Source organism: Chaetodon auriga, chromosome 13 (assembly GCF_051107435.1).
Source record: "Chaetodon auriga isolate fChaAug3 chromosome 13, fChaAug3.hap1, whole genome shotgun sequence".
Taxonomy (NCBI): Eukaryota; Metazoa; Chordata; class Actinopteri; order Chaetodontiformes; family Chaetodontidae; genus Chaetodon; species Chaetodon auriga.
Window position 1 is genome coordinate 13,166,118 of NC_135086.1, and position 233,593 is coordinate 13,399,710.

Below are 233,593 nucleotides of genomic sequence, written 5' to 3' on the forward strand. Positions count from 1 at the left end.
TCATTTGCAGCTGAACGTGCCGCAGAAAATCAGCTTCATGAGAAAAACTCAACGAACTAACGAATAAAAATGCGCACATGTGAGCTCTGTTGGTCCACTAGCCTTTTTCAGAGTACCAGAGAGAAACTTCACCGCCATGTGACTGAGCATTTTGAGGATAATTGGGTTGAACTTTCAGAAACGAGAGAGGCCCTCTGGTTAATGACCAACGGCCGCACAAAGCCTCTCTTTTTCCGCCAATTAGTCAGAGACAACACAGTCCAGTATGGACCAGCGGAGGAATTTCATCCGGGTTAAACCAGCGAGGTCGTGCGACAGCTTTGATGCTGGGAGATGTTGGTGCTGCACGCGCTGCTGCCGCGAGCATCACTGGACGTTTCCTCGTTTCCTTCCTGTTCAGGTAGGTACACCGCTGTCACACACAGATGAATAGGCCCATTGAACGCAGCATGAGGTGATACTGGTCCAGTCGGAGCTTGTGGTCTGCAGGACAGCATGCTCAGGTGTCTGTGCTGTTAATAATTAAAACCCCTCACTGAGTAAACAGGGAAATCAGGTCGGATATGTCGCTATGGACGGTAAGCTGCACGTCAAGAATTGCTAGTTGAAGCCAGGTTTATGAGGTTTATGTGAAAAGTTTGAAGAAACTAGTGACCGTGTGGATGGATACAAGGCCGAGCAGTGATCAGCTGATGACTGACAAAGTTTCTCCTGTTTTGCAGATTTTAAAAATGGAAATGCGGAGGCAGCAAAGTCAAGGTAGGACTCCAGTTTGCTCATCAGAAGGCCTGCAGAGAGTGTGGCGTTCACTGACAGCAGAATTTAAAAACATGGCATGAAATGGATGACCATACAGAAGTACAGGCAGCAAAGAGGGTCAAAATTGTAAGACGGTATTTTACAGTTGATTTGGCCCAGATATCAATTTGCTCAATTCTTCAAAATCTCAGGCTCAGCTCACAAAATGAACCCATTAGTGTATTTCTGTAAACTTTCTGTGTTTGAGTGAATTTTAGTAATTGTTGCATTTCAGAATAAAATGGTAAATGTCAAGAAATGCTGTCAACACAGCTAATTCCCATTAAAACACTTTGCAATGGTCATTTGATCAGGACCACCAGACATGAGGAAAAAGGTGCAATTTGTGCAGAAGGGAGTGTTAAAATGATGGGTACAAATGACTTTTTAGGACACTCTTTCTATTTATTGAGTATGCATACATATAATGTTAAAGCACTATAACAGGTGCTCAGTATATTGCAAAATTTTGACAGTAATCAAAAACTCCTTACATTTTTAATATATTGCAGTAGAACTGAAGTAACAAAATTAAATAAAAAAACTAGAAATAAATACATTTTATTGCATTGTATACTGAGGACTGAACATTTAGTGTTTTGAACTTACTCTTACAGCACTGAAATGTAAATCCTCACTTTTGGCAGAATGATGCAACAGTTTTGTGATTTAAAAAATACGCATCATCCTTGGAATATGAATCAGATTGTGCAGCCTTAATCAGCTTTAATTCATAATTCACGTAGTGTTGTCATATTCACACTTTGCATTGCGCTGCACAGTATCGCACTGCATCGTATCCCAGTGGCTGCAGAAACAGCTGCGGTACAGTTGTGATGGCAGAGAATCATTCCTGACCGTGGTTCAGGTTTTGATGACGATGCTGGCTTCTTGTTAATTAGGTTGATGTTTTATGTATCCAGCGTTGGCACTGCTAATCTTAGGGGGGCTAAAATAAAACAAAGTGTTTGTTTCTGGTCGCGTGAGCCTTTGGTTGTCCAGGGTGAGAGAAAGGGCACAGTGCTTTGAGCCTGGCTCGTGGCGAGTGGAGGTTTACTGCAAAGCCTCTTCATATCCCCTTAAAAGGGATTATAGTGCAGAGTTTTTTTTTCTCTCCACAGACTTACCGAAGGGTTTACTAAATGGAGTTCCCGTAAGGCTTTACCAGAGAGGGTGGGATTGTGTGAGTTTGATGGAAGCAGAAAATTAGATTACTCACTTTTACTTTGCACTGTTTCTGGTGACAAAGACGAAGTCTGTGCTGCAGCTGTTCACATCATCTAAAGCTGTTACCACCTCCAACCATCGCTGAAACTGGGAATTATGTAGATGCACTGCAAATGCAAAGGTTTGAGGGGCGTATTACTTAGCTCAAGAAGCATCTGCATTTACTATTACCATAAAGCAACAAGTAACCATACACATATCCCAGTTTATACGTGGAGTTTGAAGATTTTGCAGATGCTATGTCACAGTGTCACAGAGAGCCACTGCCAGCGTTTTGAACGACAGATACGAGGTCCCTTTTTCAGGTGTACCGACACAGAATGGTAAACAAAGGGTAACCTGAGCATAGCCATCCGGGACCAGTGGTGTCTTGTTCTAAAGCAGCAGTGACGAATCTCCTGCTCAGTTAAAAGAACCGGATTTGGGTTTTATCTTTGCTTTGTGACAATAAGACAAAAAATATCTTGAAACATCACAGTTGTTTAACACTCTGCATAACTTCTGCTCAGTAATAGGTTACATTAGCAGTTCCCAAACTGGGGGGCCACAGAGGCCATGAGAAAAATGTGGGGGACAGCTTAACAACTGGAGATGTTTTTTTTTGTGTGTGTTTAAAAAAAAATCATTTTGTCACTAGTTCACGCATCATTGAAGCAACTTATTAATTATTATTGATGTACCAAGGAGGGTGCTGAGGGGGGGGTTGTTTAGCCTCCAAAGGGGGGGCATGAAGAAAAAGTTTAGGGACCACAGCTTTAAAAGATGCATGAAAATTTGAGCTTTTCTTGAAGCACATTCTGCTGATATTAAAGCTCTCTCCAGCTGGTGTGACCATCTTTCTCCTCATGAGATCCCCGGGGCTTTAAACTCATGGCAACAGCAGCATCCTGTGTTGTGGTTTTTCAGGTGGAATAACGTCTTGTTTTTAGTCAGCACGAGGACTCTGCTTTGTAGATATAGGTACTGTATATTGTTAAGGAAGCTGGACCCAGGTTTCATTATTGACTCCTATGGTGAATACTGGAATTCCCTTCACAGCGCTGGACTTAAATTTGACTTCATAGACGGATTGTCGTCAGCTCAGTGGGATCATTTTGTGTTGTCACTGCTGTATAAGAAGCTAAGACAAAGCAGTCAGATGAAGCACAAACAGCTGGATGTGAAACGAACATTATGTTCAGAGGGGAGACAGACAGAAAACCATGTGACCTAGCAACTACCATGAACTTCCTGGTAACCTGTGTGCAACCTGAGATGCTTCATATCAGCCACCATTATGAGTGGATACATCTGCCGCTTGAATATTTAACACTGCCGCAGATCAGCTTGCAGATTACCTGTGAATTATTAATCCCTATAGAGAGCATGAATTAGTCTGGAGCGTTTTGGTGTGCGGCAGAGACAAACACTTTCACAGGAACGGGTATGTGTCACTTTTGGCTTTGTGATCTTTGAAAACTATTTTGAATCATGAACAGATGCAAATGATTATGTGTTGTGTGTGTGATGGATGTAGACTCTATCTATGAAGTTTTTTAGGATTGTAGATGAGATTAATTACGCTGTGTAACTTAAAATCATCCTTGACTGATGCACAGCGTGACGAAATTGCTCGTTTTAGTTGTGCTTTGTTTTGCTTTAACAGCTCAAACTTTTTGCTTTTTACAAAGCTCTTCCAGAGCAAGACACCTGTTGTACACTTAACTGTAATCCACCAAATAATAAGCAGTGTCACATGATCAGAAGCTGCACGTCTGAGGCGTAAACTTCAGTTGATAAGTCGCAGTGAAGCGTTGATATTTTCAAGCAGGTTTCTGCTGCGGCTCATCATCAGTGAGCCGTCTGTTACAAAAGTTGGTGAAGGTGTCTTGGCGACAGGTGACCAGCGATGTGTTCAAAGCACGGTGTAGAAGCAGAGCAGGTGAGGCACATGTTACAAAACGGAGCGACAGTTATAAATGACAAGTAAACAGGTTTGAATCTTGTTGATTAATAGGGAAGGGGTGGCGCATTATTCACAGAGAGTTTAAGATGGACGATTAACTTCAGAACAATTGATGATGGATTATTAGACTGAAGATGAAACGGTGCTTATGGGTAAGTCATCCAGCTCTCACCTTGTGTAATTCTTAGTTAATGTATGTTAGAAAAATGCTCAATTGTAAAAGGTACTTCGGTGGGTGCTGCTGTCACACGCTGCCTCCTGAAGGACACAGTGAAGGATATCTGTTGCATCTCAGTGCTGCATGTTTGGACATCTCCACAGAACAGCGGTATATCCGTCTAGTATCTACCTCGATGCTCATTGCTCAGCCTGCATGCACAACAATTCATAAATCTGTCCTCACGTCTTGAGTTGCCACAGCTCCTGAGGGTTAAACATCATTCACATTTTTTTTTTTTTTGCCTCAATCTGCTGATCTCGACTTCGCTCCCTCAGGGTCACACACCCTCTGTGATGCGCGACACGTTCATGACAAGTGGAGCAGTCCTACACCAACATTCCTCTCCATCATCTTTGTATCAGGAATTTGTGTCATTTTGCAAAAATCCGATGCACGTCTCACAACATGGCAACATCACTTCCTAATCCATCACGTTGTTCTGTCTCAGCTGTTTTGACACTTAATGCTTTGCATGGTTGGCCTTACATGTTGCGTTTGGTGCCGGAAACATCACTCGTAGGTTTAAAGGGTGATTTATATCAGGATTTTCACTGTTGATCATTAGCCCTTATAGCCGTCTTATAGGTTGAAGGCATGCAAATCTCTTTATGAAACACTTTACATAATAATCATTTCACAGAGCACACCGTGTGGAGGTGCGGTGCCAGTTCACTGCTCATTCAGGACGCCACTTGTCAAGTTAATCTCTGTCCAATCCAATTGATCTTGAGGAGATTGCACTTCTTAGTGGGCAGTGACAAGGTCCCCGTGGAGAGAGCTAATTCAGTGTCTCCGTGAAGTACCACTCGTTGCCCGTCCTCTTCAGGAAGCAATTGCTGTTGCTATTGGTGTTGTTATATTATGATCACCAGAGACTCTTTAGTTGTAATTTTTCCTAGCCCCGATGAGTCAGAAGAAAATAACACTTGCCATGTAAGTAGAGTACTTTTGTCTCCACCTACAGCTGTCTGCTTTGTTTTTGCTTTGATTTCTGGAGCTTTAAACCTCTTAAGTGGCTCCCTAGGCGGATATAGTCATTTCACCGCGCTGAATGAGAAGGCCTTTGGGAATAAATGCACCGCTCTGTGCTGTGCATGCACAGCTCTACACAGTTCACACTTTCCCCTTTTAATTACTTGCGTCTCTGTGATGTTAACAGGTAGACTGTGTTTGTCTGTCTTGCTGCGGCAGTGGAAAAGTCTGTCTATTAAGTTTAATTTTTAAATTTTGGCTTTGACTTTGATATGAAAACATGTTGCTCCTGATGTTTATCACTAGGAGGTCACTGTATGGACTCTATCCTTACAAATCCAGCATGATTGGCATGGAGAACCTTGGAGACCCATCAGGTAACTGGGATATAGTGGAGACCATTGGTAAAGGAACGTATGGCAAAGTCTACAGAGTGACCAACAAGAAGGATGGGAGTGAGGCAGCAGTGAAAGTGCTGGACCCGATCAATGTAAGTCAGATGGCTGCTGCATGTCGTCTGTTTTCGGTTGCCTGCCTGTTATATAAACCATCAGGGTCTAGATGCAGTATCTGTTAAGGCTGGCTGATTCACGTGCAGAAATATACTGTCGCTGTCTTAGTATTGATAGCCAATGTGCAAAAAAAAGCTGCACCTTAGCTTGACAGCAGCATAACCATGACCTTGTAGACCTCAGAATGAGCCAGGGCTTCATTATATGGTGTATTCATCTAATGTTGTACTCTGTAGTTTATATAATCCATCAGAGCATCCAGAAACTAATGTAGCCCAGTGGCTTCTAACCTTTTTGGCCTGGAATGGACTGTGACTGCTAGCGTTCAAGGGCTGCATTTGTTAAGACCAAAACAACTAAAAAATATTTTTCCCTGTGTTATTTGAGTAATGTTCAGAGGCTACAATCTGAAAAACGTGTCTGAAAAGAATTAACGTCATTTTGTGTTGCAGTATTTTTTTTATCCAAGCTAGCAGCATGGCTCTATGGGCGGAAACGTCGGTCCAACATTTTGGTCGAAACCAAAATATATCAACTGTTGATAACACACCAATATGTGTTGATTACTTTCCAATAACATTATTAACTCTGCTTTATGTTCAGTGGTTATTAGTTAATGTTAGCATGCTAACATGCTAACTGAGGTGGTGAATATTAAACCTGCTAACCATTAGCATGTTGGCATTGTTGTAGCAATGACTTTACTGCAACTGAGCTAGGTCTAAATGCTAATCTCAATTAGTGTCCTTTACTTACCTGTAACTGCCTTAATTAAGCCTGTCCCTTATTTTTTTGAGTCTCTTTGTGACTCATCACGTATGTTTAGCCAGCCTACGCTATATAAATATACATGTTATATTAAAGTGAATTAACAAAACTGCTTAAAATGTAGTTAATTTAATAAAATAACTTGATGGAAAGTGTTATACTGTTCGACTGGCTAAATTATATCATTCCAACGCTGATCTGACATCAGTGTGCGTGCCTCCCTGCTGTAAGTTTTTATTGTTCGTGTTTGTGAGGGAGTACCTCACAACCATTTTGACAGTTTTTTCATGACTGCAAGAACTCATAATATTGTGACAGAAGAGGAAAGCAAAGACTAAAACCATTGTGTTTTTCTTTATAACTGTGTGACTTGTCTCAGCATGTGAGCCATTCAAACAGAGTAAGTTGCCTCTACTTTTTCCTCCTCAGTTGTACTTGTACGTGCTCCAGTGATGTATATCAATGTCTCCCTTTTCATTTACTTCCTGTCATGTTAAGTCTAACACACCCTCACCAGAAAGTGTAGCTCCTGCATTGGCTGTGTCCTCTCTGTGTATCCGTTCGTATGTCTGTGTGATAAGCTCACTGTGAACTCCGCATTGGCACGGCTTTGTGCTGGCGAGCCTCGGTCTGAGGCATTCCTGTGATTGTGTCAATGGAACAATCCCCATCCTGACAGTGCTATCCACCATGATGCTCCCCTGATGGCCATGAAGATGAAGCTGCCCGCTCTCTCATCCCTCTCCCTGATTAGACTGCTGACACTATCACTCAGACATTCAGGAAGAGAAATTCTTCCTCTGTGACTGTTGCTCTTCCCTTCCTCTGAGATTTACTTTGATAGAAAAGCACTTCGAGAAATAGTTGAGCACCCGGTCCCGTCCCTTCCTTTGTTACTGAGTTACAACCCTATCTGTAGGAGTCTAATTATAGTCAACCTCAGAATGACACACACCCTGAAATTTAGGTGTAAATGTTATTTTTATTGCTTTTCACTGTATTATTTGCTTCTCCTTTGCGTTGCCACATCTCTGGCAGTTCCAGCTTTGCCTGTTTTCTGTTGTTTAAAGGATGTGGATGAGGAGATCGAGGCAGAATACAACATCTTGAGGTCCCTGTCCAACCACCCTAATGTGGTGAAGTTTTACGGCATGTTCTACAAGTCAGACAACTTATCAGGCGGACAGCTGTGGTTGGTGCTTGAGGTGAGCTCTTTATAATGTCTGCCAGTCTCTGCGTCAGTGCTGGGCCGCAGTTCACTGGTTTTCCTACGTGCATCTTTGCCTTGCATCCGTATGAACTACAGTATAGCACTTTAATGCTAACAGTCTGCTGATGCGAGAATAGTTTGACATTTTAGGAAATGCACTTATTTGGTTTCCTGCTGAGAGTTTGATGAGAAGATCAATACCTCTCTCACATAGCCTGCATTAAATATGAAGGTACGCCAGCAGCCAGTTAGCTTAGCATGAAGATTGTAAATTGGGGAAAATAGCTAGCCTGTAACAGTTATTATACATTTGGACAGAGCCATGCTAGCTGCTAGCTGTCCCCCTATTTTCTCAGTCTTTGTGCTAAGCTAACTGTCGAGCTGTTGTCTGTAAACTGACAGATATGAGAGTGGTATCGATCTCAACCTCTTCCTTTAAAGGAGCCCTGTGGAGTTTTTGGCCACAGGTGGTGCTGTGGTAGCCTGGCTCCAGACCTCTGAACACAGGCCACATCTCTGATGGTTCAGCTCATCGAACCGATCTGGTGTTGTGCCCACTGGTGACATCCAGCATGAATATGGCAAGAAAAGTAGTGATGTGGCAGCAAATGGTTGGACAAAAGAAGACTGCTAGCTGATGAATGTGGACGTGAAAGATTCAAGTTTCAAAACAAAAAAAAAATTGTCTGTGCAAATTCCTTATGAGGAAAAAGCATTAAGTTATTAGGCCTGAAGGATCCGCACTATGTGTTTTGGTGAGTAACACTGATTGTAAACTGTTTGTTTACAAGACAAATCCACAGGGTACCTTTAATTCTTGCTTGTCATCCCCATTCAAATACTGCGTCTTTGTGTCTATGAGCTCAATTTAAAACTTGTTTTTTAAATGAAACCCTTTGATATGAATGTAGCATAAAATGGGCCTCAGTTTGTCACAGCGACCCACCTCCATGAATGTTGATGGTATCATGCTGCCATGTGATGCTGCATTGCTTTTCCTCTGACTGGTGTGTGGGGGCTCGCTCTCCCCATGAATCATAATCTGGAGTGGTGAGTGATGGACGAGTCACCAGAGTTTCTCTGTCTCCCTCCCAGCTGTGCAACGGCGGCTCTGTCACAGAACTCATCAAAGGCCTGCTCATCCGAGGCCAGCGTCTGCAGGAGCCCGTTATCTCATACATCTTATACAGTGCCCTGTTGGTAAGATGGCCTGCTGCAAAGCTGCTAATGTTCGGGAGGAGGTGGGATGCAAACACACAGAGAGCTTGCTGGGGATTTATTTTCAGCAGTGTGGTGGACGGTAATGAATGTCTTTCCATCTGAACAGCTGTGGGAGTTCTTCTGTATAGTTTGTACTCCTCAAGCTTTGATGCATCACACTCTAATTTATACTAATGACAAATGACTAATAATGCGTGATTCATGCTGAGCACCTTGTGTTTCCTGTCCTCTATCTTAAAAGGGTCTCCAGCATTTGCACAACAACCGGATCATCCATCGTGACGTCAAAGGCAACAACATCCTCCTGACAACCGAGGGAGGAGTCAAACTGGTCGACTTTGGTAATGATCTTTGAAAGAGGCAATTTAACCAATTCGTGGATTGCTAGAAAGAGACAAACCCCCCAAGTTCTGAGAACTGCCTCAGTTTTATCTTCTTTTTGAGGTGAATATTGGATAAATGAGTCATTTTTGGTATTTGACTGATATATGGGAAGTGTCAGCAGCACATTGTTTGTGAAGGGGAACGCGAGCATGGGATAAACCGCTTTACGTGTTCCACACTTTAGTCCCTTGCTCACCATAACATCTTTTTATTTCATGGACCGTAGCCTTAACCCAAGGCTATTATTGCTCATTTAAATTGCATTATTTGATCCTTTGCATATTAAAAGAAAGCTGTTATGGCAAATGGCTTTGAGTCACCCCTAGGCATGTTTATGTCCTCTGTGTCACGGAGATGAAGTGGACTCATGCTGATAAAAATCTGTCCTACATAATTTGAAATGATTATAGTCCCTTATTATTACTGCTTGGCATGTTGCCACACTAAATTATATGCCAGGATTTATTAATTAATTCATACATTTTAGTCTCTACCATAAATTCTATTTTCATCCTTAGAAAATTCACACTGATAAATATACTAATATGTAATTATCAATTACTGGAAGAAGAGATTCATTTCTTTTTCTTTTTCTAGGTGTTTCAGCTCAACTGACCAGTGCACGATTGCGGAGGAACACATCAGTCGGTACTCCGTTTTGGATGGCTCCTGAGGTCAGAGTCTACGCTTCAGTTCACACACACACACACGCAGCAGTGAATAGCACACATGTTTTGGTGCCTAATGGAACATTTTAAACGAACAAAGTCTGTTATATGTGCCACAAAGAGAGAGGGAGAGGGGCTCAGTTATTTCTGTGAGACTCTCCCTGGTGTCATTGTGTATTCCCCTCCACGGGTGCAGCTCCTGAGGTCGCCTCAAGGTTAATAGCTGGGAGCCTGGGGCCCCTCGGCTTACTCCTTGGCAGAAATGAGGTGCGGTGATTGGGCTGGTAGGGAGGGACCTCGGAGGCAATTAGAATAAACTCAGCAGTAAAATGTAGTGTCAGTTATAATTATTGACTGTGGAAAAGAGAGGCTCATACCACCGGCAACTGAACTGACCTACCTTTCAGTGTTTTAATAGACCATAAATATAGATGTTTGTAACTCTGCCAGATTTTGGGCACTAAGAGCTGTAACATGGACGTAAAATTCAGCTGTATGATCCCTTTGTACATGATTCCCTTTAAATCATAACTCAGTGCCTGTAAGTTGATATTAATAAAGTGCTTTATTTCAAGAGCTGGACACACTGTCCAAGTGAAATGTGAATTAATCTTGACTCACTGGCCGATTTCCTCATGCGTATTGAGAAAAAACAGATTTTAGGACTCAATAAGTTGCTTAGATGGTTGTTGTTGTGTCACTTTGCCAGGTCATAGCCTGTGAACAGCAGTATGACTACTCGTACGACGCCCGCTGTGATGTGTGGTCGCTTGGCATCACAGCCATCGAGCTGGCAGACGGCGATCCCCCGCTGGCTGAGATGCATCCAGTTAAAGCCCTCTTCAAGATCCCACGGTGAGTCCACTAGAGGGCGCTCCTACCACACAGCTGGAGGCTGCCCACACAAGGACACTCAAATACTGCTTTCCATTATGTCAGGAGGACAATGGCAAACTGAATTTGACAGTAGAGGTGATGGGAAGAGGAAAAATAACAGCGGCTTTCTCCACAAATTGATTTATTTTTATTATGACTTGAAATTCGGAGCGGAGTTAAACTGGATGTTTGTGGTTTGATCCATGCTGCCGTTGCATTTTCATCTTTCCAATCTGAAAGGCAGCATCTGCTGAATAATCAGTGTTTAAAATCTTCATCATCAGAAAATGTAGCAGTGTTTGGCCTTAAAATTAATGCAGTGATTCAAAATATTCACTGCTGGAGACAGTGTGTGTCTGATGATCATTTGAGAGCGTGGTGGCTACACGCGGTTGACCTTTTGTTATCAGCACAATCGTGCAATTATCTCTCAGTTAGGTAGAGATATGCCCTTCTGATTGCAATTTGCATTGGTGATTAGCTCCATTCACATTGAGATGAGGCTGTCACCTCCTCCCCGTCACAATGTTATCTCCTCCCTGCCAAGCCAGAGGAGGAATATGGATGGCTTGTGTGGCAGGAATTACGGAGCTAACGCAGCATTTCATCAGCACCAAATTCAACCAGAATTTACAGTAATTACAAAAGCAAGGACAGCTCAGAGCAGGATGCCTCGCTAAAATGAATGCTTCTAATTCAGATTTAGCTTTTCTTTTTTTTTTTTTTACTCAAACGAGCACCTCAACACGTCACTATTTCGGTGAAGCAGATGTAACTTGTGTTTGGGCAAATTTAAAAAGAGCAACCTGGAACAGGATGAGTGGTGTCTGTCAAGCTCCAAGCATGTTTCCTTATCAAACAGCAGCCATAATAAGAGGGGGCATATGCATGTCCCATGTCAGTGTCCAATCCTATTTCATTGCTGCAGATTTCTGACACTCTTTGACTTTGGGGATAACTGGGATGTTGATAGAATTGGACACATATCTTTAACTGACATTCCTCCATCTCTGTTTCAATCAAAATAGATATTTTGCCCTTTTGGGATGAATTGGGACCGTAAAGGCTCGGCGGCTGTGGTATAAATCAAAGCAAATGTGTTGAACCATGAAATCATTCTGTTAACATGTCATTTATCTCGAATATATTTTCTCCGTCGCTGCAGCGCGGCGACAAAATCAGGAGGAAACGTGGCGTAAATTATGACTCCTGTATGAATTGCTTTATAAATAGGGAAATGTGCTTCACCTTTGGGTCTTTAGTGGCGGTGGGAGTGATTCATGATGAAATCAGAGAGATTTATCTTCGCCGGTTTTGATGATTGCAAAGTTCTGGATTTTCTCTGTTTAATACGTCACAAACCATTACCAGAGCAGCCCTTCCTGAAGTATTGTCCTTGGGTAGCACATGTTTTATTAAACCATACAAGCACTAAAATATGCAACAAGCATTTTCATCATTCTGATCTTTTACAATTGCGCACAGTAATGGGTTTCCAGGCTAAAGGGTTCACTGTCATGTAGTTAATCTTATGTGTATCATCCACTTTATCATAACTCCTCTCTGAAACACATCTGGATAGTAAACAAGAAATATACAGTAGATCATATTCAATATATAATAAAAATACCCCCCAGTTGTGGTTCGTGTTATACATTTTCGTCTCTGTTCAAGCAGCATGCAGTCAGCTCCCTGACATGGTGCTGTTTCACCTGCCTGTGATGCCGTTTGTTGTTCTTCTTTCTTTTTCTGAGAACGCAGTAAGCTTTCACCGGACAGTCTCTCTCGTCAGGATTTAATGGTTCCTGTTGAGGACCAAATAAACACTCTGTGCTATCACCACTTTGACTGCAGGGGCTAGGAGCAGATCGCCATTATGTCACAGTTTTGGTTGTGCAACGGGAAACCTGCACAGGTGGAAATGATTCTGGTCCCAGCAGGCAGCTATAAACGATAACAGGAGCTCTGATGTCTGTCAGAGGGGACGCTGATGAGCTCCATGAATTAGGGTCACCTTGGTGTGTGGTCTGTTTGTGCTTCAGAAATATCTGATGCTTGATGAGTTGTGACATACCGTCGAGCCACGCGCGTGCACAAACCTCAGGTTGATCACTCTGCTGCTTTTCTTGTACCTTCAGTCATTTTAATTTTAGGTTGAATCAAAGGCTTTTGTGGATTCGCTCTTTGTTACAATTGAGAGTAATTGAGTGCGTTACAGGGCGAATGACAGATATGTGATGTCCGTGGTGACCGTGGATGAAGGTAATGGAGCATGTCAGAGGGTGAAGTTGTAAAATCATCAAGTGCAAAATTAATTATAGATACTCAAGACAAAGATAGTCTGTGATATTTAATATGCAGGAAGGTTAATTGCTTGCGCCAGCGCTCTCTACGCTGTACAGGCTGTGAGTAGAAATGTAAAGTCAATCCAAAGTGTGTGTAAAATGTGTTGTTAAGGTTAGCGGCAATTGGAAAAGAAGTCCAAGGTTGTGTTTATCCGGGTAGATCCCTGTTGATATTAAGCACATATTTAACAGTATGTGTATCTGTCTGTGCGGAGAGCAGAGCGAGCGAGATGGAAGACAGAAGTAAACGATGGCTTGTCAGAGGCAAGAAAGGCTAATCAAACCATGAGGCTCGGGGAGAGAAATCCAGACCAGAGAGAGCTCTTCATGGAAAAAGCTCCAGTTAAAGTCTGTGGAGCAGAACATCCGAGGCTGAGACACAAAATGAAATCTTTCAAAAGGTGAAAAATCAAGTTTGGAGTGAACCGAAGTTATACCCCGAATAGTGTGCTAAATCCATGCATTACTGAACTAATGTTAAGAATTATTGCAGTTTTGATTGCATTTGCCAGACATCTATTTTTTAAGGCCGTCCTGGCAAAAACTCTTTTATTCATCCAGAAGAGCAGGAGTCCACAGCCATGCTGGCAGCTCTTAGGCTTAGAGGCAAACACTACCATCAGCACACCAAAATGCTCACAATGCTAAGGTTTAGTATGTTCTCCATGTTAGCTTAATGAGTTAGCATGCTAGCCTTTGCTAATCAGCACAAAACAGTAGCACAGTTGAGGCTGACGAATGTCATTAGCAGATATTTGGTCATAAAACAAAGTATTGAACAGTATTAGAAGTTTGACCTGATGAGGGCGCTGCGTGGAATATGAAACCCCCAATTCATGAACGTCTGATCCAGATTTCATGGTAATCCATCTGATGTCAAGCCATTTTACTAAGAACTACAAATGTCAACCTCCTGGTGGCGCTGGAGGAAAAGTCAGGGCACCACCAAACTCAATAGGCTTTATCATCTGGGGAACATGAATTTTGATGGAAAATTTCATCTCAGTCCATCAGGTATATTTGAGATCTCACATGACTTTGTACATTTCCACCTCTTGACTGATGTAACTGTACCTCCTAATGTCACAGATTTCCCACCATCAGACACTGATGCAGTCTTGACCCCTGACAGCAGATCACTGGCTCGGTTGGATGATTTTTCAATCACGAGTAAAGGCTTTAACGTCTCCATCTTTGATGCTGTTATTTTGTCGTGCTCTGTGTGGTGTCCAGGACTGCAGCATTTGGCGACATGGCCGCCAAAGACATGATGAATGTAGTAGTAGTTCACCGTGTTCATGCATGTATGCGCAAAGAAGTGCTGCTGCTGTGGCTGCGGTGATGGATGAGCTGAAATTTTAAGTGTGTGGTCCCATCGCTGAATAAGTCTTCACTTTGGACCCTTGTGCTCATTCTCTGTTCAGCTGGTATAAAGGCCACGGTCTTTACTGTAGTTCTGAGTACATCACTGCTCACCTCTTATTCTTGATGTTATCAGCAGAACTTTTTAATTACACCAAGAAGATTATGCAGCGACTCTTTAAGATAGATTTACAGTACACCTTCAGAGACTTCATGTTGTCTGATATGGTGCTTATGAATTGTTGAAATTTGGCAAAGAAACAGATTTTTATGTCTTGATAATGATACTAATGATGGTTCAAACCCTTTAGAGCGTTTGTTTCATGTGGAAAAATAGAGAGCTGTATGGGAAGATTTTAAGTCTAAGTGACAATACATTGTGCAGCGACAGTGTGTTGCCTTCAGTGTCGCGCTGAAGAATTTCTTGAATGAAAAATAACAGTGCTTTACATCATATGGGAAATGGAGGAATTAGGAATTCTGCATATGAAGTATCTTATTCAAATATTGCATTGGCCTGATTTTTGTCTTCCTTCGTGGCTTAGTTACAGCCGTCAAGCGCTGTTGACACCTCTGTGATTTTGCCTCAATCCACTCTGAGGAGCGTCTGACAGTACAAGCTCTGCCTGGACCTAGATTTGAATAAGCCATTTGTGTTTACAATATGAGCCAGCACTCTCACAAATACTGAAAGAAAAAACTGCCTGAATTTGCTAAGCACAATGAGCGCACTTGACAGTGTTACCAGCAGTGTGCTGCTATATTGACTTTGTAATGTATAAGCAATATGGTACAACATCAAGGCGAGAACGTGTCTTCAGGCTCACATTAGAGGTTGCATTGAAGCAGTCAGTTACTGGCTTTGATCTGCACTTTGGAAAGGATTGCCTGTCGGAATCCTTATCAAAGACTCGACTAACTTCGTGCTGCAGAAACTGACAGATTTTGTACCCGAACATCCTCCCCTCCCTGCCAAAAAAAGAGAAAAATATGTTAAAAATATGTCAAATATGTTGTCGTTTAATGTGTAGCTACCTCTGGTTTGTTTGTGATAAACAAAACGGAACAGTTTTCATTTTTTAAATCCCAAATTCATGCAGTTTTTTTTTTTTCCTTTTCCTCTTGAGATTTGGTTTTCTGCTTGTCTGACAGCATTGTGAAACAGCACATGTGAGCTAATTAACACAGTTAATAGATGTCTCGACCAGGTCTGTCACTGTTTGCCTGACAGTGACAAAAAGCTCAGCCTCCAGCTGTCAGACTGGCAGCTCCGTGTGAAGATGACTGTACTCAGGCCCATCCAGCCTTGGCTCCTCATACAGACCTGCCTCCTGTCATCATGCGCACTTGAAAAGTATTAGCCTCATTATAGATGGCCTCCGTAAATGCTGCTGACAGAGGTATAACTAGCTCCCATAACTTTTGGCTCCCAATGGCAGATGCTTGCTACCAGACAGTGGAAGAGCTCTTGTCATTTGTCACTTTTTCTGTGGCTGCCACAGACCTGGACCCCGACCAGCTCGTCCTCGGACCGAAAACTCTCACAGGAGTCTGACGGTTACACTCTGCCTGCCAGCGATCATTTGTCAGCTAGCTCAGGAGACGAGCTGAAAGGCTTTCATTTCCACCGTGATGTCATTTGAACGCATTTCATAAAGTCACCGTACCTCAAATATTATGCTGATTTTTATATGTGTCGTTTTGTTTCAGAAATCCCTCCCCGACATTACGAAACCCAGAGCAATGGTGCAGAAGTTTTAGCCACTTCATCGGCCAGTAAGTGATCTAACTTCAGCCTGTCAGCCTTTGTCCTCTTTGTGTTGTAATGCTTTTCGGAACAGCTGTTATTTTCCAAAAAGGGTGTGAAAGCACTCAGTAGACAGCAACAATTAATGTTCTACAAAGACCCTGTTCTGAAGGACTGAGGCTAATTCAGTTTTTTCTATACATTGGCCAATATTTATGTATGGTAACATTTGGCATTAAGGTTCACATATTCACCATTAACTAGTTGCTTATTAGCTTGTACATCAGTGACACATTTGCTCTTTATTAGTCATTACAAAGCACTTATTAATGCCTTATTCTGCACGACCATATTCTACTACTGCACCATTAACATTAGAAGTTTTCCCCCAATAACCTCCTAATTACTGCTTACTGATAGCGAGTAAGGAGGCTGTTGTACTTGAATTATCTAACCATAACTCTCTATAACCCTAACCCCCAGAATAAGGTATTAATAAGTGCTTTATGATGACTAATGAAGAGCCAATATGCTGCTAATATGCTAATAAGTGGCTAGTCATGGTGAAAATGTGTATTTTCTTATAAAGTGTGACCTTATTTATTTATATCTATGGATGTAGCATAAATAGACTGTTTTGGTAAGAATCACTTAAATTTAGTCAATGAAATCTTGGTTTGGTTCATGAATGACATGGTGACATATGTATGAGTGTTTACATCATAATGTAAATATGGTCTTTCAAAATATTAACTGTTAACTGTTGTACATCTTTATACAAAAAAAACAACAAAAAACTTACATTCGGGTGAAGATATTTCTCCTTAAACAACCTTTACTGCTGTAATTTGCTCCATTGGAATGTGTCATGGTATGTCTGCCCACATAACAGCCTGCCAGTATCACCACATGATAATAGAAACTGTGTTAAATGACAATATGTTTGATGCAATATTATAATAATAATGTAATCAGATATCGATGACCTCGTTTCTTGACCTGTAACAGTGTTTATACCATTTTAAAAGAGCTTCATGTGTTAAGTCTGTTGGCAAGACATCTGAGTCTCGTAGTAGAAGTTAAATACCATCAGTTAATATACAGAACATAAGAACATAAACACTCATATTACTTTCTTGGCATCATTTGTTTGAGCAGCTTCTCATAAAAATGTTAGCCAGTTAAATCTTCATGCAGCATTTGTCCAGTATGAAATGACACAACATACATGGAGATAAGGCTTCTAGCTGAGGAACAGCTCAACATTAGTACGACATGCAGCAGGCGGGCATGTGCATGTAAACATGGAGGGAATTGAAATTGATATTTTATAGCCAGATTCTATCAACCCTCTTGTCTTTCTGTTCATTGGCTTTCATTTGTGTAAATCTGCCACAGAGGAACAAACTAATTCACCTGAGTTATCAGGTCTATCTGAGGCCCAGATAACTTATCATTTGCTCCGCTGTGCAAAGCTAATAATGTCAGGGGTGTGCTTGTAATGGTTGCTCAGAATATACAACCTTAATATCTACCACGCAGAGGTGTGTGAGTCCGAACCGTAATGAGAAAATAAAATTCAATTTGCTTGGAGAATTATTTGTGCAGGCTTGGTTTCTCCCTAACATTTATGTTTGAGGTTTACGCTGAAATGCAGTAACTGAGAAGGAGTGAGTGAAAAACAAACAGACCGTCTGCTGTGAAGGTCTTTTTTTTGTGTCACTTAAGTTATTGATTGGTGAGGACAGAGTCAAGGCATATTACCCCTTAAACCAGCCAACACACATAGCAGTGATGTTGGTTTTTACGCTTTTTACAAGTGTAGCTGCAATGGTTTTCACTGGATACATTTTGGATTGCAGCTCTGTAATCTGGGCTAATGGATTGTGTGATATCATATCAAAGATAATCTCCCCAAACAAAGCCCAGCTGAGTTCAATGTGGGGAGGCTGGACAATGTTATCAAGCTTTGCAGGCTGTTTGTGAAGCCCTTTCAGGCCTCTGTGTGTGTGTGTGTGTGTGTGTGTGTGTGTGTGTGTGTGTGTGTGTGTGTGTGAGAGAGTGTGTGTGTGAGAAACTGAGGTAGGGGGGTGTTTTTCAGGATAATGAATCCATCACCAGTGTCTGCACTTGTGCAGCCAAAGAGCTGACTTCTGTGACAAAGTGGCCTGCCGTTCAGCATCCCGGCAGCACAGCCCTGCTAATAGCAGCAACCTCTGCTTAATGTCCTGACGCTAATGAATTCATGGAATTAACTTTCAGAGCCGAACAAACTGATAAAAGAAACAGAATTTCAGTGTAGATTAGGCGGCGGGAATTAGATTGGTGTTTTTCTACTATCTTGCCTCTACCTGCAATTGTTGGAGTTGTACTGCTCACGCACACACACGCACAGAGCCAGACGTTGAACATCTTAAGCTGATAAAGTAATTGAACAGCACACATGTGGATTCTCGCTGTATGCGCTGTTAAGCTCAGGTGTCTTATAATTTCATCATTTTGCCTCACAATATATCAAAAGTGTCAGAAATGAAAGCCACATTTGTTTTTCTGGATGTGTGCTGCTTGACAGTCAATATTTTGGAAACCTTTGTATCAGCAGCTAACTGATGCTGAATTGTAGCCACAGGCCGGTATCACAGAGTCACATCGCCTACTGGCAAACACTGCACATCACAGATAGGACCTGCTGCTGCGCCATAGCGGGGCTTGTTTGGACTCGGGGCCATGGTGATAGTGACCATGTGGTGGTCAGATTAGTGACCCAGACTTTAAAACACTTGCAAGGAGTTCCCTGCTGGTGTCAGAACTGATCCAGACAAATCAGCTTCCCACAATGCTCAGGTGCATGAGTTTCTCCTCAGCTGTTTAATTCGCTCTGATTTGAAGAGGCTTTGTCTGTCTGACGTGTTCAAAGTTCTCTCTCTGTTGTTGTGATTTTAAGGTGTCTGATAAAGGATTTTGAGGCACGTCCGTCTGTGACCCACCTCCTGGAGCATCCCTTTATCAAACAGGCCAACGGCAAAGACGTGGCGCTCCGGCAGCAGTTAGCTGCTCTCATCCAGGAGCAGCAAGAAGTGGGATGCAAAACCAAAACCAAGTAAGTCCGTTGATGTTTTCATCCTAAAACTGCAGAATAAATTATATGCTGCAATGACACTTGTGTGCTGTCATAGGAGATCTCCGTTGCAGCAGAGGGGCACTGACCGGGTGGTGATATTTTTTCTGTCCAGTAGGGGGCAGGGTCTCATCTTCTTATGCTCCGAACTGGTGATGAGCCCCAGTAATGGACAATACCGTTTGTGATTAAAGAGAAGTTAGGGGAGTGTGACTAATTCAGAAGGAGTGATTGTGCTGACTAACCTTAGATTAATAAATGCCATTTAGGCCAGCGGATGTGGCAGCCATTCTCATCGGGAGTCCTTAGTATAAAGCACTTCCCCGCCTGTGTGATTAAACTAATGATGGAGTAAATATTCTGCTCAAGATTGATTTACTTTTGAAAATAGGTGACATTTCAACTGTACTGCCTTCTTTTTGCTTGGATTTGAAGGAACTAAGTAGAGTTTTTCTTTACAGATAGCAGCTACTGCACTGTATAAACCGTTTAATATAGATAAATATGTATGGATAGATAGATATGTATAGACAGAGAGGGTGACTCGATGCGTCTATGATGTGTCATGATGAGTTGTTTAATCTCAGATACTCTCATGGCAGCAAATGACGGAGCAGAAAGTCTCCTGTTATTTACCGGAGAAATACTGACTTTGGCAATGCTTAATCTTCATTATAAAGGAGTTCGCTGAACCTGCCCTTGACTGAGAGTCTTGATGTCGTGCCAGCTCTGTTTACTCCCGAGAGTGTGCAGAGTCGCTGCCTGAGCCTGATCCCAAATTCCTGTCCACAGTGAAAGTGGATAATGGGATTAGGAGCTTGTAGGGCGAGAACTGGGCTCGCCCGGTTTAGTCTCTCATGCCACAGATCAGCGCACAATGACTCCAGATAAGAATAAAGACATAGAGAACTTAAAAGTAGCTTCCATAGGTGGAATAGTGTGATTTACTTCAAAGCAAGAGAGAGGGAGAAGCTAGAGCTCTCAAGTCCTCCTCTCAGGGGACATGATGACAAGTATTCACTTTAGAGGGACCACATATTGAGCATGTGACTTTATTTCTGCGCTGTTGCATTTACATTATATTCAGAATACAAAATGAATGCGAAGGCAGAGGAGGAAGCAGTTCCTCTAACCTGAAGCTTGAATATTTTTAGTCATGATGGCATTGATTATTTATTATAATACAATATAGATACATCTTGTGAGTGAAATATTTTATTGTTTTAGCAGTTTTTTGCATTGAAATGTAACCAGGTGTGTTTGGATGCTTTTATCAACGGTGTTCGTTTGAAAGGCGCAGTTGTTTTTTTTTTTTTTCTAAATGGTCAACAAATCCCAGGAAAAGATCAAAATCAGCAATTCATTAGTCAGTCTTTCACTACTTTCTGAGGAACAAAACAGCTAGCCATTGTAATATTGACCAAACATCACTGAAAAAGGAGCAAATGGTCCGTTTGTTGTGGACTGTTTTCGGCTGAGGACTAATACTCAGTTGGCGCTTGCTCCACCTTTTCTTAAGTTTAAACTTAGCCTGTAATTTAGGTGCTATGAGTGGAGGTTTACACATCATTAAATTGAACCACACAAACTAGTTTTTATGTACAGTAAAGATTAGTTGTCACTAAATATTTAGATCCCACTGCCTGTCAGGTAACTGTTGCATAGCCATCAGAGCTAACTGTCAAAAGAAACGTTAGCTTGCTAATATACGTCTGTCCTGTTCAAACTGAGTAAAAGAAATAATATAAAATATGGTCGGCACATCTGACCACTTAATTAAAAGGCTTAATTAAAGCACAAAACACAAATTAATGTAGTATACCTCAAGCTACAAATGCTAATACTCATGATCTTGTGTTGGCTAGGTTAGCGTGATTGGATTTTCCATTCATTTCAATCTGCATAAATACCAGTAACTCTGAAACATAACTCTCCATCTCTGCATGTTTAAACAAAACAAAGTCAGATCAACATTTAATTAGCATGTTAATTGTATCACTTCCTTATTATTTCTGGCAGTTATGCTACAGTGGCTTTTTGTTTGCATAAGCTAATTGTTAGCTTTTCCCTCGCTGGTGCTGCAAATGTTTCTTAGCAACAAATTAACATATTACTAAAGCCTTTGTTGGTGCAGCCCGATTCAGCAAGTCACTAGTTTGAAACTAGCTAATCGTTGATAACTATTTATGTAAATCTAAGCAAACTGCAGAGCCCAGAGCTATAACCCTATAACTACATATGATAAGCAATAAGGTATGAGATATATATATGTCTCAGTAATGCATTGTTTAATTGGTTATTCTAGTCATGACCATGGAAAGAAGTAATCGTTTAGATGGTGCACGAGTGAGCGACCCTCTCCTCTTTATACACGGTCATAGATATTTAGGATAATTCACCAGCTGGTCAGAGCTCAGTGGCAGCCTTAGGAATAGAGTAAGCTATTATAGGAGTACGCTAGGTAAGCTCAGTGTTAGCCTTGGACTTTTCATAGGATTTGAAGACCATTATACAAGTACAAATTATATCCAATCCTATTCTTTAAATTTCATAGACATGGCGGATGCATTGGAGTCTACTGTGCATTTCCACACACATGTATGTAGACACATAGAGCCGTAGACGCTGCCTCTTTTGCCCTCATTCACACACTCTCTGGTGTCCCCTGAGGTTTTCCACAGTCCCGTGGAGCCAGCTGGCTCGGTGTTGACCTCTGCCCACAGGGGCTCATTGGAGAGTGATAGGTCAAAACACAGATGAAGTGCAATCACAGCTTGTGATAATGGGAGATGTGTCCCCTGGGAGAGCTTTAAGGGCTTCACACAAACCTTGGAAGTGACTGGGTCTTACATCCGGCCAGTCAAACTACTGTTTCTCATTCGGGGATCACTTTACAGCTTTCTGAGGCATTATCATGTCCTTGCCTTCATGCAGGCACGAGCGGATCAATACTCGTAAAACCCTCATAATAGAGAGCTGTCCCGATGATGATCTGGTAAACCTGGAGTTCTTAGATGAGGTAAGATTTAATGTGTTTATCTCATCATGCATTGATCGGTCCACGGTACAATCTTGTTGATGCTATGTGTGTATGTGTGTGTGTTTTTTTTTTTTCTCATCTGCAGGAGACGATAATCAGCCATCTCCAGAAGAGGTATGATGAGCTGCAGGTATACACTTATGTTGGTGACATCCTCATCGCTCTCAATCCTTTCCAGAATCTCAGCATCTACTCTCCACAGGTTGGTTATGGACCAATCACAGTGTTTTCCCCGTCACAGTGGAAATGATGAATGATCGCTCATCACATTTCCACTCGTCTGGCCTTCGTGAACACTGGATGTCCAAGGTTCTTATTTTTTCGACACCAGACAGAAGTGTCAACTCTTGGTCTTCACTCTAACGTCCATTCTAACTGATTTTCATATCTCACCAACTGTTGAATGGATTTTCATGAAATTTTGTACAGACGTTTATGATCCCCAGAGGCTGAATTCTACTGACTTTGGTGACTTGGTGACTTTTCCTCTAGCACTGCCATTTTCCTGAAATTTGGTCGAGACATTCACCCCTCAGGATCTGTAATAACACGGTGATCTCTCATCAGTTCACACTTTCAGTTTGTCCAATACTTTATGACCGAAAGCCTCCCAGCTAATGACGGTTGCTCAACTAAAATGGTGGAAAAATCCGATTTGGAACATTACAGCCAAACAAAAAATTGGAGAAAGGTGGAGTTTTTTGCAGTTGAAATTGAAAATAATGTGCCTCGTGTTTGCATGTGCTCTCTCTTAGTTCTCTAAGCTGTACCACGGTGTGAAGCGGGCTGACAACCCTCCACACATCTTTGCTACTGCAGATGCTGCCTACAGAGGCATGGTGACGTTCTGCAAAGACCAGGTATCCTACAGAAAAATGATTTGATGAGTAGAAACATCCAACACTGTGTCTGCCAGGTGGCCAAGTCTGTCTTTAAAGTTAAAAAGATTTAACTTTCTTTGTTTCCCTTAATTTTAGTGTATCATCATTAGTGGGGAGAGCGGCGCGGGGAAAACAGAGAGCGCTCATTTGATTGTTCAACATCTTACCTTCTTGGGAAAGGTATAGTAGCAGTGCAGTCATTGTTAAATCTGTTAATACTGGTGCTGAATACTGCATAAACTTTAAACTACCTTGAAAAGAAACCACGGTTTATTAAAAGAAACATCTTGTTGCTCCAAGGCAAACAACCGGACGCTGCGTGAGAAGATCTTGCAGGTGAACCCCCTTGTAGAGGCCTTCGGAAACGCCTGCACAGCTATCAATGACAACTCCAGCCGCTTCGGCAAATACCTGGAGATGAAGTTCACGCCCACTGGAGCCGTCATCGGGGCCAAGATATCCGAGTACCTGCTGGAGAAGTCGAGGGTCATCAAACAGGCTACGTATGTGCTGCTCAGGCTTGGTCTTATTGGAGTTTCCTCTGTCATATTTCTGATTACTGGGTTTGTTTACTTTCAGGGGGGAGAAAAACTTCCACATATTTTATTACATCTATGCTGGGCTTTACCACCAAGACAAGCTGAAGACCTACAGGCTGCCAGACAGGACGCCTCCCAGGTTGGCAGAGCAGTCTAACATGTTTTCTAGTGCTCCTGCCATCTTTCCCTTCCTATCATGGTGATTAACATTGATCGTCGTCATGTGCATCTGCAGGTATATTGACAGTCAGCACCGCAAAGTGATGCAGGACATTGTCTCCAGCAAACTGTACAAAGCGCAGTTTGATGCAATCCAGGAGTGCTTCCGAAATATCGGCTTTACAGAAGAGGTACATTAGTGCTTGATCAAATGAGTATTTGGTTGCAGATCATTTAAGTGCTTTGATATTTGTATTCTTTTTTCTCCTTTTAGGAGGTCAACTCTGTTTACAGGATTCTCTCAGCCATTTTAAACACCGGCAATATTGAATTTGCTGCCATCACATCGCAGCACCAGACTGATAAGAGTGAAGTGCCTAACGCGGAGGCCTTAGAGAATGGTGAGATCCGATACATCAGCCGATGTGTGTTCTTGTTTTAGCCGGAGAAAGCAGAGGAGGAGTGAGTTCGTGTCGTGATTTAGATTGTATTAAAAAGAGGAGGCTGTTTTATGTTTTATTCCTCCTTGTGTGATGATTTAAGGAGTGCACTCTGTAGTAAAATGCCCTCCTTCTCTGCAGATTTTTCTCTGGATGGATGATTTTTAAAGGACTTGAGTTGTGTTTTAGGAGGGAGCCTCTTAGGGAAATGTGTTCATGGGTCTCTGTGTTGTGTTTTTTATGTTGTGTAATAATCTGTTTTGTACAGTAGTTTGTTATTTTGTGCAGCGGTATGTTGATTGTCATATAAGCCTTTGTGGTCACTGTTATTGTGCATAATACAAAAGCAATAATGAATCAATCTTACTTGTTACACAGAAAATAGAGGGAAAAAACACATTTTTGATTAGCCGATGAAAGCGTAATATAAACCGAAGCACAGAACCGCTTTCCACTTACATATTAATGTAAAGAAGCTAACAGTAAAAGATGTTATGCTAATGATAAAGGCAGATGAGCTCTTGATTATCAAAATGATTAACCCTCTCCTCTTTTCCCGTCAGCTGCGTCTCTCCTCAGCATCGGCCCTGAGGAGCTCCAGGAGGCGCTGACCTCCCAGTGTGTGGTCACCAGGGGCGAGACCATCATCCGCACCAACACCGTGGACAAAGCTGCCGACGTCCGAGACGCCATGTCCAAGGCCTTGTACGGACGCCTCTTCAGCTGGATAGTCAACCGCATCAACTCCCTGCTGCAGCCTGACACGAATGTCTGGTGAGTGTGCGCTGGTGATGAACATCTGTGCGGACGTTCGCTCTTCTTCGATTACCTCGAGCGATCGCGCAGAGTTTCTGCAAGGCTGTGATGACCTTTATGGAAGTCTGCAGAGGTAGATGCAAACATGCAGAGGAGAATATCAATGGGCAAGCGCAAGACAAGTAAAAGGAGAGCAAAAAAAAAAAAAGTTTTAATAAATTTTTGATACAGAGTTGCGTGCAGAGAAAATAATGTTCAGATGATTAAAAAGACTTCAGAGAGACTGCAAAGAGGCTGTTCATTGATCCAAAAGAATTCCTTCATAAATATGAGCGTCGACTGTCAAGGAGTCGTCTCTCAGAAATGTACAAAAGCCAGAGTTCCTGTCTGCATTCCAGTCATCTCTGCTGTTTCCTTATTGCCATTAATAACCTGGTAGCACAGGCTAAAGGTGACCTCTACGTACAGTGGGTAATGACTGATCATGAGAAGTAGGAGCTCCAAGCACTGAATATGAAATGCAGAGCGTTAAGTCTTCATGCTGTGTTGTAGAAAGGAGCACTGTTTGTTCAGATATTGAAAACGACTCGAGGTTAAATCAATAGAGACTGAAATCAAACCATTTAAGAAGCTCTTTCTTTTTGACAGCTAATGTTTGTGATTTCTCGTCAGGCTATGAGGCCGTCCAGACCAGCACTCCGTATTTGGGTTGAACTTGGATTATCATGAAAATTTTATCAATTAATATGGCTGCTGGGGATTTGCTTGTTCCATTACATAGAAGAATAAGTTTGTTTGTCCCCTTTTCCTCCTTTGAAGTGCCGCAGAGAGCGGCATGAATGTGGGAATCCTGGACATCTTTGGATTTGAAAACTTCAAGAAGAACTCGTTTGAACAATTGTGCATCAACATTGCCAACGAGCAGATCCAGTTTTACTTCAACCAGCACATATTCGCCCTGGAACAGGTGAGTCTGACACACAGACAGAGGCTACGGACGGTATGTATGTGTGAATGCATCATGCTTAAGATCCACAAAACGACACCCGACAGTAAAACATATCGAGCAAAACAAATTCCCTTTAACGCGCTGTTATGGAAATCAGTCATTTTGGTTTTATTTGTGTGTTTTCACATCCACCAGGGCAGAGATGCTCTCAACATGAGCATTTTGCTTTTAGCCGGGCTGTGATGTACAAAGGATTGTTTGTACTGTTGTGCACCACCAAATGACTCTCTTAATTGATTTAATGAAGTTGTTTTCCCTGAAGTGCGAGAAGTCTTTATTTTCCTTGATGGAACTGAAGAGACATTAATCAAGAAGCATTTTGCCATAATGCCTTTTAGTCGGCTTTAACTTTGCAGCAGTCCTTTTAAAAGAAAAAAAACAAGGTAAAACAGGGTAATTTTATTTATATAGCACCTTTTATCACAAGAAAACTCAACCTGCCTTGCATTTAAATGCATACAGCAACACACGTACAGAAGAATACACTTAACAAAATGCAAACAAAGTGATTTACAGAGGCAGGATCTCACACATGAAAAGTGATAATGGTCCTTGCTAAGCCTAACCCTTTACACATTAATTGCAGCAGTGATCATTGGAAATAAGGCCTGTGGAAAAGTTTCTCTTCCACAAACAAGTGCGAGCTGCCCCCGATGAAGAGCTTGTGCTCGATGGAGAAGGGATTTTTATTTGGTGTAGATGTCTTCAGTCTTGCAGTACACAGAAGCTGATTATTCTGAATTAATGACTTAAACATGAGGACGGTTTAGATCCATTGGTTCCACTTTATTAGGAAAATATATATTTAAAACAAGTTTTTGATCTGAAATTAAATAGATGCAATAATATGATATGACTCTGGGTTATTTGCAAAGTGAAATAAATTATGAATAAGTAAGTGGCTCTATTTGTTAGTTCAGAGCTGCTCTGTGTTATGCATTCAGTAAAAGACTCTATTATGCTGTAAACTTCAGCCATAGACACACACAGCCGGCTGCAGCTGTTTGGTTTTGTTGATTAGAAACTCTTTTCCCCCCACATATTCACAAATTATATTTAGCCCAGATTGTTTAATGGGGTCATTTAGAGAAATCATTAACTAGATTATTCTACATCCACTGGTTCTAATTAGATGGAATACCAGAGCGAGGGGGTGGATGCCAGCCTGGTGGAGTACGAGGACAACAGGCCCATCCTGGACATGTTCCTGCAGAAGCCCATGGGCCTGCTGTCCTTGATGGACGAGGAGAGCCGCTTCCCTCAGGCCACTGACCAGACCTTAGTGGGTAAGACTGCAGCTCCTCCTGCAACATGCTCACACAAAGAAAAATTCACGCAGGGTCAGAGGTCACGGCTTCTGTGAATGTGGCTGCAGTTCTTGCCGCACAGTTGATAAGTTTTAAAATGTTCCTACCTGCGCTGATGATTTTGTGTCTTAAGCTTTTTTCTTCATTTCTCGCCTGCAGATAAATTTGAGGACAATTTGCGCTGCAAGTACTTCTGGATACCAAAACGTGTGGAGCTTTGTTTTGGGATTCAGCATTATGCAGGGAAGGTATGAAATGAGTCTTTGGATGTGTTTCACTGGTGTAATAAGAGTCCAGATTTCGCCGTGTGTTAACAATAATTCAAGTTTTTAAAGCGTCTGTCACAAACGGCACTTGGCGACTGGCGAGATGAGGCAAAGTAATATTCTACTTACTGTCTGTCTGCCTATAAAGTTTAATGCTTTGCACAGTGTTGAGATAAAAATCAAGCTGCAGCATGAGATCTATGTAGACCACAGCTATCAGACCAATTAGAAGTTATTTCAATTGAGAATTTAATATGCGAGATTAGGCTGTGCTATAATTAATTCATCATGTTTATTGACTTTCAGCGATGATACGATCATACTGCCTTTCACAAAATTTGGTTGTTTAAATGAATGATTCAAACTATAATTAAAAATATAACAAAATTAGTCTTTGAATTTTTTATTTTTTTTGCATAAGATGTGTGAATGTGTTCTTCTGATGTAGTGCAGAGCAGCTGAACACAGCTCACAGGTCTTTTTCCACAGCCGACGTTTTGACTTGTCATGGTAAGAAAATCACACGTGTTATTAACAACATGGCTCTGCTGTGTTCAAGTGTCCCCGTCAGCCATGACAGTGTGAAGGTGAGCCAGCCTGAACACGACCAGGACCCTGAAACTGAAGCAGCTAAATGGAATTCAGCCATCATCAGTTTGTGTTTTACCTGCTGTGACATGTCAAAATGTCTTCTCGTGTTCACACATGATCTCATTTTCCATTTGCCTGTTATGTATTGATCTCATTAAATTTACATTCATAACCAATTTCAGCCCAATAGAAGAGGTCATGACAAATCAGATTGTCTCTTTAAAATGTGAAAAAAAAAAAAAAAAAACAGAAAGATTCAGACTGTTTATTTTGACAGGTGATGTACAACGTGAATGGGTTTTTGGAGAAGAACAGAGACACCCTTCCTGCAGACATCGTTGTGGTTCTGAGGACGTCGGAGAACAAACTTTTGCAGCAGCTTTTTTCCAGCCCCTTAACCAAAACAGGTATGCTATGGTACAGGCCTCGGTAAGAAATACAGCAATGTAGAAGATCTCAGTCACTAACAGGAGCATTATTCCACCACTAACCACAATGGAAATGGAAATGGAAACTTTTCTTTGAGACAAACTATTGTTAACAATGCCAGGTTCTGACTGTATTACTCTGTGAATTGTGCTGCTGTCTACTGCTTCCATAAATGTTCAGGTAAGTGGGTTTCTTAAAGACGCGGCTCCCAGGCATCTCCTGGTCCCCCTTCATTTCAAGCCTCTGTGTGCCATGCTCGGATAAATCTGCAGCCTCCATTATCTCTTGAGAGGCTCAGCTCTCTGCACGGCGCTCTGTTTTTATTTTCACTAAGCTGTCCCTCTTGGTTTCCCACTGCTGAATGCTATCTACAGATTGTGGGTGCAGTGGGATATTTTTATGATAAGGTTTCTAAATACCCAGGGGATGAAGAAATAGTATTTAGAGAACACAAAAGCAACTCTTCCCACCTCTTTTCTGTTGGTTAAATGAAGGTAGAGTAATGTGCTCGTCATTAGCCGTGGCTGCGGCCTCCTGGTCACTTGACTTAGCAGAAATGCTAATAGATGTTTTAAATTATCAGATTCCCACTTCCTACTTTATTTCTGCTAAGCCACATTATGTGATTCACTTCTTTTTAGGGACCTGTAAATGCCTGCTTTCAGTCCCTGTGGCATTAAAAGGAGCTTCAATTCACAAAAGGCACCTTAGCCGAGACTCCAGTAGAAATCTGTGTGATGTGTCTGTAAACTTCAATTGCAGGTTGTGCACAAGGGAGCCTTCAGCCACTTCCTTTCTGCAATTAACGGCTTCAGAGGAGCACTCTAAAAACAAATTCAGAGAACACTTCATTTCAGTGCACAATGGCGCTGAAGGGATAGTGAGATGTGCTGTAATGTTTACTGCTGCCACCTCTGAGTCGGTTAGGTCTGAAAACGTCTTTATTTCCTTTTTGTTCCACTGCACTTCTGTCCATCCTGCCGTTTAGACTAGTGGATCGAGCGGATGTGATGATTTGTCGCAGAAACAAACTCTGTGTTGTGCAGTTTGATCCTTTTTATCCTGAAAAGCTCCAGCAGAGCTCACACTTACAGATTCCTTTGCATGTTCATTTAAAGGCACTATGACTGTGATGTGCTCGCAGTCAACTTTCTGTTATTTCTTTGGAGTTGGAGGTCCAATGTTCTTATTGCAGTTGGAGAAAGTGCAGATCATCTCATTAGATAAATGCTATGAAATGCTCTGCTCTGGCTTATCATTCTGGAAAAGATGGAGCACCGTTTAAAGTGAGATACAGTATGGCAGAAGAAAATTATAAATCTATTCTTCAGGGTAAAATTTGTGGGGGGATTTAATTTGCATTTTACTTCGCATTATAGATTCACTGTTATCTGTGAAATTACCATTATCTGGGGGGATCTGATGGAAATCTGCTTTACACCAGGGTGGTTTCACACTCTGGGTCGTCTCCTCGCCGTGTCACCACTAGGGGACACCCTCGTAGACCTGCAGCCCGACACTGTGGTGGAAGTAAAAGAATGGATCTGGGATGTCAAACTACAAACAAAGATGCAGCCAATGTTAATATATCTGCCAGGACACAAATCAAACTATGCTGGTACAGGAACAAGAAACCAGATCATTTTCCTCTATGGTAATGTTTGTTTAAAGTTAAAAACGGACACACAGTCCATGTTTATGTCAGCAGACCAGCCTTTTATCTCACACGGCAGATTGAGAACGCGACGGTCTGAGTATCGATGTGGTTCATGTTTGGAGAACAGTAGGAAACTAGGAGGGCCCCAGAAAGTAAAAAGCTCCCAGGCGGTGAATAGTGAGGCCACTTGAGCCCTGCAGAATGTGGGTCCTTGAGGCTTGGACATGTGGTGGTGTTTTGTCAGAGGAAATGGGATGTATTTGCATGGACAAATTCATCAGAGCCAGGGCCTTTCCCAGATCAGGGGGATCACAGTGTTTGAATTGGCTGGGCTCAGCAGGGCCTGCCAGGCCCTGGGCAGCCTGCGGTCAACAGTATGGGTCTCTGTGGGTGGGTGTGTGTGTGTGTAGCTGCAGGGCTGCCTGGCCTCGCTACTTGCAGCACAGCACATCTGCACACACAGCACCTAAAGACTGCCAGTCCTTTGTCAGAGCAGAATAAAAAATGGAGGATGTGCAGAGTGATGTGTGGCTTCTGAAAAGTTCAGACGGCGGAGTGTAAAGATTTATTTCCTGCATTTTTCCTCCTTATTGATACACACGAGAAGAAAGAACAACGGTATGAGAAAGACCTGAAGTACACCGGTGCAGAATTATTGGTACCCACACCAGCTGAGCATCTGAAATATTCATGTGATTAAACTTAAGCAGAGGCTAAATGTATGTCGAGCTGTACCTGCAAATATATTTTACTTAAAAGTCTGATTTAGTGGTGCATGTATGCAGGAGCAGCAAAGATTTTGGTTTTGTGTTTGAACTGTGGCCATTTACTCAGCTACTGTGCTTTAACTTGAGCATTTCCATTTTATGCTACTTCACACTTTGACTTCACTACTTTTCAGATTTGTCCGATGTGTACTCATGCTACAAGTTACTTCGCAGATTCAGATTCTACATAAAAGGCATGTGATTAGCTTTTATGATGATGCACCACCCAACAGTATTATCAGCTTCGCCATGACCTGCTACACCATTAATTAATAATTGACATGATATATAATAATATAAGATAATGCTTCTGTACTTTTGTACACATTTCAGATGCAGAAGTTGTACTTTCAACAGAGTAACACTTTATATTAAGGCACAGATATTCACCATTAGTTTCTTATTAGCATGCATATTAGTAGCATGTTGGCTCTTTATTAGTCTTTATAAAGCTCTTATTAATGCCTTATTCTGCACAACTATATTCTACAAGTACTGGATCTTTAACTGGAGAGTTTAACCTCCTTATTATTGCTTATTGATTTAAGTATTGAAGCTGTTCTACATTAATTACAATCTTAATAACTAAACCTTAGACTAAGACATTAATAAATGATTTATAAAGACTAATTAAGAGTTAATATGCTGCTAATAAGCAGCTAGTTAATGGTAAATAAATGGACCTTCATATAAAGCATTGCTGAGTATTTTAATGTTGAGGTATTGCTACTTTTACTTGACTAAACCATCTGAGTACACAGCAAGCAAAATTTGCTTCAGTGCTTATATTAGATACAGTACGGTGCCCCGAATGTCAACAATCTCAGAGCTCAAATTTCTTGTGAGTGAATTTCTGTCTTGTAAATTTTACCGTTGTAATACTGGATAAGTTAATGAAACAAGCTCAATACTCTCCGGTGAGATATCAAAGGTTATAAGTTCAAGTCCGTCATGTACGTCGAACAATTTACATTGGTTTTCCCGTCTTCACGTGAAGCCACAGCTGCAGATCCCTCGTCCCCTGCATCCCCCTCCGTCTGCCTTCATGTTAGGAGATCCTCCTGTGTAGAAATGACAGGCTTCTCCCAGCGATATGACACATTTGGCTCTTTGTTCTCTCCCAGTTGAAGCCTTTTTCATCCCAGTGGGCAGACACCACAGTCTCTCACTAGACTTCCACACACTCTCGCTACCAAGAGAGACACTCACTAAGTATTACTTTTGTTCAGTTTCTCCCCTAATCGTGGTATTGGAGAATGTTTTGAGTCAGCAGTGGGATTTTTGACGGCCCAGCACATCAATAGCGAGGAGCCAGCTCTCCTAAGTCACATGGTACAACATCCTTTGATAAATGCAACACTGTGTTGTGTCACTAAAAGCCAATTACACCATGCTTTTTATGATTGATCTGCTCTGACAGTAGTGGATGGCATTTAAATCAACAGCCCCCGGAGCCATCTCTAGGCATAAACGGTGGTGGTTATGGAGGGTGGGGAGGGTGGCGGGGGGTTATGGGTGCTTTAATCTCATTTGCTTGGTTGCTGAGTTGAGTTTCTAGATCACATGTTTTCAAAAAGAGAGCGGGAGAGCGGCGGAGATATCCAGCAAGCCTCTGCTCACTCAGCTCGGGAAGGCTGCTCTCTCTTACAACTTTGATTGTCCCCCGTGTCGACAGCTCGATCCACAGCTTCTGAAGTACAAGGCGCACACTGGCACTCATAAAAGCGTGTAGGGAGGTGTCATATTGAACGCAGGATTGCTTTTTAATCCCGAGCACATTGACTATTCTTGTCAATAGAACCCCAATACAACTGCCAGCTTGAGCTTTTTTTTTTCCTACAGGATTCTTGCTGGGCTTAATTTTCAAAGTGAACGCACAGATGCCAAGGAAGGCTTTTTCTCTTTCTGCCCCCCCCCCCCCCCTTCCTCCCCTTCCCCACACATTGCACTGCCTCACTGCGTGTTTGTCCTGGAAGTCCATGCCAAGAGCAACATGCGTGAAGCAGAAACGATCAGTGGGACGCTCCTCCACCGCCTGTTTCTCGAGACTGAATGACCTGATGGGAAATATTCTCCTTACCTGCTTTCCTCTTTTAATTATTAAGCTTTTAAAATCAACCTCTATCTTACTTTATTTTCATCATGCGTCTATGTGAGAGCACTGACACCAGTGAGAAGCGCCTCCAGCTGTAACTGGAAACACATGTGGCCTTTTTCTTTCACTGGGTCCACTGTCATAAGAACAAATCTTCCCTTTTCTTGCTCGTCTCTTATATGAATAATTATAATCCACATCATTAGACCAGTCCCCCACTGTATCTAAATTAGAAGGTCTTCTTTCGGGCCGGACATCACAGGTGTTCCCTTGGTTTCATGTCTCAGGAGACAGAAATCTTTGAGGATACTGTCTATTAACCCGTGCTCTAATCATCTAGTCAGAAGGGGATATGAAACCCGCCAGAAGAATGAATTAATACGACTCGCCAAGGAATACAAGAAGAAAGCAGCGAGTGTCCATTTGCGAGGCTTAGGTACAACTGTCATAGTTTCTCTCTTCGCAGCGCAGCCCCTTCATCTCCCCTTGATGGTGTCATGGAAGTGAGAGGCGTGAAAGCACAGTGACACTCCACGAGCCCGTTCCACTCGCAGCCGCTAATTCATCATGACAAATGTGCTCAGATGATCTGGCCCAGCAGCACTAATGGGGAGAGGAGAGAGCGCACTTCATTTGCACAAGACCCACTCCAATTAATCCATCCAGCTTTACTCTGGGCTAATTGGAGCGGGGCCCTCCCTGCCTGTGTGCTGGTAATATACCCGACACAGTTTAACGGCTCCTGTTCTCAAAGATCATACTTTTTTTGTGCGTGTGCGTGTGTATTTTTTTTTGTGTAGATTGTGCCGAAGGGGCATTTGAGTTTGTGAAATCTGTCCCCCTGATCCTAAACACAAGGCCCTCTCACAAACATGTGTTCATTATGAGCAATTAACTGCTCACATTTCCATGTTATCATATTTTACACTTCCCTTTCTTCTATTTTTGGGTTCAGATTCACATATTTTTTCCAAGCACATTATTAGCAAAAATAAAAGTGAATATTTAAATGTGACAGAATATCTCGAATTTTGTTTATTTACCGAATGCAAAATGTATTAATAGCGTAATAAACGAGCGGATAAATAAATAAAAATTAGCAGATAGCTGTCAAATACTAAAAGCAGTCCCATCACTAGCTTAAAAGACTGCTTGAGTCCTTTTGAAGTGCTCTCACATCATATGTTTTGGCTTGTTTTGACTACAGAAGAGAGAGCGAGTGTGTGTGCGTGTGCATGTGTGTTCGTCTGTCCCATGAGACGCCACATTGCTTTGGCTCACTGTAAAACCTTTGGCACAAATAGCGTGTTCTTTGTCTAAAGTTAGAAGTGGTCTGGCTGTTAATTAATCCATCATAAATTGATTTTGATCTCTCCAGTGTTTGATTGATGCTTCTAATACACACTTGATAGTGCAGAGTCCTCTGAGGAAGGCAGGCGCTGATCCAGTCTTTAAGTTTCTGGCTCGCTGTCAGGCCACGTCCTTAACAACTGACGCAAGTCTTGAAATTATATATCAGAAGCCGACTGCATATTTGCATTTTAGAAGTTCGCCTGTGCACGGTAGAAAATCTAGAACAATTGTTGGCCTGTCACTTCAGCTTTATCTTAAAAAACTTACAAAGGTTTTCCTCCTTGCCATACACGGCTGCTTGGGTAATGCTGCCTCCTGTGTCTGCAGACGTATTTTTCTAAAGGTGTGTGTGGCACATCTGTGCAGCTATTGTTTATTCATGGAGTAAACCCTTTGAAATGTGTTAAGATACTTCCCACTCATTATAAAAATCCTGCCACCCATGGATTAGGACTTTGATGTCACCAATCCTGCTTCAAAGGCTTCTTTCACTGCTATTAATCACAGTTTAGCCTCTGAAGATATAGCCAGAGAAAACATTTGGACATCTTGTGCAGAAACTTTGAAATGTTCAGACTGTCTTGCATATGCTATGTTCATATCCTTTCCGCTGTGTGTGGGGTTGTTGGACTGCTGTGCACGCAGCTGCACTCCTGAGTCCACGGGATTCAGCTCAGATTTAGGCTCCTTCTGAGCTGTCTTTTATGCTGTGCTGCAGTATTAACACTACTGTTAACCTAGTCGTGTAGCTCTTCACTTTGGTTTGTCGTGTTTTGAAAAAGAATATCACCTTAAAGTTTTTACGGTGTCTCCATGTGTGACAGTTCACTCTCAACAATCATTTCTTCCCTTTATTCACTCAGCTGTTGCAGCTCTAAGCTCTGAATAAACCCTGACATGAGTACTTATGACTGGATTTGAACAGGAAATCTGGCGACGTCCAGAGCCCGGGTCACCGCTGCCTCCAGATCTCTGCCGCCACAGCTCGGTTCAGGACGCACCAAGGTGAGGCTTGCGCTCCTGTGGCACAAATCATCACATCTGAGAACATACTGTTTTTTTATTTGTTGCTCACAGGCATTGCGCCATAAGAAACCCAGTAAAAAGTTGTGCTCTGAAGCATAGCCACATTAATTGACTACCCTGTTATGTTTGCTGTCTTGCTTGTGGTGATGCAGCATCGCCATCTGGCATTCGGTGTCTGCGACATAAAAGTAGTTTTTCAGACTTACTAACTATTGTTGTTTTGTTGTTAATGGGCACTTAAGTATTGTAAAAATGTTTGTGGGTCCTCACAAAAGCAGCTCAAATGGCTGCATCGACGTACTTCAATAAGAGGATAGTTTCATGAGTATATTCCACAATAACTCTTCACGTAGAAACACTGAAGGACTCACAAAGAAGTGTTTGCTTCCAGTCTCTTCTCTTGATTATGTTCATACTGAGTTTCTTCATGCGGTGTCTTTTTGTAGTGTTGCACACATTAGCTGTAAAGTTTCTTAATAGCTTTCCAACTTCTTCACCTCTTGACTGTTTTACTCATTTTAAGGGGAAACATTTTGTCAAATCATAATGTCTGAGATACGAAAGAGAAAATATCCTTGTGTGATTATTTTTACATGGTCTTCACATTATGATTTATAGCAGGAAACCCCTTAAATGTGAATTTCAGCCTCTTTGCTTCTTGTCTATCCAATTCTCTCTTCCTTTATTTCCATGTCACTCGCCCACATGTGCCGCACTCAAAGTCCCCCAAATACCTATTGAAGGTAAGGTTTCTGTTGAAAGTAGTGCAAGTTTCTAAATCAAAATCTATTTCTAAATCACCGATAAATGAATAAAACCATTCAGTGAAATCAGCTGATCAAATTATTAGTAAATCAAATTGAAACTGTAATTATGTTTCACTAACTTGGAGCTGCGTGCAGCTTCGCTCGTCTGACATCAATCACGGTCTGGCTCTGGAAAATGTAAATCCTTTCTTTTGAGCCACAATTCTATGTCTTTAATGTAAACAAATGCTCTGCAATGCATCTTTTTAGATTATAGAAATACTTAAGGTGGCACACAAACAGGTCAGAACAACTGTGGGAAAAACAGTTTTACTTTGTTGAACTTCCTCTAAGCACCTACTCAGTGATTCCTCAACAAGAAAGGCCTTCTTAGAAGCAACTCAGTGTGATTGATGTAATATGTATGCCGTCATGTTCTCAATCAGAGCTGGGGAAAAGTTGACAGACACTGACACTTACAAAAAGTTACCAGTACAAGCAGATTAAAGTAGTGTGACGGTTGTTAGAAAAAGTGGAAGCAAGTCCGAGATAACCGTTTGTACCAAAGTGTCAAAGCATCCGAGTCCTCCCTTCATGGAACTCAGAGACTGTTTGACGTACCTTTCTTTCTCTGTACTGGGATGAAATAAAATGTTAAGATATGCACTTTGCTACGTAGACTTACCATAAAATATCTATTGCATCATTAATTTTGATGAAGCCATGAACTGCGAAGGCCATTAGAAAGCTTATATTGTGTCCTCGTTAATCCGTCGTCGGCGAGATGACTGTCTGCTCGGTGACGGCTCGTCTCATTACTCAGAATGCTGTGCAATTTTCCCATGCCCCACAGCAGTGCAGAATTATTCTCTAGATTGTTAGCTTTAAGTGTTTATGGGGCTATGTTACACAGACGGCACAGTTAGTACAGCTGTGTATCCCCAACTGGCCCATTTAGAGGAAGGAGACCTGCTGTAATAACACCTTTATCTCTACAGAGCCCGCCGACGACGTCAGGTTGCAAATAAACTGCATCTCATTTGAATCTGCTGCATTTGCGGCGATGCTCCTGGCCTGAGTTCGTCAATGCAGCGTGTTCACTGTGAATGTTTGTGTTCAGGTGGACACCATGGAGATGATGCGTCACCCAGAAGAGACCACCAACATGAGGAGACAGACTGTAGCCTCCTATTTCCGTGTAGGTTTTTTTTTTTTTTTTTTTTTTTTCTCAATGCTGCTTACTGACAAGCAAAAGTTAAAGCTTCAGTAACTGCTGAACTAATAAAGCAGAAACGGCTCAGAACTCTGCTAATGTCAACAAAATGTGAAGTTTTTTTGAAAATAACATTATTAGACCAAACTAGCCTTAAAGTGTTGATGGCCTTAGGTCAGCTCATATGTTTTTATTTAATGTGGGTTTCAGTTTGATGAATTTTGAATTAGAGTTTTTAAAATCTGCTCATATATTTGAATGCGTGTACCGCTCTGGGTGATGTATGAACTTAAGTCTTCACACAGTCTCACTTGCATCTGAAAGGCTTCAGACTCAACCTTAATGTAAGAAAACAGGTTATGGCTTTAAAGTTTCTCAGAGCATGTAATAATCCTCAGAAATTATGTTCAAGTGTTGTTAGTAGATCATACAAATTTGGTTTACGTTGACCTACTGTATTAACTGAAGCTACTGTAACACCTGATAACAAAACAGAACCATAAAAACGGCTACAATCCACAGTGACGCACAACAGAAGTCATTTTTACCACATTAATCGCTTCCCTCCAGAAGTTTAAGATATCCTCATTGAAAGGTTTTACTTTGATAACTCACGTAGAAAATTCAGTGAAACAGCAGTGAAACTACTCGCCAGGTTGTTTTGAGTTTCTCCTGTTAACGGAAATTCTGTTCCCTCTCCCCGCTAATTTAATTTTGATAAATTTTTCTTTGCTGTCTCAATGTTAATTTGCCTTTTGCGACACTTTCCCTGTAGAAAAACATTCCAGGGAACAGTAGTGATTATAACTTCTGAGCCTCTGCAGGGCTTTTAATGTGAAACACACTGAAGATATGATGCGTTTGAATTCACAGCAAATAGCAGTAACAACATAACAAAACAAAGCCACCAGGAGCTCAGGGTGAGAACAGAAAACAGGGAGATGATAATATGATCAAATATACCTTCAGAAATAAAGGCCTGTCTCAGTTAATGTGACTGTCTAAAGGGAAAGCTTAATATAGTAAAACAGTGTCTTTCATCATTATCAGTAAGTTATTTAAAGGTGGACCGGTCAATGATTTTATTTTAACAATAGATCAAATGACTACATGTACGCGAGCCGACAGAGAGTTAGCCTCCTCAGCTCCGTGGAGTGTTTTAGCGTCCTTCAACTCATTGTTTTTGCTATCCAGTCAGAAAACTTGTCATTTCCAGGCAGCTTTTTATAGAGAAAAACCCCTGATGAACCCACCGGGTGGTGCCTGCTGAGCACCAAATCACAGACAGCAAAGCTGGCAACTAACTGTAGTTTGCACGTTTGCCATAAGAACTTCATATGATGTTAATATGTTGATATGATAATATAGATATTTTTTAAGGCAAAAGTAATAAAAAAAAAATCAATCAATGCAGCTTTGAACAATCACATTTGTTTCCTGCCTCGCGATTTTTAAAGATTACCACGATCTGTAATCCAAAATAAGACAAACTTCCGTCTGCTGATTTCGTTATTTATGTCTCTTATATGAGAATGGAAAAAGTCTGTCAGGTCCTGTTGGGACTGATTAACACTGTCAATTACTATTCAGCTTGTACTCAGTTATCAAAAACATCTATATGTGGAAAAAGTTTGTGTTTGAAGTTCAGATCATTATAATGGACTTTGATAATGTGAGTTCATACGATAACCGCTCTCTGCTCTTCTTGCCTCTGCCCACCGGTGTCTCATTGTGTGTCTGCAGTACTCCCTGATGGACTTGCTGTCTAAGATGGTGGTGGGTCAGCCGCACTTCGTGCGCTGCATCAAACCCAATGATGACAGGCAGGCGCTGTGCTTCTGCAAGGAGAGGGTGATGGTGCAGCTGCGCTACACAGGGATCCTGGAGACGGTGAACATCCGCCGGCAGGGCTACTCCCACCGCATCCTGTTTGAAGAGTTTGTCAACAGGTAAGAGCCGTATCAAGTCGGGCAGCACCTAGACTCTGCGGCGCGCGCACATGCCGAGCGTCGACACAACCCCAGAGATAGTGTAGAACAAGTGAGCCATGCTCTGCATCACACAAAAACACGGGCTCTTTAATTAGATAGGGGTACAAGTTGAGCTGAGCAAGAGGCTGACTAATTGGCAGTCATTAGTGATAGTGCAAGACTAAATCCTACAGCTCTTTTAACTGGCTAGAAACTCCAGTCTGGAAAATATGGATACAATTCAAACAGGGAGGAACTGTGATTATAAGGGGTGATGCATTTTAATGGATTTCCTTTTACTATTCATAAAGAGTTTGTTCTTAAATCCAGTGACCTGGAAAAGCTCAAATGTAGTCTCCACGTCCCGCTGGTGTCGGATTAGAACACAATTAAAACAAGACTTCATCATTAGGGGGACTTTACATAAGGGTGTTGTTTTTGTTTTTGAAAATGTGGGACAGGATATGATAAGTGTTAATAAGTGCTACACACTCCTGTTTCAATGTCCAACCCCGTATTTAAAAAGCCTATACCCACACATCCGCCCCAGTCAGGGAAAAATACACATGCTTAGACGAGTGTGGGAAAATGCAAGGAAGCTCATGTTTGATGAATTTTCCTTTGAAAATATTCCGGCCACCTCTAATGTGGAGACTTTAAGATGATATAAAATTTAATTAACTTGGGCTTGTGGCCTGTAGGAAGGAAAAAAAAAAGCTTTCAGATGGTTGGTTAGTCTCACTGCTTTAGGGAAACTTCAGAAATTTTGCTTAATTTTGGTGATCCAAAACTTTGAATGACCACATGTGTCTGTTCTGTGTCCTAGTTTTGGTCCCGATGTTAAAGCATTTGATTAATGGACGACCTTACGGATGATTTTACCGTTTTCTCCACAACACCTGTGCATGAAGTGTACGCGTGTGTGTGTGTGTGAATGAGAGAGTGTATTACCACTCCAGACTATTTTAACCTAGCTGTTGAATCCATATCATCCTACCTGAGCCAGGCAGAAGTCATACAGACAGACCCGACTGGCTAAACTGCACCTTTAGTGAAAACCGATTTAAATTTGTGCTCTCATATCAAAGGCTCGTCTGATGTTGCCAAGCAGTGCTTTGTATTTACCATCAAAGAAATAACAGGTATCAACAGGAATTAGAATGAAAGGCTGTAGACTGAGGCGGGGAGGGGAGTTCAAAGAAGTTTTTCTTCTTGTTGTTGTTCTTCTTTTTGACCAACGCCAGAACACAAGGGATGAACCAGTCCTATTGGAGCCTTGATGTCCCTGAGCAAACAGTTAGAGCCACTTTGTCCTATGCTGGTATTTTGTAAACTACAACAAGAGGATCAGTGGACGGATCCAGACAATGTGAGCGATAAACATGCAGTGAAGAGAGCTGATGAACACCGATAGGCCCGGGCTGATGGGCATTTTCTGTGGCCGCTGAAATAAGAGACGACGGTCCATTCAAAAGAGCTCCAACAAAGGGCCTCTGTTGAGGACTCATGTCTCAGTTTGGCTCTTTTTTTTTTTTTTTGCCTGAGCGGCCGATTTTCCAGCTGTGGTGCTTCCAGTGGTTGTGTGGAAAAAAGTGCTAAGATTTCTTGTCTCTCCTCTTGATCAGTGTTGGATTAAATTACTGAAGGGGAGCTCCATGTTTGTGATCGCTTATCTGCGCTACCAAAGCTGAGGAATCCAGAAGGAGTGCTTGCACAGATTACCTTTGGATGTTTCACTTGTAATCCTACATTTGCGATTTATACTCAATGAGCACAAAAGTAGACAGAAATAGTAGCACAGTGCAATTGAACGGACATGTTTTTCCCAAAATGTCAAATTATTCCTTTAAAGGATCAGTTGACCTGAATCAAATAGTTTTGGTTTTCATTCTTGAGGTTGTCTGCTGCCAAACACTGATCCATTATTAACACCGATGTCTGGCTCTTCCTTTTCACGGTGTGCTGCTTTTTTCTCAACTCTGTCTGTTTCACAAATCAGCTTCCTGTGCCAGAAAGATTGAAAATGACAAAAACAACAAACACTCAAAGTCTTCATTTAACGTTGATCAGATAACTTTTCTTTTTGAAATATAATCTTTGATGATTACAGTTTTTTTTTAAGCTTTCGTCTGACTCCTTGGTTACACCATCAGCTCCAACTGGACTCTGCTATAACTACCTCACATCTCACTTTTCACTGTTTCCCCCTTTGCCCCCTCTCGTAGATATTACTACCTTGCATTTCGGGCTCACCAGATGCCCGAGACCAGCAAAGAGAACGCTGTTGCCATTCTGGAGCGGGCCAAACTGGAAGACTGGGTACTGGGTACAACAAAGGTAGTGTGATTATTGCACTAAAACAAAAAGAAGCAATAAAGAAACATGTGTTTGTATCACACAGTTAACCTAATATATAATTGTATAATATAAGAAGTGTAACATGTATGAAAACATGTATAAGACACTGGGGTCTTCTGACCTGGGCTAAACGTGCTGTCAGGTTTTTCTGAAGTACTACCATGTGGAGCAGCTGAACCTGCTATTGCGAGAGGTGATAGCTCGGGTGGTAGTGATGCAAGCGTACACTAAAGGCTGGCTGGGCGCCCGACGTTACCGAAAAGAGAAGGAGAAGAGAAGCCGCGGGGCCATCATCATCCAGTCAGGTACGCTGGTGTCAATTAGACAGTAAACAGGAGGAATTATTCAAACTTAAGTCAAAAACATGCAAATGAACGGCAAAATCCTGATGTATTCTTTTATCAGGTAATGATGAAACGGGTGTAAATTTGAGGCGAATGTGAGCGTCGGTTTCTTGATGACCTCCAGTGTATTATGTGCCGCGAGTCTTCATGAAAGAGATGAGTTTGATAACCACAGCTTGACCTACGAGGGTTAAGAGCAATGCTTCAGAGCAGACAATAAGACCTCAGAGAGTTCAAAGGGATCCATCCCTCTGCCACCTGGTTTAGCAGTGTTTTGAAGTGGGATCTTGTGTAGTATGTGCAGTCTATTTTGTTTCACAGAGGCAGGTCAGCAATGTCTTCCACACACACATACACACACACACACACACACACACACCCCGTCTCTTTCTCTGTCTCTAGCCTGGAGGGGCTATGTTGCTCGGCAGAACCTCAAGCAAGTAAAAAAGGAGCGGGAAGAGGCCGCTGTCCGCATTCAGTCAGGTAAAGAAATGTTTACATTTTCCTTCTCCGTCCATTCAAGTGCAGACCTCTGGAATTTCTCCTGTCGTCCGTGTCCTGTAGAACTGCGCACCACTTTTTCATACACTTTCAAAAGGACTGAGGATAAAGGCCTGAAAACCTTACATCTTTGTCAAACACCTTTTTGATCTCAATGAGTGGCCTACGAAACATAAATAATTAATTAATAATGCATAAAGAAAAGCTTTTGAAAGTTTGGGCAGCATTTGGTCCCCATGTTTCAGAAGAACAGTGCATACTGAGATCCTTTTTTTCCTTTCATCTCTTTCCCAGTAAAGGCAAGAGAGGGGCTTATCCCTTCTGTTTCCTCACGACTTCCTCTCTCAAATTCCTGGCCTATTACACAGCTCTCACATACCAGAAACAAGATGCCTTTTTATACTGTCAACCTTTTCATCTGAAATGTAAATTAATTCTTACTCAGTGTGCCTTGACGAAGATCAAAGTGGGCACATTAACCTTCCCGGGTGCCCCCCCCCCCCCTCTCCTTGGAGCCTCTCACTGGAGGACAAGGGAGGGTGCCAAAAGGGGCAGGAGAGAGGAGGGCAGGGGGAGGAGATTTGGCATTGTTTCCCCCAGCTCTCCTAAGGGCTGCCCTCATCTGGCACATGGAGCATCTCAGTCGCCTGCACACCTTGTGTAAATGTCCTCCATTAAAACTCTTGTAAATAACGCTGCAGAATGGGTAAACATGGTTTTGGTGTGAGGAGAGCTTCTCTGTCGCCGCCGTCTTTCTCTTTTGAGAGATGTGTTTGTGTGTGGCCGCTGGGGTTCGGGGCGGGTGGGGGGGGGGAGAGAGAACCTGAACCTGACATAAGTGGGGCCTCAGCCCCCCGGCGGAGCACTCCAGCACATTCACATTGTGTGTTCTCTGCAGCTTATAGCCTTTGAGGTGGGCTGCATTTGCATTCTGAAAATAAACAGATGCCTTTCAAATGTATGAGCCTGGTGGCTTCTCAGATCTCAGCGGGGCCTGGGGGACATGCTCACCATCGATCAGATTAGACCATGCAAAATAGAACCGTGGCTCAACAATGTACTTGAGCTTTCTTTTCCTGCGCATATAATTTTACAAGAAAAACACAAAGCCCGTTGATGGAGTAAGTCAGCAGGCTCCGTTTACCATCCATCTGAGCGCAGTATGTCTCAATAATCACATGATGTTTTCCCTCTGCTGCACTCTGCTCCTTATATAGATGCTGCACTCATTTCACCTCCTCCAAGCAAATGCAGTGCTTTTAATACAAAGCTGTTGGGGTGCTTCAATGAATCGTTGTAAACTGTGTTAATTGCAACAGTTACGTTCAATAGCAGCCTCGGTGGACTGTGTGTATGTTGTTTAAATGATAACAGAGGGAGGGAAATGGTTTTCTGACCACGTGAGAGCAAGTCTGACATTCATATCCTGTGCAGCCTACAGGGGCCATCGGGTGCGCCGGGACCGGGGACCCCAGAGGCACAGATGTCACCCTGAGGCTGCAGGAAAGACCACCAAGGAGGAGCATACGGGGTGAGCTTTGACACCTCTTGTCCTTCAGCGTCTGTCCTCACTGAAAGGGTATTTTCCTGCCGTTTGCTTTTGGTGATTTCTCGATCGTTTCTTCTTGCAGACAATAGGCTTCAAATATGACCTAATATGCCACCATTAGAGATGGCGTGTTGAGCAAGAGGTCTCACATACCTGTCACATATTAAGCCCTGCTGGACGGGCTCCTCTTGCCCTGTAATGTACTGAAGTGTTTCAAGCAGAAGAGAAAGCTCCTCCCTAAGCACCACCTCTTTCAGTTTTATAAACGTAATAAATATCTTTCCACCAAGATAGCACACTTGTCTGACCACAAATGGGGTTGGGCGCTGCACTGGTCTCCAGATGTACAAGCTGAAGACTGTGTTTATTCAGCATATGGGCAGGCCAGTCATTAAGAAAGTATGTGCTAAGCAGGAGAGCAGCCACCGACTGAACAGCAGCACACATGGTGTCGATGGCGGCTTTTAGCTCCGTGTTTAGCTTCTCTCTGGACCACAACTCACACAAATCAGTTATTACAAATTCCCTAATGGTAGCTTTGAGATTACATACTAAAAATGTGCCCAAAGGGAAAAGTATTCCAGAATGATTTTGGGTGTTATGAGATTTTTTCATGTACAGTAGCTCCAAAAGAGAGCGCAAGGAAATTAGGATAATGGCAAATACGTGTGCTTTGCCTGTCAGCGCACATCTTAAACCAATTCACATGGAAATCTCAAATCATGGGTGACTTTTGGTCAACGCTGTGCTTCTCTCTCCAGACTCAAACTCCAAAATACTAGATTTACACATCTGAAAATGTTATGCTTGTTGTATACTCGAACCGAGCGGAGCCTCATCTGGGATTTTTCTCTCCGTGTTTACAATCATATTCCTTGGTGAGAAAAACTTCAAACCTCCACTTAACAATTCTGTTTAATCAGTGTTGGAATCTCTCCATATAGATTTATTTTGACATGATTTGGCCCATTTTCCTCCTGTAAGATCTATGTTCTCACCTACATGCTGTTCTTTTCCCTTTTGATATCCCTCCTCTCTGCCACGCATGAATTCTGTGTTTGCATCCAAACAGCAGAGCCTCCAGTTGCATCACTAAGTCCAAACTGGATGAGATTTTGTTTTTCTAGACTCAAAGCATGACTGCGACTGGCGTGCAGCATCGCGTTTGCAGATGTTGTGTCTTTCGGTGTTTTTTTTTTTTTTTTTTTAAATAATGCAGCAGAACACAGAGACGTATCTCTGTCTTACTCTCTGCAAATTGCATAATCACAAACCAAAGCTGATTTTTCCCATTAAAAGAGGAGACAAATACAAATCATCCTCAGCTCTGCATTACTATCTAGTAACCGGGCTGTCATTGCAAGTAAGAAACTGTTCTTTGTGTCTTGCAGGGTAAAATAAAGGTTGAATGAAAAAAGAAATGCATGCAAATGTGTTGTTCTGTGACAGCTTCTGTTCATTTCAGTTAAAAAAATGCTTCTTACTTTCACAGGTCGAACAGCCCAAAGAGCAGAGAGGCACATACAGACCACATACGTAGAGGAAATGTAAGTAACAGAATATCAATGAGCATTTTCTTACGCCTGACTTTAGCCGTGTATGTAAAAATGCTGCTCCTCTACAAAGCAGCTTTAACCCAGATTATTCTTTGGGAATTTTTTGAGTCCTTGAGACAAAAGAGTTCTCTTGCTCCAACCTCCATCTCAGCGGAGAAGACAGGGTGGTACGGGAACGAGAGAATCAAAAGGCTGGAAATTCACGGCTGAGAATAAATGCTCGCTCTTCCCTGAGGTGATTTGTCTTTGCGCTCCTCTTTCTACAGATGTTAGACCCCTTTTTTAGTAAAGACCTGAGGTTCTTTGGTAGCACTTTGATATCCTGCTCGGATTCAATATGTGAAATAGAAGAGCCACTCCGTGACTTGGAGCACATCACAGTCTTTGAAGTCTGATCCAATTTTTGCTGCTCACCATTTGATGTTGAAAGGATGAAATGAGGAAAATGTACAGTTTTTGCCAGTAACTCTGCTGAGCATATGTAAGATTAAAAAAGCAAAATCCTTTGGAGGATGTACTTAGAAATGTTAAGCAGATTAATACTTTCCTATAGCTCTTTTATTCAGAGATAAAATTAAATATGAGAGGAAGTCTGTATGAGATGTTTTTTACCCTCACAATTAAGTCAGTGTGGTGCTGTTTGCTAGGAGGTAGGGCTAGTAAAGGGGGATATGCAATTGCATTAGCATTTGATTAACATTGCAAAGCACATTAATGGGTTTGAGTTATATGAGTGCCAAATTGTAAATTGTAAATAAATGAATACAGCATCTACATGACTAAATTAAAAAAACAAGAAAAAAACAAAACAAAACACCACATTGCATGGCTTGCTTTAACTTGTGTCTATTTATCCGGTACTTTCATTGACATTGCTCTTCTGGGTGTGTTTTTTTTTATGCCTCCTCTTTCAAGGTTGGCCTCGACAGCCGAGACAGACAAGTGAAAGACATCAAGAGAGACAAAGGCAGAGCAGAAGACAGTGTAACGAAGCCTTGCAGGGAGACAGCTAGGCTGCGAGACATGCAGTGTAAACAAGGTAAGCCCGAGCACCGAGCTGGCGGGTGCAGGTAATTACACAAAGAGACAGCAGAAATCCCGCTTTAATGGATAAAGTGCCATTTTTAATACGGGGCCCCTTTCAACCTTTCATCCCAGCCAATCCTCTGCTGCCATTCTTTGTTGACAGCAGAAAGGGAGAAGCATTATGGGTGATCATTTCTGTGGTATTTTAATAACCCAGGTCAGCTCATCATAAACGTCTCATGGCAAGTGGGGGGGCTTTGCAAGTGGCACGAGCACTTCAAAGCTTTCATTCTCCCGCACGGCGAGCCCTTCACTAAGGATCTCATCAATGACTCTAATAGACCTGCACAGTAACGGTGACAAGAAAATACACAAACCCTGATTTGTTGAACATATGTTTGGTTTGCTTTTTGCCCCAGGCAATGAATTACATTAATTCCTGCTGCCTGGAAGGCTGAGTGGGTGGCTGCGCAGGGGGCCTCCGATTACGGCCGTCACCACTGGGGTAGCTTCGGTAATGGGTGCCTGGCCCTTCATTAATGTTATTAGAGGGGTATGAGGTAAGAGACGGAGGTGAACTAGCATTTAGCAGCGCGTCTGAGAGATTACGGGGATTAGACATGATAATGTAACACAGACAGGGCTCTCTAGCGGGCCCGGGATTAGTGTCAGCATGCCACAGCAGGTCTGGGTTAGATAGCGGCTAATTCGGTAATGCTGCATACAGGTGACCCCCGCTCCCAGGCATCACTGCTGCTGAAGGGAGGCAGTATTTGATGAATTTATAATGTCAGAGTGATTATGGAGGGAAACGCTGCAGTTAATGCCAGCATGGGGGCATTTTTCTCAAATGTACGTTTTGTCCCGTGTCACCGGAGCTTCCAGTCATTCTCGAACACAGAGAGTTTTGGAGTAACAGCTCAATTATTCTCTTGTTTTTGTTGTTTCTTTGAAGTCTGAGATGAGGAAGTAGAATGGCTCATTTGATGTGTAAAAGTCATTCCTCCCCTCCAGCTTAAAATTTGTTTAAATATACACCATTTAAATGTTTTCATTGCTGGGAAACCTTAAAAGTAGAGCTTTTGAACCATGAGATGTAGCACTACTGCTGCTACTATTACTACTTTGTACTGTATCACATATTGTCACCAAGCTTTTTAGCTTACAACCCCCCGTATTCAGTCTGTGGCCTCAGTGTAGAACTGAGTTATGAGCTGCTTAGGTTGTTTAATTTGAAGGATTTCTAGAGGCATGGAGGTCTGAAAGTGTCCATTTTTCACAAGAAAAAAGCAAAACTATGAAAAAAAGTCAGAAGAGTGAACCTGACTTTGCGCTTTTCTTTCATATCCCTTTGATCATTGTGATTTCAGCTGATAGTTAAAGAGAATTTCAACATGTTTCCAACAGAAGTCAACTTGTTTTGCAAGAATTTTCTAGAATTTAGTACCAACAAAGAAGAAAGCAGGTTGCTGCTCAGGAATTAAGAAAAATTAAACTTGATTTACAAAAAAGTGGAAAATTTTCTCGATGCACTGGCATATGTTTCCCGTGTTTTAAGAGCATAAGACTTCACGGACTCACATTACAAGCAGAAAGTACTTGATAAGAAGAAGATTTTTCAAGTGATCTGTTATCTTGGGGGACAGTTTGGAGGGTCCTGACCCTTAAACTGGGAACCACTAACTCCTAAAATAATCTCATCGGCATCATTTATTGCAGTGAGTCAAACACTCTCTTTCACTTCTTTTTGTTGTTAGTTAAATTAAAGGGTCTCTGCACTGACTGAATTAGCCTCGGGCACATGAATAATAATGTCTCATATCTGACGGTTCAGTTATATTCTATTTAAATGTCCTCTTCCTCTTCCGCCATGGGCTTTACTAACGCTTTACTTATTTTGTGTGGCGAGCACACAGATTTCAGGTATTCATAGCCGCCCCTTTTCCTGCCTCGTTTGTGTTCCAAGGTCTGCTTGTGGCTCCAACTTCTTTCAGGAAACCCCATTTGAATATGTTGAGGGAGGCCACGGTGGCTCAGGCACCCAGGGCACACTTTGATCCCCGCAGATCTGAGGGCCTTTTTTTTTTTCATCCCGAGGTTGAGCGAGTCATGGAAGCCTTGCCCTGCCAGATGTTTGGAGACCAGGCTCCTTCCTGTGTCTCATCCTGCTGTCGCCTCTGGTGATCGCGTCGGTTCTCTTGGGCTAGAGCTCGACCTGGAGTGTTTCAGGACACCAGCGTAGAAAAACAGAAAATTAGCCATGGAAATCGAATTACCCCACCCCTCCAGACACTCGCACACACTCTACACCCTGCTCCCATTAATGCCAAAACACCGGGGCATGACCTGGAACCTCTCAATGTGTTTGACGGACGTTGGGTCTTTTCTACGTGATTTAACAAAGCCTAGTGCTGCAAGTGACGTGCTCAGCACAGTTTTTTCTTTCATGTGTGAAACAAAGCAGACCATGGGGTGAGAAGATTTGGGTAGATGTCTGCTTCGCTGTATATCTGACACCAGGCGAGGCAACTATTCTCACTCTTTAGCAAAATACCCGCAGTGTTGCATTTTATGGTGGGAAGAGAGCATTAAAGCACTTTGTACTCGGGGCGCTCTCAGATGTCTGCAGCACAAACCTTTGATTTCCCATGTTTTGTCAGTGAAAAAGTTCCACATGCACGGTGCAGTCGTGTAAGCTGCACACTCAAGGCGATGTCACCTCTCGTCACCTGTCTGCCGAGTTTGAATATTAATACAACATGTTTGGAAATGAGTCACAGAGGCGTGTGCAGAAAGAAAGCCTTTGCTAGCAAGCAGCAGATACGATCAGAGTGCTGCTTATGCTCCTCAGCGTGGTAAACAGGATGGTGCTGAGGATCAGTCAGAGCTGACTTTATGGTTTATGAAAGCTGAGCTACTTATGTTAACAGGCTTTTTGAAGATTATAGTTGTGGTAAACATACATGTCAAGAGAGAGACAGTGATAAAGTGGAGCCACAACACAGAGACCAATTACCTCTGCGCCTTGGAAGAGAGTTAACCTGGTCGTTTGAAGCGATGAGAAAAGAGAAAAATGAAGGGAGTAGTTGAAGTTCATGTTGATTTATTGGTAATAGTTACGTCCCCTCGGTGCATAACATGGTACAGTCAATAAGAATTGATTTTGTTTGTCGCCCCGAGCTGTCTCTGCGCTTTATAGCTGCAGCCGAGAGAGCTCGTTGGAAATGTGGACGCTGTTTTACCCACACTGAGGTCAAACCCACACTCACCAGTACATCTCACTTTCCTCTCTTCTCACTCCCTCCCTCAGCTCTTAAACATCTTCCCACATGTCCTCCCACAAGGTTTGCAGCCACCAGGTGCTGCTCCACAACCCACCACCACCACCACCACCACCACCACCGCCGCCGCCGCCGCCACCACCGCCAAAGCAGCAGCATCACCATCTCAACATGCATCTGCCAGACAAATGGTCCACCCTCTCCGTGTTCTCTAGACAAATACGCTCCCACCCTCTCGCTGTCTCTCAGCCTTTTGATTGATCTGTCTGTCTCCACATATCGCAGCGTCTCAACCGGATGCCTTCAGTTTTAGGCAAATTACAGGCTCGACGTAGCGGCAGCAGAGATTTGGAAGGGATAGGAAAGACTCAACTTAACGGAAGGAGTTGCCTCTGTCTGACGCTACCTACGTAATCCTCTTAATGTCAGTGGGAGTAGTTAACAGGATGTACTTCCAAACTACTCATCATCACAATTCCAACAGAATAATCTCCTCAGATGTAAAATCAAGGTGGAAAATGATGCTCCAAGTTCTCTGTAATTTCGCATTTGGATTGACTCATTTGATGTAGTTTAACAAAGTTTTTTTTCTCACTAGTTTGTCACTGTTGTTGACAAAATACAGTTTTAAATCATTAAATAAACCATATTTTATCTAATAAAATTACGAGGGATCCCACCGATCAGCAGAGAAAAAGCTTAATGCCTTTCATTTGCATATTTAATCTATTTTTGGCTTGGCTTCCTTGTCATTCATGTCTCCCTCCTCACTACTTACTTTTTACTCATCCTGCCAGGTCACAGTTATAAATTACTTATATTATGTGTCTGACAAATGATTGACTTCCACAAAGTATAGAGATTTTTTCCTCCACACAAACATTTCTTTTGGAGTCAAAGTTCCAAATCTGCTGTCAGGGGAAATGATTGATTTCAGTGTGAAAAATTGGTTGTAAGTAACAACATCCTCTGCTTGCATTAGTGAAAACAGATGCAGGAACTTGCTCTTTTTTTCGGCCTTATCTGCAGGACTTGACCAGTTTGTCTTATAATTTAAAGCATATGAGTTGCTATTTAAGAATGATGTCCAAACTGATGAGAGCGGTAATAAATCTCAGAAGCTCTGAGAAGTTCTGGAAATCCTCTTTAACTTCAGATATCTGTGTGGAGTCTTTGTTTGCAACCCAGGAATATTGTCTGTGTTCCTGTGCACACATGCATGTGAAGGTATGTGTGCACAAGTTTGAATGCGTGTGGGTTTATGTACCCACGTGTGTCTGTGCGTGCGTGTGTGTGTGTGTGAGAAGAGGCAGTTGTGAGGTAAAGAGAGGGGTCTGGGTTGCACATGCCTCATTTAGACATCAAAGGCCCCTGCTGATGATTTTTCCTTATAATCCATGCCTTTTGGTGCCTCTGCTCCCTCCATCTGAATAAACAAAGCCCAAGTGGTTCTCTGTGGTCTGGGAGAAGTCAGGTGATAGCAGCACATGATTTGGGAAGTAAATCGATACATCTCTAATTTATTCCACTAAAAATCCCTTTTAGCAGCCCTTTTATGTTGTTTCTGAGAAGCATTCTGATTTTCAAGGGATTTCAAAGTGGTATTTAGAGATGTAATACGAGTCATCTGCTGCTCTTTGAAAATGAAAGAAACACCTATCTCAAAAAGAATTCCAGCCCTTTTTATCTCAAGAAGCAAACATGTACAATATGTACATCTCTCACCGAGAGGAGCAAACTCTGCTTGGCTTTCTTTTGATACGGAGAAATCAATATTGTATGAACCGTGCTGCCTCTGTATTCCCAGTCGACCATTATTCCTCCCCACCCCAAACAGCAGACATTACCCATGATCATTTAGCAAACCCCCGGTGTGAGCCACTGTCTGACCCCTTCCCAGCCCATGTCCAAGCCGTGCGCTCGCATGCCAGAAGCCAGTTTGGCAGTCTCCTCGCCTGTAATATCTGCAGGAGCAGCATTCCTCTGGGGCTGGCCTGGATCAAATGGCAGTGATTTCCCAAACAGAGAGATGGGCGGCCTGACCCATCCTCTGATCTGCTGCATGCTCTGATCGCTGCAGGTCAGAATGGATAGATGGTGATGTGTCGTATTTTGGGCTCCAGATCTGTAGCGGGTCGATCCAGCGGCTGAGCAATTTTAGGAAAACATCTAATTGAGATCTCAACCAAATTTGGCACTTGTGATTTAAAATGCAGTTATTTTCTGTAAACTCAACCACAGCTTTGTATTATGTGGTCTACATAGTTTTAAACAAAATATGATCACACCAACCACAACCACAAATGTATGTTGCGCATACAATAATAGAAACAGATAAAATAATTGTTTGTGATTGTTCTTTCTTTTTTGTTTTTAGCACAAGACAGTCAAAAGACAAGGTCGGTTCAAGTAAACTTTTCCGTAAAAACAAGAATAAAGGTCTACAGTCACTCTAGCGGTTCTTGTCATGCTGTACTTAGGCATATTTTTCTTTGAGCTATATGCTAACATTCCCGTGTTTAGCGGGTATTTAGTGTGTTCACATGCTAATATTTGCTAATTAGTGCTTAACACAGAGCGCAACTGATGATAATGTCACTAGTTTTGCAAGTATTTTGTCATAAATCAAAATATTGAACCAATTAAATGTTGACCTGATGATGGCGTTAGATGAAAAGAGGATCAACAAAGTAACTGTAATTCATCCTCCAGGGATCATGAATGTCTGCGTAAACATTTAATAACCATCCATCCAATGGTTGTGGATGGATTTCAGCCTGTACCAAACTGCTTTAATGACTTTCAGCCCGACAGCAGATCTCATCTTTTGGCTCCAGTGAACGCATTTAAGAGTCAGTGCATCACTGTCTTTAAGATAAACAACACATAAACAGACAGTGCAGCCTGTTTTACAATATGATTCCGTTCGTTCAAGGACGTAAGGATTTGTTTTTCGTGATTGAGTGCTTTGATGCAATTTCAGGGGAATAAAACATTTGCTTATCAAATCCATTTCTGCATCATTAGCAGAACAATGTCCTACATACAGACATTGTTTAACTAAAGGTGCTGCTTTGTTTTCCTTTCACCACAACATGTCATAAAGATGCAGTAGCTTTAAGCAGCAATGCTGTACGATTTATCACAATGTAATATTTAAACCTAAGTGCTTTTGATGCAGCCAAACCAAGCTCTGTCCAAATATCCTCAAATATTCAGGGGTGACAAGGATTCACACAGTGGACTGTTAACACCTCTGAGGCTGGAGGAGATAAGATTCACGGTAAAAGTTAGCTAATATCTCAGAACTGACAGGAACTTTCTGGGCATTTACAAAGTGTGACTTTAGTAAACCTGTGCTGGTTTGAATAACATCAAGAAAGCCGAGGAAAGATGGGGGGTGGGGGTGTGTGTGGGGAGCTTGCTCTTTGATGTATAGGATTGAGATGTGATGAGGTCTGTTCAAAGTGAGTACAAAGTAGTGTTAAGATGGAAAAAGCAAATGCAGCTTTAGTCAAGGTAGAGAAGCCGAGGTAGCAAGAGATGATGAAGAAATGTCCTGTCTCACCCAAAAACGTAGGCAAAGAAGATGAAACGTTATCTGACATTAAATATAGATGCTCCCTTGTAAAGGTGTCTTGGCTTTAAAACACACTTTTGTAACCTAGAAATTTTGAAGCCCAGGGTGTACGGCAGCAGAAGACTGCAATAAGCCTCCGTAATTGTCTTATGTTTGAATAATAAGTCATTATCTTTAGTAAGTCGTCAATAACATTTCACTTTCCGTGGCGCGATGAATAATTCATTCTTCAGTACGCTGTTTTGAACAATCAGGGGAAACAACTTTACGCTGCCAAAGATTCAGTTCATCTGCTGGAAGAGAGGCAGCAGAGAACAGAGAAGAAGTCCTTCAATGGGCGGGAATGTGAAAGTGTAAATTACTTCTTACTCTGTTTAACAGATTAGCCACAGCTCACATTTGTGGCACTGGTTTCAGGAGGAAGTAGGAGGGTGAAAATCTACATCTAGAGTCCTGAGGATCTGCTGAGTCAGTGTAGGATTTTCATTCATCGGTGTGCAAATGTTCATTTCATAGGCCAGCGAATGGCTGTCAGTTCACTTTAAAGGGTCAGTTCATCCAAATCGGCACAAATCAAATTCTGTAGTCCTCCATTGTGCGGGGCTGCCACTCACATCTTATAGCTTCAACGGTTAAAAACAATCAAACAAACTGATACTTCTCATGTCTGCACATTGGATTGGTTAGCTTAGCTTAGCTTAGCACAAAGACTGAAAACAAAGGGAAAGAGCTAGCCTGGTTCTGTCCAAACCCAACACAGTCCACATCGCAGCGCCCCTAAAGCTCACCAGTTAACCCAACTGTGAAAACATCAAGTTGTGGTTTTACTGGGGTCCAAAAACCAAGATATAACATGTTAATATGTGAGTTTTATGGCTGATGGTGGGCTGATTTATTTAGTTCAGGCAGAGCCAGGCTAGCTGTTAATCCCTGTTTCCAGTCTCTATGCTAAGATAAGATAATTGGCTGCTGGCTGTGGGTTCGTATTTAAATCACAGATATTAAAGTGGCATCGATCTTCTCATCTAACTCTAACACCAGTCCCAAAATGGTAATTTTTTTTTTATTAGCACACTTTAACATCATATCTGTGTTTGACCAGCACCTGACTGTGTTTTGCTGCTGTGCAGTGTTTCCACCTCTCTCATTACTTACTTTGACATCACAGTTAGTTTCAGTTGCAGTACATTAAGAAGCAGCTCTTGACCCTGATCTTGTTTATTGGCAAATAATTAGTTCCAAACCAACAATATTCAATCTGGCTAATTGCAGACTCTACGTTTGCTCGTGTACTCCAGGAAACTGTCTTCAGCACAAAAACAGCACCTTGTAAAAGACTGAAAAAGCTGAAACAACCACTCTGAACAACTTCCTCATTAAACTCCTTGTGAGGAGACAAGCCTCCAACCACAGCACGACCGACTACTTCTTCAATTACGAGATACATCGGTGTAACTCCTCCCTGAGACAAAGTCTGATGCATTAAAAATAAGTACCTTTCCTCTACTTGGACTAAAGGTATTAAATTGTCTCACCTGTTTTCAAGCGTTGTTAAAATCATTTATGTCTTCTCAGGCTCTGACAAACGTACTCCACACATCATATGATCACACATTGATCCAGTGTTATTGTAACATAATGCAAAGTTTGAGCATGTATTATAACTGGAACTATGTTAGTTTTCACTCATTTCTAGTATGAAGGAATGTCAAGATCTGATCTGAGCCTCAGTGTAAACGCATTCAAGGATCACTTTTCGCTCTCTTTGTAGGTTTTGGTCACAGAACAGTGAAAGTGTTTCCAACACCACACACCGCAGTCTCACCTCTACCTCTTCTATTGCAGCTATTGAGCAAATTGAACCGTCGTCTGCTGTGCACCTGTCAGGGCAGATATAATTAGATGTAGTGCATGTGTGTGGATTTGTGTAACGTTAAGCTGTTATTGAGTCAGCTCATCGATGAAATTACATAATCTCAAACCCAAACCGAAGTAGATTTAAGAGGTTTCTGCCACTTTGTCACACGAGGATGCAGATCCACAAAGTGGAGGGCAGAATGTGTTTGCGGCTGCTGTCATCACCATCGGTATCATGTTGGTGCTTGTTGTTTTGCTTGGTTGGATCACTGCCCTAATTTTTCCTCTGTTGCAGGTCCAGTGATGAAGCTGCAGCAGAGAACTCCTCGCCGGCGGGGCCAGCAGCCCAAGCTGCTCAACAGCCCCGAAGACAGCCTCTACTACAACCAGCTAAATGTGAGTTCAAAGTGCCGATAAAGGCCTTTGTCTGACTTTGGTTCCACATGATAATACAATTAAACCTACCTGTGCCAGACCCTGGAGCCCCACCCCCACGCTTCTCTGCCTCTTGTCTTGAACATGTGCTTATGCTCTTTATCTGTTGCTTTCATGTCAGGATGTCTGCCTTCACGGTGAATAATTGATGTGGTTTATCAAAGCTGAGCAAGATGCATGCTTCATCAGACTCACTTGAGCCCTTTGATCAGAAAAAATTATGCTGTGACTTCTGATATTATCAGCATCTGCTCGCATTCAACACAAAATCACTTTGAATTAAAAATTAATGACTCTCTGCTCATCTTTTGACTGTGTGCTCTTGGCCCTTTCCTCAGAGAACTCTGGATTACCAGGGGAGCAAGAGGAAGCCGAGAAAACTTGGGTAAATAACTGCTTTCCTACTTACAGCAACTCTAAACAGAGCAGGCCCTTTGTGGAATAGGAGAATCCAGAAATGGAGTTGTTTTCTTATAATGTAAATGGAGAGCTGAAAATAACAGGCTTTTTATGAGCAGTTGCTCTGCGTCATTAGAGAGGAGGCTACATATTACGGCTTTGTCAGCATGCTAATTTTAATTGTTGAAGGTCTGACTTGTATTTGTACATTAAACGATGTCCTGCTTGGGATCGGTGTGCTTAAGAAAACGCCTCATCTGAAAGTATTGTTTTATTCGGAATATGTTGTTTTTACACACCCACACCGCTCTGCATCCCAGTTACTCCTCACCACTTTCTCGTCTTCTTTCCCAACACAGTCAAATCAAAGTGCTGGATGGAGAAGATGAGTACTACAAATTACTGTCAACTGTGGAGTCAATCCCCGAGGAAGAGTACGCGACCGCCCCCCCCTCCCACCCTTTCTAGTGGGCCTCTCGTCAGTCAGAGCTGAGCCTTACAACCATGTCAACCGGTAAGACAGACACGGCAGACATGTAGACAGACACTCCAAAGAGCCTCCTCAGTGTTGGATGTGCTGCGGTATGTGAAGCAGGGCGCAGCAGTGCAGAATAAGCGTCCTGTGTATGCGATGCCCTCAGCTGTTAATCCAAAGTGGATGGAAAGGAACAACTTACTCATCAGTGATATTATTACAACAGTTTTCAATAAGCGCTGTGATGTTTTCTGTGTAGCCGCCACAGTTCTTCCATTTCAGCCGAGGTTTTATCGCCAGAATGCTCGATTATACAGATGTTACATTTAGCAACCAGAGGGGCTCCAGACGTCTTCCTCTTGTATGTACTGACCTCTACTCTGCTGCTCAATGTGGCAATTTCATCATCATTCTGGTGTTTGTCAGTGATCAGGAGGCTTTTTCAGGGTCTTAAATCCACTGATTAAGAAATTATTATTCGGCTTAGAAACTGCTGTGAAAGAATCCAGATGTTGCATCAAACAATAAATTAATGACATTGCACATTGCACAAAGAATACCTCATGTGATGCACTGAGAGGGCAGCTTTCATCAATACAGAACAAACACTTCGATGCTGAGCATTCATTCGTAGCTTTAATGTCGTTATGTCAGATGTTTAAGCTCCATGTTTGTTCTTATTATCTACCGAATGTTTGATTAATTGATTCTTCAGTCTATGAAATGTTGAAAATGATGACAAAAGAAATGTCTTTAATATCATTTCTGTCACCATTTGTTTGACCATCTGTTAAAAATATCTAATATTCAGTTTCTCATGACACAAACTGAAGTACAGCCATCAAATCCTTGCATTTTTAAAGCTTTAACCAGCAGATGTTTGGTGTGTTATCTCAATAAGGACAGCAATAACAGTTAGTTTCTTAAAATTAAAATAAACATTGATATTTTTTTTTTTTTTGTCAGTCGACTAATCTGTTATCTTTTCAGCGTTGCTCCATATTTGCTCTTAGAGGCCCTTCGTCTTGCAGGCAGCGTGTTTCTGAACTTGGTGCTGTTAACCTGACTGGGAAACATCTACCTATTTTTGAGCATTATGTCTATTGTCTACGATGGATCCAGAGACAAATCCCTCTGAAAGCCCAAACTCTCCCTTCGAGTTCTCCCACAGCGAGCTGCCTGCAGTTAGAGGGGCTTTGTGCTGTCTGAGTGCTGGAATCACCACACATAGCCCCACAGAGGCAGAGCTAGACCTCACTTTGAATTTCATCCTAAATACAGGAATTTTCTTTTAAGATGTGAAGTGTCGGAAATGCAGGGCTGGCGAGTTGATTTGTGGAGCTTTTTTTTTTTTCTTTTCAATTTGCATATCATTTACTGCATCTCCCTTTGTTGACACCCGAGGGCCTGAGAGGAGATTTTGATCTTAATAGGAAGAGTAGGGTGGTATGACTGAGGATCTCATCCTCCTTATACTCAGCGGGGAAAACATTAGAGCTCTGCCTAGATAGCGAGACCGGCTTCACTTTGGTTCAGGTTCACATGAGTCCTGGTGGGTTTAAAGAGGCCCAAAGTGCTCATCAAATCCCACCACTCAGTACTGTGAGGGTCAGACTCAGGTTGAGACACCGAGGACTGACTCATGATCTAAACATCACTAGTTATATGTCTTATTTCTGCTTCTTTCCACATGTGGAGTACAAGGCATTCCTTTAATGCCTCCTCCTGAAATGTAATTAAAACAAGGTGCATGTGAAATTTAAGATGGTACATGGACTCAAGTCCACTTGACATCACTGTGGTTTTCAGCCTGTCATCTTCCAACCATAACTATGCTGTGTTGAGCAGCCGCAATGTTTGTCGTGGTGAAGTTAGTGCAAAATGTTTCACAACCTCTACACAGTGCTGGAAGAAGTATTTAGATTTACTTTACTTTAAAAGTATGCTGCATTCAAGAGTACTAGCACAGCTGTTATATAGATGTAGCTGAATAAAAACCACAGTATTTCTCTTTGAATTGTAGTGTCATCTAAATAAGACGATGACAAAATGTAACGCACAAAAGCAAAAGCAGCCCTTATTTAATGAAAAATTTCAGACAATATTTATCTAAAAATAGTGTTTTTCACATGGATAAATCCTGTGGGTTTTTTTCTTAGATTTGGTTCCAATTATTTGGGGGACAGCTATTGCTGGAATAAAAAGTAGAAATCAGCTGTTTCCATGATCAAATTAGCTCACATAATTAAGCTACATCAATAATAAAGTCCTGGTCTTTTCAATTTATTGTCACATTTAATTCTGGAAAAAAAAAAAAAAAAAAAAATTAAATAAATAATTCAAAGAGTAATACCCCAGACCACTGGCAGTGTTATAATGTGGTGTCACAGTTAGTTCAGAAGCATTTCACCTCCGGTCTTAGCCACAGATCCTGCAATAATTAAAATCCTCGTTGTGCATTACTCCCTTGCTGGGATAGTTGGCTCCTCTGAAGAGCAGTCTGAAATAGGTCACCCCAGCACCCTGTAGTGCATCTTAAAAGTACACTGAATCAATTAAGTGTGATCATGCTCCCTTGATTATTTTGGCCCTGTTTTTACCACGGAGAGGAATTTCAAATAGGCTCTCTACTTTGAATAACAAGGTTGGACTGTGGTGACAAATGGTTCCAGAGTGGGTGTTTCTTCCCCTGTTTTTCTCTGCCAAATTAACTCCCTGGCTGATTGCCTGCTTTAGCATATGAGAGGAGGTGAGCGGAGGTGTGTAGGTAATTGCCTTGGTTAGCTGATTATGTGTTGCAAAAGGAAAATGTTATGAAATACTGTCGTCACTCTGGTGAAGGATGTTCTGACCTAATGAACTGAAGCTCCCGCGTTTGCTCGGACTTCCTGGTCGTCTTTAGGGGTCCGCGGGCAGGTCGCTGAGGGTCAGACGCAGCGTCGACTCAGCGTTCGGGGTCTGACACCTCTGTTCTCTTTAATACGTCTTCATAAATCCAGCTCCCTCTTGTTTTTCCTCATTAAATCTGACAACATCTGGTGCACGAAAGACGGCCGCTTTAATGTGGCCAGCGTTACTGCTGGTGTTATTCTTGCCATTTTAGCTATTTGCTTCACGTGCAGCACTTTCATTCGAGCTACATCCAAGGCAGCCTCGAAGAGCGTTATCCAAAGTTTTAAACCACCTTTATGAAAATCACTCGAGCTGCAGCCTTAACAAATGATGAAAAGCTTTTATTTTCTAAAGAAGCATACTTACCTTTTCACCTAATAGTGATGTCTCACTTCAAAGAGAGAACACGATTAGGCCAACATTGTCCTGTTTCTATATCCTTTGAGTTCAAAGGGAGAGTTTGAATACCTGTATTTCATGTGCAGCCTTTTCAAATACTGTTTTAATGCAGTTTACGTGCTTGTCAGTTTTCAACCACAGTAGAATATATCGTGCTGTTTTATGATTGCGTACCTCAGTTTTATGAGTAAAGAATTAATGCCGAGCCTTGTTTTGCAATAGTTTTTATTCCCACCAACTTCAAGGACAGAGGATGAGCAAGGCGTCCAGAATAGCTACGAACTTAGCATTGTGATGCACTTTGCTGGCTAATGATTGGTGCCAAAGAAAGCAGCATAACGCGAGCGTCACCCAGATGTCAGATGTGTGTTGAGGGCTCTGAGCAAGAGAACATTCCCTAAAGACGGCATTAATAAAGAAACTGGTTGAGCCGGGTAGAGACAGAGAGTGAGAGGCAAAGAGGAAGAAGGAGATAAAAGAGTCTGTTGAGTACATACATCAAAGGTCTCTTAATGACAAGGGATGCCATTAGGGTTACAGTGGCTTTTGTTTCAGCTTCCTCACACCTGCAGTTTGTTGAGGGTGCTCTGTGCACTGTTTTGTTGTTAACATTTGCATGAATATAAGATACATGCATGAGGAGATAAGAGTTTGTTGCCGGCTGCTAATCTTGGTGGTGACCAAATGTTTTGGTCAAAATTACGGCTTCCTTTTCATTTGCATAAGAGAGATGTAACCATTCATTTGCTTCCTTGTGTAAAGAGGGCTTAAGCCAGAAAAGGCTTACATAGAACAATAGAAACAGTATAGAAAAGCTGTTATCCTGTACACCATGAAATTTATTGACTTAAAAGTTTTCTTGGTGCCTCCGGTGCTGGAATGGGATTTGACAAATCAGAGCGTGAAATTGTGATTAGCCTCTCTCAGTTTGTAGACGGAGCGGGGCACTAGCAGACTTGGCATGGCCAAAGGTGTAACCTGTTTTGTTTTGCCCCGGTGCTGCTTTCCCAGATGGTGGGACCAGCTGCCGTTGAATAAACGCTGGACGGGTAACAGTGTGAGAATTACCACGGCCTTGTTTCAGTTTGGGATGCATAACAGAAAGCTTGTTTTTTTGCCACTGCCAGGAGGAGCAGGGACGAATCACCTGGTGCTCAAGCAAACAACCTTTTAATTGAGGTCAGAAGAAAGTAGAGTCCGGTATAAATGCTCCCAGAAATTTGCGTGGTTTGTCCATGGAGACCCCTCACTATTTTATTTAAGATCACTTGCTCACATACTTTCTGCGGGCATCTATGTTTCGCATTTTTTTTATTTTATAGCAAATGGTTAGTTTGACCTGGGCAACACGATACTCTCTTATGTTTTCATTGCTTCTCCAAAAGCAACTTTCCTCTTTTGAACATGTTTTATTTTCAATAGTTGCTCAAATTAACTCATTGACATACGTTATTTAGCCCAATGCAACATGCAGTGTTACTGTAATGCTGAAGGAAAGTTACAAACCTGAACAAATTGATGATAACAGTATCAAAAATAGCATTTTCCAAGTATTTGCAGTCCTACCTCGTGTTTTGAAGGAGCTAACTTGTTGTGTACGGTTGAAGTGTTCGTAGACTACAATATTTCAAATTTCCTACAATTACATCATTGCGTACCTAAAGTTGCAAGAAGCATGTAGCAGCTCTTATTGCCTTGTCTAAGTGCTCTGGTGCAATAACACCTCAAAAGTAGCCTCCAAAGCAAAAGAATATTTAAGAATTTAAGTGTGATTAAAACATAAATCAGTATAAATGATGACTGGAGATCTTTCTATTGTAATTTTTCCTGCGAGGGCACTGCAGACTGTAACCTTGTATATCATCACAGAGAGGGGGAGAGTTTCCCTCTTCAGGGCTGGATTAGCGCATCCAGGGTGGGCTGAGAGAAGGTAAAATGACCTGTCCCGCCCTACGTGACCCCAGGCCAACCCTGCACATTGCCAAGGCTTTGCTCTTTGCCCTTGAATATGCAGAGATCCCCAGCTTCATAGACTCGGAAGAGAGAGGGAGGAAAAAAAGAGTTGTATCGCATTGCAGGGAAAATTAGTGAGACCAAAGTTGGAGTTTCTGTGTGTTGGGGGCTGCGAACAATGGCAGCATTCTGTCAGACAGCAACTTCAAAGGTCGGCTGAGTGACTGCTCTGAGTTATACTTTGTTGTAGATCACTGAGGAAATTCACAGATGTTTTCTCATACGAGACACCATTATAGCGGCTCAAGTACCCAGTAGCCTGGAGCGTCTCTCCCTCCCCCCATCCCTCCCTCTCTCTCTCTCTCTCACTCTCTCTCTCCCACACACACTCAAACTCACTCTCACTCTCACACTCTCCCCACCCCCCCGCTCACTCCCCCACCCCACCCTCTTTCCCATCTCTGATATCTCTTGCATGAGACAGATGTGGAACCTGTTTTCTCTCCAACTGTCCAGAGAATCTGGAAAGTTAAAAAAGGGTTGGCGTTGTGGCATTGCCCCAAACTCTGTCGAATCCACTGTCCTCTACGTCAGTTCGCTCAAAATGTCAAGATCACATGCAGCCCTGCTTTCACACATCCATTTGGGGTCAGTGCAATACGTAGAAAATCGCTGGAATAAAGCTGAACTGAAAGCTGAACCGTGATGGTGATTAGTATTTCGAATGTGCTGCATGAGGGTGGTTGTCAGCGTGGTTCTTCTCTCTCTCCTGCAGATTGCCTTCTTCACCTCTGAACTGGACCTGAACCAAAACAAACACAGCAACACACTTCATCTATTGTATATTTTTATTTATTTATAGTAAAGTGCTGTTTTATATGAGTCAAATAAATATGTTTCAACTGCTGACCTTTGACGATTGTTTCTTGTGTTCTTTGGTAATCAATGGTCCTTTTCACATCTTATGCAAAACTATGAAAATTATATAGAGAAATAGAATTTATCAGTGGGATCGATCCCTCTTTGGGTCTGTGTAACATCACTTGTTTTAATTGCAATAATCAAAACACTTTCTTTTTTGGGACATATTGCACAGAAATTCAAATCTTGGATCAAAATAGAAATTTGAGCCAACTTCTGCACATGTAGAAAAACACCTGCTTCAGTTTTTAGATCCAACTGTGTGAGTTCTGCTTCCTGTAGCTCCAAGACTTCTCAGACATTCTGCAGATGCTTAAATGCGGCTTCATACGTGTCTCCAGCTCTTAGGAGTATTTCTGTTGATCGACTGTCTTGCTGTATGCTTTAAAGTACTCCATGAAATACACAGACGGTGCAGACTGCTTCCATGTTCAAACCTGAGTGTATAGGCAGAAAAACTACTGCAGTGGGGGTTCCTCCAAGTTAATTTTCCCATCAAATGCCGCAGGAAAAATTTCTTTTAGCCAAACTACTGCTGAGGTGACCCTGTAAAACTTGAGGCATGGCCATAAGACGGTAAAGGTTTGGAGCAAGTAAATTACCTCAGGGACTGGACATTGTGTCAAGCACACAGTCATGAATTTCTTACAAACTATATCAAAGTCCTGCTCAGCCACATCCATCCTTCAGCTGGAGTCCCATTGAGATGCATTAAAATGTAAGAACTTGCATTTAAGGCTGAACCGAGTATCTCAAAGGAAGGTATCGATAATTTGGTAATGCTGATGGTTCACAAAATTCATGCAGTTGTCATATATGGCTGGAATTTGCCTTTACGTGGCATGACGGCTCACATGTAGAGCAGACTTATGTGAAAATCCACCTTAAAGCAGAATTAAAGTCTACTATTTTAAGGTCTGCAGATCACTGCAGCCGCTCAGGATCGTAGAAAAACCTTAATTCTGTTTTAAGGTGGATCTTCCCGTTACTTTAACAGTTGTCTGGTTTGACATAAGAGAGCAGATTACAACATTTGACATTTATCTGACATTTAAACCTGACAGCAAAAACTAAGTGACAGCACTTTTCTGCACAAAATACAAACTCTCAGAGGAAATGTAAAAAAGTTTACAACACTGATGTCTGAGCTGGTCAGTAGATTAGCTGCTAACCGCTGGCTACCTGAGTTTAGAGCTGGTGGTCATTTTGTAATTGTCTTTCCACCTGTTTTGAGCCCCGCTGTGTCAAAATCATTTCAAATTGCATAAAAGAATACATGGACACCAATAAAGTAGATTTTGCAGTAAAAATATTGTAATACATGTTCTAATTAGGCATCCTTTATAAATTGTTGAGTAGCTTTATAAATCAGCTATAATCCATCAGTACAAACATCTTTTGGGTTGCCAAGTCATGAAAATCCCTTATGCTGTTGTTTATCGTCTTTCCAGACAGATTTGTGTAAAAACACTTTACGAATGGCGTATTCACATTCTACACACCTGAATGCTTAGCAGAAGGTCAGAAACCTGAGATTATTTACGAAAATTTTCACCAACATTTACAACTAAATTATTACTCAAATAGAAAAGATAAGCACCAGTCAGAAGAATTTTTCACAACCTGGCAACCCAAAACTTGTTCTTACTGATCTATAAACCATTCGGTCACTTTATTATTCTCTTTTCACCTGTTTTGAGCTCCTTTGTCTCAAAATCCTTTAATGTCAAAATGCAGAAAGTGAATACATGTGCACTAATAAAGTACATTTCACATGTAGTGACTAATGGCTTTCTAAATGCTTAATAAATAATTTACAGATGCACTACAGATCATTTGGGATCCACTAACAAGAACTTAATAATGTTGACAGGAAGTTTTGGGTTGCCAGATTGTGGTGAAAAACCCCTTGGTGTTTACCTGTCTCTGGTAATGATTTAGTTATAAATGTTGGTACAACATTAATAAATGCTCATATTCACTGGTTTCACACTTTCCAATCAGACATCAAGTCTGCAGTCTGTCAGTAAGTCATTAATTGTGTTTTTACACAAATCCATCTTACTGAATACTTAAAAACATCAAAACACAAAGCATATTGTTGTTAACCTGGAGGAGGATTTAAAAAAAAAATCAGCAAAAGGGATTTTTCACAACTTGGCAACCCATAAGTTGTAGTTGCTCATAAAGCATTAATATTTGATTTATTGACCAGTAGTTAAGTAATTAGTTATAACTTCAGGTAGCTTATAAAGGCGCTGTGTTAACAAGTGGTACAAATATTTCTTGATCCTGAAAAATTGCAAGCATTAACACCTCAGCAAGATGGTCCTCCAACAGGCACGTCTAAGTGTAACTCATCAAAGAGTCACTACAGAGTACACACACTCATGTCTCTTAAGTAAATGTCAAATTTAACACGACGTGGCTCAGGATTCAAAGCAGTGACCTTCCCTGATTTCTGCATCTTTTTTCCAAGCTCTATAAATAAACCTGCTGCTGCCATAACTTGATGTAAACAAGGTTAATCTCCACTAGTTTTTTGTATCAGTCAACAGTGTGACTACACCGCTCCTGTAGCCAGTTTTGTAGTTTAACATGGCTCCAGTGCAGCCCAGCAGGACTCCCCCTTCCCCTCATGACTGTGTGTAAAGCCGTGGGAGAGGACTGGGAACATTAATCCCTTCAAAGGAACAGATCTAATTCAAAATCTGCCGCTCCAAACTAGTTGAGAGGACAGTGATTGTTTCTGCAGGGAAGCCAGATAAAGATCAGAGAGTTGATATAGAAAACTACAACTTCCATTTCGACTGCTCTGCCACAAAAGTTTGGATATTATCTCATGAAAACTGCATACTTTTGCCTTCATTAAAATGTTCTGAAACAAAAAAAGGGACAAAATATGACGCTGTAGCCCACTTTGTGTTGAAGTTTCCTGACATTACAAACACCTCTGTTTAGTTTGGCTGCTTATGTGCATGAGATCCTGCCTTTTCCTCCCCGGACACACTGACAGGACAAGTTTATAAGAAACATAATTGAGACATCAGCATTTCAAGCGCTGCCTTTGTCACCTGATTTAAAACAGAGGTCTCCCTTTTGTGCCATGTTAAGTAACACGTTATAATTTGAATTAGCTGCTGGGAATTTACCCTGCGGCTGTAAGCTTACGTTTTGATGCTCAACAAAGAGAGGGGGGCAAAAAAAAAAAAAAAAAAATCAGAATTAGGAGTCAGGTTCTGATAAAACAAATGAAATGAGCGAAGGAGAAATAAGTATTTAAATAATTCAGAGAGGGCATAATTAAGTGTTTAATGCTGGGTTGTAGTTCAAAGGAACAACAAAGAAATTTTAATTCAAATTAGAAATGTAAAAGAGACGCAGATTGTTCAGAGATGAGAACTTTGTGTTGAGTCACTTGATTTGGTCTCTCTCCTCCATCAAACAGTCGGGCAGCGCTCTTGGAGATCTCCAGAGATAACAATGTCACATTGTCACATAGGGTTCTGCTACAAATCCTTAATTACAAAAAGAGGATCAGATGACTACAGCATCCAATACCGGGGTCTCCAGGCGGCATGGGGGTCTTTGATCAAGAAAATCCAATTATTTGTGTATATACATTTCCCACATAGTGATTACTTCATTAATTGTCCCGCCTTTATCTCCTCCCTTCCCATCCCCCCTAATAATCAGCTCCTTTATCCAGACCAACAAACACACCATAGGAGCTTTGTGGATTCAAAGGATTTGCTTTCCCCTCTCAAAGAGCCGCTATTCTTTGATGATTGGGCAGCGGCAAACTTCAAAGTAATAAATCTTATTTCTGACTGGCTGGCGGCCCACCAAAGTCCTTATCAAATTCTAAGAAGTGATCCCTCACTCTCCAGATAGACCAAGGATATCTCGCAGAGAGGAAGCACTGAGGAGTGGAGACCTGCTCGACGCGATATTTTCCCGCGAATGCACATATTTATCTAAATTAGTGCTTTTATTTTTATTTGTTTTCGCCGAGAGGGAGGAGGACGTTTACCATGGCAGCAGTGGCTGTACTGCGGAATGAAACACTCCAGGCTTTTCTTCAGGTTTGTGCGCAAGTTTCTGTTTACTTTGACGACTTGAGCAACTTGTAAACTTCCTCATCCGAGCCGATGTGCGTTTGCCTTACGACTCTTTTATATGTAACAAAGGTAAAAGCGGTGCTGCCTTGATAATCCAGTGCCAATATAATTTAATGACTGTCGCTAATTAATGACTCCTGCTGCAACATAACGCAACTTTTATGTCACATCATCGCGGTTCAGGCAACAGGATCGATTGAGAGCAGATGACATTCGAGCTGTTTAGACAAACCTTTTTCAGCCTTTTGTTGCATATTCAAACGTGGCACGTTATTTGTGTTTTTAACCTCATCAAGTGTGCTAGATACTGATTGTAATACAGACGATGTGTGTCTCGGTTATCCAGGATCGCACTCCAAACTCTTCTCCAGAGAACTGTAAGCACTCTCCGCTGGCTCTCCTGGCTGCCACTTGTAACCGGATCGGCCATCACCACGGATCAAACCCCTCAGATTTCCTCCAGGTCCCCTACGACCCCACTCTGGGCTCCCCTTCGCGTTTATTTCACCCGTGGACTAACGAGGGATCCCCTCAGAGCAGCCTGGCGAGCAACTCTACTTTCGGACTATCCTCCAAGCCCCAGCTGTCTGCGCACATCCAGAGCTCCTTCAGCTCGCACCACGAACTGCCCCTCACCCCTCCGGCGGACCCCTCGTACCCCTATGACTTCTCCCCTGTGAAGATGTTACCTTGCTCCATGCAGTCTCTGCAGTCCACCTGCCCTCCCACCTACGTCCCCGCTGTCAGTTACGCAGCTCCAACTCCCATTCCGCCCGCAATGCCAAGTTTTGTCACGGGACCCTCCGGCCTTGTGCACCAGCAGCAGAGACAGTTGTCCCCAAACCCTGGAGAGGATATTCCTTGGTGGAGCCTCCAGCAGGGGAACCACGTAAGCCACTCTTCCTCCCTCGGTCCCCATCGCTTCCAGCTGCAGAGGGGCTTGGTTCTGGGACATACGGACTTTGCGCAATATCAGACGCAAATCGCGGCTCTGCTGCACACCAAGTCCCCTCTCGCAACTGCGCGGCGGTGCAGGAGGTGCAGGTGTCCGAACTGCCAGTCCTCCACGTCCAGCGACGAGCCGGGGAAGAAGAAACAGCACATTTGTCACATACCCGGTTGCGGGAAAGTTTACGGGAAAACTTCTCACCTCAAAGCGCACCTGAGGTGGCACTCTGGAGAGCGGCCGTTTGTGTGCAACTGGCTGTTCTGTGGCAAGAGTTTCACCAGGTCGGACGAGCTGCAGAGACACCTGAGGACTCACACGGGGGAGAAGCGCTTTGTTTGCCCGGACTGCTGCAAGAGGTTCATGAGGAGTGACCACTTGGCAAAACATGTCAAAACTCACCAGAACAAAAAAAGCAAGTGCCACGACAAGACACTTGACCACGTCAAAAGGGAGGACACGAGGAGTATGTTGTAACACACCTTGTAGTCGTTTGAAACAGTAGAAATCACTAGTGCAATACAGTCAGTCCTACATTAGTTAAAGTACACGGTGAGCTGCGTTTTTCTAGGCTATTTGTTTGATTTTGTTGGTTGATTTCTTACATCCTGACAATAGTTTCTAACATTGCTGGTCTGTGTAGCACATTTTTTTTGTATATAGGCTATATAAAGTTTCATAAGTTAATTTGGGACCATGGAGAAGTTCTGGCTCATGAGTTTGAATTCACTGTCTATATCATATCAAGAAGACAAGTTTTCAACTTGTGTTTTGATCATTGTCTTCGGTGGAAGATTTCCCTCCCCTGTAAATTCTATTTAATAGCTTTTGTTGAATGAAAGTGTCCGTTTTTTGCTCCTTATGGGGTGTTTTTAAGCATGCTCTTGAAAAGATCTGCTATTGTTGATATGACCCAAATACTGTGTGAGAATAAAGATTATAACATTTTCCTCAACTCAGATTAATTCATTTAATATCTCTCAGTTATATGGGCGATGAGACGGTCAGGTTTTAGGTGGAAAGGATTCTTCTCTGGGTTAATGTGCCTTGTGAATTGTCAAAGTTTTGCAGTATAACAGTAAAACCCAGATCTTAATTTTCAGCTGTTTTGTTTAGTAAAATCAAAAAATTAAGTGATTTGAGGACTTGCAGGAAAAGGTTTGCTCATACTTACTGAGCAGCTGATGGTGATGGTCAGAAAAGCGCAATCCACCCAAAATAGAAGGATGTCTAATATGATTTTGGGGATCCTGAAGATAAAAAAGATGCTTGCATTTTTAAAAAATCAAATTTCTTGCCCTGCTCGTCTGCTGCTGCTGTTTCTGTTTAACCCCTAACACGAGCAAAGCGATATTTAAGTAACGTGGAGGGGACAGAAGTTCACTCGGTCTGGATTGTATTTGAAAATCTTCACAGAAATATTTGAGCATACTGTGTAAACATTTACAATACAGTGTCAAACAGGGAAATATAGCTGTGTGAGCCCTGAAAATTGGCTGCCAGCTGAGGAAAAACTGACACATAAAGCATCTAAAAGATTCCTCTCTCTCATACTTAGACCTGAGCGCTTCAAAGGTGCATACAGGTGCTTCTATCCGCAACAATTTAATTAAACTCCAAGCTCTCCCTCTAAAAAAATGCTCCTTTTCATGGATAAAAATGCAAACACCCTTAAAAATAAATAAAAGAATTTCACTTAAAGTTGTGTAGAGAACGTCACACATTTTCTCCACAGTTGATGCTAATTTTTCTGCCATTAAAGCCAACTGTTCGAATGCACTAATTTGTTAATGCACTCTAATAGATGTGCTCTGTTTGTTTTGTGCCACAGTTTTTTGCATTTTACATTTACCTCTGAGGACTTTGCAGTGACACCGCAGGCTGAGACGAGACCCATTAACAGAGGACCGCTTTGCCTTTTAGCTGCAGTATCTCTGGATTCCTGTTACTCTCAGGATGGGCAGCAGGTTTCATGGCTTACCTGTCTGAGTTTCTCAGCGGATGATTGATGGCAGTTCCTGACCAAACTAACTGGCTAGTCTTTTTTTGCCCAGCAGAGAGGGGAAATAACAATAATTGTAGCGCAGTTTGCACACTTATGACATAGTAACACCTACATTAAGTGTCATGTAATATTGATCAGTGCTGCAGCACAGCAGTGCCTCACACAAAGTGCAGTAAACTAACTCAGTATTTCATGTTGACTTCCTCCACCCAGATTGCCACCTCCTGACTGGGGATTTAAAGTGAAAATACCTTGATTTTCTAACCTTTAGCACAGCTGCCAGTGTTGGAAGAAGTACTCTGTTCCTTCACTTAAGCAAAAGGACATTACATTACAACTAAGTCTTGCTTGAAAAATCCTACTTCAGTAAAATTGCAGAAGTATCTGAAGCAAAATGTAGTTAGAGTATGGAGGTAAAAGTACTGGTTTGGTCCCTTTGACTGTTATATTATCATATGTGAGATCATTACATTGTTCATACTGAAGCATCAGTATGTAAGCAGCATGTTACTGTTGTAGCTGCTGGAGGTGAAGCCAGTTTGAGTGACTTTATATGCAGTTTTATACACAGGGGCACCAGATATATGACTAATGGAAGAGGAGAGAAGAGAAAACATTTAGGTTTTTGGTGAAATGATGGATCATTTCAACATTTATTGAAATGAAACCATGTGAGACGTTTAGAGGGAAAAGTCACTGTTTGGTGGAGCTGTTAAAAGCTTATAGACATCTGACATGTGACCCCGACTATACACTGCTTTTATGAGACGTCACAAGCCAAAAAGGCTGGAACCCAATGGTTTACTCTTTAACAGTGCCTTGTATTTGAAAAGCTTGGTATTTTTTAAAATTGTAAAATCTTCATTTTAAAAGTAACTAAAGCTGTCAAATAAACGTAGTGGAGTAGAAAAGTACGACGTTTCCCTCTGAAGTGTAGCAGAGTGGAAGTACAAAGTAGCATAAAATGGAATTACTCAAGTACCTCAACATTGTACTTCCATACAGTACTTGAGTAAATGTACTTAGTTACTTTCTACTCAGGCAGCTACTTCCAAGTAACTCACAAACAGAGAAGTGATGAGCCCTTAACAGATCTGAACGATGACACAATGATCCAAACATCCAGTTCAGCGCCTCAGCCGTGCAGAGCGGAGCTGCTGCTGGCCTGCAGTGACACTGCTCCCCTGTCAGTCTCACTGGGGATCACTGAAAATGTCAGCATGAGGAGAGCAGCTGCTGCCATTCTTTGGCATTTTGAACTGTCAGTTTTCTGCCTCAACAGCGCCCCCTTTTGTAAGCCGCCTCAGTGGTTCATCAGAGCAGATGAATACTATCCTGACAAATGTAACTGATTACTGCAGAGGTCAATGTTTAGAAGACAGTTACCTTTGAAATCCATCCTTTTACAGCATGTTTGAATCCATTTTTATTACTCAGTTTTATTATTACTTCACCGCAACAACAGCAAGAAGGTTTTACCTGTTTGAAATGTAGTTTAGTTTACGTAATTATCCTGGTACAACTCATTTCTTCTGGGGACTAAAAGCTGCAATTTAAAACTCAAATGCCCCACATACCTGATATTTGTTATATTTCTCCTTACAATATGCAACAATGTACAGGCAGTAGCACTAGGCAACGTTTATATGCAGCTTATGTTTGCTCGTGTTGTCAAAGGTTTGTTTATATCAGTCATTTTCATCTAAAACTCAAACACTTCATTTACATACAGTTTATGATGAATGTAATTTTTATACATATAAAAATGCTAAATGCAGCTTTAAAACAGCAAAATGTTAAAATTGTCTGCCGTAGTTTTCAGTTACATTTATCAGCTGCAGTATTTAGACCAGATTGGACATAAAATACTGCACTGTACTGTACTATTTTGTATATATGGCCTTGTTGTGCACATGCTGCTATATTCACTTGACAGTAGCTGTGCAAGTGGGACTTAGAGAGCTGTATCCAGTTCTGCTAAAAGCAAAGATTGAACTGCATTAATATTACCGTACATTCATCAGAAAACGAGGAAAAACCTACAGTAATATGATGAGATGTGACCATTTGAACTATAAAGTCTTTATCCACATTTTATGATCCTATTATAAATTGATGCCTATGGATGGATAGGTTGAATGCACCAGGCTGGCTCTGCACAAAGGCATTGTTCAGCTCTGATTTGGCTTCATTGTCCAACCTACAGTCTCTATTCTCTAATACTGCAGGAGGCCATAATGCTTAATTGTTCAGAGAAAGGATATCGTATGTTGTGGCTTAAGTTCAGTTTCTGAAAATGAATGAAAGATTTAAGAACTTCAGATATCCATATGACAAATGCCTGCCCATTTAATCTCAACAGTCTGATAGAAAGAAAAGCCTCATTAATATTATTCGCATAAGCATTATTGTGGATCAAAAATGCTCATTTTGTATGTCATTCTCTTCAGGGTTACACTTATATAGTAATATATAAACAGCTAATAAATGAAGAACTAGACTTGTTGTAAGTAAATTTACTTTCTAAGTCTTTATTAATGTTTAATAATGCCAACTATAACTCATGTGAAGCATCTATAACTGGTGTAAACACACTAACTGGGTCAAAATTGACCATTTTGGGTCAAAATAGGGCCACTGTACTAACTTCACAGTTCTCTTTCCTGTCCTGCAGCACTGTGAGGACACCGACTTTTCGGTGCCAAAACTATTTGAAATGTAAATAACACATTTGATGTCTGAATATTGTTTTTATCTATGTTAAATTTGCCATTATTGGGACAGAAGACAAACATCAATATAACAGGTAATTAAAACATTTGAATTATAATGAATGTATTTGTTATTTGATATTTATTGATGATATGTATCATTTAAATTCTGTTTATTTATCATATTAACTAATTAATTATATGTTTCTTTTTTAAAATACTTACAGCTTTGCAAACACCATCCACTGATGAAGCCCACAGGATGCCGCTGAAAGCTCTGTCAGTAATCTAATAAGGTGACCTTGACTTCTTTATTTATTTATTTTGTCAAACTACTATTTCCAAAAACATGAATGAGGCTCAATATGTTTAAAATCTGCCTGTGAATGATTTTAAAGTGTCTAAATGCTCTACACACCGAGGTTTGTTTATACGTAATCATGTATCATTAAATATAATTGCAGCTGTGTTATTCTGTCTTATCCATCACTCATTAACTTAGCAGATGGTGAAACAATTGACAAATACAGTAATAAAACATTAAAATATCCTTATATCTGTTTAAGACTACATTATACTATACATTATACTATACTTTTTAACAATTTAAGCATTCATGCGATGGTTATACATATAGAACAGAAATGATGATGAGTACTGAAAAAAGTCATTTATTATCAGGCTTCCAGTTTAGAAAAGTAATTATGTTCACATGTTAACGGCCACATTTGGGAATCACAATGATGATCAAAGTTTAGGCCCTCAGATGAAAAACTGAAATGATTCACTGCAGTCACATGTGATTTGGGGATCAGTCCAGTCAGGATGGGACACACTGTCTTCAGACACAAAACTGCTTCACTGTGGCTTTGGCTCTGCAGAGGATGTTCAAAATGAAATGACTGACAAGCAGTGGCATGAATTAAAATCCCTGATGTAAACAGCTCTGCTGCACTCTATGGAGGATAGATATGTACTGCCTGGAAATGTGGAGCTGGTGTTACGTTTAGTGTGGGAAGTGTGTCTGGACATTCAGATGAATGATAATTAAATCTGTGAGCTGAAGTTGGATGAGCTGAGGAGCATCTGTGCTCAAAGCTTTTGTGCCTTTAAAGCTTTCAAAGGTTTCAAATCTGAAGTTTTCTTAAGTTCATCTTAAGTCGTTGAATATTTATCACAAAATGTGTCTGTTCAAAGTTCAATGTGTTTATTAAGAGGTTAAAATAAATAAAACTCAGGTCATCTGCTTCGTACTGATTTGTATAAACAGAAATCTACATATGCATCAAGAATCTGTGGGCAGGGGGCAAGATTTTGGTTTCAGAGGCGTTCTGGTTTCCATTTGGAGTCCGTTTGTAGTCCGACTGGTATTGATCAGTCACGTTTATGTGGCTTTGGTTGCATGTAGGCAAACAGTCTGTGTGGAGAGCAGAAGAGGAGGAACACTTTGGCTGAGCTGCAGTCTAAGAACACTATTGTCTGACAGCAATTTAGTTTTTTATTAGCTTTTTTTTTTTTTTTTTTTTTAAATCTATCATCATTTTTATGCAAATATCTGTTTATAGAGATCAGCCAAAATGTCCTCAGACCATTTTTCATGTTTGAAGTTGCTAATCAGACTATAAACAATGACCCGCACACAGAAGAGGAAGTCTTGGCCTGGATATCTGTTATCAGTTATCAGGATGTCCGCTGGCTGCACCGGAAGCCCTGAAACACTGGCCATAGCTCCCAGAGGCTAAACAGTAGTCAGACGATAGCTGATTGCTCCAAAGATTGACTTTAATCGACTGTGTAGGTGTGGTATGATCAGATTTAACTGACAGAGCTGCCGACAAAAGCAAACTGCCTCCCAGCCGTCATCAGGTTTTTAATCAAATGTTGCTCAGCTTAGATTGGTGCACGGAAATGACGTCACCTTTTTCCAAACTGAGTCCCGCCCACTTCAAAATAGTGAGACAAACAAAAATACAGAAAATCTTTGAGGCCTTCATGTAGAAATTAAGACCAGAAAATCACCAGATGGTGACCAGAGAGAGCTTGTTAAGCCCCCCTACTTGGTAGAAATATTTTGTCTTGAAGACCTAAAAGGGAACATTTTAATGGGGAAACTGGCTCTCTACCAGGCACTGGACAAGAGAAGTGTTGTTATCATCGCCCCCTGCCCTCTGTGTGGTCATCATTTTAACCAAACCACATTGTTTCCCGAACCTTTAACAAAATACTTATTTTAACAGAAGATCTTTCCCAAAACCTTTCTCCAGCTAATGTGTGTCTACAGTAATGTAAGTCTGCATATCGTAGAAGAGACCGTTGGCCTTGCAGAGGTCTGCGCTGTCCAAGTTCCCATCTAGTTTTACAGGTGTTTTTTAAAGGTTTGTGAAGCAACAAACGACAGATTTTGTGGTTTAATTTGCAGGACTTGTTGCAACTGAACTAAAGACACTGAATGCATCATTGCTGTGGACAAAGAGTGAACAGTTCATTACACATATTTGAACAACGACAAATCTTTGAACTGAATTCTTTGAATCAGCAAAGTAATTCATAGTTTCCGCCCTGGACTCACCGGCATAGGAATATCTGCTTTCTGGCACCTGTAACTGCTGTACAAACACTCTTTAAAGGGAACTAATCTGGAGAGATTCAAGCTCAGCGCCGTTGTGTGTTCACACAGGACCTTTAAGTGCCTCTAGCTGTGAAAAGGTGATAGAGATTTTCATGTCTCACAGGAGACCCATTTAAACTACACCCAGTGGTTAGGACAACACAACAGGCTCATTCAAAGACAATAAACCTTGTTTCGTAGCGTAACCAAGATAACCTCTTATTGCATCTCTTCCCGTCTGCAAAGCACAACAGCTGATGAGTGCGGGAGAATGAAAACGTAAAAATGCCCGTTGTTCTTCAGTTTATTTAATGTACATGTGTTACCTTAGACAGAGATGTCATTGCTTTATAGTACCATGAAGACATTTAGAGATTTATTTTCCATTGTTAAATAATTCCTCTGATTGTAACGAGCCATTTGAGTCATTTACATTTTTATGAGAAAATTAAAGGATTGTACTTTTCCACATTTTAATTGGCTTTTGAGGAAAAATGGGGTATTGGGTATTTAAACCATGAAAAATTGTTAAATTAGATTCTAACTTTGACTTGTTAAAACTAGACATATAAAAGTGTTGTGATAAAGAGCAAATTTCATGCCAGTTCTGATTAAAATGATGACTCTTAAATGGAGATTTATGTGTAGGAGGTCAGCAGTCAGTCTCACGCTGGGCTCCATGTTTTATACATCACTGCACAGTGATTAAAATGTAATTAAAACATGTTATTTTTCTTCATAACTGATTTCCGTCTCTTTATTGAATGCATAAGTATGTTTAGATGCAGAGAAGCATTAACATATCTTTTCAGTGTACGCACAATGATACTAGTACTTGAACCAGCTGCCCCCCTGTGGATGTGTTTTTTCCTCTGAGCGTTCATGCAACTTCTGTCCTTGACCCTCTTTGAGCTCAAACCTTATTCAAGAGGTTGGTGATTTTAGCAACCTGGGGGAGTTTATGTCTCACAATTAAAGGAGGTGGGCTGGCTGTAGCTAACTCACTCCACCAAACTCCCAGTTAATTGAAAAATGGGCAAAAAGGTGGAGCTTGGGTGGAGCTGAGGCGAGCCGAATGAAGTCTAGTTGCTGAAACCTAGCTGTCACTCAAAGCATCCACGCCCATAATTATGTATAACTTGGAGTCTTCATGTGATTCAAATTAAGTTACATAAAAATTCACCCCCATACAATTGTCATGAATTGGGAAACAGATATGTGCTAAGTTAGCATGCTAACCAGCTAGCCCTGATCCTTCCTGTATTGCAGTACCACTTAGGACTGGACTTTCTTTCTCTTTATACTCTGTCACTTGACTCCCTGCTTCACTTCCATAATAATTACTACAACCACGACAGGTCGACAAATAACAATAAATGTAAATAAAGTTCTTAATAACCTGCTCGCAAAATTGACCTATACAGTCATTTTTCTGATGAGGAGGTGTGTAAGCAGCATTTTATTTCTGTAGCTGCTCAAGGTGGAGGTAGTTTTAATTATTTTATATACAGTTAGGTAGTTTAGTCCATTGATTCCATGTCTAGAGGTCGGACCCTCTCTAAAAATAAATAAATAAAATAAATCTTTGGGGCTGTGAGATGATAAATGAGGTCAAAACAAAGAAACAACAAAGGTATGATACATAAATTCAGATCAATTTCTCAGATTTGTCTGTTAAATAAAGGAGAAACTCATCTCTCTCCTTTTCATGAATAGTAGCAGTTGCAGTGGATGTCAGGCAGGGGCCATGGCAGGAGACACAGCCATAATCCACAACCCAGGTTCAACCACTGGCCATGGGGACCTGTGAGACGAGAAAGCATAAAGAGTCCAGAGAAGACGCTGTTAGTCACATGGCTTGGTAGGACATGAAAACATAGAGGTGCAGAGGGAGAGAAGAACAGAAGAGCTCATTGTCTCTTTGGAAGCCCCCCGACAGTCTAAACCTATACCAGCATAACTAGGGCCTGGTCCAAGGCAAGCCTGAGCCAGCCCTAACTATAAGCTTTAAAAAAAAGGAAAGTTTTACACAGACTCTTAGGTAGATGATGTCTGCCTCCCAGACAAAGACTGGAAGATGGTTCCACAGGAGAGCAGCTTGAAAGCTAAAGGTTCTGGCTCCCATTCTGCTTTTGGAGACTTTAGGAACCATATCTCAAAACCACATCTCAATGAAGTCATCATTATCAATTCTATCATCCTCTGAGTTATTCAGGAACAAATGAATGTATCAATCATTAGGTTGTTCCTGGTTTGTTCCTCACTCCTTCTTTGGTAGCTACTTGGTATTTGTTCTCTTTTAATTTTGTAAATTGTTACCAACATTTAATTGATTAATATATTTATAGAGAAATATGACATTTTAAAGACTTTTTTTTTTCCCCTTTTTTTGGGGGGCTATGGCCCTGAAACGGTTCCAGATCTTGGCTACTGATGTTATCATTGCTTCTTCTGCTTTAACAAGATCAAACAGGGCTTTTCACACATGCAGCATTAGCCCATTTTATCTTAAATCCTCAGCTAAGAGTCGAACATCACCAGCATGAGTCTTCTCTCAGCAGGTGTCTGTCTGCTGGAGGCTGAGTTTTAGAGTAGCTGTCTGCAGACGGATTCTTGGAAAATAACTTTCAGCGAACTCGTAATTAATCTGTGCCATCTGAATTTTATTTGTTTTCTTAAACTGCAACATGAAGTGCTTTGCATTGTTATCAGACTATTCATTCAAGGCGCTCCCATGAAGCCAGATTTGTGCATGGGTGCTTCTCGAGCTGAGAGGGTGAAGATGAAAAGTTTCTACGATGAGGGAGACACCAGTGAGACACCGTGTGACGGTTGAGGGGAATTCACTGAGGGCTGCGGCATCGGAGAGAGACAGGAGCAGGACCAGACGCCGTTCGCTCTCTCTCCAGGTGATGTCTTATTTCCCTCACAGTCACTGGAAATTCAGACCAGTAGATGTGTTTAAGTCAGATTTTGCACACAGATCGAAAATAATCTGTCACAAACACACATAGAGGAATAGTCTGTCCCCCTGACACCCCCTCCCCTCTCTCTCTGTCTCATTCTCTGCATTTGGATTATGCCCCATCTCGTGGACAGTTTCATACAGCCTCTGATGGAAAAACAACCCCACCCCATTTTCCCTTCGGTTTTTGCATCTTTTGTTGTATTTTTTACGCCACACCTTTGCAGCAGATAAACAAAAAACAGAAAAACCTTCTTTCTTTTTTTTTTTTCTTTTCTGTTTTTACAAAGACCACATGACAGGCCTTGGCAGAGAACAGGTAAACAATAGATGTGAAATGCATTTGTTTAGAAGAATATTGGTTGTACACAAAACTAGATTATCAAACAGACAAGGTGGACAGTGACCTCCAAGGACTCTCAGAGGCCCCAAAACTCCAGGATCACTGGGTGACAATGAATTTGTGGTGAATTGATTAATTGGAAATTTGATGAACACAATATAAACTGAAATGATGAGGACATTAAAGGAGGTTCCAAGTCTATTCTGTTGCAAAACTCACATGACCGTATGTTTGTTGAGTCATTGGTCACTGTGATGGTTCCTCATGTCCATACTGCCTGTGATAGTATCCAAGATCCAGATCCAAATCCAGACTCCTCATTTGTCTGTGCAAAGATTCATTTTTGAATTCAGCTGAGGCTTCAGTATCTTTCAAATTTACATATTTTTAGTACAAAATTGTCTCTTCCCATGTCCACAGGAAGTGTTTCTGTGCTAAGCTGTGGTGTAGGCATAGTAACAAAAAAGGGATTTTCATACAGAAAAGAAAGGATTTCTTCAAGCCCAGTATGGACAGCAGCTGGTAACTCTGTCAAAGTACATGTGAGTATTGTTTTGAGATGGGGCCCTGCGCAAAACCTAGTCTTTATTACTTATCTTAACATTCAATATTGTGCTTATATGGTGCATATAAGTACCTAAATCAGTATGTTTAGTAAAATAGCAAAAATCTTAACAGCAGATCTGGATGCCCCGAAAGGGAGGAACCAGGAAGTCAAGGGGAGCCTGAAGCCCAGTTTTGTCCCTGATCCAGCCCTGTGAGGCAGGACGCTGTGGAGCTGTCCGGTGCTGAAAACACTGATGGTGTGCTGTATGTAAAGTCCAGATTAGAGCAACAGTGTCACAATATGACAAAATAACCTTTCATCAGATTCATGATATAAGAAATAACAAATCTCCCAGAAGCTTGTGGGTGACTGCTGGTGATTGGCTGTCTGTTTTTTTTTGTTTGTTTGTTTTTTTTTTTGGTTTTTTTTTTGTGTGTGTTCATGTATGATGGAGACCTGTTCCAGATTAATGAGTGCGTTTATAATTAGCCCCATGAAGTATTTCTGGAATGGCCCATTTGTGCTCTGCTCCTGCAGGAGTCATTCTTGGTTTCTCACTGCCACCTTGTGGATTTCGGTTTTTTCGACCTTTCAGTGTGTCATGATGTCGCAGGTTACATCTTCACCATTCAAGCCCCATCCTGTCTGCACAAAAAGTGGCAAAATAAGGCGCATACTCCGGATTTAATCCCAATTAGTGATGAGATTATCTGCAAATGTTTTTTATTGATCTGGCAAAATCAGTCACGGGATTGAAGTGATAGAAATAAAAAAAAATGAAAGCAATTAGGAGAATTTAGGCTCGTGATTGTGACGCTTTCTCCATTGTTGTCCTCTTGTTTTGTTTTTTTTTTTTTTTAATTTCCCCACAAGAACAAAACCAGCGATCCATCCCACACCCCCACCCCACGGATGCTGATCCCTCCTCACGTAATGTGTTGCTAGAGCAAACTTCAAGTTCATGTTCGTGACCAGGATTCAAACCAGAGCTATATAGATCCGGAGACAATCAGCACTTCCAAAAAGTCATACTTTACGGGCCGAAAGCGACGCCATTCAGTGTCCAACCTGCAGACAGCCTGCAGACGGGTCTGCTCCACAGATATGCAGCACCGGTGGAGGTAGTAGGTACTCGCCGTGACTCATTCGTGCGCAATGACAATAAACAGACAAGGCTCGCTTTAAATATCAGCAAATCAAACCCACTTCAACAACAGCAAGGTCACCTTGTATGGGATCTAGCGGAGATCTGGAGCTCAGGTCTGTTCTCTTCTTCCTCTTCTTGGAGTGTACCAAAGAGCGCAGCAGTCTCTCCTCCAGGACTTAATTTGGTGCTAAATTCACTTTTTTTTCTTTCTTTTCTTTTTTTTTTCTTTTTGTTCTTTTTTGGACTGCACCTGTTCTCTCCTGGACCAACATAATCACGGTGAGTGGCTTTATTCGTCTGTGGGGCGGTTTAAGGAGTCCAAACTGAACGAACTCTTCCTTATTGTCGCTGGAGATGCTCTAACAGGTGTTTTATAAGGTTTACTCCCTGCAAAATATCACATTCAAGTGACATGATCGGCCTGTAGTTTGGATATAAATTTACATGTGTGCACCGGCTGTTTATGATGCACAGGTTTAACGATCATTTCGCCCTTAATGACAGGCTGGTGCTTTGGAAACAGTGATGCACGTCGTCCTTCTATACAACCTGCATCACGGTCAACAATGAAATGATCACCTTAGACTGATAGCTGTTTGTCAGGCAAGTTAGTGAAGCCAAAGCAGGCTTCTGATGACCATCAGAATTTAATAAACTAGAACATAATCTTCTCTTTTTCGGCTTTTATTTGCATGTTTCTGTTTTTATTGCGCACGGCCTTACCTCCAGATATTCCATATGTGTGCCAGTTTTGATGATGACGACAGCTGTGTTTTTCATAACCTTGGCTACACCAATTAAGGATGTGCTATTTATGATGAGGGTGATAAACATGAAGCTGTGTGGCGGCTGGTCCCCATCATCCATCCTGAGCAGGATCAGGATATGATGCTGAAATAATGTGCTCCTGTCAGTGGCCAGCAAACGGTTAAAGCAGGTGCTGGAGGCTTGATTTTAAAATCTGTCAACTGAACTTGTCATCCGCGATTTCTTGTTTTTCTCCTCGAGCCTCGTGTGGACTAATTGAATCTCAACTTGTGTGAGACAGGCTGTGTCCTTGTCGTCTACAGGTCTGTGTCGCCAACTTGAGCATCTCTTTAACTGTAATGAGCAAGAGGCAGATGTTAGAACACTGGGCACTCTGTGGCTTGTTTCTCTTTCCCTGCGAGTGAGCCTTACTTTTCCCCTCTCATAGTGTAAAGAGAGATTTTGGGGGGCATTAAAGAAAAAAAAAAGTGACCAGGCTTTTTGAGGTGAAGACTTTGGCACAGGGTCTCGGGAGTGATGGCGGCGTCTGCACCCTCCTCCTCTGGCGGCGAACCGGATCCCAACTCGACAAATTTACGACCACCGGGCTCAAGTAAGGTCCATCACAGATAAAATGCTATTTCACGTGTGCTATTTACTTTGTGGGCAATGCCATTAATCATTTTCATCGAGGGAGAGAGGAGGGGGGGGAGAAAAAATCCGCTGCCATTTGAGAGGGCTTCCTTCGCCACAAATCACCGCTGCATTTCATTCACCATACGGACCTCCCGGCATCTGCGTGACAGACGAATGCTGTTGTCAAAAACTGATGTCCTCTGCAAACATTACACTGAAGGCAATTAGCCTGGAAAACAAGCCCGAGGCTGCACCGGGACATCTTATCAGAAAGGCTGCAAATGCTTCAAATATCTCTATATTTATTAGCAAAAAAATAAAATTATTATGATCATTATTAATATTAGCATTATTATTATTATTATTAAGGGTAGTGTGTTCATGCATTCATGTTCTTTTTCTTTATTTTTTTTATTGGTTTGGCTAAATGTGTTCTGGCTGAATAAAGTGCCTGCATGGAAAAGCATGGAAAATTGCCCCTGAAGTGGCTGTTAATTCAGCCATACTAAATTGCCCCTAATGGCACACTTAAGCATTGTAGCCTTCATGAAGGGGGCAGTGTGGAAACCATACAGCCACCACAGTCCTTTCATTGTCAGCTGGTAGCAAAACTGAGCCTGATTCACCCAGTGAATACAGGTCTAAAATCAGGTTACAAGCGCAGATGCGCTCCTGATACCGAGATATTGGTGAGTTTTACCTTTTGAAAATCCAAATCTCATGCATTTCTGCACGGTGCAGACACGAACCTTTTCTTCACACTAATATTTCATTTAAATATTGGGAGGGCTTTGCATGTATGTGGTGAAAAGCAGTGATTATTATTATTAGTTTTAGTATTATTATTATTAATAATAATAATAGGCCCATGCAGAAATTTCCTTGCCTTGGAAGCCCAAGCTGCTGCAGATGTTTAGTCTGGTCTGAATGCTACGTGTCAGCATCTATGCTTTTGTTTCTTTCTTTCTTTCTTTCTTTTTTTCAGCTGTGTCTTTGTTGTCCATCTCATCTCCTCTGGCTTGGAGAAAATCATTGTGAGGACTGACTTAAAGTGCGTCCAATGAGCTGAGCAGGGCAATGATTTATCTACTGATCCAAAGCAAGGGTTAAATTGGGATGTGGGAACCCTCCCACCCCTCCTCCCTTAAATTGCTGCTTTTGAGGATTTCGTCTATGCTTCCCATCCAAGGTGCCCCATCCCCTCTCTGGCTGGAAGCCCTTGATAACGCAGTAATTCTCTATCTGTCACCGGCCAGCCGCTTCATGTCTACTGATGCTCGCATTTTAACCAGCATCTTTTCACTCAATTAGGTCTTTAAGGCTGGCGTGGATCCAAACGGCTAATTAATTTGAAGTCCTTGCCTAGGTCATGAACGGTGACATAGAGTGGAAATAGGCTAATCCAGATCCAGGGGCCCGGGGAGTGCGGGCTAATGTTTAAATAATCCCAAGACGCCCAATGATGGCTATTTTTATTTCAGCTTAACATCACTCGACCTCATACTGCTCTCCATTTATTTCCAACATTAAATTGCTCAAGATAAAAATGTACACTGGAGCTTGATTATTTTAGGCTTCTGGGAGGCCCTCTAACCGGTGTGTTAAAATCATTTCAGGCTATGATGCATGGTGTGGAGTTGCACATGGGTGTACAAGAAAATTGGGAATGAAGATATGTGGTAAGTTCGCGTTTTTTCCTCTATTTTTTAATAGAATTGTGCAAATATTCCTGAATTGTCATGCAGAGATCAAACATGCATGGTTTTCAGTGTCCGCAAGCATGACTGAAGGCTGTGGCCTGCATCATTTCAGTCGCGGCTCAATGGGAAACCACGGATCTCCACGGAACAAAGATTAACCATTCACGATTAACTCCTATTATTAAATTTCCATCACTACCGATCGTGATAATTTAAACAAAATGGAGGGAAAATGGAACATCAAGTGCTAAAGCCACCAATTTACCCCTTGAAATTAAAGAAGGAATTATGCAGAATGGATTTCCACATTGAGAGTCTATTTCAGGCTCATGGCACACTAACCAAAGACGGACCGACAGCTCCCATGATGCTGAATGTCTCGCACCAGTGCGCAGTACAATTTTCTGGTATTTTTGACCGACACGTTCTGCTGCGTTCACTGAGGCCATTTAATTACCCAGGACCATAAAGCTGCAAAACACACTGAGGGAAAAAAAAAAACTGCATTCATGTTGGCTTAATATCAGAGGAAAAACAGCAGGTTTAATGTCTCAGACAGAAGTAGCTTGTTGCACAAATTTCAGATCAGATTCCTGTAAAATTCACCCATGAGATGTATTTTCCCTCACCAGGATTTACTGAGAAATTCGAATCTATTATCAAACGTGCGTCGGTGCTGCTTTGTTATCGGCTTCGACGCTGAAGCGCACGCTGTCGGAGGAGCTTTAGTAAGAATTTACAGCCGCTCCATGACAGCGATTTGTTTGTGCTTGGCTGGAGTTTGGCTGCTGATGTCACTGAACCTCCCACAGGGTCCTCCGCCCATAAATAGGACTCCCTGTGCAGGATGGGACTCTTCTCTAATAAAAAATAAAAAGGAGAAAGTAGAGTGGAGATTCTTGGAGAAAGACACAGGGAGGAGATAAAAGTCAGATATGGGAGAAGAGAATTAGTGGGCCTGGTTGAGTTTAAAAAAATAATAAAATAAGCTGCAGCTCTCGACATGTATGCGAAGTGTAATCACGCTGCGGACTCCTCTTCTTCTTGTAAACGTTTAGGATTTTTGCAGAAGAACAACAGCCTGGAGGAGAGGAGCAGGATTGTGAGTTCCTTCAAGGAGCGCGCAGCCAAGAACCTGCTGTCCTGCGATAACATCGGCGGAGGAGCGCGTTTCAGCCGCACGGAGACCGACTTCTCCAACCTGTACGCCAGAGGTAGGCAGCTGGAGGAAGCTGGAAGAGGATGAAATGGGTTTATACTTTGAAATGAAATATGATGCACTTAACAGAAAATATAAAACGGAAATCTCTGAGAAATCCAAACCTTGTGTGGACATTTTAATCTGGATTCTAATCACCAAACATGGAAACAGAGTAACGCTATGGAAATATATGAAAGTAGCCGAAATGATTTGCTAATGAATCAGACTGCTAATGCCACCTAATGCCAAAATAATTCTCTAGGTCATTATATTGCATTTGTTGGGTGGTGTTAATTCCTTAGTGCTGTTTATAAATTGTGACGAAGACCCTTTAAGATAATTCTCAGCATGAGAGCAACTTAATGGATGAGTTTTATTTTCTAGATCTGCTGCCTGCCAAGAATGGAGAGGAGCAGACCATGCAGTTCTTGCTGGAGGTTGTGGAAATCCTCACCAACTATGTCCGGAAGACCTTTGACAGATCCACCAAGGTCCTGGACTTCCACCACCCTCACCAGCTGCTGGAGGGCATGGAGGGCTTCAACCTGGAGCTCTCTGACCAGCCCGAGTCTCTGGAGCAGATCCTGGTGGACTGCAGGGACACTCTGAAATATGGAGTGAGGACAGGTGAGAACAAAGAGGCCTGAAGGCTCAGCAGGGCCTGCTGCAATCAATAACTCTCATTAGCTTACATGCCAGTGTAATGATTACAGATAAGCTATTTTCTCTCTCAGACTCTCGAATGATGAATTGTTTGCTGGGGATTATGTTGCTTTGTTGTCTCTTTATCAATCGCAGGTCACCCCAGGTTCTTTAACCAGCTGTCCACCGGATTAGACATTGTTGGGTTGGCAGGAGAGTGGCTTACCTCTACAGCCAACACTAACATGTGAGTACTGTGATACCCTAATGAGTTAAGTTTTTAGATAATCTTTGCTCTCCCTAAACACAGCCATGCAGATAATAGGAGGTAAAAGCAATAAAAATTAGATCCAGTTTGGAAGTCATTAGGTTCATTTTATTCTACTTTTGAAAAGCTTTTATGTATTTAAAGGGCCTCTGTAGAAGTGAGTTAGAGGAATACTTGAAGTGACACACAGTAATTACTGTCTTTGGCTGAAGAATACCCTGCACGCACTAACAGATTGCCAATCAAGCAAGAACATAAAAAGCACAAAGGAAGACATTTGTACAGATACTCCCCACAGTATTGTTAGTGTTGGCCTGTGCTCAGGCTGTGGTCACGTAATTCAGCCCTGCAGGCAAACTAAATTGCATATTGATTCGCATTCACAGTTTACATGCTGTCTTTGTTTCATCTAATGCTAGTTCCTGTGATGTAACAATGCCAAGAAGGGACATGGCGTGCCCCTCGGACCATCTGTGCTCTGTATGAACAGCCATCACTGGGACTCAGCAATGAGTTTTGCAATGAATCCTTTCTTTTGCTTCCCAGGACTCTGTCTCAGAGAGGTGTTTGCAGGGTGATTGTACTTAATCACATTTAATTGTACTACCGGTCTAGCTCAGTGTATGATGATGAGATAAAACTTGGCCAGAGCTCTATTATACCTCTTCTCTTCCACCATGTTTTTCATTCCCGTTCTTGTAAACTGTGAAGTCAAAGTAAAACTTTATTGACTCTTCCAACTTGAACACTTTGGGAAGTAAAAACAACATGCGGCATCACAATGGAATCACTTGGTGTGGATGACAGTATGAAGATTAGTCCGTGAGGTCGATAAATCTAGAAATGCTTATAAATAGATAGAAGACTTTATCAATACATCATTTACTAATGCTTTATAGATTAGATATAAGCCAATAATAAGAACAATCTCTTTGATTGATTGAACTGTGTGGACACTTACCACCTGGAAAAGACATTCAAAAGATGTGGACCAAACCTGCTTTATCAACAACTCATTAAGCATTTATCGATGGATCACTAATGTTTCTAACTGCATTATCCCCACATAGAGAGCACCAACACCAGAGAAGGGTTTTTTTCATTTTAATTTCTTATTAAAGGATCAGAATTGATCTAAAAGGCATGAGTAAATTATTTACTAACCCTTACTGAAGTGATTATTTACAGCCTCTAAAATCTATGTAAAGGTTGCCTTATTGGAAAATGGGACCATGATTTCTACTGTGATATGTGGGGATTTTGAGAGTGTAACAGAGGGTTCAGGTCTCACACCAGTTTGAACTTTTATTACAAAGCTCGGATACAGATCTTAAACTTAAAGTAACATGTTTTCACAGCCTGGCTCAGCCATCAGTCTGTCTTCCACAGCGCTTCTCAATACTGCAGCCAGCTTGTGTGTTACTGGCGACATCAGCGAGGATGATTTGAACCAGAGGGTGGAGGTTGCTTACATACTTGTAATTTACCTTTATTAATTACTCCATCAACCCTAATTACCCCTGGCAGATATTGACTGACACTAATAGACTGACAATCACATCCAGGTCTTACATAATCAGAACGAGTGAGCGTTGCCTGCATGAATGAATGCGATGAAATTAATGTGCGACATCTGCGAAGTGGCATCTGACTTGTTTATTTTTTCTCCGTCCTTATTACTGTATGCTGAAGATGCTGAGGGGCACAATGCGACATTCTGTAATGTTCCACTGATTCATTTACTTTCTTTGCATGAATAGACAGATACTTATGTAATTAGAAGAATATTGGTCAGGAGAAGATGGATGAGCCCGCCTGTGCTGCAGTTCCAAATCGACTGTGCTTTTCTCTGAGGCAGAGGGGTTTTTAATGTGCTTTGATGATGTGGAAAAAATTATATTCTTGAGAGGATAAAACATGGGAAAACAACGCTACTACGAGAAAATTAAAGGCACCTGAAACAACTTTGTTTTGTGAGTGTAACAGCAGATCATTGTTGTTATTCCTCCAGTGTTTTTAATAACGCTAATCCCATTAAAAATGCATTGTTCATATTGTGAGTATTGCTGTATCAGTGAGAGTGAGACCGTGTCCTTTCGCTGCAGCAAAAGACAATTTCTAAAACGATAAGATGTCATTGAGGTGTGACTGTGTACATAACATTATATCTGTTCAATTCAGTAACCATGCTGTACAATTAGAGTATACAAATGCATGTTGTTAAATATCAGTCTATTTTATATTGAGCTTTGCTTTGCTTTTATCACATATCAAACTGTTGTTTCACTCTGCTTTGTTCCAGGTTTACCTATGAGATCGCCCCTGTCTTTGTGCTTATGGAGCAGCTGACGCTGAAAAAGATGAGGGAGATCATTGGCTGGCCTGATGGAGAGGGTGATGGCATATTTTCTCCAGGTGAGAGCCAAACCAATGACTGAACAGGGGCTCAATAAGTCAAAGCCCTTATGCAAACATGTGAGACTTCATGTCACATTTCATCATATACCACTAGATGCTGCTTTTAGCTTATGCTTCTGAATCTGTATTTTTCACTCCTAAAAGATCTAATGTGGTCTCCAATGGTGGAAGAAATACTCAGTATCAATATAATAGTGTAAAAATACTCTTTTATTCATTCAGAAGTTTGCCAAAAGTGTTGCCATCAAAATAAAGCACTCATTATGCACAATGCAGCATTTCAAAATAATATCAATAATATTGTAGAATTACAGTCATTGATACCTTCATTTGTAATGATCACTTCAAATGTTGCATCCTATAAAGGTGAAGCTAATCACCTTAAATACTGCTATAATAATGCATCATCATTTATTTGGTGATTACATTTTGTATAAATAATCTGAATCTGCAAAGTAACGAGTAACTCAGGCCATCAAATAAATGTATTGTAGTAAAAAGTAAAATCTTTCCTTTGGAAAGTGTAATATAAGTAAGTACCATAAAACAGATGTATTCAAGTGGAGTACCTCAAATGTGATCGTAACTGTAGTTTTTACTCTCTACCACTGCTGGTTTCTGCAGGAGGTGCAATCTCCAACATGTACAGTGTGATGATTGCCAGATACAAGTTCTTCCCTGAAGTCAAGACCAAAGGCATGGCAGCTGCACCCAGACTGGTCCTCTTCACCTCAGAGCATGTTAGTATTACTGTATTCCTGATCATTGTTATCCCACCATTCAAGCATCTTTATCATCAAAGTCTGACAATTAATATCAGTATTTTAAATGTAAATCCAACATGAATTGTGACCAGGTCAGCTTAGACTGTTAAACTGTATAACACAAGTGGACGTAGCCACTGTGATGTCACCGATTGGTTTATGGACCATCGTTCTGAAGTCTCAAGTTTGGCATTTTGGGTGCCGCCATCTTGGTCTTTTGGAGCCAGAGGTGACCATATTTGGATGAGAGGGTGGAGCTGGGGAGGTGGATCTGACTGTGAACCAGAGAAGGCTATGCGCGGCATCCTGATTGGCAGGTCTCTATGGTCACGACTTGTCAGTCACAAGGTAGCCATGCCCTAAAGCATACCCTGCCTTATCCTCAATCTTACCCTAAATGAGACCATAGTTTACAAAATGAACATCATGCTGTATTGAAGAGGACTTGACACTCGTGATCGAGACCATAAACTCATTAGGAAACTGTTTAATGAGGTAATAATTCAAGTGAGAAGTGGGCTCATTTTCTCATAAGCTTACATACAATCAGACTTTTTACAACCAGTGGAGTTGCCCCCTGCTGGCGGGTGCAGGTTTGAGACGTTTGGCTTCATGTTTCAGACCCAAAGGCTATGTCCACTTCTTTCATCCGTCTATGATCGTGACTGATCAACATCTGTTCTTGCAGAGCCACTACTCCATCAAGAAAGCCAGCGCAGCTCTGGGCTTCGGGACAGAGAACCTGATCCTTTTGAACACAGATGAGAGGTTTGCTTTGTGCTTGACTTACACGCAGACGGTCTGGTAAAAGATCAAATATCCGCGTGACTTCTGTATGTCTTCTTCTCTTCCAGAGGGCGAGTCATCCCGGCTGATTTGGAAGCCAAAGTAATAGAGGCCAAGCAAAAGGTGAATGTCTGCGAGAATGACTCAGACACCAACTTATTTATTTGCTTCTTTTAGTGACTCCACACAAAGAGAAAGGCTCGTCTGAGCTGTGGAGTTTATTGGGAAGCACAGCAGAGAGGTTATTTCAGTCAGGTTGATGCTTCTGGCTGCTCACACGTGATGCTGCTCCAGTTTAAAGTACCTCTCCTGGAAGTAATCCTTCACTGGCAAAGCAGAATAGGAAATAGGAAAACAGTTGGTCCAGACAGAGAGAGTGCATTATTAGAGAAATGTGTTTCAGCTCATCTTTTTGATGTCAGCAATCACAGCGAGAGAATCAACATTACAACTTGAATTCAGGCCAGAATCGTACAAATATCTTTTTTCCCCAATGTTTTTGGTTTGCAGGGTTATGTCCCGATGTTTGTGAATGCCACCGCTGGTACCACCGTCTACGGAGCCTTTGATCCCATCAATGAAATTGCAGACATCTGTGAAAAGTACAACATGTGGCTTCATGTGGACGTAAGAGAATATTGAAACTCTTCAACCAAAGAAAAAAAACAAAACACATAACATCTCTTTAGCTTCTGTTATAGACATTATCACCCTTACTGTTATGTCTGTGCTGTGTTCTGTGCAGGGTGCATGGGGAGGAGGTTTGCTCATGTCCAGGAAACACAGGCACAAGCTGAATGGAGTGGAGAGGTAAAAGAACTTATTACATAAACATGTAAAAACGGTTGTATAATGTCTTCTTTGGCTTTGTAGGAGCTTTCTTAAGTCTGAGAAAATAACCCTGATCACATCATCAGGGTTGTTGCAAACCTAGTCTGTCTGATATGTATATTATACATATCAGACAGTAAAGAGGTTAAAAAGCAAAAAACAGGGGCTTTGTGGCTCATAGCTGGCACCATAACACACAAGGGCACCCCAGTTACTCCCCGTCTTCATACAATACTAAATTACTGGAGTGGCCCTTTAAAGTCTGGGCCAGAATGGTGTACACAACCACAGATGTTTCAAATGATACCTTTCCAACGACTCATGTGACAGTTCCTTCTATAAAACTGAAAAGTTCAGTGTCTTCTTAGATTACCACTTCTGTTCCTAGGCCTGATACACACACGCACACACTCACAGAGCTGTGTTTACTGTTTCAATATCTGTGCAGGGCCAACTCAGTCACCTGGAACCCTCATAAAATGATGGGAGTGCCGCTGCAGTGCTCTGCCATTCTGGTCAGGGAGAGGGTGAGCCTGTTTTTCATTTGCCTGCTGCACAGGATACCACTCCTGCACACACAAATATAGACACAGACAACTGTTTTCTGCTGGTGTTTGCTCACCTACCTGTTTCTTTCACTGCCACTCTGTCCATTGCAGGGATTATTACAAGGCTGCAACTCCATGTGTGCTGGTTACCTGTTCCAGCCAGACAAACAGTATGACGTTACATATGACACCGGTGACAAGGCCATACAGTGTGGACGCCATGTCGATATCTTCAAATTCTGGCTTATGTGGAAGGCAAAGGTTTGTATTTTATCTGCTGTTTTCTTCTAAAACCTCTATGAGCCGTGCCGCCATATCTAGAGTGCGATGGTAACAGTTCCTTTCTTTTTTCAATCTACCTCAAAGGGAACAATAGGATTTGAACAGCATATTGACAAGTGCCTGGATCTGTCCGCATACCTCTACAATAAAATAAAAAACAGAGAAGGCTATGAGATGGTGTTCAACGGAGAGGTGAGAGCTATATTTCCACACACAGCTTCATTCACTGCACTGAAATATCAGGTAAATATAAACCAGAATTCACGGCATCGTCAAGACAATCAGCGGGAGCAACAAAGAAAAACTATGCTATCCTTATCTGAGCTTTTCCGATTTACAGAACACCTGCTTGTCTTTTGTGATAAATGACTGCAAAAATAAATTTGATATCTTAACTTGGTTTTTGGATTGATTGGGTCATTTTGCATTGCTGACAAGTTGACAAGAAAAGCTGAAATTACAGAAGGCAGTTTTTATGGCCACTCATTACAAATGTTGTTCCCATTTTCTCTTATCAGCCGCAGCACACTAATGTGTGTTTCTGGTACCTGCCGCCGAGCCTGCGCGGCTTGCCTGACGGTGCAGAAAGGCGGGAGAGGCTGCACAAGGTAATGACTCATCAATCTGCTTCTTAAGCCACGTTTGGACTTCTGCTGCCCTCTTAGATTGAGGGATGGACAACTGTGTGTGCACATGCTCATGACTGTATGTTTTGCACAACAGGTGGCCCCAAAGATCAAGGCAATGATGATGGAGTCTGGGACTACCATGGTGGGCTACCAGCCGCAAGGTGACAAGGTGAACTTCTTCCGCATGGTCATCTCCAATCCCGCTGCCACCAGGTCGGACATCGACTTCCTGATCGAAGAGATCGAGCGACTGGGGAATGACTTGTAAGAGCCACACCTAAACCCTTTCTCTGCCCAAACGTTGGCCTTTGCAGACTCTGAAGGGCCTTGAGCTTGGCTTCATGTCCCTTTTGTCTCCTAAAGATGTTGAAGTTTTTGCTTACAGATCTTTTCTGGCAATGCACAACAAATAATATGCCATGTGTGTCTCGTCTCTGTCTCTTCTGTCTTTAGCAGCGATGACATACTTTCAAAACATTTGCACACAAGGTTATCCGAGTGAAAAAAAGGACATAAGTCAAAGCTAGAGAGAATCACAAAAGCACACTGGTATTCTTGCCAAAGTGTACGTTAAGTGGAAATAAGCCTGAATTAAGATTAACACTGCTTACTTTTCATGTAAATATGAAGTAGCAAGAGTATCTGAGCACTTGAATGATTCTTTCTATAGCAGCTATAAAGAAAACGTCATTTTACTGTTGTACTATATGAAGCTCAGTGTTAAAAACAGAATGAGATGAAAATATTTTTTCACACGTAACAAATGACAATGTAGAGAACCTTATTGCATTGACATAAACAGTATAAATGTAAAATATACATATACAGTATATATATGATGTACTGACTGTTGGTGCTCCATGTTGTCGATGTAACTATCAAGCCAGACGCACCGCCACATCGTACCCTCGCTGTTATTCCCCTTTGATATTACGTAGGTGGAACTATATAACACAGTCATTGTAACAAGCACTGTACTTGATTGCTGTGTTTTTAGAGATTTTTGTGTAGACTGTGTATAGTATTGTTACATTGCCTTTGTGCCAAATGTGTCCTAGTTTTACAGTGAGAAAATCCTACACGTAAACCGATCATACAGTATAGTATGTAATAGAGAAATCATTTTATTTGTATCCAGAGATTATAATTTTGAATAGTTTATCTGCTGTTCTGATCCATTTCTAATGTATCCTCCTTCCTACTTTGAAACTCTGCTGTATAATATCACAATGTTTTGAATAACATTGAGGTCTTTTAGTGTATTTGTGAACCAAAGAAGGGTTGAGTTACCTTTATGAACACGTACACGGCCCTTGTTCTCCCTTAAGGATGGATCCAGATGTTTATATAAGAATACTTAACTTACCGCCCTAAACTTTAGTGCAATCTATGTTGTGTAACTGTGCAATGTCATCGTGATTCACTGACTGAATGTTGTCGAGACACTTGGCTATATGTGGGAGGCATGACTGGCAGTGCGGCTGCTACTGCCGGTGCTTTGTTAATGATAAAAAGCACAATGCTAAACCATGATCATGGGGCAGCTTTTATCCTATGGACATATGATTGTCTATATTCTAATCGTGTTAAGTGGAGTAAAACTATAATATGCAAAATTTATTTGTCTTGCTAACTATAGGCACACGTTTATGTTGAGAAAAACAATGTGAGAAACTGGGATTATTTATCATTAAGACTTCTGCTTGAACAATGAAATGCACAGTGTTTGCTACTGTAATAAAATTTATTGAACAATTGTACATTCCTGAATTAGTGGGATGAAATATCCCTTGTTAAATTCAATGTAGGCACTTTAACTTCACGCCATCGTTTGCAGAGTATTACTGTCGTAGCCACAGCATTAATAAAGACATGAGCTGTAGAACATCTGTGGGCACAATTTTTTGCAGTTTGTAAAAGGACATTTGAACTTTACAAATAAATACTGTATGTGTGGCGAACAACACTGGAGAGACTTAACTCTAATATTTCTTTCTTTTCTTTCGAGCTTATTAAAACCCAATAGATAGAAGCGTATTAGCTTATGTGGGCTGATGTCAAAATGCAGGAAATGCCTCACATGAAGAATTTTTATTACACCAAAAAGGGAAATATTTCACTTTTTACATATTATTCAGGTTATGCATGAGCGAATGTATATTCCTTTTGTACTCACAGACAAAGAAATGTATAACATCCTACACACTGTTGTTACTTTGGGGCCACTTAGATGGCAGAGAAAATCCAAATACACTACTCACATTATATTTTAGAGGGGTAGAGCTGCCAAGAAAGTACTGCCAACAGTAATCACAGACAGGGAGCATCCAGGCAGCTGCTGTATTTGAACGTGTTTTACAGCTGAGGTCTGAGATCCCAAACAGAAGTAATGTTTTGTTTCCTGCAATGGAGTCATGTCATCAGTGCAAAATCATTTCTATAGGCGATTCTCATAAAATCAGGAGAGGTCAAGTATCAAGGTGGTAAAACAATGTTTGTTTTTTGAGTCTCTGGGATCCCGAACAGACAGTGTCTGTTCATCAATCACCGCCAAAGACAGGTTGAATTCATCAAGGTGTTGACAGTAAACAGATCTGTGCTGGAATCCAACCTTTAGACAAATATATGCAAAATATGTAGGGAAAAGTACGGCGTGGTGGAATATGTAAAACTCTACAGGGAGAGATGTGTTTGAGCAAGTGTGCATGTTTTCCTTTTCTCCTTTCTTTTTTCTCATACATCATTTCAATGCACCTGGCTGTCACCAGCCATCGGTCAGATTAATCACCCTGGAGGGACTTTTTATTGGCCGATCATCTCACAGCTGAGCTTTCATGAGCGCCCCCCCCTTCCTGCCAATTCCTTCGCTCCTATCATTACTCACACTTTTAAGATATTTATCATAAAACGCATTAGACTGTGCTCTCTTAACATTTTTTTTCCGAGGCGCCTATTTCAAGGCTCTGCCCGGCTGCGTTTTATTTCGACACAGCCGTAGAGGGACTGGCTGTTGCAGTGGCTCTCCTCCCCATCCTCCACCAGGCAGACGCTGCTTCTTTGTTTCATGCTTCAGTGCAGCGATCATTACAGACCCGGTGTCACTGGCTGCTTTGTAAAGTTACAGGGAACAGAGGATTAAAGGAATAACTACTCATATAATGGGGTAATAGAAATAATAACCCTTGACTCCTTGCCACATCTGAAGGGAGGGGGACTTTTTTGGAGGGGGGGTTGTTATTTGCTCTAAGGACATTGAAGGTTAAACGTGCCAAAGCGTAATGATATGGCTAATTTGGAAGCAGGTGTTGGAGAATCTTATTATGGTTGAATGCAAATGAAACCTACAGATCCTATCACTGTTTAGTAACTGGCAAGACATGAATGAAAGTAGGTAACATAACCACCGAGCCTGCCACTTCATACAAATATCAGCATGATGCAAATCGTCTCAGAGAAACATGTATATATAATGGTTAATACAGTATGAGGAGAAAAGGTTTGAAGCTGATTTAGGCTATGAAATTAATATCTAGTAGTAGGTCAAGGCGTTTGTCACTTTAATCCATAACCAGCATCTCCATCAATTCTAATTACAAGCGTAATTAAACTTTGATCAAGAGGAGATCAGGCCAGTAATATAATAAGGTGCTGGAGCAGTTCTGTTGTTGCAGCAGCTCCGTCTCTGGAGGGTGGGTGGGCTGGCTCTGAACACCAGACTGTGAAACACTTAATGTCTGTCTCTGCACTAGTCTGTTCACCCTCCATTTCACACCTGGCGTGCACACACACACACACACACACACACACAAAGGATTCAACACCCATTAGAATACTGAAACAAAGGCCATCAAATTTACTGGGCTCGTTGCATTGCACTTTTCTTCTTGTGTGTTAATTGTATTTTTATTCTGGACATTTTTTTTTTCAGGCAAGAAAAGTTTCCTCTCTCTCACACGCACGCACACACACACACACACACACACACACACACACACACACACACACACACACACACACACACACACACACACACACAATAGGTCGCTCACCCGTCCATCCTCTCTCAGCTGTGTTACTCCTCTCTCTTATATATCCATGAATCTTGTCAGTGGTTTCCTGATGTGCCAAATATATCTCCCGCCCCTGGGAATCACTGCCACATTAGCTTCCTGATAGATACTGACATTCCCATTGTGTAAGGCAAGTCTAATGAAATGATGATGATGATATTGACTGCGGGCTGCTTTCCCGCCCTCCCCCACCCCCGCCCCCACCCCCTCCACCCCTTCTTCTCCACACATGCAGCCATGGCCACAATTTAGCCTGAAAACCTTATTTACTTAACAACATGGGCATCATTTTTGCCCTTGTTCAATTGCGAGGTCTGTAATGATGTGTTCTTGTGCTGCAAAAGGCGTTTATGTGCCTCTACAATCTGTCCATTTTGTTCTTAAATTCAAGCCAAATAGCGAGCGTGCTTGACATTAAAAAACTGTGATAACAGAATCAATTGCAACACCTTAAGGCCCCCGACTGAAGTAATTATAATGGCTTACACTTATCTAAATAGCCTCCTCTTATTGACTGCGTGTCCACGGCTTGATTAATCTTGGCAGAAAGTAAATTTTAAGCAGGAGATTAATAGTCCAGAGACTGTAACTTGCGTGTCTCCATGACTGGGGAGTGTAAACCTAATGTGGTGCTTGTTAAAGTTGAAAGGCTGCTAGTAAATGTCTCTGTTGGGCATTTTCTAATGGAATAAGCATGAGCCTGGGAGCAATTACACCGCAGCTAACCAAGTCTCTGTGTGGTGATTGCTATCACGCATGCTAAATGAACAAAGCAACCTCTAGCACATGTCAGTAACCTAGCGCTCTATAGACTTTCAAGTATGGTCTGCTGTTTTCTGCAGGATGACTAACAGTGAGCAATTTGTTCTCCCCTGACTAGGAACTATGGAGCGGGACTGGATACGTGTGTCAGCTGTTGCTGAAATTAAAATGATAAACAACAACAATAATGACGCCATAACTACTTGTGCTGGTGTTTGACTGTGCTGCTCTGTCATCTTAACGCAGGCTTTTCTAATTCACTTAACATTTTATCTCTGCGTCCCAGCACGACAGAGTACATTATGTCAGCACAGGGCATGTATTCATCAGACAACCCTTTCATCCTGTGAGAAACGACCTCTCACGGCATTAGGCAACTAACCCTGACAACAACAGCTTCTGATGTTTGAAGCTGCGGCTTTGCTTACTGTGTAGAAATGCAGCGTCTGAGCGAGGGGGCCACATCGAGTAGATATTCATCAAATTATGGACGTTTTAATTTCTGGTCACTTGTTTGTTAATGTCTTTCTCGCCTCCGCAGACTTGCTATCTGTGGTGGAAACGCCTGAACAAAAGTGTTTTCCAGCTTTAGTTGTAAATTCCTTGGAGGACTGAAGCAGTATAAATCTGAGAGAGCTATCCAGAACAGTGATCGCAGAGTTTTAAAGCGTCAGCAAGCTTCTGCTAAGACACAGAGTTTATTTATCTGCTTCTTGAAGGAGCAAGTGTCACCATATAAAGTATATTTCTCACTGGTGGTAAATAATAGATATAAAGATCTGCTACAGTAAGGAACAGTGAATGAGTTTTAAACATTAGGATTACAGCTAATGACTGTTTTTACTATTGATTATTTGATCACTCATTTAGCTCATTAAACACTAGAAAATATTGGGAAATGAACACTGTGATTTACAAGAACCCAATAGGATGTATTGAAATAGATTTTTTTTTCTTAGCCAGCACTCCAACACCCAAAGATATTCAACTTACTGTAATGAATGACAGGGAAAAGCAGCAAATCCTCCCAATGGAGAAGCTGCAACCATCAAATGTTTAGTATTTTTGCTTGAACATAAATGGTTAATCGATCATCAAATTAGCTGACAATTAATATTCTGCTCACTAATTGATTAATCCACCAATTGCTTCGGTTCTATGTCTGTATGTTAATATTATGAAGAGAAACTATTCATAAAGCAGGACAGAAATTCTTACTATATCAAGGACTAATGACAATAGCGACATTCAAAATTTGACTTCCTCTGTTTTTGAAACCACACTTGAATTTGCTCATCTTAAAATATGGAAACACAACAAAGGAGTCGTGCAGACAACCTCGGCTGCAGCTGGTCTCGTAAAATGCAGCCACATTTGTGTCACTGTTGTCGTCTACGCTCCACTGGAACTGAAAGGATTTGAGAACAGTATTTTGCTTTTCTTCAAATGTGGACAAAGGATGAAATATTCTCATCAAACAGCCCTGAGCTCCTTTATGTGGAGGTAAAACACAAATATGTGTTGTGTCAGTATCTCCAGAGATGTTGATGCAATGTTGTGCTGAATAATTGCGGTTGTAGTGCTGATGCAAGAACTAATTGCCCTGTTAACTGACATGTTATTCATGTTCTGCACATGTCTTGTTTTTACACTGATCCCTTTGCTATATTTAATAGTTACTGCTAAAACACTCATTTTTGGTTTGTATTTGTCTTCTAAGACTCGCCAGTTTGAAACGTCATATCAATTTGCTGACTTTCAGACTTGTTTTAAAATATTTTTTCAAATTTACAGTCAAATTTTTAAGAATTGTGTTTCTATTCCTCTGTCAGCGCTTGCCCATTTTAAGCAAGGGACAAAGGGTAAAATAATAATTATGGTCATTATTCTAAAGAGATTACATGAATCACAATGTTGGTTCAGACCACAATGTCATGTATAAAATCATCTTGTGTTGAATAAATAAGGCCAGTGCTTGGTCTCCCCTCTTGAAACATGCATTTGAAGCTGAAGGTATCGTCCAGTGCAGCCTGCAGAGAGATGAAATCAAGGTGAGCTCCAGCGGACACGTAGACTGACAGGATAACTGATGATTGATGAGGAGAATCACAATGCTGAGCAGGTTTCTTTCAAATTATTTGATAAGAGCTGCTGCATTACAGAGATATCCAGCTACATATACATGAATCTACTCCTTGAGCCCGTGTTCTTTATAGCACTGATGATGTCTCTCATTATCACTGTTTGATCACAGAGACAATTCTGTTCTGTCACATCTTCCCTGGCTCTCTTTCCTGGTGTGATTTTACAATCAAATCAAAAGCAGCTGAGGTCAGAATAAAAAAAAAAAAAAACAACTACTTTTAAAATACAGCTCAGGTTATCAATCAAATTGCACCACTATGTTAATGGTTATAGATGCTGACAGGAAGTTACAGGCTAAGAAGCTCATTACTCATCTTTCATCGTCTTCTCAGATCTCAACTTTTGACCTGGTGAAATCCCAGAATACAAAGGAGAAACAAAACATATGACTTCCAATTTGCCTGAAGACAAGTCTCCAAGCAAGCCTTGGTGCACTGTGTATGCCACATCCAAGACTTTGCTAAGTACTGTGCACACAACAGATCACACACACATTATTATTATTATTATTATTATTATTATTATTATTATTATTATTATTATTACTTGGTACACCTAGAGATTAACCAGGTTTTCTTCCTGTCTTTAGACATATGCACAATTTAACCTAATAATTAATATTCTTAGTTAAAACTGTACCGTATTTGCTGGAATTTTCATGCCAATATGCAAAAATTGCATGCATGCATGCAGTAATTCTGGGGCTTTTGGGGGCCCTGAGGCAGTTTGATAATCCAGCCTCGCAAATATACTTAACTCCTGCGATAATTTCTAAATCTGGGTGATTATTAAGTTAATTTAAAGCCTTGCAGCAGAAATTCCTTGTCATCACTGAGCCGCCACAGATAATGACACCAGAGCGGAAGTGCTGAGAACCAGGAACCGCAGGAAAACACAGCACTGAGATGATCTGCTGGACGGTCACCTGCTAAATCCCACAGCTAGCCCACCCTGACAGACACACATTGGGGGAAACATGGGGGGGTCCCAGAGCGTCCAGATACCGGGTGGAGGAACTGAAGGCTACCACGTCCTCAGAGTAAGAGCGGTTTTCATGTGCCGGTAGAAACGCAGCGCTTTTTACCTGTGAAGGCTGTCTGTGAGAGAGACCTCCTGTTAGCTGCGGGGAGACTCAGGAGGAGCTAGCCAGCGTTTTACTTATCAAATGCTACAGCTATATGTTGATATTTCTGTTTTCATTGAATGGGAGTTATTTGAGAAGGCGTGCGGAGTCGTTGGAGTAATTTGTCACCCACACAGCTCATCGTGTGACGCACAGAGCTACCTGTTCACTGTGAGCGGCTACAGCTAACGTAGCTGTCAACATGTCTGAATGAACGCTCCTGTTTGCTGTGTTGTAGTTTAGTCAGTGTTACGGATTACACTCGTTTTAATTATACTGAAACTGTGTTTGTCATTTCATGCAGTAACTTAGTTAAATTGTCGGGTGTTTTTCAGAATTGGATTTGGATTTACATGACTCGATTTGCTTAATGAGTATCAAACTGATGGTTTTTCTTGTCGGTGCTGTCCCTGAACGCCTCATGGGAGCTTTCAGTCGAATCGATAAACCTTGAAACTCAAACACCAAGTAGGTGCTGCCAGAATAACCGGTGAGGCTGCTTACTGCACATACCTCATGAGGATGGGTGTGTGCCTTCTTGTTTGAATGAGCATGTAATCTTGTCTCAGCCCTGACCATTGTCATTCACTGATTTTTATTTATTTAAAAATAATGAAAAGCACTCTTGACATTTCCTTAAAGCCAAAGTCGAAATATGCAAGTTATTGTTAGTTACTTGTTTTGTCCACGCTGAGCTCTGTGTCTTTCTTCCTATGCAAGTACACTGATTACAGTCTTCAAACTGGCGTCAGATTCCTCATATGTGCACACATACTTAAAATGGTTTAAAAAAAATGTCTTGCGTCAAAGTTTGTCTTTATTTTACAAGAGTTTTCACCTCTCAACAGTCCAAAACCTTCATGTATTGAAGTTACTGTCTGTACTGTACTGTCACTTGAAATTTAGGGACCCATTGATCTGCTCCACTTGTTATTTACTGACTTTATTAAGAGTATATTAAGGGATCAGGTACTGGGAAATACAGTGTCTTTGTCAGTGTCAGTACATAAAGGCGTGAGTTCACTGCAGCTTGGAATACAGATTTTAAATGTAGGACAAAAAGAGCGCTAGTGTTTGTCATGAGAGGAAAAAGTTTAGGTGCAGTTCTACTAAAATTGGTGCTGTTTATTTTATGTATTTGTTATGATTAATTTGTGGCATCAGCACTCTAAACTTTCCCCTTTTCCTTTTGAAATCAGACAGGTAAAGGGAGCATTTTTCTCTCCTCACTGCTCTTGATATTTTCTAGTTTTGTCAATTGTCAGGATTTTAAAAGCATGCTTTAAAAGCAGTATTATATAGAGTTCCACATGTGTGAGGCTTAAGCCTCATCATTCTGTGGATGTATAAATCTTTATTAGTGTCTTGTTCCCTCAGGTAGGGATTGGAATTGATCATTGACACCAGTGCCATAATCGATTCTGCTTATCGGTCCGATTCTTTATTGATTCCCAATCCTGATTCCTGATGAGTTTTCTGTGTGGGGAAAAAAAAGTAGGCCAACATCAGCGTCAGTGCAACTGTTTTATTATCTAGAGTCTGAACACACAAACAAAGGATGTGTGCCACCGCTCTTTAATGTGTTCAACTTAATGTGCAGCCATTACAAAGATGTCACCATGGATCACACACTCAGTGGCCACTTCATTAGGTGCACCTTTGTGATACTGGGTCGGACCTCCTGCCCTCAGAACAGGCACAATTCTCCATGACATGGAGTCAACAAGGTGCTGGAAACACTGCTTTGAGATTCTGGTTCACGCTGACATGACAGACATGCTGTGAATGCTCATTCTTCTCTTCAGATTTATAAAGCCGTGTGTTCACCTGATTCTGTTTTATAAATCTCAGTCATTGTGAAACTGGAGGCACGTGCACAAACCTCATTTCCGCTCCCACAAATAGATGCAGAATTGCCTTAAACATCTGTTTGCATATCAGTACCTTTGCCACTCAACCACTCATTAGACCATATAATTAGAGGAACGGCAAAGAAGTTCTCCAGCAGCAGCAGAACAGCTGCCATGACGCACGGCTGTGTCTATTTATATTTACAGTGGCCACACCACTAATTCATCACATGTACCTGTAAACATTACCATGGTAATATCTCAGTCATCATTATTGAATGGAAGAAGGATGATCAATAATGAATTTATAGAGCTCGCATTTAAACAGACTCCACAAAGTGCTTCATAATTCAGGATACAATTAAAAGATACTTAACAGCAGTAAGTGATGGCTCCGATGTAAATAGAAAGAATAATGACATTGATCAGTCATGAATAATGTGAAGCCTTTGATACACGTAACACATAACACGGTGTAGACCACAGAAATAGAAACACCAACGACCTAAACAGACAATATTTTACTATTAGGTGACATGTCTGACTTTATATTTCATGTCCATTTCATCATATCACCTGCAGCTGTGTCTAGAAAACTGTATGTAAACCTGGTCTGCAGTATGACATGTACACCCACACACACACACACACACACATGCACACGCACACACATTGCACTTAGAAACACCTGTTAGGAAAGGCATGTTTTTTGTCACACACATCATTTATACATTGGGCCCCTGGTGACTGTGCAGGTCATTGGAGTACACTGAACTCCTGCTTTGTGTGCTATCCTGCTGGAAGTAGGCATTAGAAGATGGGCAGTCTGTTTCCTGAACTGCTGACCTAAGGCAGGATGGATCCATGGACTCACGTTGTAGACACTGAATTAGGATCCTGCCATCTGCATGTTGCAGATATTGAGATTCATTAGACCTGGTGACATTTTTTCCAGTCTCCTGCTACTGATGGTCTTATCTTTATGATTCTGCTTTTTACAGGTACAAGAGAATTCCCCTGGTCACCATGCCGGGCTGGAGCCATTCTTTGACTTCATCATTTCCATTTGTGACACTAGACTGGTAAATTCACTATAATAGAACCGGCTGTAGCTATCGGACCTGCTGCTTTAGTCTCATGTAGTCTCATGAGTGTCAGGACAGGTGATCTGAATGTCTTAATCTCTGACAGAACAAGGACAATGACACCCTCAAAGAGCTGCTGAAGATGAACGTGGAGAGGCCCACTAAGATGATGTTGTACAGTAGCAAGACCCTGGCAGTGAGGGAGACGACGGTCATACCCAGCAACATGTGGGGTGGCCAGGGGCTCCTGGGGGTCAGCATTCGCTTCTGCAGCTTTGAAGGAGTCAACGAGAACGTTTGGCATGTCTTGGTGAGTGTGCCGGTCAGACGCTGAAATGTCCTGCATGGTTCTGACATGCATGAGGTGCAGATAGGATTTTTGGATATGTAATCATTCATGGGCTGCATGAATGATGTAGTTTTTTAGGAGTTGCTGCTGTCACCTAATATGTTTTTACATGTTGTCTGAGTCCAGGATGTGGAGCCAGACTCTCCTGCAGCCCTGGCTGGTTTGAGGGCCCACACTGACTACATTATAGGAGCCGACACCATCATGAACGAGGTGCTTGCTTTCACTGATTGGTAGTGACGTCGACTTAAAGTTGGCACCAGGCTGACCTGCCGTGTGTCTCTGCTCCTTCGACAGAGTGAAGATCTGTTCTCCATCGTTGAAACCTATGAAGGGAAGGAGCTCAAGCTGTATGTTTACAACACTGATACAGACAACTGCCGCGAGGTGCTGATCAGTCCAAACTGCGACTGGGGTGGAGAGGGCAGGTACGGCAGTCATCAAGGTCTCATCTTCCTGAATCTGTCAAATGCTGTTGATGCTGTCACAGCTATTACACCACATCATTTCTCAAAGCTGATTTTGTATGGTTGCTATTTCACATCATCTTAAAGGCTGTTTGGACATTTGCCCTCACAGTGTTTCTGTCTCTTCAGTCTAGGGTGTGGCATTGGCTATGGCTACCTGCACAGGATACCTACACTGCCACCTGCAGAGGGCAAGAGCATCAGCCTCCCTGCACAGACTCCCAGTGAAGCGGCTCCTACGTCCGATGGCTTCACAGAGGTAACTCAGCGACTCACCACATGAAAACGTTCTTTCGATGTCATTTGAATTCCCGGTGCGAACGTTTATTGATTTGAGGTAATTTTGGTTACCAGGTCCATCTCTCTGCTGTCATTCCAACCGTTCCAGTCGCTGCGTCGTCTTCTGCATCGACTGGATTAGAGCAGTCTCTCGCCGGCTTGTCGGTCAGCTGCAGCCCCACCGCTGTGATTAGCAGTCTGCAGACAGGTGCATTAAAAATATCCTGTTTGGCTTGATGTGAGGGTGTGACGTATGTGACGTAGCTTTGTAGATAAAGCAAAATATGTGTGGAACATTTGAAGAATAAAAACAACAGTAAAACAACAAAATAAACAAAACACAGTACAAGCCAAAAGACGCCTTGATACCTCTATTCATCATTATTCTGTTTTCTCAATGATTCTTTCAGGAGTTCCTTCTGTCCCGCTGACCAGCCCAGTGTCCTCCTCACACAGCGTCCCCTTGTCTGCCAATCCTGCTGCCACACTACCAGGTTAGTAGAAGCTGTTGCTCCTCAGGTGTGGTGCCAAAGCCAGCTGAAAGCCAAACTGGCCTGGCACCAGGCTGCTCACCCTGCTGCGTCTAATATATATTACATTTGTTGGACAGGTTTAATGCCTTTACCGGGACATCTTCCACCCTTTCCCAATTTACCTAATCTAAATATCACCTTGCCGGACGTGGGCCAAGTGTTACCACCTGGAGTGGGTGGATTACAACGTGCAGGTATTGTTTTTTGTTCTCTGGAGTGTGTTTGGATTACTTGTAATTAATCATATAATTATCGTAACATATAATCAATAAGTAACATCATGTCACAGTTTTACCTTGAAATAACAGCCTCAAAATCATGTTGATGGTACACTGACTTATAACAGGGAGAATGGGGCCTCTTTCATTCCCACTCTGAGCCTGAACGCCTGTTCGTGCAGTATGTAACTTGGATTGAGTGGGTACGATCTCCTGTGAGAAGTGTGTAATGCTTTATGGCAGTAGGTCACACACCACCAACTATGGCTGTTCAGCCAAGAAGCTAGTTCCTCTGTATTCTCATTACACTTCTATAATTTATCCAACCTACTCTGTGCTTACGTGTCACCTGTGAAATATGACAGCAACTGTAGCTCGGAAAAAAGCAATATGGGGGACTGATTTCAATGAATTTACTGTTTATCAGACCACAAATGAGACAAGAATCAGGTTGGAAATACGATAGACTGCAGAGCAGAGTGTTTCTGGGAGCCAGGTCTCACTGATTACTGTACAAAAAACAATAATTTTATAACTTCATTCACTGGTTTTGGTGAAACTGGGTAATATTTTATGTCGAAAATAACTGTTTTACTGAGTTTCCAGGTGGACAGCTAGTAACCGCTATCTGTAGCTGCCACTTGCTAGTTAGCAATAATTGCTTGTGTAACCAAAACACAATGCATCTCATTTCTCATATCCTTTGTTCAACTATTAAAAACACATTAATGAGCCACAGATGCATTGAGTGACATTCCCATCATAGAGGTGTTCATGGATACTTTAGACTATTTAAATGAATCCCATATACACCAATCTGCTGCGATAAATACTTGAAGTCGAAGGAGTCTAAACTCTGCAGCTTGAATTATTTCAAGAAATACATCATTTACTTTTGCTTGAGAAACATTTGCCTAAAACTACAGTACCCAGCTCAACTAAGGCTTTGAATGTAAGATGTCACTCTTCTCTAAATAATGGCTTTGAAGACACATGCAGTTGTAGGTAACAGTTTTTGTTTGTGTTGTGCTTCACAGGTCTTCCACCTGTCACTCTGCCAGGTGCGCTCCCCGGTGTAACTCTGCCGCCATCTAACTTGGTTTATCCTCCTCTCACTGCTCATGCTGTTACACAGGACACCACATTTCCCCCCTGCAGCATCCAAATGAACAGAACACTGACTAAAACCCCCATCCCATCATCAGTGACCACCTGTGAATCAATAAATATCACAATGACCGCAGACTCCTCATAGCAGAGAGCACCAGTTGAGGTTGTCAGCCTGGTCTCACATCTTTGCACAGTGTAGTCGGTCTGTTAGCTGTTAGCTCAGCTGACAAACTGCTCCTACACACCGTTAGGATTGTTGTTCGTATCTCGAGGATACTGAAACTTCATTGATTGTCTTTTTACAAGTTTTCCTGTGAATGTGTGTCCAGCAGCAGCAGCTCATCTTAAAAGCAGTTTGTTGATGGCAAGAAAAGGAAAATTACCCGAATCATTTAAGCCTTTCAGCAGAGTTGAAATAGACACTGTTACAGGACAGTTTTTAAACAGCTCATAACTCATCATAGTAATAGATGTGTTCACACTAAATATGTGGGCGTTTTGAACTTGGCTCCAAAACAGAGTGTATGATACGTGGGAAACAGGTTACTTTTAAGTGTGCGAGTTAGTATCTTTGAATCTTTTTTTAATGGTCAAACTACAATGGTTGCGGGAGGATTTCTTTGAACTGAACTTCTTTTGCATTCCCCCTGGTCCACAGAACCGTTAGCGCGTTGGTCCGGTCCACTTCAGTTATAATACACTCCCAGTTTCGGGAAACTTTCTGCAGAGAGATAATGTGACACTTAACATTATGCATTCATTGCTCGTTTCAAAGGCCGAGCTCTGACAGTAAGGAGCCACTAACTGCCTGTGAGCACAGCTGCAGCTAGTCTGCCTGGCTTGGTTGACGTGGTTGTGAATATGGTCATCGCTTGGCCCTTCTGGTTGAATCTAAGATGCTAGTGATATTGTTCCCATTAATATTAGCCATGAAAACCATAAGCCTGCACTTCCTCTACCAGATATGAGAGGTGTGCACCACCCCACAGGAGAGGTTCAGGGATACAGTTGAACTACAGCAGTCAGCCGGCACAACCATGTCAACTGACCGCACATACAGACAACCCTTGCATGCAGTTAGTGTTGCACCCATTATAAACTAGTGTGTCACAACCAAAGCACAGTCACGGCTACAGGCACGATCACAGCTACTCTCTCAACCAGCCTTGGCAGCAGTTTTATGAAAGCTATAGGCTTAATAGCGCTGCTAGTTAACTATCCAGCTGCAATGATAGGCTTGTACCTGAGCCAGCTACAGCCGAGGGTGCACCCAGGTGCTGTGGTCACAACCGGCAAGTCTGTTACATACTGCGTGATGTTTAAATCATAGTGCAGCTCAGCCTTCCTCTAGGGAGCAGGGGAAATGCAAAACTCATTGCAAGGGGCAAAGCAGAAGAATTAAAAAAAAAAAATATTTCAGGGGCTCCATTAACTACTTAAGGTCTTCAGGGGAAGATGGGCAGTAACTTATAAAACTCGGGCTTTTCCTTTAACAAAGCAAGTTTGCCTTCTGTAGTGCAGTAGTCATAAAACAGTTTTGGTTTTGTACAATAAATAATTTGTACACTGAAATATTAACTTGATTAAACTGATGTATTTTCACTATCTCAGTCTCTGCTTTGTGTTGTTAAGCACATCTAAAGTGGTTCACGTTATGAGCATCCTTGGTACAGCCTGCAGTACCAAACAGAGCCACCGAGTGCCAGTATAATCTCAGAGAACGCAGACCAATGCGAGCAGACTGCACCTTCAAATATAAAGTGTGTGTCATCATGGTTGTAAGTATGGATGTTAACTTTAGAATGAACAGACGGATATAATCTACAGGACCATTCACTGGGAGAGAAAAACATTTCCTGGCATTTATTATTCACTCTTCGCAGAACTGTACAATTTGTACCCGAAGTGGAACATAGAGCCCTTGAAAAAATAAGAGCAACAAAGCAGCAAAATGAAACACTCCAGGAGACTAGTTTTACATGGGGAAATTTTAACTTTGTACACGTCACTGCTGCAGTTCAAAATTTGAAAATTCACCTGTACAGCATATACAGTTTCCAATTTATCTGTTAATTAATATTCCTGCATAGGATTTTTATACATTGTCATTTTTCTACATTTGGTTACTTTGTGCATTAAACATTAAGAACGCTGCCCCCAGACTAAATGTCACTAGATGCCACTTGTATGCTACACATTACATTCTCATGGCTAAGTAACTCAAATTAAAGCCTAACATTGGTGAAAAACAAAACATTTAGCCAAATCAATAGTGAAATCTTTGTAGTTCTATATAACGATGACTGTCCTCTCCTCACAGTAAATTAACTTCTAGCAGCTGAATCATTTGCACCCTGGCAGGACCATGTTATTCAATCTAAACGGCGGGCTGCCAAGTCTCCCTTCGGCCCTTTAAGGCTTTATCCATCTGCAACATCTGAACAGAACGTTCAGTCACATTTTCTTCAAGGTACGTCGTCAGTTTCAGTGCTTTTGTCGGGCCCTCAAAAGATCCTTTTTAAAAACATCCCTCCATTGATCAAGCCCTGGTAAACAAGTAGAAGCCTGGCACAGGTCAGGAGGCCAGGTGAGATCTCCCCACCAGTGTCCTGCTCTTCCTGTTGCCGGCTGTTCCTTCTCCCACGAGCCCGGAGCTCTGCAGGTGGGGAGCAACTTGGTCAGTTTGCCTTTGTTTTTTTTTTCTTGTTTTTTTTGTCACAGTTCAAGGCTGTCAGTATGAGATGATACTGGAGGAGGCAAGTCCTGAGCCAGCAGCACTCATCTGCAGATTTCCAGAGGAGCTTGACCTCCGCATGTGAGGGAGCAGGTAGGGGTCGCTTCCCATCTGGTGAACGTCGATGCGGTCCTCCTTCCTGTATGCCAGGCAACGCCTTATGAAGGCCTGAAGGGGAAGGAATAGCATCAAAAATGTAATTAGTGTGTCATGTATTTTTTCTTTGGTAATTCATAATCTATTTTTAAAATGGCTACATCTGTTTTTTATGCACGTTCACCCACCTTTGCTTCATTGCTGGCAACAGGCTTGACAGGGAACTGAACATCGGTAGCTTTCAGTATGGTGTTCTCCTGCAGGATGTCCTGTTGTGACTGGTTGTGGCCAAAAGGCTGAAAAAGGAGGAGCAGTGCTTACTCGTTACGTAATAAATTACAGTAATATTTAAGGGTAGAATCTATATTGCCTTCCTACCTTCCTTCCATAGAGACACTGAAAAAAGATAATGCCCACAGACCACACGTCCACCTTATTGGAGATCTTTGGAGGTTCTTTACCAACCACAAAACATTCAGGAGGCAAGTACCTGGCAGGAACACAAAAACAGGTCGTTTAGTGTCTGTACTAGCTGTCTGTTGTGTACTTTCATGTCGAGTGGTGGAAAGTAACTTTGTACATTTATTCAGATACTTTTTAATATCGATTTTACATATAAAACATTTGACTGGTCTATAAAATGTGATACAGATTTGCAGAGATTGAACGTCACAGTACATGAAATAATTAACCTTGGCCCCAACGCAACCAACTACAACATTTAAGTACTTCTTACATAGTAATAGCAATACTGAAAAAGAATGTTTTACATAACCAATACTTTTCCTTATAGTATTTGTTGATAATACTTTGACTTGGAGTATTTTTATAGTCTAACATTACCATTTTTATTTAATGAAATAAATATCAAATGATCTCAGTCGTTCTTAAATCTCTATCCATGTCCTTGTACTTCAGTGATGTGTGTGTATGTGGGACATTTCCTCTCACCAATAGGTCCCTGCACCCTGTGATGTCAAGTCCATCCCGTCTACACCATAGTTGTCATCATCCATGATTTTGGACAAACCAAAGTCAGTGATTTTGATTTCCCCACAGGCTGTGCCGTCCACCAACAAGATGTTGCCTTGAAATCAAAGGAAAAAAAGGTTAGCACCAGAGAAACATTAGCATTAATGTATAACTGATATTTTCTTTAACTGATGTGATGAGAGTCATTATTCCTCGAGAGATAAGTTTACCTGGCTTAAGGTCATAATGGATGATGGGTGGTTTGATTTCATTCAGGTATTTTAGTGCGTTCACAATTTGCATGACTATGGACCGTGCCTCCTTCTCAGACATTAGCTTATGCTGTTTCAAGTAGAAATCCAAGTCATTGCCTTCGCAGTACTCCATGACAGTGCAAAACCTATTAAATGGAAAATAAAAAAAAAAAGGGTAAGAATTATAGTCCACAGCTAAAAGAAACCAACTGAAAAGTGCTGAAAACGCATGAACACAAATTTCTTGAGTGCACTAACGTGTCTGTGTCCAGTGAGAAGTAGTCGTAAAGTTTCACGATTCGGGGGTGGTCCAGCTCCTTGTGTATTCTGTACTCTCGACAAGCATGCCTGTGGAGAGGAAGGTAATTATGCATCTGCCAGCAACCAAAGGCTGAAGACACAGGTGCTGTATTCTGCACTGAAAGCCTGGCACTGGGACTAACAATACACTGAGAGCGAAGGGCATCAGAACAACGTCGACGTCATAACATTTGAAACACACATCATAGCACACGGCACAGGTGATGACGTATTTCCACACGGGCCAACATACTTGTGATAGTTCTCCTTTTTCTCTTCTCTCCAGTTCTTGTTAAGTTGGTGGATTTTCACAGCGGCATATCGTTGCTCAATCAAGTCAAACGCCTGCAAAATGCACGAACACACAAAGTTTACGCTTGAAAAGCAACACTTGCATAGAAGATTATTTCATTTTTAGAGTTTTGGCATCAGAATTTCATGTACCTTGTAAACTTCACTAAAGCCCCCTCTTCCTAGAAGGTGCAGGAGCAGATATCGTTCATTCAGCGTTGGGTGATCTTTAAATCTTTGGGTTAAAAAACACAAAAAAAACAATCAAACTTACAAATATGTTTGTAAGACAAATTTTTCCAACATTAGCTTTGCTATGCCAATGCCTGTACAAAAAACACAACGAAAGCTTCATCCAGTGGACAGTTACTTGATTTCAGCACTATGGATGAGGATACTAGCCTTGCGTGTACATCATGTACCAATGTCAATGCAGTAACTGTCAAAGAAACTGATTCAGACTCACTGTGAGCTGTCTTCATTATTTATTCTCTTCAGCTCCCGAATGTGAAGGTTGCGCACTCTCTCCAGACGCTCCAGCTCCGCCTGGATCTCAGCTTCTTCCTATAAATGATTCAAGTGCACAAACACACACAAAGAACTTCTGAGCTCTGACTACAAGGAGAGGAGCTCATCAAAACCCACTTGTACACAGCTGACTAGTTCTGTATTAAATATTAACGGTTGACTTGGTACGGAGTCTGTCAGGGGCTGCCTGTGATGCTTATTCATCGGGAAAACAATGAATACATCGACAAACTACAGGCTCACTCCATCCTTGGGGTGATTCACACAAAAGGAACAGTGTTCAGCTCAGGAAACAGGAGAATCGGGCTGAATATGTTCAATTATCCTCATATAGAAGACAAAGATTTGCTACATCTAATAATTTACTGTCTCCAATTAGGTTTTAACTTCTGAACTGTGCAAAGGCACCTGTTATCCTGATTACACACTGGGTTCCGGATAAATTCAGTAACTTATGAAATGTATTATATTAATGCCTGCACTGCACAGGAATACAAATTCCACACTGAACAACTGAAAATTGTTCTAATGAATTGTTACTGCAGGTTCAGCATTGGACAAACCTTCTTGAGATGTCCAAGTCGCAGTTTGAAGATCTCTTCCTGTTCGTGGTACTCTGCTAGTGTCAGCCTTTCCAGGATGAGGGAGACATGGAAAAAAGCATTTTCCTTTGTCAACAGTATCTCCATGTTTACTTGGATTTGTATATACAACTCTTCACCTACTGTGCTTTCTGTCCTATCAAACTCACTTAAAGCAGATGACAAAACAATAAAGAACTGCGTCAAATAAAACTACACTGAACGTTATGTGGGGAGAGGCTGCTTGGATATCTGTGATTTACACAAGGCCGGGACTTACAGCTGAGGTAGGCTGGGTTTTACAAAGGGATCACTTTCTGCTCCGTTCACTGCCTTGGTTTTGCGTTGCTTTGGCTCAGAGTTTGTGGTTGGTGCTTGGGAGTTGCTAGAAGATGGAGGTTTCCTCTTGGCTAGAAGTTTTCTCTGTCTCTCAATGTCCTCTCTCTGCTGGTTTATCCACTCTTGCTGTCTGCAGACGGAAAGCAGCACTTTTTGTTAGATGAGATTAGTACCATTTCTGTACACACAGCAACCTTATCAAAACACTTCATTTAACGGCATGTTTAAGATGATGGGAATCAAGACTTATGAATTACCTGTAAAACCAAAGCTTTGCTGCTAAACTAGTATCTTACTTGATCATCATCTGAATCATGAACAGGTTTCCACACAGGCAAAAAATAAGAAAGGTGTGCCCTAATCACAGCTCAGTCATAAAATCAAAGACACACTGCAGAGCACCTCTGCGGCATAGCTCCTGACAGCATGTCGGCAAAGTGGCAATCACACAAGATGGTAGAGGAAGTGGTGCAGGAGCTTAGTCTGGTTCAGGAGTAGTTAAGCTGAACTCATTCAACAGTGGAGTTGAGATAATTGGAGAGAATAGGAATTACACATTCACACATACTGAGAAAGCTGAGAGAGCGATAGGCTGCTATTCATTGTGAATTGGACGTGGCATTGCAGCCCAGTGCTGCCTCTGAGCTACAGAGATTTTAAAAAGGCGTCCAGTAGCACTACAGGGGAAAGCTGAGAAAAGCTCCACTTTATGCAAATGTCCTCTGGTGCAATGTGACAGACATTCAGGCAAAGCAAAGAAAAAAAAAAAGCTGCTTCTGTGCAAACGTGCTGTAAAGGTTAAAAACGAAAAACACATTAATAACAAAAAAATAAGTAAAACAACATGATCAATAAGACACAATCTCATTAAAAGCTCTTACTTGACAAGGTTTTGGAAGGCATAGCCGTCAGTCCACTGTTCTGTGAATGAGGCTCCATGTCTCACTGTAGTGAAATGGCCTAAACGAAGTCTATCCTGCATGCTCTTCTCCCGGCAGGCCTGCTTCTCCTGGGTGCTCTGAACAACAGTGCAAAACACAGGGTTGCATGCAGGCTTGCAGACACCGTTTAGTGTTGGGGAAGGGTTAAGAAAAACATTTACCTTTTCTATGAGCAACTTCTTGCTCATGGTGATGCATTTATTCAAGCGTTCCTTGTACTTTTCAAGTAATTTTTGTTGTTCATCTATCTGTCTCCTGAGATCACAGTTTGCCTATGAAGCAGAAAAAAACTTTCATCAGCAGCTGCACAACTCATATTATTCTCCCATTCCACCAATTATTACAAATGTTGTTTATATGGTTGACAGACAAGACAAATTAAGGTTTGTAAAGTGACATCACAGCCCAGTCAAGTCTTTCTTCAAGATAGTAAGCAGTAAGATCTTACCCTTAGCAAATCATCTATTCTCCCCTCCTTCTTCTCAAGGTCTAGATTCTTAGTGCTTTCAAGGGCAGCCAACTTCAACACTGTAAGGTCAGTCTAGAGTGGAAAACAACAGAAGAAGACGTTTAAAAACTTAAGCAGCAATCTCAAACACATTTACGAGCAATTACAAATGGTGTCCGGCGTGTCTGCAGTCCCCCCTCACCTGAACAAGTTTGACTGCTAGTTGCTTTGGATGCGTCATGTGGTCCCCAAAAGACAGACTAGTAGGAGATGAGCTATTTTGTCTAACCTGCAACAGAAGAGAGCCCTTCTTTCATGACAGGGCCACAGCACATAGAGCAGCAGAGCAGAGATTTTGAGTGGAAAGCTTGGCGTGTGACTTACGGCTGTGCCCTGAGCAGAGTGGGAATGTGAGTTCTGGGGCGATCGAATCACTGGCGGGAGACCTCTGACTGGACTGGACCCGTTTCCTGCCTGGAACTAAAAGGGTAATAGAGGGAAAGTGACGTCAGTGCCTAACATTTGATATCAGCGGACTCACCAGTGGCTTTCACAGTTCTGTTATTTTAGAGACAGGAAATGGATTACGCCTCGGATGTTGAAAGTCTAATACAGCACACATCATTCACTCATCACTTCTGACAACAAATTGAAAACTTACATCAAAATAATCACTTATTTTGGGTCCTCGCACAATTGATTTCCCTGTGAGGGGGGAAAAGATGGAAAAGAGTGTTATTAAAATATTTCAAAGAAACACAGCAAGCAAGAGCCAAAACATAACCAGCTGAACACGACAACGCTCACCTTGGCTGCTCTCTGACTGGATCTCAGGCTTCCTTTTTCTGCCCCTGGTTGTTTCAGACTGTTTCTTCTCTGGGGTCTGAAAGAGAAATTTGATTATTTGTTTATTTTTCAAAAAAAAAAAACAACTTGATAATGAACTGAAGTTCAGTATTTTTTATACAATACTGAATCAAATGAGTAAATGTAAATGTGAAAATACTGCTGAAAATCTCCATGACAGATTTTGCATAACAATAACAGATATTGTTTGTGTAGATGCTCTCATTGCAGTTTCATCTTGCTTTTCAGCAACACTCAAATCTTAATCGACCACACAGTTATTTGTAGTCAATTAGATCTACAGTTATCAAAATAAAAAATTACAATAAATAAAGGAATAAATAAATGCTTATACAATGAGGTTTACAACAATTTCTTTGTTGCTTTCAATCTCCATCAAAACAGTGATACTTTGTTCAACATCATCACTTAATCTAGATGAATCACTGCAAACTGCAGTCATGAGCTATGCTAAACACAGTGGTCTAAAATACAAACAGCAATAACCCTTATGAGGATATAAATCCTTCTTCAGATCTGATCCCCACCAAGTGAGATACGGATCAGTGTCTCAATACAAATAGACTCTTGTTGGGGAAAAACAGGTCTATGAGAATCTTAAAAGGAGTCAGCAAGAAATAATGAACAAATAACCAACCGGTCACAATCTTATATTGTCGTCATAACCTTCAAATCTCCGTTTATCAAAAGAACTACCACTTCAAACACTTTATGACCACCATACTGAACCAACTTTGTCATTTTCTCTGTGCATTTGCCGAAAGGTGCTGGTCTGATATGAGTTGTCCCTTGAGTATAATAGGAACAGTGTCATTAGGTAATGCTGAGCAACAGCAGTCCCCCCCCCCCCCCCCCCCCCCTTCATAAAATAGTCCAGTTAATTCAGCTGGTCAAAATATTTGATTAAAAATGCTGCAAAAATATATGTTACTGCAGCCTTGGATGGCATTAAGACAAATAACAGCACTACTACAAAACAAGACAAGGGGCTGCAGCAGTGTGGGTGTGTGTGCTAGAGTATATAAGAAGAACATAAAATATGAACATGGAAATCCAGTTTAAAGGCGTATTTAATACCAGAACGCAGCATGGTAGTTGGCATCCCACGCTGCACCAATGCTGTGGTCTTAGTGAAATTAATGAGGAAGCCTTTGCTGATCTGAATGTAGTCTTGCACACTACCCAATGGGGAGGTTTAGGTCTGGTAAATTCACAGGTGGAGGGTCCCAAAATATAGCCAGGTGGCCAAGCACTTGATTTGTCATAGTGTCTGGATGATGGTGGGTCATGATATCCATTAGGTATCACCCAAAAAACAGGACCTGGTTTACATAAACCCTTAAACAACCAACACAAATGACTATCATGACCATTTACACGAAATGCGATTTTCAAATATGAACCTGTTTGAGATTCATGGAAAAAAAACACATAAACAGCTTTGTCTCATTATCGTTACACAAATAAGGTTATCATCAGAGTAAGCATATGTAGACTATTTCAGGAATGGCATTGTTATTGACACAGCAGACATATCGCATACACACCTCAGTCAATATGACTCAGGTAATTTACGATACACACAACAACCCTTTACATATTGGTCTACTTTCCCGCTGGGGAAAACTGATCTGATAGGCCACTGTCACTCATCAATTGGGCTCAGACGCAGTGCTACAGCAATGAGCAAGCACATGAATGGAACATTAATGTTAACATGTTTATTCATATAATCAACTGACTTAGTTATAACAATGAGTCGCCTGATTATTGTAGTACAAGTAAATGTAGTCAGCGTCAATAGGTTAGTATACCTCTGATTCCTTGTCACTTAAGGATCCAAGGCTTCCAAAACTGTGATTTGAACATTCATTATTGGTCAAACCCTGAAAAAAGAAGAAACGGAGATCATTTTAGGATGAGACTCAATTTCGACAATAAAAGCAGCATTTTGACCAATAATGTACAAACACTGACACTGCTAAATATAATCACTCACTTTGGTTCCCCCGCTTGTGCTGCCAGTGCTGCCCCCTGTGCTGCCGCTGACCCCACCCATAAAGCGTGCCTCCAGCAGCTCCTGTCTCCGGGGGTCCAGGCTGTGCAGCTCCTCCATGGTGCCTGGGCGGATTAGCGACAATTCACAGAATGTCTCAGTAATTCAACAATCAGCTTAATTGAAGCCTTTGAAAGCCCACTCAAGAGCAGATGACACAGTAGCAATGAGCTTGAGAGCAGAGTTATGATAAATTTAACTTATTTACTGAGGCTGCATATACAATCTCACACCCTCACAGGTGACAATATTTTAGTCAAGACCTGAATATAGGCCAAGACCAAATTTATGTCCATTCCCAGGTGGCATATCCAAGACATTTGTGTCGCACTGAGGAGATACACAAGATTTTTATTATGATTGCTCCTGTTATCACTACTATCTACTAATAGCAGCTTAAGACTACTGAAAAAAAAAAAAAAAACTCAAAATGCAGAGCAGAAGTGCAGAAGTGACAGACATTTCTGCGCTACAAACACTATCATCCTCAGAGTCCAAGAGCAATGTTTCGACTGCTAGGCACTGTGCTGTGCTGCTGTGGGACTGTTACGTGAGCTCCCTGGGCTTCAGTGTTGCTGCAGACTCAGAGGGATCTGCCCACTAAACCTGTGCTTTAATGAGACAACCATTTTGAATCTGCAAAGGAATAGATATAAGTAGAGGCAAACACAGGGAGAAATTCCTCTTAATAACAAAGTACAAAAACATAGCAGCTAGGAATAGAGCCAACCTGCGGTCATACAAAGATAAGTCAAATGATGGATGTGCACCAAATAAAGACAAACACACTAACTCTTAACATCCATTTAAAGCCACACAAACACACACCAATCAACTACGACAGCAGCATATAGAGTTACTCTTCACCTCCAAAAATTGCCACATACCAGTAGGTGTAATGAGAAATGCGGACTAAAGAAGACATGCCAAAGCACCACCTAATCCTAACTAAACATATATGTGACTTCAGCTGAATGTGAGGGTGGGGAGGGATCAGTTAATTTGAGCAGAGCTCCAGGGAACCATCACAGAAATGGCTGATAATGAAACAAAGTCTTTTTTAGATGAAGGGAGACAATACTTGTAAATTAATGAGCAGCTCAGAGAACCACATTCTGATTACATCACGTTTATTATTTAAAAACCACCGATCCAATAAATGTTCTCAATAAAGTACAACTTCCAGAAAGACAAACACTGCTTGCATGTAATGACAACTTCCTTGTTTACATATGCAAATTAATAAAAGAATCATGCATACATACCAAGTTTCGCATCTTAAAACAACCAACAATCTTAGTTTAGATATTTAATTTAGGTCCAGAGTTGTAGGGTCCGACAGATGGTGAATGATACAAAACAAGCCTTAGATGGAAAAGCTAAACAAAAAGGCCATTCATTATATGCTCTAAAACTCTGGTTAACTCATGTTCTTTTTACCAGTGTGCTAATAACAATCTTACAGAACAATCACAGGCTCATTCCAGCAGCAGACCAAAAAAAAAACAAAAACCCATCACGTCATATTTTTACATAACCATCCTGGTGACAGTTATGGACAAGTTTTAGATTAAGTTTAGGATTTGACAGAATGCCTGAAGACGCAATTGGTCACACAGGAATAACCTTAACAGTGCAACATGGGATGAAAACTGGCAAATTGAGAACAGCCACACTTATTGATACGGCCATGATTACAAGTGATTCTCAGTACATCATATGAAGTTGTGCACTGAAATGCAATCAAGTGTCAAATCTAGCAGCACAGAGGCAAAGGAAATGTAGGCCACATTCAGTACTTGTCTGACTGGAAGTCAATTATCAGATGCATCTAACTGTCTAAGGATGAGAACAAAGCTTCATATTTATAATCTGGATGTAGAATATAACTGGACTTAAAATAAAAATTCTGCAGTAAACTGAAAGACACTTCCCTGGATTAAGTATCCTGAACTGTTAACATAACCTTTTGTTTGTTAATGACTTACCACAGAGGCAGTGATATAATTTTCTGGCATTGTAAACTAACCTTTGCTAACACACTGCTCCCTGATTACATCTAAATATCATATTAACAGCCACTGCCTTAGAGACACTAAGAGACACCTAGGTTAAAAATGTTAATAGGACAAATCTTAGTAACAGTCACGCAACATTTGGGACCATTTCCTCTTCCTAAAGCATATAAGAGACAAGAAAATAGCTTGTCACATTTCCCATGATGGGTCTGTGACTACTAATCTAACTTGTGGTTCATTTTGCCAAAGAAGTCATCGACCACAGCCATCATCAGTCATACACAACTATAGGCTGGCTGTGATTGCTGCAAGTGGCATCTGCATCGAAAACAAAACAAAAAGCTGAAAAAAAACATGCAAAGCATGTGACTTTGCATCTTGCCATTAACTAGGCAAGGTTTTTTTGCTATGAGGGAATACAGCAGTACCAAATATTTAGCCCTGTAATCACCAAGACATACAGAGACAAGCCTTCTCACTTTGTTTCCAAACAGTTTTACTAGCAAGTATAACTCGTGTAGTGAATAAATGACTGGTGTGTTCAGTGTTTACTGTTTTATCCTGACTACAGGCACTGCAATAATCCTGTAAAAACCATAGCCTTAATGAGAAACTGCAGCTTTAAAAGCCTTGCTACCGCTGCTATTCAGACCAATCTTGGTCCTGCTGAGATGGATCAAAACTGTTATCTCACATTTCACCCTGAATGTTCAAGCCAGTTTCACATCATAAATACAAATAAGCTGTGTGGTGTTTCAATCATGAAGGCCTCAGCGCATAACTATTATCTATATTCAAGCCCCTGCAGGAACAAGTGGTTGAACCCTTACAACTCTTGCTGTGGATGTCATTTTAACTCTGTGCTGCTCAGTCAGCAGTGACCACCTGTTTATGGCAGACACTTGGAAAATGTTAAAAAATCTCTGCCATGAACAGTCTTGGATTACTTCCCCCTAGATTCACTCATTGGCAACTTAAGCTACTAATCATAATAACAATAATTTTAATTATAATAGTAATAACACAGACAACAACAACAGTCTCACAATTTCCAGTATTTCTAAGTATCATACTGATGTGATGTGGGCAGCCATCACTGATTAATGTCAATCAATGCACGCAACACCGACAATATAAAGAAATGGAGAAGCTACCCTAATGTCCAAAGCTACGTTTAAGTCCGCCATAATGACAATATCCAGTGAAAACTACTCGAGATGCAAGGAGGCGTGATTATCACAGGTTATGTGTCAACTACTTTTTGATCACCCAATATGACTAAATAAGCATCAATCCTTTGATTGCGTGTAAATGTTAGCATGCAAACTGCACAGCCCAAAGCAGTCTGTATACCATGGGTGGCCCTTCAATTTTGTTGGGACATCTAGCGTTTCACGAACACTGAGCTCTTTCCTCCAAGTTAGTAATACTAAAAGGTCAAACAAGGCTACCTACCATGCAATGCTGCGACGTTAGCATCTATAGCAAATGGCTATCTTACAGACCACAACTATACTTAATGTTAGATTTATAGCTGCTGTCATGTTTAAAGCCGATCTCAGACCACTCTGCACCGCTAATATGATGATTAACGTCAGTTACACTGATATTGTGAACAGCATTGGTCGGGAACCACCACCGTCAACGCACAAAGGATTGCTAACAGTGCGATGCACACTTAACTTGTGCATTACTTGCCACCGATCCAGTGATATAACGTTAACCATCATAAAAAATGCTTGATCTCTTTCCCTGCATTTACTGATCCGTTTTGCATCCATCTGTAACTTGACTGATGTTTGCTCTTATAACGGCAGCAGCATGCTTAAACACGGATGCACCGAGTACAGCGGTAACCTTTCTGCTCTCGTAAAGGTTTATCGCCATTATGCACGTATTTGTCTTGAGGTTACTTCACTGGCCTGAGCACAGAATGACGGTCCTGTGTCCTCAGTGCTACTAGCTAGCCATACAGGCTCAATTGACTTTGGAGCTGACGCGTTACTGTAACGTTAGCTAGCAAGCAGGTTTCGCCACCAAGATTTGCTCGGTCATTTAAATACAATTTCCTTTCGTTCTTCCCAAAATGACCTAAACGAGCAGGAAGAAAGGACACATGCGTCTTAAAACGTTTCACGATACCTTCCTGGGCCTTCACCACAGCCGTGGTTTGTTGCTGAAAACACAGTCCGTGTTGGGGACGTGGAGAGCTGGGACCAAAGATGGCGTCCCCTCCAAACTTCCACTACTTTGGACACTCATCAAGCTACTTTTCGTGTGTTGGCACAGCAGCGCACACGTTAATCTTTCACATAGTGTGAAAATCACCAACTGGCATCACACACTTGTGTTTACATGGGCACAGTGAGTGTAACTGAACGAAAACGTCTAATTATTATCTGTTTTTAGGACACCAACCTCTTCACACCTCAGCACTGCGTCCTGGCTCCAGGGCCACCTCTCCGTCTTCAAGTGGTTGCCTATGAAACGTCACGCATCGTGTGCAAAATTCTTATCGCGATGCATGAAGGAACCATCCAGACATAAAGACTACTTTGACATTATACACACCGAACTCTGCATAAGCACGTTTTACATACGAGTTATAGACTTTAATCACAGGAAATTATGATGTCTGTCCTTTTCTTTTGAAGAAATAAAATAACTGCTGGACTATATTAAAAAAGGTCATGGATGCCCATTTCAGCAGAGAAGACAATTCTGACTTAGTGATATTTAATCATAACTATAAAACTTAAGTCACAATTTTTAAATAAGTCAAAATCAGAAAGTTAAACATATGTTATGATTTTGATCCATTTCATAATTTAGAACCTTACAATTTCGACCTATTTAGTCACTGTCTTCACTTACCATCTCATAATTTGACTTTTGAGTATTTTTATCATGTAAATACTGTCAGTAGTTGAATATAACTGAGTACATTTACTCAAGTACTGTACTGAGGCACAAATCCGAGGTACTTGTACTTTACTTGAGTATTTCTGTTTAATGAAACTTCATGCTTATACTCATATTACTCTACATCTCAGATATTGTACTTTTTACTTCACTGCATCTGCCTGACAGCTTTAGTTACTCGTTACTTTTCAGAATACAAGTTTTCATACCCTTCCTGTCCAGTGAAAACTACGTAGCTCAAGATTTAGTGATTTTTAATTGGAATTTTTGTGATAAACTGAAGGATTAAGTGTTCCTTTAGGAGATGAGGAAATTCTCCTACTTATTAGGATGGGGTATGTTCAGTGTGGTATTGATACTTTTACTGAAGTATCTGATAGTCAAAATACTCATCTCATGGATATCATTACAGTGATCTACAGTACATAAAACCAGATAACACCAGAGCTTTGTTTGACATGTTTTTATTGCATACAATCTTGTTGTTGTACACTCCTTTGGTAAAAAATTAATGAATGATAAGCAAAGTATAAAAAAGTCCTATAGCTCCAAAGCAGGCTGTGCATGGCGGCTTGTTAAGATGGCGAAGGTGGATATAATTTCCTATACTTGCCCTGCATCCAAACCCGATGCATTGCAACCTTCTTTCCTCTGTTCACTTGAAGTCGTCTGTCTTCCAGATTCTGAACTTCTTCCAGTCCGGCATTGGAAAATAAATCATGAACTTCTTCTGTAAAAATATGTATAATAACACTGTCAGTAAGCAGGGCTGTAGCCGGGATTTCTGAAATACTGAGCTCATCCCTCCAAGTCCCCTCTTCCTTAGAAACATATTTCATGTATTATTTATTTGTCCTTCAAGAGTCAATCTTAAATATACCATATCAACCTATTCCAGTACCCCAAATACCCACCTAAGAAGAATTTAACCCACCCAGGTTCCTAAAATGTCCATATTTCAAGATAAAATGGCAACAGTGGCAGCTACGGTCCTGTCAGCAACTATTTACTCGATGTGGAAGAGAATGCACATCTCACGGTGCACAATTACCTTTAGTGAAAAAGTACACACAGGTTCCATCTCCACGAGTGTAGAAATTCTCTGATAAGCACCGTCCTGATTGTGAGAGATTAAAAGATTAAATGACTAAAAATGAAATTTATTAAACTGTCAACAACAAAAAAAAGAAACACTGCAGACACATCAAACTATACACAGAGTACATAACAAATTAGGTACAGAAGATCAAATGGCTGTATTGAGGAGCGTGTTACGAGCTGGAGGCTCACCCTTCTTAAACCTGAGTTGTGAGAAGTCGTATCTCCCATAATCACGGAAGAGGAAGATCCCTCCATGTTTCAGGTATGTAGACAGTCGGTTCACAACTCCTTGAATTCTGTCGATGGATGGAACAATAGTCTTGACCAATAGGATTGCAGCTAATGAGGATCCAAGTAACCATGAACAAAATATATGCAGGCTTTATGGGAATATATTCATTGAGGCCTTAAACAGCCACACAACTGAAGTACTACAATATGAGATGTCTTACATGGACAGTGCTAAGGTAAAAAACTAAAATATGCAAGCTGCCAGCATTTATTTTCAAATGTCTGTTCAGTTAAAATGTTGTTAACTGCCTGGGGAAAGTGAAAGTGGGTTTGGGGCATTATAGGGGTTGTGGAGGGTCTGCCAGGTGAGAAATGATGTCAAGCTGTCCTTTGTCTTATAACCTTCACCTACCGGTCAGGATGAATCGAGGAGAGCACAAAGACTGCCAGAATAACATCCAGGCTCTGAGGAGGGAAAGGAAAGGAGGCCATCTCCTCACAAATGTCATGGACAAAGGCATGACACAGTGAGTCATCGTAGTCTGGGTGGTCCTATATGAGGAGAATAAACAGCTAAGGCACACAAAGTCTGATTCTAAATGGTAGTTCAGATACAGATTTGGGTAGCTGGTCAGTGTGCTGCAACCATATATAACATTTAACTCTAATCAAGTGATTTCCATTGTCTGTCTTCTCTATCATATTGAATGTGTGTGCACATTTCACACCAGCCTGATGAATTTAAACTCTTTTGACAAAAATCCATTATTTCTAATAAGACACATCTAATTTTTTTTTTCGATCTTTGGACAGTTTGGCTTTATGCTCTTCATCTACTGAGAAATAACTTGTTAAAGAAAAGAAATATATCCCACTATTTCAGGTTACAAACACTTTCAAACAGATGAAGATGAGTTTTAACATGATGTTATTTGCTGAGCCCAAATTACAAAGATACTTTATACTCGAATCCTGTGCAAAAATATCATCTACAAAAGACCTGCTAGGCAGAGTACTTTTAAGTGCTGCATTATTCTGGAAAGCTCAAAGACTGATGACAGCTTTACAATGAATTAATTAAGTTATTACTTCATCAGATATTAATGCAATCTGTCTAAATATTTTAGCAGTCTATGACATGCTGGACTTGATCATAATCTGATATGACTGTAAATATCCTCAACATATTGTCTAGATGACATAAGTGCTGTAACAGCATCACTGCTAGTTTGAATTGGACCTTATACAGCTTTGGTTGTTTTAAAATATAAGTGATATCAGTAAACATTCCTTTGAAGAAATGCATTAACCGCAATACAGTCCAGAATCTGCGTGTTCATACCAAACATTAGAAATGCTTACCTTGACCAGCTGAATGGCACATGGAGAGAAGTCACAACAGTACAAAAAGGCATCCGTTTCTCTGTGAAACAGCCACAGTCACTGTTAGGACCCGTACATCATTATAAATACAGCACAACTGTGTGATGAAGCACCAGAAATCTTTAGCTAAGGAAGCAGACAGGCTTTTTTTCCATAGAAGACATTTTGACATGTCACAGCAGGAAAAGAAAAGCTCTGAAAACTAAAATTAATGATGGCTGAATTCCATCTTGCTGCTTGTGCATGCTGGTTCCCTGTCATGATGTACTGGTGCACTTTACTAGAACAGGGCCGTCGTTAAAGGGTATGACAATTTGAAGCAGGGTTATATGAGGTACTTATCAATAGTCAGCGTACTACCTACAGTAGATGGCGGTTGACACACCATCAAACAGCACTTTGCAATGGAAACTGAAGCCGTTAATACTGCTCTCTCCAAAGGCCACAGTCCAAACCAAACTCCTGTGACAAAAACAGTCATTTTACCTCACAGAACACCCAAGGTGGAGGTCTACGCTGCCTGGATCAATTAGTTTGATTTTGTAACGGAAAAGCCCATTAATACCTAATCAAATGCTTTGTTGCGCCTTGTATCTCAAATTCAGCAAATTCACTGAACTACACAAAAGTAGTCAGTTTGGTTTATATGCATTCTAACAATACAAAGAATACAGCACATTTCACACTGTGGTAGAAATCCTGCTCCTGTCCACAGAAGTCCAAAATGTTAAGGCATATTATTCAAGATGAGCCACAGTCTTGTGCAAGTTGGGAATTTACTTACTTTATGGATTTAACGATGGGAAATACACTGTTTCCTACTCCACATCCAACCTGTGAAGAGGAAATACATTTCGATGATTTTTCTGTCTAGTGAAACATGGAAAAGCAAACACTTCAATACAGCAACTATAAACTGACTGCTTTTTACATCACAATAAATGGTCTGCATGCAGTAATCTATATTAAAACACGTAAACAACTTTGAGAACCTCCAAGATCCTGAAAGACGCATGCTGGCCAGGGAAAATAGCAGTCTGTACGGCAGCTTCATCTTTTTCTAGTCGAGGCTCCTGATGGTTGGAGGTGTCTGGACTTCTGTGATGGTTTGTGGGACCGTTGTGTTGCTGGTGCCTGGTCTCTGTGTCTGTGCTGGATCCAGTAGGTGGTGCCTGTTGATCAGCCAGGCTCATGTTTGTGGCTTGGCTTTTTGCACCTGCAGGAAGCAGTTCTGGGAATTCTAAAAACAGCCACTTGCGGTCTTTAAAGAACTTATCCTGGTGCATCCCATAAAACTTGTCCCAGTATTGACAAGCCTCTCTGTCAAATTTACCTGTGTGTGGAGGAGATTTTAGAATAATAAACTGTACATATGAGGTTTGGAAACTTGGAAAAATCTTTTTTTTGCTGGAGTACTTTCTTGCCTTGTTCCTTTAATGGAATTTTCACACAGGAATTTTCTTCCGCCTTTTGCCTTGCGTTTTCTTTATCCTCCTCTGTCCATTGTACATGATCCCTAAAATATTAAGCATTACAAAAGCAACTGTTAGTACATCTGTTCAACTCCAGTAACTCACAAACTGTATCAAATAAAGGAAATCAGCACAATAACGTATAAAACCACAGTTGCGTTTTGAAGTTCATCAGAAAGCTCTTAAGTTTATTTCATTTCTGTTGTTAAAGGTAGATGTACCTACACTGTCATCCTCCTATCTCCATAAAAAGCATCCACAGATGGGTGACAGATTAAAGTCTCACTATATTACATCACTGACCACATGTTGTGTTTAAAGATGTCATCAGGATTGGTCAGAAATCGTGAACCCAGTGGAGCTGAAGGTCTTCCTCCTGTGCTCTTTGATCTTGAAGACAATCTGCTGAAAACTTCAGCTGCTTTGACCAAAGAGGAGCTCCGCAGTTTATGCATTTACTCTGTAAAAATGCAGGAACAGTTGAATACATGTAACAATGCTTTGACGCTGCACCTATGGCTTAAAATGCTGCTGTTTCATGCTAGCAAAGTAACAAGAACTTGCCCAAAGAGCAGCATTTTATGTCTCTATTTTAAAAAATACAGTTTGAATATTTCAGTCAGTGTAAACATCATATAGCTTCTACAAGCCAAGAGAGTTGTTACAAGCCAAGACACAGTATAAATAAAAAATAGAAAACAAGTACGATCAGTTTTCCGACCTTTAAGCGACTTTGAATGAAATCAAAAGGAGGAAACTAAAAGTGGAATGGTTTCTACAGTAAGTGTGACATCCATGCTCAGGGGTTGAGAGGAGGGCGCTCACGTTCCAAGCTGGATGCAGTGTGCGTAATTCTTTCAGTAGAAGAAGACGCAAGTAAGGACTACAAACATGGTGCTGGATGGGGGAGCTAGCATTGGCAGCTAACTAATGCAACACCGGTCAAAATACGACATTATTGCCCACCTGCTGTTAACTACAGATATTACTTCTTTGTTTCTCATACCCGGACAACTGCCCAGTTCAACTAACGTTGCGTCATATAAAACGAACTGGGTACGACTTTTGAACGAAGTCCTCGAGATCCTCTGGCTCAACGGGCGCTGACTTGAGTTATGCTAGCTGTTAACTTTTCATGTTAGCTAACTTTAAAGCTATAGAGGAGGTTCACTGGTCTCGGACATGATGGAGCTCAGTGAAGGGTTGTAACGTCGTATTGAAACCATTATCGCTCTTACTCGGTTTCGGCTGTGGTCCCGGGGTCAGCTCAGGTTGTTGCCTCTTGTGATGCTACCACAACGTCCGCTTGTAGAGAGAAGTGTCACCTGCTGATGGCGCCGTGCCGGAGAAAAAGAGCCGTGAACGCCACTGAGCTGCTGACCCGGAGGAGTAGAGGAATCACAGATGCTGGAACCATTGTTAGACTCAATATGAAGGTCCTCAGAGCTCTCCTCCTCCAGGTAATGGAAAAGACGGTGCGTTTAGGTGTTAACTGGTTTCAATAACAATTTTACTACAATACTATCTTGCTTATTTTTGTTATCTTGTAGGACAACAGGGATTTCACCAAGGTATGGAGCAAGACCTCAAAATCCACAATAATGTATGAGAATGGTAAAATCTACTTTGAAAATTACCAGAACTGCTACAGCTGGTGAGTATGAATAATTGACCTATTTACAGTCTTCATGATACATATGATACAGATTGATACTGCAGATAAATTGCAAAATCTTTAAAATTGACATGTAAAAGTCACACAGTCAAGTAATGCACACAGTATTCTGACAAAATCACAATCTGAGAGTCAACAGTGAGTGACTAGATCTTCTGGTTTCAGTGTTCATTCAGAGCCTCACTTTCTGTACAAGTTGCCCAAAAGGTCTAAATTGGAGAAATTTGAAGATGCCTTGCTGTGTCAGAGCCCACTTGTAAGTGAAATAAAAAACCTTTTTTTGGATCAACACTGAACTTGCAGTAACCAGATGTTAACAACCCAGGCTCAGAATGATGTTTTCATTTGTCTTATTGACAGGACAAAACATTAGCATCCCCCTCTGATCATAAAGCCAGCCTCGTGGCTTTGACAGCCAATAACTGGCTGTGTCGCCTGTCAGCTGAAACGGGAGAAGAGCTGCAGAGAGTTTACCTCTCCTCAAAACATAAGTTCAGGTATCATCAAGTTCTCTGTTCTTTGAGCGATAAATACAAGTCGGTTTTCAGTCCATTAAAAACTGTAGTAACAAACAGTACTTTGTCTTGTATTTGGCAGGTATCTCGGCTGGGATGTTTCTCAAGAGATGTTTTATATTAAATCTGTTCAAAACAAAGAAACACCTTTAGCACGGCAGGTGAGGTCAATCTGGTCAGGACACTTTCTAAAGGAGAATAATGCCTGGGATCTTGCTGTACATGGAGTTTCTTCTTCAGTTCTTCTCATTTTGATGGTTGTATTGCAGAAATCAAAGAAAACAACTGTGCCAGTCAAGGAATTTAGATATCAGTAGTTAAGGGTTTATGGTTTCCTTTGTCAAATAATCTGTTGACTACTCTTTAGACAAATCGGTTGATTGTTTAGTCTACAAGATGTCAGAAAATATTGGAAAATGCCCATTGCAATATCTCACTGCTCAAGTTTACATCTTCTAATTGCTTCTTTTGTTCAACCAGCGTAATAAATGACTAAACTGTTTCTCATGAATTTTCTGTGGATCGATTAATCAGCTTTTCATTTCACTACTTGTCCCAGGATGGGATTTCTGATATGAAGAGATGACTTTTTTTCTCCTCTTTTTTTTTAACTCACAGGCAGGTGTCACTCAGAGTACAGTGATGCACCTGGCCATCTTTCACGTTTTCCCCTTGCAAATTGTGGGAATTCTGGAGATCAGCAAAAAGGTAAGCAGATATTTTTGGTAGTTTTTTAAAATTTTTCAAATGTGCCTGCAGGAGTCATATATTACTACTAAAATGCAAATCTTATTCTTTCAGGTGTTTGGAAATGGTGTTACCGATGTTGTTCTGTCTCAAGGTGTCATTGTGGTGTCTTACAGCAACAAGTCAGTGAAGCTGTACAGCTTTGAGCACATTATCCAAAGGGTATGCGATTTTTATCCAAAATAAATCCCCACACAATATTGACCAAGCTGAATATTTTATTTAATCAATGTTTTAAACATTGCAGTAGAAATAAATATGTTGAAAATTACGTACCTGAGAATATTTACACATTGAGTATTTTATTATCCTTCAGTACTTGACTGAGAAGTTAACGCTCGGAAGGCAGAGTTCACTTCTTGGAGGCAAAACAGTGGGAGATGTCCCGTTTGGTATTCCAGTAAATATCCAGATCACAGGTGGGTCTGTTTTTCACCCCGTTTACACCTGTTTTTCCTTATCCAGAGAATGTGCCCGAATTGTATTAAATACCAGGCATGGAAGGGGTCTTTAAGTCCAGAGCTGTTGTATCATTGTGTTAAAGATTGCAGTAGACCTGCTTCACCACTGTGAGCAGGAATGCTTTTCATTGCAAAGTGAAAATTGAATTATTATTATTTTTTTTTTTTTTGCACAGATTGCCCTCCAGTACTTTTTGAGGTGTTGTGCTCTAATAACAGTATCCAGATTGGAGGCTACCCATGGCACTACATCTACACACCACCGTGCAAAAATCACAAGGGGACTCACCACATCTGTTCACTCAAGGACAGTACTCTGGTAAGTTTAGAGAATCCTCTTTAACCATAGACTCAAACATGACATTTCAATAAGTATTTGGTCTTTTGAGCACAACATGCAGCGTGTGCTTGGTTATAACAGATAAATATTGCCAATCTTGTTGTGTGATAGACTTCACTGCCACCAAAATGGCCATAGCCTATTGAAAGTGTCAGTGTAAGAAGGGCCACAGATGTCTGTGACAGTCTTTGTATTCAGCTGCTGGACAGAGCAGGACACAACCAAACTTAATCACATATTCAAAACCTCACAAAACATTTCAACTACTTTTGTGCAGAGCTGTGCTGCTACTACAGCACAAGCTTCTCCAGATTACTCCATATTTAGTTTATTTGACCACACTGCTCACATTTATTTCTTACCAAAGACAACTGTCTGCAACTGAGGCTGCATGATAGATTGTGTGGAAAAACAGTAAATCACATTTAAGCCACCACAGTTTCCAAAACACAAGAAAATGCAGTTCTGTTTGCCCTGATCAGTATCGTAAAAATACTGCATAAGCTTACAGTGTAAACGAGAAATGTGCAGTTTAGGAACTCTTGAAGCTCTAAATCTCCACCCAAAGCAGCGTTTTACACAACCACATTTTAAGACTACAGCGGTTAAGCCCTACGCTAACAATAGAGTTTGGGTGGAGTATCCCTTTTTAATAAGGCAAATTTTGCCTTTACATAATGGTGAATGCACAATGTGTTGGTGCTTTGCATTTTTTTCTTCTTCTGTTCTACAGATAGTTATGGTACTCTGTACAATTTGCTATAGAATTAATAATGCATGTCTTAGTTAATGAGTTAATAGGATACTTTGTCATTTAATGACACTAGGCGACAAATGGAATACAGAACATGAACTGCTGCTCTTTAGAGAGTGATGGGATCTTCTTCCACCCTGACGACTCGGGAAGGATCATTCATGTTGGACCTACTGTCATAAAGTGAGTACTACAGTCAACCTTTACATAACAAAATGAAGACTGCAAAGACAACATGGTCTGTGTGGAGGCCCTGTCGTTGGAGTATACACATAGAGTACATTTTTCTTTTTCTTTTCTCCAAGTGTCCTGAAAATCCTCAGTGAACTGAACACTGGCTTGCCATCAAAGGTGGCTGAGGATTATTCTATGGCGACCCATCAAAACAACACTGTAAGTGTCATACTTATTTACCTACTAGGCCTACTATGTGTTGTACTCACTACGGCTTTAGTTTCAGCCTCATGTTCACTGTGACAATGGTGGGAAATCAAATGTTATAACTTGGTGTACTCAGTCTTGGCGCAGTTGAAATTTGGTGTTTCTGCTTTCCATTAACTGCAGCCTACCTCCCAAGTCACCGTCACCTCATCAGGCCGCACAGTGAAGAGAAGGTTTCGTCAGCTGGATGATGATCCAGATCAAGAGGTACCAAAGTGATTACACTTTAATCATTGATCCAGTATCTTTGCATAGAAAATACTTATGCTGATTTAAAAAAAAAACGTTAAGCTGTATGTGTGACCCATTTTTAAAATTTTAAAGTAGGAACCGATGTCTTAGACACAAAGAGGAAGTTGGAAAGTTTCGAAAGACAAACTAACACATTGCTATGTTAGTGCTGTGTTCCAATACCCAGACCATCATACTACTTACAAAGCCAGAAAAAGATTTAGTATGCCCCAATGCATCGTATGTCACATGCAGTATGCTACAAAAAGCAGGGTACCCTACTTGCATTTTGCAGAGTGCAAACCAGCCTGCTTTTCTGACTATTCTGAGCCACATTTCTCTGCACTGTGGAAGATAAATCAAATTGATTGAGTTGCCAAGAGCAGTGGCTTTTGCCACTACAGACTGCAACAGTTGTATACGCAAGAGGGTCAAAGTTCAAGGCGCGATGTTTTAAAGAAGTAGCATGTCCCAATTATATGCTTATTGCATGCAACAATATGTAATTTGTAGCTGCAGCTGCAGGACTTACTAATGGTAAAAAGAAAAAGGATGCTATTTGGAAAGCAGCTGGAATGCTCAGCTGCCGTGTAGCTGCTCTTTTTAGTGAACATTGGGCTCATGTCTCTACATACGTTGGTGCACAGTCTGCACTGCATTGTTGTTCACAACAATGAGCCTTTTCAATTCACAGACTTTCCGTATGGTGGAATATGAGGATGAGCTGGACCTTTTGGCAGTAGTGGTCACTAACGGTGAGGAGGGGGAAGGAAGAGCCCACATCCGGCTGTACGACAACCAGCACGGGACGTTACTACGGACGGTAGATCTGGTTGAACCTTGGGATGAGGTGAGGGACTGTAGATGACCGTGCCAACGTTAAGCAGAAGTGTCTGTGTATACGGATTCATGTTTGCTCTCACGTTCTGTTTCAGACTTATCGACATGAGTTGTTCTTTGACAAAGACACAATTGTTCATATTGAACAAAAGAAAACCAACTTCTGCTGCCACGTTTACAAACTCAAGGCTGCTGGAAAATAAGTGACACTAAAGTGAGTTTTTATATCTTTATGCTTCTTTTTTGCTTTTAAAGACTCTGTACATATTTGTGTCCAACTTGTGTTTTTTTTTTATCAGCTTTTCTTTTAAACTCAAAGTGCTGTTTTCCACATTTGGATCATTGTATAATTATTTCTTTTGTGTGAATTACACTTGATAATCAAGTCTCTGTTCTGTATTACTGTTAACCATGTCCTGTCTCACACCCGTGAACATTTTTTACACTGTTTCTCCTAAATTAAAATGTTATATTTTTCAAAGTTGCTCTGTTTTTCCGCCTCCTGCTGTTTTTCCATTATGCTCATCCAAATATTAAGATAATTGAAAGTTGCTTCCATGTGAGCGGGCAGCAGAAAGCCCACTGAGCCAGATCTGGACTCACTGGAGCAACATGTGATTGCTCTCTTTGATAGCAAGGGAATGCCTGTGGATAGCAATGATACAGAGGCGTGTCTTCCTCTAAAATGAAATGAGTGAGGTGCCTGTCATCATGTCATGTGATCAAAATTTGGCATTATGGCTACATTCTTTCACAACCCACAGTTTAATCATGCTAGTTTGTTCCACAAATGAGGTGATGCAACCTCTGTATTCATTTCATATTGCAGGTTTTGTAGACATGTTTATATCTGCTGTAAAGTTGAATATGTTTAATATGGGGGTCTATGGGGACTGACTCGCTTTTGATACCAGTCTGAAGTGGCCATTCAAGGACCTGCAGTTTTTGGCACGTTGGCTGCATCTATCAGCCCTGGAGGCTGCTGCTTGGTTTAATCAACTGTGTTTCATAAACTGATCGTATGTGGGTTATTTATGTAAAATCTTACCTACAGGTGTCAATTAAATGTAGTACAGTAAAGAAGTACAATATTTCCCTCTGAAAGGTAGTGGAGTAGAAGTATAAAGTGCACAAAACTGAAATACTGAGGTAAAGTACAAGTACCTGCAAGCTGTACTTAAGTGCAGTACTTCAGTATTAGTACTGAGTCTACGTTCCACCACTGGGGGTCTGTTGGGCACACTTTCATTTAAACTAGTTGCCTGCACGGCCTGGTTCACTAACTCACACCTGAAGCTCAGACTGGAGGAGTTCACCGCAGCCAGCGCTCCCGTAAACATGTTTGACAGACATGGCGTAGAAACGAAAACATCCTCTCTTCTCGAAGTGGTCTCAGACTTCTCTGTAACCACCAAAGTGACGAAACGTCTTTCCTCCAAACACTTGCACGCCTCTGGGTCATGTGACATCGGTCCGTCCTCAGCAGACACTACTACAAACAGCTGCTCCGGGGAGTCGCACCGTCTCGCTGCTGTTGCCTGATGGAGAGTCTGAAACGGTTCCTGGTCGCGCTGTGCGCCGCTGCCGCCGCCGGGCTGGTCTCCATAACATTCGTGCTAATATGGGTTCTCCATTATAAAGAAGGTTTAGCCTGGGATGGAGGACTGGCCGAGTTCAACTGGCATCCTGTCTTAATAGTCATCGGGTTTATTTTCTTGCAGGGAATGGGTGAGAGGAGTCTTTCTTCTTCTTTTTGTTTTTTTTTAAACAAATATAATTGCATTTGCGCGTTGATTTTGGAGGAATGCAAACAGCTAAAGGAAACACGCGCAAATCAAAGTTACACAAGGCTTCTTGGGGGTGGGTGGGGTGAGGGAGGTAACCTCTGAGTGCGCAATGATCAAAACTGAACTTCCACTGAAACTGCGGGCATTAGAAACTGACGCTTTCAGATTGGATCGTAAATTGTGGCAAACATAAATAAGGATGTGTGATTAAATGATGAGTTTAGTTTGATAATACGGCTTAAAGTCCACATCAGCACACTTTTGTCACATGGCATGTATACCTCACATGACTTTATGACCTAAAAAGTAATGCATGTACTGGTGATGACAATAATAATGGCCACAGTACCCCTCTTAAACAGGCAGATTAAACCTATTTTTTGTGTTTAATGCTGTGAAGATTTAAAAAAAGCACCATAGCTGCATGAAGAATCGTTCGGCTGAGTTACACTGAGATACCCTCTTTTGCAGCCATCATCGTCTACAGACTCCCCTGGACCTGGCAGTGCAGCAAACTAATGATGAAGTTCATCCATGCAGGCTTGAACTTACTTGCCTTCATTCTCGCTGTTATTGCTATGGTGGCAGTTTTTGACTTCCACAATGCTGCCAAAATCCCCAACATGTACAGTCTGCACAGCTGGCTGGGCCTGACAGCCGTTACGCTGTATTGTCTTCAGGTAAATAAGCTATTTATTTTCAATGATTTGAAGTCATGGATAGTAAAGACAGGCTCCTGGTTTTGTGGTGCAATATTAATATTGCTAAAACATAGTACAGGGTTTGACATTTGCAATAGATCATTATTAATCTGTATTTTTCAATTAGAGGAGGGAAGGTTTGTCTGACACGTGTGATATTGAGATTCTCCTTAAGAACACCAAAAGAGCAATAACCTCTCACTTTTCTAAAACACAAAGTCATAGTGAACAACAGACTTGGTTAGTACAATATCTGACACGTGGATGCTTTCTTCTCCCTCACTGAGCAGCTTGTTCTCGGAGTTGGCATGTATTTGATACCAATTACACCAGTATCCTGGAGAGCAGCGTTTATGCCCCTCCATGTCTACGGTGGTCTTCTACTCTTTACCAGTGTCATAGCTGTGGCACTCATGGGCATCACAGAGAAACTAATTTTTGGCCTGTAAGTATAAAAGAATTAAATGTAGGCTTGTAAAAGCCGTAAACCCGGATGTACTGTGTTAGTATGGTGCCTTGCTGTGGGTTTAACGTTATGCTTTTGTACCTCATCACTAAGGAGCAACCCAAAGTACAAGGACTCTCCTCCAGAGGCAGTTTTTGTGAACATTCTAGGAGTCCTCCTAGTGCTTTTTGGAGCTCTTATCCTCTGGATTGCCACTCGAACGTCTTGGAAACGCCCCAGTGACCAGATCTTGCATACTCTGCATACCAATGGGGGAGGTGAGGACAACACCAAAGTCGGTCCGGCCCTTTGTCAGCCGTCTGATGGAAACGATGCTGAGGCCTGTGGGGATGTCAGGAGGAGGAGTACCAAACTGGATGATATGGCTAACTGATTACAATATTAGTGATTCAGAGCTGATATGGTCTCTAGTGCTGAATGTATGTACACCCAGTCTACACTGACAAGAGAAAGTTAAAATGAAGAAATCTAGTTTGCTGAGCTTTCCATATATAGCTTTCTCTCTTGCACCTTAAGGTATTTAGATTAATGACATTTAGAGCATCTTGTTATTGTCTCTATCATTAATCGCTGTAAGTGCATGTAAATAATGGTGAACCAATTTATAAAAAGATTCAGTTGATGTGGGAATACACTTTATTGACATGCACTGTAGAAGTAATCATGACAGATTTTCTATACTCTCATTCATTTGTATTCCGATATCTGAGTTTTTAAATATGTTCAGAACCTACCTATATTTTACAATAAATATCTGCAACTTCTAACTACTATCTTACAGTCCTTGTATATTTAGAAATGTTAATGTTCTAATTATTGACTGCAGATGAGGATTCATATTCATACAACAGGACAGAGTCATATATTATGAGCAGCAATTTATCATTGTTGTTGTTACCACAATAACCATGAGTGCTCTGGGTTCCTTCTGCTTTTCTGGATTAATGTCTTTCAGAGATCATGTTTTCATTATGAACCACTAACATTAAGCAACAAATCCGAACACTTATTGAGACTCATTAACACTGCCTTTTGAGGTTTAGCCAAGATCAAAACTGACCATTGAACAATTGACCTCAGATGGCAGCAGCACAGCCACGTCAAGGCGAAATGTGTCTTTTTGTCCCTTCCCAGTTTCTGTAGTTGGGCTGGCAGTCCGTTTGTTTTGGCTGTTATTGGTTATAGGCATTTGCTGTCAGGTGGAGAACCTGCTTTAAGGTTTGTAACGTTAATGTACTCAGTGTCACGTTAGCTATTGTACCGCACACTTTTAGCATTTTTTTTGGCATTTGTCGCTGTGTTTGTACCCCAACTTGCTTTGTTCACTGTGCGGTCAGCAGAGTTGAAAGCGCATGACAGCACTGCAGGTCCGGTTCACTGTTAGCTAGGTGCTAACAAACAAAGCTACCGCTACATCTCTAGCCATAAAGTCGTGGGTTGGATCGTGCAAGTCACATTTTGTGCGACCCGAAAAACATGTTATTGAAGAAGTTATCTTATACTAACGTTATGTGGGATCTTTGCAAATACTAATGAAATCAGGTACAAGGTTGACTAAGCTAGCTCTGTGGGCAGCTATAACAAGGAAGGCTAACGTTAGCAGCACCAGAGGCCGGTTTGATGCTAATGTTTCATGTTTGTATGAAACTGCTGTGTAATAAGTAACGAAACATGTAAGCATGGTGCTCACTTTCAGTTTGAAAGTATAACGCTATATTACAAGCGATTTAGGGCCAGAGAAAAGTAACAGAGACGGACAGGCTAACCCCGTGCTAAGCTAACCGGGTGTGAACACTTGAACCAACTGTAGGGTGGGGCTCTCCGTTCGCTAGCCGACAATGACTGGTCAACCTGGTTCAGGTTTAACCGAATTACATGTAGCTGACAAATAATCTGTTTGTCTATAAACAGGCAAATCTTTAACTCACTCGGCTTCGGAGAAAGCAGAAAACCCTGCTGGATGATCACGTTAACTTAGCATACTGCTCGGTGAAGTTTGGTGTAGCTAGCTGTCTCCATGGCTGCTGATGGTACTGAAGCTGAGAGCATCGGGAGAAGTTTGGCTTTTAAAGGCAGTTTTTAAAGCAATGGCTTCATTTGTCAGTGGTCTGTACAAACAGAGAGAACACGAGACAATAAGGACACCCTTGATGTTTGACTTTTGTTTAACACACTTAAGCCTTAAGGGTCCCATCTTTTCAATGTATTCTTAATGGAACTCAAACACTAACTAAAATGTGTTATTTGTATACAGCTGCTGCACCATGTCTGACAAAAGTGAGCTGAAAGCAGAGCTTGAAAGGAAGAAGCAGCGCTTGGCACAAATCAGAGAGGAGAAGAAAAGGAAGGAGGAGGAGCGCAAGAAGAAAGAGGTATGTTTAACTTTTTGTCAGTGTTTTTAATATCCACTCATACTGAATACAAGAATGAATATGGATGATAAACAAAACCATCGCTGGTCCAGTTTGAGTATTGCAAAACAGTTTTCTCTATTTAAATGCAAATCTTCTCCCAATATTTAATTTTTGTGAGGAATTTTAGTCCAGATGCTGCAGGAAATCATTGATATCCACTACTTGCATTTGACACAACACATTACAAGAGTCATTTTTTACTGTGTGTACTTGTTCACCTCTCTTGTGAATGAGATGCAAGTTGATATTTTATTGGACATTATTATTATTATTATTATTATTATTATTATTATTATTATTATTTAAATTTTCACTATCATAATTCTGTCATCAAGGATTTCAGATTTGTGCTGTTTATATATGTTTATAGTTTAAGGTTAGCAGGAGAATTGTTTTTTTCAGTTTATTATCAGTAAACTGAATGTATATATATGCTTAATTTAATCATAATCTAGTAACAACAAAATAATCCAAGTAAAATGAGTTTTTGTTCTCTGTTGTTGTAATATCTTACTGGTGCGTCTTTTGAAGTTGTTTTTCATAACGTACCACAGTGATAGCATACAGTTTCTACCAAGATAAGAAAATCAGCCCTGATAGCTCTGCCTTGTTATCTCAAACAGAGGTGACTTAATGTGCAGTTACCAGCAGGAATAATGTCATGGAACAGGCAGAGCTTATAAAACCTTTCCACCTGGTGTTTTGGTCTGGAAATGGTACAAAAACGTGCAACAATGACACTCTATTGTCCTAGATCAACTTAATGTGGATATTTAGAGGTTGCATTAATGGGTGTGGCATTGCTCTGTTTCTAGGCGGACCAGTTGAAAGACGCTGCACTTCACCAGGATGATTCTGATCTGGAGAAAAAAAGACGTGAGACTGAGGCTCTCCTTCAGAGCATGGGCATAGCCTCAGAGGTTCCTGTTGGTATGTTTTATGTTACTGTATTATTGTATATGGTCTGTTTTGAATCAATATTTTTTCAGTGTGTTGGCTGTTAGCTAGAGTTTGCGGGTATTCACATTGATACTGGATAAACAGCGTGTTATTCCCCTAAAGTCGATCTAACCTGTAGGATAATGACAACATACATATTTTTTTATGGCCAATAATCGACTGTTATTTACTGGCCGACTCGGTCACCTGACCTCAGTCCAGCTGATCATGTGTTTGAATTGTTAAAGACCAGAATGAAAGCAAAAATCTCAGAAGTGAGCAAGAGGTGAATATGGCTGTGGCAGCCTTCAGACAGTCATTGACTGGAATATATGAGCAGCCAAATATTAGATGTAATGACTTTAATTGTGTGTCCTGTTACCTTCTGTTCCCAGCTTTCATGTGAGGATGCAAACACGCTCATATGAAAGCTGGAAGTTGGCATTTTAACCCTTTCATGAGGTCAAAATGTTATCATTTCACCATAGTAATTTCAGATTCAATGTGCTGGAGTACAGAGCCAAAGCAATAAAAATGCATCACTGTCCTAATAAGCTGCCACCGAAAGATTTGTTTTTCAGGAGCTTTGCAAATTAAATGTCATGAAGATAAAACTAAATGGTGAGGTCACTAAGTGGAAAGGGGCAAAAACATGTATTCAGTATGCAGGAGGGCCTTTCATAAGTAGCCTGTCAAATATGAGTCTTAAGATTTAAAAGTTTTCTTATATTTTCAGCAAATTTCACAGAATTGTCCATAAATACATGTACTGCACAGGGCAAGCACTGATAACAGAAACAAATGGTTTTAAAATGTCACAGTTTAGACTGTGTCCATGCTGTCAGAGCACCGTCACGTTGCTAACAGCAGGTGGCAGAAGAGATCCACAAGAAAATCTGTAAAAGTCTCACAGGATGGAGACCAAACTTGAAACAGAAATAAAAAAAAAAACGTTATAGTTTTGTGTATTTTTTTAATTGTGTGTCTGCTCTACGTGCTATTGCATTTAATCAAACTGTAATTTGATAAAGATAAAGTCAGTGTAATTGCGTTAAGTAAAGCTTCTTTTCCAAAAGGCATTGAGCTTGCCCCAGCTTGTCATTTACAGACTGATTTGTACTTTAAATTGAACTTGCTTTGCTACTGATTTCAAGGCTTTACACACATGCTCACTAACATGTAGCTGTCAGGAAATCTACATCAAGACTGATGGCATTCATCCAGCATTCGTCCAGCATTCATCCAGCATTCATCCAGCATTCATCCATCATTTGAAACAATGAAGCTGCCACTGCAACATGGATGCATTTGTACTCTGTGCTCTGCTGTGAATAGCTTAGTGTCTGTACATTGTAACAGATGATTATTGTCTGTCTTACTATGTAGTCCCTCCTCCCATGTCTCCCACTACCAAATCGGGGGGCACACCAAGTGATGCAGGGAGCCAAGACTCTGATGGAGCCGTGGGACCCAGGTACACGCACACAAACACGTGCGCACACACACACACACACACACACACACACACACACACACACAGACACACATGCTCCTCAACAAAAGTGTGAGTAACAAATGTTTTTCCCTGCTTCAAGTGCAGTATATTACGAGTTTGGAAACGATGCCAACAGCCCAATTTAGGAGGAATTAAGGGCGATTACCCCACCCAACACAGAATGTTTAATCCTTTATTGGTCTCTATATGTATCCTCAAAAAGTTCTTTTTGTCCTCTCAACTGTAACAGCTATGCTAGTGCCAGCAAGAATGGGATTTCTGTGTCCTCGTCACAGCCTCTCAAGCCACTTAGACTGCAGATGTGTTGTTGAGCAAATTAATTAAGAAGTATTTTGAATATTGCTTTGAAAATGTGGGTCTGTTTTTGCTTTGTATGCTTTGCATCTCTTTCAACTGCAGGCAAAGGCTTTCTATGTTTAAAGCATGGCTACATTAAGAACTGAGCTAAAATCTTTTCTTATGTCTCATACCAGTACAGTGAATGATGACGAGTTTATGCCAACTGAGCACATGTTTATTTAATCTGTGTGTCGTTGAATTAAGGCGATTCTAAATTAACAATAAAACAGCAGGCTGCTGTGATGCCTCGGGGACTTCTTAACCCCTAATTAGAGCCCCTTCCCTGGGCTGAAATTCAAGCTCCCCCAGTGTCCCATCAGGCCCAGGGAGCTGTTCCCCCAACCTGTTGACTCATTTCCCTCACCAGCATGGCCATTTCCTACACACATGGAGGTCATGTTTTCTCCCTGAGGGTTCTCTCGCTCCCTCCCTCTCTGTCGACACAACACTCAGAGGCTTTTGGTGTGACACAGTTCAGACTGTATCAGCCCCTCAGGCTGCACATTACACCCCGCGTCATCCCACTCCTGAGGACCCCGTGCATCCATGCATTTTAAGCAGATGCATTCTTCCACCTCTGAGGGTGATTCAAGCTTGATTTGAAGTGAAAAACATTCCAGAAAGGATCCAGCTTTAAGAGTGTTTTGATAACCTCAGATCCAATCAGCATGTTGTGTGCCATAATGCTAACTTTATTTCCTCTCCTCATTTGTGCTTGCTTGTCTCTCTCACTAATGCTGCCATGTTGCTGTGTCACTAACCAGGACTCTGCACTGGGACTCTGACCCGTCCACTCTTCAACTTCACTCTGATTCTGAGCTGGGGTACTGGACACTCTCTTCTCTCCTTTCCTGGTCATTTTCCCTTCTCTCAATCTATGGCATGATTACTTTGTCTTTCAGAGTCATAATTCAGTTAATGAAGTCCAGCATGTAAGAGTGGTCAGGCAAAACCTTTTCAATGAACTCACACTGGTTGTGTAACTAATTTGAAGCCATCTCATGAAACTCTCATTTACTTACTTTGATCGGCACAAAATTCCATCCGCAGGGAGGTGAAAATTATTACAAAAACAGATGAGAACAGTTACAGTACAGTGACTTTTTGTGTGTTTTTTTTTTCTTGTTAAAATCATTACTGCTTTGTAGTGATGTTGAGCTGTGCAAAGTTTGAGTTGTTCTGTGCTTTTAGGCGTGGGACTGTGAAACTGGGAATGGCCAAAATCACACAGGTGGACTTCCCTCCACGTGAAACTGTGTCCTACACAAAAGAGACACAGACACCTGTCATGACTCAACAAAAAGAAGGTGATTCTTACATATTATCATACAGGTCAACCTTTGAATGGGCTGTGTGAATGGTGTGATTGAATATGTGGAGGCGTAGAGAGCTTTACAAAAACCCACTGTGTGGAGTGTACGAGTGGGTACCGGAAGTGAACAACAAGTGGAAGAGATTTGACGGGAGATGAAAGTAAAGGGGGAAAAAATGAGGCTTAGGGAACACAAAAAGTCAAAGGAGAGATTAAATGCAGACAAGCCCTGCTCCTCTGAACCTCACAACCAACTCCACTTCGGCATAATTAACGAGCAGGATGAGACAACCGGTGACAGGAAGGAGAAATGCGATTGGGGAGGCAGATATGAAGCGACTGCGTTCTGCCTCTGAAGCATGTTGATATGTATGTAATTGCTGCACTGGAGCTTTCAGGCCAAAGAGGGTATTTGGGCTACTACTAACATCCAAATGTTGACCACATGTCCCATAAAATATGCAGTATTTGTGGGTGTGCGTGCTCTTGGTTGATTTATGTAATGACAGATGGCGGATAATGCGCTCGACCGAAGTCCTGATTAGGTTTTACGTTTTGCATTCTGATTTTGTTTTGGTCCAAAGAGATTTGAGAGCCACAGATCCTACAAAACCCCCAACTGTTGGAACGAGTCTGCCTGTTTTAAAGCTCCATTTATTTGCATCAGCTAACGTGTTTTTAAGCATCCTTAAAAGCCTGGTTAGGATTTTAAACAGTGTCCAGGTATTTGGTTGTTGTCCCATCAGGTGATGTGTAGAAAATCCTGAAGTGGCAAGCAGCGTGAGGAAGATGAAATTGTGTGATTTTGTGGAAAACTATGAGCAGAAGTAGTGAAGGATGAAGAGCATCCCCTGTTCCTCATCGCTCTTTACTCTGGACTCTACTGGGCATTGTAAAACTGTGTTAAACAATGATGGTTTCTGCCAGCTGTTCAACACGAGGCCCCCCTTCCCCTCTCTGCCACTATGTAATCATTTCATCAACTCCCTCGCTTCCCTGTCTTCTCCCTTCACCGAACAGGCACATAACAAAACACACTCAGTGACATTGTGCATTTTCACACCATCACTTCTGGCACTCGATGAGACGGCATCCCCTTCCCAGCTTGCTCCCCTTGGCGCATTTTTTGATGTGTGGGGTGGCGTCGGGCCTGTTCTCTGATTGAGCGATTTATCATGTTGTCAAAAGGAGGCAACGGCGCAGCACTCTCAAGGTCAGCAGGCGGTGGCATTAGAGGGAGCGGCTGCCGTGTCCTGGCTGCTGCAAACCGAGGGTTCCCACAGTGTCTGCAAGACATCTCAGAGAAAGAGTGAGCGATTTCAGATTTTAACATCACCCGCCCTGTTGACCCAAAGAAAAGCCCCTGAGCGGTCAAGGAGAACACATCTTCGGGTTATTTGTTTGTTATTAATGGGGACGGTTTTGAATCATTCTCCCGCACAAGATCAACTGGACAGTCTTTGTTAGCCTCGTGTGCCCTCTTTGATGATAATTCTGACATTCATTCATCCACGTCTTTTATTTGCGAGAAGGTTTGTGAGCCTGGGACACCATAGTAGCATTCTTCTGTAGGTGGTTTCAGGAAATTGTTCGATTTAAGCCGTCAGATTGGTGAATTTCCATGCTGCCGCTGCAGTATTCCCAGACTGCACTAGTAGGTAATATGCAGCATCAGTATGCACTCCTCAACAAGAGGCTGTAATTATGGAGTAAGATATTGTTGGAGGTTGGGGGGTGGTGGTGGGGTGTGTGTGGAGTGGTTGGTCTGCTGCAGCGTTTTAAAAGGCTTGTCAGGAATATGAGTATGTGGAGCAGTTCAGTAAATCTAATATTTAATTGAATGTGATTGTTTTAATCACTCTGAATTCAGAGGCAGGTCAAAACTTTTAATCACAAAAGCCCTTAATGGCCTTCTTGTGTGAAGTGCCACTTGTAATTGTGGTCAGCTTTTATGCACTTGATGATTAGTACTGTTAAATATCTATTGTATCCCTCTGTCGTACAGCCACTAATCATTTGAATGGAAAACTTGAAATATTCCCCTTTTTTCCTCAGTGTATGGTTTGAGTTTTTGCACCTTTGAGGATCTTTTTTTGTTCTCAATCTCATTTAACGATATTATGAGTTTTTATCTCTGACGGGCATTTTGTTTAAAGGAGGAGGGGTTTTTTTTTTGCCGGTTTTGGACCTCTGCTCACCTGTTTGAGATCTTTAGGCCTCAGTGTCAGTAGAGAAGAAGCTGAAGCACCTCCTGTTTCAGAGAAGTCCTGATCAGGGTGAACAGATTGACAGAAGTCTTGACTGCTGATGTCTTTGTTTTTATTGCCTTGCAGTGATTTTCAGTTTGCTGTTCTACCACAAATGTTGACCCTGTGGCACATGGAAAAGGTTGATCTCAGTTTTTGAAGTGCACTGTGTAAACTGCAGCTAGGAAGGAAGACATGATAGTGTGTGTGCATGTGTGTGTGGTCGTGGGTTATGTGTATTCTTGGCCTTTATACGGCAGAGAAAAGCCCTGCTGCACGTGCTGAAGTCAGCATGGACATATAGAAAGTGGAAGACACCTGCAGCGGAGAGCAAAGGTCATTTAGTTTTGTACTTGTACATCTCTGGCTGCATACTGTGTTTGCGTTAATATATTGTCCATTGACTAAGACCTGTGATTACCCCCCCTCCCTCCTGTCCAGCTCCCCTCCCCAAAAAAGCTTTTATTTCTTAAGTGGTACAAAAGCCATAATTGGGCCTGCTTTGAGAGGAGGTGTCAGTGTATGGGACATCGGTGATCCGGGTGAATTCTGTTAAATGCAACCCCCCACCCCCACCCCACCCTTGCTAGGCGCTACTACCCCCCTACACATCCCCAGCGGGGTCACCAGGATCACTAGCTTTTCTCCAAATGGCCATTTTGGCTGGCAGGTGCATTATACCCTTTATTTTCAGATTGTCTGTCCGCTCCTAATGCCTGGCAGGTTGATTGCTCTGGCTGCCTCACCAGGGAAAGGGCTGACGAGCACGGCCGGGACTAGCTGAAAGACAGTGATTACTGTTTTCCTTTAAGCCTGATTGAGGCCCTTGAAAGGAAAGATTTTAACCTTGTCCTGTTGGTTGCAGCGTATGGCCGTACATTGAAATGGCTTGTGTCATCAACCCAGTTCTGTAAACTCATCAGTGCACTCAATAACCTTCTTCCCAAAACCTCCATCCGAGAAAGGGGATAGATCACTTCATGGAAAGTGACAGATGACATTATCATTTAGATTATCTCGGTAGGAAGGAAATTCTGGCGTGCGGCGCTGTCATCTTAGATTAACTATAAGGCTCATACCAAGATAAGTGCCAGGAGGAACCAGGCGAGTATTTCCCCTCTCCTCATGAATCTGTTTTGTCCTGCTTTTGCTATTTATTTTTTACATTGAAAGCATAGGCTGTATACCGTCTCTTGGAGATGTGTTTTGAAAAAGAGTGTTCATCTTCTTTGAGGTAGAACCGGTGTGCAGTTTGCCAGCTGGTCTGGCCTGTATTTTGTTGTACATTCTCTGAGGTTGAATAGGAGTTGCTGGACCCCCTGCTAGGATGGTAATTGCACAGGCTTGCTGTTCAGGGAGAAGCTTGTCTTGGGGCAGCCAGGCGGAAAACCTCTGTGCCATCCCCATGCCACCTCTGAAGAGATCAAGACAATCCCGGCATCACCATCTGCTTTTGCACCATGCCGTCATCTGGCCAGACCAATGGGATGGGCCCCGGGCAGCTGCTCCACACCCTCTGCTCCGCTGCCCCGTGGCCTAGAAGGGGGCGACCTGCTACGGGGACACAGAGGAAATGGCTACACTGACAGCTAGACCCTCTATTGAATGGCTGGAGTCTCATTAACAGTTGGGAAAGACAGGGGTCCCTATGACAACAAGACACCCGCTGCGCTGTGTCCCTTTAACACAAATGACAAACTTCCCTGCTTTAGAGGAGCAGGTTCTTTTTGAAAGGCGACATTGTGCTGACAAACCAAACAAATGCAAGGCGGAGATTGCCGTGCCCATAATCACTCAGTGGAGCTTTTTTATATTGAGAAAAGAAAATAATGGCGGTGGAAGACGTAGTGACCAGAAGGTATGAAGCGTCTGTATGGAGGCACGATCGCTTGTTGTGTGGAAGTTGTTGCTTTGAATTTGATTTGATTTCCCGTTCAAAATTGAAGTTTTGACAAATATGATATCATAGCCAAAGTTATTTTCCGGTTTCTTGCATTAGAAGTATTTTGAGGTGTGGTGTGTACAACGTAACAGTTCACTTTCTGATCAACAGAGGAAGAAGAAGAGGAAGAAATCGCTCCACCTCAACCAGTAAGCGAGACTCAGACTGAGAAGCCGGACCAGAAAGAGGAGGAGGAAGGTACTCCACTGCCACTGTTATTATAGTATCTGCTGAGTATGAAGAGGTTTCTGTTCCTGTAGAGCAGTGCATCACATTCCATATCAAAACACCAATGAACAGAAGGGATCCCCACCACATTTCAGTGTGTTTGTGTTTCTCTGTGTAGCACCCCCCCACGAGCTGACAGAGGAGGAAAAACTCCAGATCCTGCACTCTGAGGAGTTTGTGAATTTCTTTGACCACAGCACTCGCATTATTGAGCGCGCTCTATCAGAGCACGTGGACCTCTTCTTTGACTACAGCGGCCGTGACCTGGAGGAGAAGGAGGGGTAATAATTGGACAACTGGTGTTTTTTTTTTTTTTTTTTTTTTAAACTTGTAATTGGTTTTTGAAGAAGTGTTTGTATTGATTTGTGGTGCTTTGTTTTCCCCAGTGAAATCCAGGCCGGAGCAAAGCTCTCTCTCAACAGGCAGTTTCTGGACGAGCGCTGGTCTAAACATCGTGTCGTCACCTGCCTGGACTGGTCCCCCCAGGTCTTTTTTTTTTTAAATAACTTATTGTAATTTAAACCAACAGCTGAACAGCTGAGCATTTAGAAGTAGTTCGCCACAATCAATATGTCAATCCCAAAATCCTGTTTTTGTGCGAAAATATAAGTAATCTGTGCATAAATGTTGCTAATTGGCTGTTGAAACAACTTAGCTTTACACAGCCATAATGCTTTATGATTACATAGCTTGAGTTTGACAGCATTTACTTTTAGCCACAAGTCCCTCTGGAAAAGTAAGTTATGTCCCACACAAATTGTCACTTAGTCGGAGGCCATAATGATTTGTTTCCTCTGGTGTCTAAGGTCATTTAATGCATGATTCTGCAACGACTTCTGACAGTGATTGAACACCAGCGCTTTGTTAACCGTATTTACTCGCTCTGAGCGATACCCATACGCTTGTGATTTGAAATAATGAATTCACAAACTGTAAATCTCAGATCAGGTATTAGAAGCAGCAGAGGTTAATGGTTTGTTTACATCTTTGTAGTGTTTCTGTAGTCGTCGGCTGCCTGTGTTTTTAATACGCGCTTCAGCGAGGTTAGATTTTAGATTCTCAATGAGCTGCTCTGTTTTCGTCTTCCACTGTTCCTCTGTAGCTTTTGGTTGAAATTATGAAAGGAAATAAAAACGTAATTTACCAAAGTTCTTGAGGGGGTAGGGCTAATTAAACGAGCCATAAATCTTGAGGAAAGGGTTACTCATTCTTTTAGGCATTCAGCAGCACCGCACTGGGCAGGCGAGGCCTGTCCACATGGAGCCAGGCCTGGGGGGCATGTCTGCCTCCCCCTCGCATTCATTTTGGCTGATTTTTTTTTCTTTCTTTCTGTCACCAGTATCCTGAGCTCCTGGTTGCCTCATACAACAACAACGAGGACGCTCCTCACGAGCCAGACGGCGTGGCCTTAGTGTGGAACATGAAGTACAAGAAGGCTACGCCGGAGTACGTCTTCCACTGTCAGGTACTCAAAGCAAAACGCCTCAGCTTCATTCTCCTGCCCCTCCCCGCCTCCTTCCTCACTGGTGGCTTCTTCCATGACAAGCATGGAGCACCGCCAACCAACCCCTGTTTGCTCACCCCTCTCTCCTCCTCCGCTGCCCTCACACCCCTCTCCCTCCTGCCTCCATGCACATTGTGAGTTCAGCGTACTGGCATCCACCTCCACCACATCTATCCACAAACACATGTTCATGAGGCGCCGGAGAAGACCTGTGGTGCAGGAGCTGAATGGAATCTGAGCACTGCAGCAGGATTAAGTGTGTGGGGCAGGGCTGGTTATCATATGCATCTAAACAAGGGCCCTGTGTTCAGACGAGCGAGCAGGGAGAGCAGCACAGCTCCTCCGCTCTGCCCGGCCTTATTATAATGCCTGCCCTCAGGCTCCTTCACCAAGACAAGTTGAGTAGAACCACATGTTGTTGCCTGGAGAGCGGATGTAGATGCAGGCGCATTTCTCTGATGAATAAAACTGAACAGAAGTGTGAACGCAGTTTTTCTCTGTGCCTCCAAGTCGGCTCATAATGAGATTTTCCTGAGCCGTGCATCAAGAAACGTTCCCTTTAGAAAAAAACAAAACACAGAGGTGAGATTGTGATTGGTGTAGGAATGATTACATGTAGACCACCTAAAATCCAAACTGCAATAATAAAATTCATGAATGTCATAATCTTTTTCACCAGTCACAAGGTTTGTTTGGTTTGCGCTGTGAGAGCGGAGTGATTGGAGATGTTTGAATGTGTGCTGGGACAGAGGGAACATGCACAGAGCAGCTCTATAACTTTGAGATGAAGCAGGGAAACAGCAGGTTCAAGTTGATACTTTCCATGCTCTGATTATTGGCAGCTTGGAATAGAATTTGAGTGTTGCTGATATCAAACTTAGAAATATATATAAAAAAAACAGCCAGAACCTGGTTTGACACAGTTTTGCCTTGTGGTCACTTCCCTCAGTGGAAAATTCACCCTGCTTATTATTATATTGTTCAGTGTTTTTACTGGTCTGTGGAAATGAATGCCGTTCTTATTGTTATGAACGTGAAAGCCATTTCAGAGAAAGACACATATGCTCAGAAAGAGCCAGTTTATTAGGTACACCAAGTACCTACACAATCCTGCTGTAATGCAGTTTGTGGTAGCGTTGATTGTATTGTGTTACACTGACAGGTGTTTCTATTATTTTGTCTTCCCTTATATCAGTGAGGGCACCTCTGTGTATTTATTTATTTTCATTGGGTTTATTGCAGGACACTAGTTTTAGCTTGCTGCACCTTATGAACTGGCAACTGAGTGTAAAGATCATGACGTATTGTTATATAGTAAACGATTTAAAGGTATAATATGCAGGAATTGTCGATGACTGTTTTCACTCAACGCCACCTGAGGCGCTTTGCTTGTCCACACGCTGCAAGCTGCTATTGTAATGATGTTACATTTGTTGTAATGGAAAAGCTAACTAAGCTAACCACCGACACCTACCTGTCTGACAGAAAACAGGCCAGCCCCGCATTACTCCTCATCCTCATCCTCTTCTTCAGTACTTGCCAGCGAGTTAAAGCTAAACCCAGATTATTTCTCATTTTGGAACGAGCTGTGTCCACTTGGCGTTTCGCCTCGCTTTATATGCATTTTCTCTGTGCTGTCTCTGCCATTTTCAGAGCTTCCTCTCGGATGCATGCTGCTTACAGTCACACACCTGGTTGTCACCTTTTTGTAAAGTCTTGACCTCACCTGTGCGCCATTACTGGCTGGGGGCTAAACAGGAAAATCCTGCACAGTATATCTTTAAAGATATTAAGCCCTAGGCCAGCCCTACCACACAGATTTTGCATTATTCAGGCGAGAATGAGTCTCGGTCTTTGAGGTGCACGTGCAGGACATCTAGGCCCAACGTCTGGATCTGGATGCGTTCTTGCTTCTTTGATTGGATGTGACACAGCAGTACATCTGTAGTCTAGTCTAGTGCTGTCTCACTATAAACACGCACTTTTTCATCAGTAGAGAAACTAAACATTGTCTATCCTCTTCTCTGGTTTTTGCCTCTTTCTGACAGTCTGCTGTTATGTCGACTGCGTTTTCCAAGTTCCACCCGAACGTTGTGGTGGGGGGCACGTACTCAGGCCAGATTGTCCTGTGGGACAACAGGAGCAACAAGAGGACCCCCGTGCAGAGGACCCCGCTGTCAGCAGCAGCACATACGGTACACTGAACTACTGACACAGTGGGCCGGTGCTTTATTTTTAATACAGCAGAAGGGTAAAATGTCTCCCTGGTTCTCTTTGCAGCACCCAGTTTACTGTGTGAATGTGGTCGGCACCCAGAACGCCAACAACCTGATTAGCATCTCCACTGATGGCAAGATGTGCTCCTGGAGTCTGGACATGCTCTCTCAGCCACAGGTGACTTATATGTGTGTATGTGCGACGGTTTTCTCCTGTGGGTGGTCAGAGGAATATTTCTGAATTACATAAACGACTCAGGATTAAAGATTTAACCATAAAATATTAAGTGTGAGCTCTCAGCTTAGTTTTTGCATTTTGCCTCCTTGGTCTCACATTCCGCTCGCTTCCTGTCCCTCCCATGTCAAACATTTTGGCCAGACTCCTTCATTTTAGCATTCCAGTTTGGTATTTCCCCCGGCTTTACCCTTATTTTTTCTTCAACTCATTTTTCACTTTGAAGGAAATTAACTTTGCTAGCTGTGTCATTTCATCTGCGCTGCCAAGACCTCAATGTCAAGCTTCCATTTTTTATAAAGTGCTAGTTGAATTTAGATTATACATTAATAAACTGTCAGGTGATTTTTATAGGTTGTGCTTGGCAGAGTGTGTGTTAACATAAAGCCTGAGCAGGGAGCTTGTTAAGGATGTTGTTCCATGCTGCCTCCCTCCCCTCCACAGGACAGCATGGAGCTGGTGTTCAAGCAGTCCAAAGCTGTAGCTGTCACCTCCATGTCTTTCCCTCTCGGAGATGTCAACAATTTCGTGGTGGGCAGCGAGGACGGCTCTGTCTACATGTCATGTCGTCATGGAAGGTGCGTTCACAAGGAGCCGCGGTCCCCAGGCGTCCCTCCCGAACACGGCCAGGAAACTAAGGCAGCTTGTTAGGCCCACCTAGTACCGAGTGTCAAATAAATATAGCCCACTCACTTCCCAGTGCAACGCAAATCCAACACTTGATCTCCCGCTGTTTGAGGTTTCACTCCTGCCCAGTCATCCTGTTTTTCTTTTCCGCTTGTCAGTTGTGTTTGTAAAGGTCGTTCAACATAAACAGGGCACACATGCAGGGGAAACAAATCATTCTTTCCTTGTCCTTTTTTTTCCCCCCTCAGTATGTTTCTGTGGGTGAGAGAGTTTGTTTACAGTCAGTCGTCCTGGGGAGAATTAAAACTGCAGTTCATCCCACAATGTTCTCATTTAAGAGGCCGGGGCTTCTCTCGCAGTGGATGTTTCCTCTGGTAAAGAAGCAAAGAAATGTGGCTTAAATCCGAGCTGCCACAGAGTAGCGCGCTAGCTCTGTGCTAAATGTCCTGCAGTATGCCCAGAGACCGCAGAGAGGGGATAGCTGCTAGGCTTTGCACAGCAGAATCACCTCTGTAATTGGGGGAATAATTTTCCACCTCATTTACAATGGTATGATACTCTCATCGCAGTTAATAATGCATAAGCATCACTCACGCTGAGTATTTACCTCTCTACGTTAATTATCAGAGCCTCAGTTGGTTAACAGCTCTGCAACATGTGGTTGATGGGTTGCAGGCACTTTTGCCACCCTGCTGGTAATCACATGATCTAAGTAAAGGATTAAAGTGAATGTGTCCAGCAGAGGTCCACCTGTGCCCAGACAGAGTGCGAGCTGTTAACCGTTTGGTTTGTTCCCTTCATGCAATGCACAGATACATATATTCAAGTTTGTTTACGACTGAAGGCCGTTACTCAACATCTGCTGCTGTGGGAATTAAATGTGTCATCCTCGATTTAATCTGCCACTGCCTTTTGCACTTACTCCCCCACTTGATCTGTGTGCTCCACAGCAAAGCGGGCATCAGTGAGATGTTTGAAGGCCACCATGGGCCCATCACAGGGATCAACTGCCACACAGCTCCAGGGCCCCTGGACTTCTCCCACCTGTTTGTTACCTCCTCCTTCGACTGGACTGTCAAGCTGTGGAGCACCAAGGTACGGGCGAGATGTGGGTTGCATTTTTAAAGGTGCAAACCTCAGGATCATTCAGTGGTTAGAAAAAGTTTCCTCCCTCTGTGTGTTTTGTGTCTCTGTTGCTCTTCACTTCAGTCATTCAGGGTAATAATGTTTCTTTTTATATTGATTTTCAAGCGACGTACTTCTGTTAAAAGGCTATTGATTGAATTTGAAGCCAGACAAGCAACGCAGTCACTAGACACTGTTAAGACAAAAGAACTCATTTGTTACCGCAAATTTAAGAGTCAAAAGCCCCCCAAGGCTCTGTGAGGCTCTAATCCACTTTGTAAAGATAACCAAATTGTGAGAGATAAAAGTTGAGGTCCAATTCTTAGGTTTTTTTAATCCTGAGCAGGCATGGTAAAACAGAGTCCAGATGTTTGTGTCAACATAAATGTTTCTTTAATAGTTAGCATTGGCTCTGGTAAAGGTGCACCCTCATCGTTTGGACCGTGTATCACACTATCACATCTTAACCTGTGAACATATCAAACGCACAGCTTGATCCATAGCACCTGCTGCTGTTTGATTATGAGCTGATAGAGATTCAGCATCAAACCCTCTGCCTGCACTGCATTTAAACAGGTTTGCGTGCCCTTATTGCTATGGAGCACACAGAGTGCTAACATGCTATCGTTTAGCAAATAATCTTCACCGTGTTTCTCATCAGATTATGCAAATGAAAATTAGCATTCAACACAAACTAAAACTGATAGTAATGTCATTAGTTGAGGAAGTTTTTGATCATACGGCAACATGTTGACCTGATGGCACAAGATGAAATGTGCCATCATGTATGTTTGATCACATCTGTATATCACATGGTTATATCTCTGCATAGATACATAGACAGACTTCCATACAGCAAGCATGTAAACTCTGTAAATTAAGTCATTTAAATACTTTTTTTTTAAAATCTTTCTGCAGAACAACAAGCCGCTCTACTCATTCGAAGATAACTCAGATTACGTGTATGACGTCATGTGGTCTCCAACTCACCCTGCTCTGTTTGCGTGTGTGGATGGTGTGGGCCATCTCGACCTGTGGAACCTCAACAACGACACCGAGGTACAATGGGTTCCTACACACACACACATTCCATAGCACACACACATCCCATCACAACTTTTTCAAATCTATCAATCAATCTACCGTTTATCGAGCAGCGTGGCAGTTTCCACTCTTCTAACTGGTATTTTCTGATGTTACCGTTTCAGGTTCCGACCGCCAGCATCACAGTAGAGGGTAACCCGGCCCTCAACAGGGTCAAATGGGCTCACTCTGGCAGAGAAATCGCCGTGGGAGACTCCGATGGGCGAGTTTGTGTGTATGAAGTTGGAGAGGTGAGCAGGCATGACTCAGCTTTGTACCAGTGAATTTCTCTTGACTCTTCTGCATTTTGTAGCGTACTCGCTGAAGCATGTTGTTGCAGACATGATTCTGCCTCTTAGCTGCTTTCATTTTTACTGTAATGATTAACTGAACAACAGAACAGAGTATGAGTGTCATGTGGATTAAATTCAAACTAATTCTCATGGTTTGAGTACGTAATGAAGCCATTGTCTGTAAATTTGTGTATAGGCCGTTACCTGTGTTTGAAATGTGAGTCATGCCTCTGTTGTGTGCCCCCCCCCCCCCCCTTCAGCAAACTGCGGTTCCACGAAACGACGAGTGGACCCGTTTCGTTCGCACGCTGGCAGAGATCAACGAGAACAGGGACGACGCAGAGGAGCTGGCAGCTCAGCGCCTGGTTGCCTGATCTGCTGGTCGTGGACGAGACGTTTAAGGGACCAGTGGCGCACTTGTTAATACCAGCCCCTATTTTTGATGGAAGGAAAAGATGAGATGACAACATGACTGGAGGTAAAGATGAAGTTTGGGTCAGAAAGAAGTACGGACATCTCTTGATTTCTTACACTTTCTTATTTGGAACAACTCTGCCTTCTCGGTTAGCTGGACCGTCACCAGTCTTCCCTGGAATAACACAAGCGACAGGGCTATCAACCTCAGACACTAACATGAAGCCATATTCACAAACACACACCATTCGTCCTTTCTCCAACCAGATGCCTTAAACTTTTAATTTGTATCGTGATTGTAAAAATCCCACCTGTCTTCATTTAGGGCATGTGAACACCAGCCTTAATTTTGAGTTTTTCAACCCTAATAGGTGCTCCACTCCACATTATCATGAAGAACACTCATAGCTGAGCTTTATGTCCATCGAAGCTGTAGTAAAGCAATCACACCTTTAAACACACAGGAATGTAAACTAACCCGTGTAGCCCATGTTGTCATCCCTCTTCCTTTTAGACTTGATAACCTAAATACGTGTTTGTAAAATACTGTCCAAAATCCAAATGTCTTTCTACTTCTATATTCTATACTGCATCAGTTTTCACTTAATCAGCATTGCTGGTTAGACTTGAGATAGTTGGAAGTTTCCTCAATGCCTAAGATGATCATGCATGCTGTAACTGCTCAGTGATTTCTCAGAGATCTGTAACGCACAGGATCTGAACAGAGATTGTTTTCGTGAAGAATCTCAAACCCTGGTGTCAAAACTGAGAATGTACTTTTCACACAGTAGAAACAAATAGTTTGAATGATTTATTTCAATAAAATACAATAAATACATTTAAATTATTTCCCAAGTCCCTGGTCATGATTTCAAAATGAACACTTTTGAAAACATCTGTACATCGTCGCGTCTCTGAAATTGAACTGACACATGCACACCAAAGCTATTGCACACCAGAAAATGCAGTTACAATCATTCGTAATGCCATAATGTCCCTCTGTAGAGAAGTACAATATGTACAGTAAAGTTGTGCAAGCAATGCAAAGAAAACGCAATAAAGCCATACTCATGCAGCATTCAAAGTAAGACAACCGCTCAAATGCATTTAATTGAAACGTGGTTCAATTTTGGGGAAACATAATGACCAGAGGAGCATGCAGCCCTCGCAGTCACGATGAGGGACGCCTTATGAAGCCTGTGGCTCCATTATGGACTCCGCTGCTTTGATTGTCTCCTTTCCAGAAGGCTTGAACTTGGGCAGGTGCAGACCAAACTTTCTCTCCACGCCAGCAAAGGTTGCAGCAGCCAGGTGGTAGCCGCCTACGTGGTCGGCAGTCACTGGAGGAAGGTCTTTGACCATGGGTTTAGGGATGGGCTCAGAGCCAGCGGGACGGCTGAGGAGAGAGTCAGATTAGGGCAAGACGCACTTCCGGAAATTGACAAAAGGTACATAGTTGAGCAAACAGGCTTAATGCACTTACTGTCCTCCAAAGTCAACGTAGAACCATCTCTGCAGCAGTTCATAGGTCAGCAGGGTTACACCAAACTGCGGTGAAGATCTGAAGACGCGAGCTAATGGAAGAGGGTTTGAAAATTACCATGTGGGATTTAATATTTCTGCCATGCCTTCTGGACAATTACAGCCACCACAGCGAGCCCCATTTCCCAGTCATGAAACCACTTACAGGGCTGTGAGTGAGCGTGTGTATGTGTGTGTGTGTGTGTGCGTGCATTTACCTCCTGCACCCTTCCAAAATGCCCTGAAACCTTCCTCCTTGAGGATCTTCCTGAAGCAGTCGATGACTCCGCTGTATGTCGTCTGGCCAGCTCTGGCCGCCACCTGGAGCCTGGTCTTGATGACATCAGCAGGGGTCACCAGCGAAGCCGCCGGTATACCTTAGGAGACGTTTCACAACAGACGTAATGAAGCGCTTTCGCTATGCACAGATAGTGTCACATTGTGACATCCCTGCCGCAGCATCACGCAGGGCTTGAGATGGGTATAGATGTATGGTGTGATAAGACAAAAACACCGTATACACAGCCGGGGTACAGTGAGATCAATGGATGGAGAAAACACAAACGGGTAGGAAATCAAAATGCATTTCTTGGAGAAGAAAATGTGATAAATCCCTCAATTAAAATGCAGCTTGTTGCTGTTGCTTTCCAGATGTTTACCTGCAATAGCTCCGGCAGTGAGCAGCTGCAGCGGCCCCAGCCTTCCTTCCTCGTCTGCCATTTTCCCCTTAGTGTGGGCATAAACAGGGAAGTAGATGGCAGAGAAGGGGATGTCACGCAGGAAGCAAGCTTTGGCTCCCTAACAGAAAAAAAAAAGAAAGATCATTTTAACGTATACACACACACACACACACACACACATCTCATGACCGCAGTCAGTCACAGGCAGAGGCAGTGGTTGAGGTTTGTCTGGGGGATTAAGTGAAGCTGTCTTATTCAACCTACAGGGGGGCTTTACTGTTGATGATGGAGTCAAAGAGCCCCAGGCAGAGAGAAATCCATCACACGCACGCACGCACACACACTCACACACACAGCACAGCCGTGGACCCCGGTGTGGCTGGCTTCTTCTGCCAAGAGGAAGTCAGCTTTTTTTCCTCTTTTCTTTAACAAGCCACACACTGTCTGCTACTCATTAAAATATGGAGTATGAACACATGACTCGAGCTGTGAGCAAACCCACAAGGATCTGGAAAGGAGCGGTAGCAAAGCATAATCCTTCACTAATTTGCTGTTGGTTGTTGGCCGCGGCTCCTTCTGCATGTTTAACACAGTCTTAGAAAATTGCAAACAGTCAGCAAAAGGACTGTTTGATGTTCAATTTTCTGATCCTGATCTCCATTACGTCTGTGTACACATACAAATGTTTGTTCAAATACAGTAGTATTTCATCTGTGCATCATTACAGGGAAAAAATCAAATCATATGTTAATATACAGCAGTGGAAAGTAAAGTACATTCCCTCAAGTACTATGTTGTATTTGGGTATTTCCTTTTATGCTACTTTACTCTCTTATTTCGCAACATTTACGAGGGAAATATTGTACTTTTCACTCCACAATATTTGACAGGCAGATTAGGATTTTCTTGCTTTTTAAAGCTTTTTAGGTGAATGCACCATTAATACCAATCCAATAAAATAATTTATACTAATGTAACACTGAAATTATTTTGCATGGAGGACCTTTTCCTTCTGACTGTTACATTGTGGTCTTGAGCTGAAATGTTTAGTTGATTAATCACTTAACTGCAGCTTAATTTGTCAAATGTGTTGTTTGACTATTTTAATTATTATTCAAGTTCCACCTTAACTGTGAGGATTCGCTGCTGTTCTCTCTCTTATGTGAAAGCAAATAGAATCTTTTTTCATTTTAGACATCTAAAGACACCTTTCGTCCACCAAACTTCTTCCATTGTTATTACATACACTGAAGTGAGCAATAAATAAACTCCCCCATGTTGTTCGTATTGTATCTTAGGAACGTAAGAGCACCTTTCACTGCCCTTGCATGACAGTTAACAGAGGTTGATGCTGCAGACGTCATGGTGCTGCAGAGGTGCTGACCTACCTTGTAGAGGCCAAAGAAGCCCAGGTCTCTCACAACACTCAGGGCACTGACCCTGGGGCCTGTGGTGATCTCTCCAGCCACCTGCAGACGGATCTTAACGATCTCCAGAGGATTGGTGAAAATCACCTGGGAAGCTCCAGCCTGCAGGATGCAAGAGGAAAAAAAGAAAACGGCTGACGAGTGGTTTATATGCACAGATGTAGGTTTCTGAGATTGACAGGTCATGCATCTGAGGGGTGAACTTTAGGTGGAGATGTAATGATGTGTAAGCATTTCTCCCTGGTAGGAGTTTTCCAATTATCTCGGTAAACTTCAGCACAATACGATACTTTTTCCCCTGATCTAGTAAGAGAATGGCCTTGACAGGAGGAGGAAAAAGCAGGCATTGATAGAAGAACAACTGGGGTCAGAACAGAGCAGACAGGGTGAGTAGAAGCCCCGGCTCATGGTTGAGAGGCTCTGACCCTGGCACCGGCCCTCTGCCCCCTCGCCTCCCCTCAGGCACCTCCTGTGGCAGGGTGAGCGGCCCAGCCTGGCCTCACCCCCGCACACTTCCCCAATTCACCCCCATTCCCAGGGGAGAGCGCTGAATCACCCAGTCCGGGCAAGCAGTGCCCTAAAGGCACAGCACCCTCTGACTCAGGCACATTTATCACCCTCCCCAAATCTAATCAGGCCCCAGGATGGCTGCTGGTGACATTCAGGGCAGGGGTCTTATCTGTAAACATCCGAGCAAAGGTCTAAAAAAAGCTCCGGCACATTGAGTCATTTTCAAAGCAGAGGGGGAATATCCGCTGCTCTGAAGATTGATGCATTCAGCCTGTCTGTTTTATCTTCTTCAGTTCTCTCCTCTGATGGCAGTGACAATCTAACAATCCGTCAGATTAACCAGACTTTTAACTCCCATAAAACGACACAAGGATGTCGTCTCAAAGAAAGAATATGAATCATGCGGGCCTGCAGGCCGTAGACGGGGCGTATCCACAGCGGCTAACATTGTGTACTGGAAACATCCTTGTTGTCCTGCGTTGAGACCTGCTCTGTGACCACGCCTCGGGTATGGACCGCGTTGTCAAACTCAATCACGCAGAGCTAGACCCTGCTTCATCCAGGACCCTCCAGGGCCTCTTCCTACAATTACACCCTGACAGGGGTCAAGACCCCGCAGACCCCGCTCCTCTGCGAGCAACCTGCGGGCTCTGCTGCATGGCCTGCCTGTTTCACTTCAACACAGGAATTACATCTTTAATCTGGGGTACAACTCAAAAGATGTTATAGTATTTCAGTTTTTTTAAGAAGTCCAGTTTAGAGGTAACTTCCGTATTCAGGGAGTCCACCTACTGCAGGACACCAGAAGATGAGCTGACGAGAAGCTGAATACTTGCTAAGTTTTAAATGAGAAGCATATGCTTTTAATAAATTACCACAATTAATCAGAATTCCCCATAATTAACAAAAAAAAAAAAGAAGTTTAAAACGGGTCTTTGGCTGAAAAACAAATGAGTTCAGTTTTTCAATGAGGACTTTGTGAAGTTCCATCAAGAACAAATAAACGAAACTTTCGCGTTTCATGTGTGTATGGGCGGAATGTGAATAAGTACATCTTTTTAAGTACAAAAATGAAGCCATTGAGGTCTTCCCTTCATGCTGATCTCACAGCTTTTACATACAAAGTAAAGCTACCCAACAATACACGAAACAGCAAAATGCTACGTACACATTAATGCATCTGTAATAATAATCCAATGTAATAATATGTAATAGTGAAGCACTCGCAGGGAGTATTGTGTGGAGTATCCACATTGTGAGAGTTTTTATTTATCATACTTTAAGGTACATTTTGCTACTTAGTACTTTAACTTATAGTGACATTTGCAATGCAGGACATTTTCTTGTAATATTATCATTAATATTTTTATATTGCAGTATATAGTCATTAGATTTTGCCTGCTAACGTGCAGCTATGTAGTCCTGTAGGTAATGTTTATATCATATGACACATCCAAACAGCAGTGTGAGGTGTGTGTTTTGATTTCTCTTTTGCTTATTGATGAACTAAAATATTCATCCATCCAGCTAATAAGTGAACAAGCTGGATTTTTACTTAAAACATATTTTGGCACATATGTATTTTAATAAACCAGCTCATGATAAACCAAATAGGGTCTAGTGAGCACTTAAATACAACAGTATAACAGTAAAAGACATGTGCTCACATTAATTACCTTAAATCATGTATATTTAACACATCTTTCAGGTGCTCCTTTACTTGGTTTTGGGTTCATCTACACACTGAATTTAAAAGATCTCTAAAGTAATGCTTACACATCCACCAGCGAGAATCTCTGCAGGCAGAGGGATGGTATCATCTTGTGTGGTGAACTTGTCTCTGACAAAATCATTCACCTAAAAAAAGGAAAAAAAAAAAAAGGGAAGAAGAAGACATGAAGGAAAAAGGCAGATGAGACACAATCCCAATCTCGATGGCAGGGCATTAATGTTAACTTGTGGTTGCAGTCACATCTTGATTGCGAAGAGTGCGTTTCCTCCGCGCTCCATGCATGTTTTTCATTCACAGTGAATCATTCAGAGCAACTTTTTGAACACTCTGAGCTACACAGTGGAATGACTTGCCGTGAGTTTGATAGCTTTCTCCGGGGCAACGCCAATGAGCTGCGGGAGGAGACCTGCAAAATATTATTCATAGATACCATTAGAATACCTGACACAGAGATAGACAAAGTCATGACTTGAAATGAATGCACATTTTTTATCTCTGCTGAATGAATACATCCACTGACAGCTAGAACAATGTAAGCTGCAGGGTTCTTGTGCGCGTAAAACAAACCCATAAATATTTACAGATGTGGCTGATACATCTGCTGCGCCAAAACACAAAGGTCCCATTGAAACTGAACAAAAGTCCTAAAATATGACACTGCTGGTGCGTATGGGATCAGCATTGTTCGGGCCTGATCCCACTGATGGTGGGGAACAGAGAGAGCTGTGTGGTCACGGACAAGATCGTGGGGGAGGAGGGGGGGAGTCTGGGTGCTACGGTGGCGATAACCGCCATACTGTTTCACCGCCTGTCCTTCATCAAGCCAGATAAACTTCTGAAGGAGCTGCTGAGTGACTGCTGCTGGTACGCGGCCAGAAAACAGCCGAGCGTGTCTGTCTCAGAGTCAATCACCCTCTTATCATGTGCAAGAGAGGAGGAAGGAAGGAAGGAAGGCAGAGGAGAGCAGATCAGAGCAACAAGGAGCTGCAGTGGTGGAGGTAGCAGTAGATGGCAGTCTTGACTTCCTACATATGAACAGCCCGAGGGTAGAAGTGTTGTATATCACAAGCCTTCAGCACCATTATCACCATCGGCGCAGGGGCAGATCAGACACTGCTACTACATGAATTCTGCTGGTCATTTTCCTTGGGGAGCTCTCTCCCAGGTACTGAGGTAATGAAAACGCGACCCCTGGGTGTTGCTTTACTCACGGGGAGGGCAAAGGTGTCTGGTATCAATTAGCAAACCATGCTGCTGGTATTAGCACACTGACAAATCCTAATGCTTTCCCATCACATGGTTTGTTTGTGGGCTCGCACACAGATTTCAGGTCCTCTCCACGTGCTGTAAAATATGCGAAGGATTACCTCTGTAGAAGCCGAAGAAGCCCTCGTAACGGAGCACTTTCTTCGCGCAGTCGAAGCTGTTTTTGTACATCAGCTCTCCTACAAAGGAGCCGGTGGAGCGCTGGTTCTGCATGCGCGTCTTCACCAGGTCGATGGGGTACACAGCCGTGGCACCGGTGGCTACAAGACACACACATTTATCACTGCTTTTTTTTAATTATGTGAAATTTATTAGCTTGTATATTCTTTCTAAGGACACAGACTGAAATCTGTGAGGAGCAGGGCTGCAACTAACAATTCTTTCATTGTTGATGAGCTGTTTTGTCTATGAAACCTAAAAAACCTTAAGACAATCAATTCATTATCACATATGATGAAGAAATCAACAAATCCTCACATGTGAGAAGCTGAAACTGGTGAATGTTTTGCCTTTTTATTTGAGAAATAACTTGAACAATTAATCAAAGTTATTTTTTTAATGAATTCATTAATTTTCTATTGATCAACTAATCGATTAACTGATTGTTTCAGTTCCAGAGTAGAATTTTTAAGCTCTTGGTGCATACGAGCCATCTTGTCAGAGTGCCTTACACATTTGAGTTGTGCAATAAGAACGATGCAGACATGTTTCAGGGGGTTGTTTAATGATCACTGAGGAATAAACTGTGTTTGTGTATAAATTATAAAAAAAAAAACAACTGTCAATAAGCTCAGAGTAGAAAGTCTGATGAACTGGGGAGGCAACGCTGCAGCAAGTTGCACTAAACTCCTGCTCTTAGCTTTACTTCCCGTGTCTTGTCTGACATCAAAGGCTGCTGTAATGACTCTTCTCTGGATCATGCAAACAGCTCGGCCAGCACCGCAGCCGGGTGAGAAACAGCTCATTATCGCCACAAAGACATGGCGGTTTCACCATGAGCCTCGTGAAATACATCTCTTTTGGACCCCTGCCTGAATTGGCCTTTGCGTGTATGTGGAGAGCACATGCACACACACACATACACACACACACACACACACACAGGGTCCTAGTGTGTTCCTATCTGAGGGGCAGTTATGTCAGACGTTCCTTGTATCAGTTCCTTCCAGTGTAATTAGACAGGAGATTCCAGAGAGTGCGGTTCCGGAAGATTTGTGTCATTCCAAAGCTCCGACTCCCAACGACAGCCTGGAGCCACCGGTGGCACGGCAGCACAATGCCGGAGCCTCACATCCCAACCCCTCTCCCTGCAGCACAATGGCCGGCCCCGGGGCCTCAGCGCGCCAGTCTGGCCGGCTAAGGTTACCCCTCAGGCGGGCCGGGGGCTCCGCTGCAGACATGTCACTCACCTCCAGCGATTGAGCCCAGAGAAAACCTGTAGGCAGACTCTGCAGCCTGGAGCCAGATGGGCCGAGATTCGTGAACGTGCTGTATGGAAGAAAAAGACACCGGCGGTCAAATAATCTGGAGAAAGACATGAGGGGGGTTCAGAACACTAACCATGAATCGGCTATTAAACTATAGCGAACCAGATACGTTGTGGAAGAAAAATGCTACTCAACGGCAGAGGAAGGCGATGGAATGTGGACATGTCATATAACGTCTGATTCATCATCAGCCGGTATCAAATGTCACAGACAGACCAGCTCTGGATAAATGAGTGTGTGAACCTATAGCTCGAGTTTTCCTCACATGCTACACGTGGGAGGCTTAAAGCTAAAGGTCTTCTTTTATTTTCAGTATAATTTCTCTCTTATCTACTTGATCTCTGGATTGGTGTTTGATGTTGAAAGCGGAGCCCCTTTTGTTTTCACTGCGGTGCAGTGGAACAGATTAGCCCCACAAGCCTTTTCCATGTACAGATAAGTATCTACATGAATATTACACAGTCCGAGTGAGACTCTGCTAAAGCGTGTGTGTGTGTGCAGGTTGAGGCGCGTAACTTCTCCCAGACCAGATGAGAAGGGAGCGGGGCAGATCAGTCTTTTCCTCTTCCCAGATGCTTCCAGCGAAGGGGTTGCATGCTAACAAGATCGAGGTCTTGATCAAAGGGTTTAAACAATTAGCCTACTTCCACTAAAGGGCAGGCCTGAGAATTGCAGCATCCCCCCCAAAGGAATCAAATTCCAGACCTCTGAGCATGAGTCCCAGGAGCATGAGTGGCCTGAAAGCTCTGACCACAGCCTGATATAGAGCCGTGTTATCCGGTGGAGGCAGGAACTATTTTGTTCTCCCACATCCACCTTGACTCCCACTCCCCTCCCACCATTAGCAGACTCTGCTAAAGGCTCCTAAAACTCCTCAAGCCCCACACTGATAAAAGCCTCTTATTAGCTTCTCAGATGTGTGATTGCAGCTGATGTGTATGTGCAGCTATACTGAATAAAATGGGGAGAGCCTTTCATGGAGAGGAGCAATGCAACAATCCATTCCTCCTCTATAACTATAATTGGTGTACTTTTATCTGGGAGTTTAAGTAATGCACTTCACAAGGGAGGAAAAACATGGGCACTCTGCTAATTCAATGACTGTACATTCTCCCTTTTTCGCTCCTTTCTCAGACGGAAGCAGAGGGAGAAGAGGAAAAGGCTTTGATAAAAGGCAGGAGGGTGTAAGGTGTATTAGAGGAGTCAATCAGGCTACCTGTCTCTGGGCCTCTGCTTGGTGGTATGGCATGGCTCCTTCCTCCAGAGGGGCTATCCTCTCAATGTCTGCATGGTTCAGCCGCCTTAACACACAACAGCAGGGGAGTGGGGGAGTCAGGCCAGGAAAAAGCAGAGAGCTCGGCATCTACTGCGAGCAGCAGCCAGTGATGTAAGATTTTCCACAGACCTTTTACTGGCATATAACTTGAAGTTACTGCAACTTTAATTTAAGATTATATAAACAGCAGACAAACAAAGCTGGATGAGTGCCCGTGGCCCAGCAAGTAAATGAAAGTGTTTTGTTACGAAATGTTTGAGACACAAATATTCCCCATTGGAAGCCATGTTTTATGTTTGTCTTGTAAATCAGCCAGTGGAGCCACTGTTGTTAAACTGAATGAGCAATAACTTTATCTTTATAGCCAATAAACAGACCTGCAACAGATTTATTCCATTCATGGTGGAATAAAAAATAACACGGTTTTGTATAAATGTTTTGAATGCACTTGGTGGATTCGAGGAGCAGCAGCAGAACCTACCTGGATGACTGAGTGGACAAAAGTGGAACAGCAAATTTTCATTTCTTTAATTAAAGTGCAGGTTGCTTCATTTCTGCCACTTTCTACACATTCATTTCTCTTTCGTCATTTTGTCTTGTCTGTTTATCAGCTGTCCAACTGTTTTAGGCCGCGTGCATGCATCATTTTGTCAGTACGAACTCAGCTATAAGTTGGACTTCTCGTTTTGTCAGTTTAACAAAGTATAAAGCTGCTAGGAACCCAAAATACAGGAAAAATTACACAGGCGCCTGTAAAAAAATGTCACTCAAAATATTATTATATAGCAGTTCTAGGTTACAAGAAATATTGTTTAACTATTTATGCACATAAATACAACAGAAAAATGTAGGAAATAAAACTATAAAACAGTCTATTCACATCTTATTGCCTGTAAATAACTGAAAATATTAATAATTCTCATTTTTAAAACTTCCTTTCAAATGTTTTATGGTGTACAGACATGAATGAGAAACTTCGTGAACGTCCCACATCAGCACTTTCCGCTGGTTGTCTCAGCTTCTTACACATGAATAAAGCTATGTCACTGTACATAAAACATGTTCAGTGCATTCTCAGAGGCTCAGATGGACTCCAGAGGGTTCAAACAGAGGAATTCAGACTCTTACCCGGAGTGAGAGTGGAGACCAACGAGCTGGTACAGGATGTCAATCTCCATCGGGGTGATTTGACCAAACTTATTTGCAGCATGAACAAACTCCTCTGCAATGAAGAGGAGAAATGAAACAATGCAAACAGGACCTCAGTCAATGGAAGCGTCTACATTAAAGTCAAACAGGAAGCTGAGGGGAATCCACACCAGGTATTTTCTAAAGCAGCCTTGTATCAAATAGTATTTGCAAATACTGTTGCTTTATTGTTTCATATTATATATATATTATATTTATTGTCATTTATTGGGCATGCTTGGTGCTATATGGGATATATGGAAAAAAGACTTTAAACCATTAAATCAATTCTGCCCAGGAGTACACTAACTGAGCATGCAATCTCTCAGCAGCGCCCTGCGACACTCTTTTATATGTGCTTTACATTCACTTCTTTACTGTTGCCTGCTGAGACGCTCCATTACCATCAGGTGGTCTCTCTCAAAGGAAACCTAATGGTAGTTGTTGAAGAAGGGAAAAGAGTTCGTTATTCACTTTCCCCACAAAGAACTTCTTTTCAGGTCCAACCATTGCAACCTTTTCTTACAAGCCTGCTTCTCTGATCTCAAGCACTGGGATGATGCAGATGATGATGATGATGATGCGGATATGTGAGATACGGATATGCTTTAAACTTAAAACTCACCCATCTGATGTTTGGACACGTGTCAAAAGAATTATTTGCAAATACTATTAGCCCAAAGTCTTTTCTAGAAGGAGGGAAACCATGGAGAGAAAGGAGAGGAAGAGGCTACACTTTGTATCTCGATGGGAAACACAGTTGGGAGCAGATGTGATTGACAGGACAGGTATCAGTTACACAGGTCTACATGTGGGAGGTGATCTGACAACCAGGTTAAAAATGATCATTTACCTGAGCAACTTAGTGCTACAGTAAAGTTCCCTGTGTGTTCACTCACACCGGTCTGTCAAGAAAGTTGAAACATGATCGCACAGCTACATTTCACATATGAAACGCACACATGACTCATTTGAGTGACGTCAGGCTCTTCTCAGGTGTACCTTTGGTAATGAGTGTGTCTCTGTGCGTGCCGGCGAGGGTGCTGTAAATCTTGCGCACCAGCTCCATGTTGTTGAGGAGGGCGTTGAAGGCATTGAAGTAGGAGAAGCTCACCATGTGGGAGGTGCTGCCTCCCGCAGCCTAGAGAAAGATCCAAAGTCTGTCATTGCTTCTGTAGAGGAAGGCTTCAGATCAGTCTCATCACATTCTCTCAAATCCTCCTTGTTCTGTTGAATGACTGCAGCGCTTGAAAATAGAAATCATTAGCATGGATGTCCAAGCTAACTGCAGACTCACTGGTCTAACCTTTTACTGTCTCATTTTCAACCTGCAATAGCTGATTTCGTTGGCCACCAGGGGGCAGCAGCAAGCAGGTATGAACACATAATTGACACATTCTCACCTTTAAAGTTAATATGAGAACTTCTTTGCAAACAGCTGCTTATCTATACAGCTAGCAGATATAGAGTAACATCAGTGTTTGTAGCCACCTGACAGTATAAGCCCAATATTCACTCTCTTTTAGCTCTGTTTTTGGTCTCTACCAGTTCCTGAGGAAAATACCTTGCTCTTTAACTGCTAAATGCTCCACTAAGTTCACCAGTTAACTTGGTCTGTCTGGTGTTTGGTGCTGAGCAGGGAGCGTACAGTGGCTTTTTAGAGCTTTTTCACTGAAAACAGCTGCCTGCTGCAACCAAAAACGACCCTGAGATGCAGTGAAAATGAACCAAAATAAAGAATTTCGGCCTGGACTGCCAAACAATGAAGTGAAACTTGTTTCAGAGCTCCATAAAGCTGAAGGGAGCTGCACAGTCAGGTGATAATTCTCTGTAGGTGCAACATTTTGAGCATGAACATTTTGATTGTAGCCACTTTCAATGCTCAACTGGTGTTGAACTTTTTCTTAAACTCACAGAAACCAGGTTCTCCTCTACAAATGGAGTCAGCATGTGGTGTCTGATGGTGGCCATGATGTCGCTGAAGTCCAAGGCAGTGATGGTGCCACTTTTGCCCTTGTCTTTTTGTGCGAACGCCTGGCGGGCATGCTCCAACTGCAGCTCCTGCGGTAACACACACAAGGAGAGGAGGTCAAGCTGTTAGCTGACAAAAGATGCAAAGAATGTGTTCCTGTGATGAGGAGCATCGCGTTACAAGGGAACAGAGAAACAGAACTTTGGAGGATGAAAGTATAATAATGTCAGTGTTGGACAGATGTGAAAGGCAGATGTGACAGTGTCAGACACTGGCTTTTGTAATCACTGCTGTCTCTCTGGAGACTAATGGAAACCATGTCCTGAGAAGCCTGATCCCGGCGCTGAGCCGAGCGGACGGCGAGACGGCCGGCAGGTGTGTCCGCAGGAAGGTGATTCAATATGACAACCATGCAATCAGATGGGGGCGCAGGGGGAGGCTGACCCCGGGTCAATGTCTGCTGTCAAAGCTCATCACATATAACCAGAGGATCACAGAGCAACGTCACTGCAATTTTCAGCTGTAACTTCATCTTTACACTCTGGTTCTGATAACCTAATCAGTGGATTGTTGCTGAAGATTAATTGGCACAATGTTGGATGATTATATTGTTGAAAACTCATGATGATACCACACAAACATTAGACTTTTCAAGCAGACAAAAGCTCGACCTTGTCTGCACTCACTGAAGTCCGGCCAAATACTGCAACAACCACAAGGTGGCAGAGCCAAGACTCAAATCTAAAACCAAATCTACACACTGACCCGTGCTTCTCTGCATGTGAAGTCGTACTCAGTTAGAGGAAATAAAACCTGCTCGGACATGACAGAAAAACAAGGCAATAATAATGACAGATGTAAATAAAATCCCGCACACACAAGAGTCTTTGGTGGAACGGTGGGAAGCCCTCGTCTAGTATGATAGACCACAAAGTGCTCTGAGGGATCCCACACTGCAGCCCGGCCTGTCTAACTCTCGGACCACCCAGCTTCTGCTTTAGACCACAGCCCTCGACTCCAAACCAGGTTCCTCCCTGACCGTGCTGCTGCTGCCGAACAGCACACAGACTTTAACAGCGCAGAGGTCTCAGTGAGGTTCAGGCGGCGACCAATAAAGCAAAACAACGACGTGAAGTGTCTTAATGGCGCACTGGGCTACCGCAAACCACGAGGACAGCTGAAGAGATGAAACACTAAAAGATGCAACTCCACACCACAACCCCATTATCTTAAGAGATCATTTATGGCATGTGGTTCACATTACGTCATTTTCATTTGCCCCTCAGCAGGATAAAAATGCCTCACCACAGGATGAAGATGATCATTATGAATGGTTTCACATTTATTGATGCACACTTTCTAAAATGAAAATACATTCTGTGTGCTGTTTTGTAGCATATAATGTTTCATTTACATAAAAAACTGATTATCTGTAGCTCTTGAGCTCTTATGAGCTGAAGGGCAATAAATTACACTGTGCTATACGATCATGACAAGAAGAAACATTTAAAGTGAGACTATGAAACGTTCAATAGCAGACAAAGCACAGTCTTTCTCATTCAAATGAAATGTTAGATTAATGAGAAATCATTTAAAACAAATCTTCACTTGCATTCGTGGTTTGGCTGCTATGGTCTACTTTTCCTCACTTGGTCGGGTGCAACCAGTGGTGGGAAATCGTGGGTGAAAGTCACATCTGTGCCACCAAGCAAGCGTTACAGGCAGTGGGTTCGTGACATCCGGTCTCGATCTGGGGTTTGTTTTCATTTCGTTTCTTGTTTCAGTTCCAGGTTTTGCTCTGATACAAGTTGCAGAAAGCAGCATTAAAGGAGCAGTCCAGCATTTTGGTAAATACACTTATTTGCTTTCTTGCCCAGAGTTAAATGAGAAGATTGATACGACTCTTATGTCTGACCATTATGTTAATGATAATAAATGTGAAGCTGGAGCTGGTTGGCTTAGAATAGCATAAAGACTTTTACAGGGCATTATGTGTGTGATTATTTTTTGTGCAGTGACTTTCTGGATTCATGTGGTTCCACCAGGGACTCCAGGAAGTCACTGCACCTGCCCAAGAAATAATCTGTCATATAAACCCCCACAAATTGTTGTTTTTACTCTTTTTTACCAATTAAACAAAAATATATAGGGCTGCAACTAATGATAATTTGTGTGTTCAATTAATCTGTTGATTGTTTTCCCAGTTAATCATTTGCTCTGTTTAATGTCGGAATATATTTGAAAATGTTTATCACTGTTACCTACAGCATGAGGTGACATTGTCAAATGTCTGACCAAAATATCCAAAAACAATCAATTCAATTTCAAGCCAAATTGAGTTAGTTTCTTTTTTGACTACTACTACTACTACTTTTGAGAATTTGGGGATTTTTTTTTTTTTTTTTTACAAAAAGATGACTGAAACTATTAATTATCAAAACAGCTTCCGATGAATCTAATTTGCTACTTACAACCCCGATTCCAAAGAAATCGGGATGCTGTGTAAAATGTAAATAAAAACAGAACACGCTCATTTGCAAACAAACTGTGTTCACCGACAACTTTCACAAAATGTTCCTTAGTCCATGTAATAATCTCCATCCTTGCTTGTGAAGGTCTGAGCCTTTCCAGGATGCCCCTTTCATACCCAATCATGATACTATCACCTGTTACCAATCAACCTGTTTACCTGTGGAATGTTCCCAACAGGTGTTTTTGGAGCATTCCACAACTGTCCCAGTCTTAAGTTGCTCCTGTCCAGACTTGTTTGAAACTTGTTGCTGCATCAAATTCAGATTAAACATATAGTTACAATAATCAGTGAAGCTGATGGGGTAAAACATTAAATATATTGTCTTTGTGCTGTTTTCAGTTGAGTGTATGTCAAAAAGAGTTAGAAATTAAAATTACACATGTTCTATTTCATTTATATTTCATTGTTTTTTATGAGCTTTAAAGGTGCTGGCAAGCAGATTTTTTTTTTGTTACCTGCAGCAGAGCCAGGTTAGCCATTCCCCTGTTTGTTGTCTTCATGCTAAGCTAACCAGCTGCCAGTGGAAGCTTTATATTTATGGTACAGACATGAGAGTGGTTTCACTCTCCTCATCTAACTCTGAGCAGCAAAACGAATACGTGCACTTCCCAATTCCTTCCTTTTACTGTACATATCAGACTGCTTGTCTGTGACTAGTTTATCATGCAGCTCACTGTTTCTACCTGCAGAAACTGGGTGAACTCTGTGTAGCTGAGGTTCTTGTTTCTTTCATGGCCGAAGTGTAGCCTGATGAACTCACAGTCCCAGTTGAAGGGAATGTGGTGATGAACTGTGGTCTGGCTGAAGATGTCGCGTACATTCTCTGAAAGAGTGAGACATGAGTGAGCAGTAACAAGAGACAGAGGGAAAAACATGCAAGATGCAATTCGAACATCCATCTCACACCCTCATTCCATTTGTAGTGAACCTCGTTAAAGTAGAGGAAAGAGTCCATTTGGACGGCGAAGCAGAATAGGCTGTTTGACAGTCCCACTCCTTTTACATTTTAAGGGTTTTGAGTCCATCCAGGAAATTTTCAGTATAAGCACCACTCTCAATTTCAGTCGCCTTTATGGAGGCCCATTGCACAGAGAGCGCATAGCAGCAGCTTCTTTGTAAGGCTCTGCATCTCTTGGTTTCTGACAGGCTGGATTCATTTCCCCTCTTGTCAGACGGAGCTGGTTATAATGTGATCTTCCACACAGCCCGCTTGCTGTGCTGCCTTGAGATGAGACTTTAAGAATACAAGCTGCCAGCATATGCAATGCATAAAAAAAGACATGGCTACTGCTACATTTATTGACTGCACATGCTTTAGCAAGAATAGTACTTACGACAATGTTTAATGTTACACTCAAAGGCACCACCTTCTATCAGCATCATTTTCTGTGACTTATCCATTAACACTACAACAAATAGCACCTTAAATACCTGTCATTACTTGCAGGAAGTCAACAGCTTTAGTCACACAGAGTTAATCTAATATTACGGTGTTTAAACTACATTGCATGTACACAACATGATGCTTAGTCTCCTGTAGGTGAGCATGACGTACACTCCCACACCAGCATGCTGACATTAACCACCATGTACATACCAAACGAGATGTTCCCTGTGCCAGTCTTGTCAAACAACTGAAAGGCAACTATGAACAGGGCATCTGGGGCACATAGTACTGATTCAAAGGCCAGAAACTCCTGGAAAGAGATCAGTCTGTTTGGACAAGAAAAAAAGAGTGCTATCTGAACACAGGACGTATGTATCTTTGACAAAATTACAAAAGCTGCAGCACATCACAGCCTATCCTGGAAAAAAAACACATTAAACACAGAGAGGGACACTGACTGACTTAAGGACAGAAAGAAAATGCAGTAATGTGGCACTAAACCTATTTTCCAACTAAGCGTCAACATTTTTTCTTGAAACAGCATTTGACAAAACAGTTTTCATGAACATCAAGGTCCATTTAGTAGCTGTTTTTGGAGCTTTCACTCATATCACATGATCTTCATCAGCAAATGGAGTCTGCCCAGCTGACATAGAAATAGTAGATGTTCAAATTTCCAGCTTTTTCTGAGCACTTAAAGGACTACTTTCCATGTTGTGTGAAAAGCTGAGCTGCAAAGTGCATTCTATTATATTACATTATGCGTTTTATAACCTCTTTACATGTACTATTATTAATAATAAATTAGAATGAAATTTGAAGCTCAACGTTTTAGCGAGTGTGGACAAGAAGTCGTTAATATGCTCTGAAAATATGGCAATTTTAATATCTAAGGACCTATCTAAGCTATTTTTTTCATTCTTCAGCCGTTCATGAGACATAGTGGAAGTCTACCTGTTGCTCTAAGCTCTAACTAAAGGTGAATATACATGCAGCTGAAATCAGGTACTGCAGATATGTTCTGGCTAACCATACTGGATTTTAAATCAATCAGCTGAAGGTGTAAAACTGACTCATAAAGACACCTATTAACTCTGCAAACATCATTCTGATAAATCAGTAACAGTCTTTTGGGTAGATACTACACATGAAAAAAAAATGACATTACATTACATTACATGAATTGTGAGGTGTCAGAGTGGCCTTAGAGGTTAATTGCTGCTTGATCATGTGATATTCTGACAGCTTTTGACTTGACTACAACATTTTCACCAAATTCACAACACACGCACAGCAAAAAACTGATGCAAATAAAGACAACACAACAAAATAGAGAAACAAACAACCAAATACATAAAACACAACCAAACGCAGAAAACACAACCGAATACAGAAAATACAACCAAATCAGGAAAAACACAACAAAATCAGGAAAACACAACAAAACACATAAAACGCAACGAAATACAGAAAATACAACCGAATAAAGAAAAAACAACCAAATACAGAAAAAACAACAAAATCAAGAAAATACAACTAAGTAATGAAAACATAAGCAAATAAAGAAACGCTGCATGTAGCACATACAACAATTTAAAGTGTTTCCAGGGGACGCCTAAAGTGATGAGCACAGCTGGGACATGCTTGATGCTGCCATGGTTTGAGACTCATGACGTCCAAGTCAGCTATCCATAAGTCCATATCCATAAGGCCTCAGGGCCACCGTACATAAAAGCTACATTTAGCTGGTTCTAAATGGATGGAAGTAAAGGGGGGAAAATTAGATTTTACATTTTGAACAAGTCACCAATTTATTGCTGCAATATATGTACAGAAATGTGTGAAACAAGTTCAGGAATATATCAGCAGAACTGTAATGACATAAAGCAAACACATGTAACACAACATAATCATCATGTAACGGCGCAGAAAGCACTGTTATGCACTTCTGTCAGTTCAGACTGACACGGTTGTTGTCTTGTGTAATAATGCCCATTCATGTCGTGTAGTATTGTGTTGACAGCATGTAATCTGCAAATTCATGTTTCAATCGGGTCTTACATTGCTCTCAGGACAACAAATTCTACAAAGTAATATATACTTTCATGTACATTTAAAAGTGAACAACTGCTGAAAAATGAATGACAGTCAGCCTGCAAACAAATACCAAGAGGCTCTTTATTCTGGACTGAAAAACTATTAATGATGTCGCAAAAGAGCTTACACTAGGAATTAAAACTTGGAAATGCAAAGATATGTCTACAAAACATTTGTCGAGGAAGAACAGACATAAAGAGGAATAACCATGAGTCCACGTGGATTAACATACCACAAAATCAACAGAGGACTTCCACAGCAACGTTGCTTACTTCACTGTCGGCACTCACCCATCCTTAGTGGTGTCAGCCACTCCGGCTATCAGCTCCACCGTTTTGGGATTATGCTGAGGCTGTGTATGCAAACCCAGGTAACTCTGCACAAAGTCCCTGGGGGTCATGTAATGCTCTCCATCGTCCACCACGCTGGCATACTGCAGAGGAGACGCAGACAGAGCTGTAAACAATGCGGATGTTCAATGTCTCATAACGTGTGGATTCAGATTAGGAATCGGTAGGATAGAATTCCCATTGTGTGCATAGAAAGAAAATGAGTGCTGAATGCAACAAGAGACAAAAACAACCAATACTAAATCAACACGTCTGTTTTTACTGCAGCTTTCTCGATTGGTATCTCTTTTCTTTGTGAAAACAAGGTCTTTGTGTGCAGTTTTCTATAGCAGCACATATGGTTTGCAGTTTACTGGCCCTACACAGTAATTTACATTTATACAATGCTTTGCTGAATCCCATCATGACAAAAAGTATTGAAAAGCATCAGGCCCTTTCAAATCATTGCATTCCTTTGACTTCATGTAACACAGAGATCTCCTTGCTCTAGATACAACCACATCTGTCTCATGGAGAGACGAGCGAGATACACGAAAACATTTAAAAAGAAAAATATCAGATACAAATCCGTCCAGTGCGGATGGTGCATGCTGTCCCATGCACTTGAACAAATATATCCTACAATGTATTGCATATAAAAACTATGTTCATGGGTATTATTTCGGTGATAGGCGAAGGGTGTGTGACTGCTCTAACCTTTGTTTAAGTGCTGTTCAGAGCCAGGCTCTCGTTTCAGGAACACCCTGTTCACACTCCGACACTTACACAATCACATCTGGAAGTTGCCCAGTAATCTGTTGGCCACTGAGCAGCTCCACTGGAGCATTTTGGGGTTCAGGGTCTTGCTGGAAGGGCACCTGTGGCATGAACAAGTGCTGCTCTTTCCGATCACAAGCCCATTTCTCTGACCTTTAGGCCACTACTAAAACAACTCTTGTAAAATCTGATATCATGCCATATGTCATTTTATGTTGATATAGCTTGTGGATGTGGTATGAAAATTCATTTTAGGTAGAAGATGCATGTGGTAAACTGACCCCAGCCTTTTAGGTTCGGACTGTCTCGTCGGAAAGCTTGTAAGACCTAGGGGCATATAGGATTTCAGTCACCTCACGGCATATCATCACGCCCAAACTTAATTTAAACTGAACACCTTAATCAATAAACATCACCTTGCAGACATTTCACTTGACCGAAGTGAAACATGCGCAGCCAGTGCAGCGCTCTGCTGGAGCTGCGATCTCAGTCAGCCTTTAAGACGTAAGGTCATTTTTAGAGCCCGGGTTGGGTTTCAAGTTGGAGCAGAGATAGCTCTGGAAACACAAGCGCCACATGAACTGGCATCAGAAAGGCCACGCTCATGGGTCTGAGCCAAGCTCGGATAGAGAGAGCATGAGATAAACAGAGAAAGAGTGTGGGAGGAGACCTTCACGCCAAGTGTTTTCAGGGCAACAATTCAATGCACTCTGCTGAATTAATGTTTTAAGTGAAAATAAATTCCAAGCAATTTATTGCCACATTACTCCATCACATGATTGTGTATCCATTCACCCTCACAGTAGGCCTCAAGTAGTTCGTAATCAAATTATACAGGCAGTCAGAATGAGCTTCCAGTAATTAACTCTTCCACCTGAATATGCATTAGAAATTACATAGCCCTCTTATAGTGGAGTCAAGAGATGTGGAGGGACCATAAGGTGACTTGTACCTCAAACAGACTCCCCTCTATCAGGAACAAGTTTATACTCCAAACAAGACCTGTGGGGGTAAACAAACCTGCACGCTAAAGCCAGGGATTCGTGTCTTTGAGGGGTAACCGGCACATTTTGATGCAAAACTCGTGCTGAAGACCGAGGCACACACATGAAGTCAAAGCGAGGGGAGATCCTCTGCTGAAGCAGGTCCAAAATTAGTTGAAGCATCTGTGTGACCTTTGTTGAACTATGTATCCCAGTGGACACCACACAGAAGACTACTCACTGACTGTAACACTTTTGTGGACTTGTAAGAAACAGCTTCTGGATGTGTTTGTGTGTTGCCATGCAGGATAATGCTGCAAATGATCTGTGAGTCTTACCTTTAGAAAAATAGTCTTCAAGTCATGGGGGTCGGCTCTTTTTGTTGCTTGCACCTAGAACACACAAGTTGGTATTAAAATAAAAGTCAGATTATAACAATACTGCCCTCAAACGCTACTCAGAGTAGTATGCCTATGTACTACGTAAAAGTGAAGTTCAGGCTGTCACTGATTTTTACGCAGTCGGCTGAGCAGGATCGATCACACACGACCGGAATAACAACTATCGTACGACACCATGCATGTGAAAACCCTGCCTTCACTAAACCCGCTTCAAGCCGCATCTCTGATACACACATGCAACAGAGGAAAGAAATCACAGTTGTCTCTGCGAGGCCGGCAGAGATGCGCCTATGCAAAGATGCAGAAATAAAAGAAAGGCGGACTCCGCTGCATCTAAGACAAGAGCTTTAAACCCACGCGCCCGCACCGACATGCTGTCCTCCGCACCGGACAAGCCGTCTGACCGCCTGTAAAATTAATATCTGATAAGAAATATTGACGGAGTCACCTTGACCGCCATGCTGGGTGTGACGTCAGCTGCAGTGGACTAGCGCACGCGCTGGGCATCGGGATGACAGCGGGCATGACAGAGGAGCCGAGGTCTGAGGCGATGGAGTATATTTAGCCAAGCGTCGTCCTTTTAATGTCTGCAGGGCGGTGGGTCCGCCGAGGAGCCTCGGGAAGAGATGGTCCGGACGGATCAACTCTGGCAGCAGACGCGTTTTCTGCGTTTCCTGTCCCGCTGGGTCACGCGAGGACGCGTCCAGTGTGCCTGCACGCAGGAACCAGCACAGTGTGCAGGGACAACTTCTGGAGTCGAGCCGAGGGATGTAATGGTACATAAAAGGCTGTAACCACGAATATGTAGCTCCAGAAAGCGAATGTGCAGCCATAGCTTTTAATGTAGGCTATGGATTGATTGTTTCGTCTATAAAATGTCACAAATAACGATTTTTTTTCCATAAAAATATCCTATAATCCAAATCAGCTGTGGGAGAAGTAACAAATCATTTACTTAAGTAAATGTACCAATACCACAATTCCTGACCTCAAAATCGTACGTTAGTAAAACTGCAGAGGTTGGCTATTATCACCAGAATGTACTCAAAGTATCAAAAGTAAAAGTATTTATAGAAAAAAATGTCCCGTCACTGATATACTATTGCATAGGCCTGTGACATTATTAGATTTTAAATACTGATGCATCAGTGTGTAAGTAGTGTTTTGAAGGTGGTTGAGGTAGAGCTAGTTTTAACTACTGGAGGTCCCCAACCAAGAGGCTGGGTCCGGACAAAGGCCAAATGATAAATCTGAGGGGTTGTGAGAAGATGGTCGGAAAGAAGAAAAAAATAGTTTCTGTCACACAAATGTATACTGATTTTTTTTTTTTTTTTTTTTTTTAACTTTTATATTTGTTTTATGTAAAATATTTGCTAACTTTACCTCTTTGGGCCATGTCAATACACATTCTGCTGATGTATTCCTGAACATGTTTAATAAATTCCTGTACATTCACAATGTATTAACAATAAACTGGTGACTTGGTCAAAATGTAAAATCAAATTTTTGCCCCTTGACTTTCATCTATTTAGAACCAGCTAGATTCAGCTTTTCTGTATGGTGGCCCTGAGGACAGAGGGATATGGACTTAAGGATAGCTGACATCATGTGTCACACACCATGGCAACAACAAGTGTGTCCCAGCTGTATTCATCTTTCAGTGTCCCCTGGAAACAGTTTCCATTGTCTTGCAATGCTCAAGAACTCAGAACTTTAACCCTGGTTTTTATATTATTCATGGTTGTAGTCACATTCTGTGAATAACTCTCTACAGTAGGCTTCATTTTAAGTGGCAGGGTCTTCCATTCCCCGCAGAATTCAGTATGCCTTCACGTGCACAGGGTGTCACAGGAGAGCATGCAGCATGTCGGCCTCACTGTTGACTGTTAATGATCCCAATGCCATAACAGAACTGTTTTAAGTTACTGCTAATGCAAACTGAACATTGCTGCCACTACTTTATATTGAAGGAGTTCAACTGGAGAAACATGAGGATGCTTTTATTGTGAAGCTGCAACATAAAACACAAAATATTTGTCATTGTGGATTGTGTTGACTTTTTGGGTGTCATCAAAATAACCAGGACTGAAATTGTAATGATTTTAATATTAATTAAAGCATGTGCTATCTAAGTTTCCAAATGTAAAGCAAAAATTCAAGTGTAAAACATACTTATATATATCTGTAAAGAAGTGCTAAATTATTGGTGTATTTATGTGTATGCACTTTGATATTAATGCTCTAACTACACGCCACACAACGCCCAGCAAAACCTCCAAGACATCCATGACACCGATTGAGCCAGTTCAAACAAACACTCACACTATCGGAGGACCGGCTGTACCAAAACTGTTTAACACAACACCACTGTATTTCCTTCCTCCATTGTGGGATCTTCTCATTCCCTGCATTTAAAGAAAAAAAGTCTAAATAGTAGTTTGAAGTTCAGAGATCAAGCAGCATGTATTGCCTCCATGCAGACAAAATTTGTTGCCTAAGGATTTTAAAAGGTATGGTGTTGTTCAGGAAAGGGATAATCTAGTGCTGACAGTGTCGTAGAGGTAAAATTACAGTGGCTTAAACATGACTGGGTAGGTCATTCATTGGTGCACCTGGAGGACACAATAGCTGAGGCTGGGATGATAGCACAGCATCACCCGGGCTCAGAGGGATGCTCAGAATTGTACTTTCCCTCAGAGAGTCAATTTCTGTTTATTGAGATATTGTTGTAGTCTAACCTAACCGCGAATGACAAGTTTTTCTAGTTCACAAACTTGCCCAAATGAGGGATTTTATCCAGAATGTGTTGTTTATCCCACATTTGTCACACAATCTGATGGCCATGTGATGTGGTATGAGTTCCACTCCTAATATTTCCATTTCACTTGATTTTTTTTAATGGTATGAGACAGTAGTTGTTGTTATGTCTGTGAAGTTTCTTGTTAGGCAACGTACTGGCTGACTTGTAGACACATATTCGCAATAAACAAACACTGGCTGATATATCAGCTGGATGGTTTATCAGTCAAACGCCAGCTCGAGCAGCCATCACTTACGCCTCTATGTCACTGTGGTATACGGTTTTCTTTGATTTTATAGACTAGATGCTACAACAAGCTAAGCTACTCGATTAAGTTACTCGGAAAAATATAACTCGGTGTATATTCGGTACTTATTTATTCAAAAGTATTCACTTTATAGATTTCACAATATGCTGTAACAGCCGTTATGTTGAAATCTACAGAAGCCGTTAAAAAAACCACATCCTGTTTCTACACGGACCCGGAAGTCGTCCTGATTCCGCGGGTCTTTTGGGACAACACAGCTCCGCACAACAGTGCACAGAAATGGCGGGTAAGTGACTAAACACTGTCATGCTGAAATACTACTGTCGTCGTTTAGATGCATATTCGCCGACAGTGGACGATGGTCCTGCCTTAAACCGGCTGGAGTTGTAAAGTAGCTTGCGACATGTTCAAAACATACCGAGCTAAGCTAACGTTGCATTGCAAAGGCAGCAGTAGGGGCCTGCCTACTAACGTTGGTTAGTTAGCATGCTATCAGGCTATCATAGCGTACAGTTTGTTTGTGTGTTTATGTAACCAATGTACGGATGGATGCTGGCGTAGTTACGTCCACTTTGTTGCTTATTTCCACATAACGTCATGTAACTTAACTGCTAATGACTAATGTTGCCTCCGTTGTTCGGAAGACCTGACATAACTGGCACTTTTAGCACATATGGATGTCCATCTTGATAGATATTCTTGACACGCTTAGATTTAAAGGATCAAACTGCTTGTTCATCCTCACGTGCTAGCTAAAATTGTCGGATGACAGGATCTGTACTTATGCATCAGGTTGTTGACCTCAGCTCATGTTATTTCATCGAGCGCACAGGTGAGGCTAGTGTAACAGCAGGTTCAGCTTAATGGGGTCCACGAACATTGTTTTTCCTCCTGCATGTTTCTGATGGCAGAAGAGGTTGTTCTTAACATCAGGCATGAACGTATCTGCATATTCTTTACCACTGCTGGCACTGTTGTATAAATGATCTTCAATGCCAGAGTTATTTACTACTGGACTAGCAGAGCACTTGTCAAACGTCATTGTGCCTTCATTTCCGTGTTTTGATTTATATCAGAATGTAAATACAGTTGTATTATCTGGTCCTGGTTGTTTCAGAGTGATATCCAACTAACAAAAATGTGTGATGCATCAAGCTGCATCTTAAATTATGATTGGAAAGGAGTAGCTTTAATTTGCAAGAAACATGCACTAATGTTGTTGTGCAGCAAGACGCAGATCAGTTGAGCTCTCAAGATGAAAGAGAAGAAGTAGAAAAATGGGTCTGTAGATATAAATAATGTTAAAAGCTGACAACAAAACCTCTAATATCTCCGCATTTGATTTATGTATTCCTCAGGAGTAAATACCATGGAGAAGAAACTGGCTGAATACAAATGTGACACCAATGAAGCTATATCCTTGAAGCTGGGTATGTTTATTTTTGCTTTATTGTACACGTCTTGTCAATGAACATGAGAACAGATGTGTGTGTGTCCTCACAGTGTCTTGTCGAATTAGCTTCTAATTTCTCACCTCAATTGTTTGAACCTTGTTGTCCTTTCCTCTCAGTTCGCTTCCCAGAGGATGTCGATGATGACGGCACCACATTCCACCCCGAGTACAGCCATCAGCTTTTTGGAGACGAGTGAGTGCATTTGGTCACCATAACTTTTCTGTAGTGATACAGAAATACAGTTTTTCCCATCCTAAGAAGGGACATATTAGTTACTGGCATGTATGTTTGTGGGCACTGCTGCCTCACTTTACAATCATCCAGAGTATATTCCCATGTGAGCTGGCATGTACAACTTGAGTAATTACTGGCCTTTTAGCAGACACCTAGGAGCAATCGTGGCTAATGTGCTTTGCCCAGGAGCACCTTGATAGTGAAAGGAGTCCTCCAGCCCATCACACTAAAATGTGCCTTGGATAAGGATAAGGGGATAATTCCAGTTTACAGTTCAAGTTTATTACATAGTACTGGGCTCATAGTTTGAATCGCTCACAATAGTTCTAAGAAAATTTAACTTAACTGAAAGTTAATTTTGACAGTAAAAAATGTCTTAGTTATTCAACTTTTAGTGGACATGAAGTATGAAAGTATGGGGTGATTGGTGCATTTTCTCAAAATAGATCTAAAAATGACTCATAATTGGCATGAATTCAAACTAATTTGCAAAATCGACATGCTGCAAACTGAGATCTACTTAAGCTGGAAACCTCTGCGAAATACTTGTCGTTAGATCTGATCAAACATGAGCAAGAAAGTGACATCTGATCACATGTAGTTACAACCGCCAGACATTTTACAGGTTCAGTCAACCAGTCACTCCAGAGCGCAGACTTCTTAACTGGTCATATATTGTCATTATCAGGACAGACATGAACTATTCTATCATGAAAAACCTTTTACGATGTATTTCAAACCTGGCAACTTCACTGTGAAGAGACTTTAAGGACCTTTTCACACCTGAAAATCTGAACCAAGAAAAGAATAGAACAGAACTAAGAAAGTCATTCCACCAATAGTCAGTTAAGTATTTGGTCTCCTCCTCTCCCTGTGTGCTACCCCAGCTCATTTTGTTTTCTTGTGTTGTTTTTCCTCTTTCTGTTTCTGACGATAGCCTGGCAGAACTTCCCGTAATTGGTCAAAACCATTCAAAAACAACGTTTTCACACTACAGACAAACATAGTCATGGTTCAAACAGACATCCCATAGTGTGAAAGGTCTGGGTAAGATGCTGCACAGCGTCACAGGGCTCATCTGTTGTTCACCACTGTTAATCGCACTGTGTAACTCTCAGTATTACCAAATTGTCACTTGATAATTCTCAGTATTTTTGCATTTCTGTTAAAACAAACTGACTAGCAATTTCAGAGGTGTAGGTAGGTTTATTTTATGACTTTGGACAGAGTTGGACTAGCTGACTCCTCCTGGCCTCCAGTCTTTATGCTAAGGTAGCTACCACGTCCTATCTTCACCTCTCTGTCTAACACTGAGACATGACATTTCTATTCTTCTCATTTCACTCTTGGGAAGAAAGTATGTTTCCCAAAATGTTGAACTATTCCTTTTAAACATGCTCATATGATGCATTAGTTATTTTAAAAAGGTCACTGCACTGTTCATGCACAATGTGCCTGTCAAGGAATAGCTGAGGTGCTTTTTGTTTGCTTTGTTGAGCTCAGCTGACTGAGCCCCGCCAGACCAAATGTCAGCTGGCTCAGTGAAGCTGGGGATTTTCATTTAGAAACCTTGTGGCTCCACACCACAGTTTCAGAGCTTTAAGCATCTGCCTTTCCCTGTAACCTGCTGATCCCATTGAGTATTTACAGAAAACTGGGCCACTGCATTTGTAACCCTCGGAGCGAGCCTGCCAACACTACAGATGTTCTGTTTTCACTCATGTTTTAAATATGATTCAGTCATCTGATTTATTCAGATGTTCTATTATCTCACTCCAGTTTTAAGTAATTTTAATACTGAGTCCCTGCCAATACAAAGCGTGCTTCATGGTTAGTTTTATAGAGGATGCAGGGACATTTGAAGAGCTCAAAACATATGAACATGAACAAAGGTCTGTCTTGCATGTTATTTCAGCCTCACAAAAGCAGCAAAGAGTCACATTATAACCCTCATGTGATGCACAAAGACGCACTGCCATTGAACCTGAGCAGGACTTCCATTATTGGCAGTGACACCTGTGTCTGTGTGTGAAGGCTTACAGTAGCATGTCGTTATGCTCTAAATTGCATTTCCAAATTAGTCAAAACTAGGATTGGTTATTTTTGCACATGCTGCAATCAGCTCAAAGGGAACTCAGTAATTGGGGCATTAATTATTTCAGCAAGCGTAATTGCTAGTAAAGCTCAATCACACAGTTGCATAATGATGAAATCTATTTTTCCATAAACTGCAAGTGATGTAGTGGTGAAAGAAACAATGTAACACAGTGGAATAAGTGGCCAGACCTACAGTAAGCATTGATTATCTACTCCAGATGTATGTTTGATACATTCCATTAAATAAGAATAATCAGATGTTTGTTGTTGACCCCCTGATATGAATTTATCCCATACTCATCGGTGCACATAACCTTTTTTTAGTCAGGTTACTCATGTGAGTAGCAGAAGATGGTGTTTGAGACTCATGCCGCACATAACATAGTCTTACACAGTCTTCCTTGCTGCCCTCCTGGTGTATCCCTCACTGTCCCCTGCTTCAGCTTCCTGCCTGGTACATGATGAACACGCGCCTCAGAGACCCTGGTTGAGTCTCAGATTAGCCGTCTCCTTCCACATGTCAGCAGCTGACCTAGGGTCGCATGTCTCTGTGGTCATCGTTGACAGGTGAAGGTGCACCAGGCCTGAGAGACAAGTATGGGGCAGATGAGACCTGGACTTGTTTTTCATTGAGTTGTGAAAATCCCATCTCATGTGCTGCACTGCTCAGTGTAAAAGACCACTGTGTTGATGTTAGAGCCTAGACTGCTTGTATTTAATATGTGGCCCAAGTCATGCTCAGAGGACACCGCTAAGTGTTGTCCCTGCTTGTTTCAAGTGCATCCATCCTCTACCAGTGGAGTCCGTGGAGGTGCAAGGTGGTTCTTGTGATGTCCTCTGATACTTCAAAGAGCGGAAAGCCAAATTCACTGGACTGCACATTTACTCCCCACACATAGTTTGTGCAATGCTCTGCATTATTGGAGTTTCCCCTTCACGTGAATAAATTCACCTCAGGCATTCATTCCTAGCTGCTTCAATAAAGCATAATCCTCAGCATAGGAAGACATGGACGTGCACGTTGAGCCTTATGAAAACCGCAACTGGACGTTACACATGTCTGATTTCTGTCAGGTGTGTGTACCTGTTATGGCCATTCCTGCTTATACTGCACAGTACATAAAGCTACAGCTATTTTATAGTTTTCTGTTTGCAGGTCACTGTCCTAGTTTAAAAAAGATATTACACTGCTCAGGTTTTTTTGTAATAAAATGATTTTGTCTGCAGTGAGGTCGCTTTTGGATACAAAGGCCTTCAGATACAGCTCTTCTACACCGCTGGAAACCTGAGCACCCTCTTCAAAGTGAAATACTCCTCAAAGGTCACTGAGGTGTTTGATTGTGTCGAGGTAAGATCTGCATTTCTTTATTCCTTTCATTGAGAAGTTTTAACACTTGTAAATGTGCCTTGTGGCAGAATCACTGCTTGCTAAACTTGGCAGCCATTTTCTTGTATTGTGATGATGATGAACAACCATATTGTGCTGATTGTTGGGCTGCAACCATCTGAATTTTCATGATACGATAACCTTTTCAGCAAATGTCACGGTTTGCATGGTGTTAGATTATTTTCATTATTATTGTTATTATTAGTACTAGTTGTAGTCATAGTAGTAGTAATAGTTACAATGCTGTAAAAGGAATTAAAAAGGTTTTATTTCCTTTTTTATTTCTGTTTTTGGGTTGGTATTATGGAAAGCAAGAATCGTCTCGCCTTTCGTTCATTAGTGATGTGTTTAAGTGCTGTTGTATCATGAAGCTGGTACCAACTCTTTGAGGTGACCTTTGTGCACATTTAAAACATGATATTATTGAGAGCTCCTGCCACATGTTTACTCATTTTGTGCTCATTTTTCTTGTCTTGCACCTTTATGGAAGCAACACAACCATGGCTAGAAGCAGGGAGAACTCAAACATGTCTTTTGTGCTTTATGTAATGCAGTTGTAATGCTATGAGTCCTTAAAAAAAGTGTATTTCTTAGATACTCTTTTGATCATGTTAATATAGAGTAAAGACTTGTTTTTACCATTAAAGAGTGTTTTTGTGATGATGGTGATTCAGTGTTGTGAAAAAGGGGGGGAGGGATTATTTAAAGGGCAAGTCATTTAAAGGCGTTGCAGCATGCGTGGAGTATTTTGAGTGTAGCTTTACAAATGTTAGTTTGGATACCCACTGTCTCATGTGATTAGTGTTTTTAGAAAACTAACAGCAGGCTGCAACAAAAGTGAAAATGGAACAGGAGTTTTATAAAAAGAAAAAAGTCTGCAGCACAAAGTCTGACAATGGTCACCCATAGTAATCTGGAGTTGAGTAAATCAAACTAACTTTTACAGACAAATACTCGGCAGCTTTACTGAGTGTGTGTGTGGTTTTTTTTTTTTTTTTTTTTTTTTTTTTCAGAATTGCAATCAAATATTCTTTCAGGGGAGTAGATATGTAGACTTGCGGTACTTTTTCGGGGCAGTTTTTGGTACTATAATGCTGTTTCTTCTCTTGCTGAAGTTACTCGGAGCCTCTGTGGGTGGTGACATTATTCCTGTGAGAGATCTCCTGTTTTGTTAGACTAAATCTCAGCCCACCATGGCCCCGAGTGCCAGTGCACTAATCCTACTCCTCCCTGTCGGAAGAGAGGGGTTTTAAAAGGTTTTGTACGTGGGGTCTAACATGAGACATTGATATTTTTTAGAGGTTTGTGTGATTGAATCAGCAGGAGGAGTAATGTGACACGGTTGGATATCTTGTTCTTACATTTCCAAGGCTGAATTGTTGCTCAAGTCATCAGCAGTCAAAGTCTTTGTGGTTTAATATCTGTGAACTGATCTTCAATAGGTTTCAGCTTTTAGTGTGAGACAACCCTTTTCATGTAGTGATTAATACATTCATTAATTCTATTACTCAGCTAATAACTTCAGATTTAATGTTTTTTGCGAGTAGCTCTGCTTAGTATGAAACACTTTCTGCCCCTTTTTTTTTTTTTTTAAATTGCCAGACATAAGAATTTACATATCAACAGCCAGTATTTGGACAGAAACGGACAGTAAAGCGAAACGCTTGTCGTGGTCGCTCCTTCTCTCAGACTTCACAAAAGGCCTCTGGCAGCTTTGAATATTTCCTGAAGCTGTCAATGCAGCAAACACGTCAAAAACAAATACATGAATTAGCCAGGGCCCCTATTGAGGTCAGGTGATTCAACTCTGGGGACATCTGTCCTGTCTGGAAACAGCAGGGGCTCCCATGCTGGACAATGTGGCCTTCAACTGGTGGTAGTGGGAGCAGTGGCATTGCTTCTGCGGATGCACTCAAATTATAAATAGCCCTACACGACAGCAATGGGTCCTTCCAGTATGAGCGCCACACATTACTTTCATCTCTGGTAACCCCCCCCCCCCCCCCCCCAAAAAAAAAGAAGAAGAAAAAAAAAGCCATGGCAACAAATTCACTGTGTTTAAACCTAAAGAGAGCCATTAGACTTTTTGGGAGCGTAGTTTGAAGCTGATATTCAAACTGAAATGTGGTGGATGACTGGCTGGCTGGCTTAGTGTCTGTGTGTGCCACTACTTAGTGTTCAGCGTTGACCCCTGAGTGTTCACCTTGTTAAGGGTTTGAGTGCAGCTGGTGTAGAGGTAGAGAGTGAGGGGAGCAGCAGAGTTCAGGCTGCATCTGAAGAGTGTTTGTCTCTGAGTGCATGCGGATGGTCGGGGTACGGTGCAGCTGGTGAGGGACGAGGGGAGGCAGGGATGGAGTTTATGCAGCTGCCACGTTGATACAAGACTCTCATCAAAAATCACCTTCTCCCCTTTAAATCGGCCAAAAACACAGTGCTGCTGGACTTCTCTCAGAACATGCTGATTTTAGTGCCAGACCTTTTGTGCTCATGGGCTGGAAACTGCCGAACGCTCGTGATAGTTATATATAATTATTTCGGTTTCATTCATAATCAATGTGGATGTGTAAGCATGCTTTAACTTCAAAATTCAAGTCGATACTTAACAAATGATTCTAAACAGAAAAAATGGCTGCAGGTTTTTGTACGTGGCGTGGGCTTTGGAGTAGATTAAACAGATGAAATAATACCAACACAACAAATTAGATAGTTTGTACTCCCTTTGTGCTTATTGTTAGAAATCAAAGACATTAACAAAATGCTCTAAAGGAACATTATTAAGTTATATTCATGCCAAACTAAGGCATCTATTCTGGAAGGCTGTGCAATTTAGTGTCTAGTATGTAGGAGAGTGCCCGGGACAAAGGGACTTGTTTGTCCATGGCCTTTTAAGTATGGTCCTTGTTCCTTAGAAATGTGGCTGGACAATTACAATGGTTAAGAGGCATTCAGCTGCAGGTGCATTACTTCCAGTTAGATATTAGCTGATGTCTGAAAGAGGGGGAATTAGCAGTATGTTGTATTAGCCTTTTGTAGTGCATTTTGCTCAGACCTTCTTCATTTCCCAGTTTTCAATGCCGAGCAGCAAGGGTCTCTTTGCTGAAATAATGCCCATCACACATGTAAATGGTGTGAAAGGGCTGCTTAGCAAAGTGTTCTCATGTCAATCCTTGTGGAAATGGATACAATGCAAACATTACAGCTGAACTAACCACAGGTTGCACTGAGTAAAAAGTCCAAGGGTAGGGCCCCTTTGTCTCTGAGGCGCTTTGAAAATGCAGGGGCAAATTCATTTGATTGGGTTCACTTGGCAGGATTAGAGGAGAGGCCTCTATTATGGATGCCCAAAGGTTTGTTAAGTTGAGATCAATTCATAAGATTTTATTTCCCAGTGAGAAGCAGAAATGCGTTTATTGTGGCAACTTCATCACATATTCATGGTTTAACATAAGTAGTAAATGTACTGATTTAAGTGGTCTTTTCAGCGGGCAGGGAGGAGGGTGCTGCCGCGGTCTCTGCTCAGCTGACAGTTTTAATTGCCTAATGGTTTTCTTTTCATTGGCACAACACATGTATGCTTCCACTTTTATTTTTTTATTTTTTCAGCTTACTCACAAACATTTATATAAACATACAATCTATGGGGGGAAAAAAAAGAACAAAAAAAACAAAGTGTATTTTATCAGAAATCCCTCGCTGGACACGTTTATGGACTTTCATCCCGACCTGTTTGTTGCATTGCTGAATTTCTCCACGTTCTGTTATCCAGCCCGACGATGTCGAAGGGAAGATCCGGGAAATCGTTCCTGCTGGGTTCACCTCAAACACTGATGACTTCATCTCACTGCTGGAGAAGGAGGCCAATTTCAAGCCCTTCGGCACCCTGCTTCACACGTACACAGTCCACAGCGAGGAGGCAGGAGAACTCACGTACCAGATTCACAAGGTACAAACATCACTCACCGCCTCCCCAAAGCAATCTGGGAAGATGTTGATATCCGTGGTTTTTTTTATTTATTTATATTTTTTAACTTTTCATCGTTGTTATGTTTTAATGGCGGGGACAAGATTTAACTCTAAGCTGTATCGGACATTTGTTCTTGCCGTATTTGCTCCAGGCTGATATCACCTGCCCGGGATTCCAAGAGTACCACGAGCGCCTGCAGACCTTCCTCATGTGGTTCATAGAGACTGCCAGCTTCATCGACGCAGACGACGATCGTTGGGACTTCTTTCTTGTGTGAGTGCCCTCCTTAATTGACATCATACACCCACCCCCGCACCCCCGCACCCACTCCTACCCTTAAGCCTTTATTGTGTCATTGAAAAACAAAGCCCCCCTTTGTGGCGCTTGTGACCAATTACCAGGCCAGTTTGATTATATTTCCTCCGTAGGAGAATTGTTGATCAGGCAAGAGCTTCCTTTGTGCCAAAAGCCCTTTTCAAATTTTTCAGGGGCAAGAGCTGAATTGAATACTGTTGTCTTTTGAAACACTGAACAATGTCTTAACAGTAAAAAGAGCTTCTGCCAGTGTTTTCTTTACCCGGGCAACTATTAATACTGACAATGGGGAAAATGGACTGAAGTGATTTTGAGGAGCTCAGTCCCTCCTCCAACCCCTTCTCTTCCTCTAAGTTGCAGTACTCCAATTAAGTGCATAATGTATTCAGGTTGTAGCAGGTGTACCAATCGGGGCCTGGCTGCTCTAACATGCTGACGTCGGGGCGGGGGCCAGAGGGGTGGGCACGAGAACAGAGAGGCTAAAATGGACCCTGCATGGGAGTGTGCCTGTAATTGACCTGTTTGCCTTTGTGTTTTATCTGCAGATTTGAAAAGTACAATAAAGATGGGGAGACTCTCTACGCAACTGTTGGCTACATGACAGTTTATAATTACTACGTGTACCCAGACAAAACCCGACCACGTGTAAGGTAATTGCTGGGGCAGCACGTGCCTTCCCATTCTTTTGTATGAAAAAGGAGTGGAAAATTATACATTTCTTTATCCTCTTCCCAAAGAGCCCAAATTACTGGCTTATATAGCCAACCATTCAACCAGATTTTGTTTCATTACTAAACCAGGGTGATTTGTATCTGAAAACAACTTTATAGATAAGCTTTTGATGTGATTTGATTTGTTGCATTGATGGATCAGGATAACAATCTATTATTTCTTTCTTTGAATCAAAGATTGTCTGTTCCTGCTCAGAATTACTTCTCAGACGACTAGATAGATGTGTTTCGTGACTAATTTTGAGCAAACCTGTCTCCTCATTGGCTCCATGTTTGCATGTATGTCTGCTTTTTTTAAACTAAACAGCCAAATGTTGATCCTGCCTCCGTTCCAAGGAGAGGGGCATGGAGCTCAGCTTCTGGAGGCAGTGCACAGGTTTTACTGCAGCCTGCCCAAAGTACAAGACATCACAGGTGAGCATCTGATTGTTTTATTTTGCTGTGTTGAGAGAAGGTGCCGATCAACATTTTAATCTGAGATTGTGTCACCCGCAAACAGCTTAAATGATTTTTCTCGGTGGATCCAGGGGGTGAGTTCATTTGGAGGGCTGGCTTGTATACCAGAATGTGCTGAGGCTCTATTGAAACTAGTTGGATCGAAATCGTTGCTTTGCATGGAGACAGAGGATGAATACTAAAGAGGCATCTCAGCTTTTTTCCTTTGAGAGAGTCCTTTTCAAGGCAGAACATTCCTGCTAATAGTTGGTCTGGCCTTGAGGAATATTTCTCCTTTGCTGCATACAAGTAACAGCTTGAAAAGATTCAAAGTATGTCTATCTGTCTTCTTTTTTTTTTCTTGTTGTTGTTGTAAACCCAAAAATCCTGTCCTGACACACTTAGGTATACACACTGACCACTGATTAGCAGTAACATGTACTGAGCCAAGCCATGTTTATCGGGTTTATTGCAAATAATTGAAAATATCAACCCTGTTAAGTCCTTTTAATTGTGATAATGGTGTCTGTCATCAGCTGAAGACCCCTCTGAGAACTACGTGAAGCTGAGAGACTATGTGCTGGTCAAGCTTTGTCAAGGCCTGCCATCCTTTGCTGCAGACAAGCTGCACCTTGGCTTCTCAGAGGACATGGTCAAAGAGGCACAAGACAAGTTGAAAATTAACAAGGTGCTGTATGAGGCTGCTACTAATGACTGCTTTCTGTAAAATGTCAGAAAACCTTTTTGTTTGTCAACTAACCCATTGACCGACCAATCGTTTTAACACTTGCGCTGTACATTCACGGTCTTCAACATTATGACCCTAGCTTTAAGTTTCACAGTATGTTTGAGTGTAAAGGTAGCTGACTTTAACGCTACATGACAAGAAAGTGAGTGTTTTAGATATTCACAAGGCCTGTAGCAGGAAGAGGCCTTCACTGTTCATTTGACTTGCCTCGTTCCCAGATAGAAGATAAGTTTTTCCTCTTTTGTGCACATCTGTACTTTCACACTGAGATTAATCCAACCATTTTCTTGTCACCTGGTAAAGTAAGGATTTAGTTAAGATCTTATTTCACCTATGCCCCCTTTCTCCAGTAGCCTTACAAAACCTTCAGTTTTCCCATGTTTGCTTTGCCCTAAATAGTGTTTGATTCTGTGTTAGTTTGTGTAGCTGTTTACTATAGAGCCCAATCTGTGATATAAAACATGGTGGCTTCGCTCTTCTTGGAACAGATAACTAGAGGCCTGATTTATCATAAGCCCTGAATAGCTAATGACTTCTTGTTGCCATTGTGCTGGAAAATGTATTTGATTCCTGAAGAGGCACGTATGAAAATAGTTAAATGAAAAAATCGATTTCTTTTTCCACAGAAACATGCACGGCGAGTGTACGAAATCCTGCGCCTGAGAGCAACAGACATGAGTGACGAAGACAAAGCAAGAGAGTTCCGTTTGGAGGTGAAGAAGAGGCTATATGGCCCATACAGGGTGAGGTTTTAATCATCGTCGGTGTGAAGAGGGTCAAAAAAGACGCCTGCTGAATGACTGAAATGCTGAATTGTTTCCTGATTTATTCAGAAATAAGTCTGTCAACTTGTCTCTGTTGCTGTCAAACAGGAATCCAGTGTGCAGTCTTCTACCTTTTGTTAGCATAACATTACAGCTGTTCAGTGTAGGAAGCAAAGTGGCCCATGTACAGCACACTCTCGATCGGCTTCGAGCTCCGTATTGTCACTGTTTATTATGTTACCTTTTAAAACAGCGGAAAAATTGATCTTCAATCCTCTGAAAATTGATAGATTACCAGTGCTGTATTGTTGCAGCCACAATAGGGCGCACCAGGCGTCTGTGGTTTTGCTGCTGCTGGAGCTTTTTTCTATTCAGACACATGTCATTAGTCAGGATTTGCATTTCTTTGGGAGAAATAATTTTCATGAAAGTGTGTTTGAAGCAATTTGTCAAAAAGCTGCTACTATTCAGAGTTTTGCAGCTTAGTGTTGCAGCGCTTTTTGAACTTCATCAGCAAAACAGCGCAATTTTATAAAATCATTTTTTGTTATTTTCTCATGTTTTTCGAGGCTAGTTTTATTTGGGTTGCAGAGATTCAGCGTAAAACGCTTAATTGGTGAACAGAATATCATTCGCTTCTCTGATTCTGTTTCTGTTTGACTTGTTGGAAACTCTGAGCGGATCTGTGTGCACTCAGAGGAACACCCTACATCCTGTTTGCTCGTGACATCTTATGTTTGAGCCGCTCGCTGAGACTTTGCATACCAGCCATTACAGCATTTTCTGTCAGCAGGGAAACCGCATGTCACAGAAAAGGCAGAATCTGACGTGGAAAAGACCTATGTGGTGAAGCAGGAAGTAGGAGTTTCTTGGGAGAGTGGCAAGAAAAGATCTGGTGGCCAGATGCAGAGCGGTTTTCCTTCCCCGAGGAGATTTAGCTTGTAGTTAGTTGAATGGCAGAAGCCGCTGCTCTGTGAATGTGAGGGGGATTATGCATTTCTGCTCTTACCCCAAGTCCCCAGTGACCAGCCTGCAAGCATGTGTGTGTAGGATTTTTCAAGCAGCAGACTGCACTCTGATTTCACTACAGATGTTTATACAACAGTCCAGTAAGACACAGGACAACTAATGGCTTCATTAATTGTTAAAGAATTGTTGAAGTTTTCTATGTTATGTGTAATTACACTTAATATATTATGTTAAGTGTTTTTATTGCTTTAATGATCAGGAACAAGCCATTAATAACATTTAGTTTGCCAGGTACATTGCCCGGTAAATATTCTTAGGTTGCATAATGTACTTTTCCTTGTTTAAATAACTCTTAAATGCATCATGCAGAAAGATCCTTTAATGGGCAGCTCAGCCACTAAGCAGCCACACAGCACGTTGACCAAACCAGTGTTAGTAGAGGATGAGGAAGAAGCTACTAACAACAGTAGCAGTAAGCCACAACGTAGCAAAGGGTCACATGTTCTGTCGTTACGATGAACATGGGTGCTGCTTAAAAAGTACTTTAAGTGCCCACCCGTTTCTTTTCCCGCAGTACCACCACCATCCTTTGAAGGACAAATTTATTCAGTTTACTTTTAGAAACATGTTTAATATTTGCAGTAAAGTCAGTATTACTCTCATTCTGAAGTCTCGGACTGTTCAACTAGTGGACTGTCGATTGAATATTTATGTAGAAATTAAACGGCAGCATTGGTATCCTGTAAGTCCATGTAGGTTCAACACTTCTATGTGCATGACACAAAAAATAACATAACTCAGTAAAGGCATTATTGAAGGGTTGTAGGTTTCCTGACTGACAGTGGCTAATACTTGGAGGGCAGCGATTTGGATGTGCTGAGGCAGATCACCAGCGATGTTTCCTGAGGTCATTGGGTGTTTCGGGTCTTACAACATCATACACCTTTGCTCAGGTGACCTAGCCAAGGTTGATGAGACCCTGGCTTGTGTCCCAGCAACATTGGCGCACAGATCACTCGTCCTCATCCAAAGCCATCTGGAGGCCCTCTCTGCAGCCTCCATGGTGGACAGGGTGGCTTTCCTTTTGTGAGCGGCCGGTAAAGCCTCTACAGCCCTCTTCAGTGGGCTCACACTTCCAGCCTCTACTCTGGCACTGGTCCATCGGCTCCTGATACTTGGACTGCTTCCACTCATTTTCCTCTTTCATAAAGACCTCCCAGGGAACTGTCAGCTCTGATTTTGTATTCCCAGATGAGCACGAAGTTTACGTAGTAGTTCAGGATGAGGTTCTTGATCTTACTGGGTACGTGGTGTCAGTCCAGGGTGGTCTTGACCAGCTTGTGGGTGGTGGCTCCAATATGTTCCTGCCCTCTTCTACATGTGTTAAGACCCATTGTCACAAACAATAATATCCAGACATGGAATTAAGTATTAATAGAGTTCATATTTTCCATTTGTAACTGCTGATCTGTCCTGTTAGATTATGAAAACACCTGGACTTGGCATCTAATATCATTTAGTTAACAACCCAATCAAATAAGTTCCAAAAGCAGAGCTCTGGTAAAAGATTGCATACATGGCTTCAGGAATGATGAGTATTCCCACCATAAGCACTGAACAATATACAGAAATCTCAGTTTTGACATTTTATCAATATCTCACATGTCGATATTTATGCTCTTGATATTGTGCAGAAGAATAAGAGGGAGCTAGCGAAGATGAGGAAGTGCCTGCGGCCGGAGGAGCTGGTGTCCCACATGGCTCAGATGGACACTCAGATGCAGCACGAGGAGCTGGAGAAGAGTTATCAGGTCGTTGTGGAAGACTACAGGAGAATCATTGAGAGGCTTGCGTCACAGGCCTGATAAGACTCTGAGATGCTGCTGGCCCGATGCCCACCTTGTCAACATACAGGTGGTCTGTCCTGTCTGTACAAAGCCCACATCACCACAGACTTTAGCTGCAACAAAGAAGAAAAATCACTGTTATAATTAAAGAGCGTTACAGATTTATTGTGGCTGAGACAGGTGAGAGGTTGCAGTGGAGAAGGCCTGTCTGTTCCCCAGCTGATGTTGATGGTTGATACAGTAGAGGAGAATGGTGCAGCTGGAGGGTGAGACTTCCTGTTTTTCCCATGTTGTGTATTCACATTGTGTGAGATTAACTGCTACGTAATATTTCACAGGTGATCGGAGGTCCACTGTCCTGCAGAGAAACCCTGCGTGTTCTCCATTGTAGACATTTTTTTAAGATCTTTTGTCAAAACAGTTCCCAATGTGTGTTTGAAGCACTTCATACTGAAAATAAAAAAAATGGTTTTGTATATTGCTCAAATGATGTGATTCTTAATTGTGGAGAAAGAAAAAACTTTTTTATCATTTAGGTTTTTATTCAAACATTACGACAAAAATATTGAGATTTTAATGTAATACTCCAAAAAGGAGATAAGAAAACAGGACTATAAAGTAATATCAATAAACAGCTATGTGAAAATAGAAGGCAGTCAATTAGAACAACTCACGAGTCTACAGTCACGCTAGCATCATTATGAGGTTCAGCTAAATGCTCAGATCCCTGCTAACTTGCTGAAAATGATAATTCTAGCATGTTGAGCGCAGGTATAATTATCTTATTTTAGTGTATTAGCATGTGAATATTTCCTAATTGGCACAAATCACAATTTTGAGGCTGATGGCAAATGTAATTTGTTTTGCAGATTTTTATGTTTGTCAAAGTATTGAACACTCCTGGAAGATTTTTCCTGATTTTGCTAAATGAAAGGTCAGCGGTTCAGAGGTTTTAGAATTCATCCTCTGGGAACCATGAATGTCTTTACAAATGACATGGGAATCCAACCAGTGAGATATTTCAATGAAATAAATGAATGAAGGTGACCTATATGGAAAGGGCCTTGAGATTACTTATGTTGTGATTTGATGCTATATAAAAATTGAAATACGGTGCTGGAGGAAATGTCAGGATCACCAACAATGAGTAGGATTCATCCTGAGGGGGCCATGAATGTCCGTAGTAAATTTCACTATCCATCAAACAGCTGTCTAGACATTTAACTCCGACACAAGAGAGTTAACCTGGTGGTGGCGCTATAGGAAAACATTGGGGATCACCATAGAATACATCATTTCACGTGGCTGTCACTGCACAGCCACATAGTATAAGAAGGAGACAGTATATAGATTTTCATATAGAATAAGCTATAGATCAGGTGGCCTGATTAACGCTTTTTCCAGTAAGCTTTGTATATATTTTAGCCATTTTCAGGATGTAATTTTGTCCAGGCTCCCTCTCGCGTCTAATGCAACTTCTGATTGCTGCTGATGTTGAGTGTTAACGCTAATGAGTATTATGGTTTTCAATTGAAAACCTTTGTGCCACCGCATTGCTCCCGCTTATGCAGATCACGGTGATGAATACCCATCATACTTTATGATACTTTAGCACATTGTCACTAAATGAAGGCTGCCAGGTCAATTTTCAATTTTTTTCCCCCCTCTCCACATGAAACAAGACAAAACCTTGGAACCCTTCACATCTCTAATTCAGATTGATTGAATCCACTCGTGGCCACAAGGGGCCTCATCTCACTGTAGTTTTCTCTGCTTTTTCTGCTGTGAGTGCACATTTCACATTGCACCGCACAAGCTCAGCCGACTGACCTGCTCACGGGGAAGTGGCATTATTGTTTAGTAGGCGCACGAGCCTATGTGCAGTCTCATTAATTCCACCGGCGGCACATGACTGTGTAATAGAGTCATCATCGGGCTTTTATGTAGCTTGTTGATACCGTCACATATCTGGTTCACCAGGAGAACAAACTAGTGTGCATGTGGGCAGGCTGGACGATCTGCAGGCCTCTGTGCAGTTGTCAGAAGGCTGTGAAAGCCAGTTTGCTCCGTCAGACCACACAGTTGAGTTTACACAAGCTTAATCATTCCCATTGTTCACGCTAAGTCTGTCCTGGGACTTCCTGTCCCCCTGCACCTGTCTGCTAACCCTCAAAAGTATACATGAGATGGCTTGATTTAAAGGAAAAGCTTGGCATTTTGGGAAATATGCTTGTTTGCCTTCTTGCTTTCAGAGTTGGCCCAGCAAGAAATAGTCCAGCACGTGATCGCTAAAAATGTCAATTTTGTGGTTTTACACTTTCCTTGCTTTACACAACATGTTAATTAGTGGCCAACACGCTTCATCAGAGCTGTCGGATGGTTGAACAGCTTTAGAAAGGCTCGAGCTCCAACACCTTGAGGCGCTGGTAAGTGGATTTTATTACCTACAGGCTAGTTTGGTGCTAAGCAGAGTTAGCTTTCTATTAAGTGCATGGATATCGAGCTAATTGAACTTTTCCCTTAAATATGTTGCACCACACTGCTCAAAGCATTTAGAAATCTGCTTGATTTGTTTTTCTAATCTGTTCTTTTCTATTTTGATTATTTATTTATTTTAAATGCTATAGAAGTATGTTTATTTTAACATGTTAGATTCATATATGAAAAACAAAGTTATGTCCAGGCTGAGAAGAACAATTTCAACATGTCCCTCTGCTGCTGATTAGCTATTCAGATGCAGTGAATTGAAATCTAAAGAAGGCAGTGCACTTTCTTCTGCAGTCGAGGCTATTACAGCGGATCCGGCAGTGGGCCCTCAGTTGCTGAGCTATTGTAAAGGGGACACACTCTGTTTATTGTCTCGGTGTGGAGATGTGGGAGGTTGATTTATGTCTGAAAGTGTCAAGAGTTTCAATCTCCTCTCTCACTTTTCATATTTCACAATAAAAAAGGGGGAGGAACATCCATTACCGCTCACATTTCCCTGCTTTACCCTATCATGTTTGAGCGCGTTTAATCATGCAAATAATTGCATGTAACTTACATTAAAGCAGGCAGAAAGGCCTAATGCCATTATCCGGTGAAATGACTACAACAGTATCAAGCTTGACTTGAATATTTGGTTTCACCTGTTGGCATTTCTGCTACTGTTACCTTATGGCGCCTCCACATCTCCCCGCTGAGGCAGACAGGCAGGGAGTTTTGGACCGGAGCCCAGCTGTACTGAAGGACCTGCTGAACATGATACCTGTGTGGAGGAGCTCCAGCGTCTTAGCCCCAGGTTCCCAGGAGAGAGCCAGGCAGGAAAGTTGAAGCCCCCCCCCTCCAACCCCCTCCACCCTCCCACCATCACTGCTTTTCTTATCGTGTTCCCGTTTCTTTTGTGCTCCTTGCTTACCCACATACCCCGAGGCTACTGAGCCCCCTCTTCACCGTCAGTGAACCTGGCCGGTCCCTTTTCTCTGCTAAATGAGTCCTCTTTAAGATAATGTTTGATGCGCTGACAGCCAGAACCAAAACAGTGTAAAAGAAACCGAGTTTGACATCTTTTAATTGTGCGTCAGAAAGCAGAGATTGTGGTTTCTTGGACTGCTTTCAGATCATGCTGCTGATATGGTAATTTGCTCAAGTGAAGGATGTGATGAAAGTGGTGGTGTTGATAGTTTAGTAGTAGTAGAGGTCCCTGGAGTCCAGTCTGCTGGTTCCCCTCTGCATAAACATGCCATGACTGCTCCAGCAGCACATAGTTGAACAGTATTTGTTTCAGTAATTCACCTTCATTGTCACCAAATATATAAAAAAGCAGCAACAACTGCAAAGGTTTTATTTTCAACAAAATGTTTTCACACAGGAAATGAACTTTAATCTCCTGCAGTAAACAGACACAAGTGGACATTGTGATTTAGAATAAATGGCAGATGTGCATGAAGTCCTGGGAGTGAACAGGCCAGTTTTTTTTATTTTTTATTTTTTTTTATATTCATGGTAATTGATTTCCATCTGTGCAGGACCAGAGCTTGTGGTTGTGATTGCATCTGTCGGTTAAATGATTTGGGATCATGGTACACTTCAAATTGAGCGGATTTCTATTCAGATGACATGAAAATAGATCAGCGAGTGTACATAAAGCACTGGATTTTGTTATCGTGATTGACAGCGAGTGAACAGCCGCGTGACAAGACTTGTTATTTTTGTCACAAGTGATGCATGTTTGTAGAAATAATCCTTCATTACAGGCCGATATAGACGATGCAGCTTAATGAAAAGCTTAATTCATGTTGTCCTTTTTACTTTCCCCTCTTTCTCTCTGTTGTGCTTTTTTTAATCGACTTGAACAAATTCAAATGACCTTATGCTGTTTGAGTCATCACACTACGTGTAATCATCAATGACTGGAACCTGCTGTGCCATTTGGTTTTCATTTACTGTATTTACTATGTGCAGTGCTAAAATATGACATCTACCAGGAAGTTGGGCTGTTTGTTGAAAACCCATGGAGGACTAATTTTCCATGTGTGCTTTGAATAAAAATTAGTTGTGAGTTATTATTAACGGGAAACATTCATGTGTCAGTGCACAGCACAGCATGGAGGATTTCATTGTGAAGTTATTTCTGTAAAACATCAACAGAAAACACGAACAGTGGGCTTTTTGTTTTGATCTGCACATGAATGGCCTTCTTGACTAGCTGTTATTTCTTTAACACTGACTTTTTCTTGTACTGCAGACCCTGCCTGCGTATTAATCTCTTAAATGAGCCGTGCCGTGGAGTTGGAGGAACATGTGCTTCTCTAGATGTAGTTTTCTAATTAAAACTGTCCCATTAGGCTGTAATTGGTGCTATCTGAGGCTGGGACGGAGCTGTATGGGAGGGGAGCGAGAAGTCAGACCGAGATGGTATCTCGGCCCGGGAGACAGGAAGCCTCTGTGTAATCTTGTCAGGTTGGAGATGGAGGCTGCGATCGAGCCAACTGGACTGAACTCTGCTTGTCTGCTGCCGCTGCTGCAGCTTCGGAGTGAGTGTGCTGAACTGCTGTGAACTCTTCATTGCCTCCATTTCACCTGGGTGTTTACATGTTGGAATATTTTCAGCTGTGGATATAAGGAGAGCGTAGCATTACGGATTTGACCAGTGTATACAATGAATATGTGAAGGGCTGTGTGGTTAGTTTATGTCAAAACTCAAAGGGGGGTGGCTTGATGGAATAAGAAGCTGAACATGTGAAGACAGGTTGTTTCTCTGCTGCATCTCTGGGAACAAAAGTCCAGTCGGATTATGTGAAGTTTTAAACTCTGTTCATATGTGATGTTCTCAATTTCAGCTGCTGTCCCAGAATCACAAGAAGTTATTGAAATGTTATTTAGCTGAAGGGCAAACCGACAGGGAACATTATCCATTTTATACTGAACAATTGAAGTAATAGACGTAGACAACATCTGCTCAGGAGGAGCGATTTTCTTCTCAGTTCCACTGAGGACAAAATCACAATCGGTAGCGAAGGCCATTCAGATGAATTAAACAAATCCACATGAAGGGTATTTTTACTACACCAACACAGTAATGGATATGTTGGTGGGGGTGTATGTGACCTACAACAGAATGAGAAATGCTCAGTAAACCTTAACCGTACGCAAGAATCAGGGGATAGTGAGAAGGCTGCTATTAAATTACACATATGTCACTCACAATATGATAACAAAACACTCCCAGGACCCCGGCCTGAAACGCTGCAAAGCTCTCACACTGTTTTTTCCAGCTAAACCCAAGCTTACTAAGTAAATAGGAATGCTGCACACAGACACACACTGACATTTGCCAGATGCTCGGTGCTAATTAGGGCCAAGTATTCCCCCTCATATGGAGTGTGTGAGAAACCATAAGTGCACCGCTGGCCGACCTGTAAGACCTGACTGGGGTGGAGCTCCGTGTTTGTACTCTGAACGCCTGAACATAACAAACTCACTGTTGTTATTCAGAGCAGGAATTTGTTATTTTGGTTTTCATAGAAGGGGAAACAAATGAATTCCAGTTTTCTTTGATGGAAGTTTCAATTTGTGACTAAGATCTCTGTTAATTTGGAACCCAAATAAACAATGCAAAATGTGTTTTAGTCATAAACATGAGTGCAGTGAAGCCTAGGATCTCCCAGAAGCTCTAGTTAGATGCATGAGCAGATATTGCTCAGCCTCTTGACAGCCATTCAACTTACTCACAGTCTTGTCGTCTGGTGCTACCTGTGTGGGCGAGCCGCAGAAAAATGCAGGTGCTGAGAAGGAAAATGATTTTGCCTTGTTGCTATTTTCAGCAGCTCACCAGCGACACATGATCCTTTTCAGGTATGACGTTCATCATTTATCATCTAGCCTCCACGTTTTCAAATCAAAGCCACCACACCACCTACGAGCTTCCAAATATAATCTACCCACATCCAAAGACCTGTCTCCTGCATAGTAACCCGCTCTGCAAACCCTTCTCCACCCCCAAAATGGTGGTGGAGGGGCACTAAGCAGGAAGTGAAAGGAGACCTGAAAGCTCCAGCCACCCACAGACCCACCCCTCCACCCTGCTCTCCCAGGCTGCAGCGTGGCTCTGTGTCCTGGCTCCTGTCCAGCTTTTGGTGCGGTGATGTTGAGGGTCACGGTTTGCATCTGACCCCGGGTCTGCATGTTGGATGTTGTTATTATTAGTGCTCTGTTCCCCCTCCCGGGCAGGCAGTCCCCAAAGCAGGAGGAACTGCTGGGCTCTGGAGAGGCTCTAGACCTGGAGAACAGCTGTGCGGGTTAGAGGCTGCTGGGGCCCCCACGGTCCCCTGAGAGCACCGCTGCACCGGCCCGCCAGGAGGTACAACTGTTTTTTATACAGACCTACTGCACCACCTCCTACTACAGTGCTGCACAGTGGGACTGAGGCATGTTACTGGATACACTGTCAAATGTACAGGGGATGTGCATGATAGCAGACAATCTGAAATATAAGATATAATAAATGACACAACAGACTTTAATCTAAAAGATTCTGACATTGCATACTTTGAAAAACACAATTTTATCAACCATGAAAGATTTATCGTTTTACCATGGTATGGTTCCCAACCTTTGCCTGTGACCCCTTAAAATGAAGCAACGTGTACTTGGGACCACTGATCTCAAGTTTTTCCCTCACTGTGAACGTTAAATGTCAGCAGTTCAATGACAGAACGATTTTTGCTTCTCAGATTGTTTTATTTGAAGGACTTTCAGAGGCCAGAGGAGGTGAAAGTATTTCAAAGAAAAAAAGCAAAGTTACAAAAAAGTCAGAAAAAAAATTTAATGTAGCTGTTTTTTGTTCCATTTTGTTCCCCCTCTGATGTACTTTGGGACTCATTTGGGGATCCTGACCTCCAGCACAGTCTGACGGCAGTTTGTGAAATAGTCTGAAAATGTAATCTATAGGATAGAATTTTTCTTCTTTTTTTCCATATTGGTATATATTTGAATTTGAAATATCTTTTGTACCTGCACCGCGTCCACCATCACTCTCATTTTAAATATATAACATCTGGTTAGACTTTCAAAACAAAAGCTTGTTGAGAAACATTTCAGGCGATGGTCGTAGGTTGAGTAAGTTTAGGCAACAAAACTACTTGGTTAGGTTTAAGAAAAGATTACGGTCTGGGTTAACATAACTACTTCCTTAAAACAATCAACAGTGACTATTGAGTTCACACAGGAATTGAACCCTGATCCACGACCTCTCTGAACATTTTAAGCCAAAGGTTCATTAGTGTTTATTGGAGCCCTCTTTTATTGTAACAGGTGCTCCTGTCAGTGTGTGTGTGAATTCCCTGAATTTATTCATGTGAATGTGAATGTATCTCTGTGTCTGGGTATGATGCAGAACTCGTGTTGCAGCCATATTTTTTGTTTGTTTAAGCCATCAGTTGCTTTGTGAATTGCATCCATAGGAGGGCAGAGGGTATTTAAAAGCCTACCTTACCTCTCTCTACCATCTTTATTCTGCCTATTCTTGGCATTTCTTGAGGGGGGGCCTTCTAACTGTGTAAATAACTCTGGAAATTGCATGTGGCCTTTGACTGTCTCTGTAATTGCGAGACTCTTGCAGTATTTAGCTTGGCAGTCTGAGAGGTTAACCCCTGAGGGCTGGAGGCCTGGGGCTCTCTGTCTGACTGGCAGAGGTCTCCTCAAAGCCCCACTTGTTCACCTCCCAGCCCAGGCAGCTCTAAGCCACCGCTGATCCTCTTCTAGATGAGAGAGAGAGAGTGGGAGGCTGTTGCATTCAGCCGAGGCTGAGGCTCTGCAGGGTAAAGCCTGGAGTGTTACAGGGCCACACAGACACACCCGCCTCGCCCTGGTTGCACCTGGGCAATCAGTGGCGCTTGTAGCCATTTAATGCTGGTTCTCTCTTGTCATCTCTGCAAGAAAGCACCAGCACCAACCTCAGGTTTTAGCCATAATCAGGTTATATGGACACTGCTGCAGTAAGTGCTTGATCAATTTCTCCAAAAACCCTTTTCCCAAATTCCCATGAAAATGTAAATGTGAATTGTTCCTGTATAATGATGTGCAGATGGATGCACTTAGTTTGGTTATATTGAATGAGTGTTTGATGCAATGGTGCACTTAAATGCCAATTTAGCAATTTATACAATGGATCACTATTAATTTACAAAATTGCTCATTACAAAGCCTCAAAATGCACTTGGCTGAAAATAATCAGAGTCAGATTAGAAAGATAATATTCCACCATGGCCAAAAATAGTGTTATGTTAAATTAATTTGATCTTAGTCTGACTCACAGGATGTAGATTGTGGGTATAAGCCTGCCATTGGCCAGCTGAAATAGGCCTTTCTGTTATCTGTGTGTTAGCATTTTCAAAATCCCTGTTGCTATGAGAAACAACAACAGCCTCTGAGCAAACAACCAACATGGTGAATGATGCTAAAAATGACAAGTTACCCTGACCTGGTCACTAATGGTATGAACATTAACAAGCTAGCGGCTGTTGCATGTTCTTTTGCAGGGACTTTGCAATGCCAGGGCTGGCCTCCTTACATGCAAATGTTCCACCGAAACAATTCCCCCCCCCAACATATTTTGCAAAGGCACCATCATTGCATCCTGGGCTTTGCACCACCCAAGATGACTGTGATTGGTTTAAATAAATACAAACAAGATAGATCATTTTATTCCCCTATACCAAAATGATGACGGCTGCAGCCAGACCTTTCTCCAGGGCTGGCACAGTGCTGTGGAGATAGGTCTGGCTATGCAAGACTAATGTGATCTTACTTCTGCACATTAATCCTGTATTTTGAAGGGCTCCACATCCGTGACACTGTTGATTTTGAAGCTTTCATCTCAGAAGAATTCGGGGTCGTGTTGGGGACTTGGGCAGAAGGTGCTTTCTAACCTGTCTGCACTGATTGATGATGTTGACGTATGAAATGGTCTGTAAAGATGCAGCCTCTTGTGGAGTCATAGCAGAAACTGTAGAGAAAAGACAACATGTGCAGTTTCTTCCTTGGATTCCCACATTGTTCTCGCCAGCTCTGCTCCCCCTGGGCCTCGAGAATGACTCTCTACACCCCAGACAAAAGTACACAGGCAGAAAAGAAATATCAAGGCACAAAAGCCCTTTATGTAATGCTGTCAAGTTGCATTGATTTTTTTTCCCCGTATATTTGACAGACAACATAAAATCGTTGCTTCATGTCATGTCAAGCTGGGCCTCGGAGATCGCATCGGCTCTGCCAGTATCGTTCAATTCTTTGGTAGAAATGTTTCTTGGACGAGGCATTGTGGAGAGATGTTGACTGTGAGTAATTCATTTGTGTGAACTCGCTGCCTTTACGCAGCGACACATATACAAACTACAGAAAGTCAACCTCAGATCTGAGTTAGTTTTGTGTCCAACTTAGGTTGTCTTGAATTTGACTTTGTACCCCTGACTACAAAGTGTTGCGGAGTACAATGTCTGAGGCCTGGGTCTGTTTCATCAGTGGGACAGCGGATGAATGGATTCAGGGACTGGAGCAGGAATGGGTTGCTGGTTTGTCTCTAGGTTTTTATGGAGGTACAGCAGCTGTGTAATCAGACCTGGCTCTGACCCTACCTGTCCGGACGTTCCTCCACACCCTCCGTCATGTCCATGTGTCACGCACACACTGATGAACTGCTGGTCGCGTGCAACCTCTGAGCTGGTCCGACCTGCGGTCTGATTTAGTGAGGATATGCTACCACTGCAGGAACTATTAGAGAATACAGTACATTATTCTTTTCCCTTAACATCCATCAGGGCTTTATTTGAACTCCCACTGATTTACTGTTGACCTGTGGCCGTTCAAGCTGTGCAATAAATAGACAGATAACAAGAACATCATAAAAACTCACTTCAGTACAATACTTTTTGAGGTCTTTTTTTTATCCTAGTTTCTACTTCTACTCCTTTATATTTCATGCACTTTTTTTTTCGACTGCATTTATCTGACGGCTATAGCTAGTTACTGTACTTTGCCAATCCAGATTATACAAGCAAAACATACTGTATTGTCAACAAATAAAAGACAGAAAAGGGGTTTACCTGCAAAACAGTTAAGAAAAAAAGTTTTGGGTTTTTTTTTTTTTTTTCCCATTTTGTCTTTTTAGACAAATTGTTTCAAAAAATCATTAACATAACCCTTCATAATATTTAAAAAATCCAGGAGGAAAACGTTGAAGGTCTTCCTATCAACAAACATTTCTACAAGTTTGTAGATATTAAATGTCAGTCAGTTATGCTGTTTGTACTAGTAATGTCTACATTGAAGTGAATATGACAAAATAAATTATTTTCTAATACAAATAAATTTGTGATACGGGTAACCACTCCAGAGTGCACAAAGTTCACTAAAAGCCAAAAGCTGAAATGGCTGCTACCGCTATACTCTGTTAAGCTAGTTACCATTAGCATGAATTTAACTGTGTTTTTCTCCTTCGTGACTGGATTTAGCCTCATTAAGTTATGTGGAATAACAAACTCAGTTGCTAAGATGTTGTTTTATTAAAACTGATATTTTTTCAGTTGCAGATAAATGGAAGAAATCAGTGTGTAAATTTTATTTTTGTTTAAGCTAACACTACCTATGACTAGCTCACCAGCTAGCTTTCATTACGTAGCATTCTAGTTTTAGCTTTCTAATTTGCGTTGCAGCAAAGAGCAGTTACTACTCCAAGTTTTTAACTCAGTTTTGTAGTTACTACAAATTTTTACTTCTTTGTTGTCATTGAAATTATACATTTTTATGGTGTAATATTTTTTGAATGGTAAAGCAGAGTTTTCTTTTTTTGATCAAACTATGGCTCTGGTATAGATAATGCACATTGTTTATCTAATGGCTAAGCGACACAGTAGACAAGGCAGCCAGTGTCAGACATGTGGATGCTCTGTGGTCCCTGTTGAGAACACTAAGCTCTGTATTTGCACTCCTCTTGCTGAGGGTAACAGCCTCTCCAGCCCAGGTTAGGAGTGGGGCTCCCTGCAGCTGCTGTCTCTGAGGCTGATTAGCGCTGTGATGAGCGAACAAGGGCCAGGGGAACCACGCACACACACACACTCTGAAAGGGTTAAGCAGCCGGTTAGGGAGGAGACCTGCTCTGTGTCCAGGATGTTGAGTGCTGCAGCGCGATGGTGTGCTGTTACACTGCATGAGGCCTCGGCTCCACTTGGGTTCTGATTGGGCCTGTAAGATCACAGCAACCCCCTCTGCCAACCCCTTCCTCCCTGAGGGTTTCTCTCTCCACATCCTCCCTGCTGATTATCACCACTGCCAGAGCTGACTCTTGCACTCCAGCTGCTGTCCACACTCTGGCTCTGGGGCTAATTTAACCAGGCTGCATGGAGGGAGAAAACTTTCTCACACGGCCTGCAGAAGCAGAGCTGCTGCACAGCAAAGCTCCTCCCAGGCTTTAGCTTGTTGCCCTCTGCAGAAACCTACATCAAGCTGCTGCTGCTGCTGCTGCTGTTGCTGCTCACTACAAAAAGAGCCACTCTGCAAACACTACATGCCTTTCCATCAGGCTTTCCCTGAGTGGTGCGTTTGAACAATATCCAGAGCTACAAATGATCAGAACAAGGTCACCATCCTCTTTACGTGGAAGTAGTTCATCAGTGCAAATAGACAGCGGAGGTTTCCCTGCAGACCAGCTTGTGTAGCTCTCTGCAGGTGCTTCCTCTGAGCAAAGTCAGGGCAGACCTGCTGCCTTCACTGTCCAAAAGGTGACTCAACAGTCATCTTCAATGTGAAATTCAACCTTTAAGCTCCTAATATAAAACACACATGCAATATCTCACCGGCTACTGTATATCAAAGCATTGCATGCCTCAATCACAATACAACCATGAATAACAGAGGTGAATGATGCCTGAGCTGGGAAGATTGACGCCTAAATGACTTCTTTTTCCATGAAAGAGTGAGTGAGTGAGGCTGCCGAGTGAGTTTGAGTTTCTCCCTGAATTGCTATTTCTGCATTAGGGTTTTTCAAGTTATTGTTATTTGACATAAGCAAAGACTGAATAATTCACACAAACATCGTCATAAGACGGAGCTACGAAAACATCTATTTGACTTTGTGAGGCTGTGAGGGAGAAAAATATAGTAATTGGCCAGTCGAAGAAGTGACTTTGGAGCAGGACAAAAGAGGTGGATCTCAAAGAAGACGAGAATCACAATGAAGTGTTAGCCTTGAGATTTCTGACAGGATTTATTTTGAATTTAGGTGGCAGAAAATGTTCACTTATAATGAAATCTGACTTGTCAAATCCATAATTCATACCTAAATTATAGATTTTCGCCCTAAAAATACAGTTTATACTCATCATGGGAACTTATCATGGTTTGCATTTGTATTTAATTCTGTGTGACAGTTAACAATTCAAACAATATGCACACCATAAACATTAGGTCTATCCGCAGCCCTGGAAAATATCCATAAGCTACTTGGACACATGCCAGCAGCTCTCGGAGTAAAGCCTTGTCTTACTTGTGAGCCTGTGCCAAAGCAGCATTATGCCAGTGCTGATGGGGAGAGTCCTCTGTCAGGCTGCGGGGCTCCAGTGTCTCTGTGCAGGGCCATCCTGGGTCGCAAAATTAGACAGAAAGGGCAAGACGCTGCTCCACAATCCCAGTATTCTCCCCCCACCACCACCAAACCCCACCATATTAAATGGGAGCATTGTGGCTGTGGACCTGCTCTCATCTTCATGTACACTTTCTTTTTTCTCCTTCTCCCAGTACATAATGACCCCAGACTATGTGACGACAGGCATTGTATCCGACTGGGCCGACTGCATAGAAATTAAAGATGAGGATCTGATTCAGAGGCAGCTGCAGGTCTCTTTCTGCTGTCACTGGGTGCAGCTATATTTAAGGTGTGTGCTTGTATGTTTGCACATGTGTGCGTGCGTTGTTTTAACATTTATGAAATCACTTATTACTTTCTGATTCTGTACGTGGCCTCATGTTGTTGCAAACAGCACACCAGGTGGTCACAATTGATTAAATCAAATTTCTGCCCAGAGCAAGAATTCAATTATGGCATAAGACCTGTAATCTGATGCATTCGTGCCTTCACATGTAGAGCTGTGCAAATTATCATTATGATATATCTATAATATAAACCCCTGTAATTTGTGTCATTTTAGGCATGTTAGGAGGCGTTGCAGAGGTTGCACATGTGAGAGATTTTCAATATTAGATGTGTAATGTGTTTGGGGTGCATGGATTTTGAATACAGATGTTGCCTGAGCACACACATGCATTAAATGCACTGTCGAAGTATCAAGGAGAAAACAACCTGCACCATTTATTACAAAGAAAATCACACTTTTTATGTTTCTTCTCCTCCACAGAAATTTCCCTCCATCAGACTTCACAGTGAACAATGCGGCCACACTACACCTGACAGGTATTTAATCTCTTGGAGCCATTTTATCTGGGGATTCCCCTCTCTTTCAATTATGAAGTGCAATTGAGAAATCAAACCCAGGAGCACTGTTCGCTGGCAGAGGAGTTATGAGAAGATCCCCTCCTTTTTTTCTTTTCATTTGACTGAAACGCTTCGAGAACTCACACGGCAAACACACAAGCGTTTGTGCACAACATGAGTCCTGAGACATTTCCATAAAGACATAGATGATGTCTTCCCTTCAGAAAGGTGATTGTGTCACGATGAGAAACAATACAGTTACAGAGATGCTGCTTACATGTGGGGTTGTATTACTTACAGTGTCCTGGAATATAGCAGAAATACTTGTCACACAAGAGCCTATTGTCTGAAGATGTAATGTGTTTTCAGTATCTTTTGTTGGGAGGTTGTTATTGTCTTAACATCTTTAATGTGACTGTAGAACTACCGTAGAAACTGATATTTTATTCACTTTTATTGGTATTTTGGAAATTAATTCACACATGATGCAGATATATTATGGGTATGAATTCATTGGTTCTTCTGCAAAGTCACACTGACCACAGAGATAACATCTTTGGTCTCAGAAGGCAATTAAAAAGAAATTAACTCAAATTGTGTCTAATTTTGTGTTGTCTGCTATTTTTCCCTGTTTATTTTGAGCGAGGTTTCGTGGAAACTCCCACTTTTTAATTGCACCAAATGCTTATTTTAGATTTTTTTCCCCTTGCCTTTCCACTGGTCTGTAGATGCTATCAACAGTGATGTGAGTGTGGCTATTTCTGCCTTATACACAAACACATATATACTGATCTGGTGCATGTATAAATAATTCACATAGGTCAGGCTTTGATCCTCTGATACAGCCTCTCGGATTGCCAGCAGTGGCAGGAAAACCAGTAGATTGAAAATGAGGAATGCATCAAGGGGTGTGCTGTTTACTTGTAGCGCGGGCAGCTGGTTAGCCACCCCTCTGCTGTTTTACACCCCCCTCCCTCGCTTTTCAATTCCAGCCAGACCCCAGGCTCGGCTACTAACTGGGGGCTGGAATATTGTGCACTGGGGATCAATGCGGCCCTGAGTGAAATGTCAACTGTGGCCCTGCGATGTGTCAGGCTGTGAGGGAGTTGTAATGGCTATTGATCCACTGTGCGCTTAATGCAGAGCTGCCCCACCACGACGCGAGCCAGCTGCAGCAGAAAGATATACGTATGAGATGAGCTAAAACTGAGAAAATAGAAAAGAAAGAGCCCACAGTTTTGTCCCCCTCCTTACATCCCTCCCTCTCTGGCTGCAGATTGATCTTCCTCTTCCTGCTGATTCTAACTGGGGTCTGTCATTATCTTACTCTGTCATTAGGGGCTCCATTGACAGCCTTGGCCTGTCTGTGTCACTCTATTGAGACAGCAACACTTTTCCCATGCAGTGTTCCCTACATTTATTAAAATCTCTGACAGCCTTGTCTTAGCTTTCTCCATAGATGGCTGAGCTTCAGGCAGCGGTGCAGCAGTGTAATTGGAAGACGAGGCTGTCTGTCCCTGGCTAGTAATATCTGTGAGGTACAGCTGTAGGTCAGACTGGTTTATATCAGACTGCTTGCTACGAAGAACAAAATCGGACCACCTTTGCCTGAGGGTCTGTGCCTCTGCTAGTATAGACCCTACATTTATGTCTGCATCCGCGAATCACATGTGCATGAGCAAGAGTTTTCACACTGTCGCTGCTGGGGAAAAATAATGTTTCTAAACAAAGGACAGTATGGAAATGATGCACAAGGTGGGTCAGAAAAAGGGGAGGTTGTGTATTTTTTCCTTTTCGCTGAAGGGGAGGAACACTAAAATTGTTGTCCTATTTTAGCCTCAACATGTCAGCAGAGCAATAACAAATGCGGTAAAATGGTGCATCCTGTTAACTGAACATTACAGCTTTCTTCAAACCAAAAGCTTTTAAACGAACCGTTATTATCTCTGTTGCTATATCAGACGATGTTGCAAACTGATATGTATGAGAATAAAAGAAATATCTGAGATGAACAAAAGTTAAAAGACCCTCCCCTACTTTCCAAAAAATTTCCCTGCAAAAGAAAACACACATAGCCCTCCTTTCTCCCTCATAATTTTCGTGCACTCTCGTACCCCTTCAAGCTAAATAAACCTGTTTGTAAATATGATAAAATATCTCAACAGCTGCTGCAACTCAGAGTGTTACTGTAGATTTAAGGGGCCAGTTTAGCTCAGTGTCCAAATAACAATAAATATTATGCCAGATTTCAATGTGAAACATGGGGCAACAGCATAAGAAAGAGCCTGAAAGAAGCAACCCAAGCAGCCTTTCTCTTCCACTCTTTACATAACCTAAATTCATGATCATATGATTATTGTTTTGCTGTATTCTTTGCTCCCCGGACTATTACTGTAGAGACTTGACAACTTGAAAACATTTCTGGAGGCTGTCAGGAAGTGCACAGTGGGGTGCACCGCATTGAGATTGGTGGTTTGTGGGTATATGTGTGTGTGTGTATTTGTGTGCTACACAAAAGCTATGCTGAGTATAGGCTGGCCGTGGGACCAAGCTGCTTCTCCATGTTACAGGAGGCACAATCAGGTAGGACCAGGGGGTCTCTGGCTGTCTTGGCCCTGTAACACACAAGGCTGCTCAATGGGACGGAAGTTATTGGGGGGTTGGAGTGAAACTGATGACATGGTGTGTGACAGAGACTCATCATTTGAGTGTGATACAAGTATTTGAGCTGCAAGGCTGTAATGTTGCTCGGCTTGTCTGGAAAGATTTATTCCAGATTGCAGGGCCTGAGGGGTCAGTGGCCGTACATGTGGGAGGTTTGTCTGAAAAAAAAACAAAAAAAACTGCACTTTTTGGGAGGGTGGTGGTGGTGGTGGAGGGGGTTGTGGACATAATGAAACATTGTGCAAGAATCATTCAGTGGAGGGAGAGGAGAAAAATGATTAGTCTATGTATCTAACTGTCATATCTATGTATTTGGAAAGCGGTGCTGAACATTTTAACGATAGCATGGAGTTCATGTAGTATTTGCTCTCATGCAGATGTACATGTGTTGGACACTTCCTAGAATACAATGAATTTCTGTCTCCACACAGCTTGAGTTTACGGCCTCTCTCCTGCCTGATAGAAAGCAGCTTTTATTTATCTATTTATTTTTATTTTTTTGCAGAAGAAATGTTTAATCCAACACCCACTGTGAAAGGAAAAAGTAATGCATATCTCACTATCTCGCCTGTCTCCTAGCGAGACGAAATTGAAATTTTAATGCATTTCAGAGTTTTTTCCCCTGAATGGAGACGCTGATAGACACGGGGATGTCATATTTACAGTATGAACACCCATGCTTTAATGCACTCTACAATACTGCCATCTCCAAGTTCTCCTGAACAAAACATGTTCTGCTCTTGAAGATAAAGGAAAGGCAAAGAACAAAATTATTCCTCAAGCTTTCTATCAAGCTTCTGCATTCATGGCAAAGTCTAAAGGGCATGTCAGTCCTCCTGCCTCTGAGAGAGGTAATTATCCTTTTCCTGTCAGAGAACAACAAATGATAGCTGACTATTGGGGTGCATTTTCAGGAGCTGAAATTTGTCAGTTGGAAGGAGAAGGAGGTTTAATTTTCTGGCAGCTGCATATCTACTTTTATCATGTTTTTTTTCACTGGTCATTTGTTGCATTTTTTTTTTCTTTTCACATGAGCTTGCACAGAGGTAGTGCTGCTTTTTTATGTCTGTGAGCTTCTGAGGGTGTATTTATGTGCCCTGCATTAACATACCTATTTATAGTCCTACACTTTCTTACAGTCATCTTTTTTTTTCTGTTGTGACCATTTCACAGATTATATATTGTCCAAGTAATTTCCCTTTCAGCATCTGTGTTTTTTACCTTTCACAGAAAGCAGTGAATGGAGGGAAAATTATCACAATTACTCATATAATTGAGCCGTCTTTGTAGCAAGTGCAGCTTCAGTAGCCCTTTTTTTCCATCAGCCAAAATGGTTTCATTATATGGGTTTTTCATATTCCCTGACACAGGGCTCTGCTGAGGGCCTGGCGCGTGGATGAGATGCAGGATGAACAGAGCGAATCATTAAGGTCACAGTAGGAATAATTATCCCAGCTATGGAAAGAGCATCAGCCTTTATTCTCCCCCAGCACAAATGCAATGTCCACGGCTTAGAACTTTGTTACAAATGGAGTTTCCACCTTCCACTTATACAAAGAAGAGAGGGGGAGAGCAAGACTTGTATCAACATGACAATTTTCCATCATTAAGACTAATGACAGGCACAGACTGTGGGGATCAAGGGGAGCACAAAAAAGAGAGGCACATTCAGGTGTTGGCTGAGTGCTGACCTCCTTCCTGTCTTTGTTGGAGACTTAACTCTTAACAAAAACTAAAAAGAGGTTCCAGACTAAAGGCGCAGTGGCAGCTGAACGTCAAGCAGCCCAGCTCTCCATGGGCAAATGACTTAATTGGTAAATTTGCATGTTTCCATTTGCAGGGAAATTAATTCAATAATACCTATGGTACATGTAAAGATAATAATAATTCATTGTTTTAGTGTTGGTGAAATAATTCCCCAGCTTATTGCTCCGTTGTACTCGTTTTATTTCTGCATTCCGGCTCTTTTACATCACTACACAACTAAGAGTTTATTAAATTTCAATTATCCTTAAAATTGATTTTCTGGTTAGTTGATTTGATTCCCAGATCTTCTTTTAACAGGTGGGTTGCTGTAACATGTAGCAAGTATGAAGCATCAATGTGACACTAGTTTCTTTTACAGTTTAGCTGAATTAAGTAAAAGCCATATTTTTCCAAGTCCTTACTCCCCAGCCTTCACTCAGGTAATTGGTCATTTTGCAGCCAATTTCGGGCAGGTTGGATGCTTGCTGCCATGGCCTGACCCCTGCTGCTGCTGTAATGGGGACAGCATTTCTACCAGTTCACCGGGGGCTTTTCCACACAGCTTTCTGAGGAGAGAGCTGCTGTGACCACTGAAGGGGGAAAAAGGAGTTGAAATATGACTTCTCAGCCCTGCAATCACCAGCTTTAAGTCCTATTAGACATATGTTAATTATAGAGTCCTTCTTTTCCTCTTCAGAAGAACTACTTGCAGATTTCATTTGTTGGAAATTTGTCGGAAAGAGGTCCAAAAATGTCCGTTTATGTATTTGAAAAGTAACAAGAAAAACAATTCATGGAGGAAAAAAAATGCAGGATAAAAAAAACAATAAAGCATCCAAAAAACAAAGAAGAAAAATGCTCCATCCTAAATTAAATGCCACATTTGTTGGCTTTTTATGTCTATTATCCTTTAAGTCGTCCGCAGAGCAACAAGTTTGGAGTCCCAGGAGCATTTGGTCAGTACATCTTGAACTGATGTGATGCAGTTTCCTCGTCATCGGTGCCTAAAAACAAACAAAACAATCATTATCATCCTGCAAACAGGTCTGAAAACGATCAACACCTTTTCATTGTTTCATTATATAATTTAGCATAGAAAACATTTAAAATATTTTGGCTCTCAATAAAGGAAATAACTCCACTTTTAAGTGTGTGTTAAATGCATAATGTGTGATCTGAATATAAACCAAAAAGCAACAAAATTTGAAACACAATCAAACAAGATTGACAGCTTTTTTAAATGAAACAAATACAAAGTTATTAATGTTTGCTTATGTTTATAAACATCAGTAAATTATCATAAATGAGAAACAGGAAAATGTTAGAAATTTAGAAGTCAAATCATCAGAACAATCCTTTAATTTACATGGACAATAATGACTGATTGAGCCCCCAAAAATAAAAAACATAATTCATTCTAATATGATTTCTGAAACAAGGAAGTGTGACCTCTCTCAGGTAATTTAATCAAGTATTAAAATCTGAGACAGTAAATTTGGTTTTGTCTTTCAAAAATAAATTGACTTCTTTAGTATCTTCTGAACACTATAAAAAAATGACTTAACATAATTTCATTTTCTCCCAGTGTCCCTCCTGACCCATATGATAATGCAATCAATTAACCAGTATAACAATCTTGTTTCTCAGATATTCTGATTCACTTTTTTGTTTGCGTGTAACTCAGTAAACAAAATCAATTCACATTTTGATGCCACATTGAACATGAAAATAGACATTGAATCGAGTTAATTGTAGTGCATCTAGTTTGCGTTCATTGACGCTGCAAATTACAGGATGGCAGCGAGCAGCAAAGCCAGAGAGGAAGCAGAACAAAAGGCAATTTCACTTGTTTGAGCCACTGTCCTTTAAAACGTGAAAGAAACCTTCAGATAGTGTAACATTTCTGCTTGAAGGCTCTCGTTAATTTACATTTGCATTTGTAGCTCAGGTGATGTGGTAATAATGTCAAAAAATGGGCAGTTTCAGAAACGGTGAGCTACTTTATTTATTTATTTTTTTTAAAGAAAAAAGCATCACAGAGTGTGACAACTGTTTTTTTTTTTTTTTTTTTTTTTAGTATTTGAGATGGATATCCATGCATGTTATTGAGTGCATGCATCATCTATAAGTGACAGCATGTAAAAGTTGTGGAAATTGGCTGCAATTTCGATTTTCCTTTTCTCATTTGCAGACACAAAATCATCAGAAATAATCAATCTTAAAGAGGGGTGGGGGTGGGGGTGGGGTGGGGTGGTACATGGTACATAAACACAAAGACATACACCTGCGTGTTGTAAAGCAGCATTTTGTCTCCTTCATTAGGAAGGTGAATAAAAGAGAACTCACAGTTGCCTGCACCCTGACAATAATTAATCACTGCTCACATGCAGAGTCTGCAGGGCGCGCATGGAGCTGTGCCTTCACACAGCATGGACACACAGTTTACCAATGCACCGCGGTCGGGGTAATATTTGGTGGCTGTGAAAATGTGGGTTGGCATGGCAGTTGAAGAGGGCTTTCTATCACCGGACTGAAATGAAGTCTGTGACATCGTGGCCCGTTGGCGCCCCCCCCCCCCCCCCCCCGCGCGCGCCTCCTTCTGTCTCTCCACCTCTGCACTAACCCTCAGGTGAAGAGCAGCAGGTGTTAAAACACCCTCAGCCACAGAGCTACTCACTCCTAACGAGCTCAGCCTCCGCGCTCCATCCATGCATGGAGGACTTTTATTTTTAGTGTGGCTACTTAGAGCCCTGCTGCCATGCTGCAGGAAGGACCGCCGTGGCCTCCGCTGCCCTCCTGCCAGCGAGCGCAGGAGTCAAATTATAAATTAAAGTGGTAATATTATCACGCGCCTGCTCATCCTAATGACACCGGGGATGGCTTGAGAAAATCCCTCAAATGAATAGTTAATCCTTTAGGTTGCAAGTAAATCAACACTGTATAAATGATTGATTCAGACGAAGAAGAAAAAAAGAAGAATATGATTTATTCAGCATTTCTGTTCAGCCCTGCTTCAACAAAAAACCTATAATTATTATTGCCATTATTAATAGTACACTCGTGATGTTATTTTACAATTTTCTGCAAATTCTGCCTCTGTTCTGTTAATGGTTTTGCTCACAGCCGCGTGCCAGTTTGCAGATACTATAATCGTGGGAAAATAATGACAGTTATCAGTCGCACCCACCAAGTACCCATAAAAATCTGTCCTCTGTTCTGGAAGATGATAATTATTGGTTGTACTACCATTATCATTGTCGTTGTTGATAGAGGAAATCTTGAAGCATTTTTCGAAAGTAATTCCAGAGAAATCACTTCAAATTGGCCTATTTTAGGGGGGACAAGGGACCAGCTTTCGTTATAGCCTAATATTGCACAGAAATCTTTAAATTCAGGCATCCGCAGCCGCCTGGCACACTGTGGCACACGTGCCGTGATGTCAGCGCCTGCATTTTGATACCACATTTTGCAACTTGCTAGTTCTGTTTTGAGTTCAATTATGTAATTACACTGATAATCACAGTGACGGAATTTAACTGCCTTTAATTTGTTATTCAGGTGGAGATGGAGGGACCGCGGATGGAGCAGCCGGGCTGTGTTTCTGCTTTGCACAGACACCAGAACAAGAGCTGCAGCCTGCAAATGAATCCTAAAAAAATGAAGAGCTGCTGGAGACTATGTTCTTCTTCTTCTTCTTCTTCTTCTTTCACCAAGTGCGTCCTGTGGAGGCTCTCTGACCCCGGATGGCGCGGCTTAATCTGCTTATTTTCCATCACATGATTTTTAAAGTAAGTGGATAGACACTGCTTTTAGCTGCTGATTGAAATTATTATTTTTTCCTCCTCAAATATTGCCTGGATAAAGTCATTTTACAGCTACAGCGGCGATCCTGTTTGAGCTTTAAGATGATCTAAACCTGCAGCTCAAGAAAAACGTCTCCTATGTTTAGCCAGTCGTCAGTTCAATTAAATCAAATGTCCAGGGATAATTATTCTTGTTGGGCTGTGGGAGGCGGGCCGCACCCCCATCCTCACTTAGATTCATGCTAATCAAAGGTGCCAGTGTTTAACAGAGCTGTGACCATTAATTGATTGCGATAGAAGCTGCTAAAGTCGTTTGGAAATTGTTTAAATGTGATAAGAAAATAGGCCCGCGTGCGTTCACGGCTGTGTTATAAAACAGCTGGGTGGGAAACATTTTTGGAGCAAGAATATTTAAGCAACAATTTCCCACCGTTATGCATCTGTATTAGCCCGTGCATTTTTATGCAGTAATTCATAATAAAACGTGTTTAAATTTCTTTAGAAATGGACAGCTCGCTTTGCTTTCATTACAAATTGGCCTGTCAATTCAAACATTTTTATTTGCTTTATTGTATGTCGGCCTGTATATATATATCCAGGTGTTATAGAACATCATTAGGCCTGTACCTGAACCAGCCTCATTTGACAGAGCAGAACTGTTTTACCGTCCCACTGCTGCCAGGTGTAACCGAGACCTCAAGCCACTGTTAAGTGTTAAATACATGACTAATTACAGACCTACTTATGAAAATTGAACAGTAGTGTTATGCTAATACACCTTCCTCCACAATGAGCACCAGGAGCTTTAATTAAAAAAAAAAAAAAAAAAGCTTTAATCAAACTGGCCAGCAGACAGAGCAGCTTTAAGGAGACTGGAAATGTAACGTTAATAAATGACGTTTAGACGGCCATATGACAATCGGCACTTTAAATACAGCGTGACAAACCTCATTTACTGGAGCTGTGGAAGGCTGTGCTGCTAGAAATGACAATGTTTTATTAAATATTACAAATCCTCCACAAAAGTGGATCAGAAAAAGATGTTATCACCCTCTGACATCCAATATTATCAGTATGTGGTGTCCAAAATTGGTGCTGCTATTCTATTATTATTGATAATAATAATAATAATAACAATAACAATAATAATAATAATAATAATAATAATAATAATAATAATGAATCTTGACATGTCAAGAGGAAATAATATAAAGGTTTTGTGGTTTTCCTTGACTTTATCAGGTTCTTCGAACCCAGCCCCAGCGTCGCCAATCGGCTTCCCTCTTGGAGAGAGTGGACCAATCAGCGACAGTCTTTGATGAATATTCATGAGTCCGAGATTCAAACCTTTGAGCGAGTTTGTCTTGGTCCACAGCATCATACCTTGGACTTTTCACAGGCACAAACTACATTTTCTTATGAATGGAAAGAGAAAAAATCAGTTCGGCTTAAATTGGGACCCATCCTTCACTGAGATCATAGAAGGAAAACAACAAAAGCAAGACAAGGGGAGCCGCAAGAAGAGATGACAATGACCACAATTCCAGAAAGTCTTAATAGCCCTGCCTCAGGAAAAACCGTTTTCATGGAGTTTGGACCCCCGAGTCAACAAATGTCGCCGTCCTCCATGTCTCACGGACACTATCCCATGCACTGTTTACATTCAGCAGGTCATACCCAGCACGACAGCTACAGTCCAGCCACATCGTTCCCCAGATCTCTGGGCTATCCATACGTAAACTCCGTCGGCAGCCATTCCACCAGTCCATATCTCAGCGCAGTACAGACCTACCAAAACAGCTCGGCACTCACACAGACGCGGTTAGAGGATGCAGGTAAGTGCGCGACAGCATCTTTGGATCTTAAATATCGACTTTCTGTATTGGCACGGCTCTGTGCTGTATAGCTGCAGTCCTCGCTGCATCGAAAAGGCGACCCAGATGTTGGAATTAGGCTTAGTAATTATTTATTGCGTAACGCCATAAACAATGTATGCAATTAAGGGTAATTATACCTAAAGTACAGCCTGTAAAACTTGCGCTGGAGTATTCATAGCTGCGCAGCACTGTTGGCTACAACTGCCTCCTCATTTTTCCCCTCTTCCCTTTGCTCTTTTCTGTCTCTCTCAGCGCCAGAAGCGGAGAAAAACACAGTGGTCGAAGGCGGAGAAGTGCGATTCAACGGGAAAGGCAAAAAGATCAGGAAACCAAGGACTATCTATTCGAGTTTACAACTTCAAGCTCTCAACAGGAGATTTCAACAAACTCAATATTTGGCGTTACCGGAGAGAGCTGAGCTGGCAGCGTCGCTGGGTCTCACTCAGACACAGGCAAGAGCGAGACACACACACACACACACACACACACACACACACACACACACACACACACACACACACACACACACACACACACGCACACATAGCTTCACTCTGCAGCAGCACATCATCTCTTTATCACTACATTATTATTATTATTATTATTATTATTATTATTATTATTATTATTATTATTATTATTATTATCTACTCATGTGGAAAAACATTTGTCAAACAATAACATAATAGTCTAAATCAAGGATTGATTTTGTTTCTCTGGATATTATCCTGTCATTCGTGTCTTACTATCAGTGACATCTTAATAATATCATAATCAAGGGCAATATATTAATATTTAATTATTTTCTCTCCACTTTTGTTTGAAAGCAGCTGCGTGCGTAAAGCGCGCCCTGATGCTTTTAAAACTGTCCCACTCTTTCACTTCTGTTTGTACTTTTTTATCCAATCAACTTCCATTCGTCTCTCCAGGTGAAGATTTGGTTTCAAAATAAACGCTCTAAATTCAAGAAACTGATGAAGCAAGGCGGAGGCACTATTGACGCCAACGCTTTAGCCACTGGCCGCGGACTGTCGAGCGGTTCTCCCTCGGTGGCACCTGTCTGGAGCTCGCCGACCACCGTGAAGACTTCAGTGGGGACAACCGGATCTTACATTCCCAGCTACACCTCATGGTATCCAACCACGCACCAAGAGTCTATGCAACAGTCACAGCTCATGTGAACAGAGACCTCAGCCCTCGCCTCTGCCATGGCTCGTGTCTCGGGATGTTGAAGGGGCATGCAGCCCGCTCAGCGCCGCCCGGCACTGATCGTCCACAACAACAACACGAACCCCGGAGTTTGCTGCCGCATGCCGCCAGCTGGCACAGCGGCCTCCTCATACCGGATGACGGCGAGCAAGGGATTCAAAGACTGAGAAAGGCACGCAATGCGCCCAAGGGCAACAAGTCCATGACAGTCAGCGGAAATCGTCGACAAATGGATCCTTTTATTGGCTGCTGTTTATCACTTTTGTGTCAGTTTCTATTTTTTTTTTTTTTAAATCATATTTGTGAGTTATTCTGTTTATGAGAAAACACGTGTTTGTTTACGCCAGATGTCGGGCCCAAGGTGACGAAGACCTAAAATCAATCTGCATTCATTAACAGTGAAAGGTCGACAGGGGTGTTTCTTTAACCAAATAATAATGACTCCACGAGCAACCATCAGGCCGTCAATATGCTTACAGTTCATCCAACCACAGAGCATACTGTGCAAAGCCTCAACCTGCTACTATGTTGTTTATATGTGTTTGTTATTTAAGTTAAATTATTCAGAGGAGTTTTTCCGTTGAGGTCCGTCTGTGTTCATTTTGTAAGTGTGTGAAATAACAACACTGTGTTGTTAATGCTGCACTAACGCAAGCAGAGCTTTTCTATGCCGTGCCCCGATGTTATGTGAAAAATGTAAAAGGCCTGACAGTTTGCTGCTTGAGAAAAAAAAAATATCCTGAAGGTGAGCAGCTCATTTGTCACTGTATTTTGTACATAATTTTCAGATTTGTTTTCGTGCTGTACTGGATACGCTGTGAAACAGGGTTTTAGGCTTTCTGTATTCGTCGAGATGTGTTTAGTCAACATAGAAAATATTTAGTTTTGTATTGATCACTTTAATTTATTGATCTGTTTCTGAAGTTTATGTACATAATGTGCAAAGTTTCAAAAGCAGTAAAATAATGATTTAAATTATGTCAAGAAAGGTGTCTGATTGAAATCCCCTCCCTCCACCCTCCACCTCCACCCTCCTCCCACGTGAAAAGAAAGGCTTCAGCATGGTGCAGCTTTAATGTGAGCTGACACAAAGCAGTATCATGTTGGTTATTGTAGCAGACACCATGTGAGTGCGTTTGTATGAGCTGCAAAAGGCTCGTCGCTTAGATTTATGGCCGTGTTTAGCGTTCAGCCTGCATGGGTTTGTGCTGCTGCTGCTGCTCACTGGATGCAGATGTTGTCAAACCTCTGGAGCGACGGGAGAATTAGAAAAATGCATCTAAAAAAGCTCGATTAAACAAGATGTTCTCTGCACGAAAAGACCTTTGCATGTGGTTCAGCTACATTTTATGTGGTTAATGGAAAATACCAAAAGAACATTGGTTAAAAATGGCAGAAACCACTGGGAATCCTTTGTCCGGTTTGAGCTGCATAATTCATATGATTAACCGTCGCGTTGCGGGCGACCTGGATTCATTTAACAACATCGCTTATTTCTTTTCAGCTTTTCTAAAAGATAATTTTCCTTCTATTTGTCTTCCGACAATCCCCATTTTCTGACATGAATGGGGGAGATCAATTGTGTGTGTTAAGTGAATAATTGCGCAAGAGGCAGGTGCTGCAAAAAGACTGGATGAGCAAGCGGGACACAAGGCGGATTAGAGATCAGTGAGAGTGAAAAGTTCAAAGGCCTTCTTGTTCGGGGTTCACACTTTATTCATGTGCTGGAGTTACGCAACCTTGCAGTAAGCCTTTTGGGGGTCTTTTCATGTCCTAAAATAAAATGTTACTAGTTTGGTTAGAAACTAAAAAAAAAGCGTTTGTGCATGGATTTATTTTCCTCGCGGTGAGTTTTTAAGAAAATGCCTTAAATAAACTAAACTGCCCCGGAATAAACCGTCCATTCAGGCTCCATTAACTCTGCACTGGTTATACGTGGTAAAATAATAATAATAATAATAATATAAAAAAAAAAAAAAAAAAAAAAAAAATCTTATAAATCGTATATGTGCACGAGAAGAAACGAGGGATGAAAAACCGAATTGTAAATGCGCGACTTGCAGCTGACGCTCTCCTCCTCCATCCGTGTATAAATGTTTTGCAGTTATACTGACATATTTGATGCCGTTTGTGCGCTCAGCACAGCATCCCTTCAGGAGGCCAACAGGAGCCAAAGAGGTACACATGACATCATAACAGCACATTGAAATCAGGTCTAATTTGTTTCATGTTTAATCTATTGTTAAACATTAGACCATCACAATGCTTTATTATTATTATTATTATTATTATTATTATTATTATTATTATTATTATTATTACATGTTCCATACGTCGTTTTGTTCCAATACAGCATCACACTTATTTTGGACTGAAAAGAAATAAGCTCTGTCCTCGTTTATCTACTGTCTGCTCCTCGTGTAACATCCCCTGCTTCCATCCTGTCTCTATTGTTATTTTAATACAAAACTCAGAACATATGCAGTCCTTTGTGAACAAGCCAACCTAAGTAGAGCAGGCCTATGTATATTTCGATACCATTAAGAAATAATATGAATTGTGCTGCTGCTGCTGCTGCTGTATATAGAGAACACAAAACTGCCTACCTAGCCCTAGAAAGGCGCAGCTGCACATCCAAGAGGGTCAGTGTTATTTCGCTGTATTCTCCCCTTGATTATACAAGCTGAGCCCATCAAACCCAGCATAATTACAGTAATTTCGCCCTTATTTATTCTAATGCAGTTTCCTATCTCTGAGGCAATTATGAGCATTTTTTTCCCGCAAGGAGGATCTTTCCGCGTTGACAAAAGAGATAGTGCTCTGAAAGAAATTTGCTGCTGCAATAGAAAAAGAAAAAAAAAAAAAAAAAACGAAAAAAAAAAAAAAAAAACCGAAATAGGTGAGCTGCCATTTCGTCACTGTTCCCTTAGACTTAGCCAATGTATAAGGCTGGCAAATTGCTTGCAGGTGTACATCACGGAGTTGTCAATGCGAAGAGGCTTCAAAATTAGCAAAGCACAATGTGAGAGTAATGAGAGCAGCGGCTGAATTAAAGAACAACTTGTGTGTCTCCCCTTCCTTACATTTCCTGTCGGTGTGAACAGCTTTCTGAGCTATAGGACTTTTTACACAAAAGTCTTTGGTTGCACATTAAAAAGGCTACATTTGGAGATTTTCTTAAAAATGAAGTTACAGGGTAAAAAAAAAAAAAAAAAAGATTTTACTCTTAATTGGAGCCAGTCTTTGAAATAGTTTTATAGCATCAAAGAGTCAGTAACATTCAGCGACGTGACTGAGAGAGAGAAAAACAAATAAATGTTGCAGGCAAGGAGGGAAAAATGACTGTAAATGATGCCTGTAACGAGAATTAAGCCAATTTCCTGTTTTTAATGATCTCGAATGCATTCAGTCGTCTTTCAATGAATATTTAAGAAGTAAAAAAATCCAGCACGCACCTTTCAGCTTGAAAAGGAAGAGGCAAGCTCCCTCTCAGGACGCTCAGGAATCAGCATGGAAGCAGATGAGCAGCAGCAGCAGCAGCAGCAGCAGCAGCATCCTGCAGCACAGACGCAAGATGAGCGCTTAAATCCCACAAAATACGTCCCGTGTGCTGGTCGAAGCCATAGCAGCAGAGTTCAGAATATCACTGAAAATGTCTGCTTTATTTCCCCTCTTTATAGCTGATGGGGGGAAAAATGTAGATTATTAGCATAAATGTTTACTCCTCATTACGCTGATGACATTGTGCACTCGAGATCTTGGTAATCTTTGGGGGAAATTATGAGTAATTTTTTAAAATTTAAAGCAGCAGTTACCATGCAATTCAGGCTAATTCTGCGTAGGCTCCACACGGATATAATTATCGTCGAGTCAAGATGTTAGGCTAAAAACTATGCATTGATATTCCCATTTATTATGTACATAGGACTTTGACAATGTTGATGCTTGAAATAGCGGGAAATTGTCTTGTGTAAAAAATAACACCCCATATTAGGACATCTAAAATTGCGAAGAATTATATAGTAATTGCAGGCTTTCAGATTTGAAAGCCAGAATGCTCAAACCAGAGCAAATGTGGATGAAATTACAGATCGGGGTATAAATTAGGATAGGAGGTATGGCATTTACAAGTTGCCTGGAGAAATGCAAAAGTACAAACCGCAGTTGCTCTGGAGTAGCAGACAACATCCTTGTTATTAGGGAGAAATCGATAAATATTCTTTTCTTACAGAAGTATTATTCATAAATCAGTGCTTATTACTTCACAGCTGGTTGTATGAGTAAAGCCACATATATGAGAATAGGAGAAAAACAGCTAATGTATTAACTATTTTAGCCTCCGGTGCAGAGATCATGTAGTGTCGTGATGCATGCGCTTACACTCTCTGTACGATAACAGTATAGACAAACGAAATCTACAAACACTCAGAGGTATATAGGCCTGCAAACGTGCAGATGTACAGATGTGCTGGCGCACAGCACAGACATGCTGCATGTCTGGCATCTGATCCTGTCAGCTCCAGGGAGGAGGCTCCATCATGGAGATATAGCAGCCGCTGACAGGCTACAGTCCTAATTATGTACAAGGAAACGATCCCACTTTATGGCCCGTGGTCGTTTGAAGGGAAGCGTGTGGGATAGACAGTGACAATCATGAATGAGAACTAAGCGATAGGACCGTGTATTAATAATAAGCTACCACTCCATCTGCTGCAGTCAAAACAGTCCTGGTAAAATAGCTAAACTCAACTAAAGTAAAAGTGGTTTTGGTGGCAGCGATAAATTCAGTTTTGGGGCGCATGCCTCTGTTTTCCATGTACCCTACAGCCCCTACATGATCCACAAATATAATATAGGTCAATCTATCTTCAGAGATCAGAGGCTTCACTTGTGAGGCGTGAGAAATGTTTCCATGATGTTGTAGCTCCGGGCTGTCTTGGACCTAGTTCCTCTCTTTTTCTCTTGTTAGCCCGAGTTCATAAAACGTCTGGAAAGCCGCTCTCTGACTCCACAGAGTCTGAGAAGCTTGTGCTCAGCTCATTCATACCCACCCTCATCTTCCCCTCTCGCATGCCAAGGCGTGTTGTTGTCTCGACTCCCCCTCCGCTGAGCCTGCGCCCCGGGCCTCTGCCTCTGCCTGCCCGCCTCAATGAGCCTCGGTTCGGCTAATCATCTGCTGACGGAGCCGGGTAAAATAAATTTAACCCGAGACATTTAAGGGATTATCTTACGGCTGCCCACGCTTGTTGTTAGCATCCTAACGCCTTTGTAATTACAAACAACACATTATTACTTTTATGACATAGCTTTTAATCAGCGTATGGTCGGCTACCCTTAAACGTAAACCGCCTAGCTTAACTTAAAGCTAAGTTAGTACTGAGGGGAGCTGCTAACACGGTTGCTAGGCAACACAACTAAAGGTTAGCATAATAAGCTAGGCTATTAATTGTCTTAGCTACAGGTGTGCGTTTATCCGGTTCTTTTCAACGAGTTTCAGTCCATTACAACCAAAATACAGGTAAGCAGAGTTTAAATAAATCACTGTAAAATGTTTGCAGCAGTCTGGATGCATTAGCTCTTGTAGGCTACTGTAATAGATAAAGGAATTTCCATCAACAGGTTAAATTGATAAGTTAGCTAGTAGTGAGCTATGTCAACATCTCTCTGAAATCAAGCTAGCGTTAGTTGACGTGGAAAAAGGTCATGCAGCACTCACCGAGCATTACTTATATGCTTTAAAATTATATCTATGCAGGCATAGTTGTTTCAAGCTTCACATATAGGCCCACTGCAAAACAAATAGGCAAGGACAGGGCAAATCCTCCCGTCATCCACGAATGGCTATGAGGAAAGAAATGGAGACATGCATATGCACAGAAAACATTTTATTTAAATAACGTCTGGCCATATATGAAACACTGCTAAAATAAATTAGACAAAAAAATAATAATAATACAATTAAGTGTGATACAAGTAAATCAGAGGGTGGGACAATCAGTAGCTTACGGTGGATAATTAATGGATTCGCACCAATAGCATAAAGAAAGAGTCAAAGCGGAATGGGCTATTAAAAAGGTGTGGTAAAATATTTACAAACGTGGATTCAGACACTTACCCCCCAGTTTATTCAAATCAACTCACGACTTGAGGAATGGATAAAGGTAAACTGTTTTATCGCACAACAAAATGAGGTCATATTGAAAAAGGCACGATACAGTTATAACTTGTGCTACATTTGTGACGGGTTGTCCTGCGATGAGTGTTTTATTTGCAGGAATGGCAAAAAAAGTGACGTCCGCGTAAAAGTAGGCTTGCGCCCAGGCTGTGATTGCTTTGGGTAATAGTGGTTCATTCATCCCTCGACATAAACAAAATAAATAAATACAAAAATAACTGTAGAAATCTGTGTCTACCATTTGCCAGCGCGACAACTGGCAAGGTCCATGAACCTGTCTGGCTCCATTGACTTATCCTAGATGCTTTTGCGTGTAAAGTTCGCATGGCGCACACACGAGGTCTGTAAAATGAAGGTATTGGCATTTTCTTTTTTTTTCACCAGTACTGTCCGATTAAAACCCGATGTTTCTGCTTCAGAATATCGTCCCAGCGCTTATGGCGGAGTTGTGGTGGTGCTGGACCAGAGGCTGCAGATGCGTCGTAGAGTTCGTGGTTGAATACCAGGAGTAGTTTGCCAAAAACGATGAAGGCGCAGTCGTGTTGGGAGGGCTGCTGCTCTGAGGTAAACTAGGGTTGACACTGTTCATTCTTTGAGTCTGTGGAAAGTCCCAGGCAGTAGTTGGCGGGGACGTGCAGGGGGGAGATTCACTGGAAGCAGCATGTTGCTCTGGGGGGATTTCTCCACTTTTCCACAACTTCTTGAACTTGGAGCGGCGGTTTTGGAACCAGATTTTGACCTGAGATAGAAACGAATACAAGCATAAAACTGATTAACCAATATTTCCCAACTCCAATCGCCATTTGACGGTTTTAATTTCTCTTCATATGAGACATAATGTGATTACTGGACAGCGGGTGAGCCCGTGTCTTCGATGAACCCACCTGTGTTTGCGTAAGGCCCAGCGAGGCTGCCAGCTCGGCCCGTTCTGGTAGAGCCAAATACTGCGTCTTTTGAAACCTCCGTTGAAGTGCAGCCAGTTGGAAGCTGGAATAAATGGTTCGAGGTTTCCTGACCTTCTTTGGTTTTCCATTAACCATCCGGACTTCTGGCTCGCTCTCTTCTTTCTCTGAAGGAACATTCAAATATAATCGACGTTACGCATGAAGGGTAAAGCAATTTGTTCCTTAGTTGCATAGGATTATTACGCACGGGCGTCTGTTTGTGACTATATTGCATATCTGTATATATATGTATCGCAACTTTACATTCGTTTTTCAATTATTGTATGTACATCTAATAATTCACTTGATTTTATCAGATTTTCTATTCATACTTCCGAGAAAAAATAGAAATTGTCAAAGTTTGCTTGAGAGTTGTGTTTAAAAATTAATTAATCGAACATTCACTATCACTGCTTTATTTGTGACCACATCATATATTGTTAGTTATGTGCTATGCCTGTTCCAGCTTATCCCTCATACATTTCATACAGTCATAGTTTGAAGTTTGCTTCCAAACACTTTCATGAAATTAAACAATTTAAAGGAAACAAACTGAACAGCTTCCTTACCTGTATCGGCGGGAGCAGGAGAGGAGTTGGGGCCGTAGGAGCCGTATGCACCATAAGATGAGTTGAAACCAAGGTCGTATGACTTTGCGTTATATGGCACAGTGCTCGCGGCGCTGCCGTGGTACTGGTAAGAGCCGAGCTGGCCAAACGGAGACCCTGCGCAGTGGCCTGGCTGTTGGCTGTTGTAGTAGCTGCTGTCCGTCGCCGTGGACACTGGCAGAGTCGGAGACTCCTGTGATTTGTGCAAGCTGTGGTAACTGCTTGAGGTAATCTGGTTCGAATGCATATCAGTATTTAAGTTCTCAAAAACCCCGGTCATCTTCGTGTTGGAGCGGAGCAATCTCGTCACCTATGCGCAAAAATCGCCAAATTGCGAAACTGCAAGCTGAAAGCGCGACTCGAATCTTGGACTGATGACACCTTTTCGTGAATCGAAACGCATCCCCGTGTAAACTGTGGCAAAATCAGCAGAAGGTGTGTCCCTCTCACAGTGGCCTGTGATTATCTGCTACGGTCGCTGGTGGGAGCGCATTTATGAGAGAGTGAGAGGGAGAGCTACTGTGTCTGAGGCAACCAATGAGTAAGAGCTGCATGACTGACTACTCCCCACCGCGTCCACCCTCCATTATTTGTTCAGGGCTGTCTGTCCCGGTTGTCTGCTGAAGAGTTTTCCTTCAAAGCATCTCAAAAGAATCAGAGAAAGGTACCGTGACCAAAAGCTGCAGGCCCAGTTCTGGTCTTGATCCTGTAACACAGGCTGAGTAATACATCGTGTGCATTCGGCTATGTGATCTAACGTGACTTCAGCAAATGGATAACATGTACTGCAAAGTCACCATTAAATTGGCGGTTGTAAATTGTCTCTTCATTTGAATTTTACGCTTGCCAATATAGCAGATATATATCCGTTTTCAGCACATGGTGCCCATTTTGGTGGAAAATGGCCTTTTCGATGTAGTTCTTGATTATATTTCGGTCTTAAAAACTAAGTAACACTTTTATAAAACGAGTCAGGACCACACAGAGAAAGGGAGGGTCGGTCAAAGGGGCATTCAAAGGTGTTGATAGAAAATCAAACCCTGTATATGACGCTGAAGGTGGTGTTGGGTGCACTGCAGGAAATAGCTACAGCGCCCCCAGGTGTTGGAAATCTGACTTTCAGCCCTTTTTCTGATTGCATTTCCTATTGGCTGCATTGAGCGCACACCGGGGAGATGAACCGTCTTATTAACAACGTCCCTTCACAACTGTATGAAGAGGTCGACAGAGCTGCGGTTCACCACCCACTACAGCCTCACATGGAGCACAAAGCGCTGGTTGTTACGCATCGTGGTGCGTTTAGTTCTGGACTGCAGAAGTTCATGTGCTGTCGGAGTTGTTGAAGCGCACCTGTTCATGGCCACAAGATGGCAGCATAGTTCCTTTTATTAACACAACCGGATTAGTCAGGTCTCCATAACGAGTGCATGTCTCCATCAAACCAACCTGCAAATTGTCAAGTTATATTTTCTGTCGATCAGGGCGTCACTCAGCATCCTAGACAATGCAAATGAATACACAGTATATGTATGTATACCAAAATATACAGGGCGTGACAAAATGACACCACTACAATGTAATGCAAGCCAAACCAATAGCTTCACCCTTTCTTTATGAACCTTATCTGTCTGACTGTTAGACACATGCTGAACTCTGGTAACATTGAGCTTTTGAATTTGTTGGCATTTTGTCCCCAATATTCAAAATAACACGCTACAGCCTTAGAAAGCTTTTTGTTGCATGGCTATTTCACTGGCATGCATTATTGATAGCTGTGCATAGGGGTGATTGACTTGCCTTGCTCGCTGGAGAGTTCACATTCCCTTTGGGATAGTAGCATCTCTTAAATCTCAAAGATGATAAGCTGATGGTATATGTGTTGTTGAGGAGATGGAGAAAGGGCAGAATCACTTAAACACATATACCCTTTACATTAACAAAAGACAAAATGTCATGTTCAGCTGAGTTCGATGTCACTCATTTTAAGCAAATAAAAGAACCAACTGGTAAAATTATTTAAAAAGACATTTAAAAGAGAATTTTAAAAAGAGGGAGGTCCAAATCAAGGCTGCTGTGGCAGAGATGAGGTCACTTTAGTAATTTTGTCAGTCTGAGGAAAGCTCCTCCAGAGCCACAGAAAACTCAGCCGTCCTCCCTACCCCGGGAAAACTAAGCCTCATGCGTAAAATCGGTGGAATTCCCCTTTTAATCTCTTTAGTTTGGGACAGCCTTATCTTTCGGTGAATAATTATTCATTTTGATCCATTTCATTGCACATGTTGTTATCTTCCTTTATTCTGCCCATTTGTCAGTGAGGGCATGATGAGTTTTCTCTGGCGGCTGTGCTCCAGGACCCCTAGATCCAGTCCAGGGAGGCTTCTATCTGCCCATTGTTCCTCTGAAAGGGAAGCAATCCTCTCCCATCATGGGCCAGTGGGGCTGCATGTCACTGCTCATTAGTGGAGCACAGTCTCTGTATTCAGCTGCCCGACATCAGAGCCAGAATGAGCAAAAATTCTCAGAGTGTCACGTAGAGGCTGAAAAAAGACCAATTAATTATTCTCATAGTTAATAATGGAAGTCATGTGAGCCATTATCTTCTCTGTTCAGGATTCTTTTCATCAGAGCTCGGTTGATGAGGTTTATCTGATGGCCAGTAAATTTTGGAACTCTGAAAATGCGTTTTATTATCCAACATTACCATTTTCTGGGTAAAAAAATACTAACAATTGTTCACTTTATAACTTTTCATACTTCTGTATTGTTTGCATTGGTGGGCTTTTGGGTATTTTCCCGAAACATACATTTATGCCATATACAGTAACTGTGACCCTGTATGTTTTCTGATGGCAGTTCAGAGATGTTTGAGGGTAAAACATTCAGATACGGCACAAGAAAAACAGCCTCTAAGTGGATTGAAAAAGTTTTAATATAGTGGTCAGAGAGGATTTCACAACATAGTTCACTGTCAACATCAGGATGTGTCAAAACATTCATGACAGCACAGACTCTAGTTACATCTCATCACACCTTTTCTTTCAGCCTTTCATGAAATAGATGGCTGTTATTGACTCTCCAGTTTTTGATGGCCATGGCCAGTTGGTTGATTATAATTTGGATGTTTTCTCTTCTGCTGCAGAGCAGCTGGTATCGTGGATCTTCCCGGTGTTCAGTGACATGAAAATCATGCCAAATGACAGGACACAGATGTAAGCGGGTTTTATCATGCGTTCCAAATTCACATCTTTACAAGAGCTTCTCCTGATTTGGCCGTTAGCTCACCAGTCAGACAGCTTTATGTATTCAGCATCTTCTACCAGTTCATAATGTCTCATCTTTGTTTATTCCAAGAGTAAAAAAGGACAAAACTGTGAGAGACACACTTTTCTTTGTCTTTTCCTTAGCTATCAATTATTTAGCCTAATCCTAATTGAAATGCCCATCCATCATCTAATATTTCATCAGTTTGGTTTCATTAATTACTCAGAGGTCAACATGCTCATACTGTACCATGTTTAATACCTCGTATACTAAACTGATGATTATTTAGTTTGAAGAAAGACTGACATCTCATCAGAATGGTCTGATGCCAGGATTATTACCAGCACAGTGATCTGTCTGTGTGGACAGATGAGGAAAGGCGGGAGTTCCAGTCTAGTCTTTCATAATGGATATTTTATACAGGCTTATCTGACAACAGAAGAGAAAGGATAACAAAAGACGTCATTCTAGACATCATAATTCCTAATTTAAATAATTAATGATTGAATAAAGGTAACTTATCTTCAAACACACTTACTGCGCAAACCTACGAATGAGGAACTAATTTTACCGCCACTGAAGCTTAATTAGTGTAACAGATGAACTGCTAAAAAACTGCTAAAGCTGCGATAAAAGGAAAGTTACATATTATCTACACAGATCAAACTATTATAGGGATGAGAGCTTCACATGATGGCAGCCAGCTTCATCATTCTCTAAAGGGTTTGCCACTGGTGAGCTGGCTTCCCATAGTGATTCTGAGGCTCCGCCCATCCAGGAAGCAGGGAGACAGGTCGAACATGGTGAGAGTGGCAGGGGATTTTCTGCAGTTTTTCATGAATATGTCTAAATTCCATGTGAAAAGTTGAGTATAAAGGTCCGAGGATGCGACAAAGACAATGCTTGCTGATTCGAGTGCATCTATTGTGAGTACAAATATGAACAGAACGCACAACGTATAGAATCAAAAGCCAGCAAACAAGAAAACAGAGAGCATGTCATACTTGTGTTTGAGAAATTTCTGGTGTATACAGTTTATAAAACAGTCGATATAATCATGAGGCAGGTACTTAACATTGGATTACTGCCTGTACATAATTTCAGCCGCTGTGTTCGCATTAAGTTGTGAGGAGCACAAATAAAATGGAAACACTGGCTGATATTGACATGTTGTCTCGAGGAATCAAAGTGCACAAAACAGGATGTCACTGTGGAAGATAACAACCCTGACATTTTGAGGAGTTATTGATCTTGAGCATCTGTTATCTTGTTTTCTTATGTTGCAGGAGCTCAAAGGCAAACAAAAGCTGAGATCATTTCAGTGACACATCATGTGCACACTATGGGCTGAGCTTTGAGAAATGTTGATAGAAGTCAGAGCTTAGTGGAGGAGCAGCAAAAATCAACGTATCACTCAATGAGCACACAGTGTTTGCAGTGACAGCGGCCCTGCCCTGTACAAAAACGACAGGACAGCAGAAAATACAGGAGTGCAGCCAGAGCAGACATGCAGGAGAGTCTTAAATCCTAAATAAACCCCAAAAAGACGTCCGTTGTCCATTTCCTTTGCAGGAAAGTTGGCAGAAATAGACAAGAAGTTAACAGAGCACACACTACAACGGAGACAAAGACTACGCTTCACGCTAACGATCACATCTCATTTACTGCAAACATCATTCTGCTTTGCTCTTGTTGTGCAGTCTCTACCTCTTGATTATTGGATGTAACAGATGCTCAGAAATACTGCCCAGGTCCTGACTGAGGATGCCTCTCTTTGACCCTTGGTGCTCCGTATTTTACCGGAGATATTGACTAATTTTCAGATGTTTTACTTTGTGAGAGTGAGTGAACCGAACAGACAGCTTAGTGAACTCCTCAAAATTTGGCTTTCTGCTTTAAATAAAGGTACCCAGGGAAAAAAGAAGTACATTTTGCCATGCCCAATAATAGCACGTAAAGTCTGTTAAGTGTTTGATGGAGGATATTTTCCTGTTTTGTGACTTCTAGCATATTTCTTTTAATCATGTTAAAGCAAATGTGTTACATGTAATTCTCTGACACGTTTCCAGTGAGTGTAATTTAATTTGCATTTAAATTTGCTGTAATTAATATAGCCATTAAAAGTGCACTAATTCTAAATGCATTATCATTTTGGGCTAAAAAATGCATGTATAAATGTAAAATTGAAAATTACAGTTTACAACATTCTAATATAAAATAATTAAATTTGCATTTAACTATGCATTTGGCCTCGTGTCAAAAATTAAACTATACTCATTTGAATGCACATAAAGTACACTAAATAACACATAATAATATGACATTCTTACTTTTTCAAAATTTGGGAACAGTAAATGGATGTTAAGTTGTTAACCATGATGCACTGTACTCAGAGCCCTGTTGTGTGTCATGCAGGCAGGTTTCTAGCTCGGTGGTGATTTGGCTGTCGGTGGATTCTCTTCACTGATCTCCTGCTGGGTCCATCGGAGCATTCATCACCTTGGCAACTCACCCTTTTAGTCAAATCATGTTACTACAAGTTTTTCAGCTTTGGCTTCAAAGCCTGAACACCTCCATGAAACGCTTCCAAAGCAATGGAGGTTTATCCAAAATGTTTTTCAGCATTAGCGCGAAACAGAGAGTGAGGAAATATAACGTGGCTCTCACAAACATGGAAATGATTCACCAAGTGTTTCTTGACCTCTCCGTCTGAAAGGTTGAGCTTGTACTGCGTGGCTCCGGACGCGAGTGGAATTGAAGTTGGAAAGCCTCAGCGTGGCGTTCATTGATGGAGCATGTGTTTCCTTAGAATTAGTCGTGGGCTTTTCCCCTGGACACAAGTTATTTTTACCAACAAAGGCTTTAACGACGAGCACAGGCAGGCAATAACAATTGGAGGGAAGTGTTCAGTTTTGAGTCCAGAGCAGATGTGTGGTTAAAGGTTTATGCTCCACAGCAGGACAATCGGTGTTAAAGACCACGGTTGTGTTTGATTTGGCTACAGTCCACTGATAAAGTGTATGGTATACTACAATCTGCAATGTGCTCAGACACAGAAAGACAGAACACCATCGGTCTGTTGCTGAAGTTGTAAAAATACAGCCTTGTATAATAAACTCTAATCTAATTTTCATGCTTTTTTGAGATTTGAATGATCCTCAGCAGTTTGAAGAACGTCCACATCCTCTTGGGCTTATGAAAACCTCCACTGAAATTCAATGAAATAACTGTACACACTTCTTAATTCACCATGAAAGACTTAATTTCAGTCCTAACTTAAGTAAATTCCCTGTCTGCTGTATAACATGACGGTCATGATACAATGATAATACATCCTCGAGGGAATTCCTTTGCTCTAAAGCAGAAATGGTTTTGCACTTTGCAGGGATAACAAAGGAATCCCCAGAATTTCCCTGTGTCATCTGCGCGGCCTGCCTGAGAAAGAATTCAGAGAGGTCTGAGAGGTCCCGCTCCCTTTATTGTTGATTCAGCGGCACACCCCCCACCCAGGAGCCATAAATGGAGGCAGCCCTTTGTGTGAGGGGAGTGGAGCAGATTTACTGTGGATGGTCTCCTTACAAAGGACCACGGCACTGTCACAACAGGACCAGGATCAGCTGCTCCCACTTTCACACAGTGTGATTTAACGCCATGCTTCACACAGTCACTGATGCAGACACAGCTTCTGCAGTCACTCAGCATCCGTGGAGCTCAGCAGCAAAACACTGAGAGGTATCTTCTGTATTCCTGGATACAGTCACCACTAAGATGATTTAATTTTGCTCTTAAGTCTGCTCACTTTTCAGATCGGTGAAATATACTGCGGACATTCTCTTTTCAGTCTTGGAGGCCCAGAAATCCAATATTTACCCCTTATCTCTTAATTTCCCTCACTGGTGATGCTTTTGTTCTCATATTTAGTCCGTGCTATCACCCATTTATGTGTAGATTCAGATAAGTTATAATCTAATCCTAAAATTTTGAGAAATCAGCATGATATGTAATCAATTTCACATGCTTCTGTGTGTATAAATGTCATCATCAGTGGGGGTGCACACAGACTTCAGTCAAAGCATCCAGAGCCATCTGTTATAACTTTGCACTGTTTCATGTCTTGGCAAACCAGCCAAAAAATGCCTGCACCAACTGTGCATTTCGGGCATGTTTCCTCACCTCTCCAATAACACTGGGTTTGGTTTCCTCCAGCAGTCTCTGTTATGTTGACTTAATTACTGTGAAACTCAAGGAGCTGTCCTTCTGTCTCCCCAGGGTTTGAGTTCCAGAGCTTCCTAAACTTCATCATTTCAGCATGAAGGTGGCAAACGAATGAGATCCAGCCTTTAACACTGCTACCACTGACATGCATCTCCACCAAGGATGGCGTGAGTTGTCCAGATTGCAACAACGATGTGAAATCCTCACACGACTCCTTAATCAGCATGAAGTGTAATCAATCTGACATGCCTCTGTGTGCTGTATAAATGTCATTATCAATAAGACTGGGCCTAAACTGAAGTATTACCGAAGTCCTCCACTCAAAGTAACAACATCCATCTGTTTGCATTGCGTTGTAGTCATCACCATGGTTTTAAGCCTTGGTACACCACAAAGCTGCATAGGCCAACTGTGCATTTGGGCCGTGCTTCCTTGGCTCTCTGATAACTCTTCTTTGATAAAACGGTACAGCAATATTCATCTTTAACAGGCCTTGTCAACCCTGTGGAGTAAAGCATGTGTGTGGGCAGCATTAGGAGAGGGCTCTGGTTCTTTACCCACAAATGAAACTTAATATCTTCACCAGTGATTTGACCAGGAGGCCACACAGACCTTTCTCAAGTCAGCGTTCATTTTGTGAGTCCA

The 233,593-nt window shown here is 41.8% G+C and overlaps 13 protein-coding genes across 24 annotated transcripts; 9 read left to right on the top strand and 4 right to left on the bottom strand.

Moving 5' to 3' along the window:
* Window positions 1-252: 252 nt before the first annotated feature.
* myo3b (myosin IIIB) lies at window positions 253-63,136 on the top strand. 4 transcript variants are annotated; one of them, XM_076747048.1, is made up of 38 exons: window positions 253-400; window positions 723-759; window positions 5,469-5,652; window positions 6,822-6,842; window positions 7,513-7,647; window positions 8,748-8,852; window positions 9,115-9,214; window positions 9,855-9,931; window positions 10,635-10,780; window positions 16,219-16,284; window positions 19,200-19,355; window positions 22,308-22,392; window positions 22,499-22,615; window positions 23,169-23,273; window positions 23,391-23,474; window positions 23,595-23,797; window positions 23,874-23,972; window positions 24,069-24,183; window positions 24,267-24,393; window positions 24,996-25,206; window positions 26,008-26,155; window positions 27,330-27,483; window positions 27,664-27,752; window positions 28,639-28,768; window positions 35,588-35,667; window positions 36,411-36,431; window positions 37,555-37,632; window positions 39,391-39,596; window positions 41,843-41,954; window positions 42,118-42,280; window positions 42,722-42,802; window positions 44,255-44,351; window positions 45,862-45,916; window positions 46,841-46,964; window positions 55,965-56,065; window positions 56,443-56,489; window positions 56,863-57,017; window positions 62,998-63,136. In XM_076747048.1, the coding sequence occupies exons 1-37, from the start codon at window positions 334-336 to the stop codon at window positions 56,969-56,971; spliced, it is 4,035 nt and encodes a 1,344-aa protein (XP_076603163.1). In that variant the 5' UTR covers window positions 253-333; the 3' UTR covers window positions 56,972-57,017; window positions 62,998-63,136. The 4 variants fall into 4 exon arrangements, with proteins under 4 accessions (XP_076603163.1, XP_076603165.1, XP_076603164.1 ...); XM_076747050.1 differs by lacking the exon at window positions 36,411-36,431; XM_076747049.1 differs by lacking the exon at window positions 6,822-6,842.
* A 3,453-nt stretch (window positions 63,137-66,589) lies between these two features.
* On the top strand, window positions 66,590-69,163 carry sp5a (Sp5 transcription factor a). Its single transcript, XM_076746179.1, has 2 exons — window positions 66,590-67,228; window positions 67,611-69,163. The coding sequence occupies exons 1-2, from the start codon at window positions 67,178-67,180 to the stop codon at window positions 68,685-68,687; spliced, it is 1,128 nt and encodes a 375-aa protein (XP_076602294.1). The 5' UTR covers window positions 66,590-67,177; the 3' UTR covers window positions 68,688-69,163.
* An 11,094-nt stretch (window positions 69,164-80,257) lies between these two features.
* LOC143330237 (glutamate decarboxylase 1) lies at window positions 80,258-93,954 on the top strand. Of its 4 annotated transcripts, none has more exons than XM_076746605.1 (17): window positions 80,258-80,815; window positions 81,732-81,896; window positions 83,536-83,598; window positions 84,678-84,833; window positions 85,205-85,447; window positions 85,619-85,709; window positions 88,033-88,145; window positions 88,773-88,888; window positions 89,601-89,680; window positions 89,767-89,821; window positions 90,209-90,325; window positions 90,444-90,508; window positions 90,978-91,056; window positions 91,189-91,338; window positions 91,444-91,551; window positions 91,878-91,967; window positions 92,083-93,954. In XM_076746605.1, the coding sequence occupies exons 2-17, from the start codon at window positions 81,821-81,823 to the stop codon at window positions 92,254-92,256; spliced, it is 1,776 nt and encodes a 591-aa protein (XP_076602720.1). In that variant the 5' UTR covers window positions 80,258-80,815; window positions 81,732-81,820; the 3' UTR covers window positions 92,257-93,954. The 4 variants fall into 4 exon arrangements, with proteins under 4 accessions (XP_076602720.1, XP_076602721.1, XP_076602722.1 ...); XM_076746606.1 differs by having other exon boundaries at window positions 81,808-81,896; XM_076746607.1 differs by having other exon boundaries at window positions 80,521-80,649; window positions 81,739-81,896.
* A 5,864-nt stretch (window positions 93,955-99,818) lies between these two features.
* On the top strand, window positions 99,819-107,584 carry LOC143330936 (Golgi reassembly-stacking protein 2-like). The gene is made up of 10 exons (XM_076747717.1): window positions 99,819-100,004; window positions 102,940-103,020; window positions 103,130-103,333; window positions 103,499-103,585; window positions 103,670-103,800; window positions 103,969-104,098; window positions 104,194-104,326; window positions 104,529-104,612; window positions 104,729-104,845; window positions 105,907-107,584. The coding sequence occupies exons 1-10, from the start codon at window positions 99,942-99,944 to the stop codon at window positions 106,122-106,124; spliced, it is 1,248 nt and encodes a 415-aa protein (XP_076603832.1). The 5' UTR covers window positions 99,819-99,941; the 3' UTR covers window positions 106,125-107,584.
* An 886-nt stretch (window positions 107,585-108,470) lies between these two features.
* Window positions 108,471-120,681, bottom strand: tlk1a (tousled-like kinase 1a). Its single transcript, XM_076746898.1, is given in 23 exon segments — window positions 108,471-108,881; window positions 108,998-109,105; window positions 109,188-109,299; window positions 109,761-109,896; window positions 110,012-110,181; window positions 110,294-110,383; window positions 110,589-110,680; window positions 110,780-110,861; window positions 111,093-111,190; window positions 111,718-111,784; window positions 112,016-112,204; window positions 112,956-113,092; window positions 113,177-113,287; window positions 113,464-113,556; window positions 113,666-113,752; window positions 113,848-113,943; window positions 114,125-114,168; window positions 114,271-114,346; window positions 116,145-116,216; window positions 116,330-116,451; window positions 120,547-120,583; window positions 120,585-120,623; window positions 120,625-120,681. Coding segments are annotated over 23 exon segments (2,271 nt in total). The 5' UTR covers window positions 120,667-120,681; the 3' UTR covers window positions 108,471-108,710.
* Window positions 120,682-121,777: 1,096 nt separating this feature from the next.
* mettl8 (methyltransferase 8, methylcytidine) lies at window positions 121,778-126,840 on the bottom strand. Its single transcript, XM_076746961.1, has 10 exons — window positions 126,752-126,840; window positions 125,817-125,973; window positions 125,466-125,557; window positions 125,034-125,374; window positions 124,826-124,875; window positions 124,021-124,081; window positions 123,071-123,210; window positions 122,617-122,723; window positions 122,378-122,443; window positions 121,778-122,056 (listed from the first exon to the last, which is right to left on the bottom strand). The coding sequence occupies exons 2-10, from the start codon at window positions 125,966-125,968 to the stop codon at window positions 121,902-121,904; spliced, it is 1,164 nt and encodes a 387-aa protein (XP_076603076.1). The 5' UTR covers window positions 125,969-125,973; window positions 126,752-126,840; the 3' UTR covers window positions 121,778-121,901.
* On the top strand, window positions 126,392-132,009 carry dcaf17 (ddb1 and cul4 associated factor 17). The gene is made up of 14 exons (XM_076746959.1): window positions 126,392-126,973; window positions 127,064-127,167; window positions 127,354-127,444; window positions 127,549-127,685; window positions 127,786-127,864; window positions 128,322-128,411; window positions 128,505-128,612; window positions 128,767-128,869; window positions 129,088-129,230; window positions 130,079-130,188; window positions 130,311-130,398; window positions 130,570-130,653; window positions 131,372-131,527; window positions 131,613-132,009. Exons 1-14 carry the CDS (start codon window positions 126,845-126,847, stop codon window positions 131,718-131,720), a joined length of 1,530 nt encoding a protein of 509 aa, XP_076603074.1. The 5' UTR covers window positions 126,392-126,844; the 3' UTR covers window positions 131,721-132,009.
* A 980-nt stretch (window positions 132,010-132,989) lies between these two features.
* Window positions 132,990-135,236, top strand: cybrd1 (cytochrome b reductase 1). Its single transcript, XM_076747114.1, has 4 exons — window positions 132,990-133,245; window positions 133,776-133,984; window positions 134,296-134,450; window positions 134,565-135,236. The coding sequence occupies exons 1-4, from the start codon at window positions 133,059-133,061 to the stop codon at window positions 134,842-134,844; spliced, it is 831 nt and encodes a 276-aa protein (XP_076603229.1). The 5' UTR covers window positions 132,990-133,058; the 3' UTR covers window positions 134,845-135,236.
* A 380-nt stretch (window positions 135,237-135,616) lies between these two features.
* On the top strand, window positions 135,617-153,752 carry dync1i2a (dynein, cytoplasmic 1, intermediate chain 2a). 3 transcript variants are annotated; one of them, XM_076746317.1, is made up of 17 exons: window positions 135,623-135,689; window positions 136,726-136,843; window positions 137,701-137,815; window positions 139,211-139,298; window positions 140,444-140,533; window positions 140,871-140,986; window positions 145,291-145,377; window positions 145,526-145,688; window positions 145,794-145,893; window positions 146,747-146,872; window positions 148,960-149,106; window positions 149,192-149,305; window positions 149,807-149,940; window positions 150,940-151,084; window positions 152,033-152,173; window positions 152,323-152,448; window positions 152,751-153,752. In XM_076746317.1, exons 2-17 carry the CDS (start codon window positions 136,736-136,738, stop codon window positions 152,862-152,864), a joined length of 1,914 nt encoding a protein of 637 aa, XP_076602432.1. In that variant the 5' UTR covers window positions 135,623-135,689; window positions 136,726-136,735; the 3' UTR covers window positions 152,865-153,752. The 3 variants fall into 3 exon arrangements, with proteins under 3 accessions (XP_076602435.1, XP_076602432.1, XP_076602433.1); XM_076746318.1 differs by having other exon boundaries at window positions 140,444-140,503; XM_076746320.1 differs by lacking the exon at window positions 140,444-140,533 and having other exon boundaries at window positions 135,617-135,689.
* Window positions 153,697-175,245, bottom strand: LOC143330106 (electrogenic aspartate/glutamate antiporter SLC25A12, mitochondrial-like). Of its 4 annotated transcripts, none has more exons than XM_076746313.1 (18): window positions 174,919-175,245; window positions 174,408-174,461; window positions 172,271-172,413; window positions 170,094-170,209; window positions 169,180-169,319; window positions 165,906-166,052; window positions 164,994-165,132; window positions 163,932-164,025; window positions 162,744-162,828; window positions 161,450-161,528; window positions 160,142-160,300; window positions 159,128-159,180; window positions 158,819-158,899; window positions 156,494-156,634; window positions 155,085-155,223; window positions 154,644-154,802; window positions 154,388-154,478; window positions 153,697-154,300 (listed from the first exon to the last, which is right to left on the bottom strand). In XM_076746313.1, the coding sequence occupies exons 1-18, from the start codon at window positions 174,928-174,930 to the stop codon at window positions 154,093-154,095; spliced, it is 2,040 nt and encodes a 679-aa protein (XP_076602428.1). In that variant the 5' UTR covers window positions 174,931-175,245; the 3' UTR covers window positions 153,697-154,092. The 4 variants fall into 4 exon arrangements, with proteins under 4 accessions (XP_076602428.1, XP_076602430.1, XP_076602429.1 ...); XM_076746315.1 differs by having other exon boundaries at window positions 174,705-174,939; XM_076746314.1 differs by lacking the exon at window positions 174,919-175,245 and adding an exon at window positions 174,838-174,900.
* Window positions 175,246-177,752: 2,507 nt separating this feature from the next.
* hat1 (histone acetyltransferase 1) lies at window positions 177,753-192,970 on the top strand. The gene is made up of 11 exons (XM_076746960.1): window positions 177,753-177,824; window positions 178,897-178,968; window positions 179,109-179,184; window positions 182,551-182,671; window positions 186,477-186,653; window positions 186,826-186,947; window positions 187,535-187,639; window positions 188,028-188,134; window positions 188,692-188,843; window positions 189,530-189,646; window positions 192,331-192,970. The coding sequence occupies exons 1-11, from the start codon at window positions 177,818-177,820 to the stop codon at window positions 192,499-192,501; spliced, it is 1,227 nt and encodes a 408-aa protein (XP_076603075.1). The 5' UTR covers window positions 177,753-177,817; the 3' UTR covers window positions 192,502-192,970.
* Window positions 192,971-216,184: 23,214 nt separating this feature from the next.
* Window positions 216,185-218,723, top strand: dlx1a (distal-less homeobox 1a). The gene is made up of 3 exons (XM_076746101.1): window positions 216,185-216,494; window positions 216,789-216,988; window positions 217,466-218,723. The coding sequence occupies exons 1-3, from the start codon at window positions 216,185-216,187 to the stop codon at window positions 217,715-217,717; spliced, it is 762 nt and encodes a 253-aa protein (XP_076602216.1). The 3' UTR covers window positions 217,718-218,723.
* A 4,938-nt stretch (window positions 218,724-223,661) lies between these two features.
* Window positions 223,662-225,943, bottom strand: dlx2a (distal-less homeobox 2a). The gene is made up of 3 exons (XM_076747047.1): window positions 225,434-225,943; window positions 224,805-224,989; window positions 223,662-224,659 (listed from the first exon to the last, which is right to left on the bottom strand). The coding sequence occupies exons 1-3, from the start codon at window positions 225,750-225,752 to the stop codon at window positions 224,336-224,338; spliced, it is 828 nt and encodes a 275-aa protein (XP_076603162.1). The 5' UTR covers window positions 225,753-225,943; the 3' UTR covers window positions 223,662-224,335.
* Window positions 225,944-233,593: the final 7,650 nt, after the last annotated feature.

Excerpts from the sequence above, each read along its gene's own strand:
- myo3b (XM_076747048.1), top strand. The coding sequence starts at position 334 with ATGTTGGTGCTGCACGCGCTGCTGCCGCGAGCATCACTGGACGTTTCC. Across the intron at positions 23,798-23,873 it reads AGGGTCATCAAACAGGCTAC|GGGGGAGAAAAACTTCCACA; the intron begins GTATGTGCTGCT and ends GTTTACTTTCAG. Across the intron at positions 56,490-56,862 it reads AGGAAGCCGAGAAAACTTGG|TCAAATCAAAGTGCTGGATG; the intron begins GTAAATAACTGC and ends TTCCCAACACAG.
- sp5a (XM_076746179.1), top strand. The coding sequence starts at position 67,178 with ATGGCAGCAGTGGCTGTACTGCGGAATGAAACACTCCAGGCTTTTCTT. Across the intron at positions 67,229-67,610 it reads CACTCCAGGCTTTTCTTCAG|GATCGCACTCCAAACTCTTC; the intron begins GTTTGTGCGCAA and ends TCGGTTATCCAG.
- LOC143330237 (XM_076746605.1), top strand. The coding sequence starts at position 81,821 with ATGGCGGCGTCTGCACCCTCCTCCTCTGGCGGCGAACCGGATCCCAAC. Across the intron at positions 81,897-83,535 it reads TTTACGACCACCGGGCTCAA|GCTATGATGCATGGTGTGGA; the intron begins GTAAGGTCCATC and ends AAATCATTTCAG. Across the intron at positions 91,057-91,188 it reads CCATTCTGGTCAGGGAGAGG|GGATTATTACAAGGCTGCAA; the intron begins GTGAGCCTGTTT and ends TGTCCATTGCAG.
- LOC143330936 (XM_076747717.1), top strand. The coding sequence starts at position 99,942 with ATGGGGGGGTCCCAGAGCGTCCAGATACCGGGTGGAGGAACTGAAGGC. Across the intron at positions 104,327-104,528 it reads GATTAGCAGTCTGCAGACAG|GAGTTCCTTCTGTCCCGCTG; the intron begins GTGCATTAAAAA and ends TGATTCTTTCAG. Across the intron at positions 104,846-105,906 it reads GGGTGGATTACAACGTGCAG|GTCTTCCACCTGTCACTCTG; the intron begins GTATTGTTTTTT and ends TGTGCTTCACAG.
- mettl8 (XM_076746961.1), bottom strand. The coding sequence starts at position 125,968 with ATGCATAAACTGCGGAGCTCCTCTTTGGTCAAAGCAGCTGAAGTTTTC. Across the intron at positions 124,876-125,033 it reads CGTCTTTCAGGATCTTGGAG|GTTGGATGTGGAGTAGGAAA; the intron begins GTTCTCAAAGTT and ends TCCTCTTCACAG. Across the intron at positions 122,057-122,377 it reads TGTGTACTTTTTCACTAAAG|AAGAAGTTCATGATTTATTT; the intron begins GTAATTGTGCAC and ends ATATTTTTACAG.
- dcaf17 (XM_076746959.1), top strand. The coding sequence starts at position 126,845 with ATGGCGCCGTGCCGGAGAAAAAGAGCCGTGAACGCCACTGAGCTGCTG. Across the intron at positions 128,412-128,504 it reads TTCTGGAGATCAGCAAAAAG|GTGTTTGGAAATGGTGTTAC; the intron begins GTAAGCAGATAT and ends TTATTCTTTCAG. Across the intron at positions 130,399-130,569 it reads CGACCCATCAAAACAACACT|CCTACCTCCCAAGTCACCGT; the intron begins GTAAGTGTCATA and ends CATTAACTGCAG.
- cybrd1 (XM_076747114.1), top strand. The coding sequence starts at position 133,059 with ATGGAGAGTCTGAAACGGTTCCTGGTCGCGCTGTGCGCCGCTGCCGCC. Across the intron at positions 133,985-134,295 it reads TTACGCTGTATTGTCTTCAG|CTTGTTCTCGGAGTTGGCAT; the intron begins GTAAATAAGCTA and ends CTCACTGAGCAG. Across the intron at positions 134,451-134,564 it reads GAGAAACTAATTTTTGGCCT|GAGCAACCCAAAGTACAAGG; the intron begins GTAAGTATAAAA and ends CTCATCACTAAG.
- dync1i2a (XM_076746317.1), top strand. The coding sequence starts at position 136,736 with ATGTCTGACAAAAGTGAGCTGAAAGCAGAGCTTGAAAGGAAGAAGCAG. Across the intron at positions 140,987-145,290 it reads CATGACTCAACAAAAAGAAG|AGGAAGAAGAAGAGGAAGAA; the intron begins GTGATTCTTACA and ends TCTGATCAACAG. Across the intron at positions 151,085-152,032 it reads TCAAGCTGTGGAGCACCAAG|AACAACAAGCCGCTCTACTC; the intron begins GTACGGGCGAGA and ends ATCTTTCTGCAG.
- LOC143330106 (XM_076746313.1), bottom strand. Across the intron at positions 159,181-160,141 it reads CTTCTTCGGCTTCTACAGAG|GTCTCCTCCCGCAGCTCATT; the intron begins GTAATCCTTCGC and ends AATATTTTGCAG. Across the intron at positions 158,900-159,127 it reads AGAAAGCTATCAAACTCACG|GTGAATGATTTTGTCAGAGA; the intron begins GCAAGTCATTCC and ends TCCTTTTTTTAG.
- hat1 (XM_076746960.1), top strand. Across the intron at positions 186,654-186,825 it reads TCACGTACCAGATTCACAAG|GCTGATATCACCTGCCCGGG; the intron begins GTACAAACATCA and ends TATTTGCTCCAG. Across the intron at positions 187,640-188,027 it reads AAAACCCGACCACGTGTAAG|CCAAATGTTGATCCTGCCTC; the intron begins GTAATTGCTGGG and ends TAAACTAAACAG.
- dlx1a (XM_076746101.1), top strand. The coding sequence starts at position 216,185 with ATGACAATGACCACAATTCCAGAAAGTCTTAATAGCCCTGCCTCAGGA. Across the intron at positions 216,495-216,788 it reads GACGCGGTTAGAGGATGCAG|CGCCAGAAGCGGAGAAAAAC; the intron begins GTAAGTGCGCGA and ends TGTCTCTCTCAG. Across the intron at positions 216,989-217,465 it reads TGGGTCTCACTCAGACACAG|GTGAAGATTTGGTTTCAAAA; the intron begins GCAAGAGCGAGA and ends TCGTCTCTCCAG.
- dlx2a (XM_076747047.1), bottom strand. The coding sequence starts at position 225,752 with ATGACCGGGGTTTTTGAGAACTTAAATACTGATATGCATTCGAACCAG. Across the intron at positions 224,990-225,433 it reads TCCTGCTCCCGCCGATACAG|AGAAAGAAGAGAGCGAGCCA; the intron begins GTAAGGAAGCTG and ends ATGTTCCTTCAG. Across the intron at positions 224,660-224,804 it reads TGGGCCTTACGCAAACACAG|GTCAAAATCTGGTTCCAAAA; the intron begins GTGGGTTCATCG and ends TTTCTATCTCAG.